The 288,358-nt window shown below is 48.6% G+C and overlaps 1 protein-coding gene across 7 annotated transcripts; it reads right to left on the bottom strand.

Moving 5' to 3' along the window:
* Positions 1–66,349: 66,349 nt before the first annotated feature.
* On the bottom strand, positions 66,350–196,150 carry SIPA1L2 (signal induced proliferation associated 1 like 2). 7 transcript variants are annotated; one of them, XM_087828897.1, is made up of 22 exons: positions 194,843–196,150; positions 149,710–151,444; positions 136,668–136,801; positions 134,691–134,879; positions 130,971–131,145; positions 128,351–128,454; positions 119,911–120,068; positions 116,514–117,090; positions 112,940–113,214; positions 101,672–101,929; positions 99,688–99,771; positions 98,235–98,335; positions 97,773–97,876; positions 95,459–95,844; positions 93,597–93,821; positions 89,259–89,415; positions 86,862–87,081; positions 80,339–80,470; positions 70,182–70,235; positions 69,547–69,670; positions 68,610–68,691; positions 66,350–67,569 (listed from the first exon to the last, which is right to left on the bottom strand). In XM_087828897.1, exons 2-22 carry the CDS (start codon positions 151,184–151,186, stop codon positions 67,423–67,425), a joined length of 5,163 nt encoding a protein of 1,720 aa, XP_087685023.1. In that variant the 5' UTR covers positions 151,187–151,444; positions 194,843–196,150; the 3' UTR covers positions 66,350–67,422. The 7 variants fall into 7 exon arrangements, with proteins under 7 accessions (XP_087685023.1, XP_087685024.1, XP_087685025.1 ...); XM_087828898.1 differs by having other exon boundaries at positions 89,259–89,412; XM_087828899.1 differs by lacking the exon at positions 70,182–70,235 and having other exon boundaries at positions 89,259–89,412.
* Between the last annotated feature and the right edge of the window lie 92,208 nt (positions 196,151–288,358).

Below are 288,358 nucleotides of genomic sequence, written 5' to 3'. Positions count from 1 at the left end.
GCCGAGGTCTGACATCCGGCTGCAGGCTCCCCCAGGTCTTTGCCACAGTCATCGCCACACAAAACCCCCGCCCTTGGTCTTGGGCCAAAGGAGAGGACGGGGAGTCCTCTCCAGGCCTCGCTCTATCGGGGGTCCCCAGAGGACAGTCTCATGCCAGTGGGTCCATTCCTTTGCCGCAGCGCATCACCCACCTCCTGCGATGTGATTGTTAGGACAGAAGTTTGGCTCCATTGGCTGGCAAGCGGGACCCTGTCCCCTGGACTGGCCATGGCTGTCTGGTGTCACAGCCCTGCCTTGCTGTGGCCCCACACTCGGTGCTCTTACCACCCGCCCCGGGCACTGTGGCGCCACCTCCACTGTGCTGCCCACGGGGCATGCATGCGATCCCAGTGATGCTTGTACTCAGCTAGATAGCATGCACTGAGCACCTACTGTGCGTGCGGGCACTGGGGTGGTGCTCTAGGGAAAGCAGGTGAATGACAGAGCTCCCGACCTACTGTGCGCCAAGCATGTGCCAAACCCCCTCCCTGAGCTGCTCATTTCATTCCCACTTCTTCGCCGTAGGTGTTATATCCACACTGTAGGTAAGGAAACGGGACCAGAGGGAAAGCTAAGCTCACTCGGGGAGACAGTGGCAGAGCCCCGACAATTCAAACGGACCCCAAACCTGTGTTTTCCAGTGTGTCTGCTCCAAATGAGCTCGCAGTCCACAGCAGAAGAGGGACGTGCGCATAAAAACTGTCATGCAAGTTCAAAGCGACAAACTCTGTAGCAGGAATACGTATAAAAGGCGTATTCAAAATACAAAAAGATGGAGAAGCTACAGATCCAAGTGCAGGGGGAGGGCAGTCATTGCCTCAGCTTCGCTGCGCAGCTGCACCAAGGGGGTGGCCTGAGCGAGCCTGGACGTCTGCTTGTGGTTTACTAAATGGAGGTGAAGCTCAGGGGGCGAGGTCGCGAGTGAGAGTCGTCCTGCTCACCTGCGACTTGGCCACCGTCTTCTCTTGCTCACACAGGTGGCATTGCACTGGGCAGCTCCCCGAAGCGTTTGCACTTTGCTCGGGGGGGGGGGGGGCACTTACCCAGGCCAGCACCCCCCACCTGAGACAGCATGGCGTGGCCTCCCTGTCGGCACCGCCACAGCCTGGTCTGGCTCAGAGCTCACTCTAGTGCCCCCCGCTCACGCTGATATGTGCCCAGCTTTTCTCTTGTCATTGGTCAGTTCTCGGCCCCCCCATCGAGCAGCCGCACCCCAGGTCATCCTCAGGATACCAGATTTGTCACAGCAGAGTCAATGCAGGTGGCCGCCTGGGGTAACAGCCCTGTCAGCCCCCGGGGCCTGTGCTCCCAACCCCTGGGCTGTTCTGTGGAAACTGAGGTTCAGAGAAGGACGGGTTATGCGGTCAGCAAGTGGGAGGAAGCGGAGGAAGGCTCAGGCATCCCGCCTATCCTGCGTGTTTTACCCACACAGTCCTTAGCACAGTGCTGTGCGCACGTTAAAATGGAACGACCGGAGGCGGCATTAACCTTCCAACAGGCTCCCAGCAAAGCCACCTGGACTCTGCCCCGCGCAGCAGCCACAGGGGCCCTCCTAGCGCTGAGCGTGGCCCGGCTCCTCTGGCCCAGCGCGCACAGCCGGCACCCTCGCTGGGTCCTGGAGGCCTCCTCGGGCTGATGCAGGTCCCCCTCCTCCCTCAGCCCCCTGCCCTGGCCATGCCCACTGCCCTGGCCATCACCAAACCCGGCAGGCAGGGCCCCGAAGCCTTTCCCCTCCTGTTGCCCTGCCTGGAATGCCCTTCCCACAAATACCTGTGTCGCGTGTCCCTTCACCTCCTCCAAGCCCCTGCTCAGCCATCCTTTCTCAAGCCACCTCCTCACAGAGGCCTCCCCCGGACTCTCACTATGATTTCTTCTCATTTGTTATTTGTCTCGATTTCATTCATGTCCACCTGACATATTATGTATCCATTTGTTAATTGTCTGTCTCAAATATAAATTCCTTGAGGACAGAGAGAGTCTGTTGAGATTATTTTTTTATTCTATCCTTCCAGTGTCTAGAGTAATATCTGGAACAAAGTAGGTATTTGATATATATTAATTGAATTAATAAACAATAGTCTAAATAATAGTTTTAGTACCCAATACAGTGCTTAGCACATAGGAAATAAAAACAAGCATTTATACATTAAAAAAATAGATATGACTTGAACTATTAACTCTATTTCCTTTCTGATGTAATAAATAGGCTATAAGAGCTTATCCAGTTTCATTCTTTTTTTAATGACAATTCATTGGCCACTTACAAAGTAAGAAACAAATAGCCACAGCCAAGTTGGAGTGAAACAAAGCCTGGGAACACATTGCCTGCCAATGGGAACAGCAAGGTTGTCCCCGGCCATGGCCATCAGTGTCCTCACACTCCCAGGGCAGCTGTGGCTGCTGAGCTCTTCCGAGAGCTCTGCAGAGCTGAGAAGGCAGATGGGCGAGGGCTGGGGGCCCAAAGAAATTTACGCATTTAGGCAGGAATCATGGGCCACCACTGCCGCTAGGCTGAGAGACTTGAGACCTGTGGACTCAAAACTCACTCCTAACTCACTTACGGACTTCAAAATGACTCAAGAAACACTCCCAAACTCATCTTCCTGATACCAAAGCCAGGTAAGGACATTCATTACAAGAAAGGAAAACTACAAGCTAAAATCCCTGATGAATGTATATACAAAAATGCTCAATAAAATACAGCTGCACATTAAAAGGATTACACGCCATGATCAAATGGGGTTTATCCCTGGCCTGCAAGGATGGTTTGACACACGCAAATCCATCATGGTGATACATCATGTGAATAGAGTGAAAGAAAAAGTCATGCGATCATCTCAATAGATGCAGAAAAGCATTTGACAAAATTCAACATTCGTTCATGATAAAAACTTTCAGCAAACTAGTTGTAGAAGAAATGTACCTCCCCGTAATAAAGACCATAAAACACAAGCCCATAGCTGACATCATACTTAATGGCGAAAAGCTGAAAGCTTTTCCTCTAAGATCAGGAACAAGGCAAGGAGGCCCACTCTCACCACTTCTATTCAACATAGTATTAGAAGTCTTAATCAGAGCAATCAGGTAAGAAAAAGAAATAAAAATACATATAAAATAAAGAAAATCAGGAATCAAAAAGGAAGAGGTAAAATTATCTTTATTTGCAGATGACATGACTTTATACACAGAAAATCCTGAAGACACCATCAATAAATAATCAACAAATTCAGTAAAGCGGCAGGATACAAAATTAACATACAAAAGTCAGTAGTATTTCTGTACACTAATGACAAATTATCTGAAAGACATAAAAATAGAAAGAAAATAATCTCATTTATAATAGCATCAGAAACAATAACATGTTTAGCAATAAACTTAATCAAGGAGATGAAAGATCTCTACATTGAGCACCACAAGACACTGATGAAAGAAATAGAAGACACAAATAAATGGAAAGATATTCTGTGTTCATGGATTGAAAAAATTAGTATTAAAATGTCCAACCCGAGCCAGCCCAGGCCATGGCTAGGCCAGAGAGGAAGCCCGGCCATCTGGGGTGGAACATGGCAAAGCGCCCACACCCTGGCCTGCTGCCCAGTGCAACATCCATTCACTGCCCAGTGGGCATGTCCTTTAACTGTACCAGCAAGAGGAAACTACTGCGAAGTCGAAGACATTAAAATGTGGATGGATTTTAACAAGACATAGTGTGGTAATCGCTTTGCAATATATGTAAGTCAAGTCATGATGCTGTACCCCTTAAATGGATACAGTGCCGTATGTCAGTTATATCTCAAAATAGAAGAGAAAAAAAAGACTTAAGAAATGTCTCTAGGGAACTCATCTCTTTTATTGAGCTTAGAGCTCGTTTGACCCAACTACAAGGTGAGCAGGCATAAAAACATGTACATTTGATCCAAGGAAACCAAATCGAGGAATGATGCGCTCTCAAGTTAAAACGCAGCCACTGTGGTTTCTACCCGTCTTTGAGTCTTAACCTCCATGATCAACACCTCCTGGCCACGAACCCCGGTGTGCTCCAACTCGGCCATCTCCTTTCTCTTTTACAACTTTTTCCTTCAAATTGATTGCAGTTTTGCTGGAGGAAAGCCAAACAAATATGGGCTCATTTTCTTTGAACTTGCATTCTGGTCTAACAGCCAAGCTCACAGGTAGCCTTCGCAATTTAGAGAAATTTGCTTGCGCGGTAAACTTGTTTTAGCTCCAACACCAGTCCATCAGGCACCCGCAGTAATGTCCATCCACCACTTTTCTTCAATGTACCCAAATGCTTTTGCTCCTAAAATAAAGAAATCTTCTCCAACAATTAAAAGAAAATTAAAATAAAGATTTCAATCTGTCGCATTGCATAAGACGAGGCTCATCTTTCATAAGACGCTTTTCTTCAGGAGGCTTTCCAAAGTGTCTTTAAACAAACTCGAATGCAGGAACGTATTCCACAGCCAGGAGCTTCTGGAAGACTCTCCGCAGCTGCGATCCATGCGCCCAGGCAGCTGGAAGCGGAGACAGAGAGGGAATGAACTTGCAGGCGCAGCTGCCGGCAGGCAGGGAACCCTGCCTTCTGAGGGGAAAGGGGAAAGTTGCCCTTTTGTTTGGTTGCAGATGCGGTTTATGTACACAAAGGATTTTAGTTTTCATTTGCATCTTTGTTGAGCCACTTGATTTTTGCTCATTTAATTAATAAATGGTATGTTTCATGAAATGGTACTTTTCCCAGAATCACTGCTGTACTTTCTTTACTCACTTCGAGGATAATCCCCCTGCCCCCCAAACTGAGCATAATCTCAGTTTATTTAAAAAATATACATGTAGCCTTAGGATAGAGAACATGTAACAGAAATGCTCACCACTCCCTGTGTGTGTCTGTGTGGGTCTGGGTGTGTGCAGATACGTTAATAGATAATCCCCGCGGTGGACAAAACGCTTCGAGGCAACATTACTTTGATTAATTTTGACCTTTCATAAATTAATTTGAAAAAGAACTACCTCCTTTTTATTGTTCTTTTATTTTTTATTGAGATATAATTGACCTAGGATAGTATATAGTTTCAAGTGTGCAACGTAATGATTTGATATTCATACATGTTGTGAAATGGTCACCCCAATGAGTCTAGTTGATATCCAGCACCTCATATAGTTATAATTTTTTTCTTGTGATGAGAACTTTTCAGATCTACTCTCTCAGCAACTTTCAAACATACAATACAATATTGTTAACCATAGTCACCATGCTGTGCATTTCATCCCCAGGACTGACTTATTTTATCATTGGAAGTGTATACCTTTTGGCCTCCCTCACCCATTTTGCCACCCGCACCCACGTGCCCAAAGTTGCCTCTCTCTTTGACCTCACCAAGCTTGTAGACCTTCCTTCCCCTCCCTTCCCAGACAGACTCACTCCCCTAACTCTCAACCTGCCCCCTCCAGCTTTCCTAATGAAAGTAACCTAAGCTTCTCCCGAAGGCCATCTCCCCTGTGCTCTCCTGTAGTTTTCAAATATTTACTTCCCAACACCTCCCTCCTTTGGCTCATTACCTTCCCTGTCACTGAAAACAACATTTACAAGGAACTACTTTCTCTATCAGATTTAAAAGATCCATCAGCTGGAGGCCGCATTATTCAAAACCAAAGCACCACGGAGTCCAGGACAGAGCCATCCTGTCTCAACGCTGGCGCTGGTCCCTGGAGGACCCACCCCCTCACATCCGAATGTTTTCTGATAATTCAACTTCCCCAGGAGAGAAGTCGCTGGAAGCTGATCCAAGGACAAGCAGGAGGTTTGTTCAGTAGATGCACATTTTTTTACCTTCCTTTTGTTCTTCACTCACCTCCCAAGTGTGAGCTGAAACAAGTAAAATGTGGGTACAGTGCTGGGACACAGCCAACAACCAGTGTTGCAACACAGGCTGGTGCCACTGACATGCTCCGCCCGCCTCTGGAGCACAAGACTGGTCATGAGCTCCCTCCATTCAGTCCTCCGTCAGCAGCCCCCAGCTGTGGGCTGTGGCTCCCGAGAGAACACAGTCTGGCAGGAGACATGATTTTTCACAAGTAACAGGAAGAGGGAAACCAAGCCAATTCCGTAGACACTCCTGCCAATTTCTCCTCCCACATTCCACACCCAAGTACTTTGGCCCATCTCCTCTGCAGCAGGATGGCTAGAGAAAGTCTTTGAAGTGTGACAGAATTATTTGCTCACACAAAAAAAGCAAGAGATTTACTTTAAAAACTTTTTTTAATCCTCACTTGAAATATAACTTTCTATTTTCAGTGGATTGGTTATCTTCATTTATCTTTCTTGGGGTTTGCTTAGGTCAGTTTACCAATTGCCACCTGTAAGCCACCTTTGCCGTGACTGAAGCAAATGAGAGACCCGCCCTCTTCCTATTCAAAGACCCACTGCTGGTTCCCCATGACTACTTTCCTCCCTCTAGTCTCCCAGTCCCAGCCTTTTTTGGTTACTCACCTACTTCCCACTTTATTCCTCATTTTTTCTTGTATTTCAAACCTATCTGGAATGCATCTTTTAGAATTTCCTTTGGTATCTATGGGCGGTGAACTGTCAGTTTTGTGTGTCTGTCTTCATTTTGCCCTTGTTTTGAACTGTATTATTTATTGTGTAGAATTATAAGATGGTTGTTATTTTCTTCTAGCACGTTGACGATATAATTCCATTGTTTTCTGGCTTTCATTGTAATTGTTGAGAAGTCATTGATAAATCAGGAATTGGTCTATCACTCCTTTGAAGATAGTGCCTCCCCCCCCCCCCCCAGGTGCTTTTAAGATCGTCTTTATTTTGGAATTCTGAGCTAATATGGGAATGTGTCTAAAATTGGCTTTCTTTTTATTTGTCATGCTGAGAAGTAATTGGGCTACTTGAATCTGTGGACTGCTGTCTTTAATCAGTTCTGAAAAATCCACAGACATTGTTTTCATAAATATTGCTTGTTGTCCCATTGCCTTTCATTTCTCCTCTGGAACTCTGATTTTATGTATCTTAGCTCTTCTCACTCTGCCCTCTGTATTATTGCTTCACATTTTCTTAAGTCCCATGTTCTTTTGTGCTGCATTCTGGCTAATTTATTCTATTTGTCTTTCTGTATACCAATTATCTCTTTATCTGGGTTTAATATGTAGTTATAGGCATCCATTACATTTTAACTTGCAATTATTGAAATTTTTCTAGAAGTTCTATATTTGTAGACCAGCTAAGTCTTTAAAAAGTTTCCCCCTGTTTTCTACATGTATTTTAAAGCTTATCTCCCATTGTGTTAAATGTGGTTGTTTTAGAGTTTATATAATTTGCATGTAATTCTAATATATGAAGTCCCATGCATCCTTTTCTGCTGCTCTCACTCGTGGTGCATAGTTATTGGTTGTTGTAAGCTGCTCAGTGTTAGGGAAAACTATGTTTGAAATCTTTGGAGAGTTAGAATACAGGTACCTCTTTAGAGAAGTTTGCATCTGCTTTGCCAGATGCCAAGAGGCTTTATTAGTCTAAAAGCACTTTAAATTCAATTCATAGCTTGAGGGCTTGGAGATAACATATATGATACTGGGCTTCAAATACATGAGGAAAAACTGCTTGTAGTACAACTTCTCAGGGATTTTTCTCTTTTGAACCCTTTGCTCAGTGCCAAGGATGCTTAGAAATTACAGTCTTTGGGAGATGGGGGGCAATAATGTGAGAAAATGCGGGTTTACCCTCATCCTAACTGTGTAGTACCTTGTGATCTTGGTGCTATGGCATGAGGATCTTATATCAAATTCCAGCATTGGACAGCAACTACTGTACCTTCTCACAGTCTCACTTCCTCTTCCTGTCTCTTGGTTGGCACTCTATCCATGCTGGGCCATCTCTCTAGTGAATTTAGACCAATTACCACTCTGTAGGGTATTGTATCTAGTTCCTGGTTGGCCTCTGAGGAGCCAGATGCTGCAACTCAGAAGCGCAGACTATAAATTCCTGGTGGGATGAATCTTCACCAATGGGAAATAGGAGATGGGAAAAGCCAGACAGCTAAGTTCTTCTTCCTTCCTTTCTCCGAGGGTTACTCCAAGGTGTGGGTCATTGTTAGAGCCCATTCAGAGAAGTCAAACATGCTATAAGAATATTATAAATTACAGTTATTATTCCATCATGTTTAGGTAAGGGTATTACTATGCAATGAGTGGCCTGAGCAGGAAACGATGGACTCATCTTCAACTATTCTGTTACCCTTGTCATCCAAGTCAATCAGTCACCTATCCTGTCATTCTGCCTCCTCAATATGTTTGAAATCTATGCTCCCATATCTCATTTTCTCATACTGGATTGTAAAAGTCTTTCTGATCATGCTCCCTCCCTCCACCTCACTTCCCACCAACATATTCTTCATTCTACTACCCGAGGGATCTTTCTACAAACAGATGTAAGCCAGGCCTCTCTCACACTTAAAACACTTGGTTTGCAAACCTTTAGATCCCAGCCCCAGCCATATTTCCATTCTCACCTAGTCACTTTCCCACACACACCTGGTGTTGTGGGGAAACCTGATTACTTGCAAGTTCTCCAAGCACACCTGGGTGTCAGGTGCTCTCCAAGGAGGCCCATCATTTAAAGACCCAGAGAGTCAGGAGTAGTTACAGTGAGAGAGGCGAGAGACAGGAAGATGAGGACTCGCTGAGACAAGGTAGACTTTTCAAGACGTGTTTCCTAAGCCCATGTAGACACTTCTTGGTACATCTGTGGTTGCAGTGAGAACAAGACCAGTAGAGCAAGTCAAAGCTTAGAGAGAGCATATCTCAGGTGTAAACCACAGATCCACCTAGCAACATATGATTTCTCAAATGTTACCCTAATAAAATATCCACACAAAATAAACAAGACTTTAATGATCCATATCAATATATGAATATAAGAGATAATCAAGAAGCTGGTTTTAGAGAAAGTATGTTTACTTACCAAATTTTCCCTTGGCATTAATTATTACTAACCTAAATCCTGAATTTCTTTCCATTTTTTTTTTTTTTTTTTGGCTCTTTATCTATAAATAGTCATTTCTTCACTTATTACTTCTATTCCTGGCCTAAGTCCACTCACACATTGCATGCTCTCTGGGTGGTTTTAACTACTACCGTTTGCTCGCTTACTATCTGTGTTGGAAGGTCTCCCAAAACTCTAGCCCAAACTTCTCCAGTGCTTTCAAAACTATTCATCAACCATGCCCTTCACATCTTTACTCCAAGCGCCTCGTAGCCCATCTCAGACTTTCCCTTGTGAAGCAGGTTCCCATACGGAGCTGTTCCCTCTCAAGAGTTCCCTTTCTCAGAAAAGGCATCACTGTCCTCAACTCCAGCGCTTTGGCTGCTCTACATTCCTTCACCTCCCACTTCCTCTCAGTCACAGAATCAAGGTGATCCGACCTTCTGAATATACCTCCAGCCCATACATTTCCCTCTCCTCACTGGGAGTACTTGGAGCCACCATGACTTCTAGCCTGGATTCCTGCAACGGTCTCCAATGGATTTCGATGTCCCTAGTTAGCCCCCTTTCATTCTACTCTCTGCCAAGCTGCCAAAATGATCATCCTAAAGTAAAAGTTTGGCCACTTCCTTCCTACTTTGCTATCACTACCCCAGCCTCAAGAATAGAGCTTTAGATGGAGCGAGTGCTTGATTACTGCCTATGAAGACACAAACACAGAAAAGTAAAAGGATGGAAAAACATGTACCATGTTATCACCAAACAAATGAAATCTTATGCTAACATCAGACAAGGTGGACGGCAGGGTAAAGAATGACATCAGAGCCACAGAAGTCATTTCATAAGACAAAGGGGATAATTCACCCAAACGATACCACAATCCTAAAAATGTACGCACCTCATAACAGCTTCAAAATACACAAATATGTAATATATAAAGCAAAAAGTCAGTGAGTTGCAAGGATAACTAGGAAAATTCAAAATTACTGTTGGGAATCTTAGCCCCCCTTCTCAATAATTGATTTAATAAGACACAGAAAATAAGCAGCATTATGGGAGATGCAAGCCACTGGAGACTCAATGTGACTCGGTGGGAAAACTGCTATTTAGTTTTGCAGGGATGGTGCCCATGCTCCTGTTTGTTGGCTTTATCAAGTCAAGAGCCTTTGCTTTCACTGTTCGTACTCAATGCCTGTCTTTAATCCATATGTTGGTTTTCATGTTCTATGTGCCCTGCCCTAAAATTGTAACTGTGGCCACGGTCATGACTCGTGAAGCTCTGGGCCTTGGAGCCCGGGACTCCTGGGTGTCCTCACCTTCTGCGTAACTGGAGAAGATCTCAAACAGCATCGCAACACATAGCAAGCTCCTTTCCTCTTGTCTGGTCTTCAATCTGCAACTTTGGGGGCAGTAAATCCAAATACCTCATGACTCTTTCTGAGTGGTATGTTGTAATGTTCTTTCCAGATGCAATTTCAGAGAAGTTTTTTATTAAAGTCTTTTCTCTTCTATTATTTTTCATAAAAATAATAATCACAATAATAGCAAACCCTTATGGAGCACATAGTATGTAGCAGGCACCGTCAAAAGCATTTGCATCGGATCGTCATACGAACCCTGTGGAGTAGGTACTTTTATTATTACCCCATCTCACTCAGGAAACTGAGGCATAGTGAGGGTGAGTAATTGTCCGAGAAGGAACTGAGAAAGGCATCTAACCCAAAGAGCATGGCTCCAAGATCTTGTATTTTTAGCCTCTATGTTATACCGCCTCCAAAATTAGGTTCCCTAAATGAACTTGCCCTCCTCCTTCCTGAATCTTAAAAATAATGGTTTTAAAACACTTAGGCAAGCAAGCTTTAAATATTGTGTGTTCCCAAAAATGTACACACACACTTTGAATAATCATAAAGGCAGTGTTTATTAAAATACATTTCATTTTCAAAATTGAGCTATCAGCTGTTAAAATTGTATATACGTTTCTGGGGGACACCCGGTAGTTTAATTCTGTGGCCTTCACTGAAGGTTAGAGGCTGCAAAAGATCGTTTGCCTCTAGCTGGCTAGTTAGTCCCTTAGGTGGGGCTGGGGCATCGGGGCATGAGGAAGGGATGGAGTGCTTAAGAGGGTTAAAGCAAAAGATCTCTTCTTTAAAAATATGAAATAAAAATGAAAATAAAACTACCCACCCAGCAACCTTGCTTCATAACATCAGTGAGCATAGATTAAATAAAAAATGATGGAGATGGTCTGATTGACACCCTTGATGCGGTCAGGGCCGGGGGCTGGCGACCCGCCCTCCCCCCGTGCTTCGGTGGTAGCACCTGGTCACAGCCACACGACGCTCACGCTCTACGCTGGTTCCCAGCTGCCTCGCCCGCCCGCCCAGAGGCGTCCCCGGGTCTGCCAGGCCCCGGCCGGGAGCTGTGTTGCCTCACCCGAGCCGTGGAGCAGGCTTGCGGGGCGGTTGGCAAAACCAACGCCCTCCGTGCAGGTCTGTGCAGAGCCCCGCGCGGGCCCCACCACGGGCCGGAGCGGAGCCGATCCGTGACATGTTTCCCAGAAGAGGGAGACGGGAAACGTCGGTCAGAGGCACTGTCCAAGGACAGGCTCTTTTAATGCCATTTACGGGGTTCGGAGGAGGGAGGTATCCCTGAGAGCCACCTGCCGCCAGGCCCTTTCCCTGGATCTGTGACTCAACTGCACATCGGGAGAGTCGGTTCCATCCCCCGGAAAGAAGGAGATCAGGGCTGTCCCTGGGTCTCTCAGGACAGTCTGTGGCTGGAACGTGCATGTCCAGCACCCAGCCGTCCCCACCTGTGCCATCTGTGAGATATGACATCACACACAATAGGCAAGTTCCTGGGCTACAGTGTTTCTTGGGATCCTCACGACGTGCTGTGGGCTGGCCGCTTCCACACTCCCGTGGCTTCAGGCGTGGGTGCCGGGGCTGCAATAAACAAGCTCCTGCCTGCCAGGCACACCCCCTCGGCACAGGGACCAGCTCGTGGGGGGGCGTGGGGAGGAGGGAAGGAGGCTGTGGAAACACGGGGCAGGCCAAGCCACAGGTGGAATACATTATCGTATTAGTATGTGACTTTGGCTGAGGGGGATGGGAAACCATCGGGACGCCCACGCAGCGTGCATCCGACACGAGGATGCCAGCCCTTCAAAGGCACCGGTTGGGAACTGCTCCGTGTCGAGCGCCCACGGGCCTGTTTGAGCCCTGCTCCTTCCCAGGGCTGCGTCGGGCTCTCCCCCTGCCCTGCCAGGACTCCAGGGACAGCTGCCTCGTTTGAGACTCCCAGGGACGTCTGCTGGGACTGACGATGGCAAGACAATGGCTGTGCCCAGTCTCCAAACGCGGCTGTCACCATCCTCATAATCACACTTCTAATATTGGTCTAGAGCTTATGTTTCCCAATACGTGACTTCACCTGGTCTTCATAATAATGTACGAGGCAGTCAAGGCAAATACCATTATATATCATTGTTATGCAATAATGTGACATATTTAATAGTGTGGCGTAATATTATTTATTACATCAGTTTTTTCCAAGAGGCGATCAGAGTCCAGCGAAGTGACATGACTCGCCCACGTTCACAGTTAATCAATGTCAGGATTCAAGTTGGGTCTTCGGGTCCCGCTGGCGTGTCCCTTCCGCAGTGCACACCCCACGGTAAGACGGGAGTGTCCTGCGTTCACTGCAGACCTTGTATCTGAGCGTTTAGTGGGGAGGCAAAGCTCGAGACACGTGTCCATTTTACTTGACAGTTTCTTTATGTGTGTGGCTTAAAAGGCTAATGCGTGATTAGCAAGTCCTCATCGCCTGGGTATGTGACATTTGATCTATGCTGACGAAAATGGGACTTGGGCCACACATTTCCATCTGAGGTGACCTTTAGAGTCAATATGGGTCAAGGTCAAGAGCTTTGGAGGCAGACAGTGCAGAGCTGGCCCAACAGCCCTCCAACTTGGCAAGTTACCTAATCAACAGGAACCTTGGTTTCCAGGTCTTTAAAATGGGGACAGCAATGCCCACCTTGTAGGGAGGACACCATGAGTATTAAATGACAATGTAGATGAAGATCTTGGCCCAAAGAGGTGCTTCATAAATGGTAGCTTTATCTTTATCTTGATTTTTTCTGTTTAAACTTAAATTTCTAGTATTGACACTTTGTTCCTTATGACAAGTTGCTTAGTATACAGGATCGGGGGTGGGGGAGACTCTGAATAGCAGATAGCTAACCATTGCTTTAAACTGTTCAGTTATGGTAAGTAAGTTTTTATGGCACACACACACACACACACACACGCACGCACACACAGACACGCACACACCCCTTCCCATCACTCTTTGTGTTCAAGGAGCTCTGAGAGGGCACCATGGGGCACCTAAGCTGTGGTCAGGGGCTGGTGGGGTCTCTTGAGCTAAGTAGTGGCACAGAGAGGGGGTAGGGAGGCTGGCCTAGGAGTGGCTCCCTGGGGACTGGAGGCAATGGCAGTCCCTGTCATGGATCTCGAGACCCGTGTGGGAGCTGTGCCATTGACCACAGCATGGACATGACAGCTCACGGTGTTGGTCCTCACTGACCTCACCCTGCAGGCGAGGGGCGGAGGCCTGGTCTGTTGACTCCTTAGTTCCCGACTGGGGCTTCTGGACCTGCTACTCCCTTTCCTGATGTCCTTCCCTCAGATCTCCATGTGGCCTGCGGCCGGCTCCTTCTCTCGCCTGGTGTGGCTCAAAGGCCACCTCCACAAGCCAGCTCTGTCTCACACCTCTGAGCTCTTCCTCACACTCCCTGCTCTCTAAAAGAGCCTTATCTTTTTGTTTACTTATTTATTGCCCCCCAAATGTAAGCTCCCTGGGGGGTATCCTGCATCTCTCCACTTTTGTGTCCCTCTGCAAGCCCAGCAGCATACAGAGGTGCTCACTGACTTTCCCACAGTCCCACAGCGGGAGAGGGCGGGAGAGGGCGGGAGGGCCCATCCCTCAAGCCCAGTTCCCTCAAGCCCAGTTCCCTCAAGCCCAGTTCCTTTCCAACTGGCTTCCTGCTTCCAGAAGTCACACAGGGTCAAAAGAAATCCTACACCCATTGAGTAAAAACCTCCAACAGGGCCTGAGGCCAGAGGGGCCCTGCTGACTCTCCCCTCCAGGCCATTGCTAGAAGCTTCTTTCAATCTCTGCTCTAGCATTGTCTTGGAAAGCCATTCCCAGGTGAGTTTTCATTTTCACTGGGCTGGCTGCCAGGAGACTTCATTTGTGGTATGTGTTCTCGTGTTGCTGGGATGAGCTAGCCTCGGGGCATCTGGGCATTGCCCACCTCACTACTGGGCACAGCCAGAGCCGGCTGAGCTCTGGTCCCTCAGCATTTCCCTGTGAAAACATACACTTAGCCGAGGTCTCCCAAACCTCCAAGGGCTGTGTTTTCTCCTTCAGAGCCCTCGGGAGGACCCCAAGGCCCCAGGCCAATTTATTTACTCCTACGAGGAAAACGGTCCTCCCTCTGATGCCCGGGAGGAGGCCCTCCTGCTTGTTCATGTTCTAGGCTGTGCTGTGCGGACCTGGTCTCCTGAGATCAAGATTAACATCCTGTGTTTGCTCCGCTTGGCCGGGCGGTTCCCGCAGGCCATTTGGCGGTCAGCTGCGGAAGGAAGGCTCCAGGTACTGGTGAGAAAGTTGGAGGCGGTGGCCGCCTGGAGAGAGGACAATGGGTGTTGAAGTCGGGTCACAAGGAGGAAGCTGGGGAGGGGCGGCCCTGAACTTCCCAGGTCAGAGAGTGGGGGTATCCTGGAAGCTCTGGCTTCCAGCTGGGCCCACCAGCATGCACAGAGATTTATACCCTGCACAAGTGGTCCTGAGACCACTGCTGACTTCGGGCACGAGGCCAGGGTCAAGGTGACACCTTGGCACCCTCGGCCTTCCAGGCTGCCGAGCACACTGTTCGTGTGGAGACAGCCGTGTGGGTGGGCAGCAGGCATCTCCGAAAACTCATAGACGCATAAAGTTTGGGTCTGTTTGTCTGGGCAGCTTACAGCTAATGACTTCTTTCCTTTTTGTTCCTGCTCACTTCGAGGAAAAAGGAAAGTTATTTCCAGTTCTCGCATGTCAAGTCGCCAGACCTTTCTTCTACTAAACAAAGGCTTGCAAATGGCAGGTTCCCAGGGGAGGGATTCAGTCCCCCAGCTAATCAGAGAGTCATAACCTTGAAAATAGCACCGCTCTCGTGGTGGGTGTGCTCGCCTTGGGTGAGGGAGGAGACCCCCAGTCATCCCCCAATCTTCCCCATCCCTGTGGCCCTCAGTTCCTCTGATTCTCCCCATCACAGTCTCTTCCCAGATCTTGTCCCAGACTTTCTAAGGGTGTGTGGGCTGCAGGAGTGACCACTGGCCTGATAGCAGCTGCCACCTCCTCCTTTCCAGGGGCAGGAGCTGTTGATTTGCTTTTATAAAATGCGCTGAAGCTGTGAAAATAAGCATTCTATCAATAATAAATGGAGCAGAAAATCGGGGCGAGCGAGTCCCAGGAAGAGGGGCTGGATGGTAAGCCAGGCCATTTTCTCTTAATTGTCCCTTATCCGTAAATGTCAAAGGCACAGCGATCCTGAGTCCTGTAATCCAATGGAATGACGCCAGGAAGGCTGTGGCCGGGGATCTCTTCGGAGGAAGCGCAGAGAACTTGAGTTTAATAAGCCAAACCTATTATACCAGCAAAAGGAAACCCAGACTGAAATTCCATTATATAAACAGAACCCGGCTATTGTAACTTTTGAGCAGTCCAATTTGAGGGATGGCATCGAATTTTTTAGAATTACACCCACATACACAAATTGGAAAACAAGCATTTTAAAATCCGGTTCAGTTTGGTTAGAATGGCTCCTTTGCAAACCATCCCTCCTCCAGACATCCCCGACACCTAAGAAAAAACTCACTTAAATTCCCAAATTCCCAAAGAAAGCGAGCCGTGTTTAACTACAACCTGGAATGTTCTCTAAGGCTATTCCCTCCAAAGCCCATTCTCAAGCCCCCGTTTTCACCTGGCACCCCCACCCCCATGTGCATGGTCATTTAACACAGATCAAAGCCTGTGACTGAGAGGATGTGGAGTCCTTCCTGACAACGAAATTTCAAACATCAGCCAGTGGGAGGGTAAGGAGCTGAGGGCTCAGGGTGGGTGAACCCTTACACCACCCCGAGTATAAGCAGAGGGGCAGGAGGTTAAAGCTTCCACCCAAGCAAAGCACCACCAAGCAGACATCTGCGAGGTCTCAGGAGGAAAATTCGGGCAAGATGTGTGCTGTGAGTCATCCACACTGGTCTCTTTCCTCTAATCTAATGAGATTCAGACTAGCTGGCTAGCTAATTAACTTCAGAGATCTTGAGCCATTTCATCCCTAAGTCTTAACCCCGAAAATAGTGGTTTTAGTAATCACTTTAATAAAATTTCATCACTGCGAACCTATTTGGATGTTTTATAGCATTATTATTATCATTCACTAATTCATGAAATCTTTGTTGTATACCTACTGTGTGCTCTGGGAAATACAGAGATAAACTTAAGCTCTCGTACATGGGCAGAGTTTGCTAAACTTGCAGTTCTCATCTGCTGTTACTGGCTGCAGACCTGATTATAACACAGGGTGGTGTGGGATAAGTGACACTGAGAGGGGGTGATCCAGGGGCTCATGGGGACAGCTCTGTGCTACTGTGTGGACCCAATGCTGCTGTAACCACTCAATCAACATTTATTTCATAAAAAAGTAATCAAAGAGAGCAAGTGATGCTACAGACTGAAAGTCTGTGACCCCTCAAAATTCGCATGTTAAATCCTAACCCCCAATATGATGGTGTTAAGAGGTGGGGCCTTTGGAAGGTGATTACATCATAAGGATGGAGCCCCCGTGAATGGGATCAGTGCCCTTGTGAGAAGAGACCTCAGAGCTGCTCTTTCTCTCTGCTCATGTGAGGACGCGGTGAGAAGTCAGCTGTCTTTGAACCAGACACGAACCTGCTGGCCCTTTTTCTCAGATTCCCAGAGACCCAGGGCTTGGAAGAAGTGGGAGGGAAAGAGCCCCTTGATGTAAAAAAGAGAAGGAGGGATTTCCTAAGCCTTGGGGAAGGGGGGTGGGATGCGTAGGTGACAGAGGACGGGAGCCACACTGCTTCCCGGCAGCCCTCGGGGCACTGCAGTCCTGCAGAAGGAAGTGGAAAAATGAGCTCACAAGGACAGTGGTCCCCAGTCTCTCCCAAAATGCCACATCCAAAGAGGCACATGACCTGGACAGCCCAGGATGGGAGGGACAGTGGACATACCCCCAGAGGCTGGAGAGCAGCTTGGCTGGGAGTTTGTCTGCAGCAGTCCTCTTGGTCTGATCTAGAGAGAGGGAGCCAGAAAAATAACCATCACACTACCACTAATAATAATACCAGACGCAGAGGGGAAAGGAGCTCCAACAGGAAAAAAGGGCCAGAAATGATAGTTCATTCTCTCTGCTCACGGAGCTCATAGCAGTCAGCCGGTCACTTTTAGTGGAGAAGAAACTGGTAGAAAAGGGAGATGCAAAGGGAAGCGAGATGGGGAAGAAAAATGAAAATAAACGTAGAGCAGAAAGGCAGAAAAAGGGTTGGTGGGGAAAAAAGGCCTCATGGAGGGGAACTTGGGGAGAAAGCAAGGAAATGAGTTTGTCTTCAGGAATCCAGCCCTAGGAAATCCTGTTAGGCCGCGAAAATGAGATTATTGTATTTTCACTTTGCCACGATATGCAAATGACTCAATTTAGCAGCTAACATGTTGTTATTGAATTCTGAGAAATTCCCTCCATAAAATGTAATATTTTTGTGACAGTATTGTGAGCAATGCCAGATTGCTTTTCTATTTTGGTTAAGCTTTTATCTGAATCTAGTATGTGTCATCTACTCCCAGATTCCAAATGATTGCTTTTATGTAATTTTTGTGTAAGCAAGAAATAATAACATGCTTAGAAATGTGAGAAATGTGTTAACCTTCCCATTATTTTTCATGCCCAAGAGAATTAGAGGGTGGGCCGTAGTGGGGAATGTAATTATTTCTAGTGATGAATTTTTATTTATGTTAATATCCTCGAGAGCCCACATATCTGTTATTAACCACATCTGTTTGTTTTGCTCTGGTCTTTATAACCCATGTCTTTAATTCTTCCACTTTTGGAAGCTTTTTGCATAACTGACAAAGACTTTTAAAGCTATAAACAAAGGATCGTGAAATCACACTTTCCATCTCTGACATATTTGCTCCTCGGTAACGTTACTCTAATTCCAAGCACATTTAATAAAAGAAATTGGACTCTAGATATCTACAATCTCTACCACTATTCTATCAAAATGGAATTATGTTTCTTTTGATTTCCCTACATTTCTATTGATTAGAAGACTTCTCTGATAGAAACAACCTCCCACCCCTCCAGGATTAATCAGTGAGACTAAAGAGGGAGGCTCATGCAAGAGATGTTTGGCAGGATCCATTGGTTACAAACAATACACACTCACTCAGATCATGACCATTTGGAAATCTGCTTTATCCAGTCCCTTAGTCCAGGGCAATAACTATGTGGTCAGGAGCAATAACAACTTTCTCAGGAATAATGATTTTGTAGAGGGCTCAAGTTAGCAACAAGGGTCTTACAATGGCTCATCTCATGTGCCAACTTGGCTGGGCCACAGTACCCAGATATTTGGCCAGGCATTACTGCAGATATTTCTGTGAAGGTATTTTTTAGATAGGATTAACATTTAAGTCAGTAGACTTGAGTGAAGCAGATAACTCTCCATAGTGTGGGTGGGACTCGTCTAATCAGGTGAAGCCTTAGTAGAAAAAGACTGAGGCCCCCTGAGGGAGAGGAGATTCTGCCAGCAGATGGCCTTTGGACATGAACTGCAGTATCAGCCTCTCCCTGGATCTCCAGCCCGCACCCCTGCCCTGCAGATTTTGGACATACCAGCCACCACAATTGTGCCAGCCATTCCCTTAAAACAAATAATTCTCTCTCTTTCTGCGTGCACCCCCCCCCCCCCCACTGGTTCTGTTTCTCTGCAGAACCCTGACTAATATAATTATACAGGGTCTACTTGACAGTCACCATGGATTGGCTGGCTCATGTACACTGCTGGGCTGCTGATATCAAGTTTTGGACAGACTACGGAAGGGGAGGTGCAGAGGCCCTATTCTAAGACTATTTACCTGGTTTACAGACACTGTTCCTTTGATGCCACCTCACTAGAGATGCAAAAGTAAGTTAAGATCTCCAAGGAGAGACTCAACATAACTCTCGCACGGAGCAAGGCCACACCTGAGCAGCCCATGTGCACCCATTTTAAAGACTTTCAGTAAAACAGGTGACCTCAAATGGGACAGAGACATTGAGGCCCCTTAGATATCAACTAAGTCACTGGGGGATGAATTGATTAGTTTTTGTTGTGCAACAAACCACCTCCAAATTTAAGGGCTGAACTTCATTATTACACCCAAGCCTGTGGGCTCCCTGAGCAGTTCTGCAGTCAGCTGTTGAGTTGACTGGGTGCTCTTTTTCTAAGATTATTTACGCAGACATCTGGTAGTGGCTGCTGGCTGTCCACCGGGGCCCGATGAGACCACTGGGGTGACCGGGCTGTGTCTCTCATGATTCCTCAGGCTACCTTGGGGGACAGGGTTTCCAGCAGGGAGATAAGGGAAGCCCCAGAGCACGAGCTCTTTCCAAGCCTCCGTTTGCATCACATCACATTGCTCATGTCCCATTGGCCGCCTTGACGAGCCTAGATTTAAGGGTGCAAAGGAGATCTCCACTTCTTGATGGGGGAGCAACAGAGCCGCATTGCAGAGGCATTTACATAGGGGTGGGGGGGCCTGTGGCCATGTTCCCACCCAGCCACAGGCCACCCCCTGGTGCCACTGCGGTGTATGCATGAGGCTGTGCAAACTAGTTCTTGGAGAAATGTGTTCAAAGAAATGATAGAAACGCAAAGAAAGCGACAATGATCAGTAGGGCCCAATACGTGTGTGTTTCTCCTGTGGGTTAAAACAAAAATGAAAACTAACAGAAAAGAATCAATGGCAGGAAAGAGACTGAAGGATTTTGGAAAAAGAAGAGGTCCTCATGGAGCGATGGCCTGGAAGTTGGGAGGGTTCTGGCAGGGCTGCTCGGAGGCCGTCTGACTGAGCAGGGAGGCACTCAGCTGAGAACTTCCCGGAGGGTCTAAGTGGTGGAGGCAAGGAGAGGCCACTTCGGAAGTTCTCCTTTCATCTGTTTCACAAATTGCTCGTCGTGTAACATTTTGTTTTAAAAAAGAAATGAATTCTACTTATTTTTAAAAAGTATGTCTTTATTGATTTCAGAGAGAGGAAGGGAGAGAGGGGGAGAGATAGAAACCTCAATGATGAGAGTCATGGATCGGCTGCCTCCTGCACACCCCCTGCTGGGGATCGAGCCCGCAACCTGGGCATGTGTCCTGACCGGGAATCGAACCTCGATCTCCTCCACTGCTGAGCCACACCAGCCGGGCAGAATTCTACTTATTGAAAGACCTTTGCATCAATCACTACCTCAATAAGAGGGGAGTACTTTTGAGACTCTGAGACTCAAAGGGAAACGAAAGGAGAGGCTTGTAAGAGGATGGAGGGAGAATGGATGGGAGACCAGGTCATGTCTAGATGCACAGCAGCAGGCGATGGCCCTGGAGGATGGGCGTGAGCCCAGCTGGAACAGCTCTCATAGGCTGGCTTGGAGGGACAGTGGTGGCTGGATCAAGGACATCACGGAGAGGTGGAGTCACTGGTCATCAGTGGAGCCTAATATGTGCATCACATGATCTTTCCAGCATCTCAACCCCAGGACAGCACAGAACAAAACAGACTCTGAAAATGCTCCCCGGTGAGGCTGGGCTCAGGATTTACACTGTCTGAGGGCAGACAGGAGTCAGAGTGAAGTTGTCGCTGGGTGGGAGCCAAGAGAGGACAGGGACGCCAGGAGCCTGGTAAGGAAGGAGAGCCCGAGGGCCGGAGGACTCCGTGCTTGTCCATCGAAAGTCCAGTGAGCGTGAGGCCGTGGGTGTCACGGCTGAGTGGGCTGTGGTGCAACTTGGCACTAGAGATAGACAAAGTGCAGAACAACATCTTATAAATCAGGTTTCGAGGGCTTTATGAGGCTTTTGCACTCGGCGCCTGAGTGCAAAGGAAACCGTCACCTACATCCCAGCCCCCGGGTTACTTCATGTCCCGAGATCTGATGGGCAGGCAACGGAAGTCTGTTCTGGTTCTTTGGGGTGCGGATTCGAAATGAGTCAGGCAACACCGACTACTCATTTGAAGTTGGTAAATTATTCATAAAAGCAATTTACTAGACATAATGACCAGGCCATGTGGCCCCATTAGGGAAGTGGCATGCTGTCCCGGGCCCCAGCATCATTTCGGCCCAATGGCCATTCTTCATGGAACCTTTCCTGGAATCGTGGGAGGAGGGTTGAGGGAACAAAGTCAGGATCCTTATGCAAAGAAAGAGGCACAACTTGGCCAGCTCCACGCCTAACATTAAACCCTGACTACCTGCCACTTTCACTGTTCAGGGACAATGGTGGCTGGAGTTACTAGCAAGCAAAGATCATACTTCTAGTAACAGCTCCTGGGGTCCGGGAAACAGGTCTCCGCGCCGTCCTCTCCGGGCACACACTCTGCTGAGGGGGCAGCTCTGCAGCCGCTAGACAGCAGGGGCACAAGGCAAACCTTTGCTGCAGGCGTCAGGCTTCTGGGGGCTGCAGCCTGGGGAGGTCCCCTGCATGTTCCCTCGGGACCAGTGACAAGTGACTGACAGCAGGTAATGCAAGGGACAGGGGGACTGCCAGGCCCAAGACTGATTGCTCCAGGAGCACATCAGTGAGGGAGGGGAGGCAGCAGGACCCGCTGGCAGCCACCCGTCACCTTCCACGGCTGTAGGTCACAGGCCACGGATGGCCCGACTCCCAGTGTGGTTCTGACACTGAGAGTAGAGGAGGGGGAAGCGGGTGTTTGCTCTTTAAGAAAAAAGCTTGGATTGTGCACGTGCATCTCTTTCTTCTTGCTTTTATCCCAGAATGAAAAGAGCTGACATTAATCCCTGTCTGAAAGGGAGCTCTGCTAGCAGCAGCACACCCCGCGGTGCCCTGCTCGCTGAGCTTCTGGGCACCGAGGCTCCCCAGACAGGAGCGACCGAGAAAGGCCTCTTACAGCTGAGGACCGTGTCCCTGCAGAGGGGAGTGTCCCGCAGGGGGGAGCTCTGTCCGCTTCCTCCCTCCTACAGCCTGCTCGGAAAAATGACAGGGAGAGAGGGAAAGTCATTAGAGACCGAGAGGTTTGGGGGCTGGACTTGGTCCCTAAACTGGTTGGGCCCAATGTTCTTTTTCAAGCTTCTCTGACTCCTCACTGCTGTTCCGAAGGCTTCAGTTGGCACAGCCGGGGACAATACCCAACTCCTTCCTTACACAGGCAGGGGACACTGGGAGCAGCGGCTGGAAGGAAAACAAAGAGAAACAAGCATGCACACACAAGCACACACATGCACTGGTGTGCACATACATGCACACCCGCATACACAAGTATACACATACACACACCCATACAAAATGACCACCCTCACACATACACACATGCACCTATCTACATGCATGTACACACATGTGTATCCACACCAGCACACATGCACATGCATGTGCACTCACACATACATACATACACAAACACGCACACAGAGCACAGCCAAGGCCCCTCTGTAATCCTGACTTAGTGATGTAAATTGTTCGGGACCTGGCTCAGAGAGAGGAAGGTATTTACTCAGCAGATCTGGATTTCAAAGCCACCTCTTACCCTCCAGCCTCTGTCAACTGGCTGACACTGCAGATGATTTCAGACCTAAAACACAGCTCTGTTCTTCTCTGTAGACTTTGGCCCTAGAGGCAATTTTGTCACCTCCCAGTCCCATCATAAATTTAATGGGTTGTTGAATTACCTTCACGTGCCTGGGGCCTTGGCAAGAGCCGCTGTCTATCAGCCATAAAAAGATAAAATGCTGACTCTTTGGCCTCAGACAGACTTCACATTCCATTGTGATTGACTGGTCAGACCAATGACACCCGATTAAGCTGTTGTTCTTGGGGGGTTTTTTCTCCTGGGAGAGCGGGCTGATAGAAACACTCTGACCTCATAAAGCTCAAGTTCTGTCAGATTCGCCACCTGGCTAAGTCTTGTGTTTGGCAGCACAGTAGATGGGCAATAGCTGTGGAGTGACCCCCGCTTCCCAGGCTGACAGGCCCCCTTCCCCACCAGGTGTCCTGCCTCCGCGTCTCCAGGTGGGATGCGCTAGCTTTAGCTTCTAGATGTGGAGATTCACTTTGCAGCCCTCCCTGGGCCACACCCCAGCTGCTGGCTGCCCATTTTACACCTGTGTGCTCACATTCCATTCCCCAACCCCAGATCCCTCACCCCGCCTGCACCCCAAGACCCCAAGCTGCTGGAGACCTCAGTCTTAGGAGGTGGGTGGGACTGGCTTGGGGACCCAAAGAGAAGGATCAAGGAAGTCTTTCTCGACCAATAATTAGTTTGAAAGGAATTCACGTCAAATGTTGTCACTAGGCCCCTTAGTCTCTATCTGGGGATTCCTTAAGAACAGTTTTTGCTGCTTTTCTGTATAAAAGCTCTTTTTGTTTGATCAGCGCATTGCATTCCAGGCACACAATCCTTTTATTATTCAGAAAGGCCAGGAGCCGGTGCTGTGGAGCCTCTTCAATGATTCTCAGACACCACCTGGTATAGGAGTTGTGAGGGAGCTTCCCTAATGCAGAAGCTGTGGCCGACCTTGACCTTGACCTTCAGACTCCACAGGTCTAAGAGGCATGAACACCCCAGGGATTCCCATGTAGGTGGTCTAGGGAACATTGCTCTAGCTACATTTGCAGTAAGCTCATGTTCACAGAATTATGTTTTAAATGTGGCTCCATGGCAGAAAACCTAATAGAAGCATAATTTAAAGTGGCTCTGAGGTCAACCATCTGAGCATTCAGTCCCATCATGCTTCTCCTGAAAAGGAAAAAAAGAAGAAAGAAAGAGAGAAGGAAGGAAGGAAGGAAGGAAGGAAGGAAGGAAGGAAGGAAGGAAGGAAGGAAGGAAGGAAGGAAGGAAGGAAGGGAGGAAGGAAGGGCCAATAGTTTATATATATCTTTATTGATTTCAGAGAGAGGAAGGGAGAAGGAGAGAGAGAGAGAGAGAGAAACATCAATGATGAGAGTCATTGATCTGCTGCCTCCTGCACGCCCCCTGCTGGGGATCAAGCCCCCAACCTGGGCATGTGCCCTGCCTGGGAATCAAACCTCGATCTCCTGGATCCTAGGTCGATGCTCAACCGCTGAGCTACGCCAGCCGGGCAAAGCCAATAGCTTTATAATTTCCACAATACAAACCGCCAGGTGACTGTTTCCTGTGGACCTAATATGCCACGATCCCACCACACACGTAGTATTCACTTGGAAGGCCCCACAGGAAGCAGGCAGAGGGCCCAGTGACGACCCCGACACAGCCCTGGCCACTGTGCCAGCTGCTGGGCTCACACCCCAGCCCTTGAGGCCACCCAGCCACACCCGTCCCACAGCCTCTCTCCCTTCACCTGCCCTCCATCGCAGACGGTCCTTGGCTCTTAAAGAAATGATTGGAACAATGGGGCAGGTGAATTACAGAATGCATGTTTGCAGACTCTTTGTTGACTCAGAGCAAGTGGAAGGAGGGAATACAGTGAGCAGGACCGCAGGCCGTGGTAAGAGCAGAGAAAGCCAGTGTTTGATTTCGTTGGTCCACTGCTCGCTTAATATTCTGCAAATAAGTGGGAGTTTGCACTCAGTCACCATTCGGCAGAGTTCCCTTTGGGCAAACACCGCGCAGGGTCTGTGCTCACCTGAGAACAAACACGAAGGAGCCGTGTTGGAACTTTCAGCCACAGCTGCGAAAACCCACCAGAGCCAAAGAGAAAACATACACAAGTTCCCACTTCTGCACAAGTTGTCTGTTTCAGGATCTGTAACGGTTGAAGGAGCAGCAGCAATAACTATGTAAGGCGGGTTTTCAGGTCCTGCCCCCTCAGTTGGCTGCTGCCACCAGAAGACAATACCTCAATGCTGAGGACGTAGAGGGTGGTGCTGTGCCGTCAACTCCTCCAGTTAAAGTCCTTTGGTTGGTGGGACAGGGAGAATAGGGTCCCTCCCCACACCAGAGCAGGTACCATGGGAGAGAGGCTTTCAATGTTTTTGTGAGTTTGCTCCTCAGAAACTCAAACAAGGACTTCGGGTCAAGAAGGCAGAGTAGGTAAACAATGTGCTCACCTCCTCCGGGGCCACATCAAAATTAAAACTAAACTACAGAACAGCCATCATGCAGAACTGCCTGAAATCTAGCTGAACAGAAGTCCTAGAACTAGGGATTTACAGAAGAAGCCACATCGAGACTGGTAGGAGGGGCGGAGACTCGGAAAGGGCTGTTCCCACGCCCACATGTGGTTGATAAAAATCAGGAGGGATATCTCAGTGTGGAGGTTCCCCCTAAGGAGTGAGGGGTCCCAGCCCCACACTAGGTCCCCCAGCCAGGATTTTAGGGCTGGGAAGAGAAGTCTCCATAACTTCTGGCTGTGAAAAACCAGCAGAGATTGTGGCTGAGTGAGACGGAGGCTGCTGGAGGCCCAGGAGTTTCTCTTAAAGGGCCCCCACACAGGCTTATTTTAACTCATTTGCTCTGAGCTCCAGGGCTGGGGCAATAGCTCAAAAAGCACCAGGGACATACAGGGAGGAACTGAGTAGTCTGGCATCAGGGCAAGGGCTGGAGAAGCAGCTTTTCCCCAGACAGAAGTGCTGACAGAAGCCATTGTTTTGCTGACCCTACCCCTGAGTCTCCATCAATCTGGCTAACACTGTTCACCCTGCCCTAGTGATTCCCTGGGACCCAGCCCCACCCAACTTTTGGGCCCACCTGGGCCACTCCCAGTGGCTTTTTATACAAACTCTCTGTCTTAGCTCCTGCCTCCAACTTTCCTAACATCTCTCAAAGGTTCAAAAGCCCCTAACAAGCAGCATCTGGCCTCTGTGTGTCTCGAGCCACTTGCTAAGTGACCCAAGCCTGGCACTGATGGCAGCCAGCCTCGGTTTGCAGATTAGTCTCTTCCAGGCACCTCCACACTTAGCACAAGTCACAACCACCGACAGATCACTCTGTAGCTCCTACCAGGTGACACTGGGCAGGGCACAGGCTGTGGCTGACATCAGCTTATACCAGAACCTCTTCCAAGAGGCCCCAGAATTAACACACGCGGTAGCCTGTTTCAGACCACACAAGAGTACCGCCCAACCACCTCCACAAATGACACACCCAAAGGGAAAACTCAGCAGCACCAAAGCCCCACTGAAGCAAATCCTGCTCCGCAGGGTCAGCCCCTGCACAACAGCTCCTCCACTATGGGCACGACCAGTCCTCACAGCCAGTCAGCCTGAGGGGCAGTCCCTCCCACTGATGTGCCAACAGCAATCAAGGCTCAGTCACGACAGAAGGGCACACACAACTCACACAAGGGACACACCTGGAGCACCCAGCTCAGGTAACCAAGGAGACTGTGCCACTGGGTTCCACAGGACACCTGCTACATAAGGCCACTCTACTAAGACTGGGGCACGTAGCAGCTCTACCTAATACATAGAAGCAAACAGAGGGAGGCAGCCAAAATGAGGAGGCAAAGAAACATGAGACGTATCCCAAATGAAAGAACAGAACAAAACACCAGGAAGAAAAATAAAAAAGAAACAAAATAGAGACAAGGAATCTACCAGATGCAGACTTTTAAACACTGGTTATCAGGATGCTCAAGGAACTTAGGAGAAGAGCAGATGAACTCAGTGAGAACTTCAACGAAGACATAATAAGCATAAGAAAGGACCTAGAAACTGTAAAAAAATAACCAGTCAGAAATGAAGAACACACTAGAAGGAATCAACAGCAGATCAGAAGAACCAGAAGGTTGAATCAGTGAGTTGGAAGGCAAGGTCGGGGAAAACGCCCAATCAGAACAGCAAAAAGAAAAAAGAATCCCAAAAAATGAGGGTAGTTTAAGGGATCTTAAAGGGACTTTTTTATAAAGAGAAGAAAAAAAAAGGTTTTAAAAAATATGATTAATAAAATGGCAATAACAACATACCTATCAATAATTAGTTAAAATGTAAGTGAATTAAATGCTCTAATCAAGACCTAAGGTGGCTGAATGCATAAGAAAACAAGACCCATCCATACATATGCTGCCTATAAGAGACCCACTTCAGATCAAAAGACACACAGATTGAAAGTAAGGGGTGGCAAGAGATATTTCATGCAAATGGAAATTAAAACAAGAGTCAGGGTAGCAATACTTATATCAGACAAAATATACTCTAAAACAAAGGCTATAACAAGAGACAAAGAAGGATCCAGCAACTCCACTTGGATATTTATCCAAAGAAACCAAAAACACTAAATTGAAAAGACATAAGCACTCATATGTTCATTGTAGCATTATTTACAATAGCCAAGTTATGGAAGCAACCTAGGCGTCGATCAATGGGTGAATGGATAAAGTAGAAGAGAAGTGGAACATATATCCCATGAAATGTGAATCAGACAGAATAAAGAATAGAATCCGGCCATCTGCGACATCATGGATGGACAAGAGTATTACACTAAGTGAAATAAGTCAGACAGAGAAAGACAAATGCCATGTAATTTCACTTATATTTGGAATCTAAAAAACAATATAAATGAACAAGTAAAACAGAGACAAACTCATAGATACAAAGAACATTTTGATGGTTGCCAGATGGGAGCAGGATTGGGGGATAGGATGAAAGGGAGGGAGGGATTAAGATGAAATTACCAGTTATAAAAACCGTCAACAGGGATGTAAAGTACAGCAGAGGGAATACAGTCAATAATATTGAAATAACTACGTATGGTGTCGGGTGAGTACTAGACTTATTGGGGTGATCACTTTGCAGGCGATGGAGATGTCTAATCATTATGTTATACACCTGAAACTAATATAATATTGTGTGTCAACTATAATTGAAAAATAAAAAATTATTTAAAAAAAAGAAACTCAAACCATGAGGCATAGAATATAAGAGCTTTAAGGAAGCTAAAAAGCGTTTTCGTTTAATTTATTTCATAGGTGAGTAAACCGGTCTGCAGAGATGAAGGGTCTTGTACAAAGTGAATTAATTAATTAGTGATACAACTGCTTGAGATCAGCTGTTGAGTTGCATCTTCACCCAAAGGATCCAGATAAGCAAGTTTATTTTTTATCAATGATAAAATACTTCCTTAGGTCTTTGTTGAACTGAGATAGGGCAAAGGCAAGGAGCAGAGATTAAAAAAAGAAGACACCTGGAAAAGTACAATGAGTGGGTTCACCTTACTAATGAAGGTGAGCATTTGACACGTGATATTTAAAGGGAAATTAATTCCAGGCCCTGAATCTTCATATCCTCAATTATCCTTGGGAAACTGATGTTCGTTCTTTCCTGTACCTGTCTGCATGGCCATTGGAAGGGCCTCCTTTTCGGCTGGAACCAGCTGGAACTCTCTTTATTGTTAGAGCATGGCTTCGGGCTGCTCACGCCAACCTTACACCCATGAGCTCCAAAGCAATTCGGTGACAAATTCTCTGCGAAGGGCTCTGGCCCAGGTAAACTGAGCCTTTTGCATGCCAGGGGCTGGAAAATCAGCCAGGTCCTCACTCTCCAGTCAGTGGGCAGCCAGACCTGGCAAAGCTGAAATGCATGCCTCTCACCCTACCCAAAAATCATCTAGAAAACCCTGACACTGCACACTTCGAGCTGGAAGAGCTGCCCCACTGCTCTCATGGTGGAGCCATAAGGTTGGCGTAGTGGACATTTCTGCGTAGAAAATAGTGCTTAGAGGGGTGGAAACACTCCCAATGCTGACAAAGGAAGAATCACTGAAAATAGCAGAGATGTTTTTCCTGGACAAGGCCGGACAGGACACAGAGCCACGTTCCAATCTGTGCAGAGCCCTCAGAGTGAGCTGGGATTTTCTTAGTTTTATAGCCTCTGAAGAGCAAAGCTAGGTGCAGATTCCTTTTCCATATAAATGCAAACTGACTAACAAAGCAAGCCTAAATATTGACTGAAACTCCTTAAGCAGTGAGTCCCTCACTAACAGGAGTCTTTAAGGAGCCACTGAGAAGCATATGCAGGGAAGGTGTGGGTGACGCTCCTACTCAGAGTGCAGGAGAGGCTCTGGAAGGTCGCTGGCGGCCCAAAGGCTCAACAACCCTATGCCTGAAGGCACGAGGGGCCACGTCTGAGTGGGCACATGCCATATTCCTCTCCGTGTCCTGGAAACCCAGTGCCTCTGCCAAGTGGACTCTTGCAGCTGGGAAAGGGACATAGGCACAGAACTGACCAGACATCAGAGGGACACATGGAACTGGATTTTGAGTGAGATAGAATGAAATCCAGAAGGTGAGCAGCTGCTCAGGGAACGTATTCTTCAAGCCCCCTCGGCCCAACTCCTCTGGAGTGTGACTCACCTGGTAGGGTAATTCTCTCTCTTACAACTTCACTCATCTTCGCTCCTCCTGGCTGCTCCTGGGGGGGGGGCCACCCACAGCCATCGCTGGGGACATAGAGACAGCGGCAGACAGCTGTCAGCATCCCGTTCAGTCCGTCACCCTCTTCGAGAGGAAATGCCTCTTCTCATAGTATGCGCTTTATTTCACTCTCTGCTTACAGCTCTTCGAAGTGTAACCTTGAAATAATTATAGTTTCACAAAACAATGCCCCTGGACTAAATTCAGCAGATGACATTTGGAGAAAGGCGAGTCCTTCATAAGCAGAAGTCTATTGAGCCAGAGATTAAGTTAATCTCTTCCTTGAAAATCACCTGAGCCGCCCTGGGAGCCACAATTCAACAGCAGCTCCCCCAGGAAGATGGGCATTGAAATGGGACAAAGCAGGGCTGGGCTGTGCTGTCAGAGATAGTGGCACGTCCAGGCCCAGGACTGGCCTGGAAGCTGAGCAGGGACAATAGATGAAGCAGCTGAACTGCAGGTAGACTCCAGAGAAGCTAAATATAAGTAATAGTATGATTGCCAGGAACCTAATACAGTGAGATCCCCCCCCCCGCAAATGCAAGTAAAACATTTGCAGGCTTAGTTTAAGACAATGGCTGTCAAACTTTGGTCCCCAGACCAGCAGTGTTAGTGTCTCTAGGAACCTGTTAGAGATGCAGAGTCTTGGGCAATATCCAGCCCATCCTGAGTCAGAAACTGAGGACAGGCCAGCTGCCATCGGTTTCAGGGACTCTGATGCCCACTCGAACTAAGATGCACTGGTGTGAGATGACTTTAAGCTCAAGTGACTAAATTTAAGGCAAATCGGGTAATGACCTTTCCCATTCCAAGATCTGGGGCCTTGGGAAGAGCTGAGAGGGCCCAGGTGACAAGTGTACAGAACCTGAGTGTCATACCCCCTGGGATTGAAGGGGACAGCTGGTACCCGTCTCAGAAAAGACAATGAGTGATCGGGGAGGAACTGAGAACCTGGAATGCCCAGCAGTCTGGCTGTCGGTGCGGAGCTGCCTGAATTAGGGGCTGAGTTTCTTACTCAGACATCCACTCCGACGGTTCACAGGAAGGAAGCCTGACCCTCCTGCCAGGCACGCCCAACGCCAGCCTTCGGCTGTGGCAAGAGTGACAATTCATAAAGCACTTACGTTTTCCAAGTCTGCATTTTGGAATATGTTAGCTCTATTTGACAAAACAAATTAAAAAATCAAAGTGTAGGAATTCCGAGTGGCTCTCACAGCGTCACCTCAGCAGCAAGGGACAGAACTGAGTCTCAAACCTGCGTCTTCCTCTCGGAGACCAGTCATGGCTCCGCTCCGGAGAGCCTGAGCTCTGTAATGATCATTTATCTCTAGGCTTTTGAACTTTCTTTATGTCTTGATTTACTGTTTGGCAGTGCTCTTCCTAAAAATTATTGGCTGGATTTCAACAGCACTCATTTTCCATAGAAAAACCACGTCCTGTGGATTCCACGGAACAGTTGGGGCTCAGAGTTGCGTGAATGTAACAAAGATCACAGACGGGTGGCGCAAAAAACAGAAATCGGTTGTCTCCCAGTCTGGAGGCCAGAAGTCCAAGATCAAGGTGTCGGCGGGGCCAGCTCCTTTGAGGGCTGTGAGGGGGACCTGCCAAGGCCTCTCCTTAGCTCGCCGGGGGCTGTCCTCAGATCCACATGGCATTGTCACTGTGTGTGCCTGGGTCCAAAATTCTCCTTCTTATAAAGGACACCAGTCATTGGATTAGGGGCCCACTGTGATCCAGTGTGGATTCATGTTGACTAATTATATCTACGACAGCCCTATTTCTAAATAAGGTGACATTCTGAGGGGCTAGGGGTTAGGCTTCAATGTATCTTTTTTGAGAGACACCATCCTACCCGCAGCGGAAGTTTTCTTAGAAATCACCACACAATGGGCATCGATGAGCCTGGGCTGGCACCACTACCTTTTCATTTCGCACCCGACACATTTGCTCACAGGACAAGAATGCACTTTAACTGCTTCTGTGGAGCAGGTGTCGGTGAGCAAGCGTGAGCCTGGGCACGTGCGTGCGGCACAGAGAAAGGAGGGCCGTGAACCAGGGCAGCCTCGCTCGCACAGGGTGGTGAGCTTAGGGGATGCCAGCGGCGGTCGTCATCTCCAGGTTTATTTTCCAGATGCCCCTGCGGAAGGAGAATCTGAAGATGGTAATTCAGAAAGAACCGTTCACTCCAGATTCATAAATGTATAACGTCTCCCAGAAGTATTCGCGCATTATTAGAAAGAGTCTCTGCACAGAAGATTATGGTGAGCGCACAGGAAGGAATTATTAATGCTGGGCTGGCAGGCTCCATTCAATAAAACTACAGGAAATATTTGCCGGGGAGGGAGTCTTCCTAGCTCTGGAACAAGTAGTCTGGCAGGCCACAGAAGGCCCCACCCCCTCCATCACCCCAAGCTGGCCCCCACCCAGTGATGCTCCGGGCTTCCAGTGATGGCCAAGCAGTGGTCACTGGGAAGGGGCACCTGCCCTCCCAAATCTGCAAGGAGGGAACACTGTTAACTGTCAGAAAAAAGACAGAACTCCTCACAGTACATGAACTCAGCACTGTAAATTGTGCACAATAAATCATAGTGTTATTTGGCCTTGGATTTTCAACTCTATCAAAAGCATAAATTTATCATCAAGAGAGAAAATGAAACACAGACAACATGTGCTTTCCCCACCCCACCCACTTTGTTCCTCAAACATCAGCTCTGTTCACAGCTCTAACGCTAGCTGTGATCAACTCCATGCAAAGTGCCCAGACTCACGGCTTACTGGTGGAAGTTTCCAGAACTTCAGTAATATACATTGCAACAAGTAAAATTAAGAATGTTCAGCCCTGGATGCATATTATTAAGGAAGTGGCCCTGCATCCTTCAGGAACAGTCCATCTGTAGGGCTCAGCGATGACCTATAGAGTGTGCCCCGGGGACCTCAATCAAGTCCCCTCCCTGCCTCACAGCTGCCTGTCACAGCCTAGGCACGCGCAGCAAGTACACATTACAGGACACGTTGGAGAGACACCTTGGTTCGTGGAAGCAACAGGAGCTGGCTGCTCTGCACACAGCCTCCTCCGGCCAGGCCAGGGTCCAGTGTACCAGGTGCTGTGGGCAGGTCCTGCACCTCCTGCGAGGCATGTGCCTCTCACCTGTGAGCCACTTGCAGAAGACAGTCCAGTTAGTAACTTCCAGCCCCCTGCCTAAATGTCATCATGAAGACCTCCCAGAGGTAACACGAGGGGGTTGCCTGAGCCCAGGCAAGGTGTCTTTCCTTTTTCTCTCTTCATTACACTCGCTTCTGTAAATGCACAGCCAGAGCTTCCTGTTGGGTTTTTAAACCATCAGCTACCCAATGAGATACAGGTTAAGACTTGATTTATGGCTTGTGAAGGTCAACTGAGTCCATCGAATGCAGAAAATACCCCCGGGCTGTGTGAAACCCCAGCTGGGCCCAGGTTAGCAGGCCTCTCACCAACGCCGCCCCTAGGGGGGACATGCCCTTCTCCTGTCCTCCCTGTGGTCACAAACAGACACAAGGCTATTAACCTTATTAGGTCGGAGACTGTCTGGCTTGGGAGAGATCCCTAAGCAACACCACAGTGCTGAGATTTTGCATTGCCAGCCAGACTGCAAATCCCATGACGGCATGTTTGAAGGGGTCTGTCTGTAGCATTTGAGGCAAAGGTCTAGGTCATTCCAGACAGCACTAAAATTGGGTACAGACATGCTTAGCAGGTGCTAAAAGAGGGAGCAGTCACATGGCCAAAGCTGAGGGCAGGTTGACCAACAGCCCACAAGAAGTCTCTGTGTTGCATTAACAGCCTCTGCCTGATATTGAGGAATTTGCCAGATGCTGTTCACCTGCTGTTTTCCTGGGAGCTCAGGGCACCATGGATGTCATGAGAGAACAGGCAGGACCCCCGTGTCAGGGCAGAGCTGCCTCTCTCAGCCTTTGCCCACCTAGCAGGGGCTTCATTCTCTCAGGGATCCCAGGTGAGAAAGGCAGGTGAGTGACTCTGGCCGCCAGGTTACCTGGTGCCCTGCTAACTCCACTCCTTCGATGATAAGAACCTGCAGAGACAGCCCTTCATCTTCGGCACCTGCTCTGGGCTGTAATACCCAGGCACGGAGTGGAAGCATGTGCACGGCGACAGATATTCGGGCTGTGTCTTGCTGTGGCTCCTGTTTCCAGATAACCAGCCAGCTCCCATCGGGCCAGCGAGCTCCTGCTGAAGGGACAGGCCTGTGCTTGGCCCAGCATTGTGTGGGCCCCGTCTCATTCCAATAGCTGGGTGTGTGCTGGTTATTGACAGTTTATGCCAGGCGTGGCGTCTCTTAATTCAGTCCCATTCCGAGTCCTTGGAGACTCCTTGCATCGATGGCAGACACTCATTGGCAAGTCCGGCTCTAGGGAAGCTTGACCAGTGATAACGGTCTGTCTGTTCAAAGCAAAGCTTCACGTGCTGGATGAAGCTGACACACCACGTGCTACCAGTGGACAAACACAAACTTCAGCAGAGCCAGGTATATCCATCTCGCCTCTTTCCGATGGTGAAGGTTAGTTCTTGCTAAAGTTAATGTTTCATCTCCCTGACTCCCCCTGGGTGTGGAAGGAGCAAGTTCCCCACTGGGCACTGGTTCTGCTGCTAAGCCAAGGAGAGATGGGGTGGGGGACAGGCCAAAACATACATTCAGGGGTAAAAAAAAATGTCAAGGGAAAACTTAGCATATCAGTATAAAATCTATGTGGCTTTCTTTCTTCAGTTTTAAAGGTCAGTATTATTTCCCTGAAGTTCACTGGTTTCATAACATACAAAAGTAAAACTCAACGGGGACAGTGATTTTATAAGCGAGGGCAGAACCAGACTCGTCCTTGGTGGGATGGGTGCCAGATGAAACAGGCCCCAGTTAAACTCAAATGAAAGATAAACAACGAAGGGCCTTTTTAGTGTCAGTATAAGTGTGTCCCGGGCAGGATTTGGGACACTTATGCTAAAATTATTCGTGGCTGATCTGAAGTTTAAGTTTCCCCGGGCATCCTGGTTGTTTTCCTTCTTGCTAAACCTGGCAGCTGTGCTTGGAGGATGGTCTGCAGTGAGCAAGTGGGAGACGCCCGGCCTGGTGTCTACCGCCAGCCACGGTCCTTGGCGCTTGCGTGTCACTCAGCCCGGCTGTGCTTCCACTCACCCACCTGAGAAATGGAGCAGAGTGGGCGGGGGGCCATGGGCACAGACCTGGCCAGGATTTGTTTTCAAAGCAGTTCAAAACCCAGCAGCCATTAACTATGAGGTGTGAGGCCGGGGACACCCATTTTTGGAGGGAGGGTGGGTGCTCAAATGAATTCACAGTGATTCTAACGTACCGATGGATCACAGGTACGTCTGGGCGAAGGAGCCCTCGGTGCCTCTAAGACCAGTAAACATCTCATAGGCGGGGGAAGGGGCAGGGCTTCCAAGGAGCTCTTGTCATCAGGAAGCCTTGAGCTCACTGACCTGGCGAGCAGAGGGACAGGCCTAGTCTTTGTCTATCTGCAGGGGAAAGTAGCTCATGTTAAGGGGAGAAGCCAAACATGATGAGCTTGGCCCAGCAGACAGCCCGTCTTTCTGGACGGGAGAAAAGGGCCAGTTCTGAGAGCAACCTGGCAATGTCACTCAGATGGCATCACTGGGCCACTGTCTGAGAGCTGGGAAGTTAGTAATAGTAACAGGTGAGAATAAACATAGAAGGCTATCCCCTTATCTCCCAAAACCCACTGGGCCACAAGTAGCATCCTCAGGACCCTTTGCACAGAGAGCAAGTCAAAGGGGGAAAGGTATTCTCCCTGATGTCACCACAGACTGACTGTGTGTCACCTGGTTGGGCATCGTGAGGGCTCCAGGGCACTCATGGCTACATGCAGGGGGTCGAGGCTGGTGGGAGCCACAGAGATCTCAGCTCCCTGAGGAGGGGCTGTGGCTTCCAGGGTGGGGTGGGAATGCCCATCAGATGGGTGGTGCCAGCAGCTGGGAAGACTAAAGTGACCAGGGGATGCCCTTGAAAGCGGGGATGACACCTGGCAGGACTGAACTTGGTGCCATAGTGGGTGCTCAGAGAGATGGGAGAAGGTGAGATATCAGTGATGTTCACACAACAAGCCCCAAAATCCACCCAAAACCTGAGCTGAAATGAAGGGTCCTGTATGATGCAGGATTCCTCCCCCCCCCCCCCCCCCAATTTCTAAACTATGACTAAAGAAAACGTCAGCATTTGGCTCCATCCCATCTGCCTCCTTTCTCGGTGGTAATTGATTTCAGTTATTTTTTAAAATGCCTCATCACGAAGCTTCTCCAGTTAGGTATAGTTCATCAAGGTTTAGAATTAGCCTAAATTTCTCTAAATCCCTCTTTATTTTTCACACAAGGCTTTGTGATTGTTGGTTTGGAACATTAAGATGCAATGGCAGGAAGCAGCACACAGTTGAGTGTGCGGGGGGTGCACCGAGGTGCTCTGGGGAGAACCACCGTCCTCTTTGGTTTGCTAACATGGGAGTGGGGGATGCTGGCTTTATTTCCACGCATGCTTTGCAGGTCAGGGTGAAAGAAAAAACTATATATAAAAACCTAATCACTAACTGGCAGGCACTCTAGCAGAGGTCCGGGCTGAGCAGGGCAGGCCGAAATGGCAATTGGTACCCAGAAGCCAAACTGAGGCTCCGGGGGCTCATGTCTCTCTTCCCTCGGAGGGTCTGCGTGATCCGGTCTCCTCCTCGCAGGGTGTGTCTTTCCTTCGAACAAAACGGTAAGTGACAGAGAGGTTGAGGAGTGATGATATCAGGACAGAAGCCAGATGGTTGGTTCCACATTTGTTTTCCATTAAGTGTCACCAGCATGTGACATCACCATCCAGTCTCCAATGTTCAACACAAGAAGTGTCACCACCACCGGCAACATCCCATCCCCAATGTCCAGAACAAGAAGTGTCACCACCAACAGCACCATCCCGCCCCCGATGTCCAGCACTTGTCATGTGCCTGCTCCCTCCTCCCTTGACTTTCCTCAGCTGCCTTCAATGATCCTTCCCTCCTCCCTGCTCCCTCCCCTTTCCTTTTCCTTCCCCCTCTCCTGCCCCCTCCCTCTCCTCCTGGCTCCGAGTGGGTCTATCCATCCATCCATCCATCCATCCATCCATCCATCCATCCATCCATCCATCCATCCCTCAGTCCACAGGGCCGATCCCCTCGCCCGCGCCGCCCCCCTGCCCAAGCTTTCCTGCTGGAGCCTCACACACCCTTGTCCTGGCTCCTGCCACCTTCCCTGGACTCCGCCACCTGGGAAGGACGAGCCTGGGCCTGGGCCTGGGGCTCTGAGGCTGTGGCAGCAGGACAAGTGTCTCCGCTTGACTCTGGGCCCAGCTGCCTGGGAGGAGCCTTCACCCCAACGCGCTCCAGCTGCCTGACCGCGGGCAGCGAACCGGCCGCTCCGCCTGCCCCGGGGACCAGAAAGGCGGGCCTGCCCCTGCCTGGCCGCTCTGGCCCGATGACACAGTTATGCCTTGTCAGCCGCAGCAGCCGAAAGCAGATCCCAGCCCTGGGCCGTGCCGTGAATGGGGGAGGCCTCGGTGGTGCCAGGGGACCGAGGGGGCCAGGGCAGCCCAGGCCCGGCTCTGGTTCTGGGGCCACCGCCCTGTGGCCGTGGATGAGACAAGTGTCCCTGAGGACCAGCCTCACCTCCTGGGCGGGTCGTAAAGCTCCCCACAGGGCCTGTGGGGAAAGAAATCGGCCTGTGAAGCGTGGAGAGGCTGCCTGTCCTTAGCCACCTCGAACCCCCGCCTTCCGGGGACTTCCCAGAGGACCCAGTTACGTGGACCTGTTGACAAAGGGGCCCGGAGAGGAACAGGTGTCAGGTAATGGTCCGTCAGGGCCAGCCTCTCTCCCTTTTCCTCCTGAGGCAGGTCCCCACTGCCCTGCGGGCCCCTCCAGGCCCCTGCGCTGCTGGGGACGGAGCCCCGTGGACGCCTGCACACAGCCCTCGGGCCCGCCAGCCTCTCTCCGTTTCAACCCTCAGCTTTGCTGCCACGTTGTCAGGCTCCCTCTTCTGCTCTGCTGGGTGCTCTTTTCTTTTTTCTCTTTTTTAAGGTTTTTTTTTTATTGACTTCAGAGAGAGGAAGGGAGAGGGAGAGAGAGAGAGAAACATCAATGATGAGAGAGTCATTGATCGGCTGCCTCCTGCATGCCTCCTACTGGGGATGGAGCCCCCAACCCAGGCATGTGCCCTGGCCTGGAGTCGAACTGCGACCTCCAGGTTCATAGGTCAACGCTCGCCCACTGAGCCACGCCAGCCGGGCTGCTGGGTGTTCTTTATCCACACTTCCAGGAGATTGGCTCCGCATGTCATCACGCTACATTTTGGCCACCAGCGTGGGGCAGTCTGGCCAAGCCTGCAGTGGAAGAAGGGAGGGGCCAGGGGGCCTGGCTGTGTGGACCAGTTGCCCAGCAGGTGCTGGGAGAGGCCGCTTCTCCCCAGCAGGCCTGGGGGTGCTCGTGGTCGACACCTCCACCCACTAGGGGTCCCTGCTCTTTCAGGGACTGGGCTCCGAGGGGCAGCAGCTTGCTTAGAGACCGCCTCTGTTACGTCTTGAGTTCCATCAGGGCACGTAGCTTCTCCAGGTCCCCTCACTCTTGAACCCGTGGAGGCTGAGGTAGCCCCATGCTGTCCCTAGATGAACAGGTGGTGACAATTTGTACTTTCTCACTTGGCCATAATATTTAACAAGGTGTTTGGGTCTATAGGAACAATCAGGCCATTCTAAAACTAATTAGAGGTGCTGCAGTAGGTTGTAAAGGCCTGAAGGGTAGGCATGGCACGGAAGCTCTTTCTGTGCATGGGCTGCAAAGAAGGGGACCCTTTGTTCAACCACAGCGATGCTGAGCACCCCCTGTGAGCTCAGCACACTTGGCAGGAGGTGGGGACTGTGAAGCATGAGCATAAAACCCACCCCTTGTCCCCAGGGCCTTCTGTTCAGCTGGGGAGACAGAACATCAGAATCTCTCAGAGGACAGCGCTGTGGGGCTCCAGGGACAACATGTGGGGGGAGGTGTGGGGGGGAGAGAGATGGCGAGAGCGTGTGCCTACAAGGCTGAGCACTGCGAGATGTGAGCCCCCTCTGGCCCAAGCCTTCCGCACGGTCTACTAATCTCGCCCATTTTTGTGATGGATTTTGTTGGTGGTGGTGGTGGTGGCGGTCGTGTGACTGCCAACAAAGGGCGGTCATGTGTGTGACAGAAAGAAAGGGAAGTGAGGTAAAGAGGCAGAGGGAGTCAACCTGCTCCCCACCCCACTTCCTACGGACCCTACAGCCGGGGAAACCACGAGATGGGTTTTGAGAGTCAGTGAAAGTGAGATTCGGGGCGGCCAGCCGGGCTGCGGAAGCTAGAAAACTGCAGAGTCACCGACACAGGTAACCCAGCGGGTCCCGCACAAACTCATCCGTTCGGTGCCAATTCGCCCATAACGCTGACGAGACATAGAACAACTGGTTCCCAGCTGGGGCTCCCGCCTGTGTGGAGTTTGCCCGCGTGCGTGTCCGCGTGGGTTCCTCCGAGTCCCAGAGCTGTGCACGTGAGGTGACGTGGTGTCTGCACTGTCCCAGGCTGTGCGTGTGTGAGTGTGAGCGTGAGCGTGTGTGTGGGGGGCTTGAATGGAAGGGCATCCTTTCCAGAGAGGGTGCCACTGTGCCCTGAGCTGCCGTGGACAGCGACCCTGAACTGGAACATGCCAGCTGGAAAACAACTCTCTTATTTCCATTCATTTTTCTTAAATGTGTGTGTAGTTCACGTTTATTTCAGTGTTTGATATTAGAAGTGTTTGGGGCCTTGGAAGTTTGGTGATGTTTCTGTGACCAGAAATATGCCACAAGAACTTGATTCTTGCTTTCATCACCTGGCCTCTGGTGGAACTGGTTTCCTTACACATCGTTTCATTGAATTCGTCATTTCCGAGACCCCTCCGACAGTGCCCGGGGGGGGGCGCCCTGCGCAGTCCCGGTCCTGCCTCCGTCGGGCGCTGAGCCGCACCCGTCAGCTGGCCGAGCCCTGCGGGGCTTGCCACACGCTCGGAAACCGGTTTCCAGGAATCATCTTGATTCCTCACGGGAGCAGCCACACCAAGGACTGTTGTTAACCCATTTCACAGACGTGAGGAGTGCGGTGCGGGGAGGTCGGATGCCCTCCCGTGGGCTGTGGGCCTGGTCACTGGTGGAGGTGAGCGTCACTTCGTGGGGAGTCTAGAACATTTGTTTTTCACCTGCACCGCTTGCTGCCTCTCTGCTGTGGCCCTCTCATCACATGTGACCGAGCTGTGCTGTGAAGCCCACCCATCGTCTCTGCCCACGGGCAGGGAGCGTGCCCAGTCATCACTGTCCCCTCCCCCAGAGCAGCGCCTGCACCCGAAGGAGCCCAGGAACCTGTTGGTGAAGTGAGACAAGCAGGTAGGTTTTACTGCTCGGTGGGGGGGTTTGCAGACAAGAGCTTCTACCCCAGCGCATCCCGGCCAAAGGGTCCCTGTGTCTGAGTCTCCAGGGGTGGAGGCATTTGTCACCTGGGTCACGTGTCAGGCTGTGGAAGCAAGATTTCTATTTTATCACAATGTATCTTCAGACTCTAAGCCCTGTTTGGAGAGATGAAAGACATACATTTATTTCATTAGGAAAAAATCCAGAAACAGTGATGGAGAAGCCTCGTTACTTTACGATGTGACGATGTAATGTGTTATGTCATGTGATGACTGCCCAGGCTGTCGACCTGGGAACTTAAACTAGAGATTTAGTCCCAGGGCTTCCTCTTTTCCAGGGAGCAGACCTTCACAGCCAGTGTCACACAGAGAGAAGCCTCGGTTTACCCCAGCCCGGCGTGTGTCCTGTCTTTGACCCTGCAGTGTGGCGGCCCAGGGGGGTTTGCACTTCCTGCCCAGCTGACAGAGTTAGTATTGGGGTGGCAGTGGGTGCAAGGCGGGCGTCACTGTCACCGTTACTGTCACCAGCAGGATCAGCCTCTACTCTGCTGGCCTTGTCAGTTTGTGATGGGGGAGGGAAAATTAGTGAAACTGCCCCACGGTCCCGCGTGGACAGCCGGGAAACATGTTCATGTGAGAACCAGCTCACCAGCCGACACGGTGCGCCCTGGGCATCGGCCTGCCGGTGTCCAAGGCTGTTTACCCCTTTCCCAGCCCAGGGGGTGCCCCAGGGGGAGAAGAAGAACTGGGGGAAGGGACAAGGGGAGCCATCGGCCCGATCAGCTCACTGGCCTGCATGACCTCACATTTGCATCACTCAGACATACAGAAACAAGAGCTTGTCACTGGTGATGGAGGAGCAGTTTATACTTCAGGAAAACTACCTTTAAGCAGATAAATCTACTGGCCAACGGAAAACACAGTGAGGGTCACAAAAGCTGCGCCCTCACACCACCCTAGGAAATGGCTATACGTGCAACAGGGACCGACTTCCACATCGTGAAACGGGGCGCCTCTAACAGAAGGCGAGGCCGCAGGGAAACCAGGATCTGTGCGTGCAAGCCTCTGTGTCAGCGCGTTTACACGCACACGCTCACGTGGGAAAAGGCCTGTTTATGGGATTTAAAACTACTATAAAACATTCGTCTAGACAATGGCACCACACAGAGAGACAGAAATATGAGCTTTTCCTCTTGATTTGCCACAAATTTCCTCTTAAATTCTTTAAGCCCCAGCATCTCTAACTATAAAATTTGATTCAAAATACCAGCTTGAGGCACAGTTCTCTGAGGCAGGTAATGAACCTACCAATGAGGCAATGTCTGTGAGTCTACAGGTCCCCCCAGAAACAAATATACAGATTATTGATAATATCACCAGGAAACCAAATTCTTCACAAAACCAAAAGTGATTGGTCTCCTGTGTGCCAAGCTCCTACGTAATCCATCTTCAGAGTATCTTCGTGGGGACAGTGATAAGAATCTGTCTCCAAACCCATCGATGTTCCCCAAATAACTATGCCTCATGAGTTCTAGAATTTGAGGGGCACAAGCAGGACCCCACTTCAGACACCTCATCTAGTTCCTTACCTGACGTATGTGGCTTATATTGGCACTTACCTCATAGACTTACAGAGCTGACTGCACAAATTCGACATGTGCAGTTCTTAGCACAGCACAGGACACGGCCCAGAGCAGGTACTCAATAAGCCTAACTAGTGTCATCACTGCTGTTTCTGACTCCTGATGGTCTTGTAGCAAACCACTTGCCTAATGCCCCTGTTTTATATTTCCTTGCATCTATGTCAGGAGCTTGCAAATACTAGACATTTGGGGTCAGATCACTCTTCCAGGAATGCTTAAAGACGGGAGTAGGAGGGACATCATATCTCTGAAGCCTGGCTGCTCTAAGAGCTGCGAAAGGAGAGCACAGTGGGACCTGAGGGTGCTCAGAACAGCAACTGTTCTAGTTCACTTGCTTTAAGAACATGGGCCTTCGGTTCTTGGGCTTCCTGTAGATTATTTAGGTTATGAACGATCCTCTTTCTCCAAATGTCACCACAAAGCATAGTGTCCTGTCCTCTGGACCTAGAGACTTGAGGCACCACAGCTTTGTCATTTTAAGTGGTATTTTGGCACCAGCTGGCTGTTCTGTCCCTTTGGATAGAGGGTGAGGCTCTAGTCCCTGGATGGACCATCATAATTAGTCTGCACATTCAACAACACGACTGTGGGGGAAATTTTGAGGTTTGTTTTGAACAAGGACAATCACCTTGTTGTAGACTGGACAAGTGGCCTGGACACAAGGACCCAGTGGGAGTCTCGGGTCTGAGTTATTCTCTGGGGTGTTTTGTATCCGAAGGCTGCCGGACACATATAGACGAGCCTGTGGATGGACAAGGGTCCTTTACTGAGGGACATGGTCCCTACTGTCACCTTTACCGCTGACCAGCTCTGGACCTCTGAGTCCTGGAGGACACACCTGTAAGGCTGAGGTCAGGCTGCTCAGGTGATGCCCTTCACCAAGGTCACTGTAGCTCCATGGAGAAGGTAGAGCTGAGGAGGTGAGATTATACAGGAATTCTTTTTCACAAAATCATCTTCTTTGCTTGAATGTTTATGGTTAACCTTTGTTTTTCCCAAACAGAGTTTAGTTTAAAAAGAAAATCCATATAAAATCTTGATTTTCCTTCTCCTGGGCTGAGCCATGCCGGTCCTAACTGCCAGCTATGAAGGGCCAGAAATCACGAGGCTGGCCAGCCCCTGCCTGGGCCTCGAGCCAGATTCCCAACCGGAAAGAAAGAGACGCACCAAGGACAGGACAGGCTCCCTTAGCGACCTGTGCCTGCGGGTTTAGACTCTGTGCCTCCAAGCCACCCACCTGGGCGTTTCTCTTCAGCTGCTTCGGGCTGTGATTCTCTGTGGCCGCTGACATCCTAGCTGCTCCCTGAGGGTGGGAGGAGCAGGGGCAGGTGGAGGGGCCCCCGGGCAAGGGCAAATGAGGTCTTGGCTCTCCTGTGACAGACCCCTGCAGCGTGTCTGAAGTAGAAGTCCCCAAGGACTCTGGCTGAGTTTGAAACACCAGCTCCGGCTGTGGGAGCCCTGGAAGGCCTGCATCCTCGGGGCCTTGGAAAGGGCCTGGCCCGGGGAGGCGGGACTGGGTCGGTAGGGCGTAATTCATCCAAGGTCAGAGCCTGCTGGAGCCCGCTCCCCGGCGGGAATGCTGGCGACAGTCACTCACCGACGAGGTCCCCCCGGGTGACACCACGTGCAGCCGAGCTGATGACTTAGTCTGAGCGGCGTGGCGCGAGCTGGAGCTCACTCTGCAAATAAGGCCGTGGGGCCAGCGGCTCAGGGACCGAGAGCTCTGGCTTCCCGCTCTCGCGGCGCCTCGAGGGCATCGGGTCCCAGCCTGCAGGCCTGCGCGGGCCCCAGGACCACAGACAGGGTGACGCCTGCTGCGGTCCCCGCGCCTTCTCGGGAAATGTGGGGAGAGAGCCTGGCCTGAGATGCCAAGACGGGGCCGGGTCTGCTCTCGCTGTGTAAAAGCTGCCTCACTTCAGGGACCCGCTTACCTCTCCGCCTCGGATTCATTATTTCCAAAGTTGGGCTAATAACACCTTCCTGAAGGACTGTTGGGAGACGAAAATGAGGTGAGGTGTGTGAAACGATCCGAGCTATTTTGAGTTTAAAAAACCAGGCCTCCCACTTCTAGGCACGATGGGGAATTCTGCGTCAGGGCGCTGGAGGGTCTCCCGTGAGCCCCCTGAAGGAAGGGGCCCAGCCGTGCCCAGGAGCTCCTGGCACCAGGCGCCGAAATGCTGCCAGGAATTTCCCTTCCATTCCTCCCCCTCTGCTTGGAGGTTTCGTCTCTGTCTCTGGAGACTAACACCCTCCAAGTGCCAGAAACCAAAGCCGATGACAACCCCCCACTGCACCTCCACTGTTTCACCAGCAGGCAGAGCTGATCTGCTCCCAGCAATTGCAGAGCAGGCCTTTGACTGGCCCACCTTTGGTCAGGGGACCAACTTTCACCCACCACCTGCGGCCAGGGGCAGTGGCTGTGACAAGAGTGCCCATACTCTTGCAGAAGTCACAAGGGGAGTCGGGTAGGATTTTCCATCCAGGATACTTTGCCCCAGAAGGTGGAGTTGTGGTACCAGGTGGTGGTGGGTGGACAGACAATAGATGTTTGTTAAGAGATGAATAGTTCATCGTGGCCAGAGTTAATAGATGTCCAGCCAGGGTTTGTAAGTTATAAGGGGCACTTCAAGTGGGAATTCTTGGCAGTGGTCAGTGCCAAGAAGCCCTTCAGTCCCCTGTGCCCATCGGCAGGCGTGTCAACTTTCATTCACTGGGCCTAAGAAGGATTCCTGTTTCCTGCATGTTTGAGTCCCTGCTTTAAAGCATTAGTTTTACGTTGTCTGAGCTACAGTTTGGCACCGGTTTAATATTAACACTCTTGGGAAAGACCTAGGAAGAAATCTATACTCCGAAAGCCAGTTAGCCTTTGGATGGACACATTGAACTGAACAAACATCTGGAAAGATTAGAGGTTTGTGCTTAAATGGAAAATGAATGAACTTGATGCCAGTCTGTGGCTGGGGCATGGTCAATGCTGCTTCTCCGCATCAAGGTCCACTGTGAACCTCACAGGGCTAGGGACACATGGAGGGCCGTGTACCACATGTCAAAACATTCACAAGTTTTTTTAAAATTGAACTAACACACAGAAAATGAAGTGAGTTCTCCCCTTCTCTCTTGACCATTACTCTTTCAGGATGACTGGGAGTTGGAAGAAAACCGAGGCATAACCTTAGATCAGGCAATGGTTGCTCAGATGTGACACCAGAAACCCAAGCAACAAAAGACAAAAATATAAATTGGACATCATAAGAATTCAAACCTTTTGTGCTTTGAAGGACACCATTAAACAAGCGAAAAGACAGCTCACAGGATGGGGGAATATATTTGCAAATCCCATATTTGATATGGATCTACTTTCCAAAATTTATTAAAAAATACTTACAACTCAATAATAAAAAGACAACCCAATTTTTTAAATGGGCAAAGGGTTAGAATAGATATTTCTACAAAGAACATATACAAATGGCAAAGAAGCACATTAAAAGATGCTTGACATCGTCGGTCATACAAACAAAACCACGGTGAGATAACTGTCATATCCACTAGGGCGGTTTCTTTCAAAATGACAGACAATAGCCGGTGCCTGTGAGGGTGTGGAGAAACTGGAACCTCACGCATTGCTGGTGCGGGTGTAAAATGGTGCAGCCACTTTAGAGAACAGTCTGGAAATTCTTCAAAAATAAACTTGGAATTATCTATGACTCAGCAATTCCGCTCCTCAGTGTATGCCCAAGAGAACTGAAAACATATGTCCACACAAAAACTAATAACTGTCCCTGTAGCATTGTCCACAGCAGCTAAAAAGTGGAGATAATGCCAATGTCCATCAGCTGAAGCGTGTGGATAAACAAAACACAGCGCAATAGAATATGATTCAGCCGCGACTGAGGTTTCGATACACGTGACCCTTGAAAATGTGATGCTGAGTGAAAGAAGTCAGGCACAGAGGACCACGCATTATACGCTTCTACCCACATGAAGTGTCCAGAACAGGGAAATTCAGAGACAGGGTGACTGGTGGTTCCCAGGGGCGTGACCACTAACGGGGGCCGGGTTTCTTTTTGGTGTCATGAAATGTTTGGAAATTAGGCGGTGATTATGGTGGCACAACCTTGTGAATATCCTGAAATCCATTGAATTGTACACTTTGAAAGGGTGAATTGTATAGTACGTGAATTAAATCTCGATTTAAAAATATGACCTGGAGCCCTGCCGAGCATGGCTCAGCAGTTGAGCATCAGCCTAGGATCCAGGCGATCGGGTTCGATTCCTGGTCTGGGCACATGCCCGGGTTGCGGGCTCAATACCCAGTCGGGGGCCTACAGGAGGCAGCCAATCAATGACTCTCTCATCATTGATGTTTCTATCTCTCCCTCTCCCTCTCCTTTCTTCTCCCTGAAATCAATAAAGATATATTTAAAAAAATATATGACCTGGAAGATAAGGTTCTAATTTAGAATTTGTGACATGGTACCCCCCTCCCCCTCCTGAATTCCCAATTCTCTCCCTACACTTGACCTTCCCTGCGTCATGAGCATCTGCACATGCACCCATGTGAGTATCCCTGCCCAACAAGAGCTCTGTCATATCCCAGAACAGCCACCCCTCATCCACCCCTCGGACACAGAGGTTCAGGCAGGCTCTACTGTGGGCTCGGGCCATCTGAGCAGGGAATTCTGGAGTTCGGGGAGCTGGAGTGCGCTGGGGGATCACGGCGTCCAGGTGGGCAGTTCTCTCAGCCCCACAGACATGCACTTGTGCAAAGGACACAGTTGGTGAAGGATCCACGAGAGTCCCCCTGGGGTGTGTCAGGCGACCACCCTGCCCAACCAGCTGTGCGGGGGTGAGGGGCGGTATTGATACATTTATTGAAAACATGCCAGCAAGGGAAATGGGGGGATAGATAGTTCTCAAAAAAATGGAGTGAGTGGGCAGCCATTCTCGAAGGAGCCCATTGTCCTGATGCCCAAGCCCATCCTGAGGAGCTGCAAGAAAGAAGCAGAATCCCTCACAGATGAAAACTCGGAGCAGCTTCTGGACCATGAGGGTGGCCCTGGGCACTAGCAAGGAGGTGGCCAGACGGGAGGCCTCGGGCTCAAAGGCATGGGCTAGCGCTTCCAGGGGGAGCGGAGGGCTGCAAACCTCAGCCTCTGGACTCCAAAGTGTGGCATCTGCCTCCAGCCCCCCTGGCTCCCCGGGGCCCCTCTGGTCCTCTGTGATGCCCCCCTCCTCCGGCTTTCACCCTACCTATCACCTATCACCCGATGAAAAGGCCAGCCAGGCAGGCAGCTTCCCCGAGCAGGTTGGCGCTGCCAGGAGGAACGAGGTAGGAGTGAGAAGTGCCACCTTCCCTGTCACTCCTGGGTCTGGAGCAGGAGCGATCGGGGTCGCCTCCCAGGGCCATAGCCGACCTTGTATTCTGAGCAGAGCACTGGGGCGGGAAGAGATAAAGGCAGTGTCACTTGTGTAGAGTGTGAGGGCTGGGGAGGCGGTGCCACTGTGAGCTTGAAGGTGACCTCGGAAGTCACAGGAAATGCATTCTCTGGGCCCGAGAGAGGCGGATGCCAGAGGAACTGCAGGAAAGAAACAACCACTCAGTGAGTTCCTGAGAAGACTTGGGTGTGAGGGAGGGGGTGCTACGCATCCACAGCTTGCAAACGCTCTCTTCTCAAAGTGTTTTGTCTTTCAGTGTCTCCTCTACACCGCCCCACCCCCACCCCCACCCCGCACTTACTAGATTTGGATGTGCTATAGCTCCTACCAACACCCCGTGCCCTTCGCCCAGCCACTCTGTCCCCCCACACCACAGCTCAGGGGGAAGCTGACCTTGGGTTTCCCACTAGGTACCAGGAGAAGGTGCCCCTCCCTCCAGTTCAGTTACTCTTGTTCCATCCAAGGTTGGGGGAGGGTTTGGAAACACTACAGAAAATTCAGGAATTCAGATGGTTCAACATTTTGCCATTCTTTCTAAACTATCTCCCATTCAAATTTCGGGCCAAATGCTATTTTTGTAGCACTGAGCCTGGAGCGGGAATGATGAATTGTTTGGTGCCAGGGACACAAAACGAGGGAGGCCGGTGCACGCTCAAGCAGCGCTGCTGTGACTGATGGGGCTTCTTCGGGCTCTTTCTTCTCCCATCATTGTTTCAGCTCCTCACTTCTCTCCGATAACGGTTGTCACTCTTAGTGCTTAGTCTACTTCTACTTTCCAAAGTCTGTTTTATAATAAATAACTTCCCTCCGTTGGCATGCTCCTGCGAAGCCGATGGGGACCCATCAGCAACGTTTCTCCATTCAGCACCCACCACGCACCAGGTGCTGCAGGGGAAACAGGTGAGACGCCAAGTGGCCCAGGACCAAGGAGCCCACCCAGTGGTGGGGGACAGTCTGTCATCGATCTGCCTTGGACCAGTGGCAGGTTAGAGGCCCCACCTTAAGCAGAAGACTACAAGGTGGGCCAAGTTTGGGTAGCTGTTGGGCAGGCCTTCTGGAAATCTCAGGGCAGCTGGGGTGGTTCATCCTTTCCCAGTAAGTCACCTTTCATCCAGCACCTAAGAAAAAGCATTTGAGAAGTAGGGCAGTGGCTTTGGAGCCAAGTGCTCTGGGTTCGAATCATACCACTGCCACATGCCACATGGCTGACCCGGGGCAATTTACTTAACCCGGGAATGATGGCAGAGTTATCTCAGTAGGCACTTGTAAAAATTATTTGAAATACTGCATGTAAGGTGCTTATCAGAATTAGCTGCAATGATATTAACAATATTGAAATGCTGCTATAACAACAGTAACAATCAAGCCCAGTCCAGGAAGATTCATGGTCAAGGATGAGACTTTTCAGGAGAGCGTTTGGGCTTCCAGTGAGCAAAGACCCTGGCATCTGAGACCATGGAGCAAATGGCAGCCCAGGGAGAGAAAGAGGTGACAGGATCTGGGTGAGGGAGGAGGGCATTTGCCTGACCAGGTAGCGTGCAGCTATGGGTATTCTATTCCCCGAATGGCTGTGAGAGGGACCAGGGGCCAAGGAACGCGGGGAAAGATGAACTCTCAAACCAGTGACCCAGGCAAAAGGACAAGATGATCCCACATGCCACTCAGAGGCCTGGAGCATGGAGGCTCCGCCAGCTGCTGGTGCTCCGAGGCCCGGGGGGGGCACAGCTAGGGGGGCACAGCTAAGGGGGCACAGCTGGGGGAGCACAGCTGGGGGAAAGCATGCCTGGGGGGGCACACCTGGGGGAAAGCATGCCTGGGGGGCACACCTGGGGGAAAGCATGCCTGGGGGAGCACACCTGGGGGTAACACACCTGGGAGAGCACGCCTGGCGCAGCAGGTCAGGCTGCTGTTCCTCAGTGCCCTGGGCTGGGCTCTCGTCGGCCCAGGGTCCGGGAGAACCTGTGCCTGCGGGTGTCGAACAGCATGGTGGCGGTCAGGGGTGGAGGGGCTGGGGCATTTAGTCTCACCATCAGCAAACCCCAGCAGAGGCCCTGCTCCCACGAAGTCCCGTCCCGTGGAAAAGACAAAGGCTGCGCAAGTGAAGGCACCAGGACGAGACTCTGCCAGGTTCCCTCCTCGGCCAAATCCCTGGCATGTTACGTCCGTGACCCAGAAACACTGGGAAGGCTGACAGATCGGCCCCTGGAGTTTGGTTGCCTGGGGTCAGAGTCAGTTCTGCCATTTATCAGTTATGTGACCTGGTATTTCTGCAGAGGTGAGAAAGGGAATTGGAGATGGGGGAGCTCCAGAGAGGAAAGGGGTGCAGAGGCCTGACTAGGAGGAGGAGGAGCAGAGGAAACCTCTGGATGCAGGAATGGGGTCGTCTCATCAGGAAAACCTGAGCTCCAGGTTCAGCAGAGACTTGCCAAGGGGCAGGGAGGGCAAAGGCCAAGAGTGGGGACAATCTGGGCGAGTGACAGGAACAGCCAGAAGATCCCCTCCTGGGGACAGGGAGACCACATATACATCGCACCCGGAACGAGACAGGATGGGCTGGGATCGCCCGCCACCCACAGATGCTCTGATCCGCATTAAAGGAGCAGCGCTGGCACCTTGCTTCCCTGTGTCATCACCGTGGCCGCCCCCCATCTGTCTGCACGTTAGGAAGGGCAATGAATTAAGAACCGAAGATTAATGCTGTTGGCCTGTTGTATTTATATACACGACTTCCATGGAAACCCAGCAGGTAGTAAATCTGCCCAAACCCATATTTAATAACTCCTAGTAAAACCCCATTTACTCACCTGCCAGCCACGGGAAAGTGGATTGCTCGTCAGAGGAAACCCATTCATCGCAGACCTTCGTAACAGCCCTAGACATCAGAAACCCATTTCCCTTTTTTGGATAAAAATGGTGCATTGAAAATGAGCCATAAAATAGCCTAGGAGCAACATGCCTGCTGTTAATAATAGTGCTAGATTACTTTATTTGTCATATGCTCCAGATCTGTCTACCTTGGTAGCTGGCGTCGTTCCTGAATTTTTAACAAGGCTGCTTATAGGGCAGAGGGAAGGCGGATAACCCCGGGCTTGCAAAAGAAGACGCGGAAAGCAGGGCTGTTCCTTCTGAGCTGTTAAAACAAGTCATCTGGCCCGAGCCCAGGGGAAGACACTAGCCTGCTGGCATATCTTCTCATGGAGAACCCAGACTGTTAGATATCCTGGGGACCTTTCTACTTCATGACCTTCCAGCTCAGTGATGGGCTTGATCGGATTGAAGTGATGGGGAAGATTTATTCCACCCCGTTGAGTTCAGCTGTCTGTTGTCTGCCTGGCATTTTCTCCAGCTTTGCCCCCTTTCACCAATGAGCTGCTGGTTCCCGAGAAAATTCCCAGAGCTCTCCAGTGACCTTCTGGAAGCAAGTGCACTTTGGTACAAGAAGTGGGACCAGGAGGATGGGGCACAGGAGAGGAGGCAAGGGATGCTGTTTGCTGGATAATTTAGTGTGGACTTTTCCTGCCTCTTGCATAATTTTCTCTGATGTATAAGCATCAGTTGTTCCAAGGGGGTGAGAGGTTTTCTGCTGCGGATATGAGCAGCACGGCTGTATAAGTGGGAAGTTCCTGTATCCCTTCAGTGTCAGAGGACTTGAAACCTTGCACAGGGAGGACCCAGGACGCAGGACTGCCACTAGAGGCGAGGAGCTTGGGCTCTGCATCCAGCTCCACTGGTACAAGGGGCCCTGGGGTCCAGACTCCCCTCAGGCTATGACTCATGTCCATGCAGGGCTGGAGCTCATGTCTGCAAATAGCAACAGCTCACAATCAGTTCACTAATTAGAGTCCTACCCTCTGTTCGTTGTGTAGACTGAGACTCGTTTCCCTGGCTGAATGATGTCTCCTCGGAATTCTTTCACGGTCGCAAACAAGGGGCTGTGAATTGTACAGGCCTCGCTTTGAATAGAAGGTTCACTCAGTATCCTAACAACGGTTCTTAGCAGTACTTCTCAAATTAGGCTGGGAGACCATATTCTCAGAGATCAGAATTTTGAGAATGCATTGTTTTAAAAATTTGTATTGCCATTTTGCTAATGCTATAGAAAATCAACATACATATATTCTGAGGTGGTCAGAAGACAGCCTGGCTTCCGCATGTCATTTGGTCCACAGCACAAACATTTAAACATCTGTTTCCCCAGTTGTCCCAGGTGCCTACCATTCTTCATATTTTTAAATGTATGTGTGCATTTTATCTTCATAGCATCCCTACAAGATGGGTTCTATTATCACCTGCATTTTACAGATGGGGAAATGGGCACAGAGATGCTAGGTGACCTGCCCATTTTGCACCCCTGGGAAGCCTGGAGGGGGGCCTCAGATGGCAGTCTAGCTTCAGAGCTGGTAGCTCTTAACTGCCTTGTTAGCTTTCCCTTCCAATGGGTAGCACCTCTAATGTGGTGTTTCTCAAATGGGGCTCCCCAGAAACCAGATTGATGGGTGTGTATTCAAGAATTATAGAGTTATTAAGTTGTTATTTTTCTCAAAATAAATCTGTGTGTTCCTTAAATTTGCAAAAGTACAAGCTTTGGAATAATACCACTTTCAGTACAAATCTAGACACGGCTCCTACTAGTTATGTGATCTTAGGAGTATTTCCTCATATCTCTGGCCTGTTTCCTGCTCTACTATAATGGGGCACTGTTTTCCCGAGTGGGGTTGTTCAGAGTGTGTCAGAGCCGGGTCAGAGTTTGATGAGACAGCACATGTGGAGCACTCGGCATACCATGTTCAGCAAGCTTGCTCCCTCCCCCTCTCCACTCCCTCCTGTCAGCTGGGTGCAAGGTCTGTTCTGACACAAGTGTGTCCTGAGCTAGTGGGAGCAGAGTTGTTACTGTTACTGCTCGGCAGGATGGACTAGTGATGTGGAGTTGAGAGTGTCCAGTGCATGGGTCAGATCATTTGAAAGAGACTGTCGTAAAGATGTAAGAAGGCGGAAGACAAGAGCAAAGAGCAAAGATCCTGTACTTCTGGGAGACAAGAGACAAGGATTCCAAGTTGGATTCTGCCATAAACTGGTGGTATCATCTTGGCCCAGTCCGAGTCTCTATTTTTATCTCTAAAATGAGAGAACTTTAGTAAATTAGTGGTTTTGGGTTTTTTTTAGACACAGAACTCTTTCATTAATAAAACTTATGTCCCAAAAGGATATTAGTTTCAAATAAGCGCCAAACGTAAGCCCCAAAAGCATATTAGAATGACAACTTTGACAGACTCATAGTGGCTGCTGGGACCTAACGGAGAGAATTCTAAGGCGAGAGAGAAGTCTGTGATGGATTAGCAATGTCTGCGGGGGGTGCAAGGGGCAGACAGGCCTCTCAGTGAGTATCATCCTGTCTGGAAGATAAATATGATGAACAGACAAAGGGGGACATTTCAGGCTCCACCAGGCAGAGATGCCTGACTCTGGCTCACTCTCTTTAGCAAATCATCTTGCTGTAAGATCTTAGAATTCCTCCCAGCCTTTCTTAGCCTCTATGATGCTAAATCTTGGAGGTAAAATAATAAAAACTCTATACGATAGCTAAGGCCTTGAAAGGAATTTGATGCTTAATTACAAAAAATTGTCCCCACCCAAGGCCCAGCAGATAAACTGAGACTAATATCTTTGCGTTGGCACATGAACAGCCACTGCAATATCCTTTTTGCCTAAAGCTTCCCTCTGACTGAGAGACGAAGCCGAAATAAATTGGGCTTTCAGGAAACAAGGTTAGTAGCAGATCATCACACTTGGCCGTGGAACGTCTGGTCTCTCTTGCAGGCACCTGCCTCGTGTAATTTACTGTCTTGTGGGATGTTTTAATAGCCCCTTTCTAAGGGATGAATGATGCCCCACTGTAGGGCTCCAGGAGCAAAACAAGACCACAGCTGGGCGAGGCGCTTAGCAACTTTTACTGTGTGGAGGGATTTGCCAAACTCAGCAATTTGCAGCAGTAGAAATCCATCACTGTGCTCGGGAGGTGCCTCAGTACCAACTGGGATGCAGACTCTCCTCGGCAGAGACAGAAATGCCCCCCATCCAAGTCCCGGGGAGAGCTGCCGGAGTGCTCGCCGGGCCTCCAACACTTGGCTCGTAGAACTCGGTCCAGTTCTCAAGCCAGGGGCAGCTGGGACTGGGAGGGTGGGGCAGGAGGGCAGTGGGGTCCCAGAAGAGTCGAAGAAGTCGATAGATTTTTAAATCGATTGTGAAGGCGGAATTAGAAGACTTTGGGGTTATTTGGAGGGGCGATGAGAGAGGTCATTGTTCTGAGACAGAGCAGCAACAGTGCAGCTGAGCCTTAAACGCAGCGTGGGGCCCAGCGTGGAAGAGACGCTCAGGAGACACGCAAGTGGAGATGTCAGGACTCCACCTGGACACCATGTCCCCAGAGTCAGGGCTGATTCTAACTGGGATTCCTGGGCAGCCTTCCTCTGGTCGCTCACAAGCAATCTGTATTCTAGTGAGACCCTCACAGTGTAATTCTTTGCTCTTTGTAACCATGGAGCTGTGACAATCCAAATGCAGGCTCTTTGGCGAATAAAGCATCTTGGATAAGTGTGTTTATCTTTGGCATTTTTGAAACTGAGACAGTTTCCCGACTCAGTCCTCGCGTTGCCACGACGCAGCAATTCTGTCCCGCTTTCGCCCTGGCTCACCCCGGCGCTCGCTGTGGCCTGTCCACGGGATCGAGCTTACGGTGGGCGCTCGGGCCCTCAGGAGAGGATGTGATTGTTCTGTGGCGGCTTCGACAGGACAGGTTTATAATTAGGACCCAGCCTAGATGACAGTGCATGCAAACCCCGCTCTGATAATTAATAGTGACATCTTCAAAAATAGCTGATCAAAAGCCATCTGCTCAGAGCTGCAGCCTCCTGGAGCCGTGGGCCTGTGGGTCCAGCGAAGTCCTCGGAGGCAGAGGAGAGGGGACACACAGTGGGGACAGAGGGGGCAGAGTTCAGGCCGCCCTAACTCCAGACCGTGAACCTCTACCAATGGCACCTCCTCTCATTCCCTCTAAGCCCACAAAGGAAGGGAGGGCAACCTGGAGCCCCAAGGAACTGGCTCAGGAGCCGATCCCCACCTGGGGTGGGCCCAGGAATTAGCAATGACAACTAAGATGATTCTGACACAGGGAACCCTCAGACTGTGGGCTTGACTTGAGCTTCTCCCTGTTGTCCCTGGTGATGCTGGTGTTGACAGGCTGCCAAGGTTCAGATGAGCTGTCAGGCTCTCTCTTGTCCCACTGTCCCCCACCCCCCACTCACCCTGCTAATTGATTTGGTCTGAAGGCCCCGGGCCCACGGGGACCTGACTCATCTTTATCCAAACTGACAGGCCTCACCGTGGGACCAGCAGCTTCTCCAGGGTCTGCATTCATGCGCTCAGGCTTCAGCCGGCCATGGACCTGAGCCCCAGTCGAGGGACTTGCCACCGCCCAGCTTCATTCACAAGGGCCCCTGTGACTCAAAAGGAGCTCGGGAGGCCACAGCCCAGCAAAGGAGGGAGTGAGGGAGGGAGTGTGGCAGAAGGTGGGGCAGGTGGGAGCGCAGGAGGTGGATTGGGGGCCACCTGTCCTTTGATGCTCTCTGGTTCTATTCAATGGCCCTGCCTCAGCACCCATGACAACCACAGTCACTCGTCACAGACAGAGCAGCTTCTGTTCTGAGGCTCCAGTTTGGATGAATGTGCCAAACCCAGGGGGGAGGTTTCTGGTCCCCTGGAGAGCAGGCTGTGCCCTGGCACTGAGAAGGGCCTGGGTCTCCTGCGCAAGAAAAAGGGCCTCCAGCTGGGACAGGGGACACTGAGGACAGTGGTCAGCTTCTGTGCTGGCAGGATGTCCAAGTCCTGCCCCTGTTCTTCCCTGAATCATCATTGAGATGACGTCCACAGGTCCAAGGCTTCCCCCACCCCCATCAGACTTTTTTTCTTTTGGAAATGTCGCCCAGCAAGCTCACAGATCCGAGAGGCTGGCTGCAGGCTGGCCGGCTGCAGGCACACATTTCTGGGCGTGTGATGGGGTCAGGAGGAGCTATGCTGGCTGCCAAGCATCTACCTGCTCAGAACGCTGGGTGCTGAGGAAAGGCCAACCCAGGCAGAGGGAACATTATCTGGGGAAAGCAAGTAGTCACATAGGTTTGTCACCTCCAAGTGGCACTGGGTTGGGTGAACTGACCACCATCCTCTATCTGCTGCCTCAGAGCCCAAGAACTATTTGGACTGAAGACATCGACTCACCCTAACAAAACTTACTAGAAAATTAGGTACACAGCAGAACACGAGTTGTTAATTTTAGAAGGAGAAATTTAACAGTCAGGTGGACCAGATGTTCACATGAGCCTGACTTTCTTTCTGATGCTTTATCTCCCTGCGGGTGAGCTATATGGGGAGCTAAGTATGACAATGCTGTTTGGTGAGAATAGTTCCAGAGCAGGATGGAGGTGTAGATGTATATAGTTTAAGGGTACTCAGGAATTTTAAAAATCAAGTATGATAAGACACTCAGACACAGAGATGACCGCCATGAAGGAAGACATTTTTATACTGATGGATCCCTAGAAGCAGGAGGCACAGCAGGTCACGCAGGGCCACACGGGGAAGCACCAGGGTCAGTCGCGAGGCAGAGAGAGCAGGAAAAAGGGAGACAGAGCTCTTAGTGTGATTTCATTATGAGGAACAGGTGGGGCAGGGGCAGGTGGCTCGGGATTGGCTGATATGAGTAACTTCAGGGCTCCAGGCATGGGAGTTGTCTCTGGTTGTCTTGTCCCTGCCCTGGCTGATTAAGGCAGAGGGACAGTGGCCCTGAGTAGAGGACCACAGAGGACATCGTTGGAGGGTTGACTGTGGACTGGTTGGTTTTTACTTGAAAGGCACACTTGCAAGTGAGTTGTTTGTCTTCCTTAGGGACTGGCTAAGCCTGGGGAGTACATTCCTCCCGCCCCCAGGTTACCAAGGCCCCAAAATGTCGAAGCATCAGAGTTCAGGATTGAAAGCATTACCATATATAATGGTATGTGTGCGTATGTGAACGATTTGCCTCGGTTTGCTTCCCAAGCATGCGTTGAGTGCCATCTATGTCTCAGGCCTTGGGAACAAGGAGCACTTGTCCCTGCCCTGTCAGCGCAGAGTTAAGCGTCAGTCTCAGAAAGCCCAGTCAATCCACATCTGAAATAAAGGTACACCTGGTGGGTAGACGGGGGACTTGCCGTTGGCCAGCAGACCCTCCCTTCTCAGCAGGCCTCAGAGGGCACTGCCAACACTGGCTTTTCTTTCCTGATTCTCTCTGCTTGTCCTGCCCATGTTCTGAAGGACACAGTCCCTGTTTAGTCCCGTTGAGACATCTCATTGGTCACGGACCCCTCTCTGGCCTGGGAGCCTTTCAAGTTCTTGCAAGTGACTTCACGGAACTCAGTCCCAGTAAGTTCTGTGCTGATTTTGTGACTTGAGGGCACTTTCCCAAGTACTGTCTTCAGGCTGATTTTATACCTTCTAAGAATGAAAAATTGTGGGACCGATTGCAATAAGTGATGTCTTAGGCAAAGATGTCCCAGAATCATACCAATTATTATCCGTTTAATGACGTGGACACTGAGGCCCAGGATTTGAATCCTGGGGTTTGAATCCTGTAGACTTAATCTTTTTCCCGGAGACAGCAAAGGTCTCAAGGCTTAGAGGGGTCGGTCTGTGCGGGACTTGGGGCTGCCCCGGCCCAGGGCAGTGGACATGAGCTTCCCTCGCTGAACTTGGCCATGTCCTTGTTACTACAGTGGATGGAGCTCCCCCTCCCACAGGGCAGGCTGAATGGACAACCTGACTTTCTCTAGTCTCTTTCCCACAATTTTGCTGTCATTAGCTCGCAAGGTGCCACCCTGTCACTCCCACTTTCTTTTAGTGTCATCCGCTTGTGGTTTTGATCACATTGTGCTGGTCCAGGGTACAGCAAGGCCACCAGCAGCACAGCACCCGCCCAATTAGGACTATGGGGCTTTGCCAGCAGATGTCAGAGATCGGAGCTGAAACGATGACAGGAAATAGATTTGAAGCAGAGATCAGGGGGGAGCGTGGGGATGGGCATGGCAGATCCACGTTGGGGGGTGCTTACATGGGACACTTGGGAATCAATCCCTAGGGGCTGTGGAGCTAACCTAATCTCACAGCACCCTCCCTTATAATGCTCTAGTCTACACAATGAGCAGCTCCGATCATAGGGAAGCAGCAGGTCCTCAAGGTCACTCGGGTTAAAGCACAGACGAGCTGGATTTTTCCTAGCCGCCTGGAGAGCCCAAGATGGGAGATAAAAATAAGGTTGCAAAGGAGCAAAGTCAGAACGAATAGCCAAGGTCAGAGTCCAAAGCCAGAGGCCAAAGGCTGAGCCAGAAATGGTCACCAGGTGGTGAGATTGCCCTCGGGGGAGCTGTGGGAAGGCTGACACGGGGCCCTCTGTCACCTGCCTCTTAGACAGAGCTAGTCAACGCGCAGGTGTCTGGGAGGCAGACAGAGGCACCACCGCGTGCAGGGTGCAGTCTGGGGTCAGGGCTGAGGGGCCCTGAAATCCGGTCTGGGTGCTGTGCACTTAGCCGCGGGCCTGGCCCGAAGCAGGGGACCTTTGCTAAATGGTCCACCTAGAGGGGCACCTTTCCTAATTCATGCAAAAATGCCTCCGAGCCAGCAGCAGCCTTGGAAACTATGGGGGTCAACCAGAGGATGCGGCTTTGTCCAAGGCCTCACTTCGCCTCTGCTACGCACACACACACACACACACAGATGTCTCCTCCCAGGGGGTACAATCAGAAACCCCAGCATGAGGAGGGGCCTCGTGGGACCTGTGTTGGGCAGGAAGGCCCTCCCCAAATGCCACGTCCTGAGCTTCTCAGGACTCAGACCGCTTTCAGCCCCTCTGCTGGACTCCCAGCCCTCTCTGCCCTTTGTGCTAAGCGCTCTAATTACTCTGGCACAAGCCTGGCCTTCCAGCAAGTTCACGAGCAGGTTTGCCTCTGTGTCCTCAGCTTATCCAGCCCAGATCCGAGCACTTAATCGGAATATTACTGCGAGTATTAAGTATTCCCACCACCCTTCTTTGTGGCCTTGGCTTTCCTGGGCCTTCACTGATCTTCATTCCAAATGGAAAAGAACCGAGTCCACTTTCCTCCACCCGCGTTGTTAACACAGCGACCACGAGAGACGCTAATAGCACTCCCAAGCCTGCTGGGAAATTCTACCGGAGCTCTTACTACTGGCCAGACGTTTTAAAGACATTGTATCATTTCCTCTTCCCCACAGTACCATGAATTTTGTGTTATTATGCTCACTGTCCCAGTGATAAACCAGTAGCTCAGAGAGGGTAAGTGATTTGCCTAAGACACACAGCAGAATTTGGAACTCAAGGAGTTTTTACAGCAAAATCCATATATTTCTCCTTTTTTTCTCTTTGAACTGAACGTTGTTATTTCAGTTCACAGCGAAACTTTTATTGAACAGATAGCCTATGTACCATGGGTACAATAATTGATAAGATTTGATTCCTGCCCTTAAACTAACTTTGTTATGGATTTTGGCAAAGAAAGATCATTGGAGTGGAAATGATGTCGTTTGTGAGCTGGCAATGGCATCATCAGGCACAATGGCCTCCAGGGGGTCCCCTTCCACTAAGGGTCCAGGGTCCATGATCTAAAGCAAGGGGACTTCCCACGGCCTGCCAGCGTCAGGGAGCGGGTCCCCGCGCCCCTCAAGGGGCTCAGAGCGGCGCTCACAGGCTGGGCGTTGCAGACAGAGGCTCCCTCCACAGCGCACGTGTTTTGCTTGGCCGTTTGCACAGTTGCCTTGGAAAGCTGTCTGGGCACCGGCTCTGCCCAGAGCTGCCAGGAGGGAGACCTGCCTGAGCTCCACCCTCCTGCCCCAGGGCACAGGCGGCCTGCAAAGAGGAGGGAGGGACGGGCCCCATCCCGGAGCCTTTGGCCTCACCCAGGGCCTGCAGTTCCTGAAAACCTGAGTCAAGGATGACTTCTAAGGCCTGGGGGCTGTAACGTCAAAAAGATTCCTTCTTGCTTCTCAGAGGAACAGCCAGGCTGCCCTTGGCTCCTCTGCTGGGCTCCAGGCCAAAGTCCAGCCCTTTGGTGGCTGGGCAGGGGCCCCGGTGGGAACCCTCCCGCGTTCCTGAGGGTCTCCCGGGGTGGGTCGCCCGCCCGAGAGGAGATGCCCCCATTCCCAGGGGCTGCAGGCAGGGCCTCGTCCGGGGTGACAGTATTTGCCTAGTTGCTCTTTTAGACATTTCCCATCACCCCACACTTTAGCCAGGGAGTTGGTTTACAGAACAAATAGCAACGGTCTTGTCTGCGAAGTGGGGCAGCCGGGGGGGGGGGGGGGGGGGGGGTGGGCTCCGGGCCAGGATCTCAGCTCTCAGAATGGCACTGGGAGGAGCTGTCAGCCTGTCGTCAAGCTGTCTTATGGAGCCTGAGACTTTGTTGCTAAGTGGTCGCCACCGGAGCTTCACCCCTCTCTCCCCGACCTCCCTCCGCCTCCAGGCAGGGGCCGTTCTCATGACCCCTGGGCTCTGCGAAGACCTTGGCAGCCAGGAGTTAGCCCGCCTGCCTGGGCATGAGCACCCAGGAAGGGGCCGGTGGCAGAAAGTGCACGTCCAGGAGCTTGTGGGCCAGTCTCAAGCCCGTGTCCCCTCTCCCCGTGGCCCGGCTGGCTCTGCACCGGGCAGGCTCATGGGGACAGCTGCACTCCTGCAGGGACAGGAGTTAATCACACTCCCAAGTTCAAGGCAAACTTAGGCCCATGTAAAGCCCCTCTTTTGCTTTTTTATTTAAATTTACCTTTTCCCCTTAGCCCTACCCTCGACCCCACCACCCACGCTTGGCCTCCACGGGCCTGAGGTTCACCCAGGTGCATGCCACGCGCCCTCCGGCCATTAACTCACGCACATTTATATTCGTAGGAGATATACTTGGTTGTTCGTGGTATGTTTCACGTTACCTCTAAATGATCTTGTGGTAGAATTCTCTTTATTTTTCTTACTTGTGCACCTACCGTTGGCTCAGGCCTCATCACTGGCCTGCTGCTGACCTGACTCGTGCTAACACATCAGTAACACAGGCAACCCAGACACACTCCTTGTGCACAAGCGTGCACATTTCTTTGCATGTACATATACATGTGAAAATGTGTAGTATGATATTTCCTTCCCGGCTGCCACTAAACGCTGCCCAGCTGCTTCCCAGTGGCCGCACTGGTCCCCACTCCAGCATCCCCCCGTCCCCATCGCCAACCGCTGTGAGCCAGCTTCCGAGGTCTGACCAGCTGCTGCGGGTGTCACGTTTCTCTGCGACACCTGTGTGTGCCCTTCTGCGTGCTGGCGAGGTTGAGGGTCTCTTCAGATACTCAGAGGCTTGGAGTTTCCTTGCCAGTGGCTGGCCTCCTTGTGTCCGTGGCCTGGTTTTCTATTTTATTTACCTTGTCTCCCTGGCTGATTTGCAAGAATTCTTTATTCTAAACACCAACTTTTATCATGTATAGAACATGGATATAACTTATCTTAGAAAATATTTCCACCATCTGTTCCGTTGGCTCAGGCGCCGGTAGTGGAACAGAAACCCTGGCCTGCGAGGTGGGAAGCGACTGGATTTGTCTCCTTCGGTGCTTCCCCCTCGAGCTCTGCTTAACAAGCCTTTTCCACTCAAGGCGACAAAGACATTCTGCTCGGTGTCCTTCTGGCTTTATGGTTTCCCGCTTTTAAAACTTGCTTCTAGTTTTATAGCATCACCTTTTATATTTAGGTATTTAATGAACCCGGAGGGATTTTATAACTTGTGTGAAACACTGAAGTGTCTTCCTACAAATCTACAACTTTATACACGGATAGAAAAGTGGGATGAACATCAAGGGCCTGACGGCACAGGGTCTGGGGCTCACTGTGGCAGCCGGGACCTGGGCAGGCGGGCGGTCCAGCCGCCCCGTACAGCTGAGAAGTGCTACATAGAGGTTGCCGTCTATCCTCAGTTTCTTTTGTGACAAGCTCATTGTCCCTTTGGCTGAGATTCTGTGGCCTTTGATGTGATGCCAAGGGTGTGAAAGGCCTGCTCATGCCCTCTCCACACATGCATATGCGCCCACACCCACACACTACACATGAGCACACACATACCCCCAAAGCACATACATACATGCATGCCCACCACGTACACTCCTACACACATGCACCTACACATTACACACAAGGCACCCCCACATGCACACACACATGTATACATGCACAAGCACATACCACCCCATGCACACAGCCCTACACACATGCACATACATACACGCTCACACCCACACTGCCCCACACACTGTGCACACACATGCACATACACATGCAAAGCAGTTATGTTACGATGGGGTGCGATCCATTCTTGCCAGTGTGGTGTTGACGCTCTAGAGCTGTACCCGAGAACCCCCTCCATTGATTATCCGGGTTCCTAGATTCTACCGAGAAAAACGTCCTGAAATGAGACTTTATTCCTTCTAGGGTTTTCTGATACTGGACAGTAAGTTCTAGGCCCAACTGTCACCCTGAGAAAGCCTGTGGCCACCTGGCTCCTCCAGCTACCAGCCAGGTGGGAAGCGGGCAGAGAGCGTCTGTGACCAGCTCTGTCCTCCTCCGTCCAGGCGGGCTCTGCCCTGACCTCGGCACGCACAGGCCCCCGGAGGACAGTGGGGATATGAAACGTGGTGGGGTTATATGTCCGCCCGGGCAGCTATTTAAGGTAACTTACCTCTTAGCGCCAGGCCTGATGCACACCCAGGGTCGTGGTGCCAGCCAAGACCACGTGACCCCTCGGCCCACTTGCTCCCCCTGGCAGGGCGGGCGAGCTGGCGGGAAGCGGCTTTTGGAGGAGCACGTGGGAAAGCTCTCCCCCCATCCCTGCGACACTCGGCACGGGGACATCCCAGCTCCAAGTAGCAAGCGTGGCCTAGCAGAGCCCACAGGCTCTATGGAAACAGACGACTTAACTAGCCTTTTTGAACACTGCTAATGGCGCCGCTTAACTGTGACCTTCCCAGGAGGGTCAGGACTCAACATCAAGTCCCAAGAGGCCCTACAGGCGAGTGGGGCGGGGGTCCTGACCCAGCGTCCTGCCCTCTGTGAAGAACAGAGGCCGGGGCACTGCCAGGGCCTCCGCCTGGCGCAGGGCGAGGGGGGCCTGGGCCCTGCTGCACCGCGCCCGTGCCCGCGCACGCACAGGCGGTGCTCACGCTCAGGTGGAAGGCCCCGCGGGAGCCGGGCTGGGAGCAGGCCCACGGGCTGGAGCCTGGGATTTCAGAAAGTATTGAAATAGTAAGGTTTCCCCAATAATTCCTCATCCTGAAGGCCCCCCAGTGCCGTCTTATTTTCGCTTCTCAGTCTCGATCGTCCTCACTCGGCCGAGATGAATTAGATCTTTGAGCACATCGACGAACCCTCGCCCAGAGCGCACACGGCGCCCTAAAGTTGCAAACACACTTCCTTCCCATGGGGCCCGAGTGACCCTATCGCAGGCTGTGCACCGACGTGGGCCGCCCGAGCCCGGCCCTCGGCCTGCCTGAGGCCCGTCTTCTGTTCTGTAAAGTGACGGGGTGGGTCCGTCCTGCTCGGGGCTGCGCCTCCCGTCCAGCGGCACCAGGGCCTTCCCATCGTGGCCTTTTTCTCCCCTCGGGCGTTTTCGTGCCCACGGCTTCCAGGTTCCCAGGCCTCCGGCACCGACGCTGCTCACCGCCCCTCCCTGCCCTGCGGCCCGGCGCCCGGGCTCTCAGCGCGTCCAGCCTCTCCCTCCTCCCAGCTGCCGCTCTGCGGAGCTGTGCAAACTTCGGGCCGAGCAAACATTTCGGAACCTTCCTCCTACTCTCCGCATTAATTACCAAATCAATCACTCTTCAGAGAGAGGCCTCTTTCCCGTCGCCTCTGCTGCGGCCTCCCGAGCAAAGCTTCTCGGGCCGGCGCCTCTTCTCTCTGAACCCACGGCGATCGATCAAAGTCTGGCTGCTCTTTAGCTTCCAAAGGGCACTTCGGCACGTTTGATATTTTCCTGTACTTGTTCCAACGCGTCTCTTTTTGGCGAGATTAAGCTTCCTGGCTTCTCTGTGCTGATCCGGTCCCCACAAGCTCACTCATTCAGGTCCCCATCCCTACGCTTTTAAAAAAATTATTCATTTTCAACTGTGGTGAAATACATATAAAATATCGTACCCGACTTTAAGTGCATAGCTCTGTGGCACTAAGTACATCCAAATGTGAGCAACCATCGGCATCACCGACCACAGAGCCGTTTCACCTTCCCGAAGTACAGCCGCCGCTCATCCCTCACCCCACCCCAGCCCTTGGCAACGACGGTCCTGTCTCCATGAACTTGGCAACTCTGGGGACCAGGTGTGAAAGGAACCACGCAGTATTTTCCCTTTTGTGACGGGCTTACTTCACCCAGAACGGAGTCCTCAGGTCTCACCGATGTTGTAGGCCGCGTCTCTTCGCTTTTAAGGCTGCATAAATTCCAAGGCATGGATAGACCCATTTTGTCCATCTGTTCATCCATCCGTGGTCACCTGGGCTGCTTCCCCCTTCTGGCTACTGTGAATCACGCTGCTGTGCAGGCAGGTGTACAAATAGGAGACCCTGATTTCAATTATTTTGGGAAAAGACCAGACATGGAACTGCTGGGTCATATGGTAATTCCATGTTTAATTTCCTTGAGGACCTGCCATTTACTGTTTTCCACACTGGCCGCACCATTTTATATTCCCATCGACAACGCACGAGAGCTCCGATTTCTTCGAGTCCTCACCAGCACTTGTCCCGTCTCAGTCGTTTTCATTCGTAAAGCCTGCACACGCCACCATAAGGCGCACCCGGGCGGGAGCAAAGCCGGGCAAGGTGACGGCTCAGAGACGACCGAAGGCGACAGCTGTCCACAGGAGCCAAGGGTATTGCAGGAGGGCCGCGTAAGTCAAAATTTTCAAGCAAGAATATCGAACATGGTCATATATACGGGCAAATACTTTGTAAATAAAATGTGCATCTGTGAGTTCAGTGCTCACATCCATTAATATACCGTATCTAGAGGGCAGAACCAAGTTCATGTTGGTTCTTGGGGCAAATGAAGGTAGGACCCTTGCAGACATCTTTCCATCCATGGCTACGTTACTGGATAATTTTAAACACAATCTCACCTTTGGAAATCACTGTCCCTGGAGGGAATTCTCTTCATACAGACAATGAAACAGTAATAACCGGGGAAGCCAAGGTTGGTTCAATTTTACATTTCAGGGCAAATCACTTAAGTGGACTGTCTTCCGTTTCTACTTTTATATTGGGGGGTGGTCAGCAATGCTGGTGGGTGGCCCGCGAGCCAAGAATAGCTCTTCCAGGCTTAAAGGTAGTAAATCAGAATTTAAAAATACGCAGCAGAGACAGTATGTGAGGCCAAAGCCTAAAACATTTACTGCGCCCTCTATAGAGGAGTTTGCAGACGCTGGGCCTCTCTGGCTGTTTCTCCTTCTGAGTCAGAACAGTCCTTTAATTAAAAAAAATTTTAAATGTATATTTTTTATTGATTTCAGAGACAGGAAGGGAGAGGGAGAGAAACATCAATGATGAGAGTCACTGATGGGCTGCCTCCTGCATGCCCCCCGCTGGGGACACAGCCCGCAACCCAGCCATGTGCCCTGACTGGGAAACGAACCCCAATCGCCTGGATCCTAGGTCGATGCTCAGCCGCTGAGCCACACCGGCTGGTCAGATCATGCAGCCTCCCTGCTTTAGCAGCTTCCCTTTGACTTTAAATGAAATCCAGGCCGCACCGCGGCCTCGGGTCTCTCATGACCTGGCTATTACCTGTCTCTTCCAACCATCTCCCGACGCCACTTGCCCCATCACCAGACAAACTGCCTTTCTACAGCCTCGGGCTCTGCCCTCCAGGCGCTTCTGCCTGGGACATCCTTCCCCAGCTGCCCAGGGCCGCTCTTTCCCCAGGTCAGGTCTCTGGCCCTCAGAGGTCTCCCGAGCACGGTCTCGCCTCAGTTACCATCCTCCGAGGGAACGAGCACAGCAGCTGTCCCCCGGGGGTGCTCCGTAGGTATCAGCAGGCTCAGGACAGGCCCCAGCACGTAGTGACTACTGGACACTGTCACTGTTATGTAACTATGTGAGGGAGCCTATCCCGGGCCCTGCGTTTGTCTTTCACATACTGACATAACCTGCCTGTCGCCCCACCTTAGACTGTGGGCCCCATGAAGCCAGGCCCGGCTGGTCTTCGTCACCGGTGGCTCTTCTGCTCTGAGCGCAGGCCTGGCGGACAGTGACAAGAAGGCGAGGGGAGGGAGAGAGCCACCGGCCCAATCCGCCCTGCTCCCTGAGAAACCGCATTCACTGCGTGCATTTAGGGGGTGCGCCTGGATTTCCCCAGGGCACCTTGTGAAGCCTCGTGCTGCGCCTCCTGTGGGAACGTTCGGGTATTTTTCAGCACCCCTCTCGTGGGGAGCCCGCGCGAGGAATCCCTTCTAGTGTAAACTCTAGGAATCACTTTGATTTCTCGAATTCTTGACATGAACTCTGCACCTTGTCCTGGTTCCCTTCCCATGGTGGCCCGAGCCCCACGACTCCCGTCTTACATTTGATTCAAAGTTACACTTTATCTTTCCTGGTGATTTTTCAAATCCCTAAAATTTTATTGTATGTATTTTCTTGTGACACCAAACTCTTCGTTGAATAAGATTCTAACTATAAATCGAAAGGCAACCATATTAGGTTGCCTAGATCACTCACCCTGAGCCTCAGTTTACCAAGCTGTAAAGTGGGTCTCCCACACTACCTCGTAAGGACACTGCTAGGATTGAACGAGATGGATGGAGGTGCAGGGAACAGTACCGGGAGCAGCTACTAACAAGTACCAGCCACGATCTACCTTAAGTCAGTTTGGGATTGTGCAGGCGGCCGCGCAGTCTTCAACGAAGATCCCAAATGACCCAAAATAAATTCACGCCCACTCGCGTCGTCGACGTATTGGATCACAAAATCGACATCCACCTGACAACACCGTTACTTATGTGGACTCTTTTAGACATTTATTAAAAAAGCAAAATGTACGTTCATCTCAAAAGGAACAGTTAAAAATGGTAAAGCCATACAAAGAACGTGTCTAGCAGCATCCAGGTGTTAGACTCGGCCCCGCGTCGCCGTCCAGCCCGGCAAGCCCAGTCTCCCGAGCTCGCTGCCACCCACACCGCCCTCGTCAGGGTGCAGGCCACACCGTGTTTATAAAATTAACAATTTAGGGTTAAATAAGCTTAAATAGGGGTGTTAAATACAGGACACTTCTTCAAAGCCTCTGTACAAAGATAGTTTGGCGCTGTCCACGTGGCTGCTGGCGCAGCACACGCGGCTCAGCAAGTGCGCAGGTTCCTTAGTCTCGTCTCTATCAGCCTTAACTATACAAAAGTGAGCTGGGACCGAGTGACTACGGGCGAGCCATTTACAAGGCATAAGGATCTTTTTCTAAAAAACCAGAACACTGTTAACATCCAGGCACCGTTTGCTCCTGCAAATAAATAAGCCTCTAAGTAACTGCATGGAACTAGAGCTAAGCATCAGACCCGCCAGGGCGTTACCTTCCCGACGCGGCTCCTCCGAGCCTCCTCACGTAGGCCCGTCTTATTGCTATGATAACGTGGCTGCGGAGAGAAAACTACTGTACATCCAAAAAAATAGAGCACCTTTACATTAAAGTATATGTCTGATTATTTGTTTCGTGTTTATTTTACAATACTAAAGCCCAAACTATGGCAGATTCTTTACCATCTCTAGCAGGTCACCTGATACATAGGAAATAACACCCTTCACGCCAGACCACTGCTCAGTAGCGTCTAAAAGAAAAGTTCTCAACTGATACCAGGGTTACATTCATCTCGACACGGGGGTACATTCATCTTCACGCTGGTGTCCCCGCTCACGATGGCCACGGAGAAAGTGTGCGGTCCCCTCCTGCTGGGTGCGTGGGACCGGACGGGGCAGACAGTGGAGACGTCACGGCTGGTAGAAAGCAGGGCTAACACACCACGTCTGCGACGTCCAGGGGCCCTAGGCATTGCCCAGCGGCCCCTGACGGGGATGGACTGGCTACGACTTTTTGTCAATGGTGCTGAAGAACCACTCTGTGAACTTGCGCAGCTGGGCGGTGGCCGTCTGGGACTCCTCCTGCAGCCTCCTGTTGTCCTGGCGCAGGTGCCGCACCTCCGCCTGCAGCACGGCCTTGTCCTGCTTCTCCTGTGGGAGAGGGAACGCGTCACGCCACTGTTACCGCACGTCCGCGCTCTCCGGAGCTGCAGCACCAGGGTCCTGCCCCTTGCTTTTCACTCAGTTACTTGCTTTCTGAGGGGAGACGGGGTTTGAGCTCCTCAGGGGTGACTTGCCTGCTCCTATTTTTGCCCCAAATGAAGGGGATGGGTGAACACATCCTGCTGCTCCTCCCACTCTGCTCCCAACTGGAGTCAGGGCAGCTCACAGTTTATACTCCCCGCTACCCGGGGAGGCCAGTTAGGGGTCCCAGCAATGCCCCTGGACGGGTGCTCAGCTGAGTGCACTTTCTCACTGCACCAAGGCTGGCAGCAACGCAGCTGCTGGTCCCAGACAGCTTTACAATCAAGCAAGCACTCAGGCCCTTCCCTCCAGCTTTCCTGTTAAGTACATTCCCAGAGCGACCTCAGAGGCTGCGATTAAAAACTATGTGGGAACGACTGAGGGTTTTCAGGAGAATCACACCTGGAGTTTCCAATGCAGTGACAAAGATGCACAATGCAAGTTTCAGCGTCCGAATACAGAAAGGGGTGTCTTGCCCCAAACAGAGAGACGTGCCTGTCAGATTTTAACAGCTGGGTGTGTTTTTAATGCAGTCTAACTGGACCACTAAATCAGCAGCCACCGCGGCAGCCTGTGTGGACAGTGGTGTTGGGGAGACCAGGCTTTCTGGCCACAAGAACTCCTCTTAGCTCAGCTCACAGTAGTGGGTGCGACTAACTTACTGAGCAGAAACCTCCTAGCCCGCTGCGTGTCTGCTCCGAGTCTGGCGGCCCAGAGGGCTCACCCTCACTCAGTCCCGCCCACTGCAGTTCTCCTGTCCCCCTGTTAACATGCATTAGCTGTAAACCAGAGAACAGGAGAGCCCAGGAGTCTCTGCTTCCACGACTGCTGAGTTCAGATGACGGTGCCATCTTCCCCGAGTCCCTCATCTTTATTAGCAGTGAGAGGGGTGGTTGTGTACGGGAAAGAGTTCTGATTACGGACTTGTGATGAATCGATGGCCTTACCTTGCGAAGGTCGGTCTGCAGCTGCCGCAGAATCAGCTCCAGCTGGTTGACTTTGCCAGTCAGCGTCGACGGGGTCCGCTCCCTGGCAAAGCAGGACAGAGTGAGACCCAGCACCGAAGTCCAGGCACTCACTCAGCATTTCTGTCCATAAAGCTCCCTCTAAAGTCATCTCACTTGCGCGAAGCCCAGAAATGATATAAGGACATAAATGACACTGCATCAGATCTGGAGAGTGGACGTATCGCTGCTCGGGGCGGAAAGCTCCCCCCTCCCCATCTCTACTACCTGAATGGGTTTCAGAATCTCTAGGAATTTATGTTGGTAAGAAAACAAAAGACAGATTATCTCAGTGAATGTAGTAGAGACTGTGCGGACCTGAAGGAAGTCCTGGGAACCAAACGCAGACTCAGTTTCCCCATCTCCCTTCGTCACGACCAAGATGAAGGTGCAAGTTAATCGTGACCCAAGTGCATATAAAGTTGGAATTAGGGGTGGACGACACAGGTAAAGAATAGAGTCCAGGGGCAATAAGCACATCAAGCACTCGGGGAGGAGATGATTCATTCTTGACACTTTAGTGTAAGGTGTGAGGCTGGGGCAAGAAGGGTCTGGGAGGAAGTATGTCCCTGGCAAGTCAGCACGCTCAGCCTGGCAGGCGGGGGCTCGTCAGGGAGGTGTCCGTCTGGCGCTGTCACAGTAACTAGGTGGCAGAAGCCTGCCCGAGGCCCACACCCACCCTCTCTGTAGGGGAGCCTCACCGTGGGCAAGGGCTGCACACCCTGGTGGACAGGCCCCGCCCACGGAGCAGCGCAGGGCAGCCAGTCCCACTCCGCCCCTTCTCTGGGCTCTGAAGGATCAGGGGAGGCACCGGGGCAGTGGTTTCCTGCTGCCCATGAAATCACTGGGCTCGGAAGGCGGGACCCACAGGCCCACGTACCCAGCTGTGTCCATGAACTCCTTGCCGCTGGCTGGATCGACACACAGAGGCAGTTCCGGGCCCCCTTCCAGGCCCTGTGGGTGCTGCATGTCCGTCAGGGTGCAGAAGGAAGCCACTCTCTGGTCTGGGGGAGACAGACAGAAGGGAGGCTTAGGAACAGTTTCCAGGTGGTAGTTATTTGTGGAAGCAAATTTAGTAATTAAACAACCTCCCCTCACCATCAAATCAGTTAACAAAACAAAGAAAAGCAAACTCAGGCAGGCTGCCGACAACCAGAAAGCACTGCAACTGGCTGTTGCTGGCGTCACGGCTCATGCATATCACAGCCAGGTGACCAGCGGCCACCGGGCTTGCCGAGCCAACGTGCTTTCTGCCCTCCACGCCCCAACAGATGCCAAAGCAGCTGGTGGCACGTGGAAAACGGTGCTGGACGGTGACTGGGCTGATGCACAGGGCCCAGGAGACAACCTCTCCTCGAGCCCCAAACCCAGAGAGCACCCTGAGACGCAACGGCCAGGACACATCACCCCCGGGCGGCCCAACCCTCGAGCTTGAACCATGCAGACGTGCAGACACAGGAAACCGAAAGGAAAGGTTACAGACTACCAAGCGCCCGCGGCCAGCCCGACAGTCACCTAGATAGGATGCGTGGTGATAGAGCAGCGCGAGTTCCTCATCTGAGTCAAGACCTGAAATAAGATCCAGAATTTTCCCGTGAACAGGAATGTCTCTGGGCACCTGAGAGCCTTGGGCCCACATCAGGCTCAACGGGGCTGTGTGAAATACAGCTGTGTGCACCGGTGTGTGCGCGTGTGCATGTGCGTACACGCCTATGGCATGTGTACATGTTCTGCTACACCAGAAGTAGCCCGAGAGCCAGCATCACGCAGTGCCACCGACGTGGTCAGGTTATCCGCTCCACGTCGCGGAACCAGCTGGACGCTCGGCTCCGGGCGCAACGAAGATGAGCGGGGCACCAACACCCGTCAGGCTGCGTGGCCGTCGTGGGTTTGCTTAACTAACCCGCCCCATGAACGTACGGCAGTGGTGATGACAGATCAGCTACGTAATCACTAGAAACCCCACAGGAAGACCCGAGGGGCACAGAACTAAGCATGACCAGTGTGACCACCTGTCTTATTTGAGCACAGGGCCACTTCTGCTCTTGGCACCAGAAACGTCACAGTCAATGATGGGAGCGCTGGGCAGGAAGGGGAATAAATACAACAGCCTTCTAAACTGGCACCAGGCTGGCCCAGCTCTGGGGGCGGAACACGGGTCCAGAAACGCCGACTGGCACGCAGAAAAAGCCCCGCTTCTCCGCCAGGTGGGGGTGAGAGGGAGGGCCATTCATGCCCCCCCCCCCGGGGCTCTGTCCTTGGTGCTGAGCAGGCGGTGCCCCGACAGCTGGACTCGAGGGCCACGACAGGTGTATCATCACGGCGGCGTCTTTTTCACAGGATTTGATTAATGGCCGAGAAACTGCACTGAGGCCCCTGTCGGGGGGGCTCTGTCCTTAATTTATCCCACCGTCTCCTCTGGCTGCTGGGCGCGTTTCTGATGAGGCTGCCTGCTCGTGTGGTGTACGGGGGTCGCGCACTTCCCGTTGATCGGGAAGCACGGCGATGGCGGAGGCTGCCAGGAGCACCGGCGGGGGCCAGGGCTGCAACGGCACCGGCTGGAAGCGCAGCAGAGGGGGGCTCCCGGGCGCTGCGCGGAGAGCGGTGACGGACTGCACAGGTCACATCGCTTTCCCATGTCACACCTGGCACAGGCACGCAGGCTCCTTCAGCTAACACTGCCACAGGCTTTAAGGGTGTCCCCGCACTTCACATGGTGACAGACAGCCTGCAACTAGACATCCCTGGGCAGCCATGTTCCCAGATGGGTTTTGGCACAAGGCGAAATAATCTGTAATTGAATTAAGATTAACGGCGTAACTTGGGCACTGCCTACTTCTGCAGGGGCAGGAAGCGTGGGCTCCTGGCTGGGGGTGAGCAGCTCTGGGGAGGGGTGGGCAGGGTCTGGCTGCCAGGAGGCCAAGGCAACCCTCTGCTCTGCCATGGCCCCACACCTGGCAACACCTTACACTTCAACAAAAAAAATCAACGGCAGATAAAGTTTCATTCCACAGTGAATTTAACTACTGGGGAAAAAAAGAAATGTCAAAAGAAGATAAAGAGTGTTCTCACTTTTAAAAAGAGTTCCATCAACTGGTCCGTACTGTATGCAGCCCAGTGACAGTTCACTTAGCTTCTGTCCTTCTGATATATTTGAGTCTGATGACCCCGTCTAAGTACCTGAACAGAAGTGTCTTAGCTTACGCGATCTACTTTTACCTTAATTTATAAAATATCCACATATTTGACATAAACAGAACCTGCTACTGGCAGCCATTCAGACATCCCTTGGGGAGACGCAGAGTCCCACTGGTCAGCAGGCAAGAAGCCAAACACGGAGTTTTGCCAGTGATGTAATTTCACAAAGAGGATTTCACTTTGGGTGTGAAAAGCTTGGGAGGTTGAAATGCAAACAGAATGTGACTTGACTGGGAACAGGCACTAAAGGGCTCTGTAAAATCGCTCGTCTTAGCAGCAGCTTCCCGCAGAAGCTGTAACTCCCACAGCCTATTTCTGCGACATTGACTATTCAGTAACTTAAGTAATTACCGACATGGAACCAAATGGCAGACGAAACTGTAAGAAGAGAGAGGCGTGGGTGGGTGGAGTCACGCAAACAGTGAGCACAGCAAAGAGACAACCACCCACGCTCCACATACACGCTCCCATTCTTTCCTGGCGGAAGGCAGGCATGGCGCACATGGGAAACAATCAATCCTTTTAAGGAATTTTTAAAAAAACCTGTTTTAATGTCAGCTTCTTATTTGAGTACATTTAGCACTACAGAAGGATGCGCAGTCAACAGGCAATTCCCCATCATTTAGAGCTGAGGTGGTAAAGCAGCTGCCTGAAAATTTTTTCCCACGACCCAGATGGACTCTGGGGCACTGTTGGGGAGAGAGCACCGTGAGGCCGGGCTTGGACCAGGGGACCAGTGCTCCCACCACCCCAGGGCTGCAGGGCACTGTTGGAGAGGGAGCACCGTGAGGCCGGGCCTGGACCCAGGGGGCCAGTGCTCCCACCACCCCAGGGCTGCAGGGCACTGTCGGAGAGAGAGCACCATGAGGCCGGGCCTGGACCCAGGGGACCAGTGCTCCCACCACCCCAGGGCTGCAGGGCACTGTCGGAGAGAGAGCACCATGAGGCCGGGCCTGGACCCAGAGGACCGGTGCTCCCACCACCCCAGGGCTGCAGGGCACTGTCGGAGAGAGAGCACCATGAGGCCGGGCCTGGACCCAGGGGACCGGTGCTCCCACCACCCCAGGGCTGCAGGGCACTGTCGGAGAGAGAGCACCATGAGGCCGGGCTTGGACCAGGGGACCAGTGCTCCCACCACCCCAGTGCTGCAGGGCACTGTCGGAGAGGGAGCACCGTGAGGCTGGGCCTGGACCCAGGGGACTGGTGCTCCCACCACCCCAGGGCTGCAGGGCACTGTCGGAGAGAGAGCACCGTGAGGCCGGGCCTGAACCAGGGGACCAGTGCTCCCACCACCCCAGTGCTGCAGGGCACTGTCGGAGAGGGAGCACCGTGAGGCTGGGCCTGGACCCAGGGGACTGGTGCTCCCACCACCCCAGGGCTGCAGGGCACTGTTGGAGAGAGAGCACCGTGAGGCCGGGCCTGAACCAGGGGACCAGTGCTCCCACCACCCCAGGGCTGCAGGGCACTGTCGGAGAGAGAGCACCATGAGGCTGGGCCTGCACCAGGGGACCAGTGCTCCCACCACCCCAGGGCTGCAGGGCACTGTCGGAGAGGGAGCACCGTGAGGCCGGGCCTGGACCCACCGCACGAGCTCTCCGAGCAACCGTCTGCCCCGCGTGTGGATGGGAGCACAGTACTCCTGCCACACAGGACATGCCAGCATGAGGCTCCATTAAACTAAACCCATCTCACAAACAAAGTGGTTCTGACATGTCTTTGCCACAGCTACAAATTAAAGAAAAGCTGGGCTTTTAAATGCCTTTGGGAAATTGAAGGTTCTGATTCTGACACTTTATCAAATTGTAGAAAACTGACTGACTGCCCACCAGGAAAGAACACAAAGGCCACACTGCACTCTGAACAGAAAGTGCCGTGGCTGAGGCCTTCTGCAGCCGTCCATGGTCGTAGGAGAAGGGCCTAGAACGTGCCTCTGAGTGACAGACAAGGCAAGCTCTGGAATTAGCTCATTCAACACAGCCATTGAAACAACTTTCTTTTGAGATAATTTAAGTCAATTTACTGTATTAATTTTGCATTTTTCATCTATGTAGGCATCTCGTTTTTCTTTCCTTTTCTATTTTTTTAAAATATATATTTTTTGACTTGAGAGAGAGGGAGGGAGAGGGAGAGAGAGAAACATTGAAGTGAGAGAGAAACATCGATCGGTTGCCCCGGAACCCAGGCATGTATCCTGGCTGGGAAGCAAACCGGCAACCTTCTGGTGCTCAGGACGACACTCAACCGCTGAGCCGCTCCTGCCGGGCTCCTTCTCTATTTTTAAACTAATTACTGCTGGAGATCTACAGTGTGTCACATTTTTATGCTTGCCCACACTTACACGGTGACTGTATCAGTAAGTAAATATCAGTAACTTTAACAACTTTATCAACCTTAAGCTGAAGCTTCAGAAATGGGAAAGTTCTCACCACATAAATTCATGCTTACTATGCTCTAAGACACCAAGGGCAAGCAGAACATAATAAATTAAAAGCATAAACGTCTACTTTCTCAGAAAATAACACTTATGTGGAATATTGGCTCCCGACGAATGCTGAGTGCACGCATCTGGGACACGCATACCCACACACCTGTGGGGGGTGGCGCTGGCCCACCACGGGCGGAGAGCTGATGCCAGGGCGGGGAGGGGGCTGACACAGAGCAGAGGGCAGGCCTCCCGTGCCCGCGGGACCCGAGACCTGGTCTCCGATCACGTTTGTAATTTCACCTTTTAAGCCTGTTTTCATTCCAAACAAAATCACCCCTTCCACAAACGCTCAGGAGCACACCGGCTGCCTATTTCTGATGGAAGTGAGGACCGCTTTAACCCTCCACTCCCTCCCCTGCTCCACGGTGGGCCCTGCGGCCTGTGTCCCGGCTGGGCGCGTTCCCCTGACCACACTTGCGGGTGGCGCCTAGTGCGCATATTACTCGGGACACCCGCACCTTATATCAGCCTACCTGACGAAAAGGAATGAGCTCTGCGAGGGTGACAGTGGCGATTGTCCTGTAGTACACGGACTGTCCGTTTTATTTAGTTCTGATGCTCAAAGGGTCACATCTCAGCCCCACCAAAGAACTGCAGGCGTTAAACCAGACCTGGACTGACTCGGCTAATCCTCCTGCCGCAGGAAGCAGGAGGCAGGAGGCAGGGGGCCGGAGGCAGGAGGCAGGGGGCAGGAGGCTCAGGGCCCACGGGGAGACCAAGGTGCACGGGGCTCACCTTCTCCCTCACCCCGGAAGGGCTCTTAACCTCTGACATTAGTTTGGTTGTCTATCCACTTATTCATTACATTTTAATAATGCCGCATAGTATTTCTCTAATGGCAGTTTTATTTTTCTTCTTTTGCATAATTTCCAGTAAGCAAGTTTCCAGGAATTACTTAGGTTTCCAGTCAAAGGGTGGGTACAGTTTTTGGCTCTAGCCACACACTGTCACAGAACTTGAACAAAAACATGAATCACTGTATGGTCTTTATAATGATACCAGCTGCGTGTTCTTTGTAGCTTCCCAGAGCCGCTGAATCATCTTTCATATTCAAAAGGTGTGAGCTGGGAGCTCATTAGTGTGAAGCTTACGTGTGCGGCTGAGCGTTTTTCACGGACTGATCTACGGTGCAGTTCTTCTTTTGTGAACTGTCATCCACGTGCCTCCACCGCGGGTCTGTCAGGAGTCCGGTGCTGTTTGCTGGTTAAGTTCCTCCATTCACTTGCGACCGTCCGGTTTTACCCCTCGCACTTATTATAAATCTTTCCACATACTCCCACATTTCCCTTCTCATTTTAATGTTCTTTTTCAGGCTCATGAGAAATCTAAATGTTTAAACACTTTTACTTGGTCATGTAACACTCTGTGCGTTCTCTCATTACTCCGTAATTAAAGCGTTACCAGGAATCCAAAATGGTAATCTCCCCGTCTTTGCTTTCTCTGGGACTGACTCTTCCAAGTCCTGAATCCAAGTAGGGGACACACACTGCATCCCACTGAGCTCCTAAGTATATTCACATTTCGGTCTGGGCTCTTCATTTTTCTGCAAAAAGGCTTACTTACGTTTCTGAGTCATTACTATGCTGTTTTAATTATTATTGATTTATAATAGACATGTTTGTTGAACACTGTTCATCTATTTTCTCAATGGATGCGATTAAGTTCTTTAACGTATCCTTTAGAAATCTGACTGAAACTGTACTAAATCTATGAATTAATTCAGGAAGGACTGTCATCTTCACTAAGCTTTCTAGCCAAGCCTATCCTTACATACGTCAGGACTTCTCAGCTACTGAAGAACTTGTTCCTTGGATGGCTCAGTTCCCCAAGAATTCATACTTTGATCTTGCTGATGTACCTAAGGTGACCTTCACCACTGTTCAGGCGGAAGGCCGTCTTGAGAGATGGCTGAGGGCACATGCCACCCCCGGAATCCGGGCAGCCTTGTGACCTGCTTTGTCAAATGGCATGTGGTAGATGCAATGTTCAAGTTACCTCTTGAGCAGTGATGTAGCTTCTCTGCTTTTCAGTGATGTAGTTTCCTTTGTTCTCCTGATTCCTGAAGCCACACGTGAAGAGGCACAAGCAGCTGTCGGAGACAGGAACCAGCCAGACCCGCCATCCAGACAGACATTTGAGTGAAGTTGCTTTAATGCCTCCGTCCCAGCTGAGCTCCAGCTGCACGAGTGACCCTAGCTGATGCCACCAGGGGCAGGAGAACCACCCGGCAGAGCCTGCCCAACCCAGGCACCAGACTCAACAAACCGTTGCTGTTTTCAGCCAACAATTTGGAGGTGGTTTGTTATATGGAAATAAATGAAAAAAAATGAACAATGCCGTGATATGGTGCTTATAAAATTATAAAATACATTTAAAAATATCTAGTTACTTTATTTTATCATCTCTAATAATTTCCTTTTGATTTTTCCTATTTTCTAGATATAGAAGCATGTCCATAAATACTTATTTACCTCCAAAATACATCCCTTTTTTCTCTGCATTGCCTGCTAACATGTCAAGGATTCCAGTGCACAATGAAGGACATGGTCCCAAATGACATCTTTGCTTGGTTCTGGATCTGAGGGACATATTTATCCTACTTTCCTATGAACTATTATGCAACTATTAGGAACAGAGTAGTTTTCCTTTGTTAAGCTTTGAAGGTATCTCTCAGATCTTAATTTTTATTAGAAATAGGTTCTAGTTAAATAGGTACACCCTTTTTGTGAAATTGATATAACTTTTAATTACTCTACTACAACTTATAATTAAAAGTTTTTCTTTTATTAAAGCAGCTGAACTCTTGCCAATAACAATGAATAATCTTTTTAATTTACTACTGAATTTCATTTACGCTTTCTCACTGCGATATTAATGACCAACACTGTCTAGTGATTGTGTGTGTGAGTGTGATCAGAAAAGAATCCTATTATGCAACAAGGCTGCCTCTGAATTGAAAGAAAAATATATACAAGGGCATCATTATTCTTTGAAACTTTGAAAGCAATTAACTGTAAACTCGGTTTGAGGTGATATTTGGGATATAGGGATCTTCTTGGACAACTTTTTTCAAAGCATGGGCTTGGCCTCTGACTATTTCTTATGCTCTGCCGTCCCGCCCCTTCCTTGCAAGAAGTGTCCAGTTACCTTAATCATCAAATGTATTCCTGTATAGTTGTGCCTGACATTCCTTAATTTTTAAAATCTCTCTTATGCATTACTTTATACTAATTCCCTTTCTCATTTCTAATATTGTTCACTTGTACTTTTCATTTTTTGATCATTTATATTGCTTTATCATTATTCAAAGAAAATTGATCACTCATCATTTATATTTATAAATCGCACTATCGCTTCATTTGCATAAGTATGTCTGCGGCTTACCCGCCTCTGTACACTACCTGCTGTCTTCCAACAAGGCAGCTTGCACTCCCCAGGGTGTGGAGAACCCCACACATAATGGAGGTGTCTACTTATATATGGTCTGTGGGAGGCAGAGCCTGGTGATTAAATCGCTTTCACTAGCACATTAAAGACTAGTTCCTGAAAACCAGAGTCAGCCCCATCGAGCCCTCCTGAGCCACGGTCGAAGGCCAGTCCCAGCGCTCCCTGAGGACGGCAGTCTGCTGGTGAAAAGAATATGGAAGCTCAGGGTGAGCCATGCAAAATACAGGACCCCAGAGGTCAAAACCTGTGCTGAGCCGGGATAGCTCAAGGCTGCGGGGCACCCCGAAAGTTTAATACCTCCCACTCCTGTGACCAGCGCTTCTCATTTGTTATCTTGCCATGTGCTTGATAAATAAAGGTAAGACAGCCCTGGCTGCGTGGCTCAGCGTTAGAGCGTCAACCCCCACACCAAAGGGTGACGGGTTCGATTCCCAGTCAACTCTCACATATGAGAGTTGCAGGTTTAGTCCCCGGCCCTGGTTGGGGCGAGTGCAGGAGGGAACCAATCTATGTGTCTCTCTCACATTGATGTTTCTCTCCCTCTTTCTCTTTCCCCCTCCCTCCCACTCTCTCTAAAAACAAAAAAAAAAAATCAATGGAAAAAATATCCTCAGGCAAGGATTACCAACAAAAAATAATACAGATAAGAAAAATAAAATAAGCAGCCTTCCCTTGAGAAACTCACGTCCTAGTAATAAGAGACGACAGGTGATTAAAGCAGAATTCAGTGTGGTGAGTACTGTGCACGCATTTACGTGGCAGGGACACGGCGTGGGACAGAACAGATGTTCCGCTCTCCTCCTGGGGGCAGTGAGGACAGTGTGTGAAAGACATGCCAGAGAAAATGCTTCACCTGCTGCCTGGTGGCTTTGGACAGAGGTAAACGCAGCATTCCTGCCCTTTGGGGCTGGGTCGCACCCAGGCCAGTGTTGGACCCACGGAGTGAGGCCTGTACAGTTGATAAGCGACTTCGGGAACGTTAGAGGGGGAAGCTGGCTGCACAGCACCAGGGCGTCCCCGAGTTTGCACAGGGCGAAGTACCTTGTAAAGCAGTGACCCCAAAGGAGGCTCACTCCTTCCATCAAGGAGTGGGCAGACCCGTTCACTCTGCAGAAATGTCCCCCTGACAGAGCTCTCCTCTGCCTTTCCCGGAGCTGAATGTCCCTAGGGTCTGAATGAGCTGGAGAGTAGTTTTCACCCCCCCCACCCCCCCTCCAAGCTTAGGACCAGAGGCACAGATAGCGATGGATGAGTGCAAACCCACCGCAGGCCCCGCCAGCAGGGTAAGCGTGAGGGGGAGGGGCGGGTAACACAGCCTGAGGTCCACGTGCACCCATCCTTCCTGGGAAAGAATCTGATTTCCTTTCCTGAAGCCTGGGCATCACAGGGGAGGGGGCAGAGCTACCAGAGGCCGGAGAAGGTGGTCAAACTGTGGGGACCACTGCTCCCCGATGCACCGCAGGCTCTCTCCTGGGTCCCTGCTGAAATCGCCCCCCTGCTTGGTCAGTGCTACAGGCACCCACGGGCAGCAGTGCTGGACTTGGGAGGATTTAGCAGCAAGTGGCAAAGTCATCATCCCCGTCACGGTCGCCCCGCTCCCCACGTGAGGTGCTGGGGACACAAGAGGAGTGAGCGCCCTCCTTGCTGTCTGCCTTTATCTGTGAGCAGCTTCTACCTTCTAACATCCCCACAGCAAAGGTGGGGGACACGCGTGGTGGCTGAGAGGGCCCTCAGAGAGCAGCCGGCCCAGCCACCCTCACCGAATACAGGGTCCGAGGAGGGCACTGGGGCCCGGACCACGAGGTTGGCTGGGCCGAGCAGGTGAGGCCGGAAGCTGCGGTCACATCAGGCCACCAGACCCCAGCCTCAGTCGTCCTGCCGCACCTGGAGCTGAGTTTCGACCTCTGAAGGGCCTCTCCTCCTGTCACCTCACTTCGCTGGGAGGAAAGATATATTTTCACCTCATTTTGCTGGAGAAAAGATATTTTGCACCCTAAATATTCATCTCTATGTCTCAGATAAGCAAATGGAGGGCAAGCCCTAGCCAGTTTGGCTCAGTGGTTAGAGCGTTGGCCTGAGGACCAGGGCCTTGGGTTCAATTCCTGGTCAGGGGCACCTACCTGAGTTGCAGGTTTGATCCCCAGGCCCAGTTGGGGGCACATGCAGGAGGTGACCAATCGATGTATCTCTCTCACATCAATGTTTCTCTCTCTCTCTCCCTCCCTCCCTTCCACTCTCTCTGGAAAGCAATGGAAAAAAACATCCTCGGCTGAAGATTTAAAAAAAAAAGATGGAGGCTGAAGAGGAAAAGTAACCTGCCCATCCCAGCTGGTCCCTCACCTGGAATTCAGGTGCGGGATCCTCTGTGCATTTTAACAATGACCCAGGCTCTCTAAGGAAAGTGTCCTGAGTCACAGCTCAAGCCTTTCCTGCTCATTTCCACGCTCAAAGAGATGAAAGCACCCGAAACCTTAACCTGGAAAACCTGAGAACAGACCAAGGCCCCAAGCTGCTGCCCCACCCAGAGGCCGCGAGTCCTTACCTTCAAATGCCCGAGCGGCGTCCACTAGATGGGACCAGTCCAGCCCCGTGCCGGTGTCCGGGAGGGGCATCAGGCCAGGGTCCGCGCACTTGGACTTGTCCGATAAGGACCCGTCGGAGAACCAGAACTCATCTAAATGAAACAAAACCAGAGTCAGCCAGATTGCAGCGCGTCGAGGGGCCGAGGGAACTTCTCCTGCCCCTCTAACCCAAAGGAGAGACTACGGTGCAGTCACCCAAAAGACACAGCTGGAAAATCAGGGGTTTGCAAAAATGTCATGACCTCAAGACTCACTTAGAGGTCATCCAGCAGAGGCCCGGGTGCAGGGGGATTAGAACTGAGCTTTGCACAGATGGGTCCTCCCAGAAGTCTCTTCCAGGGCAGGCTTCCCTGGGGACCTCCATCCGAGCCTCACTACCAGGACCAATCCCTACTTTCTTCAGGGTCAATTCCCATTTGTTTTTTCAATGTTTTTATTGATTTAAGAGAGAGGAAGGGAGAGAGGGAGGGAGACAGAAACATCAACAATGAGAGTCATTGATCAGCCGCCTCCTGCATGCCCCTTATTGGGAATTGAGCCCACAACCTGGGCATGTGCCCTGACAGGAATCGAACTGTGACCTCCTGGATCATAGGTGGATGCTCAACCACTGAGCCACGCCAGCTGGGCATGACTTCCCGCTTTTAAAGAGTGTTGTGAGTTTTCATTGTACAGAGCATTTGGCACAATCTCTCTCTAACCAGAAGTTTAAAAAGTGTCCTGGAGAAGTTACCTCAGCTGATCACTGCAAATCGAGATGCCGAGAGTGTCGGCTATTTTAAAATGCAGGAAGACTAACAGTTTCCATGAGGAACAGGCGAGAAGGAGAGGGGACATTTTCATGCTGTGAAGTAATGAGATGGCTGGGTCACTGGTTAAACCAAAAACCTCTCCCATCCTGCACTGAATGTTCCCCAGACTGTTTCCCTTTCTGTCCAAATGGGCCTTTGACGTTTTGTCTTTAAACTATCACCACAGGCCTTAAGTGTTACGTCGCCAATACTAGCTATAGGGCTCGTGCATCTGGGGGTGCATTTTTTACAGGCTCCCGCCGGGCTTTCTTGAACGTGCCTTTCCCGAACCTGCCCAGGTTCCTGCAGCTGCGTGTGAACACATCTGACTAATTAGCACAATCAAAATAATGACCACCTGGCTGTGTGAGCCTGCAATTAAGTCAGGGACATAATTAACTAAATGCACCTGTAATTTCTGTTCCCACATCCTCTTGGGTCACCGTGGAAAGCTGGCATTGGGACTGAGAGCGTTTGCCACTGGCCTTGAAGGACACAGGCTGCACTGAGCGACCTCAGACAGCTGCAGCTCCCGTTTTTAACTCTGCAGGTTTAAGGTGGTGTCAGTCCACCTACCTAGTCCCACAGCCTCCATCCCAAGGGGAAGCCAGTAATGGATTTTTTGTCTGCACCATTCCTGCCGCTCCCTCCACAGGCTACACTCATCTTCATGGAAATATCATTCCCCCCTGTGTATGGGGTGGACTCTGTCCTGGCCGAGGGGTGAACGAGGGGTGCATGGAGGTGACAAAGCTTGAGGGACGCTGGGACAGAGGGACAGCTCAGTCTCCTCCCATCCTGATGGAGTCTCTGAAACCCGGGAGGACAGGCTGAGCAGAGGCTGGGCTGAGCACTCCCAGGTCCTGGTCTTTAACCAGAAGTTCAAGGTTCCACCCCCGGGCAGAAAGGTCAGGAAGCCCCGGGACTCTCACGTCTCTAACACGCTGGCTACTTTGCTCAAAGCAGGTTCTCTGCACTAAGTCAGAGAAATTACATAACCAGGTGGCAGCTCAGTCCCAGAGTCCCTCCTGTGGTGGAGTCTGCGGGCATGAATGGGGTGAGAGTATGGCCACGCTGTGGGGGTGCAGAGGCCGGGGAGGATGACCCGGAGTGCACTCCCCTCCCCCATCTCCATCACTGGAGACGGACGCACTGAAGCTGGGAAATTACTCAGGTGAGTATTTCTACCGAAAGTGCGCTGTCAGTCAGGTTTTGCTAAGAAATGCCAAGCTGAGGATTTCCTTTGCCTTTGAAAAGCAGTAATTCTTCACCTGAGCTTGTGGCACCTTATAGCCTAAGATCAGTCCTAAGGCAAGAGAATGCAGGACACAGGACCAACCCTGGTGGCCAGCACTGATTCAGAGGTGGGGTGTCAGGCTAATGTCCTTATACCCCCCACTCTCTCCTCTTGTCCTTCCTGCAACTATGTTCAAAGAGCCACATTCCCCAAACACCCACAGAGGACTGACAGTGGGGACTCAACGTCTTGGTTTAAAGATTCAACCTCAACTCTCCCTGAGCACCATGACTGCCATGATGGGTGGCTGTTTGTAACCGAGCCAAGGCACAAATCTAGACCTTGGCGGCCAGGAAGCTGATGCGAGTGGGTGGGTAGGTGGGTGGACCCTGCTCTCCACACCGCAGGGCAGGCCAGCCAGCTCTGAAGGTCTCCCCTTGTGGCCCTGGGTACAACTCACACAGAGACCACACGCAAAGTGGCCCTGATAGGTCTGGGATCTGGGAAGGTCTCAGGGTTTAAATGTCACAAGCTCTGGGCATCCTCCTAACCTCCAACTTTTATGCAGAGCCAGGAGTCAAGGAGGGAATACAGTCTGTGATATTTCTTCTTTACTCCCCAATTGTGACCAAGACTTTTGTGTTCAATTGATACCAAAGAACTGGTGAAGGTGATTCGCAGGAGATGCCACTCCTCTAGAGTTTATCTGGAGCGCTGTCCACTCACCGTCTATTTATGACACATTTATTAAGTGACTACTGTATGCCCAGTGACAGGTGCAGCAGGGGACAGACAGACAAAGCCCGTCCCTCCCGAAGCTCACATTACAAGTGACGGGAAAAGAGGCAATAAACACACAGACAGAACAGTGTCAAGTCTTTCAAAGAAGACAGAACAGGAGATGTGACTGGGGAGGCTGATGGCACATCTGGGGAAGGCTCGTCTGCAGGGGGTGACAGTTGCTGAGGAGGAGCAGCTTGGAGAAGAGCACAGGCTGGCAGAACAGCGCTGAGAACACACAGACTTAAATCCACCATCTTTCTAGAAGCAGGAGGAAGATCCTTGTGCCAGTGACAGTCACCTGCCTCTCTGAATCATCCAAATGAAAAGCCCCCCCCCCCCCCCGCCGGACAATCATATAATTAGGAAAAAAATTACTATCTCTTGCTGTTTTTTTGTCTGAGACTCCAAACCATCAAAAATCCTTTACAATCCTTTTAACTGGCATTAGGCATCACTAATGGTATCCCTGCCATCACCTAGGTAATGTTTACTGAGCATCTGCTACCTTCCAGGTACCACCAGGTACGGTGTTAGCACCAGGGACAGAATGACCACAGACACAGGTTCTCCCTGGAGGTGCCCAGTCAACAAGCAGGTGACCCCTGCTGGTGCTGGTGCTGGTCTGGGTTTGGACGAGGTCGGTGCAGGGAGCCACCCCCAGCGCATGGTGCTCACTGCGGCTGCTGTAACTGGATTGTTCCCTGAGTTTATAGATGGGGAAGTAAAGGTGCCACCTGTCTTAGGTATCAAAGCCTGTTACCTCCAACCCAGCTCTTCCAGGTCAGTGGTCAGTGGCTGGTGGTACCCCAGGAGCCCACAATGCTTTTTTGGCCAATTCAGAGAAGAAAGTGACTCGCAGAGTCTGAGAGTTGGCTAACGTCCAGCCCTGCTGCCTGGGCCCCTGCCCTCTGGCCCAGGACATTGATCCTGTGGCTTCCTGATTTATCTAAAACCTGACATCACAGTGACCACCTTTACTGAGTCTGACGTTACTGCTGTTATAAAAGCCAAGGAGGCTTCCGTCCCCGGCTGGTCACCTGCTCTTACCACACAGAGTCTACATCTGGGGTCTGCAGTGCCTTGTGTGGGTGCTGAATTCTAAGGAAAATACTAACTTCTTTCATTTATTCTGCAACAACTCTCCCCTGCTTTTAACTTCAAGGGCCTCCTGTGTGAGGTGCCTAAGTTTAAGCTATAGGAACTGGGAACACACACAGGGTAAGAATCTGTTTTTATTTTTTCAAACTTAAGATATCTCATTAGACTATCCTCACAGGAATATTTCCCCCATTCCTGGGAGAGTTCCGATCCCCATTCCATTAAAACAAAAATCAGGAATTCTCTTTAAACATGTTGTGAATGGAACCTGCCCAGGTCGGGGACTGAGTGAGGCCAGGTGCCCGGTGGTCAGAGGGAAAGGACACTTGGATGCTTTTCTGGCATCACTGGTTATCTGGCCTGTGAACCATGCATCCAAACGGCGACTCCCCTTTCCTTTTCTATCTGGGCCACTGAAGTTTTATCCTGAAATCCCCTAGTAGTGGAAGCAAAGGCCCCGAACGCCGGGCAGAACCATCTCAGGATTATTTTCGATTGCTCGTCCAGGTCTTACTTTCACGCCTCCAAGCTGAAGACGTGATCTGCTCGTTTCAGTGACTTCACAGGAAACACACGTGAATCACGACATGAATCACATCCCTAACACGCTGGCTGAGTATCTGTCTCCCAGGGTTAGGTCAAGATCTTGGTCTCCTGAGAGCAAAGATTCTGAGAGCAAAGGTTCAAATCTGGAGCATTTAGAAGCTGAAAATACCAGAAGCCTGGGACTGTGGTAATCACAGTGGAAGAGGCACAGCGGTGAGGCCTCCCGCTTCCACTGGGACAGACGGGCTCGCTCTCCTGTCCCTGCACGCTCCTCGCTCCAGCCTGGAGACGAGGTCTGAACGCGTCCCTGCCAGTGAAAGGTTCTCTCTGAAGAGTACATGCTTCCTGGGGATGCGCACATTTTAAAGTTGAAAAGAAAGGTCCCTGTGCCTCCTGAGCGTTTTGCCTAGTTTTGCTGTGTCGCCGCTCTTTAAACATCCGGTGCAAGAACATTCGACAGAACCAACCTGTGCTCCGAGTTTTAATGTACAGCGGAGACTCTGAGGGAGTAAGAGAAACAACCGGGCAACCTCAGAGGCTCCTGGTGTGTCTCCCAGACATCTGCTGGGCACTGGCACCTACATTTCAACTTTCTGGGTTCCAGTTTCAGGCTGTGAGCTACTCTCAGTGACAGCTTCTCACAGAGGCTCTGGTGAGTGACCACAAACCACGGGAAGCAAAGCACGACTAAGCTCTGTCCTGAGTTGACACAAAAGGGGACAGGGACCCAGGTGAGTGTGGGAGGCTGAGGTCCTTCCAAGGACAACGAGACCCTTGAGGCTTACAAAGGCTTTTAAGAGGACATTAAAATTACCTATTTATTAAAAAGGAAAAACATTTACATTAGGGGATTAGAATATGTCTGACTTGGTTATCAAGAAGTTTAAAGGTTTCTTCAATTTAGGCAAATGGACTCTTCCATAATAGGCAGGATATTATGTCACTTAAAGAAATAGATTAAGAATTTTATGCGACAAGATTAATTTCCAATTATGTTAAACACCAGAAACATCATTAGGACTTTTATTTCATTCAGCCGGGATGTCTATGTGCACTAAAAAGTTCAAACTCGTTTTAAAGATAATGCTTTCTATGATGAAATTAAAAAAAACCTGACAATGAATGCATTTCTGGTTAATTCCCCATTCTTGCCATGCAACAGAAATTAACTATAAAAAAAGGAAATGAAGCTAACGTAATAAAAACCGTTAAACAATGACATGTTAATGAGGAATTGAAGTTATGTAAAAATCAAAGAATTTAGGATTTTAAGGAATATCATTTAGGAAGTATCCAGTCAATCTATGAACAGTAAACTGGAGTAAAGCAGACAGAGAACCTAAGAGATGAGACAGGACACGCCCGCCGGAGTGGAAAGCCAGGCCAACCCAGGGCTCCTGACGCCCACCTGCCCCCTGCACACTGCAAGGAATCGAAGGTCCAGGAGAAACAGAAACAGGAGGAAAACCAAGTTTTCCTCCCTGCTCAATGCCCACAGGAAATCTACCACCCCCAGTGCCACAAATTTCTTTATAAAACCAGGTTTCAGACATTTTTTTCTCTATAAATGTAATAGCTGAGATATGGCATAAAGGTCACTATTTTACTTGATAGAAATGTCTAGCACTGGCTGGGAGGCTCAGTTGGTTGGAGCATCATCTTGTGCACCGAAAGTTACGGGTTCGGGTTCAATCCCCGGTCAGGGAACATGCCTGGGTTGTGGGTTCAATTCCCATTTTAGGCACACATAGGAGGCAACCAATTGATGTTTCTCTCTCTAAACATACCCTTGGGTAAGGATTTAAAAAAAAAAGGTTCAATATAGGTTTTCCAATTTTCTCCAAAATTGGTAGTATTGCTTAACTCCTAAAAAAATGTCCACTCTGGGGCTTTTATCATATTAAAAAAAAAGAAAACGGACCAGCAAATGGCATACAGTTTAAAAAAATAACCCTCCCCCAACTTCCATAGGAGATAATCTGAGGGCCCACCGAGGCCCCAGGCAGAGCGTCGGAGCCCCACACTTACTGCGCAGGCTGCCCATGCCGGGTGCAGGCTGGGTCCGGGGGGGCAGGGTGCTGGGATGCGGCGGGGTGCTGCTGAACAGGATGTCGCTGGGCAGGGCCTGGTCCAGAACTGAGCTGCGGGAGCTGCCGAAGGAGGAGCCCCTCCGGTTGCTGCACATGCTCTCGTCGGAGAGGGTGCGGTACAGCGAGCGTCGTGGGGACAGGTTCCCATAGAAGGAAAACTAGGGTGCAAACGGGGGACACGGAGAGAACAGACATTACAGAGCTGCAAGCATGGACTTGATGTGACTCAGTTGGTGGGGTCAACAGCATGGAGACTGCGCCAGAGCACCAGCTCAGGAACGCGCTTGGCACGTGGCTGCCCTGGCAAAGGCTTGTGGTCACCAGGCGAAGGCCTGAGGCCCCTGGTGCACTATGGGGTTTCAGTGTTTCCCTCCCATGACACTGTATGAAGAGTGTCATGAATTGGACACGCACAGCTTTATTAATCCTGAAATGCTAAATGGAACCTCCGTAACCCCGGAGCTTACGGCAGCGCCTGGAAAGGGAAAGGTTGTCATTCCAGGCAAGTCATTCAAAACCGCACAGAGCGCCAGACTGATTTTAATTTGAAATGACTACATTTTAATATTAGGCAATTTCTGCACTGATCAACTGCATGTGAGGTTCAATCTAATCTAAATAGTAATAAAACTAATTTTAAACACTGTAGCCTTCTAGGCCATACAAACAGGCTCAAGAGAAATGGAGTCGGTAAAGTGACATATTACTGTCTACTTAAAGTGTCGCTCATGAAAGTCCATTACAATTGTTGAAAACTTAATTTCCGTCATCGACCATAACCAGCTTTAAGGGAACCATTAAAATCATTGTGTATTAAAACACAGGGTAAGGAAAATTCTCACTAAAGAAGCAAATACTCAAAAAATAAAATCAAATCTGAATTTCCAGCTACGTCAGCACACCGAACCGCACTCCTTTCACATGAACAATAGTAAAAGCCAGAATGTTTGCATCAAACAAATACAGAAATGGCTACTGCACTTGGGAATGCAGCAAGACACCTAAAAGTACTCCTATTGTACGTGTCCCTCCACTCTGTCAGTCCGTCCCACTGAGGAGTGGCGCTGGGATGTGTGCAGACGTAAATTTATACCATGCAAGGCAGGTGATTTGTCTCAGAAGAAAAACCCACATGTGTCAAGGAGAAGCTCATTCTTAGTAACAGAAAAGAGACTTGTGCTTTGTGTGCGACAGTCCGCACCAGCTCACAGCATCTCACACACGGCTGGATCCAAGTTAGAAAGAAAGGCCATGGGGCTGAGTTCCTCGGGACCCTCCCCAGGGCCAGCAGGTGCTTCACAACAAGATTACAGGCGAGCAGATTAAAGCCTCGTGGAGTCTAATTAGAGCGTTACTCTGAAACTCAATTAGGCTAATTGCAGCATTATTTTATTACAGGGAAGGCAGAGTCCAGGACCTGGTGTTCACCCTGACCCTGGTCAATGTGGTAATGTTGGATTCTTCTGCCTTTTTTTCATTTGCTGGATTAGAAGGGAGAAGGTCTGGATACCACCAAATATTTACGTGAACTTCACCTTTCACCATGCAGGGCCTCAGTTACTTGGAAAAAGAGGAGATTGAGCTAAATTACCTGTAAGTCCCTTCTAATACAGTCTATTATTTAACAGTGTTTAAGAGACCATAACAATAATGAAGCTAAAACTGACGTCAGCGGGGCTGTTGCACTGGGAGCCAAGGTGTGCCTTGAACACGAGGCTGGCTTATGAGGCTGACACGCGGCCTCCCCTGTGACCCCTGCATAGTTTTATCCCACACGGTCAGGTCCAAGTTCCATCCCATGTGTGACGCTCGGCAGGCAACATGTCTAACCCCCGTCCACTTCAGAAATAGGGTTCCGTCTAGGAAGAGCCTGGAGCAGAGGGTGGAGCGCTGGGAGCAAAGGTCAGGTGGTGGAAATTTTAACAGCTTCCGTTTCTGGTCCCCTGCTCCGTCCAGGTACCTTACGAGCTCTGTCCATGTCACTCTGTCTTTCCTACAGCTCTGTGGCGCACTGATTGTCACCTCCTTCGCATGGAGGACACTGGGCTGAGAAGCCAAATCACCGGCACAAAGACATGCGGCTGATTGTTGCGGGAGCCGGGATTTGAGGCCGGGCCCCGGCAGCAGCCTCCCGTCCATGTGAGGCAGCGGCCCGGCTCGCCTCCAGGCTCGCTCTCTCAGTGACAGTCAACACGGAAAGCGGCCAGCGTGCCCAGAGCTGTAGGGAGGATCGTGAGGTGACAGAGGCAGAGGCACTCTGGGGACCCTCCCGTCTCTCATTTAGAGCTTCCTTCAGAGTTTCTAGAAACTTCAAAGCCCCACAGAAGCCACTAACCTTTCTTCTCCCCTCCTCCACTAAGGGGCTGTCGGGGAGCATCAATTTCGCGAAGTCCTCTTTCGACAGGACGTGCTGGGCTTCTGGGCCTGCATCTGCCACCGCCGCCTGACGCTGCGCTGCCGCGGACATGAGGTCCATCTCGGCGTACAGCCTGCTGGAGAGAGCAGAGCGGAGGTGAGAAGGGGTGGCCAGCCTGTTTGTCAAGTGCCTGCAGAGGGAAGAATGAAAGCCCCCTAACCGGGCTCAGCAAGGACATACGCCTAATGCAGGACTCTTAGCGGTTCAGTCCGTTGGCATTTGCTGCATCCGCTTCATTCCCACGTCTGTGAAATGAGCTCAATTGCAGTTAGATTCCTGAATAATTCAGACACAAATCAGATCCCCCAAGCCCCGAAAGAGAAAAGATACAGCCAGCTCTTAAAATAAGGCTGCGCTTCTCCTTCCCTAAGCTGTGCCAGGGAACAGTTTCAATAATTCATCAGAGATTATCATGCTCCTTTGAGGACACCCCTGTCTCCTCAGAAACCTGAGCCGGCCAGCCACACCCGCATCTCAGGGCACGCAGAGCCCCCACGGGGGCCCGGAGTTTAGGAGTAATCAGTTCAGGCGTGTGCCAAGCATGGTTTATTATCAGCAATTTCACAAAGCTGTTTGGATAAATAAAGCAGCTGTCTCCCTTAATTATCAGTGTATAAAAATGTATTTATGGACAACAAAGGGCTGTCTAGTTGAGTTACTGCTTTCAGCTCTTTTCCAGGGAGAGAGCTGGGAGACAGTTTTAAAAGGTTCACTCTGGAAATGCTATCTGAGCGAGGCAACACCCCTGTGGACGAAGTGAATGAACAGGGTCAGCCAGGCGAACGTCAGCCAGAGGCTGACACCTCAGCTCTGGGAATCCAGGGCCAGGCAGCCAGCAGCAGCCGGCGACCTGCGTGACACTGCTGTGTCACTGAGAGGACTCCAGTTCCAAAGCAAGGCTATCCTGTCACTGTGACAGCTCACTGGGAAACTACTGGAGTAGGAAACTCACACAGACATGCTCAAAACGCACGATGATCTATCTGGAAATCTCTGCAGCTTTGCTTTGTTCCTGAGGCGGCTCAGGTGTCCTGCCGTCTCAGACCTTGACACCAGCTGCACTGACGGTGTGAGCAGACAGTGGCGTGAAGAGCAGCTGTTAAAAAGTTTAGAACATGACTGAAGGTTTGGCTGGCCTGTGGAGTGGCATGGCAGGGAAAGGGGGCCATAAGACGAGCCCACGAGCCCGGGGGCTCTGCACAGAGCCAGAGGGGAGCTCACAGAGGTGTGCTGGGGAGGGCATCGAGCAGCGCCCAGCTCCTGACCCTATGTGCTTTGGAAGAGATGTAAGGAAAAGACCAGGTCCCATCAGTAACTCTCCGAATGAAAATCTAATACCTAGACAGGTGACCCTTGAACAATGCAGGGATAGGGGTTGCTAACCCTCTATGCAGTCGAAAATTCATGTAGAGTTTTAACTTTCCCAAAACTTTACTAACATATATTTATATGCACTATATATTGTTTTCTTATAGTAAAGTAAACCAGAGAAAAAAAAATGTTATTAAGAAGATCATGAAGAAGAAAATACATTTACCGTATTTATTAAAAAAAATCCAGGTATAAGTGGACCTGTGCCGTTCAAACCCATGCTGCTCAAGGGTCAACTGTAATTACTAATAAAAGGTGCTATTCTAGTTTCCTATGTGAATGAATAAGAATAGCCTTTCCTACTAAATTAGTAATTTTACTAAAACTGCCAGATGACATGTCAATAAGTATGTCCCCAGGGTCTACTTTGTGGCCGTCACCAGTACAGAAGTGAGATGCTCTGGAAGACTCCAGTCTGGGGTGTGTGTGTATATGTGTTTGTGCATGTGTGTGCATGCGTGTGTGTGTGTGTGTGTAGGAGCACAGGTAAACGGGTGAGAAGTCAGAGTGCTGTGACAGGGTGCAGAGAAAGGCCCAGCTCAGGGGGGTGCTGGATTCAGAAACTTGGCTCAGAAATTCAGGAACAGCATTTAGGCAGAAGGAACTGCATGGATGGAGGCACAGAGGCCTGTGACAGAATGCTCATCTAGGGCAGTAAAAGCGGAGCTACTAGAAGTGTAGGTCGGGGTGGATGAGATGGGCTTGGAAGCAGGCATGGGACAAATCGGGAAGGATTACATGTTGTGCTAAGCTGCCACCCTGGCTCTGTGCAGTGTAAGGTAGGAGTCTTGGGCAGAACCTAAGTTTCTGATGCGGTGACCAATTAGGCAAGAAAGCCACTTAAACAGAGAATACTGAAGGCGGGGCTTCAGGAGAGACTGGGAAATATGCAACTACACCCTGGCGATACCCTCTCATCATCGACGGTGTAATCTATGCAGTGACGTGCCTGTGAGCTGCTGACGCTACACGGCCATCGGTGACTCCTACGCCTTTTCTCCTACCTCAGACCCGTGTGCCTGCAAAGGGGCTGGGACTTAACTAGCTCTGTATCGTGTCTAGGGACCCGCTATCTTTGCAACAGTGAGGTGAAGGCTTTCCGGTTGGTGAGACCACAGAGGAGAAAACGGGTCAGTCCTGCAGCACACCCAAGGCCACACTCGGCTACGCAAATCAATGAGCAGCTCTTGTCAGATGCATTTTAAAATATAAGGTTTTAGTATTAAAAAACAATCAATGAGGGCCCTACAATATGATTTAAACAATAACTGGCAATTTCAGTTACGGAACATTTCTGGAGGGCACAATGATTTTATATCTTGTGTTCAATTGGACACTAACGTTCTCTAGTTTACAGTGGTACAAACACACTATGCTTGGCTGATCTTTCTCTAAGCATATGTCCCAGTGATTCGTAAAACACTGTTTTGACCAAGTTTCAAGTAGAGTGGGTGCAGTCCTGTGTGATGGCCGTGGTTACACAGTCGTCTTTGTGTTTTCTGTTTTAGAAACACCTTCCTCGGCTGGACAAGGCCCGGGGTGCCTGCCACTCCTGCCAGGCTGAGCCCAACCCAATGAAGAGACCTGGCCTGAGGCTCGGAGGTGCTGGTTTGAATCCCAACACTAACCACACGAGTTGCTGGGAAATAAGTGCTCTGCCCCCCCGAGATGCAAACCCCTTTCTCAGTCTTCCAGATGCTGCCTCTGTTACTGAAAGTAGGGTAATCAAACCAGTGTGTTAAATACACATACTGGGGGGCTCAAGGGACAATGTCCAGACGGCTTCTCTCCCCCTTTCCTGACTCCTCAAGAGAGAGCCCTTTGCCAAAACACAGAGCTCCCACCAGTATCAAAGGCGTCCACAACTATTTCTCAGAAATTAAAAGGCTTGGGATGGGTTTCTAGGAAGCACGCAGGAGACTCTATTAGACAGAAATGCCATCATTTTCATTAGAACATTTGCATTTATGTCAAAAAAGTGCAGTTATTACTATAAAATTACTTTCTAAATAACTCATTTGCAAGTACTGACATGATGGGTTTTTTACCAAAAAGAGTCCATGTTCAATTTTAACACTAAAGTGATTTTTAATTTAGAGGGCAGCATCAATGCTGGCTATGGTTATGAGGTAGATCCTTTTTAAGGGGAAAAAGTGGCTAGTTCATTAACAAGCTTAAAACCCAGTTGATGGCTCTGACAAGCACGGCTGCCCCGGGCCCACTCACGCCTGGTGGCGCTCTCAAGACATGAAGACACGGCCAAACACAGGACCTCATAACCTAGTGCACGTGAGTTTTGCTTTTAGTGCTGTCCTTTAAAAATAAGCAACCAACAGCTAAGTAGGACTGAGCAGCCTTGCTCTGCAGCCTGGAAATGTGGTCTCTACTCTTTTCAAAGAGGCATCAGCACAGTTTCACACGTGTGATAAAATACGGTGCCAGTAGTTCTGGTCTTTCCTCTTTTCAAACAGACAGCAAGCACCCCTCTCTACCTGCCCCCCAACCTAACCACTGGAGGGAAGTCGGGGTCCTGCTGAATTGGGTCAGACCCTTTTTCTTTTCTGATGTCACGTGAACAGCAACTTTAAGAAGCACATGGATTCTGCAGGAATTCAAACAGTCCTTGAAGTTGTTTATACATGGACTCGATGCCCATCACAGTGATTTTTCTACTGCAGGCAGCTTTGTGAATATAAGTACAGAGAACAGGGACTCCTTTTAACTTCATATGCAAAAAAAAAGAGAATTATAAAGAGAAATATAAACGCCTACATTTAGAGAGTTTTACAGAGATGTTTTCAGATTATGCTTTTAGAAAATACATCCTGTTGGGGGGAAACACATTTGCTTAGCGCGAGGCTGCCTACAGACCACCAGCTGCCTTACCCCTGACATTCAGGCACGTCGGGCTCCTCAGGCGGGGGGCTACCTTCCGACTTCTTCCAGCCGATGACATATTTGCTCACTGCCCCTTGGCGGTGGTAGGACTTGGACATGGACCCAGGGACTGGCGGGCCACCACTGTGAGACACGATGTAGACTTTGGACGTGTCCAGAGACCCCGTATTTTTGGAACAGTGAGCAGAAGGGCTGCCTGAATGGTGTGAGCCGCTGAGGAGAAAAACAGACAAAAGCTGCAATATAATCAGAGTTCAGCAGTGCTGGCACGTACCCAAACTCAGGGCCACATGCTCTACACGTCCTCTGTGAGCAAAGCCAGCAGCAGGAGGCAGAGATGTGTCAGTGTCTCGTCTCCCATGGGCTAAAGATGCTCAAGTGCAAGTTGCGTGCCTGGGGCAGAAGGATGCTAAACACAGGGTTTTGGGGCATCATGTGGAACCTATGTATGGATAGACCAGTTTTGGGGTGTCATGTGGAACCTATGGATGGAGGGATCAGTTTTAGGGTGTCATGTGGAATCTATGGATGGAGGAACCGGTTTTGGGATGTGACGTGGAACCTATGGATGGAGGGACCGGTTTGGGGGAGTCATGTGGAACCTATGGATAGAAGGACCAGTTTGGGGGCATCATGTGGAAACTATGATGGAGAGACAGGTTTTGGGGCATCACGTGGAAACTATGGATGAACTGGTTTTGGGGTGTCATGTGGAACTTATGGATGGAGAGACAGGTTTTGGGGTATCATGTGGAACCTATGGATGGAGGGACTATCTAAGCTGCTTGGTCAAGCAGAACCTCGACAGTTCTATATGTTTCAGTTACATGAGCCAAACACTGCCTTTGCCTGTGTGAACCAATCAGGGTGGAGTTTCCTTTAGCCTGTAACATAAACGCCCTTGAATGACACAGATGATAATAGACTGTGTGAAAGGGAGATCCTAGGAGCACTGGCCTGTTACTGCGAACCCTGCCTCAGCACCATCCTTGGAGAAAACACCCCCACCATGGCCTGAGAGCCTGGAGGGGTCCTCCCACTATCGGCTCACCTGACTGACCCCAGCATTCAGAAGAGTTCTGGGGAACGTCAGGCAGGAACTCAGAACTGAGTTAGGAAAGACTGCGGACAAGAGGACCAGGACAGTAGTAGATGGCGGGCAGTGGTTAAATTCTGCCCACAGCCAAACCTGAACATGTATTTCTCTGCCTAGTCCTTGAAGGTGGGAATCACACATTATGAGTTTTAAAGTCACTGTATAGAAAGACATCAAATAGTCAAGACTGCTCATAGCTACATGTTAAACACCTACAGTTAGAATAGCATCCTTTAAATTTAGCTGGTCTTTAGTGCTTAGAAGCTCAACAGTGGATATGCACACATGTGCTGGTATAAGACCAGTAAGGGCCTCAGGGACAAGTACCACCCGGCAAGGGCCTTTCTGGAGCATTTGTGCAGACTTGCAGGGCCACCCCTACCTTTTCCCCAATGACTGCTCACTATAACCTGAGCACTGCTGAGCTGGGCACCGCTTCTAAAATTCAGAGACAACAGACTGCACTGTGGGAGAGAGATAAGTGGCCTGACTAGAGCAATTAATATCTTTCCTTTTTCTCTCCAATTTAAAGAGAAAATAAAAGCACAAACAAGTGGCTTATTAGTGTGTAAATCTCACAATTAGAAACAAGCTCTTCATCTGAAGTCAGACAGCTGGGCACACAGGTGAAAACGTATCTCACCTGCACACTGCTCCTGTTTCAGGCATCACCCCCCTCCCCTACCCCCACAGGTGGCAGCACCTGGGCCCAGGCGGCCTCTGCAGGTGCTAAGCAGCAGCGGCAGGCTCTTACCTGGAATGAGAGGAGATCTCGCTGAGGTCGCCCATGCTGCCATCTGCAGCGCCACTGGCAGAGGCGGGCGCGTAGCTGTGCACAGCGTACATCTTCGCCTGCTCGTCATCAGGCCCCGAGATGTCGCCGGAGCCGGCCCACGGCTCAGCCCGACTGTGGATCATGGACCTGCTGCCCACCAGGTGCATGGGGCCCAGGCCCGCAGGGGGCATGCATGGGGCCGTGTCGATGCCGCTGTCAGTGGACGCCCCTTTCAGGTAGGTCAGCCCCAGCAGCTCGGGGTCCATCAGGTCCCCAGACCCAAAGTGCTTGTCGTCACTGTTGCTGGAGGTGTTGCTGGAAAGCGTGTTGCTGCTGGAGTGGCTGGAGCAGCTCTTATCCCCGATCTGGAGGAGAGAGAGGGGCAGGGAGCTTCACACTCGTCCTGCACAGGTGCACCTCCAGTCTCCGCGCTGTGCAGATACGCATTTCCTACAACCAAGGTCTGAGCGACCCTGAGCCCAGCTAGTCTACCAGCACCATCCTCCACAGGCTCAGGTGACGGTCAGCAGTTTTTATCAGTAAAGTACATTTTAATGAAGGTTAAAATGTTTTTTAGACATAATGCTATTGCACACTTAGCTGACTGCAGTATAGCGTCAACACAACTTCTAGAGGCACCGGGAAACCACAAACTCCTGTGCCTCGCTGTACTGCGACGACGCCCCCGGTACTGGGTGGCAGGGAGCTGAACCTGCACTGTCTCCACGGTGTGGCTGCACTTGCTCCTTTCTGAAGATGATTACTCTCACCCACACTCAGAAGCTACAGACAGGTGAGGTCGCTACAACCCTTGCCACTCTCCTCAAAGTGGGCCAGTGATAGAATTTACCTAAAAAAAATCCTGGTCCCCGATCTCTAATTCCTCCCATAACTCATCTTGCATTAAACAGTAATCTTTTCAAGTCTTGGTTCGTTATTTGTGCACGAAGCACGAAAGTACTGCCATGGTGTCGCTGACCAGAAAATAATCAGCGCAGCCGTATGAACTGGGCCAGTACGCGGAGATTAATAACAGGAGCGGCGAGGCCTTTATCAAGGAAATGCTTTGATGACAAATTGCAGGGCCGGCGCGGTCTGGGGGGAGCAGCGGGTGTGGGCCACAGTGGCAGGACTGTGCCGCCCCTCAGCCAGTCTGGGCTGTAATTTGGGGCTCACAGGATTAAGTGTGGGCCCACTGAGCCCGTCTACATGAAGCTGCGGCCACAGGCACATGGGAGCATGAGCACATGCTCCGAGGCCCGGGGCTACTGAGGCGGGCGCTCTGTGGAGGAAACAGGAGTGCTTTGGGGTGCCTGGGAGACAAAATATGAAGAGAACAGAGGAAGTGTCCCTGTCTCTCCTACGTGCTCATACAGGCCCCTCTGCACAGCCTGGGAACATGGACAAGACCTGGAGCTCCAGCAAAGGACTGGGATTGAGTCAGGCCCGATCCTTCCAAGTGGTCTGGCCCTTCCTTCTTTCATTTATTCACAACCATCAGATCCTTCAGCAAATCCCAGCATGTCTATCACACATCACGCATCGATGCTCTCAAGTCCACTCCCACCCTGCCTGCTTCTGCTGAGACCACCAGAGATCTGTAGAGGCGGGACTCGGACAAGGTCAGACCCAGGCGAGGGAAGGACTGCTGCACGCGTGCGAACACCCAGCAGCAAGGCCTGCCAATGACACGGGGAGCAGGGGCAAAGACAACTCAAGGAGCTGACAACACTTCTTCACCTGCAAGTTTTAGGAAATAAGCTACTTTAAATGTTGGCCTTACTTGGCAACAACCAACAATTCCTGTTTTCATGTTTCGCTGAAGGTCGTTTCACTGAGCTACAGGCACCTGTAAAGCTTGGCCTCGGGGCTGTGGTGGGTTTGTATACAAACCCACTGCTATCAGGACCATCGGCGACTGTGCTCACCGAGGGCCAGCCACGGGGGACTCTCCGACCCACAGACTCCGCCTCTGTCCCGGGCCCACGGTGAAGCCGTAACAGATTCTGAGCAGGAACACAACTTGGTGACTATCACCGCTGGGTATCAGGGTCAGAAGGCTGCGGATGCCCTTGTGGCTGTGCCAGGGACTGACTGTGACCCTTCTCTGAGGTTCTTCATAAATCAAGCAGAGAAGAAATCTCGACTTTTTATTAATTTTTCACCTCAGTGCTGAGAGACCTGCTAGGTGGAGAGTGTGCCGTGCAGAAGCCCTGGCGACAGAGCTGAGTGACGTGTGCAGAGAGGCATCCGAGCGGCCGCGTGGTGACTTGTGTGTGGAGAGAGCACTTACGTGAGAAAGCGTGTTGGGGGGATCTTTGCAGCTTCCGTCCTTCGGCAGCCCTCTGTCCTTATAGGAACTCAGGACTTTGGAGGGTGGGCCATGCCACTTGGTTTCTGTCACATGAAGAGAGAAGAGCTGAGTTCCTAATTTCTAGTGTTAACAAAATTGCAAAGAACAATGGAGCCGAACAAATGGTTTGGTACAAACAGGACTGTGGTTCTAGGACTTTCTGGTCTTACCAGTGGACATGCCACGGGGGCGGACAGGACACCCACCATAAGGGCAATGGCCCATTTCCATGCGCACGGCCAGCTAGGACCACACCCCGATGACATCGGGGGACGAGCTGACACGCTGCGTGACAGCACACACTAGGCGGGCACTGAATGGGCGAGTGAATGAGCCAGCGATGGAGCAGAGCGGGAGCAGGAGGAAGGGCGCGGGTGGAGGGGGTGTACCGGAGCTCATTACCCGGGTGTCTGCTTCCGTCCATGGCGTCCTCCCGCTCCCTGGCTCCCTCACAGTCCAAAGGGCCTGGGCCCTGGTGCTCGAGCAGCAGGGGAGACTGGCACCTGGGAAGAACACAGAGCTGAGCTGGCCCGTCACTGAGCTGTCCCACTGGCACATCCCCAGTGTGCTGGCTCCTGCATGGGTGCCCGGAGGGAGAGCCCCAAGGAGAAGCAGTCTTGTGGCAAGTGCACAGTGTGTGTCCACCCAACACCATCAGGGAAGCTTCCAGCACTTGGAACCAGGGGCTCTCGCATCCCCACTGGGTCAACGGAGGCCCATGGATGACAGTCACCCATGATAGATGGAGGAGCCGCCTATGGCAGCAGGTTAGAGGACGGTCCCAGGTCAGGACATGTGTCCCGACAAGCTCAGGAGGAGCTCACTGCTTTTGTTCCCCTTGTGCCTAGAATATATGCCCCTGATACTAAAAAGAAAATAAGATCAATTGGCTCTCAATTACCTCTGGGTGGGCTTTATTTTATGGAAACCCAAAATACAGCAATATAACCTTACAGAAGAAATATATCTCAGAAACTTTATTACAAAGTGATCTTCATTTACAGAACCCAGCTAGACCCTGGTTTACGGGAAAACCAGGAATGGTTTTTCCACTGATACAAAAAACTCCCCTCTGCTTTTAAAATGCAACTCCATTGAAAAAATGTCTTTCTGTACAACTTATAAGAACCCCATCTATTATTTAAGGTCAGGGACATGTAACTCAGACTGAATCTCTCTTCTGAGCCCAAATTGGAAGGAAAGGGCTCCAGAAGAGACACTTCCCTCTGGTAACAGAAATCCCTCTCCCATCTACCTGGCTGTTCTCTCCTCTAATCTGCTCAGGAAACTCCTTCCAAAGCAGTGGTGACAGACACACTGCCGTCAGGAGCAGCTGCCGTCGCCTGGGGAGCACGTGGCCTCACCTCCCTCCCTCTTCCCCCAAGGGTATTAGTTTATCAGTCAATTCAGCGTCTCCATGTCCCCAGGCATCCTCAGGCTCCCCTGACCTGCTGGCACCTGGACACCAGGTGAGCAGACACTACAATGGATGGTCCTCAGGCCATGGGGAGGCCACCTTCTGCTCCCCTCTACCAGGAGAGAGAAAAGGACTGTCAAAGCTAACCCTGCCTTCTCTGACCATTGAAGTGAGGGGACACTGCCAAGGGCACTGCCCCCAGAGTCCCTAAATCTTTAATTTTCACATGTTCACAAAGATTCTCCTTATTAAAAAGAAAAAGACAAGTTTGGAATATAGGCAAATGCGTGCTAGCTACCTAGATGGAACAATGAGCTTTCTGGCAGAAGCCTGTCCAGCATCTTTACATCCCCATGCGGCATCTTTACGGCCGCACAGGCCCTGAACCAGCCCTGCCCAGTCCCGCCCAGGCCCAGCAGAAGGCGGAGATGAGCGTACCCGTCACAGCCCACTTGCGGTCGCCAGGGCCCACTGCCTCCGGGTCCGGGGTCGCTGGAGGACGACTGGTTGCTGGGCGAACTTCTGAAACGGGGACTAGAATCATTAACAGGGCACTGAGGTTTCTGCAGGCAGCACCTTGACCTGGCTTGTTTTACAGATGACTTCACTTTTACAAGGAAGCATACACACTGCGGGTGGAACAGAATAAATCGTGGACACACAAGCTAAGACTCGGTGATGCTGTGGGGCCTCAGGTGCTTACGGCTGGCTCTGAATCACAGCAAGGATGTGGCAGGAACAAGCCTTCACGTCTAAAATTACCACGCAGACCATGATCCAGTGAAATACGGAAGAACAGCAATGCAACCCCCGAGGACTGAATTATGGAAACACCACCATGACTTGGTGTATGAAACTGAAAACCTATGCAGAGAGAAAGCCCCACATATAACAAAACCATTCATTTTCACACATCTACTGGATGCCACCTTGTTTATTCCTGTTTATTTTAGACACACACAGGTGAGTAACACTCCTGAGAACTCGCTTGGTGAAGATTTGTCTGCCGCTTTGCTACAAGAAGCCTCCTGGGTTTTCCCTTTAATTCACTAACCTCCAGGTCATAAGGGAAGTGCTGCAGACCCCTCCCTGCCAGAGGCTGCCCCTTTCACCAGCTACCTGTGTGCCTTCTGAACATGGGGAGTTCATAAACTCAGCAGACGCCTGAGTGAGGAGACCCAGAGGCAAGAGAGCTGAATGTCAAGTTACAGTAACACCCACCCTGCACTCGCTCTGGAAAGAATGGTGGAGAAAGCAGAGGAAGGTCACACGGTTTTATTTATTAGCTAATTACTACGAATACTGTACAGGCTCCATATGGGCCAGGAGAGGTTCCAGCAGTTTACACATATCGACTGATTCGAGCCTCGGGAAGCCCCAGAAGGTCTCGGTTATCACTAAGTTTATTTTTCAGAAGCGGATGCTGGAGGCTGGGCAAGGCAGAGCAGCAGCCCAGGTAATGAGGCATCAAGGCTGAGCCTGGCTCAGCATCCGGCTTCGACTCTATCAGCCCAGAGCCCGAGGAGTTGCTCTGAGGACACGCGTGGTGTCTCCATGGCCCTAAGTGATGTGAAAGCTGAGACAAAAGGGGCAGGAATTAACAAAAAAACAAATTTACTGTTTCGTCCTATATGAATTATGCATCCAAAAAGGCTCACCAGCTTCCAGTGCCATTGGGTTTAACTATAAAACAAGCGCATTCTCTCATTGAAAAATTAATTTTAAATTCAACTCACTTTGCTTAAAATGAGAGAAAAGCCAAGAAATGCTCATGATGTAGGGACCTCTTAAAATACTCCCCATGTCAGGGTGATGGGATTTAAGCACTGATTTGGCAGTTGTGTTTATACTCAAACAAAACTGTGAACGGCTGGCTGTTCACAGTATCTAGAGGTCATGCACAGTAGTTTCTAGGGGGCCCTTCCCAAGATGGTTTAGAGCCTGAGCTGGCCAGGAGGGTCAGGGTGGAGGGGTAAGCCATGGCCTCAGTGGGAGAAATCTGTGGTTAGGACCCGCATTTAAAAAAAAAAAAAAAAAATTCTCAATTATAGCTGACATACAATATTATATTAGTTTCGGGGGACAAAATAGTGGTTAGACAATCATATACTTTACAAAGTTATCTCCTGACATTTCCAGTCCCACCTGGCCTCACACAGTTATTACATCACTGAGGGCTATATTCCCTATGCTGCACTTTACGTCCCCGTGAGTTTTTACAGGTGCCAATTGTGCTTCTGAATCCCTGGAAAGGACCAGGGTTCCATCTGCACCGCAGCAGGGCTGGGAGCAGGGCAGCTCCAAGCACCCCTGCGCCCGGGGCCTGCCCCAGCCCTGCCGGCTTGTTCAGAACCAGCTGACTCAGAAACCATGAAGCCCAGTGGAAAGTCCCTCCCACTGTCTGAGGCTGCAGCCACGGTACCTGGTGCCGTCGGGCAGCTTGCGGTCGAAGGAGGTGCTGCGCGGGATGGCCGCCTGGGCCTGCTGGAGCAGCTGCTGGCACTGCAGCCGGTCGGGCGTGCCGGGGGCGGGGGAGGCCCTGGGCAGGGGCTGCAGGGCCGGGGTGGGCACCCGGTGCCACGTGGTGTTCCTCCGGAAGGGGGTTTTGTACTCGCAGGGGGTGCCCTCGCTGTCCAGTTTGTATTCCACCATGGGGATCCGGCAAAGCTCCGAGCACCCTCTGCGGAGCCGAGAAGAGACAATGAGACGGGGGCCTGGAGCCCTCAGCGCGGCTTCCTTGCGGCCGCATGAGCTTGTCAGTGCTCGTGGACCATGAGGTTGGGCCCTGCATCTAAGGAGCACCTCGCCTATGACAGAGCAGCGTGTCCTGACTAGTCAGCTCCTCTCCTGCCCCAATCACTGAGCTCAGGAATCAAAGAGGCTCCCTGTGCCCCCACCCTGGCGGCTGGGCCGCATCCACACTGACCACACAGCCACGTGGTGATTCGATGCTGAAATACAGTGGGCACGGAGCTCCTGTCTGGTTCCCCAATGAGGCACTAAAGGGTTGGCACCTGGCACAAGGAGGCTCCAGGGCTGCAGTTAGTTAAATAATTTAAGTGCACTTCTGGACATAACAGCTCAATCTGCAGTAATTAGGGACAGGAGCTCAGAGACACTACAGGCCTTGCTCAAGTGACCCAGCAGAGCTACACGGGACTCCTGTTGCCACATTCCTGCCTAAGGCCCCTAGAAATAAGACACCCCAAACTTATGCGGTGGAAGTGTCGGTCAGCTGTTTGTAGTGACCGTTTCACGTGACAACTCAATTGTATGCATTTACACGTGCAGTTGACTGTCATTTATCCGTTACACTCAATAAAGTTGTAGAAAGAACTTCTTAGAGGACCAAAGCTTCCCTCTGCCCCAAGCACTGGGACACAGAACAGCTCAGTTCTCAACAGCAATGGAGGCTTATTTCTCGCCTTTCGAATCCATGGTACTGGGAGCTGGGGATGGAGAGACGGTAGAAACAAAAACAAAGTCCCGCTTTTGGGCTCGAGAGCCACAGGGCTGCTGGTGCTGCCCTGGGAGAAGGGGAAGGAAGGGCCGGAGGACCATGCTGAAGAGATACTCTGTATGTTTAGAGAGAACGCGGGAGTGATTATCTGTTATTAGTAAACTTGACTTCATACCTGCCAGCGCTCCTTCCCCAAAGCAGAATTCATCTCTCTTATCCAGGCACGTTTAAATGACTCTGGATGGACTGCGTGGTTAGTTACATTACTGGCCAAATCTAGTAGGTCCAGCTTTGCACTGAATTGCATTTCCTGTGTGGGAAATGCCAAGGCCAGACAATTACTCCTTGTGGACTTTTATCTTCTCCCAGGGTTTCTCTACTTAGCTAGCTACCACGTCCCGGGTGCTGCTGATTCATCCATAAGGCCAACGACCCAATCAAAAACCATAAAGCCGGGACACTGCAGTAAATACCAAAACACCAAGAAGAGCTACTACGTCTTCCATCCGAACTGACGCTCTGAGCCAGTGGCTGGTGTTCAGGTGACTCCCGGGCTGCCGCTGCCTGAATGGTGCAGGTCAGGGAATTTTCCGTGGAGCCCACCAAGGTTAAAGGTCCCAGGGTTACTTTTTGAATGGAAGGAACGAGCACCTTGCATCTTGTGAACCAAAGGGCAACTTGCATCTCCAGTGCTTGTCTGGGTTGCAAGTTTATTAGGTTTGGAAGAAGAAACAAAGAGAAGACAGATGGCTGAGTTGTGCGATGCGTTTAATTTATGCTGGGGGAATGTAGTCTTTAATAAGTTGTAATTCAGCTTGAGTCTCGGAAGAACGCTCCATCAGTGCATAGTCATGAATAATATCTTAGCGAGTGACACAGGGGCTCGTGCAGTGTGGTCAGCTGAAGAGGACCAGGGTGGGATTATTTCATCGCCAGCCTCGTGCACAGTCACATGTACATTATCTGTAAATTCTAAAACCTGGCCTTCTTAGGCCCTAATACATATCAGCTATTCTCAAAAGAAGGGCTTTATTTTTAAATCAACATTAACTTTATAATAATGTGACACTTTTACAGCAACTACTCTTATAGACTATTTCCTTTTTTATTTCTGTGACTAAGACATCATAGAAATACTACTAATTATAACATATCATCAAGCCTGGTCACCTTAGTTCTGCTCTATGTATGAGAAATTCCTTGAAAAGTGCGAATAGAAAATTCAACAACTTCTTAGGGGAACGGAGAGAGGTGTAAATAAGAATTACAAATCAGCCTGCAGACGGCCTTGTGCACAGGGCTCCCCGCGTGTACCTGCACCCACCCTTGCACACGCCTCTTTCCTCCCTGGGTGGTCCCTGCACAGGACGCCAGGTGACTTCATCCCAGCTCATCAGAAGCATCAAAACTGGGGCTGCTGGAAAGGGGCACCCCCTCAAATATTTCCCACCAAGAAGTAAAGGCCAACCGGAAACCAACCTGACTCTATGCAAACAGACCAGGCATGAAAGACACTTCCGAAAAAGTGAGCTGCTCCCTCGTCTTGTGTGTAAATGAAACACTCTTGAAGAAAAGACTTAAGTCTCTTGCTTTCCTGCATTCTGCAGATTTAATTCTTGTGATAAACGCCCTTGGCTTCCTTCTACTCACCCAGCCCAGCAGGGGATGGGAGTGGATGGCAGGGGATGGGAGTGGATGGCAGTGGATGGGAGTGGATGGGAGTGGATGGCAGTGGATGGCAGGGGATGGGAGTGGATGGCAGTGGATGGCAGGGGATGGGAGTGGATGGGAGTGGATGGCAGGGGATGGCAGTGGATGGGAATGGATGGCAGGGGATGGGAGTGGATGGTAGGGGATGGCAGGGGATGGGAGAGGATGGCAGTGGATGGGAGTGGATGGGAGTGGATGGCAGGGGATGGGAGTGGATGGCAGTGGATGGGAGTGGATGGCAGGGGATGGGAATGGATGGCAGGGGATGGGGGTGGATGGTAGGGGATGGCAGGGGATGGGAGAGGATGACAGTGGATGGCAGTGGACGGCAGGGGATGGCAGGGGACGGGAGTGGATGGCAGGGGATGGGAGCTGCACTTCCAGCTCCCCGCAGGGTTTTCAGTTTGCCTGCTGGAGGAGACACTCAGAGACGTGAGATAAGGCTCAGGATCGCTTATAAGGAAGTATATCTGGTTCCTCTTTACTGGGTAACAAAGGAACTCATCATCTTCTTAGGCTCCTGATTAGCATGCGATGTAGCCATCAATAAAAACTCAGATGTAGCCAAAATAAACATCATTTTTAACACTGCTCATCTAACCAGAAACTTCCTGAGTCCAATCTGTCCTAACAGTCTATCCTGGAAGGCAAAACATCTTATTGACCAAGAAGGTCACAGAAAGTGTGCTGGTTGACAACGCAACATGAGAAAACTATAAGAATGACAAGCAGTTCCACTGGCTGGAGCCCTCAGAGGATCTTACATCTTACTGCTTTCTTCTGAAAGACAATGTGCCTTGTCCCTCTGAACTGAGCTTTGTGGACTCCTGGCCAGGCTTATTCCCATGTAAGGGCCACTGATGAACTCTCTCCACACTCAGCAGCATTCTCCTGGCCCCTAAAGCAGGGGTCCTACCAGCAGATCTCTGGTCCACAGCTGTTCCCGCTCCGGGCAAGACTGGCACCGAGGTGATGTCCCCTCTGGTTCACAGTGGACAGGAACCCACACTGTCAACCAAGCCCCACACCTGTACACCCTTAACCTCAGAGACACCCAGCAAGAGATGCCAGCAAGATGGCATCTACCCCCAGGCCCATTCCCTTCCCGTGACACCTCCAGTTTCCTGGAAGAACCCTCCATTTACCATCAATCATTTGGGAGCTTGAAGGAGAGGCTGTGGGCTCAGTTCTAAAGGAAGGCCCCCCCCCACTCTGCGCAGTTTCTCTGTCCCTTCCCAGCAGGAAGGCTCCACATCAGCCACCCGTTCTCCATGAAAGGAGGGTTTGGGCTCTGGGCTCAAAACCCAGGCCTGCCCAATACAGCTCAGAAATGGGCCAGCCTCTCTGGACCCGTGTTTCCCCTCCTGCCCGAGGAACAGAACAGCACAGGAGCGTCACGCTTACACTGTATGAAACTTGAGCTTCCTGAAGTGACAGCTTCACAAGAAAGAGGCCATTTATGAACAGATATGACCCTCTGCTCCTATCAAATAGAGAACACCAACATTAAACAGCAAGAGGCACCTGAACTCTCACAAAAGTCCTCGTTAACTCACTCTACCCACACTCAGCAGCAGCAGCACACATAACGAGATAATATATATTTATGGAAGTAAGGGGCTGAAAGGTTCAACTTTATGTAACAATCAGAATCTCAGACAATTTGAGAGCCGTAAAATCCCCCCCTGTGCACCCACCTAGAGAACAATACATCATTACTCCATTCCTTTATTCCTGAGTCTCATTATAGAGGCAGGACGCATGACTTTATGCTGCTTCCAAAAGAAGGGAGGGGGTGAGTCCCCGGGGATAATAAATAGCGATAATTCCTTTGAAGAGTAGCAAAACCAAATGAAAAACCTAGAGAACTGAGAGAGTTAAAGAAACAAGGCTTATTCTTTTTTTTAAAAAAAGGGCATTTGAACAAATTAGCTGGACCTGGACTGGTAGGCCATGGACCCTCAGCCACAGCTTCATCATGTAATTACAACCTGCATTTGCTGTACTCTGAAAAGCCTGTTGTTTTTATTTTATTTGCCTGCATCTTGGAGAATCTTTATAAACCCAGTGATCTAAGGAAAACCTTACAACATATTCCTGCGCTGTCCTTGCTCCAATCTGCCGCTCACCTTGTCGGGCGCTTGTCCCAGGTACACTACGCCACTGCCAGTTCGGAAATATACGAGGGACATCTCCAGTTTTCAGAGAAAGCTCCGAGAGGCCGGAAAGGTGACACAGCTAATCAGGGACAGGCTCACACTGGGACCCAGGATCTCTGACTCCTAGCTCAGTGCTCTTTCCAAAACCCCTGGCATCTCCTTAGAAAACCATCAAAGGACAGTTCCTGTGGCCACACCTGCCATATTTTCCACTAGGAGCTAAAAAAAAATAAATCTTTGGAAACAAAGGCCGACAGACCCCCTGAAAAGAACTGCCTGCTTCTTTTGTATTATGCACTTTGCAAAAGAAACCTTTATAGCCCCAGGGATGAAAGCAATCACTGGTATTTTAATCTTTTTAACGTCTGTTATGCTAATAGCCTGCTAATAGCTAAATGACTCTTTCCAAGTCACCCAACAAGGTGACAGGGGGATTGGAAGCTCATTCACTAGATTCACAAACTCTTTAGGTTGCATAAAAAAATCAAAAGCTTGCCACAGGGAGATCAACAGAGTACAGTTTCCTAGAAAGGTTGGGGAGGTGTCATACAAGAGGTACGTACTAAATGAACGATTAGCTCACTTTTCTACAGATTTCCTGGAGTTACAGACAGAAAGATAGAGAAAGAGACATCAGCCCTGGCTGGGGGGCTCAGCTGGTTGCAGGATCATCCACTACACCAAAAAGTTATGGGTTCAATTCCCAGTCAGGGCACATACCTAGGTTGCAGGTTCGATCCCCAGCCTGGAGCGTGTGGGAGGCAACCAATCAATGTTTTTCTCTCACATCGCTGTCTCTCTCTCTCTCTCTCTCTCAAATCTATAAATTTTATCCTCGGGTGCGGATAAAAAATAAAGTGAGACACATCAGACGGTAAACCCATCTGACAAAGCCCTCTGAATAAGGGCTTGAGTTGAAAAGGTGTGTCGTGTGACAGGCAGTGCGGCTGCCTGGGCCTGAGTCACTCATCAGCGTCCGATCCCTTCCTTCCTCACCAAGCGCACAGGTGACTGAGTCTCCCCATGGGTCATACCCAGCACCGCATTTGACTCAAAGGCTCAGCAAGTTCTTCAGGAAGCCAACCCCTTCCTTTTCTTTCTTAGAAAGCTCGAGACCAGGAACAAAATTCCACTGCATTATATGATTCCTAGTTACACACAGAAGCTTCTCAGTAGCCATTCGATGCCTGACATGATGAAAACATTCCCATCAGGAGACCACCACTGGCTGTCCGTCCTCATGACCTGGTGTAACTTGTCAGGCACGAGACAGTTCCACTTGCCAAACTAACAGAAAGCTCGAGCTCTGCTGTCACCCCCTGCGTTCCTGTCACACCGTCAGTAACACTGACAACATTCCAAACTGCAGAACAGCAGGGACACTAACACACAGAGTGTGATGTGTGTGTGTGTGTGTGTGTGTGTGTGTGTTTTCCGTACGACACATCATCAAGTAAGCTGTTGCTATAGCTGGAGAAAACGATTTTTAAACAGCAAAAATATGAATGGGAAGTACTATAGTTTAGAACACTAGGTAGACAAAAAGGAACCCACGAGAGTAAAGACTAGGTCTGTCCTATGCAGGTTAACAGCCTGGAGCCAGCAGTTTCTGGAACAAACTCTTTAGAATGAATCGATGTGTAATGGGGGGCAGCCTGCCTGACATCCGTGCTGTGCTCTCTCACCTCAAGCAGCGAGAGAATGACCCTAAGCATTACTTTGCAGGGGCTCAGAACAGTGAGTGTGGTTCAGTTACTCTGAAAGCCTAAGTTCTGAATTTTTTTTTCAGGGCCCATAAGACGACACCAGATGTAACTAATTTTTCTTCCCCATATGGATAAATTGGAACTCTAATCTAAAACCTCACTTTAGTCCAGATTTCCATTCACCATCTGCACACACACACACACACACACACACACACACACGGCTCATCTGACAGAAGTGAGCTCTCCTTCCCACTTAGATTTCCATGTCTTCCTCCGTGTACTCCTGGGAGTTGAACGGTCAGGCAACAGGCAGCAAAGCAGCAGACAAGCACATACAGCTTCAATTTTATAGGATGCCGAGAGAACCACAATTTGGATTCATGACAACATGAGATAATTTCCACTGTTTTGCATTACAGAGGAAAATATGTCATGTCAACAGAGTACAAAAAATCACACGAAACAGATGCACCCCAGCAAGGAATTCCATTTCCATTTTTATTGGACATATTTACTAAATCACTCACATTGCATAACAACTCATGCATGATTCTGATGAGCTGTTACTTCCTTTATATCAGCCTTTTCAGCTGATTTGCTTTCCTTGAGATGACACAGAGTGTCAGTCACCTTGGAAGGCTGGGGGCTGGGCCACCCGACCCTCCCAAAGTCAAGGTTAATTAAGTGGCTTCGGCAGCTCTGCCTCATCCTGGCCCAGAGACTGTCTGCTGGGGAAAGGCCCTCCTCCCTTTAAACCTTGCCTCGATTTGAAGACTGCTGCTCCCAAATGGCTTCTTGCCACTCGTTCCCAGTCCTTATGAATTCACTGCAGAGCCAACCCCAGCACGAAATCACTTAATAAGCATCCCCAAAGGGGACCCTCCTTGTCTGGTGCTCTGAGGAACTCAAGCTGAGGGACAGCTGAATTATCATCACCCCGAGGCTTGAGAAGGAGACTTCGAGATGCAGGGTAGCTTTTGATTCAATAATGTGAATCCTTTCCCAGCCGAGGACTTCGTTTAATGCAGCAGCTTCTGAGTCATAACACACACCTGACCCTCGGACAACTAGGAGGAGGCTATGAGATGACAGCCTCGCCCACCACTGACGGGAGCAGATGGGCTCCGGGGCGAATTATCTCCCACTGATATCCTGTTGGACAGAAATGAAGCTGATCCATGGCAGAAATGAACAGAAGCATGTTCACTCTATATTCACAGCGTTTATGAAGAATGAAATCTCTTGCAATTCATTAATTGGGCCATTTTGGTAATTCCTGTGGCTCTTCCATTAAAGACAACTTTTAAAGAATCACACACACACACACACACACACACACACACACACACGTCCATGTAAATGAATGTTTTCTTCTTGCCCCTCCCTGACACGCACCAAGAGCCAATTCGTGAAAAAACTGTGGGCTCATTTTCATGCCACAAATCAAGGGTATAGTTTTAGCTTGAAGCCTGAGTTTGTATATTTTGCTACAAAATTGAGGGTGCTAAGCAATGTTGCATTCAAAAGATCTGTATTTTAACTTTTAAAATGAGTCGAATGCTACCCATTTCCCCTTGAAGGCCCTGCCCTACAGTTTCTTAAAGAAATCTAACAATGAGGATGCTGAACTCCTAGCACAGGGATGAAATTTAAATGACCAGGCACACTCCCAGGCAGGCCAAGGCCCAGGTCTGCAATCACCAGGATAACTTCTGGTTGTGGCAGCTGCCTGACAACAGCCAGCACTTTTATCGGGGCTCCCAGGCAGCCACAGGCAGAGCGTGAATCCCAAACTAACAAAAATGTGGATTTAAAAATTTACAAATTCAAATTCTCAGAACTGTGGAAGACTGAATTGAAAGAATTTTAAATGCTACACGCGAGGCTTAAAACCTTCCAGGCTTGCAGAAATGTGGGTGGAGAGGCTGCCAATTTTGGAGGGTTCCTACCAGGCAAGTGGCTCATCTAACCCTGCTGAAGTTAAAATATATAAAACACTTATTCTAGATTAATCAAGAGAAAAATCTGCATCTTCAGGGAATAACATTATGGGGCTCCTGGGAAACAAAGGCAAAAGCTCTAAACAGCTTGAATAGCTTTAATAAGAGAATTTGCATGTAACACAAAGAAAAAATTAGTTATGCACAGACCAAGGCAGTTAAACATGTCCTCGGATTAAAAAAACAAACAGCCAACACTTTTAAATGGAAGTTTTTGTTTGTTTTAGCTACAAATATTCAGTATTTCTTAGGAAATTCTATTTTTTAAAATCATATGTTTTAAATACCAAACATAAGATAACTTTAACATTTTATTAACCAGATCTCTTGAAAGCCTTAAAAATACCTTACTGTAGCCCAAAACTAAAAATAGGAGAACATGTTTTCAACCCAAAGGGAGAGCATAGTAACAGTTTTGTGTAATTCTATGGTAGCAATCAACCTCTGAGACAGATTAAAGGCCTTGATTTTCACCATAAGATTTATAAATCTTTAACTCTACCAAAGGAAGAAATCTTACTATATGGAAACAATTTCTAATAACTGGCCTAAAATTTATTTCAAAAGACTTTCACTTACATAATATTTTAGCTTCAAAGGTCTAAAGAACTTGCCTTCTATTATTTCCGAGTCTCATTTTCAATAAGATAGTGTTTGTCTTTGATTTCTTTGTACTCAGCCACTGAATGTGATTCTTGGCGCGCAAATGGATTTAATGGAACAGAACCTGTCAAGGCAGCAAAACCTCTCAGATATATCCCTGACCTGAGGCTGCTCTCTCCAGAGGAATTTCGGCTCCTCAAACCTTTGTTCTGTAAAACTACTGGGCAGATATAGCATCAAGGGCACAGGGAGGCAGCAGGTAAGCTAACTGACAGAAACAGACTTTTACAACACTGTGCAGGTGAACTGGAGGGGAAGGTGGCACACACCCGTGTGGTCTCTAACGAGATCATTCAGAGCCGAGCTATCCAATATGGCAAGCACCAGCCTCGTGGAACTGTGGGGTCCAGAAGGAGTCACCCCCAAGATGTGCCTCTGGTGTGCAGGCTGTTTTCGGCTAAAGGCAACTTTAGCTTCAGGCTCAAGAGAAACTTCTGCCCCTTCCTTAACTACCTACAAGAGCTTGAGTTCCGGGCCTTGCCCATAATAAGAGATTATGAAGATCACCTCTTTTGACCCAGTTATAGGCAGGACATACTTCTATTTACTAAACATCTGTTCTTTCCATTCTCCCAATGACCCTTTGAAGCAATACTCATCCCTAGCTGAGGATGTCTTATATACTCAACCCCCTTTTCTATCTCTGAATCTCTAGTATACATGGGGTTCCCATACATATGTCTGTATTAAATCTGGTTATTTTCTCTTGCTAATCTGTCTCATGCCTGTTTATTAGACCAGCCAGAAGAACCTTGAGGGCAGAGGAAAGTCTGTTCCTCCCCCACATGGGTAATTAAATCTTAATTAATTAAGATGAAAAATTCATCTCCTCAGTGGCACCAGCCACATTTCAAGTGTGCCGCCGTCACGTGTGGCTCGTGGCTCCTGCTGTGGGCAGTACAGACAAGGGCCTGCCATCGCAGGAAGTGCTGGGGGACAGAGCCGGTTTTACAGGTGGAGGACAGGAGATAAAGCAGAAAGTCTGGTTACCACAGAAAGAAGTTTAGAAAGTAGAAATCATATCTCGTTACCTCTGAATAAGAATTTCTTTTAGGGCATGAAAAAATTCAAGCGAATATCTTCAAGTGCCCTTAACTAAGATGTGGGGTGCTAATGACACCAGGAGGGGTTATTTAACCCTCACCTTATTTAATCTTCCTAAGAACAGCAGGAGGTGGGCCATATAATAATCCCCACCTTACAGATATTAAATGAGGCTTAGAGAGCATGTGACCTACCCAAGATTGCACAGCTAAGCCTGGATTCCGAGCGTACGCTCTCTCTGGGCCCATGGGAACTTTTGGGATGGAGATGGAAGGTGCTCTGGATGCTCCCAGACACCGTGGCACACAGGCGGGCCAGAGCCTGAGGTGTGGCTTGTTCCTAATTAGAATTCTTTCTCCTGGTGGCCTAATCGTTTCTCGATGCGGAGCATGAATCTTTCTATTAACGATGGAAAGATGCCGCTTCCTGTTCCATTCCTGCTCCTGCTCCACCCACCCACCTTGAACTTTCCGAGTCCAGCAGCTTCTTTCCTGTGGTTCCCGAGACGGTTTATCAGAACACCTCACACCCGTCCAACTGGAAAGTGGGCACCACATCGAGTGTGTCTGATGTTCCCGTGTTCCTTCAGACACACAGGTTTTAATCTCTTAAATTCGTTAATAATCATGACTTCACATTAGGAAAGGAATTCGAGCAGTGCACAGAGAGTAATGCACTTGCTAAAGGCTGATCTATGATAAGAACATTTCCTCTTAGACAGTCTCCCTGGTCCAGGTGAACCAAGCGGCGGCTCTGCAGCTTAGTGTATAATAGCTCAGCTTTTACGTGGTCAATGTCCCGTTAAATTGCTTAGAAGATGACAATTTATCATGTATTATACACTAAGAGCTTTTAGAGCTCTTTTTAAACTGCTCTGACGGTTGATAGGCAAGCGACTTTGTCGAGGACACCCATGCCCACATTTTCTGGCCCTGCCACGCCTACCTGCGGGGTGAGCCATCGTCATGGGGCTGGATGATGACCACCTTCACGGTCATGGATGTGCGCAGCAGGTCGATCATCTGCTCGTGGGTCAGAGTGGCCACGGCCACCTTGCAGATCTCCACGAGGCGGCTCCCCTGGCGAAGGCCCGCCTTCCAGGCGAAGCCGAAAGGCTCCACGTCAGCAACGATTCCTTCAAAGTTCACGTGGAAGCCGAGCTGGCCGAGCCCGTTCCTCCTCAGGGTCATTTCCACAGTCTCGCAGCCTCTGGTCACTATCTAAGGAGACAGCAGACTGTTAGAGATGCCGCTGTGGGGTCCCCATGCCAGAGGTGCACACGCAGGCATCTGTGCCCCCTCCTCCCTCAGCCTCACAGCCCTTCCCTTGAACTGTCCAAGTGACAAGGACATGTTTCAATCCAGAGTTCATGTTTCAGTGCAGAGTTCCCCATCATTAACCGTGGCATCAGGCGCAAACACAGTAACAAGAGTTAAACAATGTTTTCATTCTTCAAAGGCAAATCCATCCCTGATATAGGTGTCCTGTTTGTTCTTAGAAGCCCGTGACCTAGAGCTTTCGAGTCTAAGATGGGCTCTGATAGTCCCCTCCCTCCTTTCTCGTATCAACAGACTTGGCTCTTAAGCATAGAAACCGCATTGCTCCAGATGTACTGTGCCAATGGAAAAAAGGCTCTTGAAACCATTACAAGTTTCACCCGTCAAACGTTAAAACCTATCAGACAACTTCATTCACCTTCAAAGGGGCCCAGAACACTTCCAAGCTAACACTGAGTGACCTGTCCCCAGGATGGACAACAGAAGGGGTCAGAATGTTAGGGAAGCTGGGAAGCAGCTCTGACCAGCCCTGGCAACACCCCGTCGGCCTCTGGGACCCCTCTCCTGTGGACAGACTGCCCTGCTTGCCTGGGTGCTGAGGACAGTTCAGCTCTAATGTGCCCGGCCAGCCAAGCTCCGTGGCATCTGCTCCTCCATCAATCAGGCCATCTCTTGGGGGCCACGGCAACCCCAAGCTGTGGCAGCTCCCAGGGTCTGACTTCCCCAAGAGTACAGTACATGGCAGGGTCACAGATAGGAGGTGAGAGAACGAGGTTTGCACCCCACTTGCTACAGCACCAAGACCTGGTCAATGCCACCCTCAAAAGTGCTTCCTGAGAACAGCTTCCACACACAAGAAGAAAAACACAAGTTTATTTTAAATATCATTTCGGCAAGGTGCCACTTATTTGTGGGAAATATAAAGTTGGGATCGTGCCCGTATTCCCCACTCACAGAGCTAAAGTGCGAAGGTTCAGCTTAATAAATGCTCCATTTCCATGAAACATGGGTTCCCATGTAATAGACCTGTGACTGCAGGTGCAGCTGTGGGGCTGGGGCTGTCTGAGGTTTCCATGGTGACCGCCACGGGGCACACAATGCCATCAGCACCTCAGACACATGTGCCAATCGGGGGAAAGGGACCGCTGGTTGGTCTCAGTTACTGGTGAGGTTTTGAAAGATTGACGTTTCCAAAGTTATGACCTGACTCATTTAAAACTGCTCAAAAAGTACTTCTGTAATTAATATGTACAACCCGAATACATTTTTCCATCACTTTTTTTTCAACTTTGTTTCAACTAAGCTCTCCTGCCAAAGACAACATATGACACGTGCCCACCTCCTTTCCAATAGTAACACAATTTCCAGTTCAAATTCAACAGCCACCCCGCAGACAGAGGGCAAGCTTCCTCGGAGTCCTACACGCCTGTCTCTTCCCCTGGTTCCCTCCTGCCTCCTGCCACCTGCCACTTCCCTGCCTTTGTTCTTTTGCTACTTCTTGCTTCTCAACGTTCACAAAAGCTGGAGGACCTGTTTTCCATTTATTTGGAGTTCCTCCCATCCTCACATGGGCTCATGGTGGCCTTCTGTCCATGCACCCAGGACTGGCCACATAATTTGTGTGGCCCGGGGCAAAATGAAAATGCAGGGCCCCGAAGTCAAAACTTGTTCAGAACTTCAAGATGGCAACAGGAGAGGACCGAGCCAAGCCCAGGCCTTTGAGAGTCGTCCATGTGACCAGGAAGCTGGCCCTGCCTGTCCCTCTAGCGTGCTCTTACTCCCTTCCTGTCTTTACCAGTGGAACAGACGCCTTTCGTTTCCCTTCCCGCCACCACAGAAAGCACATGAGCTTCCATCTGCGGAGCAGCGCTCACTCCCAACACCACACGAGGACCACACGGTCCTCTCTCTCTCCATTCTGTTCCTACTGCTCTGCACCACCCTTCAGCTCTAATCCAGCAAGTCTTTGGGGGATTTGTCCCAACATCTCCTGTAGCAGGTCATCCTAGAAAACACAGAGCTCCTCATATATACTCCAGACGTCAGGCACCTGAGTCACATCAGCGAGAGTCACCTTCCAGGGAAGTGGCAGGATGGGGTCCACGGAACAGTGAATGCGTAAGAGCCCACCGGACACGCATTTCAGGGGGTAGTGCAGTGGCCTTTGTTTCTGTTGTATTTTCGGGAACACAGACTAGGGTGGCTCAGTGGATCTTCTAAGAAATACATGCAATATTCCCGAAAGCACAGAGAGTCCTGAGACTCAAGGGGATAACTCGATTCTCCAGACATATAACCTAATCACATATTCCATCATCCCCAAGTCACCCCGAGGTTTGCGCACACACAGCCGATAATACCACTGAACACACGGAGGCCTCTTCCTGTAAACAGTGTCTGCAAATAATGAGGTTATTTCTCCAGGACTGGCAGACACGGGCTGGAGTGTGCTGTCTCTTGCACATGATTTCAAATAGCAAAGGCTGGAGATTTCTATTTGGTGGGAGGACAGGGACAGGACATGGGTATAATTTCTCCTTTATTCACGATCCATAAATGACTAAATCTTCTCTAAAGAAATAGACAGCCCCTTGGGGGACAATTTACACACAAGCAAGTCTTTTGCCCAAACATGTTTTGTTCTTATATTTGATTTCCTCTTATAACTCTATCATATATACTCAAACTCAAATCTGTATCTTCCTGTGTTAAAACTTGGAGCAGAAACACAACTGTCCAACCCATGGACATCACTGAGGGGCTTTGTACTAAAGAAAATATTTTAAAAAATATTTTATGACTTATCTGTGTGTGTGTCTAACTTAATGGTAATTCTTTAAAACCTCCTTAAGAAATGGTGGTTGGAGGATTAATAATATATTTAACCTGGCAGCTTAAACAAAAACACCTGCTGTATGTGTCGACAGCGACTGTGCGCCACTGAATCAACCTCTACGAACAGACATACTTTCTAGACCATTCTCCTGTTTTCCCTCAAATACTGTAACAACATACCCTGCTGTTCCCTTTGGAAAGGTGGCTTCACTTTTCCCTTCCAACCAAACTGTAACGGGCGCTTCTCCACCATTCATGTACCAGCAACAACAGAGCCTTTACAATCAAGCTCTGTAGCCACAGGAAATAGTAATTCATTCCCAGGTGCCACAACCATGGTGGAATTTCCACGGTGAAATCTGGGGCTGAAGCCCTAGGATGGCAGGAAATACAAAACCTATACTTACCCCCAGGCGCTGAACAATTTCCCGAATGTCCTCGGTACAGCTGTCCACCGAGGAGAGCAGGATGCACTCTCCTCGCTCATAAAACACTTTAATGCTCCTTAGACCGGAGGTCCACCCAATGACATCCCTGCAGGAACAGTTGAAGACCACGTTCTTGGAGTCCTTTTCGATCAGCATGATGAACTCGTTGGAAATGCCAAGCAGACACTCAATGTCAGCGGCCTGGCCAAAGTCCCGCGCCACCACGTGCCACATGATGGCCCCGACGCTGGACAGGTGGGCGTCCCTCCTCGGCTTAACCTTCTCTTTCTTCTTGGCACCCAGCGTGATGAAGCTGAACTTCACAGACGTATCCACGGTGGCCGTGGTGACGAAGTTCTCCGCCAGGTCTTTCAAGTACTCTTGCCTCGTCCGGGTGGCCATCGCTCGGAACTTCTCCGATTTATGGGCTGCGTTTTCCGCGTTGATGACTTTGGCTAAAAGGAAGTCCCGGAACACTGCTGACTTTGGGAAAGTGACACCTTTGGGAATCGGTGGGCCAAACGGTGGCACGTCTTTTGATCTAGAGACTCCAACGCTGAGGAGGAAAGAGAGAGACGGGATGAGCTGTGATGGCCCAACACTTCCCTTCGGAAACCTGACACACACCGCACTTTTGGCTCAGCCAGCTATTGTATTTGCAGCTTGTCCTCCTCATTTCTGGATACCAAGCTTTTATTTATTTGTTTGTATTTAAGGGAAGCTTCTCAAACCTAGTAGATTAGGGGGTGTTATGGGCTGAGTTGTACCCCCTCGAGATTTGTATGTTGAAGTCCTAAACTCCAGCGGCTGGAAATGTGACATTGTTTGGAGATGGGGTCTTTAAGGGGAGTAAGTGAAAACAAGGCCATGAAGGTGGCCCTTCATGCAGTCTAACTGGTGTTCTTATGAGAGAAGATCTGGACACTCAGAGGGACCCCGGGAGAGAGGCCTTGGGAAAACCAAACCTGCCCACACCCTGATGTGGGTTGTCCACACTTCAGAACTGTGAGAAACGTGTCTGTTGTTTAAACCACCTAAGCTGTGGTAGTTGTCACAGCCGCCCAAGCTGACTAAACAGGGGGTAAGAGATCCACAGAGGAATGGGAGACGCAGGGTTTCAGGAGGTGCCAAGCTGGCACTCTAACTCTGAGGACCACCTGTGCAGGTGACAGCATCTCTTGTGCACGTCCAGACATGCACACTCGCCGGGCAGCACGGTTTTCATCAGAGGAGGCCGTCGCAGCCCACCAGCCTCTGGACCACAGATCTGCACTAAGTGGCACTGCAGGTCCTCGCCGGCCAGACCCCCTTCCTCAGCATATGCACAGAGCTCACGGGAGAACCAGTGTTCGTGGGGGTTCGCCTGAGCCTGTGTGATCCAACTAGTCTCTTTGAAATTGCGGGTTAAGACATCGCAATTTAGACAACAAGGGACCTGGACTATGTTTTACCATTTCCTTGGGAATTATTTAATGCATTTATTTTGCCCCTGGTAAGTTTAAAGGAGCAGCATATAAAACAGACTTATAAGGTGTTTTCAGAAGATTTGGGCGTTGTAACTTTATTCCATGTGACCGAGTGAATGCGGCCTCATAAAATTTTCCCGAACTGATTAGGCTACAGTATTCCAGAGACTAGCGTTGATCGCTGAGCAGCACTCATGAGGTTTTCAACATGATCAACAGGAGTGTTCATGAGGCAGCTCCAGAAATGGGAGGCACTCTACTGACTTCACGCTGGAGTCTCACTGGTCAGTGATCATTTAGCGACAGTAATGTGGCTTCTTAAAGACCACCGAGCCCACCTGTGAGTGGTTTGCAGACGCCATCCTGTGTCACAGGAAACAATGCAATCCACTCTGTTTATACCTAAGATCTATAGCTACACCAGAAACATCCCTCCCTAGTAATTTGATTAAAATTTTAAAAAACCTGAAAATATAAAAATACATATTATGTATGTTTAGGATTTTTGTGCTAATGAATCCCCTCATGATGTAAGCACAAACTAAAAATAGAAAGTAATACATTATCTATTCAAGCATAATGTTTATACAGAATGGATATTACACTTTTTTCCTTTCTTTTTGGAGCGTTAGTGAGGGGACCTGAGCATTAGGCTGGTGGTGTTTTACTTGGATAAGTATAAAAATCGCCATGGGAGGAAGCCAAGCAGGTGCCAGGCCTGCTGCGTTAGCGCACAGTGGGGCCAGAGAACCACTGAATTTAACAAGCTGACTGTGAGGCAACAGGCAGGCTAAGAACTACCGGTTTACAGACCATGTCTCTCAGGAGGGCTGGGCGTGGGCTGGGGATGTCAGCTGGCATCTAAGGTACAGACTGGTTTCTCTGTGTTTAGGAGTCTTCACAGGCTCCCCCAGGCTCCCACGCCCACGCTGTGTGCCCCACCTCAGCCCTTTGGCAGTAAACTGGCAATGACTGTGTTCAGGTTATTAGGGAAATAGCCTGTGGTGAGTGCCAGAGACTCTACAGTTGTTCTGCATAATTTCTGCCATTTATTCTTCATAACAACACCCTGAAGTAGGTATTATTATCCCCACTTTTAAGAGAAGGAATCAAAGGCTCCTAAAAAAATAATTCACACCAAGCGCTAGAACCCATGTAAGATCTTTCCGTGGCAGTGGTTTCCTAAGAAAGAGATATCCCTTTCTTAGGAGGAAAGAAGCAAAGCAGGCCTTGTCGGAAATAGCCTGGGGATTCTGAGGCCCATGTCCAAGGCATGTGGCCCAAGGCATGTGGCCCGAGGCCCGTGGACGGCCAAGGGAAATCACCAAGGCAAGTGGCAGCTCCTGGTTCCTGGCCCAGGGGGAGTGAGGTTCCCGGCCCTGGGGGAGTGAGGCTCCTGGCCCCAGGGGAGTGAGGCTCCCGGCCCCTGGGAAGTGAGGTTCCCGGCCCTGGGGAGTGGGGTTCCCAGCCCTGGCAGAGTGAGATTCCTGGCCCTGGGGGAGTGGGGTTCCCAGCCCTGCAGGAGTGAGGTTTCCAGGAGCCAGGGCTGGAAGCAGAGTTTTGCCACTACAATAATTTCTTCTGCTCAAGAAGAACTGAATCGGCCACAGCATCCCCCTCCAAGGCTGGGAACAATTAAGTTATGGTTCCGACAGGGGCTGGAGGAAGTTTTTAGAGGAAAACAGAGGAAATGTATAATTTATGATTCTGAACTGCTTGGCATTTCATTTTTTCAAAAGTGGGAAGGCGGCAATTATTTCTTACAGAAGAAAGCACCTGAGTGAAGGCAGTGGGAAATATAATTAGGAAAAGGGATAATTATGGGGTTAAAATAATAATTGGAAAACAGAACCACTTGGGCAAAGGTTCTGTTGCAATAACCCAGAGCAGAAGTCGGGTGACTGACTCACCTGTAACACACATTTTCGGTGCATGGGTTGTGCACTCGGACGATGACAAAGACGTGCTGAAAGTGGGACCGGATGCTCTTTGGAGTGAAAGGAAGTGCTCCAGGCTCTTGGAAGACAATGGTCACGATGTCATTTCCTATATGCCTTTTCCTCAGAAGCTGCAGGAGAGAAGTGAACACAGACCACAGTTACAAACGAGGTTCTCTGTAAAAACAAAACGCTTAAGTGCAAATAATCCCGTCTCTTGGCTTAGCGTTGGTTAGAGCAGCAGGGTCCTCCGTGGGAGCCAGTGCTCCTGACAGGACAAGACACGCAAACGGGGCTGTCTCCTAGAGACCTAGGGAAAGGAGTCCTAAATTAGGTCTGTCTCCTGCAACTTGTACTCTCCTCTTCTCGATCCTCTGTACCCTAAAATGACAGCACGCTATGGCTCAAGATGCTCTGAGGAACTGTATGGGGTAAGCTCTTTAACTTCCAAGGAGACCGAGTCCTGCACTGTGGTGCTAGGGCCCTGTTGCTCCCACGGTAACATGAGTTTCTGCCACAAAAACATACAACATTGTTACTGTGGTGGCTAATATGTTCAGACTAATAAACTGAAATTTGGTATTTTAAATGTAATTCAGAAACACAGAATGCCATCAGATTAACAGCTAGAAAACCCAATAGTATGCAATCTTTTATAAACGTGGCGGGAGAGGAGGAACCCAGAGCAGTGACATTTTAACATGTGACACCCTTACTCCTGATGTTCTTCTACTGAGACTGCCTCTTTCACCCCAAGTTCTTCTTAGACAACTCGGGTCTCTGCTTAGCTATCACCTCACCTACAAGGAGCAGCCTCAGCAAGCCCAGGTCGGCGTCCCGCCCACACACCCAGGCCCATCTCAGAACATGCTAAGTGTTGGTTTATTTCTCCTGCTTCAGGTCTGGATCCCGTGAGGCAGGGGAGGTGCCTCACGGCCTTTGGATTCTCAGTTTCTAATGGCCTGGCCAGGACACAGCAGTCACCCCCCAAACTTGCTAAATGTGTAAACGAATGACAGAAGTATAATCACAGTCATAACACTGCCCAGAAACTGACCACCTCTGAATACATGCTGATAAATGCACATACGGGGGCCTCTGTAAGTTCATGCCTATAACACCATCGAACCCGTGCTCACAGTCTGCGATCCAGTTTTAATGATCCAACAAGCCTCATGTAAGTGGAGATGCCAGCGAGGGGTGGGGCAACCTCAGGCAGTAAAGCTCTTTACTCTCAACAACAAAGAGGGCGAGTTTATTTGGCACCAGCAAAACACACATCATTTACTGGGAAGAGCATTAAGTCCAACGTTTAAAGCCTTTAAAACCAAGACACAAAAGGGTTTCACCATCAGGCCCCTGACTTGTGATTTCACACAAAAGGAGGCCTGGGACAGTGGGAATAAAATGTTCACTTTATGCCAGTTAAATTGCTGACTCATAGGTTGGAAACAGGAATTTGAATCCCCCTGGTGAAAGTTATAACACATGAAAATCACTTCACTGTCAGTGAAGTTTTGAAACATATATTAATCTATATTAATACAAATCTAATGAGTCATTTGTATTTTAAAAAAATGTTTGCTAGACGTTTAAGTCAAATGTGCCACTTTGGATGCATGTGAAAAATCAGGGACAAACTCGGTCCTGTTTGCTGTGCTGTCACTCACCCATACCACAGGGGACACAGGTGGTAACCACAAAAAATAGTTCATGTGGAGAAAAGAAAATGGAAGCAAAGTTAAGTACCTAAAACAACCATCAGTGGAAAAGCTGAAAAAATTGTACCAGGCTAAGATTCCCTTCTGTTTCCCCAGTAACTGAAATACATGATTCCCATGCACAGTAACAGGACAGGGGAAGTTTGGGAACAAATGAAAACTTAAAAAAAGTAGCTGAAATACATAACGTTGTGTTCAACGTACTTGGTGAACACGGGACACAATAGCTTACAGTGCGCTTGACTCAACATCCTTGAGACACAGGAATTCTTGGATTAATGAACAGAAGGCGGGGGCTGTGGTGGCTCCCTCCTGCCCGAGTGACTGCGTGATCGCTGGGCCGCACTTCACCCGGACAGGCCCGCTCGGGGGAAGGTGCTGGGCAGGTGTGGGCTCACCAAGGGGCTGCCTCGCGGTGACGACTGTAACGCGGACAGGACAGCTCTTCCAGCCCACTTCCTTCCTCCGGAGGGGGGACGGGCCCATGTCCATGCCCCCCCATGGCAATATCAAAAGCAAAGGTTAAAGGAAACTTAAGACTAGTTACTGTGACAACAGTCACCCCGCCTGGTCCCTTTCTAAGCACATTCTTTTGCTTGGTAAGGTGGGCCCAACGTGTTTTTAAAAGTCCGGTAAATTTTTAACCACGGTCACAAAGAGCACTTTGTAGAAAAAACTGTGTGTGTGTGTGGGGGGGGGCAAGGAGGGTCATCAGGAAGACAAAAGTCTAAAGCTCTTTCAGGAGAAGAAAAATTAACTCCCTGTCCATTAACAGGATGCTTGAATCTGATTAGAGACAAGAAATGTAACATCTGGAAAGTTAACCAAAACTTTCTTGACCGTTGGCTAGGATCTCATCAGATATGCGATAAGTCATTTCTAGGACTTCTCACAAAGGTAAGTGATTTCTTTCGTGGTTAGTGCTGTTTTTTCCTAACTGATCGGTGATATTCTGCGTAACCAGAGACTGGAAATGGGAGAGGAAAGGAGTGTCGACCCATAAACAAACGCAGCCAGCACACCAGGAAGGCGGCGCCCCATTACCCTGCACTGTGAGTGGGAATCAGGAGCAGGAGGTGACACCACTTGGGCTAATGTCTCCTTTTCAACTCGAGGCTCGCAGCACTTCCTTGGTGCCCAGAGAACCAACCCAGTGTCTTCCACAGTAGGAGTGAGTCAGGAAATATGGCATTAGACAGACTCGCATAGTGACTTCTACAACATCGCCAACACTTGATTCAAGCTGTGAAACCGAAATAAGCTCTTGTTATGACAAGGAAAGTGAAAATGTGATGCTTCACGCAACTCCATGGCAAAAGGCACACAGACGCCCCAGAAACAGCACCTGCGGGTTGCTCTCCATCCCCTGACCCGCCATCAGGGCCTCAGAGGATTGGCTGTGAAATGATACAACAATCAGAACCGAGTGCAAACAAGAAGCTGTCAGGCAGCCACACGTGGACCAAGGTGGCCTGAAGGTGAACTAGGCAGATCTAGGAGCCTCTACGCAAATAGAGTCACTTGTTAATTTTTTAAAAACCTAGCAAGATAGAACAAACGCAGTTTGTGCCTAATTCTGCAGGGGAGAGGGAAGCAGTTGGGACGTGGGGCAGGAGTTTCTAAGCATCACAGTCAGAGAGGAGAAATCTCTCGGATCGGGGAAGGCAGACCTCCAGAGAGCTGCTTGTCTTAGAAGCAAATATGTAAAGATAAGCACGATTTCAAAGAGAAGCCTGCATCGTTTAATGATTACAAGTTCTGAAATTCAAAGAGATGAGCTCAGAACAGGCAAAAAATTAAATGCATCTCCATGAAAAACAATCCCAAGTTCTGGACCCTAGTCCTTGGGTTGGAGTCAAAGACCAGGCAGGAGGAGCAGGGCTGCCCAATGCTCCGCCTGCCTCTCTGAACTTACTGCCCCCCTCCCGATACAGCCCACCCCCAACATGCCAAGTGCTTCTGCATTTGCTGGCCCCTTGCTTGGGAAGTGCCTCCACTTTTACAAAGACTGTCCTACTTCACATGTGTGCGCACACAACACACAGAAGGACATGCACACGTAAACACACACAACACTCCCTCATAGGCTCTATACCCAAGCCTATGCACCAGGGGTTAGAATTCCACTTTGACTTTTAAGAGACAATCTAGTTCCATGGAAAGACATGGAACAGGTGAATGTAGAACAGTAGTTTGAACAAGGAGAGGGAAACCTACACACGCTGTCACACGAATGTGAAAGATCTATATTTATGGCCACCTGCTCCCGGAAAAAACTGAATGCTAGTTAATCTTATCTCAGATCAGCAAAAAATTGTATCAACTTTAATTACCATTTCCAGGATTCACCCCTGAGTTATCATTTCATCTAACCAATATAAAAATATTACTTTAAATATTTCACATTAAATATTATATAAAAGGCAAGATATTTTACCAATAGCAAAAGTAAATGTACAAACCAGTCAAGCAAGGCTGACTATTTTGCAAAAGGAAAAATAAGAGTAAACCAAGACGTAGATTTCTGATGATTTAACAACGTGAAGGGAGCAGGATTATGCAGCTACAAGTATCTCTCCTGACACTGGGCAACACCAACCATTGTTCTACGCAGTAACTCTTATCATCGGGCACAGGTGGACGGTCCTGTTAGGGGCCTGGGAATACAGCGAGCCGGGGGCAGCTGAGCGAGCATCTCGGTCTCCCACAGTGCAGGCGAGCCCACGTGTAGCCAGCACCTGCTCGCCCGGCCCTCGAGGACACCGAGTCCCCTAGTGCTGACCGGGACCTTAGCCGTGCCAGTCAGGGGCTTACGGAAATAAGAAAGAACCTGGCAAGGCAGGGTCATGTGTCTGAGTTACACGGAGAAGGGGGCCAGTCTGGCTCGAACCTGACAAGCTGTGTCTCCATGACATTCTCAGATGCCAAGCCCAGCACTAGGCAAAGACCAGTATTCTCCAAATGGAAGCTCAGAAACCTACAGGCTTGGTCTGTCCTTAGGGGCCTCCGAGAGGCTCAACCCCCTTCCAAGCAGAACAGCTCTGACTTTATGCATTAAAAAAAATAAAAAGATAGAAGGTTACCAGGCACCGTGTGTCCTTCATCTGTTTTACACACATAGTTTGAAGGGAAGGTTTCTCTGCCATAGTGAAGTCTGAAGGTAATTTGTGGAGCTCTTTTCACGATAACACCCTGATTGCCTCACTACCATTTGTCTACCGGACAAGCAGAAGGGAAACACCCAGGGGAGAGAACCCTGAGAGGGGCTCGACTGCCAAACAGGCCCCGAGACCTGCGGGACTCCCTGAAGAGGGGAGGTGCTCGATGAGGGGGTCTATCGCTCCCTGGCCTGGCCAGGTTTTCTCTGTAGGAGTCAGACATTCCAAAGGTTGAACTCTTCTGCTGTGGTGAATTCTCTAAAGATTTAATATGTCTTGGAATCAGCTTTCAGCTTGATTTATTACAAGAACAAACATAGGAAATTATATCTGATGTGGACAAGTCTGGACCAGTTAAACAGTCACAAATACCATGGTGCTAATGAGGCCAAAGTTACAGGCACAGTTCACGTGTAGGCCAGCAAACTGTGCCAAGTTCTGGGGCCTCCAAATGCACTCACAGACCCAGCTGGTCATTAAGACATCGACGCTCTCGGTATTAACGTAATTTGTGGGCACGGGTGGGGTGGGCGAGAGATAGGCAAAGAGTCAGAAGAATCCTTAACAAATCTGGAGAGTACCTGTGCCAAGATAAATGTACAGTGGCAACATTTATCCATGAACAGAATACTCTGATGACAACTCATGATCAGCAAAATACTAAACATCAAAGTAAAAGTAATTTTATAAAACTATTGATAAAATAGTTCCTTACTTTCTTAACTATTCAGGCTTTAGTTTTTCATAATAGATCTTTAGGGCTGGGCAGAGGAAAATGAAATGCAAATTAAGTCATCTAAAATACTCACACTTTGTATCTGGTAAATAATAAAGTTACTACTAAAGCTTACTGAGCACACTGTGCCAGGCCCATTTTAAGTGCTTATGTGTATTAACTCATCTAATTCTAATTACCATTTGAGGAAGGTTTAATAATAAACTCAACGAATATTTACAGACTGCTTACCATGGTTTGGGTATCATTCTAGATGCTTAGGGACACTTCAGTGAAAAAAAAGTGATAAAAGTCTCTCTCTTCAGGAATAAAGAAAACTGAAGCATAGGAAATGTTACCCTAGGTCACAGAGCTAGTAGCCAGGATTCGAATCCAGGAAGTCTGGCTCCAGAGTTCTTGCTCTCAACAGCTACATTCTTCTGCCAAAGCTTTCCAGCCCAGAAGAAGGAAGCCTCAAAGAAGAACCTAGAGCCCAGCCGGAGTGGCTCAGTGGTTGAGCACCATCCCATGCACCAAGTGGTCACCAGTGCCATTCCCGGTCAGGGCACACGCCAGGGTTGCGGGCTTGAACCCAGAGTCACAGAATTCTGACACTAAGCTGTTACAGATCACCCAGTCCAAACAGGTGCGTGTGTGCCACACCCCGTTTCCAAACCCGTGGACGGGGTCTCAGGAGCACAGCACCCTTCCCTGTGAGCCAGGGGCCACCTAGCACCCTCCTCCGTCCAAGCAGCTCGGCTGGCTCCCGTCCTCTTTACATCATCAACTCTCCCAAGACTAAGAACCTTACCCACATTCACATAACTTTTATTGTAGTATATTGTTATAACTGTTATTTTATTATTGGGTATTATTGTTAATCTCTCACTGTGAATTTATAAATTAAGCTTTATCACAGGTATGTATGTAGAGGAAAAACAGTATATACAGGGTTTGGTACTATCCGTGGTTTCAGGCATCCACTAGGGGTCTTGAGATGCATCCCCCTTGGATAAGTGGGGACAACTATATAGATTTCTCAGGGAACTGCATACAAGATCACACATATTCCATATACAGTAAGAGCAATTAAAAAACAAGCCAGTTTGACAGTTTTCCACCTCTAATTCAGCAGCGTAAGTTATTCAATGTCACAGATTCTCACTCCAGTTTTAAAAATAAGGTAACCAAACAGGTCTTTAGGCTACAAAGTTTCTAATATATTGTCTCAATGCACAGGAATATATATATATTTAAATCTCCAGTTTGGGAAGTTTATCACTGCACTACTCCCCACCCCCCATCTCTCCATACACATTTTTATATCTAGGACTTTTTAAGGATAGTTTCACTGAAGAAAAAAAAAAAGGGAGGGGGGTAAGTACAGAGAACTCATAAACCCACAGATTTTAATCACTATACAACCCGAAGGGGGTGGGGAAGCCAGGTTTGAGTTCTGGTAACAGTAAAGTCAGGCAGACTTCAAAACTGCAGAGGTGGCCTTATGAGAATGACAAGGCCGGTCCAGGTTGGAGCCCAGCGACTCCAGTAAGCAGGGAGCTGGAGGGTTGTGTAGTTTGAACACTGATGACTGGGGTCAAAGGCACTGGCTTCCTTCTGCTGACATGCTGACAGATGTTCTTGGCCTGAGGAAGCCCGATCTGAGTGGCAGCTCACACGGGTTCATTACCAAATGATTCATGAGCATCTGGGACAAGGAGCTGGTCTGAGTCAGCTTCCCCGAATATAGTGAATCTACTTTATTCAAAATAAATTGTCTAAGAGCTAGAAATCCTTCAGGTTAAACTTGTATAAATACATACGTGTGACCTAGTGATTGTAACCCCACCTCATAAAAAAATCCAGTTATAGGATCAAAAGATGGAACTTTTGGAGATGGTGAGAAGAACTCTGATTACCAGACAGCACTGTAGTAAATCCAGGGAGGACCCGGGTGGAGTTAAGTATTAGACAGAAAATGGGAACGAAATCTATCCAGCAATTACCATGAGAGGAAAAGTGGGCAGAGAAGCTGCCCCTGAAGGCAGGAGCCAGGTGGGAATGAGAGGTCTGCCTTCTCTTCCTGGCTGTCGGATCTGAGGTGTTTCTTTACAACTACCATGAGGACAAGGCGAGTGGCTTCTTCTTTGGAAAAGGTGTGTTTTGACTGCCTTTGCTAAATTTCATAAGCATTTACCAAAAAAGGAAAAAAAAAGAAAAATCCTCTGCAACCACTAAGTTACACTCATTTGACAAGTACTTATTGAGCAACTCGACAGGGTCCCTGGTGATTTAATACATTTGGAGCCAGAGTGCAGTTAAGTGGCACCAGGAGAACTAAGTGTCCTAAGCACAAAAACAAGCTTTGCTTTAACTCCTGATTTAACCCAAATACAATCAAATCCCTAAATTCAGCCATGCCATGAATGAACTATCAGATCCTTTCTTATAGTCTGTTCTATAAATAAGTCCCCTTCCCACATGCAGACACCTAAGCTCAGGTTGCACAGTTGGCCTTTTGATAATTAACACAGTTGACACTGGTTTCCCTCAAGATTTTGCTTAGCAAGAAATAAAGGTGAGCATGGAAGAGTTTCTAAGTTTTCAAAGGAAAAGGCGCAATAAAACATGTGCAATGATGCTCCCTTTATTAAAGCCCAAATACTTCCAAATGATTGAAGAGCCAAAGGTCATGAACACCTTTCGAGAAAAAAGCCCACGATCCTTTGCAAAGTCTACATGCATGAATCCGCCCACAGGCGGGCCTCGGCTTTGGTCCAAGCTGTGAGGGGAGCCGGGGGAAGAGGGGGCGCACATACCTGCTGTCTGTTGTTGGGCATGTGGGGCAGCATGGTGGACACGTGGAACATAAGCTCATAGTCTTTGTATGTGGTGTAGAGGGAGTGCGTTCCTGTAGAGTCAGCTGAAGACAAATAACGACAGAAACAAGTTAGGCAACTGGAAAATTGGTGATCTCGCATTTAGAATGTCATTATTACAAAAGGCAATTCAATTAAAAAAACAAACACTCAACTATAAACAACCAGTATCTTGATGGTCCCCCTGCCCTCTCACTATCTACTGTACTGTGTCTACTGTTTCCAACCAGATCTGCAGCCTTACCTGCTCTCACCCACATGCCTTCTGAGCTCATGTTCCCCCCTTCTGCACTCTTGCCACCTGACTCAGGTGACCCCCAGAGGTGAGGTGCTTCTGCCACGAGGAGGGCAGGTCAGCAGAGGAGGAAAGAAGTGGGAGGGGTGGCGGGTGCAGGTCTGGAGGCAATTATTTGAAGGGTATGAGTTATCCTTGCCCATCCTTGTGAGTGTGTGCATGTTTACAGTTAATTCTTAGTTAGAACCCAGAAAACCAGAAAGGATGGACTTCATATGGAAATGCAAGCAACGTTAAAGATTTCTTCCCCTGAATGATGTAGTTAATGTTCTTCTCTGTTCAACAGGCAATGCAATGATACAGTCACGTGGTTGCGACCATGAGGACCAAATGTTAGCCTTACTGTACATTACGCACTGACACGTACTACAAACCAGGATATCTGAACCCTGCTAATCATACAGCGGTTCATCTTTCGAAAGCAGGGTTAGCAGAGCATTTCAGCAGCTCACAGCCCCTCTGCTCCTGTCCCATCTCATTGTGTATTTGAGAGAAACAACCACCCCACTGTAAAGCTGAAAGAGGCATCCCCAATACTCCAGGCCAAACGCTCTGAATTCCCCTTGTGCAGAAAATGAGGCCCAGGTTTGACAGGAGTTAAAACCAGACCACAATTCTCCTGAGTTTAAGACAGTTTTTGTACATTCTGTGAGAAAATTTTTGTTTGCCTTTTCCATGGAACACCCTTCTTAGAAACCCCCTCTCTACTGAAGGAATGTCTTAGACTTCTTTGCATCTCATGGGATGCTCTGCTCATAAGGTAAAAATCTATGGATTATTTGAAACCAACACATCACAATCCCATTCTCATGTTATCATTTCCTTGAGCTCAGGTGCTTAGCACTAATGTATTAGGAACCTCCCTCCCTGAGGTCATACAAATTCAGAGCTGATGTCAATTCTATAATAGGAAAGTATCTGCATTATCTAAGTTGTAGTTTTACGGAATGTGCAGGTAACACGTTCTTAAATGCTTCCTCAATCCGCCCCACTGAAGAGAGGTAACAGGTATGCATGGGAACCGTTCCTTGTCATCAGTAGCTTTCTAGGAAGGACACCCTGAAGGGCAGCATGCCAGCACCTCCAGGGCATAGGCATGGTTTGTAGGTAAGGGGAGTTTGCCAAGAAAAATCAGAAAAGGTCTCACTGAACTTTCTTAAAATATGTGGATATTCACAGTGGGTGTCGTATTTATTTCCTTATCTTTACGTATCTGAGGCAAGAGCAATATGCATTCAACATAATGGCCCAACTCCAACCCTGGGGAGTGTGGAGGACACACAGGGGCCCATGGGTGAGCTAACACTGTCTCCACATTCTGTGCTCTATCTGCTCAGTGCAACTTGCAAACCCAGAACTGATAACAGGTGCACAAAGACCTAGTGCCACCCAGATGTAGATGAGTACCAATGATGGTCCCAGTGAGTGGACGCTGCGGGCAGGGAGCTACGAGGCCACAGGCCGCCCTGGTTCCAATGCCAGCTTGGCCACACATGACGCTCCCTCTTCACCGTCCCCACCAGGAGTGGGCTGGACGCTTTCCCAGACCCTCCCACTCCAGACTCTACCTGCTCCTCTGTCATTACAAGAACAAGCAATTCAGTGCTTTGTAACAAGCAAAATTTTCCAAACATACAAAATTCCTCTGCCTGGTGTCTTAGGTGCTGACAGTAACTAAATAATGAACAGAAAGCTAGAATATTTAGAATTTATGAGGACCGCAGGAATATGACCATCTAAATAAAAGTATAAGACAAATCGCCCATTAGGTGGACAGAAACCTGCGCTTGAAACTGGCCAGTCAATCTGGCTCCTGACATGCCCTTGAAAAGTAGGATCATCAACTTTTTAATCACAGCTCCAGCTCCTGAGTTAACATCGTGAAACCAGAAACGAGCAAAGCCAGCCTGAGAGCACGGGATCGGGTTAATATTATGTCTTTTAGACATGACTGCAGTGCTCGCCCTCGGTGAACCAGAACAGGGTGTAATGGAAGAGGTGCGGTTAAAAGAAAGCAGGAGATACTGAAAGATTCTTCAGGAAACACTGGGGCTTCTCCCTGCTGGTGTTGCAGAGGAACAACTGACTCTGAGCTCAGGTGAAACACACACCTCTTGGGAAAGGTGCTCATCTGAGGAATCTGAACCGGATCCCAAAGAAGCTGGCCAGGCCGCTCCTGGGGTCAAGGCGGGCGGGCACGGACGGCTCCTCGGGTTTCTGCGCAGGCCTCCCGGGGAGAATTAAACATGCAAACACGAAGCTTACTTTTATTGTCCAGCTGAGCCCGGTACTTGCTGAAGCCCTTCAGCCGCACGCGCTGGCCCAGCAGGTCGAGGAACTCGTCGAAGGCGGGCCCCGCCCTCTCGTTGTTGTACATCTCCTCCTCCGTGCCCTGGCCGGCTCTGCAGTACAGGATCCCGATCTTGTGCTGGAAGCTCAGCTGAAAGGGGGAGCGATGTGATCACTCATCAAGGAGCGTCAACAAGCCCATTTCCAGGAAAAGCAAAACCATAGAAGCTTAGAGTTTGGTTCTCAGGAAGCTTGCAGGACGGTTCCCATGAGCAAATAAGCAAAAGCTGCAGCAACTGTCATTGTACAAACAGCCAGAAACACATCCAAACCCAGAAAACCCAAATAGCACTGGAGAAATGGCAGAAATCCTGAGAGATACATGCACAGCGTGGCCATGAGGCATTCGCCAAGTTTCCAAAATGAATGGGTAAGTTCAAGCATCTACTCAGAAATGTAACTGGAAATACTTAATCTCACACCCACTGTAGATTAATGAACATTATCTTCCAAGTCAGGAAGGAAAAAGGCCAAGACTTTTAAAAGCTTCCCCTCCCTGGTTCCTAATGTTCTTTTTTGTTGTTATTTGAACACTCATAAAAATATGAAATATGAAAGAGTGCAGTAAAAAAACAAATCTAATTAAGGTCTGGTAAGGCAGGAATCCCAACGGACACTGTGATATATGCATATAAATAGAATAATGTTTTGTTTCCATAAAAGTGACTTTGGCTGTGCAATTAAAGTCATTTCTACATTTCTGACTATCTTGAAAAGAAAACATCTGCTGAGTATACAATGGGCCATGAAGAATGTTAATAGCGATTGAGGAGTTCCCGCTGTAATTCTATCTTGGTGATCCCACATCGGCTGGAAGCACAGGGGGCTTTCTCCCAGGGTCGGGAGAAACTGGATCTGTCTTTAGAGCCTTTTCAATTTTCCCCAAAGAGGAACCACTTCTCACTCACGAAATCAGGGCACTTAATCTTCCCAGCAGCAACCTGAGCCTCAAAACCGACAGATTATCAGACATCACCGATCCTCTCGAGCCATCAACCCATAATGTGGCTTACTTTTACCACCAAGCTGTAAAACAGAGCCTTTGATCAAAATTCATAGCTGACTGTATCAGCAAAATAAGGCAAAATGCTCCTCATTGCCCTGGAGCGGCAGAGTGATAAGCAGCAGTCCCATCCACGTTACCTAAGGACAACACACAAACCAAGAGTGAGGGAGACACCTGCTTGGGGGGTGTGAGTGACTGCAGGACATGGCTCACTGCGCCAGGATAAATTAGAGTCGGCAGGCGGAGTCAACCAGGAAGGTATTCTGAGTGCACCGGGCCCTGACTAGGTGCTGTGGGGGCTGAGGATAGAAGAGGAAACATTCACCTCTTCACAGCCTGACCTGAGCCACGTAAAGATGGACCCTCGGCGTGGCGTGGTGGACCACACACAGGGCTCGGGCTCCTGTTGGAGTGACAAGCTCCTGAATGACAGTGACGATCACAGTTGCTCCCCAAGTGTGTGGACGTGACATGCTGTGCGTGAGCTATTTAGTACCTGGCACTGTGAACCGTACTGAGCCAAGAGAAATTTTCCATTTATTCAGTGACTGAGGAATAAATGTTTCTGATCACCTCAATTATCCAAGTAAACAAGATACCACACTTAGTGCAAATGGACCATCATCCTCAAAACTATTCAGTATAAAAAAATGCCTATTATTATTTCATTATAGACAGTAATTGCTCCTGAGGGGCTCAGAAGACATTTGGGGAACTAAAAGTCCATCAGGGACACACACGAATTAGCAGTCGCCACCACAAAGTGAATTCCTTAACATCACGTTGTAAACAGGTATTCATGAAAAGTACCTAAAACGCTTTAGTTAAAAACTGCCTGGCTTGGCTCTGGTCCTACTGTGCTACAGCAACATCCCAAACACTCGCTTCATTCTGCAGGAGACAGCCACCTATGGCTGCGGCAATGTCTCTTGGGGCCTTGAGGGCCTCAGGAGTCAGGCTTGGGGGAAGTGGCCATCTATGGAATTTTCCACGCAGCCTGAAGGGACCCAGCACCTCATCTGCAGGCACTTGCTATGGGCAAGTACAGGGACCTGTTTTAGAGGGAGAACCAGGATGCGCCAGAAACATAAAGGGCAGAGAAGAACCATGTGGGTGACAGGCTCTGCATGGCCTGTCCTGCAACATGAAATGAACACTGTCCTCTCGTGGACCTGCCTGAGCTCTGAGTGCCTGAGCCAGCTCGCACTCCTGCCATGAAGACGTGTTCCCCCAGCTGTTTTGTGGGCATTTCCTGCCTTCCCCACACTTTACCAGCAATGATTACAGTAAAACTATTCTGTGTATCATACGACTTTAGAAGTCACCTGCTCTCAGCTAGCATTTTGGTTTGGATCATATTTTTTAACGTCAGCCTTCATTCTTGAGACAGATCTCAGCATAATTCATTCTGAGAGTTACAGAGCCTGCTTCCTTCAACTCATGTGCAGTGGTAACTCATTAGACCAACTACAAGTTCACCACTTTTAGAATTCCAGCCCTGTGAGTATCAAACAGTCCACCAGGAAACCACAGGCAGTAATGCTGCATCAACCAAGCGATAACTCACATTCCCTCAACAACATGCGATGAATCTGCCTTGGGAAATTCTGGAAATATACGCATCTTCATTTTTTAAAGCATGTAGTTAAAAACAAATCCACTAATTTAGAATAAATTGCATACACTTGAGGACCTGCCTCTGTTTCACCTACAAGTTATCTTGCATATGAAACTTAAAGGACCTCTTTCCATCCTCTGGGCCACCGTCCCAATCCTGTCCATCATTTAATTCCCTCCTGGACAATGTCAAGAGTCACATAACTGAGCTCAAGGCCACCATCAGTCTGTTTGACCAGCCCGTTCATGTCTCTCCTCCCAGAACAATCTCCCTAAAATGCAGCTCTGATCATGTCTCCTTCTACTGGGAAACCTTCACTGGCTCCCCACTGCCTGCGCAATCAGCACACGTTCCTTAGCCCAGCACTCAAGGTCTTACATGCTCCAGCTTCAACATACTTTGTTTTTTTCTTAAACTCTCCTACAACAGCCAACTACTCCTCTCTCCCTCTTGGGATTCTACTCACGTCCAAAGGCTCAGGGACAACGCCACCTCCTTCAGGAGATCTGTCCTGCCACATGTCCTCTTCCGCAAAGCAGTCTGCATTTATACTTCTCCCAGGTCCAGTACGTATTCTGCCTTGCAAAGGCCTGTGTGCTCTTGGCCTTACTGTCCCTGTGGCCCAGGAGCAAGGTCTCAGGCAGCTTCAATCTTCCCACTGCCCGCTGTTCACTTCCATCTGTTAGCCTGAGGCTCCACGGCAGACAGGAACAAATGTTAGTTCAGGGTCTAAACCCTGGAAAAGAGGTCCACTGACCCCCAAGAATCACAGGTCAGACATGCCCTTGCTCACTGGGACACACAAAACTCTGGTACGCCCCACAAGGCACAGCTCAGCAGGTGTGTTACACTATAAAGGCATCACGTATCTGAACTCAGAAGAGGCATGTTTGGGAAAAACCAGAGAGAAAATGCTTCAAGGCACTAAAAATAAATGATCTTAAAAGAAAAACGGCTGGAAAGACTCCAAAGCACTTAGAAACAGACGCCACTGGTGGCACAGGCTACGCACCCCCTGCTCATCGAGCTTGAGCAGCTGCTCCGAGACCTTGGGGGAGCTGGCGGCCTGGCGCAGGCACGGGATGCTCAGCTCGGGGACGACATACTCCAGCACTTCCTTCAGAGGCAGGCCCCGCGCGGTGCCGTGCCTGGCGGTGGAGGGGATGGCGTCTTCTAAAATTGCTCCTCTCAGTGTTGTGAGCTGCGGGGACCAAACAGGAGACTTCAGCTAATATTTATAAAAAGGAAAGAAAGGTAAGTCTTTTCTGAGTGGCAGCCAGGCAGGCTGACACGATCCGCCTGGTGCCTGAGGATCGGGGAGGCTGCTGTGGGGAGGAGACTTTCCTACACTCTGGGGACAGCTGAGAAGGGCACTGAGCAGGAAGCGGAGGTCGTGAGGCTGGGCCCGCGGTCACCGCTGTCCTCCCAGGTGTCCCTCTTCTCTCTGCTGTTTCCCATTTCTCCACATCTTCTTTCCTTCCTCTCCTTTCTCTTCTTGTAACTCATCGTGCTGACAATTCCTAGAGTTGAGTGGGGATACCCAGTGACAGCTGCAGCAGGTGACTCAGGGCTGAGACGGCTGTCACTGACGTCTGCCTTGTGATCTGTGACATGTCTTCAAATATGTCATGCAGGCAGGGAACACTATGGTGACACATGCCTCAGCTCTAACATGATGAGAGGCAACCCCAGCCCTGCAAGTCAGGCGCCCTGTTCTAACCCCACCTCCGACTCTCTGGGGAGAGAGTTGCTAGAGTAACAGCAGAGAAGCTCTGGAGGTGGTGACAGGGACTGTCATCTGCACTGTCCCACACAACCTCCTGCAGTGCTGGGACACTCCTTGCCTGCACTGGCTCCTAGGGGCCATGGCCACGTGGCCATGGAACACCTGACCTGCGACTACTATGACTGAGGGACTAAATTTATAATTAATTACTTTAAGTTGAAATAGCCACCTGTGGCCAATGGCTATGGAATTGGACGGCATGGGTCAGTAATTTACAAGATGTGACTTCAAGAGAGGGGCTTTCTCCTCTATTCATCAGCACAGCACCGGGCAGCAAGCTCATGTGGCACAGGTTCGGGAACTGCAGGTCACGGGCAGAGGGCTGTATTCTGTCTGACCGGCAAGTAGGGCATTCTGGAACGCTTGTCAAATATACTCCCCTCTAATAAAAAAGGTCAAGGTTATAAAACCCAAAGTGTGGCCAAGTTTAACTCTTTATATAAATCATCTCTACCTACGTGGCTAAACCTGTCATGCCATTTGTATAAAATCTTACTTTTCACTCGAAAGACAGACCGACCTGGGTCCCGATGGAAGGAAGTTTGGGCAGACAGCGACACACTGGCAAAGACACGAGGCAGACCGCCGCCCACTGTGGGCCAGCTGGTTTTCTGTGTTCTATTTCAAACTTGTTTTCTGTTATTTATTTATTATTTATTTATTTATCCATTCATTCATTCTTTTATTTTTTAAATGTTTTTATTGATTTCAGAGAGAGGAAGGGAGAGAGAGAGAGATGGAAACATCAATGATGAGAGAGAGTCATCCATCGGCTGCTTCCTGCACGGCCCCGGCACGTGCCCTGACTGGGAATTGAACCGTGACCTCTTGACTCATGGGTTGGCGCTCAACCACTGAGCCACACTGGCTGGGTTCAAACTGATTTTTAAATTCAGATGTGAACTGTAGGGTTCACATTCATCCCTCTGTCTCAGCCCTGAATGCCCTGCATTCTTATCACTTCTTCCTTCCTATCCTGTCAGAAAGTGACATCACTGCCATTTAACATCATTGACACTTACCATTCATGGCAGGTTTTCAAATCTTTTATTTAGAATATGAAGGAGTAGCCCTTTCAATTACCTGAAATGTTGCATTAAAAAAGTAATGAATTAGAAAATAAATGCAATACTTATCTAAAACAACCTAAAGTGTAACATTCCAGGCTCAGCCCCGGACAGTGGCCACAGGGCGGCCCCTTACCTCGCTTGTCCTGAAAGCCACCCGGTAGTTGAACTGTGACCCTTCTTTCTCCTTGGCGTCTTCCACCTTCTCCCTCCGGATGCTGACAGCCACGGGGCCGAGGTTCTCGTCTATCCCAAAGTAATTCTGGTGCTCTACAAGGGAGCAGAGCAGCGTCAGAGAAAGGGGCAGGGCAGGGTGGCATCTCTCAGCTTGTATACAAGGGAACAGAGTGGTGTCAGAAAGGGGCAGGGCAGGGTGGCATCTCTCAGCTGGTGCATCAAATCTAAGAAATACCACAGGGATGTGGGTACACGACTCCCCAAATGTGACTGATCGCATCTTGGGTTTCCAAATCCGATGGAGTATGACAGGTCATTTTCCAGCACTTCTTCCTCTTGTTCCACTTTTCACTAGGAGCCCTCCCCGCGCCCGCCCTGAAGCTGAGATTTTGGGGTTATGTGAAGAGCATCATGGGAGAGTGCATTGCCAACTCAGAAACTGTCAAGAAGAACTGTCTACATAAAGAGCCACTGCTGGGGGGTGACCTTCTGTGACTGAGCAAGGGCCAGAGGTGACCTAACTAGCCACTCAGATGAGCCAGATCAATCCTGGCGACCAGCCGGTGGCAAATATCACCCTTACATCACAATGTCACTAAAGCACCTAACGGTCTAAAGTCAAATTTTAGCGAGAGAGAAAATCCAAAAAGGTCATTCAGTTGCTAAGATCTAATGATATCTACGAATGCTGTAACTTGGCTTACTATCTTGTCAGCTAATTACTTCTTTCACAGACAATCACTGGATAGATGGATCTGAATTCACAAAATCTCACGGCGGGAATGGACCGCGAGGCCGCCTGTCCGTCCAGCACAGGACGCCCCGAGGACCTTCTCCCTAAGGCATGGTCATCAGCCTCCCATTCAGGTGCGTGCCAGGCACTGTTTCCGGAGCAAGGGCACAGTGCAGAAAGCATCCCCACCCCTGAGCCAGACCCTCCAGCCTGAACACGGGATGGCGGGAAGCTCACTACTTTGGGAGCAACCCTTCTGGACGTGGCACAATGTTTCCTGAGAGTGAGCTCTGCTAAAAAAAGTAAAAATGCTTCACTCGACCCAACTTTTTAAGTGTTTTCTTCTGAAAGAACCCAAACATAACCATGCAGATGTGGTCTGACCCGTACAAAACAGAGGCTGCAATCACCCAAACGTGTACCCATGACTCTGACAACCCCCCCCAAGTAAGTGGGAAGCAAATCCCCAGGTGGTATTCATTTCACTTTCTTTTTTTAAAGAAATGACACTTTATTGATTTGAGAGAGAGGAAGGGGGGAGGGAGAGGGGGAGAGAAAGAGAGAGGGAGAAAAACACTGATGTGAGAGAGAAACATGGACCTGTTGCCTCCACACGCACCCCAACCTGGGGGATCAAACCCACAACCTGGGCATGTGCCCTGACCAGGAATGGAACCGCAGCCCTTCGGTGCATGGCACGATGCTCCAATCTACTGAGCCACCCGGCCAGGGCTCACTCATTTCTTAATGACCTGCTGCCAGGTTAGTTCTCCAAGGTACATAGTTATAAAACTGATTCTTTTTCGCTATATATGCAAAACCACACTTCACCCCTTTTGAATGTCACCTAATTGGTTTGGCCGATCTTCCCTGACTCAGTTTTTAGTTAAAAAGAAACATAGTACATCAAACATTTGTAAGCTTGAGGAAAACCACAGGTATCCTAAAGGCTCTGGGGTATGCAAACGTTTTCTGCCACAATAATTTCTGAAGGAATAAGAAATGTCGCTCAGAAAACAGGGTGAGTTTGATAGAGGAAAAGAGTGACCACATCCCTGAGAGCAAACCTGACCCAAAGCCCCTCACGAACACCAGTCCTGAAGGCAGGCCACTCACTTCACCTCCGGCCACCAAGTCAGACGATACTGACCTCACTACCCTTAGGGCTGTCAGGGCTGACGCAGCACATCAGGTACTTTAGGGGCTGAGGGTAACCTTTTGCAGCTTCTGGAGCTGTGTTCCTTCTATTCCTTGGCTTGTGGCACCCTCCCGTCGTCAAACACAAGCCCTGGATCTTGCTTCAGCAGCCACACTTCATTCCTCACCACATCTCCCTCTGTCTACCTCTTACCTAGACACTTACAGTTGCATTTAGGTCCCACCCAGATAATCCAGAGCAATCTCGCATCTCAAGGCCCTTAATTTAAATCACACCCGCAAAGTCTCTTTTGCCATGTAAAGTAACAGACCCAAGTAACACCAAGGATGGGGCCAGCATTCAGCCCACCAAATACCCTTCAGTCACTCATTCAAATCCTGAGCCTGGGACGTGTCTCAGCTATGCCAGAAAGGGATGACACTGGGGATACAATAGCAAAGAAGACACAGGGCCTGCTTCAAAAGTTTCAGTCCGTGGGGCTGATAATACAGGAAACAGACAATTACACATTCGAAGTCCTGTGATTGAAATAAGCAGGAGGCATCATGCAAACACTGCAATTATCCAGTATCCGATCAAGAATCCGGAGGAAAATGTCACACAGCGGTCACAGCAGATGTCATGCAGCCCCTTTGCTCCATCCTAACAGAAATACACATGCACAGCTTTAAAGCGCCAAACTCCCCCCTTCTTGGTTTAGGAAACAGCGGCCCCTGCATGTCCGGCTCCTCCTTCATCCTGTTCCCACAGAATAACTCTCTGAACTCTCCTCACCTGCACACCTAACCCAGGACCGAGACAGGTCCCCCATATAATTCGGGTGTTAGCTGTTCCTGGTGATGATAGGAGCCCTCTGTAGGGACTGCTCACTCCTTTCTTTAGATCTAGTCCAGGTGCTTGATCTTCGTGATAGTGTACATGGTGCGTGTTTAGAACTGACCTTTTATCACCATGACTCTATCTGTACTGAGCCACCTTGCTCTCGCCTACTTCAGATTAGACTGGTCAGGCAGGGGCTCAAGGTTTTTACTGGGGAACCGCAGCTGTCAGAAAAGGCAGGTCTATCTCCCTGGAGCAGGCCAGTGTCCCCAGAATGGTTCTTCCATTCCCTGTCTGCGAGTGTTTAGTCCAATAAAGGAACAGGGCAGCTAGTCCTAGACAAGCACCCCAGTCCTGCCCTTAGCTGGGTTGCTGTTCTATGTCTCCAGGATAAACCTCCAGTTTTCCACCTGGGTACCTGGCAGGAAGGGACAGGAGAGAGGATCGGCCTTCTAAAACATTGACCCAGTCTCCTCCTTTCACCCCCAGTCTTTCATCAGAGATGCCTGGGTCTCTGGCACGGACTGAGTAGCCTTCGATGGCCTGTCCCCGCCTTGCAGCACCGCCAGCCCTGGGAGGGGGGGGAGAGGCAGGCTCCAGTCCACAGCACGGGTCTCGCTCTGCATCTGCGGCGGCTGCCCTGCCTTCAGTTGCCTCTCCCTAGTTTTCTTTGCTTTTGTGGCTTTTATGCCCCTTTTCAATTCCTTCATTACCATTTTCTGTGGCGTTCTAGCAGAAGGAGAGGTAGCGTGTCTTCAACTTGCCACCTTTAACTAGCAGCCCCAAGCTCACTCACTCTAAAACACAGATAACCCTAATATGCCTGATTATTGGTTTCTGAATCTGGGCCCTTCTACTTCTCATCTGCTCCACCTCGGGTCAGTTACATAACTTTTCTTAACCCCAGCACCCCACCCCACACCCCCCAAAATAATAAATAATATAGTCGTCGTCATTAACCCAAGAGAGGCATTATAGTTGAAAGGAAGCATGTTACCGACAAAAATACTAAATCAAGATCAAAACAGGAGTGACTGTGAACAGCACTAAGGGGCACTCTGACCGGGAGCCCAGCAGTCTGACAGCCCTGAGTCAGCCTGAAGGACAGTCCCACTTAAACTCAAACACTGATCTGTAATCACCCAGAGAGGCGACACGGCACCATTCACGGCTGCCTCTTTGAGAAAGAGGGGGTGCGTGTGACATGCCACTGACTGCCTTCCATCAGGAGCTAGAATTTTCAGAACACTGTGGGGACCCAGAATGTGTACGTTACCCTTTCACCGAAGATGGCAGGCAAATGAGTGAAAATGCTTTCCTTTACGCCTCACGCCCCAGCCTATGCCCCACACTCACCCGCAGCTTTTCCTGCTGTCTCACGCAGACACACACGTGTGACTAGAGTGTGTGCCACTCACAAGCATCGCATCTCTGGACCTGCCAGCTCTGCGGCCTCGTGGGTTTTCTTACGGACCTTCCAGGCTTTCGGTCTCCCTGAGGAAGCGGCAGGTCACCTGGGGGGGGTGTCTAAGGAACCAGGACCTCTGCAGCTAAGGTAAGGTGCCCTCCAGCTTTCACAGAGGTGACATCAAGACAGGGTGTGCTCTGAGACTCCAGCAGGAAGCCGAGTGAACTCTTCAAGGGACACCCTTCAAGACAGCTCAGCCTGTCCACCTGCATCGGAGACCCGTCCCTCAGTGGGCAGAGGATCATGAGCCCCATCCCCCCTCGGCCGCCCTCCTCACCCACCAGAGCCTGTCCTTATGCCAAGAACACGATTGCCATAAAACTGCTTCAAGGGTGAATTAAGTAAAATTCTTCCCTGGCAGATGAAAGCTGTGAAAAGACGGGAAAAGCTGAGCGACAATCCTGACATCATGCAAATACATCAGGAAGAGAAAAACCAGTTAACGAGGCTGCAGCGCAGGAAATGAGATTCGGTGGGTCTCCCTGCTGGCACTGGGCTGTTCGGTAAAGAAGAAAAAAGCAACTCTAACTGGGAAAAGGGGAAAAAAGGCTCCTGGAATAAGCTGGAAGGGAGATGTATTAGGTGCATCACTAAGGGACAGAGCAGGTGAGGATCACACCTCTCCAGGGCCTCCTGGGGTCAGGTACACCTTCCCTGACTGCTCATGGCGTTAGCACCAGGCACACAGCACCCTCACCAAGTCCAGGACTGGGGACAGTGCCCGAGGCCTCCGCTTGGTTAACATCCGCAGCAGCTTCCTATCTAGGTTTCCATAAAATGCAGCTTCAAGTTCTTTGTTCTTTCAATAGCGGGTGGATCATTTCAGCTCACAGCCTACCTGGGTTCCACGTGGCTGCAGGCGGCTGTCTGAATTCCTGCCTAAGAAGTGTCTTCTTTCACCTCTCCCTCCAACAACCGTGCGACTGTGTTTAAAACCACCTCCCTGTCCGCAGCTCTCTAGGAGTTGTGAACAAGGGACAACAAATGAAGGAAAGAGCGAATGAACAATAAAAAGAACAGGGCCTGCTTTTGCAGATAACAACATTAACGGTCGTTAGATGACCTGGAGAAACCTTGAATTCCCTGCTAATGGCTCGTGAATTAAATTCCTGACCTGACCGTGATGGCCTTTTTCTACGTAAAGTTCCCCTGGGCCAACTTTAACCAAAGTATTAGCAAAGCTTAAAAAACCTGAGGCATTGCAGTGAGAACAGCAACATTAAACACACCTGACATAAATTAACTCTTCCTCCCCACCCACGGCGTGATACTGCTGTGAACCCCATTTTACAGACAGTAATACGGAAGCTCCGAGGTGAGATGACAGTGAAACCAACACGGGGTCTCACAGACGCAAGGGAGGGAGGCTCCGCTAAGTCTCTAGGCGCCTGAGGCCTTATGTCCCAAAGACGATGACTTCCAGTTTACCAGCAGCAAAATGCAGGAAAGTTTTCCTAGTTAACTGCCACATCGGACTGCATGGAAACATCAGTGAGAATTCCCATTCCCAGGGAAATCAGAGCTTTGGTTCCCAGAGGGTACAGTCCTGTACACATTCCTGAAACGCTGCAGTGGGTGGGAACCGTGACCTTCCCATCACGGGGACAGGCCAGACAGCCAGCCCAAGTGTTTCCCACCGTGGCCACAGGGAACAAATACAACGATAACCCACCAGGCTGCAGGTCATGTGCAGCGGGGCAGGTCCTCCCTGCTGAGAGCCCCTGGACTTCAATGGGGCTCTGTGTGTGGAGGCGAGACTGGCCAGGCGGAGGGGTTAGTACTGAGTCGATTGTGTCTGCTCAGCGAGGAATTTGCATCTTAGAACAGTACCATTGTTCAGTGGTACTCAGTTCACCCGTATGAATTTAATAGTGTCCAACACCCTATTAATTTTCTTCAGTGACTGTATAAAACCAGAAGAAAAAATAAGAAGCCATCAGGCATGAAATCCAAAGCAATGCAGCCATGCATCGCTCAGCAGTGGGGGTCACTGGGTATGCAAGGTACACCCTGCCCACGCTGTCCCATGAGTGAGGCTAAGTGACCGTGTTTGGCACAGGGGCACCCTTCACCAGACGCCTTTCCCCAGGGCCCACCCGCCACATGGTTCGCTCTGCTTCTGTCTCTTTTCATCTTTTAACCAATAAAATAAAGTATTGCCCTTTCGATGCTAGACCAGTGGTGTGCCCAATACTTTATTTTGGAGAGGAAAGTCTTCTTTATTTAAGAACCAGCTGGGGGACTGTAGGACGCTTGCTCTGTGACAGGCACTCACTGTTCTGGGTCCTTTAGAGGAGGAGGAGATGCTTCTATTCTAGTCCTATTTTATAGATGATTAACTGAGGCACAAAGTTCCAAGACCTGCCCCAAACTGAGCTGGGGAGTGAACCCAGGAGCCTGACTTCCAAACAGGCGTGTTACCTAAGTGAGGCCGCCCTGCCCACCAGTCTCAGGTCCCCAGTGAAAATGATGGACACCTCTGTCTACTGGCAGTGAGACAGTCCCCCAGCCACAAAGCATTAGGCTGGTGTCAAGAAAGGAGAGAGGGCTACTTCACAAAATCTGGACGAATCCTTTCTTTGCACTTGTTCATTTAGCAGATACGTGTACAAATGTTATTATTCAGCTAAAATACTACTGACAAAGATTACCACTGGAGAAAGGGTGAGTTTACATAGAACTGGGTAAGACAGTACTTAAAAAAAAAAGTAAACTTGAAGATTTTTACCAAAAAGAGGCTCTAGAAAGAAGTCCTGATGGTGCTGTGGCTCCTACAGAGGACTTTTGCTCAGAGGGGACAGATGATAGCGCCAGGCCTGAGCTCAGACTTGGGCAGGGGCCTCCCAAGCCCACCAGATGGCATCTCGGGGCAGAGCTGGACCTGGGAAAGACCTGCATTGTACCCCACACTGCGGTGTGGATATGGTTCTAGTGTGAGACCCAATCCACTCCGAAACAGCTAAAGATTCTTTTCTGGGAAGTTTCAACCCTCCCCACGAGACCTCCAACCTGCCCGCATCCCGAAGTCGTGTGAAAGTAAGACGGGAAGGGGAAATCAAAGTTCTCAAGCCAGCACAGCTTTTTGTAAGAAACGGAGGAGAAAGGAAATCACAGGAGCACGAAGGAACCATACACACAGGGCCCTGAAGCAGCAGGCAGAGGGGAGAGGACTGGCTAAGCCAAGACTGTCTTTCATGCACACTCCAAAGTCTGCCCTATAAAACCAATTCCGCTGCTCACAAAGGATTCTACAAGATCCACTTTTCTTTTCTTGGACTTGTTAATAGAAAATCCCAAGAAAAGATGAGTTAGGCATTAGGCCTTCTTCAGAGAGCTCAGTGGACCCTGGGGACCAGAGAACCAAGGACATCCCAGGTGGCAGCTCACAGCCACCGCATCCTAACCTGGGGACCTCGAGGAAATTCTACGGGAATGTCTGTGCATTTCCTAAAGAGAAGACAGACAGTAAATTCCAAAGCTTAACAATTCCGCTGCTCCTCAGGTACTGAGAAAAATGCTCCGAGCAGAGCAGGACGTGCAAGGGAAAGACTGTGAGAAACTGCTTTTTCTTCAGTTTTACTCCCTTCGAAGCACAGGGCAGTCAGCTGCTTGCAGGAATCCAATGATAGTTTGATAAAGTAACATAAAACTGCACCTTTGACTTGTAAGAACTGCTCATAAATTCTTTTTCCTTCTTATTTTAAAAATTCTCATTTTGAGCACATCATAACAATTTCTGACTTACAGAAAAAAATTTAATAATCTATTTTCAAATTGTTGGTTTTTAGAAAAGCTGCAAAGATAGTAAAGTTCTCTTATCCCCCTGGCCCAGTTTTCTAGTGGTTAACATCTCACATTCCTCTAGCACATCTGTTCAATTAATGAACTGATACTCAGACATTATTATTAACTGAAGCTCATACTTTATTTGGGTTCTGTAGCTTTTCCATAATGTCCTCCCTCTCCCAGGATTCCATCAGGACAGCACATGACATTCAGTCATCGCGTCTCTTAGGCTACAGTGTGCCAGCTTCTCAGGCCTCCCTTGTTTCTGGTGACCTTGGCAGTTCTGAGGACTGGTCAGGGATTTTGTAGAATGGCCTCTCAGCTGGAATTTCTCTAACTTCCTTCCCTAATCCAACTGAGGTTATGGGTTTGGAGAGGAAGACCACAGAAATGCCACTGCCATCTTAGCAGGGGTACAGACTGATCTGGTGACTTCCAACTGCCGATGCTGACCTTGCTCACGAGGCTCCTCACTGCAGTTACTGCCTCTTTCCAGACTCCACCCGGTGGAGGTGAGTCACTGAGCACTGCCCACCTTCTAGTGGAGAAGGGAGAGGCTATGACTTACATTTTTATAATGTTTCGCATTTTTTGAAATTAAAAAATTTCTATAATAATTTACTTTTCAAGTAAAGATCTGTTTGTTAAAATGAACACTCACTAGTATATTTGACATGCGTCGTTTCTCAGGTATCCTGCACCTAAGAGGGTAAGAAATATATGTCCCTCTATCACTGTGCTTCTTCCAGTCGACAGGTTTTTCTCTGAAATGAAGTAAACAGTCATAACCTCTCTGCCCAGATGGAGGCTGGCGCGTGCGCCTGGCACCTCCAGTGCACCCAGGACACATTGTGATCGCTGATATTAACGGCTCTTAAATCACTGATGCAGCTCAACACGTGACATGGAAGGTGATCACGCACAAAGACAGGTTTCAAAGCAAGAGCAACAGAAGGTTCCATTTCCATAAGTCTATTTGCATCAGAAAAGCCCATGGCATAAAATCAGACGAGAAACTGTCCATGTTGATTATATCTTCTGCGTTGGGGGAATTTTCTTTCTTTCTTTTTGCTTCTCCACGGTCTTTACCTATCATGATCATATAATGCTTATATGCTGTTTAAAAATTCTAAACAAAAAAAGGTATATATTGTCAATTTCAGTATTTTTGCCCCCACATTCATGGACCAGCAGAGCAGCTCTCATAAGACCACGCACCTGAAGGCTCAGGTGGCTTAGCCACTGCTCACTCCACCCGTTACCCAAGAGGCCCAGCTTTCTCCTTCAGTCTGGTTTGACCACGCTTAACCCAAAATTGCTTGCTTTGTCCCTAGAGCTATTCTTGTCTTTGTGGTCTCAAGTATTAGAACTCCTGAGTAACCGTAGGTGCACAATTTCCTAGAAAGTACGAGACTTACTCACCACTCAATGACCGACCTACAGCATCTTAGCTGTCCCAGCTAGTTTCGGCTCTGGCCAGATGCTGGGCCAACAACTTTCAGCAGCTCTAAGTGCAAAAGAGGCCCAAAAGGCCAGGCCTGCTGCTGTGCTACAGGGGCAGTGCAGTGTGCAAAGAGGTGTGTAGACCAGGAACCTGGCTAAGGTTGGGCCCCTCAGCACGCCTGTCTCCCAAATGGGAAGCTCGGAGAAGGGGGAAGTGTGGTTTCACTTGGACTTCCATCAGGGAAACAGCAGCGTGACAAATGGCCCCCATTTCCTTCGTGGTCACAGCCAGCAGTGAGGAGCACCATTGCACCCACCGTGCACCCACTGTGTTGGCTACAGTGCCCGCTCTAAAAGCTGCTTTGAAGGCTACCCATGGGCCTGCCTGGACAGGCGACACTGCCACGCGATTTTCCGTGGTAGGCCACGCCCCTGCGCACATCCTTGGGAAGTTTTTAAAAGCGGTTCAGTGACTATGTGTCATAGGAACACACCTGGCGGGAAGAACAGCGTTTCATTTTAACTGCCCTGTAAAGAGGGAGCCGCATCATTACCGCTCTGTACTTTAGGCTTTCCCAGCGAGTGGAAGCTGCTTGATTCTCGTGAAATGAAGTTTCGCACAAAACAAAGGGCATTCTGGAAGTATCACAAGGTTTCCTGTATGCCTCCTTCCTTCCAAAGAGTGAAAAGGAGTAAAGGGAAAAGCGAAAAAGGGAGAGGAAAAGCTACCTGCACAAACACCCTACCTGTGCCATCAGCCCAGGACCTCTGTTTTGAAGCCAGTGATGCTCCTGCAACTTGTGCTGTGTCTGTAAATAAAGTGGGTGCCACCAGGGTGTGACTGGCACCCATCCCCACAGCACAGGCCTCAGCCACCTGACCTTGGGGCTCTGGCTGCTGCCTCTGCCTTCAGTCCTTAAGGCTCCACAGAGAGACCAGCGGGCACAGTGGCAGATGCTATTAGAAGTCACACAGGCCCACAGGGGAAGGGAAGAGCTAAATATAGGAGAGAGCGGGCACAGTTCCCAATGCAGGAGGAGAACAGAGGGACAGGGCTGAGCTCAGCCTCTTCTGTCCCCTCCTGGCCCCTCCATCCTTGCCTCAAATCCCATCGGCTGGCACCACAGCACCCTCCCCGCACTGGATCGAGGAACACTGGTGACACAGTGACCTCGGGGATCACTGCTTCACACTATCGGTTTGCAGGCTTTGCAGAAAAGTCTAGAATTCAGCTGTCTGACTCATCCACAGACCCACAGAGTGAGCTGGTGCCCCCCATCTGTCACACCACATGTCTGCACCCCCCACGATTCACCCACAGGCGTCTACTCCCAGGTGCTTCTTGGGACCTCATGTGCTAGTTCATGTGACATCATCATACATTTGATGATGTCATTTCTAATGTCCTGGAAAATCCTAAGTAGTAAATCAGCAGCAATGGAGAAAATAACACAGAATGGCTCTCTAAAACTGCCAGAAGAGAACCAATAGAATCTAGCAATCTAAAAATCTTCTCATGGGACAGACCCTAAAGAAAGTAACTGATCAAAAGGTGGGGGCCCTGGGTGCAATAAACATGAGGTTTTCATCCATATGTACTTAAGTGTATACGTAACACACTAAGATACACAACAGAGCACAAAGGAGATGCTGGCACTAAGTATTTGCATAAATAGGCATACACACACACACATATAAAATTTTTACGTTTGGGTATTTTCAAGGGTCCATCACAAACTATTCACAAAACTCAGCCCACCAGAATGACTCACTGCCTGAGATTTCAGGGCATAATAATTCTAGGAGACGGTTTTATTGCTGCCATTGACAGCCACAGCTTCATCAATTAAAAAAACAGTAGTTTGGAGGCCTGTTTCTCTCCGTGATCTCCCTTTCCATAAATAACTCACTCCCACCTAGAGCCCTGCCCGAGTTGTGTTTTTAATGTGCTGCCCCTGAAGGAGCACGGTCACATGGGCCATGAGTTACTGCCCGGCACAGGAGGAGGTCCGACGCCCTCTGAGCTCACAGGCTGGAAGGCAGTAACTCACAGTGGTAACACTGATGCACACCAGAAGCCAGGACTGAGGAGGGGGTCAGGGGCCACCCAACTGGGGCACTGAGATCTGTTGACAAAACTAAACTATTTCAGTCCCACTGTGTCATCAGTATGAGAGCAGGAGAAACTTCATGACCAGCTGCGATGTCAGTGCCAGTTCACTTAGCCGCCGCCCACCCAACATCATCATTGTTCCACTGACTCATATGACTTCATGTCATTGTGATCATGGGTGACTGGTTAAATCTGGACTGATGCAAAAATGGGGGGAAACCATTAATTTAATAATTGTATTTATCTGGAAAACAAATGCTTTTGAGCCTGCAATCCATGGGAAAAACATGAAAAAGGCTCCAGGGACTGAGTGGATGGAAGGAGTGACCTCCTAAGGTACAAGTTACACCCCCAACCGACCTCCAAAAAAGAAACAACTGGAGTCAAATACTGCACAGCAGCCATCAGAAGACGGAAACCAAGACTAAATAAATTCAGAGTACAGATGGCTTGCAACTGTCCACGAAGCCAGAGTTTCTTCTCGAAGGTACAGAAGGGAGATGCAGAGATGAACAGGCTCCCATTGGCTTCCTCAGGTGCTCCAACAGGTAACACCTGGGAATGGGGCAGGTGAAACTGGGAACAGGAAAATACAGGCGTGGAAAGTATGCTGTCCTGTAAGGAGGGGGCAAAGGAGGTGAACTGCACCCAAAAAAGGCACAGACAGCCACCCTGAGTGCTTCCCTTTTACGTGTTACTGCCATTGTGTGGGGGGGGCCAGATTCTCCACAGGTCTCTCGAGCAGAGGGGTTTCTCATATCCCCAAAATAACTGAGGTCACTTATTTAAAGGATTTAAACTACAATTTGAGGATATAACTACATGACTTCTGAGGAATGTATCCTTCGAGCCGGAAGATATAAATAAAACTAAACATAATTTACGAGTGATTAAAGAATTTCTCAAATCGCACCACCAAAGACTTACTTGTATCTAACCCTTTAAGCCCATTTATAGAACTAGAAACTAAATTTGCCTATCATGCTAATTATACATTCTTTCAACAAAGATTTATTTAACTTCCTATACAGCCAACAGTGCAGAAAGAGCTGTGGAGACATACAATTGAAAAGATGAAGCATAGGTGTAGGGAAAAGTACTGGAAAGGCTAGAGGAAAAACCACAGAATTACCCACTGTAAACAACAGTGTAAGAGATCATTCAGAGGAATTAGAGAGGGACAGAGTTAACCAGGGAAGTCGTCTAAAACAGAGTAACTCCCCATCAAGTCTGACGCTATGATGCTCACAAACTGGCCGAGAGAGAGAAAGGAGAAGGCATTTCCACATTGGGGATTACAAATCAGCAAAGGCAGGGCACTGGGGATTTCTAAAGAAGGGACTGGTCTGGAGCGATGGAGAACCAACCCCGTGGACAGTGGCCTTGGACACTACATGGAAGGTGCTGGGTCACCAAACAGAACTTACAATGGGCCCTAAAGAATCCCCGCTGGGACACGCACGCAGGCAGGGCCTCTTACCTTTCCCGTAGAAGAACTTGCGGTAATAGTAGGCCCCAAGGTCAATGTGCTCGATGATGTAGCGCTTCACCTTCTCCCTGTGAATCGGCTGGTTCTCTCTGGGCACTTCCAGGACAGACACGCCCGCGTTTGTGCAGTGAGAGCTGAGCGATGACTCAAAGGAGCAGCTCTCCCCGGAGCTGAGAGAGGACGAGTTGGCCCTCGAAAGGGCGATCCTCCGGTCCCCTTCGCCCCCGGTCTCGTTTCTAAAGTAAGGGCAACTCAGCACGAGCTCGTTACTCTTCCCGTCACCCTCATCGGCATCCAGGCTCTCCTTGGAGTTGAGGTCCTCCTTGCTCCCCAGCGGGGACTCGCAGCTGCCCGTCTGGCCCGCGAGCATCTGAGTCTGGGACGCGGCGGAGGCCCCGGTGGTCATGTTCTTCCTTTTCCCCACGCTGGCCCTCGTGGCCATGGCTTCGTTGATATTAAACAAAATGCTCTGGACGTCATAATGTGCAAAACACCGCTGGCAGTTCCAGGGGCGTGCGCCCCGCTCGAGACGGCCGTCCTCCAGGTCGGACGTGAACCTGAAAGTCTCGTGTTCACTCTTCACAGTTCGCAGCTTTCGGAAGAGGGACGTTTCCACCAACTCCGACTTCAACCTCCGCTTGAAAGGCTTGTCCCTGTCCCTGCCCATGAGGAGGGCGCTGTCCATGTAATCCAATCCTGAGATGCGGACGAATTCTCCTCGAGAGATCTGGGCGGCGGCGTGGAGGCTGGGCGAGACGGCAGGGTCGCAGGAGAAGAGCTCCGGGAACCCAAAGGGCGCCATCGCCTTGTGGTCGTAACTGTCCACGCGGTACCCTCTGAGCATCGCAAAGAAGTTCTCACCGGACAGGCCCTGCCGGTCGATGGACGATGTGCTCCCGTACTCCCGGTGCAGCGCGGCCCCCGTGTTGGGGTTCACGGCATTTTGGTCTAAGACGTCCTCAGCGTCGATGTCGCTGATGGTGACGTCGCTATTGCTTCTCTGCCTTATGGGGTGCAGTCCTCTTTGAGGGGAGTGAACGAAGATGTCTCCGATTGTGTACTTCGCCTCCACGAAGTCGAGGTCGAGCTGCTCCTCCGGGTGACCGTCGCTCTGGTCACTCTGTCCATTGTGCATGACGGAGGTGACACTGTCGTAGCTGGCCTGAGACTGGCTTCCCCACGGTGTCTTGCAGGCCAGCTCCTTGGAGCAGTCCTTTTTCGGAGGCCACTCGGACACCCTGGCCCTCACACCCATCTTGGGCACAGCGGGGGTACCATTGGCTGGACCACCACTCTCGCTGGAATTTGAGGCATTTAAAGAAGTGGCAGGTCCCATGCTGCCATTAATGGCTTTAAATTTTCTAGCAAAATAATCATCGGACTGCATGGCTCTGGGGGGGTCCTTGAACTTGGCAGGGGCCCTGCCGAGCTTGTGCTTCTCGTCCTGTACCTGCCTCGGGTCACTCATGTCGGCCTCGGTCAGGGCGCCGCGCCTCAGCAGAAGGCTGATGCAGACCCAGTTACATTGTTAGTCACACCGGGGATTTAAACGCAGAGATAAAGCCTTCTTCTAAAGCTGTATTTCCCTTCGTTAACCAAAAGCAAACAACATCCTCAGAGTACGGTTTCTCCAAACCCAGCGTAGCCTTAGCTGTAATGATTTTGTTCACCTCCGTTCTTTTCAAAAGTATTCCTTAAGACGTCCGGCCATGAGCACCTCCTTCACCTGAATTGAGAAAACAGAAAACAGCATTAGCAATTATTACAGCTCAAGTTCAACACATTCTCCATATGTGCTTACCTGTCCTTCCCTCCTCTGCCCACCTCCAATTCCCGCGAACGTCACAAGGTTTCGCGCCTGCACTGCGGCTCATCTGCTCCTTCTGCAGACACTGCCCTGCTTGGCTGATGGACTTCTCAGCACACGGTCCAGCAGGCCCCGGTACCCCTCCGGCAGGGTGCTTCCTCTGGGCCCCACTGCTCCTTGTCTATGCCGACCAGAGTCGTTGCCTTGTACTCTGAACTCCTGGGTAACTCAGCTCTCCACGACTAACTTCAAGCTCCGCTACCTGGGAGCTATGCCCTTCACCTCTGTATCACGTTACCTACTTAATGTAGCCTGGCTTACCCAGGTAATCAGGCAGCATTTCAACCAGCTATCTTAAGAGTGACGCAGTAAGCATACAATTGCTAGAGTATTACTATAGTTTCTTTTAAAACAGGTAAACTTAAAATGTCCATCAGCAAAATGGTCAATACCAGGTGTTAACAAATGAGTTTTCAGAATGCTCTCCTGTAATAAACTCTCAGAGATCCCCGTAAAGGGGGCAGGGGTCTCAAGAATGTGGTGTCTGAACGAGGGCAACTTTCTAGCTCACTGTGCCTCTTGCAACACAACAAATGTTCAGGGTCAAATAAAGGAGTAGAATTTAACACTGCAATTTACCTCTGAGGTTGGCAGAAACTAGACTTCATCAACTCTTCTCTTTAATTACAAATAATTTTTTCAAATTCTCCTATATTTAATAAAACAAAATAATTTCCATTATATATTTTCCCAATCCATGGCAGTCTGGGAATCTTACTCACTGGCATAAGAATGAAAGAACAACTCTACTTCTTCTGAAAAAAATGATGGTAATAAAGGTAAAATATAGCTGATTTCCCTTAGTTTTCACCAAAGTATAAAAAATAACTGCAGTTCAGTTAGCAAATGTTAAAATTCCATCCAGCTAAACAGTATAAGGACCCTCCAGTGGGCTCTTACAGGCCCTGAGAGGAACATGTAGGGGTCTCCTGAGAGCAGGTAGTTTCCCCTGATGGCAGCTTGCTTTCCTCCCCTCACTGGACAACATGCTATTTGTTCCCAGGGCAGCTTCATAATTGAGGAAGCACAACGACAGCTTAGGGAGTGACAAACAAAAGGGGTCATGACGGTCAGATGTCCCCTGCACAGAACAGACCACGGTCTGCCCATGGCTCTCAGAAAGAGAAGAGATGACTGCATCTCACCTATTTCACTTAGAATTACTGTGTTGACTGACAAGACCACAGACAATTCTGAATTATATGTTTATAGTTACCCCCTATATGATTTAGGCCATTGTCAAACCCTTTCCTGGAAACTGAAAAAGTGACAGCTGAGATACGAATACAACTTCTTGCCTAATATCTCTCTGCTGAAATGGTATTTGCTCACTGCACTGGGCTTCTGCACAGTCTCTAAGTTTTCCTGATAATTCTGCTGCTCACAGAACACTCAACAAAACCTGAGCGCTTAAGAATGACGAATGGTTAGCACAGGGCTGTGTGAATTCCCAGAAGGGGTGCCCATGACACTCACTTTCCCTTCTACAGTGTTAATTTGCAGCAGCCGATCACAGAAGGAAGAGCCATGCCCTGCCCAGGACCCAGCTCCAAACTAGTGGACTGTGTAGTTTCTAGAAATATAATCAGGAACTAAGTACTTTAAGGAATTAGATAAAGTACCAAAAAAAACCCCAGGAGAGAAGGAATGAATCAAGATGAAGGCGAAAGTAATGCAATAGGGACAGGTAAACCCAAAAGGTAGATACACTCCTTTCTAAGCCTGAAAGGGGAAAAGAAATAATAATATTATACAAGCTTAGAAGAGAGAAAGGAGACATGACCACACACACAGGGGTCATAAAAATGCAATATTTTAATTAAAAATAACTGAAAAATAATCACTTGAACATCATGGGGGTTAGGAGTGCCTAACCCTTGAACAGTCAAAAATACACTTCTGACTCCCCCAAAACTTAAATTGGTTCCACGCCCCCCTACAGATACCAAAATCCCTATGTAAAATGCATACAGTTGGCCCTCCACACCCAGGCGACTCCCGTCCACAGATCAGAAACAATACAGGTTTTACTGAAAAAAAAAAAAAAAAAAAAATCTCATATAAGTGGACCTGTGTAGTTCAAACCCGTGTTGTTCAAGGGTCAATGTATAAGTATAAAAGAATTATACCACAAGCAACTCTATGGAAACAGATTTGAAAGCACGGAGGAAACTAATGATTTTCTGGCAAAACACAAATTCCCCAAACTGATCCAAGAATGGAAAATTTAGATAGATCGATGCCCAATCCCTAACTAAAAAATGAGCAATGCATCCATGAAATGCAAAGAGCTACCTTATCCACGACCGAAACTCCTTTATCTTTCATTCTCCTATTTAAGAGACCAAATACTATGTAAAAATTTTAGGATGTACCCCACCTTCCTTTTCCATGCCGTGTAAGTACCAATAGTCACACCACACATGCCAGTCAAAGCGGCAGGTGCCCAAGGCTGGGGCACAGTTAAGACTCCGCCCAGCCATGGCCCCACCCCACGCGGGCAGAGCTGAGCACACTGGCAGGTCCCCACACCAGCAACCCATTCACTGCATCCCACAAGGAGGCTCTGGGTTTAAGCCACCTGCCAGTGAATATGTAAAACACAGAAACTTAAAACTAGGATTAGCAAGGACAACACATACCCTTAATAATTAATTCTGGAAAAGCTGACCACGAAGTTCTCAGAGGTCACTGGGTTCAGACTCAAATTTGAAAACCTATCTCTTGTGCTTCCGCACCCCCTGACATTTCTAACTTACCCTTGTTCAACAGGAAAGAGAGAAAAAAACAAAACTTTTATCCCACAGATCTCTTATAGAAACAGAAAACACCGCTACGCTGTCAAGATTTTTCAAAAACAAATCATAGAAGTCATTAAATATAGACGAATTTATGCTGAAGTTTATTATTAGGTTTGCCAAAAACCAGGAAAGCTACAGAAACTCAGAGCACACAAAACCTTTTCCCAAAGAAACCTTCTGAGAATTCCTTGTTGAGATCTTTTAATTTCTCGTCTGTGGTAAGAACAGCAGCTCCAGTGGACAGCTGATTTCTGGTCGGGGGTCTATTCCCCATCCTCTGGCAATGGGATCCTGAATCCTCCGGGAACCACCCCCTACAACCATTTCATTGGTGCAGAGCTGACTCCACCCCTAACATGTGACTCAGGTTTGACCAATGACTGTGCCGCCTCCTCTGGCCACAGGTGGTCCAGGGATGAGCCCCGGAGCCAAGTCAGGTCAATGACAGGGCTCACCTTGCTGGTGTGACTGAGAAAGGGGACAACAGCCGGGACCCAGAGCCAGGCGTGGGAAAGGAGGACTCCTGAGCACACAGCTCTGGATCCACTGGGCTTGAAACCAGTTCTGCCCCTGGAATTTCTCAGTTGTTTGAACCTACTCATGACCTTTTTGGGTTTATTGAGTTTGAGGCAGATTTGTGTGGACTCCAGACCAATTTTAAAATGTTCTAAGAGACCACATTTATATTTAATTAAAGACCAAAGACAGTAAGCTCAATGAGCACAACTCCTTTGTACTGTGCTGCACAGACTGCTTGGTCCATGAATAAATGAATGGAAAATTATAGCTCTGGCTCTTGACTCCAGTATCAAAACCAGAGCCTCCGGGCAGGACACCTGCCTCAACCCCACCATTACACATCCTTTGACACATTTTACATGTGCCACTAACAATTCAGAGTGCTCAGAGCCAAAAGCTCTTGACATGGGAGCTGCTTAACAAACTTAGTCTCAACAGAAGCACAGCAGATCCTCCTGCCACCTCACAACCAGGTCCCACTTCCCAGCTGCCAGAGCTCCCCAAAGTGACAGCATTACAGATGGCACATTCCCTTTAAATGGGCTCCTAAACATGACTAAATACAAAGTAGTAGCAATAGCACCTTCCATTTTAAAATAGCACTAAAATACTTAAGTTGTTAATACTGTGATAAAAACAAAGCACCTCAAAACAATCATAGAATGTTTTAAGTAAAATAAATTAGAAATATTAACATATGCAATTTTTAAAGTATTACCATACAGAGAGAAGAATTAAGACTGATGTCTTTAAAAACCAGATATTAACAGGAAATGGCATAGGCTCTGACCAGGAGAAATGCCGACAGGAAACAGTAGAGGGATGAAAATCTGAAGCGTGCACTGGAATGACCTCTGGATGGGCCAGCACCTGGACCAGGCTGCAGCCATCCCCGGGCGCGGTGAGAAAGGAGGCGGCCTACATGGCCCATCCTGCCGTCACCTTCTGGGACAGGCAGAGCAGCCTACTGCTTCAGAACTGTTTTTCCTCAGGCGGTGCCACACCAGCTCCCTGGATATGTGGATGTAAGCCCTCAAATGGCATCACCCCCAACAGGACGGCAAGTGGAAACTGTGCCATGGAAACCATACCATCACAGAACCTGGCCTCGGGTCCCAGGTGGAGGTGAAGCCACAGGAACCTTGGAGCCCGCACATCATCTCTGCAACAAACAGTTGCCAGGCAGCTCCTGTTCCTCTCTGATTTGGTATCATTTCATCATTCTCACAGATTGTAAAAAAACGGGTTGTGATAGTTTTTAACTGGCAAATGCAGTGTTCTCAAAAAAAAAAAAAAAAAAAAAAAAAAGGCCATGGTAATTTTCCTCAAACAGCACAAGTGCTACTGCATGCCCTGGCCGGGTGGCCCAGTGGATGCAGCATCACCCTGTGCACCACAGGGGTTGCGGGTTCAATCCCCGGTCAGGGAGTGTATCGGAGGCAACCAACCAATGTTTTGCATTCTGTCCCTTCCTCTCTCTCTAAAAATCAATAAAAACATATCCTCGGGTGAGGATTTTTAAAAAGTGCTATTTCATGAAATATTAAGAAAACATAACTGAATGCAGACCCCCACCTGTGCATAGAGGCACCACCCTTACCACTCGCTCCCTCTGCCTTAATTCTACTTAAGAGGATCTTAAACTACTTGCCTAATAACTTCATTACTGAATGAATTCCCACTGCTAACTTGGTGTGGTTTAAAAGTTAAACATCAAAGAAAATGGAAGAGTCATTTCATTCCTTCCTGAGGCCTTTATAAAGAGATCAGACTACATTATGCTAAGTGATACAAGTCAGGGAAATACAAATACTGCAAGATCTCACTGACATGAGTAATCTTTAAAAAAAAAAGAATTCACAGATACAGAGAACAGATGGGTGATGGGTGCCCCCGTCAGAGGCAGGGGGTGGGGGGTGGGCAACACAGGGAAGGTGGTTAAAAGGTACAGACTTCCAGTTATAAAATAAGTTCTGGGATGTAATGCACAGCATGGTGACTACAGCTGACAATACTGTACTGTATATTTGAAAGTTGTTAAGAGAGTAGATCTTAAAAGTTCTCTTCACAAAAAAAGAAGATTCAACTCCCATCCAAGTACTAACCAGGCCCGACCCTGCTCAGCTTCCGAGATCGGATGAGATGGGGCGCGTTTGGGGTGGCCTGGCCGTAGATGGGAGGTGCTGCATGTTAACTAGACTCACTGTGGGTATCAAGTCATTATGTTATACACCTGAAACTAACATAACGCTGTATTTCAGTTATTCCTCAATAAAAAAGATGAAAGACTCAATTCACTAGAAAAACTTTTTAAAAAATAAAGAGCGAAAGAGAACAGGCTAATCCCCAGTGAACGCCCCTCTCCAGCCAATTCCCCAGACGCAGACACTGACCGTCTGGGGGATAGGGGAGATGTCGCGTCTGCATCTTCGAGTGCTGGTCAGCAACACAGAGCCCAGCACAGTTCTACAGTGTTCTTCCTCTTCAGGCTCATTTTAATGTCAAGGACTTGCCCCCCACACCCCATAGTCCCCAATTATTCTAACATGTCATCGAACTCTATGGCTCTCGCTCCCCAGTAGAAAGAGAAACTTGACACCAGCGTTCTGAGGGCACCTTAAAAAGTGACGTGTGAACCTGTGACCTCAGGTAGTGGGGACCCTGAGTGGGGAACGGCTAGGGAATGTGGCGACCAAGCGGGAACTCAAATAGAAATTAAAGCATCTGAGAGCTTAGAAGAGCAATCTGTCCCCAAGTGAAGGGTCTTGGGACTAAGTTTTCAAGGACAGAACAGAAATGGAGAAAATGTGGTATTTAAGCACAACTGTCTTCCAACAGAATGTTTTCCAGTTTTCCATGAGACATTAATGAGCCTTTAAGACCAACATCATAGTTATAATTCAGCCACTGACCAGAACTGCACCTGTAGCAAATGATTGGAAGACCACAAAATGCACAAATTATGAGCCCTAGTCAAAAAAAAAAAAAAAAAAAAAAAAAAGGTTGAAACTATATGGCAGATTCATAATAAAGTCTAACTACCGTAAAAATGTGTATTTCCACACTCCCATCCCATCAGCTATAATACCAACATGCATAACTGGGCAGGAAATGAAATGAGGGACAAATGATCAGGTCCCACTGTTACCGCCTCTGTGGCCAGGAAGGTGACAGAAGATCTGAGGAGAGCTCACACCCAGGGTCTGATCACCTGAAATTCATTTACCATAAAATCACCGAGTTCAGGTACATTCAGCCTCGTACTAAGTGAAGCTATGGCTAAATAACTATAAAACAACCCATTAACTCACAGTCATCTCACAGCAAACACCTAAATATGAGACGATTTGATCAGTGGGCTATTACTAAGTAACAATGGCCATAAATGGATATAGATGCTCAGTAACAGCCACAGTGCTGACTGCTAAGTTTCGGGTAAATTGGGACATGAAAATTAGTTCTTAGGCACTTATCATGAATTAAATGTTGGAGTGGTACCAAAGATAAATATCTGGGGGCATGAGAATGAAAAAAAAAGCCAAATTCTCCTCTTCAGAGTTTTATAACATAGGGGCAACCTACCTATGACGTGTGAAGGAGCATAAAATCTTTTCCTGGCGGAATGTTCACACTGGTGTTAGACAGCTTCTAAAAGTGCCCCACGCTGCTGTCTAGAGGCTTTTCCAAAGCCCCACAAGAGCTGATCCCTTTTGTAGTTAGGACTTTCCATGAGAGCAGAGCAGGGACCCCAGTTAAAAGTGCCTGAGGATTCAGACTCCCTAGAACCCCACATTATGACTCTGCTTCCTAGTGAACTACAGCCCATGGTGAACGCAAGGGTGAAATCAAGTTTGTTAGGCGTAAGCTCCCTGAGAGTAGGACCGTCTACCCTGTTCACTGCTTACGCCCCCAGCCCCAGAGCCGTGCCTGGCACTTTGGTGGCCTCATGATTAACTTCCAACCAGCCACCTAAACTGAAATGGCTGCAAACCAAAGCGCCCAAAGCACAGAGTTGACAGGTTATCGTGACACACGCCTGGGGCACAGCGACTCTTGAGTCCCTCTATTTCCTTGCTGGCCCCACCTCTGGTCCCGATTAAATGCTACCCATCCTCAGGCTGACTGCAGGCTCTATGGTCCTTTCGATCCTCACATTCCCCGGCGTAATTCTATTCGTCTCATATGCCACTTTTTCTGTGCCGGTGTCTCATACACAACACTGCCAGGCCGAGCTGTGACCGCTCCCACCCTCTGCCCACCGCCTTCACACCGACCTCCTCCCCAGCTCAGGAGTGGGGCCACCGTCCCACCCCCTGCCGCCCAGGCCCAGCCTAGGCTCAGCCTGCCCCCGTCACAGTCCACATCCAACTGGGCCTGTGAACCTGACCTGAATGCTCTCAAGTCCGCGCAGACCTTGCTGTCCCAGCTGCCACCTCCAGAGCTAGAGCCACGATCTTATGTCTCCTCGGTTATTATAAAACCCTTCAGTGTTTCCCCATTTTCCTCAGTAAAACCTGACTGCTTTTCTTTAATATAACTTTATTGATTTCAGAGAGAGGGAGGGAGAGGGGGAGAGAGATAGAAACATCAATGACGAGAGAGTCATGGACCGGCTACCCATGTACACCCCACACCAGGGATCGAGCCCGCAACCTGGGCATGTGCCCCGACCCGGAATCAAACCACGATCTCCTGGATCCTAGGTCGATGCTCAACTACTGAGCCACGCCGGCCAGGCAAAACCTGATTGCTTTGAGGTAGCACAGGTCACTTGTGATTTGGTCTGGGAGTGGCTGCTGGGGCTCCACACACCACACACGCTGCCCTTCACGGTCGTATGCCAGGGGCTCTGACAGCTCGCCCACTGCCCACTCTCTTCAAAACCCTTTTTCCTGCCTCGCTAACAGGTGTTTTTAGACCTCAGCTCATATACTGGGTTCTTCTCGAATCTTAGCATTGGCTCTATGCTAAGGTATCTTACTTTGGGCCCCGCAGCATCCCGCACCTTTTCTCTTACCATATGTTGTAAGAGAAAGACACTACGCTGTTTTATGCCAGCCTATTTACTTGTCACTCTCCTCGTCTAAGCCCTAAGTACTGTGAAGGCAGAGACCTGTCTTTGCACCTGGGCACTGGGCAAGGTTCCAGGCTCTGCCACCTGGTAGCTGAGACTGTGGCAAAGTGACTTCACCTTCCTGAGCCTCGGTTCCCAGCTGTAAAATTGCAACAATTATATCTACTTCAAAAGATTATTCTAAAGATCCAATGAGACCTAGATGCAAAGTGTTTCTCTCCCAGTTTCCTAGATCAAAAGTTCTAAAAATATTAGTGGAAACATTTAATTTATGAATTTATAAAGTTTACTTATGTATGAATGAACTGATAAACTAATTGACTTAAAATTGAGCAATGAAAATGAGTAAGATACATAATAACTATCTCCAAGGAGCACAGTCCTGTTTACAAAATATAATGCACTACCTGCTGATTTATGGAAGAAGCATAATAGGAGCACAACGCAGTAACCGACTTGCAACAGTTAAGCTGATTCTGCAAGAGGCAAACAGAAGCTTTCAGAAGGTGAAGGAAATGCCCAAAGCAATTACCCACCAGGCACTGCTCTCTTCCCAACTACAACTTCTATTTAAATTATTTTAGGAACTTCATTGTATTATAATGAGATTATTATGAAGTTTTTAACTTTTCCATGTGTCAGTAAAAAACAGAAACCAATTCCTGGTAGTAAGCTGCTTTCGCATACCCATAGATCCATCTATTTATATGTCAAAAGCAGAATAAACAAAGAGCTATTTTGTTAAGTGGAATATTTTGATCATGGAATTTTTTCAAGTAGACAGAAGAACAGCTGTGGGTATTGACTGTTCCCATGACATCTTTTAAGTCAGAAAGAGATAAAAAGAGAGAGCCCTGTACCTCGTTCCCTCAGGAGGTTCTTAGTTACTGCATTTTTCAGCAACGCGGCCCCTGAATTACAGATGACACAGTAGGAAGTCAGACGTTCTGATTAATAATTTAAGCTGAGGCATTTGTGTCTTAGGAAAACTCAGCAAAAGAAGAAAATAATTCCTATTTAGTACCAACCGATTGGGGAAGTACTTCTGTTGTTTTCATTTAAAAACCATAGAAAATAACCTGTTCTATTATTTAGATAAGGGTTAGTGATATCGGGCAGGCAACAAGGGAGGTTGGAACCTGAGCATTTTATAATAAAAGCCTGGTAGGCCAGAGCCTAGAAAAACATACTCTTAGGGGTCCCTCCTGTTGTTTAGCACAAAGGGAAGAATCCTCTCACCCACCCTATTGAGCACTAAGTCCATGGTGCAAACATAGAACTAAATCAATCAATACTACTGAAAACTGAACTAAACAAACACAGCAACTACTTTCAATGGGCTCTTTGTGAAAACACAACAAGTAAACCAAAACGCCATCAAATCGGAAGATGCCTCCTTTCTGCTGAGCACAAAGGCATGAAAACAAACCTGCCAATCCATACAAGAGTCTAGCATTTGATTTCTAAAAAATAGTAATTTTAGCAGCAAATACAGAACGCGCCCCATTCACTCACCACACACACTCAAAGCCATCTCCGCATTATTCCCGTTTATCTGAATTACAGGATACCGACTTGTTGAACAGCTTTATGAGGTTTATTATCTGATACAAAAACCCTTTTGTCCGCCCAGTAAATAAGTGTCTTCAGTTCTGTTCCGCACTGTACTGGCTGCTGGGGCCTGGGGAGCATTAGAGATGAATGACAGCCTCCTAATCCTCGGAGCTTAGCTGGCTAAGATATGCACACGTATAACAAGTAATAAAGAAACAGGGTTGAAGGAAAACGATGCCACTGTGCCCAGCACATCGTGGAAGTGGCCCACGTGCGTGTGCGCACACAGGTGCCCCCGCACTGAGGGTCTGGGGGTGGACGCCCTTGTGTGCTGCAGATGGCTTCTGCCTCCCAGCACCAATAAAGACAACTGCACGAGTCTTTGGACTCGATATGGCCACATCTGAAAAAGGTACCTAATAAATAAGAGACGTGGGGGATCTTACATCGAAAATATTCACTCTAGAATTACATGAATGAAGAACTTGAAAGAGTTTTAACATGTAAACCCACACATACATAAAAACACTTTAAATTCAATAAATAAAAAATACTTTGAAAATAATCCTTCATAAAACCAATGCCTGTTTAAGTTATCAGAGTGAATTTCTCTTATTTATATGAAACGAGATGACCAGCAGCTTCCTCTCCTTCCTCTGAAGCCCCACAGTCAGGCACCTGCACATAGTGAGGTGAATATTAGAAGTGAGTATTAATGTTGTTGATGAACTGAAAGAGTATATGGTTTCTTATAGCAGGTTTTGGCTCTCACTCTCACACACTGGAAATTACTTGCTTTAGAATAGTATGTCTCACACTGGCATTACTGTCACATGCCTGACGCCTCCTGTGACCCTGGGTGCGTATGAGGCACCGGTGTGGCGGATGGCACAGCGGCTTCAGAAGGCACAGATGTGTGTCCGCCTCTGAGGACACGAGTAACTGCAGCCTGCAGCAATGCGAGCCCTCCCTCAGACTCAGTTTCTCCTGTAGTAGGGGGTCGTGTCTGCCCAGCACACCTCAGATAGGGCTGTGGGACCCAGGCAGGAGGAACACAGAGCGCTCCAAGACATTAAACACTACACAGACGCAAAATATGAACAGTATTCCCCCTTGGTACGTAAGCATGCGGAACCCCAAATGGGCTCAGTTCCCATCTGTCTCTAGAGCCTTTTGCTAATGTTCTTTCCCCCTTGGCAAACTGAAAAAATGGAGTCAGGAGCCCAGAGAGCAAGATGGGCCAGGAAGTAAAACTGGCCAAACTCTGGCCAAATGAGTTTTACTCCACATTATCTACGTAAAATGTCGCAACTGTGTTCTAGGCTGATCTTGCACTTCTAAGACCTTGGAGAATGTCCACAGCTCCCCCACTCCCTGGAGCACCCCACTGGAAGCGAGGTCCAGTGCACTGAGCTGCAGGTAAGCAGACCTGGGCCCCAAGTCTGTCCCTGTCCCCCATGCTCACGGGGACCTGAGACCCTGGCACTGTGGAGTGTGACACCCTCGACAGCGAGCCCCATGGGAGTGCCTTTCTTACAGATTCTGCACCAGGCACCTGAGACCTGTCCTGCCCTGACTTGACCAGTCCCACCTGACCCTGCAGGCCCCTCGCTGTGCCACCTGAGACAGAAGCCGCGAGTAGACAGTAACATCCCCAAGGAGGCTGCAGCTGCCACCCCAACACAGGAGTGCAGTCCCCTGATCCCTGCAGTGAGGACAGCAAAGGGCCCTCGGGGCCCCACGGCTGCTGCTCTGTTCTACCACAGGCCTGGCTACTGGGGGCTGACCAACCAGGTAGGGGTCAGGGAGGCAGCCACCCACTGGGGACTGGACTGACAGAAGACAGCCTAGCTTCCTGAAGGCAGGGCCACCAGTAAGTCAATGACCTCATGCGTTAGAAAACGGCTGTAAATACTTGATTCAATGGCCACCACTGAATCCGTCCAATTCTCTGCTTCTAGCTGGTCATGAACCGTCCTAAGAGGAAACAGGAAACCTGGGCCCAGACATGAGTCAGCTGGGCAGGGAAGCGACAGGGGACATCACTCCTGCTTTTCACTGGTTCTACCCAGAACAGTACTCGCAGCAGCAGCCAGCTACAAGGTGGACGCATCCAGCTCTCTAGAACTTTCCTGCAGACTCGAGTTCAGGAGGGACGTTATGATGCCACCTCCAGGAACTTCCCATCACCTGCTTCTGTGATGAGGCCTCTGCTTCCAGGGTGAGGCTCATCTCAGGCAAAGAGCATGTGGTCCCGTGCACTGAGGGGCCAGCTCCTCCGCACCAGACCTCAGAATTTCAGAAGCATGGACGGAACACTGTCTATGAAGGGACAGTGGAACCACTTTCACTTACAAATACATACTAATTAACTCGGTGTGACTGTTTTTCTTTCCAGTTCCTAACTGCAAAAATCTTTATTTACCTGAAGAAAAAAAATAAAAGAATGACCACTTAACACAATTGCTATTATTTAGTAAAACGCCAAAAAAAGAAAAGAAGCTTGTTTTCTTATAAAAATTACGGTCACGGGAAATCACTATTTGACTTTCCAGGTTAATGAAGAGAGAGATGCAGAGTCTGAAACTGTGATAAACAAGTTCAGCCACGGAGAACGGGCCTCCGTGTTGGCGGCTGATCCTAAGCACTTGTCTGACTAACACGTGTCCATCATCAAATGTGAACAGCAGTGTGTCCCATTCACTTAGGGAGGCCTAAGAAAGGCGCAGTTTTGGAGGAACGCGGAAGGTGGCGCACTGGGATACCCAGGCTCTTTCACACCCAGTGGCCCTGCTTCCTGGGGACTGTGACCCTACTCCGGAGGGTGGGCCAGGCCCAAACACAGGAAGGAAGGCAGTGAATCCTCCAGCCTCACATGACCAGAGAGATCTCCGCACGAGCCCAGCTCAAACCAAGTGCTTGGAGTCCTGGTGGCTCCTGCAGTTGCCCAAACATCCCAGGAGAATCTCAAGCATTTGACCAGCAGAGCCGACTTGACAAGATCCCAGCCAGAATAGCACCGAGTAACATCGAAACTTCCACCACACCACCAACAGCATTTTTACTGATCCTTTGGTTTTGCCTCAAAGAAACATTCTTTTTTTCCTTGTGCCAGAGAACACAGTCTGGCGTTCTGAGTATTAACCGCCCGCCCAGACTCACAACATAACATCAGATCCTGAAGGAGAGAGATCATCAATTCTGACACCCTCACTTTATGAACCCAGAAGTGAAGCGACTTGCCTAAGGTTGGGTGACGGGTTAGGATTTCCTGCTGGGGTCCCCAAAATGCTCACTGTCAGCCACTGTCTTGTTCCCTTTATATCTGAATGTGGCCTTAATGAAAATGATCACTCTGGTTCACACACATCTCACTCTGGCTGAAAGATCCCTACAGCCACCCTGTACGCTCCCACTCCACGTTTCTGCTTCTACACGTCCCCTTGCTGGGAAAGCCCCTCCTTGCCCAGTAGAAGGGACAAAATCTCATGTATTCAGGGTCATCACCTATGACCCCTTCTCCCTCAACTCGCACTTATTTACCCTAAAAGTTGACCTTGAAAGTACTTCCTGTCCCTTTACTGTATCCCAATCTTCTTTATATCCATCCATGTGACAAACGCTTACATACTAAAGGCCAGGCTGGGCACAGAAGGGTGGGCAAGACATGGCTCTTGGCCTAGAGGAGACCGGTAAAGCTTCGGTTAAAGCAAACTTGATGAGCAAGGGCCAGGCGTGCCAGAGAGCAACTCGGTCAACCGTACTTCCGTCCCCTTGAGGGTTTCCTGCTGCGGTTCTTGGCTCCTATAAACTAAAACAATGTTTGGATTCGAGCACCTTCCTTTGCATGTTCTAAAATAAAGCCCACGCATCTACAGAACTGGAGAGTCAAAGGGGACGTCACTACAAAGGCGACTGAGACACCACATTCCCTTCTCTTTCCTCACACACGAGGAGTAAAGAGCAGCAAGTTGTACCTTTTTTCTCATGGGAAAAAAAAAAGGTGTTGCCAACTCCGGCCAACAGAAGGCAAGAAAGAGCAGGCCATACAAGGTCTGTGTCCTTCGCTGGAGGGCCTGGCCTGGGGCAGGCGATGTGTCATCAGCAACGTGAAGCCTCATTTCACCTCCAATGGGTGATCTGGGAGAGGAGTGCTGGTTCCCAGACTCCAGCATGAGTCTCACGGTGATTAGGCAGAAGCCCTCTGACCCTGTCACTGCAGTGAACCAACCTGCCTTTCCTGTATCGTCTCCTGTCCAACCAGAGCTCTCCTGCCTGGGGGAAAGAGCCCCATCACTGCACCAGCATTTATAGTTCCTTCATATCTTACATTTTCTTCAAGCACAGGTGAGTCCCTCCACAAAGATGGAGCACAACTAGGAAGGCTTCTTAAAACTCAGGAACCCATGTCTGAGCAAAAGGGAAACATTCCTTCTTTCTCAGAACAAGCTGGGGTAGTTCTGACCAGTGGCTCCCAAAGTCACCTGAAAAATATTTATACCTAGATGCCCGGGCTCAGCCCCGAGATTCTGGTCCCCGGGGCCTGGAATGAGCCCTGGACTCACAGCTTTAAAATGAGATTCTCAAGGACGTGGAGGACTGGGAGCTACAGGTTTAAACGTGATTCTGAAGAATGAAAGAGCAAGTTCCAGGAATGGTTCTCTAAACTCGTCTCCTCTCCCACGCACTGAAGCGGCTTCCACTCCCATTCAAGAGCTGAATCCCAGGCAATGTACTCACTCACATGCCTTTTACTTAGTTTTGAAGAAAAATGAAATCTGAAATTGGGAATGTTTTACAAACCATTTAATTGAGTCCAGAACACTAGAAGTTTCTATTCTAGTGCCAGTAGCCTGGGTTTGCTGTGCTGTCGAGATATACTTTAAACTGCAATATTTAATGACTGTTTTCTATGTACCCAGCGCTTTCTAAGTACTTTTCAGGTATTAACTCCAATATCCTTATGGGATGGGAATTACTAGTATCCCCAATTTAAGGTAAAACTTCTCAAACCCCCGAGTTCAGCATTTAAGGCCCTTCCCAAATTCAATTCCATTCTACCAAGACCACCCTTAAAACCCCCTCATTTCTCCCAAATATATGAGACCCACTCCCACCTCTGTGACCTTCTTCTTGGAGTTCTGTCCCTAAAATGTCATTTCCACTCCATAATTACTTTGAGAGACAGTGGGCAACAGGGCTGCTATGGTCAGTGTAGGAGAAACACTGACGAGGACTTTGGAAGTAAGCCCCTGGGGTAGAAAACGAGATGACAAGACTGTGGTCAGGACAAACCCTGCCCACTGGGTGCAGCTCTCTCTTGTCATCAGCTGTCCAGGTATGGGCTGTCCTATCATCAGCTGTCCAGGTATGGCCTGTTGGATCTTGAGCACGAGGTTTAATAACTGGCAGGGGTGTGAGTCAGGTTCCCAGAGGCCAGTCAGTGGACCAGCGCTGGGCCAGTTGCTGGAAACTGGCTGAGCAAAGTTTGTTAAAACACAAATTCCTTAGCTTGGCTCCCAGGAATGCTGGCTCCTGAGTGGGGCGTGGGGCCCTGGACTTTTTAACAAGTTCCTCAGGTGTTTCTGGTGTTGACTCATCTCTGAGGTCCATGGGTAGGAAAGCACTTTGTTAAATACACAACACTACACAAGCATATGGAGTAATTAAGCCATGAACGCAGAAGCAGTGCTAGCAGTTGCCCTCTAAAGCTACCCTGCATCCCCTTCTCATGGCCTTATGACTACATTCTCCTAAGCACACACTTCACTAAGGGCTGGAGCCCAGTGGCCCATGCACACAGAATAAAGAGCTTGGGAACTATGGTCCCACAGAAAGCTGGAGTGGAGCCACCACTGCCTGAAGCTGAGTCAGGGTCTGAGGTGGGTACACTGAACAAGAAAGCAGAGATGAGGTTTTAAGTCAGAGCAGGTGTCCTGGGGGGCAGTGTTCATGAGAGGAAAGAGGCAAATCATTGTTTAAATGAGAGGACACAGCTGGTGCACATGCAGATGTCCAAGGCAGGTACAATGGGAAGAAAACAGCACGCACTCTGCTTGACCCTGATACACAATATATAACGTCCACATAGCTTCCATCTAAAGAAGAAGCAAGTGCAGCTCAGAGACCTGGGAGACTTGTCTACTGGGAACAATGTTAAGTGGCACAGCAAGGCCCCAAGGGCAAGTCTGCCTGGCTACACCCGGATCTGCACTCCTGCCATCCAGGGGAAAAAAGTATTAGACTCAGATAAATGGAAAGATATCCCATGTTCATGGATTGGAAGACTCGGTGTTGTTTAGATCACTTCTACCCAAAGCAATCTACAGACACAATGCAATCCCTACCACAATCCCAATGACTCACTCTGGGAAAATAAAAAACCCACCCTAAAAATCCAATGAATCTCAAGGCACCTCGAACAGCCAAAACAACCTTGAAAACAAGAACAAAGCTGGAGGTCTGTCACATGTTCCGATTTCACAAGCTAGTACAAAGCTACAGTAATGAAAACAGTGTGGTGCTGGTATACAGACAGGCTTATAGACCAACAGGCTACAATACAGAGCCCAGAAAGAAACACTCATATATGTGGTCAAATGATCGACACAGGCGCCAAGATTCTTCAAGAGGGAAAGGACAGTCTTCTAGACAAATGGTGCTGGGGCCCCTGAATACCCATGAGGAAAAACAGCAAGTTGGACCCTTTCCTCTCACCTTATATAAAAATCAACTTAAAACAGAGCAAGTGGATCTAAATGTCTGAACTACAACTGAAAAATTCATAGAAGAAAACATGGAGCAAAAGCTCCATGACACTGGATTTGGCAACGATTTATTGGATATGACGCCAAAAGCACAGGCAACAGAAGCAACAACAGATAAGCTAGACTTCAAACCAAAAACTTCTGTGCATCAAGGGACACTCTCAACAGAGTGGCATGAAAAGGCACCTCAGGGGATGGGAGAGAGTATCTGCAGATGGTACATCCGACAGAGGAGCTCCAGCAGGACACAACGTTCCCACTGAGCCTTGCGGGCCTGCCTGAGACTGGACCACCACCGGACACCACCACCCGATGCCACCACAGTGCAGGGGTCCTGCTCGTCTGGCAAGGCAGAGTCCAGTGGGGCTGGATCTTCTGGAAGACTCGCCATTCCAGCATCTACAGCTAGCCGCTCAATGACTCCCCTCCAATGACCACGCATCCAGGACACCAGAGATCCCAGTTGCTCACAACTCAGGCAACTCCCTCCTCTGTTTGAACATTGAATGACAACAGATCATGTGCACAGAGTATCTGTGGGTCTGACAAACGGAATAAATCAGTTATAACTGGTAGCTTTATACTCACAATCGAAAGTGGCAATTTACACTCATTAGTCTAATACTACATGACAGGACAGCATTACTTCACTAACAACATCAGGCTTTGGCCCACGGTAAATGTGTAAGGTACAGTCCCCAGTCACCATACTGCAAGCCCTGAGTTTTGGGTCCACTCATCCTAAGAAAGATAAAAATGAATTTAACAAGTGGCTAAAACATCCAGGGGTGAGGTTCCAGTCTGCAGTGTCCAACAAAGCTGGGAAATGTCCACCACACGTGTTTTTTTGAAGCTGTCACAATTTCAAGTCTCTCTAAACATCTACTGTTTAATCTGATTTTCCCTCATAAATGTTTGGCTTCAGCTCAAATTGAATCAACATTTCCATTATAAATCTCTATTTGCACATTTCCCTGGTTTGACTGTAAAACGTCTTTAGTCTGATACATGGCGCAAGCCGAAGCCAGAAATTTAAGGCTCTTCATTGGCAAAATGGTTTTACTACAAAAATGAAACCACGGTTTTCTGCAAGCCAAACGCCTAGAAGTTAGTCTGAGCAAAGTGAAAACTAGGATTCTGTAGCACAGTCTCCAGTTACAAATTTTCTCCCAGGCTGAAAAAAACAAAACAAAACAAAAAACTTCTGCTAGGTTTTTAAATTTTTATTTATTTATTTTAGAGAACGAGAGAGAGAGAAACACTGATATGTTGTTCCACTTACTTATGCATCATTGGTTGATTCTTGTATGTGCCCTGACCGGGGATCGAACCTGTAACCTTGGAGTATCAGGATGATGCTTTTACCAGCTAAGCTACCTGGCCAGGGCAGGTGGGTTTTTTATTACTGTATAAATTGTTACCCATCTGAAGATACCACACTAACTCTGCCTCTTGCATGTGAACACGCCCCATGAAACTGTCCGAACGCTGCTGAATGTCACTCATTACATCCGCCAGCATTTACCTGGCAGTGAGGAATCTGCACCACCTCATGATATTTCCCTCAGCAAGTTACTCTCTGATGTATGCATCATAAATGTTGAAAAGCAACAGTAACAAAAATGTTATTAGTCATTTTCGTCAGGGTTACTGATTTTATACATATTAAAACAGAAAAGAAGTGAGGCATACTCCACATAAAAGAGATTTAATGTTCAGAGTTATAAATGCTGGAGTCTTGAGTGGCGTTCTCCTCAGGGACGTGTTCTGTAAGTAAAGGAGAGAATTCTCTGACACACGCCCAGCCTCGGAGAGCAGCTGAGGCCAAGGACACACACACTGCCCGGGCCAGCTGCTGAGGACCTGCAGAGCAACGTGGCACAGAGCTCTGCCCGCTCGCTGAGTCCAGGACCAGCTGAGATCTGAGAGGGCAGCTGGAGAGGCATCATTACCTGAGAACTGTCACATCACTTCGGCTCCTGCCTGTGATGTTCCCCACCGTAATGTCTTATGGGTGTGGTTTTCATATACAAAAGCCCAAGGAAAACGGGAAGCCGGCTTAATACCAGGAGTTCACAGATGCTCAAGGCCATGTCCTAGTTCTAAGGGACAAAACAAACGCTCTCCTTGCCTCTACTGTCACTGCCTCTGAAAAACTGCTTTCCTCTCTCTCTGCCTCAAACAGTGTTAGACGCCAGTCATGAGAGACTCCAGGGACTAAAGAAAAAGGCAGGCCTAAGGGCAATCAGGCTACAGAATAAATAAGCCATTTAACTGAACTAAAAGACAGCCGACAGCACCAATAAAAATCTGTACGCAGAGTGGTGAAAGAGCAACCTACATAGACAGACAGACAGACAGACAGATACAACCAAGAGGTCCTAACTTTGTAAGTTCTTTCTTTACTCATAACTGCAATATTCCTGTGAATGATTTTTTTGGAAAGAAAATAAATAAAAAGCTGTTCTGCCTAAAAAAAGTCAACTTAAGATGACTGACAGGAGGAAGAGTTGAGGTGACAAAGATTGAAAGATTAAAAACCAAATTCTTGTGTGTCCAAATATTTGGGAAGTCTAATGGCTTAAGATGTTTACATTTCAAAGAATGTGATTTAATTGAATTAATTGTGTGTTTACTTGGTGGTACCAAGCAATCTGCAATTATAAAATGTCTTATTTCTTGGAACAAATCCTATTTTTGATCAAGTGAATTAAGAAATAATTATATGTACACAAGTCTGTAACTAAGCCCACAGTGTAACAGCAAATCACTAGAGTGCCCTGAAAAAACAGACGTAACAACTCATCTGCCTTTACAGATGCTCCTTGGCTTACAATGGGGTTATTCCCAATAATCCCATCGTTAGGTTAAAAATATCATTAAGTCGAAAACGCATTTAACATATCTAACCTACATAACAGGAATGTAGGACTGTAGTCCATTCCACCCTAAAGGCACTCAGAACACTAACGTTATCGAGACACAACCGCACAGTAAGCCAAGGAGCATCTGCAGACACCGAACTTCGCTGGGAATCAAGGAGCATCTGTGAGCTTGATCCCACTGGTTTCCGAGTTAACGTATTGAGCATGAATGAGACTCTTGCTTCTGTGCAGACTGAAGGCCCAAACGGAGCGGAGGCCTGACTAAGGTGTGCCTGACGCCTGCAAGCACGGCTGGTGCCCAGCCAGAGGAAGCTGCCAGCCCCAGGCCAGGGCTGTGCTGTCCCACAGAGCGGGCTCTTTTCTCTCCACGTACAAGGCCAGATCAAAAGCACCTATTCCCACAGCTACAGCAGTGACTCGGCACCTTCACGCTGGAGTCTAAATCCCCGGCACATCGGTCAGCACCCTGGTCTGTGCGGCTTCACTGGCACTGCCTGCTCCCTGGCTGCCCTCTCCCTCCCCTGGGCAGAAACCTGCAAGCTGGAGGCCCTGCAGGGAGTTAAGGAAGCAGGAGGACTGGGCCCAGCAGGGCAGCCCTGCAACTTACAGACGTGCTGGGGGGGGGGCAGGAAGGGGGAGAAAAGGGCAAGCAAGGGAGGGGGAACCTGGGAATGCAAAGAGAAGCCCCAGAGAGGAAAAAGGAAGCCTTCAGGCAAAAGAGGGGGCAGGGAGGAGGGCGGGGCAAGGGGGAGGGAGGAGGGCAGGGGAAAGGGGAGGGCAAGGGGAGGGGGCAGGGAGAGGGAAAGGGGCAGGGGCAGGGGGAGGGAGGAGGGCAGGGACCCAGTTGGTGTTGGGTGGGCATAAAATGTTAAATCCAACCAGAAAATCATTAGCGACAGTGAGCACCTCACCAGCACCTGCCAGGAGCTCATGAAAGCACCAGGGCTTCAGAGTTGTTTGCTGGGTTTGCGACTTGTGAATAATTTACTGTTTCCACAAGAAAACAGCTCTAGAGTCCACTGGACACACTTAACAATACACCTGGATAGGGAAGGTGTTAAACTCTGAACAGTAGGTGCTACAGATTTCCTGCACTCTGAGACCCAAGTGCCAATATGGCCTTTTTTAAAATTTTCAAATATATTTTTATTGATTTTAGACAGAGAAGAAGGGAGAGGGAGGGAGAGAGACACGTCGATGAGACAGAAACATCGACTGGCTGCCTCCTGCACGCCCCCTCCTGGGGATTGAGCCTGCAACCCAGGCACGTGCCCTGACCAGGGATGGCAGCGGCGACCTCTCGGCTCCTGGGTGGACGCTCAACCACTGAGCCACACTAGCTAGGCCAATGTCTTCTTTAACCTATAAGATTGAATATTTTTTTCTCCTTTAGCTTCAGGTTTATTGACACTGAGCAAGTCCTAAATTATTTTCTTGACAACATATGCATCTATGAGTTAAGATAATGTCAACACAATATAATGAGAACTCGTACACAATAAAAGTGTTCAGTTACATTTAAACTTGATCTCCCATCAACTCCATCTGCTCGTCTGATGCTTTATACTAGTATTTTAACAAAACTGTGACATGAAATCACGTTGACACTTTTGGAAGCCGGGTGTTGCTGCCTCCAGGACATCGCAGGCCCTCTGGGCAAGGACGCCCTGATCCTACAGATTCACAGAAAGAAACGGGGCTGAGGAGGAATGTTAGGTATTTAGCTGAGCCTGAAATCGCTCTCTCTCTCTGTATATTATTTTTAAAAAAACTACCCAAACCCGTAACAGAAGGCACAAAATACTTTCATTTCTTTATTACACCGTATCTGATACATAAAAATGTCCTCTGAATATTCTGCATTTGCCGTTGAGGATGTAATGATTGAAAGTTATCATTAGAACTGTAAATAGCACTGGACTGCTACTGCCTATGAGCCTGGGAAAATCTCTCCGGGCTACAGTAATTTCTTTACTTCTTGAAAAGGCAAATTTCATTCAGCAGTTAATCAGCTATAAAATCATTCCAAAGGTTCCCAACCTAAAGACACTGCAGTTAGTTAGCATCTAACTCAACCTCCTGCCTGCAGAGAGCTGCACGTTGGCTGAACTTGGTACCTGGAAAAGTGAGATTTCAACTACCAGAAATTACTCCTGTCCGTAGGTCCCAAAATACGATGATTCATTGTAACCAAAGTACACCTTTAAAGAAGTTCTCTTAGATGGTGTGTAATTATTGTGGTAAAGCTCTAAAATGCCTCCAATTCTATTGGTAAACCTGGTACCAGGATGACCTTTAGTCCTTTCCCTCTGTCATAGAATAAAATGCAGAGTTCTCAGCCCAGCAATCAAGGCCCCTCCACAACCTGACCCCAGCCCACCTCACTTCTGTGTCCAAGGAGCCAGAGGCCAAGTTAAAGGAACTCAGGCCAAATCCCAGAGGGATAGAGAAAGAAAACACAGTCACTCCAGATCTGCTGTGGGCTGGGCCCTGGCAGGGTGTCTACACTTGCACCCTCATTTAATTAGCCCAACAATCCAGAGCGATGAGAATTAGCATCATTGTACAGATAAAGAAACAGGCTTTAAGGAGCTGAGAAAACCACAGCTAAGGTCACAGGGCTGGTAACTGATGGGGGGGGGGGGGCTGGGGCTCTGGGTGCGCCCGCCTCGCATCCAGGTAGCCGGTGGAGCCCCAAGAGGAAGCGCCCATCTCTTGGGCTCATCTTTCCTCCTCTCCAAGTAAGAGCCTGGGGCTGTGAATGCAACATGCCCTGTGTGCACACACTGGTATTTGCACAGGACAAAACTCAGGCTTTGCCACCTGATTCCATCGGCTACAACAAAACAGCTAAGTGTTCAACAATCTTCAAGATGCGACTTTACGTGAACCTTATAAATCTCTCTCTGTACTGGCAGCGCCCCACCCCCTCCCAGCTTCTGTCAAAAGCTAGCAGACCTCGGTGTGTCCGAAGGAAAGTCTGTAGTCACAGGGACCCCGGCCAGGTGATGGGAACAGAGGCACAGAGCAAAACCCTACGAGCCTTCCTCTGTGTTCACCTCAGGTCCATCTGATAATCAGTAGTAGAAACATATTCAGAAACATAATCTGAATAATTTCCTGAAAAGATTTTATTATATTTCAGAAGACTGGAATTTCTAACACTGCCATTACTATTTTCATAACGAATGTCTTAACTCTGGGCACACACATGTAGGTATCAAGAAAAGCATACACAGGCATTTATGGAGCCCAACAAAAACCTTCCTCTGTTCTGATATAAAATTAAATTTTTATCCTTACACATGGAACAGGCACTGAACGACTCCATGTTCTAGACACCTTGGGGCATTAGGAGTGTTTTATAGGGTTTAGTGGTTGTAAAGACTTTCTAATAGAAAAGTGCTTAAATCACAAGTGACTCGAACCTCCTAACAATTGAATCTACTCTAACACACATGGTGCAAGCCTGGTCAAAGTAGTTAAGAAATGTAATGGCCACAGAAGAAAGTAATAAACAGGCCTGCTGGGGACACCCTACCCCACCTATATCACTATTTAATGCCCAGAGTAATGGTATCAAGTCTACAGGAAATGAGAAATAAGCACCAGAATGTGCTTAAAATATTCTCATGCTCTTATCTCAAACATGAAAGCTCCTGAAACAGACGGTCTTTCTCCAAGCAGGACTGCCCTGGATGTGGCCCGCAGCCCTCCCCACTGACCGGTGCACGGGACGCTTTTCCCAGGAGTTATCAGGACTCACACGCTTATAAACAGGACAGGCCTGGCACAGCCTGTTTGCGCCTTTCATACCTTTCCTTCCTGAGCTAAACTAGCCAAGTTAAATAGATGGTTACAGAAGCACCAAAGCGCCAGCCACACTGAAACAAGGTACATCCATTTGCAGGAAAGTGTTACAAGAAGCCTGACAGCCACCTCCAAGCCCAGGCTTCTGACCAGAGGGCTTGGCAGTTCTAGAAGCAGGAACTGTTACCAAGTTCCCATCGTGGGACACTGAAGAGATGAAGAGCATCTTCCACAGGGACTTAAATCTGGTCCCCGAATCATGTGCATGTGATCACTGTCTGATTTCTATCTTCATATATATACGTGTATACACACACACACACACACAGATATATATATATGTATATATTTACTTATTTATTTTGGGGATGTGACATAAATGTTTCAATTAAAGCACTTGACTCAAATATCTAATAGGCTATGTGGGAGCTAAGTGCCCAGATGAACCACGGTTGGCCTTGTTTTTAATTATAAGTCATCTACTTATAAACACAGGGGGAGAGACAGAAAACAAGAAATCCGACCCCATCACCACCCTTAAGGAGCTGTGATCTTCGCCTACTTCCTCTAACGGCTTGTCCTGGGATTGCTTTCCTACCAAAGCACTAAAGAGTCATTAACAGCTTTTATTCAGATAAAGCATAAGAACTGTGTATAGTGTTTTAATCAAACGTCAAGAAAAAACTCTTAACTGTTATTAAAAGTGTGATATATGTGTGTGCGTGTGTGTGGCCTTCCAATTTTCTAATTCATGTAATTATTTAAATGTTTGAAATTTAACAGTAATGGATATAATACACTGTACTACAGATACAATATTGCTCTACAACCTACTTTTTAAATTAATGTATCCATGGCTTCCTTCCATGGCAGTAAATAAAGAGCTGAATTACTCCTTTCGTAAGTCCTTGCTGGCTTCCTGTAAGAGGTGAAGTTAGGACGCAGACGTGCCAGACAACAGTTCAGAGCTCACACTGTCTGTTCAAGGTGAGCAGAAGGTTCCCTGTCCCTCCTCCTCCTGGATCACTGGTAGGAGGCAGGCGCACAGTCAGCAGCCATGCTGTCGTCACACCAAACGCGGGAACTGTTCGCATGACTCAGATCACAAACACAAAGAAGCCACTTTAAGCTTGCAGAGACCCAGGCCCCTGTTCCACTCTTGACCTAAGGGAAGCTGGAGTGACTTAGACACAGAAATGCATCTGACCTGAAGACTAGAAAGGGCATTTGGCATTTCTAGGCTACTGGCAGCCAGCTGGGTACAGAACATAACCTTACTTATGCATATAAAGATGTCCCTTGGATAAAAGACTGCCCGGAGAAGGGAGAGAAAACTTTAAAAGGCCAGTGCTGCTCTGAGATTTCCACGCTCATTGGCTAACGTTTTTCATCTGTTTTACAAAAGGGTTTTTATGGCTCACTCCTCCTTTGTAAGAGCCAATGTGCTGCATGAACCTGCCACTTCATCTAGTGAAAGATTTCACAGGAAGGCTGCCCAGCCAGCAGTCAGTGACACTGGCCACTGGTCTGTGACACCCAGGAAGGACACAGCACTGGGCTCCGAGAGGACTGAGGGTTGTGTGCTCCTGTGGGCAGTGGGGAGTCATGAGACTGTCCATCAGGAAACAGCGAGATTGGATGTTTCCTGAAGTGCTGTCTCTAGCAGTGGATCAGTCAGGGTTCTACCAGGGAACAGAACCAGCAGAGAGAGAGAGAGAGAGAGAGAGAGAGAGAGAGAGAGAGAGAGAGAGAGAGAGTGTGTGTGTGTGTGTGTGTGTGTGTGTGTAGGTGGCAGGCAGGGGAAAGGGGAGATGACGGGCGGGAGGGAGAGGGCAAGGCTTGGTTTACATGGCTGTGGGCAGTGGAGAGTCTGAAATCCACAGGACAGGCAAGAAACTCAGACAAAAGCTGAGGTTGGACCTACAGACAAAAGTTCTCCAGGGAAACTTCAGTTTTGCTCTTTAAGCCTTTCAACTGATCAGAGGAGGCCCACCCAGTCTCTCCTTTACCTGGTCAGCTGGCTGTATGTGGCAGTGAGTCACGGGATCCCTGCCCTGCAAGGCCAGACGAGGGGCCTGAGCGGACAACTGGGGTTACAGCCCAGCCAGGCCGCCACATAAAACTCTCACGGGGTCTGCACTCTTCACCGAAGAAATGAGGCTGAGTGAAGGGCAGGGTGAGACAGGAGAGGCAGAGGCACGAAAATCAGGAGGAACCACGTTATGGACTAGGGCCTGGAGATGTTAAACACGGGGGATCCCGAGGGCGATCCAGGAAGAGTCAGCTCTGGGGCCTTAGACATAAAGGAACAGAATTCAGATCCCTGTCCTTCAACAAAAACCTACTGATGAATTCCTATCCACCCTAAAATGACCCGACCTCACAATGTGGGGACAGCCCTGGCCAGTGTGGCTCCGTGGTTAGAGCGTCAGTCCGTGCACCCAAGTGGACAGGATCCTAGGTCTCATTCTATTCCCGTTTCCAGAACCATCGTTTCCTAACTGTGTTCTGCGGTGACTGGTGGGGAGGGCAGAGCGAGTGATGACAAATATAACCCTGAACATGAGCATTGGCCTCACGCAGACCCAGGTGGTTCACGTCCCGCGAGGCCCTCGGCAGGAAGGCAGTTCCTGCGGGTACATGATGACCCAGAACATACCTTGTTCCCAAATTCCTCAGTCTTCATGCAGTTTCCTCTCTAATCTAAAGCTGTGGGAGATTCTCACCTGCAGAGGGGTGGCGACCATGACAGACGCAGGCGACTCTGCTCGTGTGGCTGCTCTAACCTGTCTGTGCGAAGGCCAGACCCAGCGGCCCCGACTAGGGCTGGCACATGCTGGCGGTCCCACAGCGACCCCCATGCTTCTCACACGCTAACCCTAAGAGCAAGGAGAAGGCCGGTTTCCTAGGGAAGCAGTTCCAGGATCCACTGTTACAGACAAGCTGCTGGGCACAGTGATGCTCGAGCGGAAGGCAAATAAATGAGTGTGAACGTTTCGACAGCCATCACCCCCGCTGGGGCACAGGCCTCTGCTGGGCTCTGCAGACTCCGGGGCTGGGCGGCTGCTCCCCGGCGCTGTGGCTGCCTCGTTAGCAGGCTCGCAGGTGAAGGCTCAGCATGAAGACCAGACACGACTGGAGGGCCACCCTCCTCCCCAGGGAATGTTCTCAGACTACAAACCACCCCATTCACCCCCTCACTCCCTCCTCCCCCGCGTGCCCTTTCCTCGGTTCACAGTGTGAAACCCAGAATATGTGTATTGTTTGGCATTTACCCTCCTACAGTATTAAGACTCATAGAAGACAAAACATTAGTTTTATAACCCCAAACAACGATCAGCTCAATAAATACACCTCATCCATTTATTATTTCAACATGCACTCACTACCCACCTCCCATAAGGCAGGGAGTGCTCAGAATGGCAGGAGTGCCCTAGGAGAGGGTCACGTCAGCCTCCCACCATCTGGCGACTGTGGATGTGCACACAACCCTGAAAGACCCCAGTTCCCTGACCAGGGCAGTGGGGACTGACACTTGTCCTTCCAGCCAAGTCCTGGTGGGGGATCACATGGGCCAGGCCAGGTGAGAAGAAAGGGCATGACTGCAGGCCAGCGGCAGCGAGTGCCAAGGAGGCAGAGGAGAGGAAGCCCAGTCCACGCAGGGGCTGAGGCAGAAAACACGACACAGAGGAGGCAGAGGAGTGGAAGGACACCTTACGAGGGGCGGGAACCTCTGGGGATACCGAGGGGCCAGTACAAGACCAGAGCAACAAAAAAGAGAATTCACAGATCCCCGAGTAAAACTGACCAAAAGGGGTTCTTCAGGAAAGAACGGGAAACAGAAGAAGTTTCCTCTCACGGGCCAGGACCTGCGGGCCAGACGGAAACACGGGACCTGGACATCGCTGCGCCTGCGGTGCTGGCACCCTTCCCTCACACGCCCGAGGCCCCTGCGCCAGAGAAGACTGTGGCCACACCGCCCATGGCCCACTCAGCGGTGACAAGAGCCGCCAGGACAATCCCCAGCCCGTGCCCCCCATTTCCAGCCTGCCTGGCACACGCCACGCCTCCGTCCCCTCCGGCGCACCCCTCCTTTCTCTGAAGGGTCCACTACAAATACTTCTGGTCTTACACAACCATCTTTAACCTACTTTTCAACCTTCCCAGTGTCTTTTTCTAATTATTCCCAAATGGAGAGATTTGAAAGCAAAATCCTCAGAATAGTGTTAAAGTCTACAGGATAAAATCTGACCACATCAGAGTTGAGACACTTAGAGGGTTTTACTGAGAACTCCTGAAGAAGCCAGGTTGGTACGAGACGTCTTAGAAGTCATTTAAAAACTATGATATCATTACGGCAGACGTGGTATTTGATGAGAGCGCCCATTACCTGGGACATTCACTTCATGGGACACTTTTTCCCTAATGATTACAAGTCGGCGAGGTCCTGCTCGGTGTCTAGAATTCTGGGGCTTAATGTAGGGGCTTGAGGCACAAATATGGAAGAAAAGACAAAGTCTTATTTTTTTAAACTGAAAATCTACTAATTGAACATAATTTCTTTTTTTTTAACCCTCACACGAGGATATGTTTCATTGATTTTAGAGAGGGAGGGAGAGCGAGCGAGAGAAACAGATGTGAGGGAGAAATATCTTACTGGTTGCCTCCCGTCTGTGCCCTGACCAGGGACTGAGCCCGAGGCCTTCTGTCCTACAAGGACAACACTCCAAGTGACTGAGCCACCCGCCAGCGCGCACATGCATTTCAAGGTTAAACGTACAAAAGTAATGACCAATAGTATTTCTCCTCTTGATCATTTCAATTTTGTTTCTCCGTGTCCCTCACTCACTACACTGCTGTTGCCTTGGATTACAGGAACCAGCAGGGAGGAAGGGGACTCCCAGGCATTGTGACGCCCAGACGCACAGGTGACGAGATGCCCAGTGAGCCCACGTGGGGGGTAGGGCCCAGAGGCCCATATGCCTTGCAATGGGACTGGCATAGCCGCCCCTACTCCTGATTTTGACTCGAACAGCAGCAACAACGGCCACGGTTATTAATGCTCAGAAAGGCAGAATGGGCTGTTTTCCCAAACGTTTGCCTGGTTTGTGCAATTAACTGCTTTTCTGGTTGAAACTACTGCTGCGGTCAGCATCATTTCTTGCCTACAGGAGGGTGCTGCACAGCCCCTGCGGACTGGCAGCCTGTTCGCTTGAGTTAAAGCTCTCCCTGTCCTGTAACTCCTGTATTGGTTTGAAAATACAGAAGGTAAAAGCCCCCACAATGCTGTAGTAATTAAGTCTGACTTACGGCGGATGGCTGGGTAAGAGCGTTCATATTTAAAACACTGAGAAATGTAAATATTTGACTTGATATAATGTGACCATACATTCTTCATGCTATCGTGATTATTAAACCTTCTGTTGAGCTCTTAGACAGATGGTCTTTTGAGTGATGAACACTCCTTTCAGTACTGCAAGATGCCACTTGGTACCGTGCATAATACATTTTTTATGCAACAACAAAAATCCAAGTGAGAGAGAGTAGCTGCAGATTAGAAAAATCCCGAAGTCCCGTCTCATGGGTAGCTAGGAATGGAATGCCTTCTCAGGCATCCCAACAGCTCTTCTCTGTTTCCACACAGGAGGAAGCAAGAGTCACTGTCACAGTTACCAGGGCCCCCGGCCCTACCTCCCACCCATCTTCCTATGCAGACAACGGAACCCAGGGCTGGGAAACCCCCCTCCACCCCTCCACCAGGGATGAAAACACTGTTTTCCAAATGTTATCAAAAATATTCAAGAATATTTTAAGTGGAATAAAAGAGGCAACATGGAAGCGATATTGCTAAATCTATTTTCCAGGTACCTGTTTATGCAGCAGCAAGCGCAGCTGAGAACCACCAAAGAGAAACAATGGACTGGGAGACAGGCAAAGACAGGAAAGAACGTGGACTTGAGAGACAAACAAGCCTGAGGGAGAGTCTTCTTCCCTCCACTTATTAGCTGCGTGACCTTGGACCAAGGACCATGCATCTGTGAGCTGGCCGTCACCTATGCAGGGAGATAAAGGGAACGGAAGACTAAATGAGATAATATGACGCATGGGTTTGGGATCTAATGGTCACTCCAAAAAACAAGTAAATGGAAACCGAGGTAGTGCTCAGAGCAAGGGCTTCAGGGACTCAGAGGAGGGAGAACAGCCGCCGGGAGAGGGAGACGTGAGCAGGCCCCTCAGAATGGCTCCACCGCACCTTCCTGGCGAAGGCGCAGAGCCCTCCGGCTGCGCACCCGAGGGAGGAGGGGAGCATGGGTGTGACTGCAGCCAGTGATTCATAATGAAGTGAACGGTGAAAGGAAAGCTGGAAAGACGGGTTACTTTAGGCTGAAGTGTCGAGTTAAAAGCCAGGCCAAGGAATTTTAACTTTATCTTGAAACAACAGGTTTTAGAGCTGGAGAGCAGTTTGATTTATATAAAGTGCTTAGCCCAGTGCCTAAAGATGTGAGCTTTTACTAACAGTATGAACAGCAACATGCTTATTATGTTCCATGATGTTTACACAGCTTCACGTTTTCCTTGACTCTCAGGTATAAAGTTGAAACCCTGCGATCTGCGGCCCTCGCTGGCTTAGGGGGCTGGTGTCTGACAGTCGAGGTAATAAGTAAGCACTGGTTGAACGAAGGGAGGCACAGTGAACCGACAGTCGCAGTAAATACAGAGGTGGGGAAACGGGAGAGGGCCCTCCAGCAGGGCCTACGGTGTGCAGAGCGGGTCCTGTATTTACCACCACCTTCCAGACCCCACAGTGCAGCCCCGCCTCAGGCCCGCTACGCGACGCGTGGGGACTGGCCAGGTCTTGAGGGGAAGGGGCCCACAGGGTTCAGACGGAGGAGCTGTCCCCCAGCCTACAGTATTTATACTCCTTCCTCTCTCGGCATCTACTTAATGTCTTCTTCCCCTCATAAAATATTTATGTTTAACTCCTCTTCAACTATAAACTCATTTTAAAAGTTAACCTTTTCTGTGCTTTGTGGATGCTTCCTGCCTTGATTCTGAGTGTAAATTCCCAGAACAGAATACGCGCTTATAGTCACTATAGAGCTGGAGCCACCCATGGGCAAGCTGATAAAAAACTTCTAACTAAGAACAAAAGTCAGGCCTCCAGTAACCCATGTTCATTCTTTCATTCGAGCATCCAGTGAGCATTTACTAGCTGGCGAGGCCATGGTTCATGATGAAAGACACACCACGCATGGGCCCTGACCTCAGGGAGTTTACAATCCACCCAAGGAGGCGAGACTAACGTCAAATCTTCCCCCCACACTGGGTTCAATTTCAGCTCCAAGAAAAGATTTGTTTTTCCCACAGAATGACTATTAAGGACGGAAATGGATACATTCTATTTTAAATTTCTATCTTGATCTCCTGTCTGTGCTCCACAGAGACAGATGTTAACAAGTACTAAAATTATTTGCATGCAGTCATCGCAGGGAAGGGAAAGGGGGAACGAGCCATCAGTTAGATGTAGGCTCCAGCCCCAGTGACAAGTGCGTGTGGACTCCGGACACAGGACAAAGGCGTTCACCACACGCAGGGGGCGCATGCAGAAGATCTGGTGAGTGGCTGTGCGCAAAGAAAGGCTTGTGAAAGAAAAGATTTACATTTAAAGTTCTATTTTTAACAAACTTACTTTAATCCAACCTCTCAAATACCAAAGTCTTCAACAGGCAAACTCTTTCCACAAGTTTCCCTAAAAATAGCTCCCTCCTTCTCAGGGACGCGGAGACTCCCGCGAGGGCTGTCTGATGGGACTGAGCCACCCTCGCTTTCTCTGAGCGCTATTTCTGTGATGCACACACATCTCGACACCGTGGCGCACGCGGGGGGGGGGGGGGGGTTCTTCCTAGAAATGTGACCCACGTCCAGCGTTCTGCCGTGCGCCTGGCCAGGCAGCTGTCGCCGGCGAGCTGGATGCTGCTCCCAGGCGTTCCGCGGAGCACGTCAGTTAATTTTATCTAACAGGTTAAAAAGGTTCAGCTATTTTTATTAAAATAACAGTAAGGAAATAATTTCCAGCAATGAATGCCTAAGCTAGAGATCGTCTGCGCACCATGCATGTCCAAGGCAAAGCAGACAGTGGATGCACAATCCACCTTTTCCAACCCCTAAAAAGCCCCCCCATGATCCCTGTACTCTAGTAATCGGCATCCATAAGGCTAAAGGTCTGCACCTGGTATCAGCTTCACAGAAAACGGGCAGATGCAAAAGAGATCCAGCCTGCACTCAGTCTCTGGAAATTCCAAATGATAGGGTGAAAACGACAGAAAGACAGCAGGAGAGAGCAGAGTCCACATTCTCAGTCCCAGAAATCGCAAAACACACATCTAACAACCATTCTGTGACTGCTGCACTATAGAACACTGTCAGTGTGAGTGAGTGTGGGAGTGTGAGAGTGTGTGTTGGGGGAGGTCCATCCATCACCGGGCATTAACTCACAAGGGTTGTAGCTAAAAAGCTGCTTCCCTGGCATCCTGGACACTGCGACGATGTCCTTAAACAGCATTTTGAAGTGGAGACAAGCCGAAGTTAACCCAGAAGCCTGTCCGCATTCAAGGATCACCCGCGCTTGGTGACAGCCCTGAGCAACTAGCCCGGGATTCCTCGGAGGTGACACTGCGGGCTAAAGATAGCATGCACGCTCAGTCTGAAATGCCCTCCAGAACTCAGGATCCTCGGGGCTGTGCCAAGACTCCGTCTAATGTGTGGACCGTAGCTACAGCTCACACCTCTGCCTCTTCCAAACACTAAGGGGAACTAAATGAACTAAGCTGAGCTCTAGCATCAGCGTTTCACTGGCAGCCCCGAGCCCCCCAGTTCCCCAGGATGAATTTCATCCGGTAGAGCCCAGGTTTTCTGTTGGTACTGCTGCTGCTGAAGCAAAGATACCCAAAAAATTCATCTCATTTACATTTTTTAAAGCAATACTGAGCTCCAATGGTTCTCTTGTCTGCCCTCCCGCCAGTGACAAGCTGAACACAGCAGGTGAAGGTAAGTGCTCGTGGGCGGAGCTCCTGAAACTCTGTGGTCCCAGAAAAACTAACAACAGAGATAGAAACAAGACAAAGTCAAGAGAAATGTGTCAGCAGGAGCTGACACTAGGAGCTGTGCATGAGAACCTCTGAACTTGACTTTGTAAAAGGAGGCATCTGATCGTCTCTCCTACGAGGAATCCAAAGCTCAACAACACGCAAGGGCTCCAGGTGAGGCAACACCAGGGTCAGACTTAAACAACTTACCCAGAAAATATAAAGTACACCTTTTTTTAAAAGTTCAATTGACTCAGTTTCTCAGACCCAGACACTAAAACCTCAACACGTACAGGACGGAAGGGGGCTCAGAAGGAGCAGGAGAGGCCAGCCAGCACTGACAGCTCGGGGACAGCAGCGCAGAATGGAGAAGATGCCACATCCAACCAAGGAAAACTGTCACCTGTCCTCCCGCAGCAAAAGGTGACGGACAGTGTGCAAGAGGGCGGCTCAGTAAAACACTGGGATGGGGCAGGCGAGAGGCTGGTACAGCGCAGTACCTGTCAGGTCCACGGCAGCCGCTGGCGGACGCCTCTCTGAACTGGTCTCGGGTGCGTCACAGACAGGAGGCCGGCCCAGGAGGCGCGGAGGAAGGACAGGAGGTTACAACTGAGCACCCGCCACGGGCAGGCTCCAGGGAGGCTAAGACACCCTATGACAGTTACTGTGTCTCCGTCCAATGTGAGATAAGGGGCTCAGAGAGTGTGGGCCGGTGTGGGCTTTTATATACTAAAGGTCTACAGAAACCTCCTGTTTCCTCACATGCCTGCCCCTTACTCCCCCAGCCCCATGGCAGGCTCGGCTCTTCCAAACGGGGACTTTACCAGCCGCTCCATGTCCCACTGAGCCAGTGACCCAAACCCCCGGCACTGTGGGTTCTCAACATTCCCCAACAACATCTTCTCTCATCTCTGTGTGTCCCATGCACTCCTCCATCTCTGGGAAGCCATGGCAAGGTCCTCTCCTGTGTTCCCCAACAGAAATCAGAGAAGTGCATTCAACTTTGTGTTCTCCCACCCTGCCTCTCGAGGTACCTGGCACAGTGAAAATACAAATAATAATGTCAGCTAATGAAACACTACTGCCAGCCAGCCCACAGCTGGTGTCAGCAGGCCTGACACCCTGTGCCAGTGTGACATTAGCTGCTATGCGACCAGTCGATAGATGTCATGCATTTAAACATTTAGGCGGAATATTTTTAAATAAATTATTATATTCACATCAACAAAGGGCTGTTGGTATGGACAGACAATAAGCCAAAAACAAAGCAGCAGCCTCATGGAAAAGGTGACAAGTCATAACAGCATTGTTCAAACAGAGCCTTCCTGGGAGGCCACCTGCCCTGGGCCTTCGTCTGATCACCTTCCCCAGGGAGCTTAGAAATAAGATGTAGACTTTAAAGTCCTCGAGGTCTGCAGGATTTGACTGTATCCTAATTAATGGCAACATGTAATTAAAGAGTTTGGGGACATGGAAAAACAAGAATCCTGGCGCAAATTTTGGCATCCAGGGAGAGGGGCCCTCGGCCACTAGATCGCCTTGCCTGAGTCCAGAGATCATCCAAGTCACTCATTTCCCCGTCGACTGCTAATGCACCAAGCAGCCTCCAGACCCTGCCTACCTCAGGCAGCGTGTGGGGCTGAGAAGAGGTCGGCATTCAGGTTCCCATGACGGTTCTATTTGTTTTTGTGAATGACTAGGCAGACATTCTTGTTACACACTCAGGTTAGAGAGCTCCAGTAATGTGACTGCAGGTCTGAGAGATGGATCCACACTTAGTGCACTGAAAAACAAAACCTTTTTTGAATGCCATGTTATCATTAGTAGTTTTTACCAAACAGGCAGCAATTTACTGAGCAAGACTGGAAACAGTCTAAATTAATAGCACCTTGGCAGGGCAGAGGCAGATCTCTGCAAAATTTAATTTGCAAAAACCAGCCCAAGGCTACCGTGATCTAAGATTCACTTGATGTGTTAATTTCATACTCTAGAGCCCTCATCCCACTGGTAGGTGGGTGATCTCCAGTATGTAAGGCAGGGGGGTGCCTGAATTTACCCAAGCAACCCAGACCTCAGCCTTCCAGCCCCCGGCGAGCCAGAGCACAGCTTCCCTGCCGCCAGCCAACGGGGCAGCAAGAAATATGCTGGAAACCAGCCAGCTGTACCAATTATTTTCACCATGCAGGGCTCTACCACTGGGCACCAACGTCTCATTTAACAGACTCTTTCTTCCACATCTTCATACAGAAGGGATGCATTTTCAACATGGGCAAATAAGATACACTTGACACCTGCAGCTCAATTTATCATCCACAGTGTTTTGGGCTCCACAGCCAAGGCACCGGGCCTGGGACCTGCCTCATAGGAGGTGCCACCCCTGTGGCCAGGCCTGTGTTCCTGAAAAGAACTGTGCTAGCCTTGTAAAATAAGCACATTCACTTTTCTAGCACAAAGATAATGTTTATAACGACCATGAAATAATGAGAGGTGCCACATTAAAATGCCTTAATTGATAAAAGCACACCAGAAGATACACAGAGAATGTTCACGACTATATAACACAGCCACACATGGTCACAGACACACCTATTCATAGAAAAGGGTGGAGAAAATTCCCCCAAAATGTTACTGATTATTACCTTTCAGTGTTGGCCCTTGGTGATTTTATTTCCTTATTTCTAACCAATTATTATCCATGGAGTACACATTACTTTTCATGGAGATCCCCCTATTACACAAAGAAGCCTTTGAATGTAAACATAAATATCCTTCAACTTATCAATAAATGAAGGTGCATGTAGATTACAGGCATGTTTCTCTTACTGTGCTTCACAGACATTGATGGTAAGACCTTCCACCAACAAAAAGGGTTACAACTCAGTGAAGGCTCAGAAGGTTAATAATTTTAGCAATAAAGTATTTTTCATTAAGGTATGTACATTTTTGACACAATGCTATTGCACTCTTAACAGACTAATGTACAATGTAAACGTAACTTTTGCACACACTGGGAAACAAAAAATGCGTGACTCACTTTATTGCCGTGTTCACTTTATTGTGATGGTCTGCAACCAAAGCTGCAATAACTCCGAGGTACGGCTACATTAAATCAGGAGACAGCTCTACGTCAGAGTGAGCTACGCTGTTCCTACTAAAAGCTAACTTCGTGCAGATATAAGTTCATTAAATGTGCTCACCAGGGGAGTAAAGGGTCTATGATCCAGGGCAGGTAATGTCCACATGTCAGCAGAGCAGCCTGGAGACAAATTTCCTTCCTGTTGGTTCCCACAATATGTTCCTGACTTTTCACCCTGGCCTCGGCTGTAACTGTCATGACACAAGAAATGCTGGACTTCCAGGGCCCACAGAGGAACTAACTCAGAACAGAATTATCCCTTGGCCAGTTCTGTGCTACCAGCGAAGAAACTTAAGTTTGAGTTAAAAAATAAAACAAATGTCCTCCCTGTGACGATGGTGGCACCACTGTAACCGGTGAGTCCACTTTCCTGTCCTCAGACCAGTAGGAAAGAATCCCTTCACCACCTCCTGACCTGAACCACATCCCAAACCAAGTAGTTAGTAGGAAATCTTTACTCTGGTCACTAGCAATTTATTTAACCAAGTAACATTTGAAAGAAGCTGCTATTCCCTGTCAATCATATGTCCCACTAGGCTTGAAGAAAACCCTTGGGAATATAAAATTTAATTCAGAGTCTTGTCTGTCAAATTACCTACCTGTCAGGTCAGTGAGTACTCACAGATCCCTTTAACAGGCGTTAACTCCTCAGATACAGGGAGGTGTCCGAGGATGGCCTAGTCTTCATGAAAAGGGACCTGCTGCTTATCGGTCAACCTGGTCAGCAGGAAAAATGTCCAGCGCTCAGTTGACTGTGCACCTGACAGATGTGGGCAGGAGGGGCAGCCCCTGAGGGGGGGGAAGGCTCAGCCCCTCCAGGCGAGGCCTCCACCCTTCAGGAGGCTCACTGATGCCCCCCCATCAGCCCCCAGACCCTGCTGTGTTGGCCTTAAGTTCTAAATTCAGCCAAAAATGTAAGCCATGTGGATGTCATCTCTCAGAGGGGACAGAGGTATCATTCCTGGGCAAATTCCAGAATGGAAAATTTGGTTAATAAGGTATGTAAATTATCCCACTAAGGAAACTGAATTGTAGAGCTTAGATATTTATGAGAAAAATAAACAAAAACAATGCAGTGATTTTTCAGCTAGAATTTTAGATTCAGATTCCTGAACTAGTGTTTTAATAGATATAAAAGGAGCCTTCTTTAAAGCATTAAGCTCTCATTCATCAAATGTTTATTAAAGCATCTACCAAGCGCCAAACACAGTGACTCTTCCACATCTGTTCACACGTATAAAAAGGTTCAGTGGGCTGTCTGCACCAATCCCCTCCGAGATACACCACAACCTCCATGTCAGTAAGATAAAGTCAAATAATACGAATTCCTGGACCTCCACCCCACCCACCTAGATTATCTTCCCAGCCCCATATTACTACCTATCAGATAGTAATATTTACTTGCCAGCCTCTCAATGGTCCCTGTCATGTGCCTGCTTTGTTGAATGAAACTTGCTAATGAGCCCATCAGCATGCAAAGGTACCCGGAGCACCCACTCAGTACAACCGTGAGACTAAGACAATGGCAGAAATAATACGCTCAACGGTAATTCTTTCAATATGCAAGAACTCAGACTGGATCTCACACTCATTACCTTGACGTGTGGTCCTGGGTTGGGCACTGCAGTACACAGATCACACATTCGCCCCATGCCCCTCTCCGTCACGGGGACACATACACAGTCTCCAGTAACAGGAAGTGGGAAACTAAGGTGCAAAAGAGCAACCTGCGTGTGTCCAGGACACAAAGCTCAATCAACCCTCTGGTCACTTCAACCTCTACGTACACAGCACAGAAGTGGAGGACACTGTCTTTCATCTTCGGCTGGCAGGTCCTTAAGTGTGACCCTGGGCAGGTTCCTTAAGCTTTGAATGTCTCGTCCACACAATGAAGTCTTGAACTACACAGGTGGTTCCCAAACATTCAACGGGCTACAGACACCTGCATCAGAATGACCTTGATGACAGCTCCATGCATCAGCCTCCACCTTAACCTGCGAATCAAAATCCAGGGCAGGAGAAGAGGGAGCACAGGCGGCATGCGCATGGGCCTGGGAATGGGGAGGGTGCTCTCCAAAGGCCTCGCGACTCCTGCTGTGCAGCGTGGAAATTCTAAACCCCTGGGCTGGAGGCAAAGGGGGGCCACCCACACCCTGAAGGGTCCCCACTGCCCAGCTTCTCTAAGAGACCCTGAGAAAATAACAATGACATTGACATGGATTAGCTGCGTAGCCAGCAACAAATCTCCAAAGAGGCCTGGAGAGCAAGGGACCCTGGAGAAAAACTGATGAGAAGAACAGGAGGCATGGAAAACCAGCAGACGCCCCTTGACAAGACAGGTTAGGGCTGTCCTTACAGGGTGACACAGGTCCCAACAGCATATTTCCAACGCCAAGGAGAAACAGAAATCTGTAACACCAACAGGAAGGAGTTAAATACTGTCAGTGTTAATCATGAACGTCGTCTGGGATAACCTAGAGTCCACCCCCCACTGAGCGCCGCTGAGGAAAATCTTCACTTGGCGAACTGCCTGGCTGAAATTAGTTTGGGAATGATCTTTATGAAGATACGGACTTTAAAAAGCAAAGCCACACAGCAGTAATTCTCACTCACTGCCGTTACAGCATTTTAATGGAAGGAGAGACAATAAAGGAAGGAAAGAGTCATAAATAACGGGCAATCTGTTCTGCGGACACATTAAGAGCATCACATTACTCTACAATGAGAGATGGTTTTTCCATCGCAACTACGAGAAGCCTCCTGTTTCGTCTCCCAGTGGGCGGATGTGTATTTCTGAGAATGGACCAGAAGCTGGGACAGTCTAAAACAAAGTCTAAAACAAAGTTAAAGTAACAGTTAGCGCTGGCTTGAGCTGTGCACAGCCCAGCAGACAGGCGAGGAGCTGACCCAGTGAAATAAAACATCTTTTTAGATGGAGGGCAGAGTCAAGAACAGAAAACGCTCCACATGTTCACTCCTTCCCAGCACTACTCACTGTGCATATTTTAGCACATTTTAAAAGGAAAAAGACGAAATAAAAATTAACAACCTAGCGAACACCTGCGAAGCCATGTGTCTGGAGAGCAGGGACACCGGGGCGCTGCGGACATCTGGCGTCACCTGTCAGGCTGCCAGGCCACTGCATCTTCAACCCTCAGCCGCTTTCTAAAGGAACAAAACCCCTGCATGCCTGAACCGTGAGGCGGGAGAGCCTGCGTCTAACACAGACAAAACCCAGCAGCCTCGGGAGGTTCAACGGCCTTTTCTAAACCTATTGTGTGGGTTAGTCCTAAAAATAGCACAGCTGGGGAGGCAGATCGCATGGAGAAATAATTCCTACACTGTGCACTGCCAGACAGTTGACAAGGGAATGGAAGAGGCCACCAAACGTCGAGGGCTGCCCAGCCACGGCCCTGTGGTCACCTCCCTGAGTTCCCCCGGGCCCCTCACCTGTCTGAACACAGCAAACCCTGCAGCCCATACGGGAAAGGGGAGGGGCAGGAGGGACCAGAGCCACAGTGTCCGCAGTCCTCGATGCCGCTTTTAGAGACCTTTCCCCCCTCCCCAACTGCGACACGGAGGATGATCACATTGCAATGATCAAACGTGGCCCCTTCTGAGTTTCCCCAACACCGAAGCAGAGTTCTCAGCCTTCACTGCCGATCACAGCCACGTGGGGAAGTGTTTAAAAATACAGATGTCAGAAATTCAGTTTCCAATTCAGTTTTTAAACATCAGTTTTAAATATGAGGCACTGGTATTTTTATCTAGCACTGAGAACCACTGCTTATGACAACAAAGGCTGTCAGGCCAAGTAAGGCCCACTGGCCAGGCTAAGGCAGGCAACAAAAATCAGCAGGGAGGGGTGAGTACCAGGGACTGAGCCCGAAAGGGATGGGCAGCCAACGGGCCACCAGCACTGCTTTCCCAGGAAACCACCACTGGACACGGTAAAACTCAAGTCACAACAGGCAGCTACCACGGGAGTCAGATAAGATCACAAGGATGTGAAAAATTAAAACCTAAACTGTAACACTCCTTAATCCCCAATTTTAATTTAGCATTTAGCATTCTCTCATACCTGTATAAAAAAAATTCTACCCTGGATTTTTATTGTGGGTTCAGGACAAAGCTGAGATGGGAGAAGTAGTAACAGTGTCTTACAGGCTTTGGCTGATTTTTCAGGCAAAATCAAAAGGAAATATATCCGTTATAACAAGCATTGCCTCACTGAATTATGATAAAAATCTTTTTGCCAATATCTAAAACGTGGCACATAGAAGCTTAAGTAAACTGCCCAAGGTTACATTAAATTAACAATCTGACAACCTGGGTGGCAGACTCTGTTGTTGTCCAATTTTAAATGGAGGTTCTTTTGCCTTCTTGTCACTAAATCGTACTGCTTCCACGAAGTCCATTTGCCAGATGGTTTTCCTGCAAATACATGGGAGCCAGCAGGGCTCACAGCTAAGAGAGGGGTGCTGGCATCAGCAATAACGGCCCCTTGGGCAGCCCTGTCCTGGGACAGCCGGCACCCACAGGACAGGAAGACGGTCACAGGAGAGAGCACCGGCCGAGGGCTCAGCACAGCCTCACAACAGAAAGTGCTCACAACCGCGAGATATTATCATCACGACATTGAGTAGAGGAGAGAATCAGAGAACCTGATCTTAGATGCCTGCCACCTTTGTTAGTAGGTAATTAAATATAAAACTCAGCACATTTCACTGCACACGTGGGCTCCCCTTTGTCTCTCTAAACAAACATTATGAAGGGGTGACGGTCATGCCTTCATTCCCGTGGTGCCTCAGGGTGGGAAGGGGGCCCAAGGGCCCAAGGGCCCAAGGACCCAAGGTCCTGCAGCCTCTGGACCGCACGAAGGTGAGGCCGTGTGAGTCTGGAGTAACTTTCACAACAGAATGGTTCCATCTCGGCTCCCATCAGACACATGGCTAATTTCCAAGAAAAGTGTGTTATCGAGGAAAAACAGTTATTTTAGTTCAGAATCAAAATCTTTACACTACCATTGTTCCTCAGTGAGTGCTTCCTTTATGAAATCTTCCACTGAGGGCTCCTCCAGAGAAATGTTTAATAAGGCAAACAAAGGAAAGGAAACAAGGCGTGCTGAGACTTACGCTACAAAATTACAGTGTGCTTCTCGAAAAGCCCGCTGGCTGAGCTGGGTCCTGTCAGCAGCTCTCCTCTAAGGGAATATACAGAATTACATCTTCATAATGCGGGGCTGTAAATGTTTTTCAAACAATAAGCCGTAGAAGACAAAGTTTGGCCTTGTATTTTAAATACTTTGTGACGACGATTCCTAACATACCGACTTCCACGTTAGTCACATTCATCTTCCTGAGGCTGTGCAGAATCGCCATTTAAACTAAGAAGCTGCTTAAGTTGAAGATTCTACTAATCAGGAAAAGATCCAGCATCCAGGACCCTCAGGGCCAATCCCCTTGTTTCCCTCGGCACCTAACAGCGTGTACTCCTCACAAGGCCAAGTGTGCTTCGAGGGGCTGGATACTTTGGGTGGGGCTTCAGGCAAACGGGTAGGTCGTTCATGTGAGTATCAGAACATACAAGAACTGTCTCATGCTATTCTTGTACACAGTCTTAATGTTCTGTTAGGATTTACCTGGTCTTACAATATAGCAATAGGTTCATTTTTATGAATGATCAATATATGGATATACGGACGTTATCAATATAATTGTACAAACTCGTCTTTCTGGCTCTTCTCATATCTGCCTGCAGAGAGTAGAATCACACGCTGAAATCTCTGTAAGATGACTACCTAATGGCCTAGCTTCTCCGGCCCTTGGGGCACAGGGCGACGTCTGACAGCTGGCTTCTCCGGGCTCCATTTAAGCTCCCTGGGCCTCGGGTTCCTTATTTGTAATCAGAACTATCTGTATATAGAGAGTACACAGAGTACAGACTCTTGACAGGGAAGGGCCACCTTGCAATCACTGTTTCCCTTGGCAGGTCACAGAGCACCTCTTACAGTGATGAACCACTGTTACTAGGGACCTACATCACCTCCAGGATGCCGGGGAAGGAGCACCCGGTCTCCCTCCCCCGAGGTCTTGATCTGGACGTGAAGGTCATTTGCTGAGGTGGCTGATGACCCTTCTAAGTCTTCCCGACAGTGGGATATAAAATGAAATGTTTTGAAATATCATCTGGAAAACGTTTGTGTTAACCCACCTTTAAACTCCATCAGGATAAGCAACAAAAAAGAAACTTAGAGAACAGATGTGAAGCCACCCAGACCTCTTACGTACAAGGCCAGTGCACCTCCCAATGTCCATGCACCAGAGCGGGGGATCAGGCACCGGTCTGGACATACCCCTGCTGAGGCTATGAGCAAGCAAATGACACCCACCCCAGGGTGCTTCCCAAGCAGAGAGGCCCAGTAACTATGATGTTTCTCCAGAAACCTGGGCAGGACAATGAGGAATGCACCTGTCTGAGAATGTCTTAAGTAAATGGAGATAAATCAGGGGCCCTAGAGGTTCCTTCAGTCCTAGAATTCCACTGGCCTTGTGAAAAGGGCAGGGTGGAAAGAAAGCCTAGCGCCCCCGCCAACAGTTCTGATTTCAGAAAGGTGGGGGATTGAAGGTAAAGTTGAGAGTAGAGCAGGAGAAACAAGACATTCCAGGCTTTAAAACAGCACCTTTCTAATAAGAAAATGCCTAAGGAGTTAAAAACTCTTACCAGAAGTCAGAAGGCTGGAAAATACCACTACAACACACTGGATCAGCTATCCCGGGAAACCCATTCATGTCTGCAGGGACAAGAGCTTGGAGCTCAGACCAAAGTTTTCTTAGTAATCTCCTAATGATAATAATTGATTTCTCCCTCAAAACAAATATCCTAATCCTCTGATAAATATGCTTCTAAGCCTTTATGATGGGTAGCTGAACAAGTCCCAGTGTCATCCATGGGAAAGCAAGGACTAATGGTGAGTCATCTATATCGGATTAGGCAACAAGTCAGCCACTGAGCCAGAGTGCCACCTCCTCGACTCTGATCCATCACAAAATTTACAGAGTACAAACAGTGTTCTCTTTACCTGTAAACTTATGTGAGAATAAAGGTCCTTGTGACAGAGAAAATAAAAGAACCAAAGCAAAATAAACTTTGTTCATGCTTTACAACAGTAAATATGTTGCACAGATCTGCAACGTGCCTTTAATTGGGTCTAATTGTAACCACATTAAGACTGCATTTGAAATGGGTTTCAGCTCAGAGAAAAAACCATTTGAAATGGGTTTTCAGCTCAGAGAAAAGACCGGGGAAGAGCAGCCAGAGTCTTAGCACAGCTCTGCTCCACTCCACGCTCTTCAAGAGTCCATCTGGTTCACATCACACCCAACCCCAACAGTGGGGGGAAAAGAAGACAATACCTAAGAATCTGCAAAAGTACCTGTTTGTATCATGTGACAAAGGCCTACTCTCCAGAATAAAGAAGTTTAAAAAAAATCAGTACATGTAATAATTAAAAAGATAAGTGGCCAATTAAGGTGCCTAACTTAAGCATTAATTTTTTTTAAAGAACATAAATATTAAAACAATGAAACAATGAAAATCAGAAACCACATACTGAGAAGACTCACTGCTGGTGAGGGCTGGAGGCTGGCTCGGAAGGCACTGAAGGAATCATACGTGGGCACAGCTATCTGAAGGGCAACCTAACAGTCTCCACCAAATGCTGTGAGTCTTCTTTTCTGCAGGAATTCCATTCCTGGGAATTTATCCCAAGGAGACAGTTGTGAGAAAAGAGTAAAGAAATGAAACGAAGTCACTATAGTCAAGCTGCTGAATTTCTCAAACCAAGTAGGCTGAGGAGGCGATTCCATTCTTGCTTTAACTAGCCTGGGAACTTAACTTCTCAACTCCTCAGCCCCGCGTCACTGCCTGGAGCTGCACACAACCCCCTAGAAAACACTCTGAAGAACTCGGGAAAGAATGTTTACATGAAGAACTGAGGAAGGAAGGTTCAGACATCCAGACAGCCTGACATCCGTGATCCAGGCCAGGGCACATCTAGGGAGGGGAATCACCATCTGGGACCAATCCAGAGGCGATGAATGCAGGACTGATTCCTGATGCCTCTCCAGAATGTTCTTTTTACTATAAGAACTCTCAGTTTTTCTTCCTTCTTCGGAACACTCTGAATATTACCTACTAATGTTTCCAATTTGCAAATCCTAAGACCCTTGACTAAATCTTTGTCATTTATTTCCAGCCAAAGCTCAGTTGACAGTTGTTTAAGTCGATATACAAGCATTTTGTTAATAAGAGCCAAATACTGACAAGCACCTAATGTCCTTTAACAGTGATTAGTTAAATATAGTATACCCACACAACAAAAAATGATTTGTCATCAAAAAGAATACGTAGGAAGTACCTAAATGTTGACAATGAAAAGATCTCTACAATATATTGGTAAATGGGGAAAAAAGCAACTGGCAAAACAGTACGTATTAAATAATCCCTTTTTTGGTTTTGGTTTTAAAAAAAGTATGCATATAGATTTAAAAGAAGGTCTATTAGCAGTGATTGCCCTTGGGGAGTGAGATTATAAGGGGGGATTTATGCTCTACATAGTCTGTATTGTTTGACATCAATATAACTATAAATTTAAAAACTAAACAAATTTTGACAAAATGAAGTATGTTTAAAATCATAAGCACGTATCACAAATGTTTACAGTCCCATATTCTATAATATCCCAATGACTTCACTCATCAAAATGAGCTGTGAAGAAATTAATCTGGAAACAGTATCTCTAGGCTCACTGCTACACACACCTGACGAGAGGAAACCTAGAAAATGTTCATTCCAGGGACCAGCTACTTCCCCACTGTTCCCAAAAGTTAAGTGAAGGACAATGGCCCACCAGAGCTGTTTCCAGGCAGCTGGAGGTGCCCCTCAGCTGGCCAGAGGCTAGTGACATCATAAACTTACCACCTGGCCTCAGCGCAGACAAAGGACAGGAGGGACAGACCCAGGTAATCACTCTCACTTCCTGAGCTGAAGTGGAACCGACCTCCCGCTGCTGTCATTTCCACATCAGAACACAGGCTCCAACGCTGTCGTGAGTACTGCGGCCAAGTCTCCTGAGCCACGGTCTTTTCAGATGAGTCTCCCTACTCTGTTTCCCGGATTCCTCTTCTTCACTCTCCTGCAGGCAGTTTTGCAACTAGGCCATTCAGCATGTACATGTTACGTATTTATAATTTGTAACAGGAACACGTGCGATGGAGATCCACTCCCTCTTCCAATCACACCTTGTCACTGTTACAAGCGTTTATCCACTTAAACACTTTTAAATGCATGACAACTAAACGCAGGGCCTGACCTCAGACTGGACCTTGTACGGCAGGGGAACAACACTATAAGGACACTTAGGGCCAGGTGGCAACACTGGAATACAAATAACAGATTAGGTAGAAGTAATAAATCAATATTAAATTATCCCAAATTGATCACTGAACAATCGTTAACGAAGTGAATATTGGTATTTTTAGGAAATACACACTGAAGCACTTAAAGGGTAAAGGGCCATGATGTAACGCATCCTTCAGTGGTGCAGGTGTGTGTGCGTGCGTGTGCGTGTGTGCAAACAGGCTGAGAGGTGGAAATGTGCTCTGGATCATCCAAGGGCAGAGACCAAATGTGACAGGGGATGGTGGCTTCCTGGCTGCTCCTTCACAAAGCCACCCTACCCCCTGCTATCGCAGAGCGCAGTGTCTGCGGGCACACACAGGAAGGGAGCAGCTGCCTCTGCCCTAGTTGTATGTCCGGGAAGGTATTTAAGGTGACACCACTGGCCCCGGGCAGAGCCGGGTGAACCTCACCCAGGAAGCCTTGGCCTCCTGCACGCCCTCCATCCACCACGGTCCTCGTGTCAGGTTCCGAATGAGCCACCCCAAGCTCTGCCTCTGTGGCATGTGGGTTCCTCTGAGCCAAAGGCAACTGAGACCCTGAGGGCTCAAGGGAAACTTCTGCCTCCCCTTAATGACCTAGAATTTAAATTAGGAGCCTTGCATATTATGATAAGAGTTATCACCAGAAACAACATTTATGACCTCCCTGTAGGGCAGAGCAGACTACTAATTACTGAACATCTGCTCTTCCTGTTGCAATGACCTTCCTACCTGCTGCAGCCCCAGGTGCCTCACCTCGGCCTTAGCTCAGGATGGCATACATACGCATTTCCCCTTTCTGTCTCGGACCCTCTCATGTATGTGGGGTTCCCATATGCACATATGTAACTACATGTGGTTTTTTTCTCTTGTGAATCCGTCTCATGTAGATTTAACTATTACACCAGCAGAGAGAACTTTGAAGGGTACAGGCAAGTGTCCTCCTGCCCCACGCTCAGATGGCCCCTCAGTGCAGGACACCTGCCGCGTCACACTCCTCCACCGGGACAGCAGCCTCATGCAGCCCTTTACACACCACTACACTCACATGGTGACCCTTTAATCTAAAGGGCACTCACATACAGATGTCCAAACCAGTTCTTAAAAATCATGTCTTTTAAGCACATTAAGGAGCACTTGAGGCGCTTGCTAGCGACTCCTCTGGAAGCTTCTGATTTAAGCAATTTCAGGGTTAAAGCTATGCTTACCCAGGTTTGCTGTGGGGAGTGAAAAAACAAAATATTCAAAGCTTAAGCCAAGGGGAACAGAAATGATCTTTAAAGGAAAAACCATTAACGGGACACATAAGCCCAATTTGAAACTCAAAGTGCCATCTGGGGTAAGGACACCTACCTCTCGGAAAAGGCGGGTTCCACTCGCACAGCCAGGAGCAAGACCCTACAAGAGAAGAAAGAGACGCGTCAGACTCCAGAAGGATGCTTGGCCAACAGTTTTCAAAGGGCTGGGGGGGCCCCCTGACCCTTCCAGGGCTGCCAGGTCAAAGCCACCTTCACAAGGACACCGAGGCTCTGTTCACTGTTCCCACTCCCCTTCTCTCCAGGGGGTAACGTCATGGCAAAGGCAGGAGAACGGAGCTGAATCTCTTCAACCAAAGAGTAACGAGATCGGCACAAATTAGGACAAATGCTGTGCATTTGTTTTTCTTTGTTAGGAAAAATAGTGATTTTCATAAAGCATGTTATTTATAATAAAATGTAAAGGGCTTGTGTCTACTTCAAATGAATTAATACACTTTTCAATTCGAACTCTAATATAACATCAGCAGAGACAGACCAAATAATCACAAGCTCTGTGGGACCCTCAATAATGTTTAAGTGGCGGGGCAGAGACCACAACTTTGAGCACTTGTGCTGCGGTGGGTATCTCGGCAATAATCCCAGTGAAACTGTGTTAGCTCTTTGTAGTAACAGCGGTGTCCACACTGGGGGTGCAGCACTGATTGCACCCCAGGCTGCAACTATACGCCTCATGTTATTTCCAAAAGCATAAGCTCCTTAAACCTGCCCTTTCCCATCCCCTGGAAGGAGACTGGTGCAGAAGGCAGGTCAGGGGCCCCGAGTGAATCAGCGAGTCACACAGAGCAGGTGGGAACCCAAGCTGGGCTGGCCCCTGAGTTCATGATCTTTTCACCACACCGTTTTCTAAAATAGTAATTATGAGCATTTCTGCCAACTAATTAGGGGTTAGGTGTGCAGGGGCCCCACTCCCACCTGACACCACGTGGACGCAAAATGCACTGGTGAGCAGTGCACAACGTGGACGAAATGATGCCACAGGCTTCTCGAAGTCCGGGCAAAGTCCTGCACTCGGCTCCCTATGAAAGACAGACCCAACATGCAGGGTGTCCCAGACAGCCCAGTGTACATCCCTTGTCCCCTCACAATATTAACAGTGGGAAATTACAGGGTCACCCACCAGGAAGGCCAGCCTTGGCTTGACTTTAGAGGCCCACCACTTTCAACCTCAGTCTTTATGAAACCCTGAAACGGCTGATGAAGAGTTACTATTATTAGTCCCTCAACTGTATCTGAATTTAAGATTGTGTGCAGGGGGAGAGGAGGGGAAATTCTCACTGACATAACTTGTGCATCCAATATAACCAGTTCTGAACTTAAAAAATGCAAAGCATAGTATGGCGAGCTTCTCAAAAAATTAAACAGAGAATTATGATCCAGCAATTCTACTTCTGAGTATACCCCTGAAATAACTGAAAGCACAGATCTGAACAGACACTGGACACCCATGTTCACAGCAGCATCATTCACAACAGCTACAAGTGTAAACAACCCAAGTGTCCATCCACAGACGAATGAATAAACTGTGGTACATCCAAGAATGGAATATTACTCAGCCTTTAAAAAGAAGGAAATTCTGACACAGGCTACAACACGGAAGAACCTTGAAGTCATTATGCTGAGTGAAATAAGCCAGATGCAAAAGACAAATACTGTGGGATTTCACTTGCATGAGGTCCCTCGCGTTGTCAGATTCATAGGGACCAAAAGCAGAATGGCGGTTGCCAGGGGCTGGGGAGGCAAATGGGGGATAGTGCTCAATGGGGGCAGTTTGGGAAGATGAAGATGCCCCAGGGATGGATGGTGGTGGTGACAACAAAGTGCATGTACTTAACACACTGAACTGTACCTTTAAAAACGGTGAAGATCGTAAAATGTATGTATATTTTACCACAATTAAAAAACCACCACCAAAGGATTTTCCAACGTGAAGTGATGAGAAAAGAATATATTATTGGGCATGTTATGTCGAGGCTTCAGTCTTCGTTAGCTTATTAAATCCAACCAAGCGTCCATCCACTCAGCCAACGCTCCCTGACCGCCTGCCGGCCACCAGCTCCTGTAGGAACTGCTGGCAAACGCTCCGGAGACAGGCAGCCTCTGCGGCGGAGCACGGACACAGGGAGCCAGACGTGGTACCAGACACACTGGCCAGCAGCCTGGGGAGGCCACGGGGGGCATCATCGCACAGGCACGAAAGCATCTCTGCACACAAAGCATGAACCTGTACAATTTTTTTTTTAATTCAATCCTCTAAAGCATCAACATTTTTCAAAGTTTTAAAACCCATTTTTTTCTCCAAAAAGGCTTTCTGTTTGTCTACCTTTTTATGCTGACACATTATAAAACCCTCAACTTGAATTCACGAAGTCAGTCCTCTGCATATCCTGTGGTCCAATCTCTCCTCCGGCAGGTACCCTTAGGGATGCTGGGACCCGCACACAATAGGCAGGCCCGGGCACAGGCACTTTCCTTCCTCCGACAGCAAACATCCTGTAAACAATGGCTGCCCCTGGGCTCACCGGCGGCTTTGTTTACTGACAGGAAAGGGAACCACAAATTCTCCAAGTGGCACCGGGGACTCCAGAGCTCTGCTCCACTTCCTACCAAGCAGGTGGTTTACAGGAGGCAACTGGCTACAGGAACTGCATATTGTCTGTGGCCTTGTTGTGGCATCAGAGGAAGAACTGAGTGAGCTTCGGGCAGACCAAGGTCTCAAGCAGAGAAACTGGGGCCCTGGGCTGTGGCACGGGGTGGGGGGTGGGGGGTGGAGGAAGATGCTCCCTGGTCCCCAGCCCCCTCTGGGAGAGGCCACCTCACACTCCAAGGGAGGCACTGCCTGAAAACCAGATCTGTGGGCAGATGGAGGTCGGGCCCTCTTCTCACCAGCAGGTTCCTCGGCGGCTTTCCCAGGGCAGCGGGGTTCTGAGAAGTAAAGGCAAATATTTTCTTTCCACTGAGAATAAAAGTACTCCATCCAGCTCCAAAGGCTGCTTCTCCCCTGGCTGCTAGGACAGACCTGCTTGCATGCAGGGAAAGCCAGCATCAGAGAAAGGCTAATTTCTGCTTTTGTTTTTTATTTTTAAAATAAAAATTCCTTCCAAAATAAGGAGGTCTCTTTGAGTCAGCGCTGATTTCCGTCCTTGCACCCGTGGGCTTTGGCGATGGACACAGGGAATCCCCCCATCCTGGGCCCACAGCCCGGCCATGGGTCCTTCACCAAACCTATGAGCCCGTCAGGTCCTGTGCGTCATCACTGGGCCTTGGGATACGCAGCTGGAACCACAACCGGGACCTCGGCCACCCCAAGAGCACAGGCACACACCTCAGAAGACAATCCTCAGGCAGCACACGACTAAATATGGAGTCAGTGCAGGTTCAAACAGCCAGTCACCCCCGAGAGAGCCTGGGATGCCAGGGCATGTGGAGGGGGTCCTGTGCAGACTCTAGACTCAGAGGGCAGGGACAAGGTCTGGCTCAAGGCTGCACGTCCAGTACCAACCACCAGGCTCTGCACTTGAAAACACCCGACAAATATTTTCCAAAGGAAGAAGACAGAAGGGAGGGACAGAGTGAGGGGGATGGAAAGGGGGGAAGGGGAAAGAGGGAAAGGGAAAGGGGGGGCTGAGGAAGGAAAGGCTGGCTCTCCACAGTCCTCAAGGCCGCGGAGGGTAACACAAGGACGTCGTCATTCCAAACGGGAATTCCAAAGCGGCTGAACCATGTGAAATGCCAACATTCTGCTATTTGTTACCTAAAAACGCAGGAATTTCATGGTCAACCTACTGCACGATCCTCTTAGTGAGCTTACCTACGCATGCCTGTCTCCACCACCAATCCCTTATTTCAGTGCAACGCTAATAGCCCCATCGGCCACATGCATGACCCGCCTGCACCTCCAACTCAACATGCAAAACAGAGTCCACATCCTCCCCAACAATCCTCCCCGCCAGCCCACCTCGGCTCACAGCCCTGTCCCTCCTCTCCCGCCTCCTGCAGCTGCCGTGAGCCCTGTCTGCCCGGCACACCTTTCCCACCCGCTTCCTCTGGCTCCTATAAGGAACTCTCCTGCCCTGTGTAACTCTGCCCACAGGCGCGCAGGGCACGCCTCGGTGACTAGTTCAGGGATGTGCACGGTACCAAAGCAAAGTCATCTACGTGTCATGTTCTCTAGGATACCACTGGGATCTTGGGAGACAGAAGTTTGGTTTCTACTGAGGGCACTAAGGTGGGGGGGTGATACCCCAGTACGTGAGCAACACCTCTGCTTTCCTGCTGAAGCTCATCTGAGCCAGGTCTGTCCCTCAGAACCAACATTCCAGACGATACACCCATTCAAAGCAGCACCACATACAACTTAACTCTCCAAAGAGCCTTCACCTAATCCTAAGATGACCTGGGGCACCTTCTGCCTGAGTCGCAGTACACAGTGGATGACTGTCCGCAGGCGTCCTCTCCACACTGAACATGCCCTAGTCTCCTGCCTCTGTCCCTGATGTCAGTGTCCCCATCACCCAAAGTACCCAGCATCCTTCACGGCCTCAGGCAAAGGCCTTTGCCCTCACCAAACTTCCCAGACACTTCCAGGGGAAAAAGTTTTAAAGGAAAACCTTCTGGACAGTGTCCCTTACCCTCTTCTGCTCCTGGAGGACACTGCTTGTGTCTTTCGCTCTAACATGTTTCGATCAGTATCACGTGGGATTTACTGAGAGATGTCTGCTGCCATCAACTGCGAGTTCTGAGTGAGCAGAAGCCATGGGCATAACAGGTGGTCAACAAATAGCTGGCGAAATGAATCATCACAGCAGGCCAACTTCCCAGTACACCTCCGTAAGTGACGTCACAGTTAATTCAAAGTCCTAATCCCTTTCCACAAATTTATCACATTAATTTTCCTCTCTGAGGACATTCATTTTTTAGGAGTAAATAACTAAGTTACCCTGACTACTGAGATGGCCCTGATGTGGTTTAGGAAGTAGTCTGGGCCCTTTCAGTATTTCCCCAAAACAGATAAACCAGGAAGACTCCCAGGAAGCAACACCCCTGCTGAACTGAACGAAAAGGCTGTGACTGCTCCACAGGGACAGCAAAGCCAGAACTTTCCGCCAAGGCAGCCAAGCCACCAGCAGCCTGTCCAGCCCCTCCCTAGTCCTGCCCTGCTACTCTGCTCACACACCCAAGGGTGGTTTTCGGACTTGCTTAGGTAGCGGGTGGAGCAGCGAAAAGTCATGAGATTGTTTGGAGAACACCCCTCTCCTCTACCCAGCATGTAAAACATGATGAGTAATGACACAGTTTTAATAAGGGAAGCAGGGACAGTTTCCCTGGCAGGAAGATGCACCTGGTGAATTCATACGCATCGCCGCAAGCAAACCTATCCGGGAGGACACTGAACTTGGCACGCACAGCTGACACATGTCCGCCCATCACCATTTGCTTGTTTGCTTTACCATCTCCATGGAGACTGGCAAACATCACAAATAAGAAAACAGTATCCTTCTGGTGGTGATCCGTGTTTGTTATGCTAAGTGCAGAACACTGATCCAACCTGAGGCGCATCCACGATGGAACGTGCCTACTTGGAGCCCTGGTACCCTACACCCTCTGTGCGGGTCCAACAAAGTTCTAACTCAATGGCACCAAGATGCCATTTCAGGACTGGGGATCCTGCTATAGTAAAGCACTAAATCAATGAGATAAAATAAGACATATTTGAGAAATTGAGCCGATTCTGTATTTTAAGGACAAGTAGTAACAGCAATTGTAATAAATTAAGAAAGTCTAAGCGCAAACAAGTGGCGACCGGTGTCCATTAAAGGTGGAAACACCCAGCTGGTAATGTGGCTACTGGTGCTGCGTCCGTTTTCTGACACTGAAAGGGACGGAACCCATTACTGGATGAATTCCCTGAATAACACCTTAAATATTCCTTATGTGAACCACCAGATGAAAAGCTACGATGGATGGGCAAACCAGACAGACGGGAGAAAGGTGAGAGAGGGAAAAGAAACTGGCAAAGATTTTTCTATCACAGGCCTGACCACGAGGAGAGGAGCGAATCTGGCAGGGCAGCTAGACAGTCACTCCGGGGTCCTGTCGGTGGAGGGCACCTGCATTCCAGCTGACGACTATTATATTAGTAACTCGTGAGGCTGTGTTTTCATCTCGGCCCCACTACTTCTCCCACTCAGGGTTCAGGCAATGGCGTATCTCCTCCACTGAGACGTAGGTCTCCATTTCATATCATAAAGGTAGAAATGCAAAGCTAACTTACGCAACTGATACACCACTTGGGGAAAACTACAATGCAACCATTTGAAATGTAATAAAAGAGAATAAATAACCATCCATCCCAGTTATCTGCTGTATTCAAGAAAACGCTCAGTTTTCTCAGCATCAATATGTTAGACCTTTAGATGACAACTCCACAAGTGCAGGCAGCAAAGTATGCTGTTCTAGAGGATAACACTTTCTTCCTAGCTGAGACCCTTTAGCCTCCCAGTAAAAGATACCTTACAGCTCATCTACGGACATGGTCATCCCATCACCAAAGAGCAACGTGGGCCTCATTACACCCACCCACACCCACGTCCAAGCGAGTGGGGGAGGAAGCAGACGAGGGGGGGGGGGTAGGGGTTTTGCATAAATGGAAACTGATGAAAGAATGTTCTCTAAGGTCCTCTCTCCTCCTCTCCCTTCCCTCCCATTTCACTCACCTCCAAAACTTCCTCCCACTCCAAGGGAACCTATGGCTGATGCCTGGAGCTCTGTGCACACAGAAAAGATAAAGAAATACAGAGAGAGTAAAAGAGGAAGGAATTCCCGGAAGACTCCTCCATCACACCTTCCCTTCATCCTAATAACCTAACGAGGAGGAAAGGCGGAGGGCAGATCCTGAGCAAGCACATCACAGCACCCAGAGAACCGGCGGGAGGCAGGAGGCAGGCAGGAGGCAGGTGGTGATAGTACAGCCACTGGTGCGCTTGAGCTGAATGAAGCAGTTCACAGGCCTGAGTGACGAGCAGGCACAGAGAAGGTGGCGCCCCTAAAATAACCACAGCAATAAAAGAAAACCACGCATGGAACAGGGCTGGACTCATATTTCAAAACAAAGGCAGCAGGAAGAGAAGATAAATGTTTACTGCGCTTGGCTTCATCAGCTAATCCTGGAAAATCCCATATGGAGGCAGAGCCCGGACTCCGCTCCTCCTCGAGCCTGTCTGCTGAGCGCAGGGCAGGGCCCCTGGGCGTCACTCTGGCTCTGCCCACGCGGCCCTTTGATATTTTTATCGCAATGAAGTCAATTAAAAAGACAGTCATAAAATAGATGTCTGGGTTTCTCTCATCCCATCTTCAGGAGCAGACATCCAATAACGTATTTATTAATATTTCATCAGACATTTTCATTTTACCTAGACAAGTGCATCATCCACAATGCCTGCACGACTGGGGGTTTCGAAGGAAAGGAGCAGCTGAAGGGAACAGGCCTCAGCTCAGAGGCTCGCAAAATCCTGCTCCACCTGAGTATCATCCCAAGTTCCCAGGAAGAGCCCCTCTAGCAGCACACAAACCAGAAAACAGAAGAGAAAAATAAATTGGGGCAAAATACCAACTCAGCAATCCTGAACCACTGAAACTTCACACAAACACACAAAAAGAGGCAGCAGCTCCAACCCGTGAAAGTATAAATCAGTCCTCACTATCCCCAAGATAAATTTGTTTTAAGAACGAAGAAACAGTGATAGAAAGGACAAGGTTCCCTTCCAGACACAGACACCTTCTCTTCGAGAAGCGCCCAAGGAGAACACAGCTCTGATGCGTCACACAGGAAACGGAACAACTGCCTAACCCACGGGGAAAACAGGAGCTGGTGACACCAACAGCCGGATCAATTTCATACGCAGCCCAGTTGTGTCCTTTAGACGGCACATCTCCCCATCAGGGAAAACAGGGCAGCTTTTTAAGCTAAAGCTGCCGATGTTACTGTTGTAGTGGTTCTACCTGGTGACAGGGACCTTGAGGGAACAGGAAACAAACCCACGAGGGCCGGGGGAACTAAGGGGGACTAGGGTATCACAGGGCAGCGTGGGGAGGGGCTGCGCAGTTCAGGTCACAACTTCTTTATTACTTTTCTAATATAAGAAGAAAAATTACCTTGATAAATTTCATCTTTAAAAACCTACTAAATTTATAATATAAGCCCTTCGTGCTCACTAATTATTCAGACTGCTACATCTGTACCTTGGGTAACGTACGAGGCACTGTCAGGTGGTCGGGACGCAGCAGCTGACGCCGCCCCCACCCGTGAAAGTCCCACTCTCGGTAACTCTCACATTTCAGCGCCCCCACCCCACCGGCTGGCTGTTTACAATCCATTCCCACTAGTACTCAGCTCAGACTAAGTCCAGCTTCTGCTTTACTTAGCACCTTTCTCGTATGTCCCAAAGCAGGGGTGCTCAAAACTGCCAACCATGGTCCCCTGGGGCCCCGGAGGCCAAACTACTTGGCAATAACTCTAAGACATCATTTGCCTGTTTCACTGCGCCCATGGTGGGAAAGTGACCACACGAAAAACTGCCAGCACCTGAGCGCAAAGCAAGGCGGGGGCACATGTACTAGTAACTGTCCCACCAAGTGCCCCTCAAAAGAAATGAACACACAAAAAGACGGTCTCACTCATGTCTCTGAGAAGAAGTAGAAATAATTAATTTTATCTCATCTCGATCCTCAAGAACACACTTTTTAACAGCCTGTGTGAAGGAACAGGAGCACGCGGAGAAGCCCTCCTGCTCCAGGTGCCGGCGCGGCCAGGGAAAGCACCTGAGATGGGGCTGTGAGGGTGCTCATGGAGCCACTTTCTCCAGGAAACATCACCCTTCACTTGCGAGCATCATACACAAACTATAGCTATTCAGGCATGGCCATTTGGTAGGTATTTTATGGGCAAAAAACGGACAAAATGGGCCATTTGATAAGATTCAAGCTTTAATGCAAAAATTAGACTTTTTGAAACTCGTATATCCAGGTCCACTGCGAAGTTAACAATGTCCCTATATTTAAAGACTTTTCTAATTAGTGATATAAAATTTCTTGATATTGCAAAATGAAATGTATCAATATTTGGGAGATTTTTCAACCGACCAATGCAGGATACTCAAAATCATATGTGAAACAGAGTTCTAAAAGCTCATAGATGGGGTTTCAGAATCCACATCTCAACCAACTTTCAAGAAACTACCTCTTATTTAGTGTAGTATCACAGAAGATCCACGATTATCTAGAAAGAGATTAACCCCCTTCCCCAACCACATAGCCATGTGAGGCTGGCTTTCGTCACACGTGGCAGCCAAAACAACGTATCACATCCAAGCTAACACAGATGCAAAGATGAGAACCCAGATGTTGATTAAGCTGGATTTTAAAAGATACTTGTAATAACTAAAATACACACTTTCAATAAAGTTTCCTTCATTTTGAAAAAGTGATTTTTCACAGACATGGTACTTAAGCTAACATATAGTAGGTTTACTATTATTAATTTAATAATGATTTTTTTAAATCTCTTGGGTTTTATTTCTAATATGATAAATACCCATAGATATAACCCACATAAACAAATCTCTGAGTCCTAATTTTTAAGAGTGTAAAAAAAGTCCTGAGAGAAAGACTTGACAATCACGACCTTAAGGGAACATTCTGAAGGCAACTCCCACAGGAAACAACCGTAAGAAATAAGGACAGCAGGTAGCTGCCATTTCTCAGTCATCAGATGACAATGCTCCATTTTAATTCATTTAGCCAAATTCGCACTTACTGTGGTTTCTCTTTAGGGACAAATGGTTAAAGTATTTAAACATTCAGGTCTCCATTAATCTATGAATTTCCCAAATGATGAGTCTTGGGTGACACCACAGTAATGCCATATGTAAATTTGCCCAATTAGCTCACTGGTACTTGTGCAGGCGCCAGAGCCCAAATTCACTGCATCGTCTTTTGCCACCATCAGCTGAGAGACTTCTCGCTGAATTATTGATTTTCTGCCAATTAATTACCATAGTAAGATTCAGCTGGGCTTAGCTCTGCAGAATTTTTTCCCAGTCTCACTTCTCTGTACCATTTAGAGTCTGTTGGGGAATCAATGGGAAACCTAAAGTGAGGTACTAAATTCTAAAACTATCCTAAGAACAACTGACAAACAAGCCAGCTGCCAGACACTTAAACGGGCAAACACCTATTTTCCACTGGATTCTGGACTTTGGTGCTTTCTTCTGGGATCTTCCCTCAATCCTCTGTGAACTCCACAACTTCACTGTGGAAATCTTACAACACATCAGCTGTACTGGACCCAGAAGACGGGCGAGCCGTCATGTGACACTCTCCTTCACCGGGGTGGCTTACGGTACAGGAACGGTTCTAAAAATCTCATTATCTATAGGAAAGCCTAAGAGCCTAAGGGAAGGAAAACAGTCTCTGATTCCTGAAACAATGCTTGCACAGCTAAATGGACGCTCCCGCAGCAGCTCAAAAACCAGCTACTCTGGGATGGAGACCCCGCAGCAAAGCAGGAAGCCCATCTGTGCCCAGCACAGGCTTCCTCTGCGGGGCCACCTGAATGCCCGCGATGCTGGCCTGGCCCCTGCCTTGGAATTCCATCTCTCCTCGCCCCCTGCCACCAGGGAAACAAGGTCCCCATGCTCATCTCCCCATCCCCACACTCTCCCACCTCTACCTCGGGGGTTGACCGGGCAGACTACTCAGAGCAAGAATTTATGTCAAGAACTCAGGACCACTCCCCCTGATCTCTCTAAGGCGTGGGTGCTGCTACTCTGACCAATGAGATTCAACGGGGCTCAATTAATTTTTCAGCACAACTTCGATCTGAAGAAAATAAACAAATTAAGTCAAAGTTTAAAAGCTGAAGGAGAGAGAAGAAAGAGAAGTCAGTGAGAGCACCCACAGGAACAAGGTCACTGGAGCAAGAGAATTCTGTGTTCACATGCATTCTTTTCTGGAAAAAGAAAGTACAGGGGGAGAAGCTCGGTGGACCTGAGGCCAGATGCTCACTGAGACCCAGGCTGACCTAGTTCCTGCACAGGATCCTGCACAAGCTCGGGGCACTGGGTCCAGCCCCCAGAAGTTGTCACACATCCCTGCCTTCCTCCTATATCTGCGCGCGCGCGCACACACACACACACACACACACAAATGGCCCTGCAGTGAAGGGGGTGAGATCTTACAACTACCAGCAGATCAAAGTCACATCACCTACGAGCAAGTTCATTAACAGGCACCAGACAAAGAACCTGGGGGAAAAGTAACCCTTTAAACGGAGAACTGAAATCCAGCAACTTACAACAGACAGTGTGACAGGAAGAAATATTCTGTGTAAGTTTCCTCAGTACAGTTTAGAACAAAGGAATTAAATGCTGATCAAGTTAAAGGTCTACTCAGAGGACAAGCCGTAGCAGTCAGAACACGGTTCGTGTGGATGTGGGTTTGTTTTCGGGGGGCTGGGGCAGGGAGGGTGGCAGAGCGCTCACCATCTCTCCACTGCTCTCCCCGACCCCCAACGCCCTTTGTGAAGTATCTGCCCAAATGGGAACCATGAGAAAACAGTCAAGTGTATATGTGTGGAAAGACTTAGCAACCGAAAAATGAGTAACTGCCTGTTACACAAATATTTCACATGATTCCCTACTTCCCTGACCAAACTGGAAAATAATTCGACTGTTTGTATTTCAGGGAGGGGGTTTAAAAAGAGTACAGAAACTTTCCACACTGGTCAGCGGGGGGCTGGAACCAGTCCTGTCACATGCGACTAACTGGGCCAGTGCTGCCGCTGCTCTTCCTGGCCCATCTGTGCTGCTCTTGGCTGGGTGGGTCCTGGGCGCAGAGCAGCAGCCCCGCCAGGTGGGCACTGGGTAGGGGTGGAGCTCAGAGCTCCACGTGGACCCAACGGGACAGCAGGGAGCGCAGGACCCACCAAGAAGGCCCTCCCAGGGCAGGGATGGGCTGTGTCCAGCTGTGTCTTCAGGCTGAGGCTGGAGGCTGGCTTAACCTGCAACCTGCCGGACCGTCTAGCATGCCTGCCTCTGGCTTTTGTCTTGGGCTCTTCTCTCTCTCTCTCTCTCTCTCTCTCTCTCTCTGGCTCCTGGTGCAGTTCACCCCTCCCCAATGAGGCCATCAGGGCAGAGTCTGAGAAAGTCAAGAAGCTCTGGGCCCTTATGGAAATGAGGGGAAGTGCTCCAGGCCCTGGTGCCAAAACACTCGGACCAGCTGCCAATAAACACAGGTTATTTCTACCTAAACAACCGACAGGATAGAGCTGAGCCAACTGGTCCTCACTGGACAGGACCTAAGTCATTTCTCATGTTTTAATGTTTAATTTACTAGGAATATGTTAAGAAATAAAAACAGTTAACATGGTAACAGCCTGGGCCCCCAGGCACCACCTGCCACCAAGGGCCACTCCCACGTGTGCTTCCAGGGGGACTGTCCTCGAGTCTCTTCTTTCCCGCTAATCCCTGCTGGGAAGGGGCTACCAGAATCAGGAAAAAAGATGGCTGAGTTCTCTATTTCCATTAATTTACTACTGAAAATAAACCACTGGAGAAAGGGAAGGCAAGAGGAATGCAGAGTTACCCGTTCTTAGACACACGCATGCTGAGTCTGATAGCGAGAGGAATATTTAGCACAGACATTTGCAGACGCTTACTGTCTGAATTAAAACGGGAAGCTGCACAGATAGAGCCACTGAGCAATTGGCAGTGACGACAATTTCGCTCCGCTATCTGCCAGCTACAATTACTCTCACTCCATCTCCGGAGGTAAACACAGCTCCACTGAGAGCTGAGTGGGGCACCTGCCACTTGTGTTTTAAAGGTTCTTCATTTTGGGATAGGATTGTGGCAAGCACAAATGTTCACGTCTAAACAATAACAGTCATATTCTATTAGAAATTAAGGCTGCTGGTTTTGAATCCAAATAACTTCTGGTTTACATGTGAAATAAAAGAAAAGCTGATTTAGCACACTGTCTATAGACTACTGGCCCTAAGGCATTAGAAGACCAAGAATTTCTGAGTCATCAAAGAAAGGAATGTTCATTGTTAACCCAAAACTTGGTCAACTGATAAGGTTCCTGGAATTTAAAAAGAAATTATTTTTCAGAACCTTTTAACCTTTTCTTAAAGTATCTTAGAAATACTTTAAAACTACTACTTAGAAAACCAGCAACAAGACTAATTTCTTAATGTAAAATAAAAATGAGCACTAATATTTCAAACTTCAGTTTAAACTTCCCATATGTTCACACAAAAAAGGAAAAACAAAAATACCTTTCTCTCCTTAAATCCTACATTTCATATACCTTTCTGTCATAGAACTAGAAAACTAGGAGAGGGGGCAAATTAGTTGTAAGTAATGAAGAAATCGGTTCCTTTAATTCTTAACCTCAAGAGGTTCTCAGTTTTAATAGCAGCCCAACAGCAGGGCCGGACACCAGCAAGTGAGTCCCGGTCACTTAGGAAACTCAAGACTCCAGCTGCAAATGACTCTGAGGACACATCCTTGCTGGGGCTGCATAAATTATTACATCTCACATCGCACACTTGAACACAAAAACTCTTTTAAGAAAAGAAAGGTGCCCTGCAGGGTGGCTTGGTTGGTTGGAGCATCATCCTGTGCACCACAAGGTGGTGGGTTCAATCCCCGGTCAGGGCACATACCCAGGTGGCAGGTTTGATCCCCAGTCGGGGCGCATGTGGGAGGCAACCAATCGATGTTTCTCTCTCACCGAGATGTCTCTCTCCTCTCTCTCCCTCCTCTCTCTCTAAAATCAATAAACATATCCTCAGGTGAGGATTTTAAAAAAAGAACAAAGAAAAACAAGGAAATATTTTCTCTGACAGTTCTAAGTGAAATACTCACCTTTCCCACAAAGGTGCCTTTACAGTGTTAAATTACCTGGTCGAACTCCTGTCTTACAGTCAAGAAACGTTCCTTTGCTTCATGGGAGGCCTAATGATGAGCCATGTGTATGAGTCCTTGCTGTGGCCTGGGACAGGGGCCGAGGGAGGGGGACAGTCCCACCGCATGCACGTAGTCTGTGGGCTGGGCGAACATCAACCCGCCTGCTAGATACTCCTGCACGTAAGCCAGATAATAACCAGGGCGCTCCTTTTAAGGCCTGACCTGAAGAACACATTACATTAAAAATGTACCTCTGCAGAAAAAGGAATTCCAAAGTAACTCTCAGAACTATCTCTAGTGCGCTTTTCATAAAATGATGCATTAAGGTTTCACTAAAATGATTAGAGAGAAACATTCCAAACAATCTGTAGCACGTTGCCAGGCATCTCAAAAGTTAGCAGAGTGGCAAGAATTTCTCAACAAGTTGTCAAAATAAAATGAAAAGATAGAAATTCTTAGCAACACAGAGAACAAAATAAAGATATCCCATTAAAAAAATCCTCTAGCCCAGCCGGGTGTGGCTTAGCGGTTGAGCATCAACCTAGGATCTAGGAGATCTTGGTTCAATTCCCGGTCAGGGCACATGCCCGGGTTGCGGGCTCCATTCCAGTTGGGGGGCGTGCAGGAGGCAGCGGATCAATGACTCTCTCATCATTGATGTTTCTAATCTCTCTCTCCCTCTCCCTTCCTCTCTCTGAAATCAATAAAGATATATTTAAAAAATAAATCCTCAAGTGAAATAAGCAACATTCATGGAGCTGGAATGATGATCTTTAGAATGACTGGCTTTTAGCAAGCAAATAGTTGGACCACCTGACCGAGGCGGTGTTTCTTCTCTGTGGACACATCGCGGGCAGAGACCCTGCCTAGGAGGCACTGTCTAGCTCATCTGATGGTCAACGCTAACCACGCAGCAAGCTCAGGCCCTCAGACAGCCCTGCTCAGCTGCTTCCCTCCCCTCCTGGCCAAGGGTCAGACCTCTGACCCTCTAGTGATGTCTGGCCTCAGACCCCCATGACAGGTCCCAGCCCCCACTGATTCTCAAGGCCCCAGGCCCTTCCAGTCTTTCAATGACCTCACAGCATCCCGGCAAGAGCAGACTCACAGAGCATGACTCCTGCTCCATCCACCCCCCGACACACACACTGATAACATAGAAAGGGAATATAAACAGGCCAGAGGAGGGGAGAAAGTGTAGCTGGGGCTGGAGGAGGCTCAGTGGAGGAGGGGGCTGTGTGGAGAGAGTGAGCGAATGGAAGTGAGCAGCTGGTACTGAGAGCGGGCAAAACCGCAGGGACACTAGCCGGGGCTGGTGTCACCCAGGGGAGCAGGACAGGGGCTCTCACGCAACTCTGTTCCTGACCTTACATTCCAAGAGCTCCGTCTGCAGTGACGGTGCCCACATACTTTTCGTTCCTGAAAGTTCCATCTCCCTTGTCTTCCAGGAGAAACGCCTGGGACCAGCACTAAGGGGAGCCGAGTTCAATCCTGCCTCCCAGCCTCCCTTTCAGTCCCTTTAAGCTTTTAGGAACATCGATAGCTCCAGTGTTCTCAATACAGTTTCTGCTGATCCTACAACCTTAAATGGCCGAGCCTCCTACATTAGATCTAGTCAGAATCTCTCCTGAAATTATCTAATGCCACTGAAATTGTAAAAATGTAATGTCCCCGAAATCCTGGAGACTGCTGATAGATAACCAGGCTCTGAGAGCACGGGCACCTCTGGCTCCGGCTCCCACAGGTGGCCCGCTGGTGGTGAGGCCCTCAGCCCAGGCCACAGGTCAGGTCATGGGAGAGCTTCGGCAGGTGCAGGCTGCACTCATTCCAACTAAGCCAGAATCTTGGGGTGGGGCCTCTGCACCTGTGGTTTTTCTAATGCACCCCCCTTCTCCTATGATTATAATTCCAAAGTACAGCCCAGTCTAAGACACAAAAGAAGCATCAGGAAGGTGCTCGTTCTGAAGAGCAGGCCAGTCAGTCGTGGTGGTGTCTGAGTCCCACTGACAGCTAACCGGGGTGGTGCTGGGCTCCCATTGAGCACTACCCTCTCTATGCATCGCCCTGCTGCCAAGTTCCAACTGCCCTGTCACCCAGCATAAAGCCACCCTGCTTGGTGTGATCCCTGGTAGACAGCTAGTGCAGGGTCAAGCTGGGTCTGTGTCTTTCCTGTCACTGCCCCCTTTCATTCATATAAAGTACACTCTCCTGTCTCATTTAATTTCCAGTCCGAAGAGCACAAAGCCTCAGGGCAATGAAGAAGGCGAATAAACTGGCTAAAAAATTCAAACCATAAAAGACAAGAGGGTCTGGGTCCCTAAGGACAATGGCAGATGTAGCAAAAAGTTTCAACCCCAAACAACCTCCCCTCCACCCACCCCCTCTACCCCCAGGGAAGGGGGACAAGAGTCAAGGGCAGGCGAAGGTCAAGAGCACAGGGCTCTGTGCTCAGAGGTCACTGCTGCCACTGGGAGAACCTGACTCTTTTCAGCTGTCGCCTTCCTGACAAAGGCGAGAGGCCGAGTATGGACATGTTCTCCAGGCGCACTAGCCTCAGCAGAGAAGGCCAGGTCTGGATGCTTTCTCTGGGCACACTAATCTCGTCACACGCAGCTCACACAGGGCTGAGGTTGTGAAGTCACCTACTGTGTTCCCTGCAGGGTCTAGACTGTCTCATAAACTGTCTAAATTAACTTCCAGTGGGGGGAGGGGCTATGTTTAGACTTACACATATCCCCAGAATTAGAGTCACCTCCGTGAAACAAGTCCATTCTCTGACTAGGAGCTGGCCCCAAGTATGTGACACGGCCCGTACCCCCAGTAAAAGACTCCTAAACCTTGGGAATTTTAGCCTGTTCATTTAGATTTAATTCAACAGTTGCTGACTGAGCAATTTCCTGACACCCTGAAACCCACCAGATCCAGTAGCATCACTTCCCTTAGGGAACAGCGAGTGTCCACCAGGTGAAGGCCCGGTCACGCGCTTTAGAACCTGGAAGGGAACAGCATGGGGCTGCGGGTCCTGGATTCAGATTACATGCTCTGTTTTACATAGAAAACAGTTGCTGGTGGCCACCTGGAACACTATGGCCAAGCCACTCATACCGAAGCCAGTTAACAGCTCACGGTAGACCCAACCCAAGGGGCTCCTCCCTGCCCCCTGAACAACCCACTAATGTACCACTTGCCAGGCGGACCCAGGGCAGCAGAACGCTGACAGCTTTTCAGCAAAGCTCTGCCAGTAGGAATTTTGGACAAAGGCAAATTTTTACCTGGTGCAGGAAGTTGAGTCATCTTCTGTACACGATCAGATCAAAACATGTTACCACTCCTGGGACCCCACAATCCATGGTGCTCGTGCCCCTCTGTGCCCACCCCTCATGGCGTACTAGCAGGAAGCAGCAGTGACGGCCTCCGAGAGGTTGGTGAAGGTGCGCCCCCTGGAGCAGGGCTGCCTCCCCTGAGAGCTGAGACTACCCCGGGTCCCTGCTGCAGCGCTGAGAAGGGTCACGTCTCAGAGTTGTGCAAGCCTGAGCCTCCCGTTGAAGGCCTGGACACAATCAGGAAGGCTCTGCAGAGCTCATCGCTCAGAGGCACTCAACAAACCATTCATTAAGCCCGTATCTCCCTAGGCATCTCCTGTCCAAGATGAGAAGCAGCTTCCAGATGGGTGTGACTCAGACTTATCAGATGGAAAACTATAACAAGGAAAGTAGTAGTGATCAGAAAGGAAACACTTGCGCATAGCGGGGCTCCTGCCAGAATCCTGGGCAAGAATCCATGCCGGCTTTTACCGCCTTCCAAGGGGCACCCTTGGCCCTGAACTGGCCTCCAAGCTAAACCTTGGGCTCACTGGGATGCTGGAGGACCTGAAGCTAAGTTCTGAACAAAGCTATAAACATGATACCCACTCTGAGTTTTCAAATGAAGGGGCAGTGCTGGTGACAAGAATTACAAAAGAATTAAAAAGTCATCTGTTTGCATATCTGTGCTGTCCTGTATTAAGCAGAGTAAGGAGGCAGATTCCGAAAACAAAAATGATGAAATCTACTTTTTTTTTCCAGCTCCCCTCCCTAATAAGTTTGGGCCAAAATAAACACTCCCGTTTATTTTCAATCGAGTATTTCTAGCTTATTCTGGTTACTCCACACTTGTGAGGGCAGGATTGCCTCATCTGGGCAAGTGCCTTGCCCCCTGTAACCATGAGCTGAGTGCAACTGGATGACATCGGGGTAGCTTGGAGGGCTGAGAACCAAGCCCCTGCTGTCTGAAGCTGGGTTTTTGTTGTTGTTGTTGTTTTATTTTGCCTGAGGGTCTCTGTTTATATAACTTCCTAAAAGAGATGACCACCTAAATGAAAGGGATGCCTGCTGGATGACACCACCTGGCCCATCTCTGAGCTCCCCGTGGAGTCAGCAGAGGCTGGTCTGAGCTCCGAGCACACAGTATCCAGTTCCAGAGCAGGCGGCCCGGACACCCCAGGAAGAAAGGGGGGAGCCTGAGGACACACCAGCCACAGCCACGCAGTCAGCAAAGACGATCCTCTCCGCCGTCCTAGAAAACTGGTTACATAACGCATGATAAAATCATGCACGCCTCTATAAACAGTTATTGTTTTCATGACAAAAATACTTCCACTCCTCCCCAAGGCACAGCATAAGCAACCTGCTTCCTGTGACCAATGATGCCCTAGACGAAACTCCAGGGAAGGAGGTTTCAGCAGCAGCCCCGACTGTACCTCTAAGGAAAAAGGGGAAACCAGTGGAAGAGGGGGTGAGCCCCAGGGGGAGGGGGTGCCGTGGTGAGCTCATACTAACCCAGCCCCAACCAGGCCATCCCCAGGCCAGGCGTGGGACAGACAGTGATGAATGCAGCCCTGCCCAGAGTGCAGGCCTCCATCTGAGACAGGGTCCTCCCCAGAGACCCTCCCAGGAATCTGTGTGCACAGTTCAGGCGATAAAAGGTAAAAGGGGAAGGGGAGTTTCAGGAACAAATTCTCGACCCTCACCTTCCACATGCACTGTTCCTAGAAGTGGGTGGGCTCCCGTCTCCCAGCAGCTCCTCTCCCACTGAAACCTTACATGGCACACTGTTCCCAAGTTTAGAATTTATTCTAAGTAAAAAACTCCAGGGCGCCGCACGAGGGAATAATTCAGAACACCAACAATCGAGAGAGTCTTCAATAGTTAACAGTGACCCCTTGAATTCATAAGGTTTCCTGGTTTTATGTATCTTAGCCATATTTCTGCTGGGGGCAGCCGATTTGGGGATACTTTTGGATTTTTTTTAAAAAGGAAGAAATATAGGTTAATAATGGATTATCTTAATATGCCTATCAGAAAGGTTAAAGTTACCTACTTTTGGCTACTAAGAAACAGGATATCCAGCAAAATGACCCCTTTTAAATCCACTAGTTAAGCTCAGGAAGTGTAACAGGAATGGACATGACACAAATGCGATCCACAGTCCACCTTAAAACGCCTCTCCTGTCATCCGTCACCTCCACATCTCTTTTAACGCCCGCTGAACGGCACCTTTCAAACACACTGACCTGATTCCCCCAGTGGAGTTCCCACAGCAGAGGACTCAACAGGCCAGGACTGTCCCTATCACAGCTCAAGAATCTTCAAAGGCTCCCAGCAGGTGCTTGGGCCTGAGGGACCCTCCCCGCCAGAATCCCAGCCAACTCTCTTCAGACAACTCTGCTTTTCTGCTGCTTGTTATACTAATGAGAGGAGTATGACTCTAGAATAAAAACGTGATTTCCTTACTGCCTTGACTTTAAAAAAAACTGCTTATTCATTCAAAACTCCCAGGGCTTCATAGGCAGCGACATCATTTCCTCTTCAGTTACCCTCCGTCCCTGTGCCCTAACATGGGCACACAGTTCTTCAGCACAGAGAGCTCAGTAATGCATGTGAGGAATCTTCAGGAGGGGTCACTGAGCCCCGAGGATGTGCCAGGTACCAGGCAAAGCACTTGTATAAGCATCCCCAGCAATCTCACAACCTCCCTTCACAATGGGTATCACACCCTTTTCAGAGATGTGGAAATCAAGGTGCGGCACCTCGCCCACAGCAGCACAGAGCTCAGATTCAAACCCTGGGTTAGTTACCAGGACCTGAACCTGGGCAGGTGCTGGCGAGACATGCCAAATAAAAGTGACTCCAAACCTCGTATTCATCCCACCAAAATGATACTGACTAGTGAAATATGATTTTTAAAATTATAAGAAAAAATACAGGATTCTGATTCTCTGACAATATATACTACACCTTCTCAAATGATCACACCTATGAGCTGGCTGTCCCACTGCTGGACTCAGCCACTGATGTCTGGTGCTACAGGCAGAGCGCAGGGGACAGGCCACACTCAGGACACACACCTGGGCCTCGGACATGTGATGCAAACAAGCACAGTGATGTCAAGGACAGAGCATTGACTCTGTTTCAGATGCATCTCTGTAACAGCGTGAGAATGGCCGCCTGGTCTACTAATACTTTTCATCTACGATCATTATAATTTGATGGATACTAAAAGCCAACTTCAGAGCTGCTATTCAAACATAATTCTTAAGTCACGCTCTCATAAGTCATGCAGACTGGCTCACAGAGAGACAATCAGCCTTTGACACTGCACTTAATTTAATAAGCCATTTCTGAATTTTAATAGAACCAGTAACAGGTGTGAAAGAAGAATGAACTGTCTTTTTGAGACCTTATAACTTACAAATTAGCTAATTTTTATTTTAATGTAAATGTCAAAAAGCATAATATCAAAGGCGAGCAATTATACTGCTAAAGAGATGTGGATGTTATCTGAGTCAAGGGATCTCTGCTCTCAAACATAAAAAAGAGCATTAATGGCATTTTTAAAGTAAATGCCAGCTCTGTCATTTAACTCATGCCAACTGAGAAAGACACCCCCACTATAAAGGCTGGTAGCTGTGAAGATTAAATAAAATAATGTATATAAAAGGAAGTCATTCAGTGCCTTTCCAATATATTACATTATTAATGATAAAAAGTACATTCCTGAAATGAAATTATAAATATATATGTATTTTCCTATGTAACAAGTTTAAATGTTAAAAGGTTAAAAAACATACAAGATCAGCAAGATCAGATTTTTAAAGGAGATCTGCCTAAATGATACCAGCTTAGATGATAAATGCTTTATGGTAAGGAACATGTACCAAAAACATATTTATTAGACATAACAGGTACCCAATATATGTTTGCTAATTACCTGCCTTGAAAACCTCTGTTAAATATAGTCAAAAGAACAAATCAGGAAGATTACATAATAAAATAAAATAATTTAAACTATATTGAGCCAGAAAACTATACTGAACAGACTAACAGTTTTATTGATTTTAGAGAGAAAGGAAGGGACAGAGAAAAAAAAGATCAATGTGAGAAACATCGACTGGTTGCCTCCCATAAGTGCCCTGTCCAGGGACCCAACCACAACCGAGGTCTGTGCCCTGACCAGGAATGGAATCCACAACCTTCTGGTGTGCAGACGATGCCCCAACAAACTGGGCCACTCCACCTGGGGAGACCAACAGTTTTTAAAGGCTGTATTTAATTGAGCCATATAATTCAAATATTTTAATGCCACGCTTCTTCCTATCACAAAATTAATATGTTCGCTTTAGAAAAACTGTAAAACAAATGCAAAAAGAAAAGAGAATGGTAATTACACATAACACAACCACAAGTAATAACCACTGTAATTTTTTAATGTATCCCTGCTCTGTTGATGCATATGTGTAATTTCCCTGTGAAATTGGGATCTACTATATACACTGCTTAGCAAGAAAATGTCTTCATTTAATATTCTGAGAACATTTCCCCATGTCATTAAATGACCTTATAAAACAAGATACTTAATTGACTTAAATGACTTGATCATACGGAGAATCGTAATTTAGTGTCTTACTGTTAATATTTTTCCAGTTTCTCACATAATTAATACTGCATTGAGCATGCTCTCACATACATCTTTTGGGCCAAATGTGATTATTTCATTGGGCTGAATGCCTCACCCCAAGTCCCCACACAATTATTTCCTTTATTAAAATGTGTAGAGATTACCCTGAAAGATGGGGAGTGCTGAGTATAGAAAGGGAAGGAAAGTACAGGGCCCTTGCTTTCTCTTCCTATGGACATATCACTCAGTCACTGAAGAGCTGCTTTGCTCAAAATCTTCAAGTACAGGTCTAGGGCCAGCTGGTAATGTCCCCACCTCCCACCCACACCCCATCCTTCACCTCTGGAGGGAAAGAGAGAATCTGCAGGCACAGTTTCTCACAAGAGCACCAATGTCCAAGGGGGGCTGCTGCAGAGGACTGACCCCCTGTGACATGTGCGAAAGACTTGGAAATAACAGAAAACAAATCAACGAGTTGGAATCCACCCATTTGTGCCTGTTTTCAATATCATCTTTTCTTCTACCCTCTTGGCACAGCCTCGGCCATTTGTATGGTTTTCCTCACATTAAAAAAAAAAAAAAAGTATTCTCACATTTTGGAGTTTTCAAATGATTCAAATTAATAAGTTGTCCTGATTTGCTGCACACTCATATCTCTGTGCACATATCACAAACATGAGGCGGTCCATGTGCAGGAGGGGCTGACCAGCACTCCAGGTAAGAGAGGCAGGGTGCCCAGAAACCACCGCCAAATGCCAGGCAGGCCAGCCTGGCCAAGGGACTCTGACGTCCCAGTACTCTGTCTTAGAGTCACAGCACAGAAATAAATCTTCCCAGGACTCCCTATCTTCTAGCTCCTTCCTCACTCTAGGCCAGTCTTAATGAAGTCAAACATTACCTAATGCTAATCACATCCCCCACTTTAAAGAAAAGGCAGCTAAATAAATAAATAAATAAACAAGTTATTTTCTAATGGCTTGTATTCCACAGTTTTAATCTCCTTTCTCTGAAAGCTAAGGACTGGGGATAACCCCCCAAATCAAACCACTGGAGACGGTTTGGAAGCTGCTGAACTGGAATGATGAGTCACAGGACTAATCATGCCCTTCAGGGCTGTGTTACAACTGTGATATTTTATGGGTAGTTGTCAACTGTAGCACAAATGTACACAAATTCCAGAATCCCTTTTGTTCATCAAAAGACAAACTATTCCTTTACAGAATAAATTGTTGGACCTGGACACCAATGGCAGATCAAAGATAGTTTTTTTAAATATATCTTTATTGATTTCAGAGAGAGGAAGGGAGAGGGAGAGAGATAGAAACATCCATGATGAGAGAGTCATCGATTGGCTGCCTCCTGCACGCCACCACTGGGGATGGAGCCCACAACCCGGGCATGTGCCCTGACCAGGAATCGAACTGTGATCCCCTGGATCCTAGGCTGATGCTCAACCACTGAGCCACACCCAGCTGGGCAAAGATAAATTTTGAATTACATCACTCAGTTATTTTCTGGATAAAAGTTTAAAATTAGTACACTGAAGTTGTAGAGTGCTTTAAATCCCTTCTTCCATTTTTATCGCCTAATAAAACAAAACACAGAAACTATTTAGATACATATTAGCCCCTGCAAACAGCACGCCATCCACCTGACCTTGACTAAATTTACTCAAGAAGAGAGTAAACTCAGGATTAAAGAAAGTGTCGAGAAAAAATCCTTGATTATTTTTGTAGGTTTTTTTAAATGAAATACATAAAAAATACTGACAAGATGAACTTAACAATGTCTCTACTCCAGAAGAGAAATTATTGAAAATACTATTTTTATAAGTCCCTTATAAAATATTTTAAAAGCCCCTTATCCTGACGGTAAAGGTTGCAGAGACCCCAGACAAGAGGTAAAAAGCAGTCACAGGTGGCCTCGAGCAAGCACCCACTTGGGAGTCAAGGGGTTAACATGGTTCTACACATTCTCGGAAGGTGTCAAACACGGAACTGCTTTCCCGCAGTTCTGGAAGTTCCTTGGAATCTAAACATTCAGAAGAATGCAGCAAGGAGCAAGGATTAAAACCTCTGAACAGAAGAGAGACACAACTATCAAGACAAGATCAGGAGGGTCAAGCTCTTAAAACCTCCAACTTCTAATTCCAGAACCAAAAAGATATAAGGGCAAAAAACTTCTAGAGGTTGGTCAGCTTAGTTCATCTCCATTTAGGGAGCAGAGAATATGACCTTTCGGGTGCCGTGTGCTTTTTATTTTTAATCCAGGGAACACACCCAGCACCTGAACCAGGAGGAGCCAGCAGGGCCTGAGCACAACCATGTGCGAACCGCCCACAGGACCAGAGGCCCGTCCGCGGTCTTTATTCTGCGTCCAACAGCAACAGGGAAACTGAGTGGGCGGCGCAGCGCAAAAACCACTTCTAGGAGGATTACCAGAGTATCTGCAATTCTCTGGCATCTCCGCCCCCTCTTCCCATGAAGACATGACCCCCGAGAAACCTCCCTCCTCTGGGAGCACTCCCTTCTCCTGCCAACCATCCGACCAACAAACTTAGTATCACGCGAAATAAGGCGCCCGCTCCCTGCGGGGGCTGCGGATCCGTGTAACAGCGAGAGTGGAAAAAGGGAAAGGGTCTGGGTGACGGCCTGGTGCGGCGGAGAGCAAAGGCCAGGGTAAATGTTTACCCACTCATGGAAAGTCAGCGCACACACATTCTGGAGGCCTCTAATGCAGGGCGAGTCCCACACCAATAAATCACAGGCCAGCTTCCCGCCCCCGGCGAGTGTCATGTTTCAGCTGACACGGAGACCGTCCTCAGGCCGCACATACACTTGACCTCGCTGATTAAGCTCCACGCTGCTCTTCTGTTCACTACAAACAAAACCATGTGAAAAACTCCCACTCTGCCACAGAGCGAGCTGCAGGCACCCCATCTGCAGCTGCTCAGCCCCAGCTCCTGCCCCCCAATCAACTGAAGGCTCAAGGAATGCTCCCCTTCTCTCAGTTATCCTCAGCAGCTGTGTTCTTATCGCTCGGGAGGTTCCCTGAATCCTCCAAGCTTAAACTATTGGCGAAAATTAGCAAAATCAGCATAGCCCATCTGTAATGTATCCTGAGCAAACAGCAATGGAGGGGAAACGCGGGCGACTTCCAGATTCCGCGATGCACCTGGTCACAAGAACACCGCAGCCTTTTCCATCCTTCAAAAAACGCTGAGGCTCATTTCCTTCAGCCAGGGTTTGTTCCCCGCTTTGAATCTGCTAGTGCGATGTGATGTGACGAGTGCAAGCCTATCACTGAGCTTCATCCCCTTGCAGATCTTCATTCAAGAACGTGGACACTCCGACCTCCAGGGACAAAGAGCTTAAACCCAAAGCCAGATACAGTCCCGCAGCTCAGAGCAGAAGTCTGTCCTCTCAAACGTTTTGGGGGAAACAGGCCGATGATCACAGCACATCAGGAGGTCAGGAGGTGACCCTCTGAAAGGTTCACATGTGTATCATCAGGGTCACTCCGCACATCCCTGCAAACCACAGGACAACTGGAGAGAACACGAAACTCGGCCCAGGAACGGTGGCCCCTCTCCACCTCCACTCCCTTGGCAACCACAGTGCATGACCTTGTCCCCTTGAGCTGGAACAGACTCCCAGTCTGCTCCACCTGATCTCCAAGGCAGCCACTGTGATTGAGCACTATGCCACGCCAAAAGTCTTTCAAAGTGGTGGCAAAGTCTGTCCAAAGTTCTTTCTGAAAGCAGTATGTTAGCGCATCAGAACAGAGCCAGAGATGGCCCTAGACGCCAATGGAACCTCCTTCTGACTGGCACACAAGCCAGAGCACCCTGCAACATTGCAAAAGTCTGAACTCCAAAACCCTCTGGCCCTGAATCACTCCATTCATCAAACGCCCCTAAGTCTTCTATTATGAGTCTGAATTTTAAACAGGGACTGGATCCTTTATTACATCCCCTAATCCATGTCCCAGTAACACTTCTCTCAAAGTCATAGGATCTGTCCAGTCTCATTATTATTGAGGCTCTACCCTTCCTCCCTTCACCCAGAACTAAGCTGCATTTTAAGAAGACAGCACTGTCTCCAATTAAAAAAAAAAAATCTTATTAGAAGAGCCACTCTATTTCCAGAATGAAAGTGTCATAAGAGCAACACCCCTGTGTACTCACCACACCTGAGTCCCTTCTAGAACCAGGCCATGCACAAAAGCATTGGACACCTGAACACTGCATCTGAGCATCCACGATCTAACAGGCAACCCGATGCCATGGCACAAGAGCAAAAGTGCAGGTGTGGTCACCTACACGACATTCCCAGCACCCTGAAGTTGGGGGTGGTCAGGTCATGAGGTTCTCCAGAGGAATGGGCAGAGGGGACCAGATCCTTGTGGGTCTTTAGGTGACCCCTCCTGGGTGCCCCCTCCCTCTTCAGCAAGCCCGAAAGCAGACATGCCCAGTGGGCCTCCATTGCGCAGTGAGGCCAAGGCCCCCTGGTGATAAACAAGATAGAAGGAGCCTGGGTCCCTGAGTGTCACGAAGAGGACAGGAGCCACCTCCCCAGATCTGAGGTGGTGGCACAAGAAAGGAGTCCACTTCTCTTGTCCACATGCTGCATTGTGGAGTTTCTTTTAGAGGTAGAACTACCCTAACAGCACCCTAAAGAAACATCTTCACATGCTGACAGCACACTGAATATACAAAAAACAACCACACACACACAAATTAAACCAGCTCTGATGAAACGTCTGTTTTATTCATGGCTGGAAAGGTTTAGCAACTCGGAATCTCAGTTATAGTAGGCACAGCAACAGGGTGGTTAACTAAGTCTAGAATTTTATTTTTAAGTCAGCTAGAATTTTATTTTGCTAGTCAATATCTCCTCAGCACAGGTGATTTTTAAATCTAATTTTTTTGGTTTAGTTGGCTAATCTCCTTCATATAATGTCACAAAATTGAAGTCAGGGAATTTTCGTTTCAATAATTATTCCTCAGAGATACCTTATAAACTTCTTTTATAAGGGTTTGCAAAAATAAACAGGCACATTTTCTTTTACCTAAAGTTTTCTAAGTGGCACACACAAGTAAATAGCTAACGTGTGGGGATCTAGCTCCTCAGAGGAGAGCTGGTTGATGGCTCCAAGCTGGCAGGTGCCAGCCCTGAGGCCCATGTTTGCACCTGGTTTTCAGAATGTGGGTGGGAAGTAGGGAGAGACCCAGCCAGAAAACAGCCAAATCAGATTCAAACATCCCATCCCTGCTGGGCAAGGAGACGATGAAGCTTAAGAAAAATACACAAATACCTAAAAGAAACTGCTCCTTCCATCCCTTGACAACGTGCCCTTTGAAAGGGCACCTTACCCAGGTAAAGGCAGAGCTTGGTGTTGTCATACATTTAAAACTGTGTAACAAAGTGGAGAAACATGCTGAGTGAAAGCAGCCTACACAAGAGTACATACTGCATAGATCCACTTACATGAAGTTCAAGGACAAGCAAAACAGTCCACGGAAAAGAACAGAAAGGACCATGGCTGACGGGAAGGGGCTGAGAGAAGTTTCTGGGTGTTAGATTTATCCTAATAGAAACTCGGGTTACATGGGTGTACGCATTTGTCTAAGCTCATAGAATGATACTCTTAAAACATATGCGTTTCACTCTATAAATTTCGCCTAAAAAAGAATTTAAAATTTTTCCACTTATTTATGATGTGTATGTTGAAGTGTTCGGAGGTAAACTGTACTGGCTGATGTGTGTGACTTCTTTTGAAATACATCCCAAAGAAGATGGACTGACAGACAAAGAGAGATGGGTAGACATGTACAAAGCAAACACAGTAAGATGTTAGCACTCTGTAGCATCTCGGAGGTGGGTCTATGGGCATCCGCTATGCTCCAGAATTCTTTCAACATCCACAGGGTTGAAAATCTGCATTACAAAAAGTTGTGGGAAACCATATGGTGATTATGTTGAGATCTCTTGCTGTGAAGGTTAAGAAGGGAGAAGGTCTCTTACTCAGCAGTTACTATGACTTCGTGGGACATAAACATGAAAAGTCACTCACATCCCAGAGCCCCAAGCAGTGGACTCATAAGAGGGAGGTTCTCAGTGTGCTTGGCTATGCTCCTGATGCTGCCTCGGTTTAAAACTGATTACTCATAGTAATTTTAAAATAAGTCACCTTAGTAAATCAATTACCAAAAGTTATAAATTCCTAAATATGAAGTCTTAAAACATGTGACCCTGCTTTGCACATATATAATACTGTGTGCATATATTCCCTGGACAAAAAGGAAACAAAAAACACATTCAGTGATTTCATACCAAACACTGGTCAACAGGTACAAACTTCCAGTTATAAAATAATTAAGTCAAGAGGATGTAATGCACAGCATGGTAATGACTGCTGGTAATACTCTATTGTATATCTGAGAGATACTAAGAGAGTAGATCTCAAATGTTCTCATCACAATTTTCAAAATGTGTAACTATGATGGATGTCAACCAGACTTACTATGATAATATTTTGTGCTATAAACAAATATCAAATCATTAGGTTGCACACCTGAAACTAATATAATGTCATGTCAATTATATATCAATTTAAAAAATCATTTACTTTTATTAATAAAATTCATTTTTGGAGTTGCAAAACCTAAACCAAGTCAAGGAAATGAGTTTGGTTTTAGGCAGAGTTGGCTGATGGAAACAGTACTATAACCAAATGAACAATTAACAGAATATTTTATTTGTATTTGCCAATCCCCCCAGACCCAGGAATGTTGCTGCACAAAAATTCAAATCCTAACCACTTTCCAAGGCCTAATTGCTCCCACCTTGTCCCTCACTGTTTCCTGACTGTGCAAACCTACCAGATGATGCTCAGGGACCCAGGGAGTCTTTCCTCTGAGGGAGTCAGTGCCCATCGCTCCCAGGGTCTCATTACACAGGAGTCTTTTCCCAACACGCCGGATACGTGGCCATCGCTCGGCCAGGACACTTACGGTAAGCGGGTAGTGAGCTCATCACCTACGAAGCCACCCATCCATCCTACAGTAGGTTGGTTGGTAAAGCATTTCTTATGTTTCTGAATCCGCAGCATGAGGAAGTCTGATTCCGCGATAACCAGGGGGGCCCTCGGAGGCCTGAAACGCTGTGAGCTGGTTAATTTGCTGACTGTGCCAGACACTTCCCCGGGGGATAAGATGGGGATGCAGTGACAAGGTCCCTTCCCTCAGGGGCCTCACACTCTAGGGCGCCCTCACTCACTTGGGAATCTCACATGCCAGAGGTGAAAGAGATATCCTCATTTTAAAACTGGATTGTACTCACTGCCCACCAAGCAGCCCTCAGGCCAGCTCCGCTTCCGCAACAGCAGGGAAATCCTACTGTGCCCGTCTACAGATGCTCCCAGGAGTTTTGAAAAATTATCATCTCTCTCCTTAGCTTTAATTTCCCAGGAAGAGAAAAGCAAAGTTCAGTTTGAAAACAGCTGAAGCTCGCAGGCTGGCACAGAAAATAGGTACATGCTGTCGTTCTGTTGCTCTACAAAGGTGGGAGCCCAAGTCACTCTCTGTCCCCACCGCACCTCCCAGCGCTGCAGCGAGGGAAGCACACGCAGGACCAGTGTTTGCTGATGGAATGACAAGAACATGGGAGGATTAAAGGCAGTGTCTCCTGGGACAGTCCTGGGGCCCTGCCCCTCACTGCACACATGTACCCCTGTGCCAGCCGCACCTCCTGCATCACCACTCCCTTGGAAAGAGCTGAGCATTACGTGCCAGGCTAAGAGGATGGATTTAGAAAGCTCCACAGACCCAGACGCACGGCAACAGCAGCCACCAGACATCGCCCCGATTTAACTGCCCTAAAATTAGCAGTGGGAGCAGAGCAGTCACTGCGATGATTGCGTCACAGCTCTTCCGACTGGCCAGCTGCCAGCCTTAAACAAGTCGCCAGCTTTCCTCCACCAGGGAAACAATATCCTGGAGCAGGGCCAGCTGAGCATTTCAATGCCTCTTCCAATTCCAGCTTCGCTATTAATGTTTTATAATTCACTGGAAGGTGAACCAAGTCTGCACGGGCTACACCTGCCAGGGCAGTTTCCTTGTTGTAAGCACTTACTCTTTGGGTGAGTAAAATACTGTGGATAAATCCTTTTCAGTACTTAAATGCCTGAAATTTATTTAGGGGCCTGAGTTCAACTGGCTTAAACAAAGGTCATGCAAATCTAGCAGAGTATAAATGCAAAACAGAACTGTTGGCCTCTCATAGTGCTTCTTTTCGTCTTGGCAAAGACTCAGGAGCTAAAGAAATGTTCTGTGTGATCACAGGAGAGCCCACCACCCCCAGGGAGGAATAGATAACCTGAATCGACCAGCAGACCGGCTACCTGACTGCAGAGTATAAAGTTTCTCACTGACAATCCACTGACAGAGAGAGCAGGGCGACAATAGCCCATGAGCCCAACCCCGGGCTACCATTTCCCCTTTCAGGGGCAGTTAGCTGGATAATTCCACCCTCTTTCCTCCCTCCCTCTTCCCTCTCTCCTTTCATTCATTCCTCTTACGATTCACTGAGACCAGCCACGAGGCAGCTCCGGGCAGAGGAAAGAGCCCTATAGTTGGAGCAAAGACACTGGGGTTTAAACCCTAAGAACTCAGATTCAGCAAACCACGGGTTCCCTCTCATTAAACTGCCTCGGTAAAGGGATAACCCCATCAGCTGAACAAGGATCTCTCTTATAAGAACATAAATGAAAGCTCAACACAATAGCTGCTTTTAAATTTACCTTCAGAAATCTCTCTTCCCAGTTCTTTATTCTGTTCCTCAGTCAAAAACATCAGCCTCCCTCCCTCATGCTCATCAGTTAAAATTTTTCAAACAGGAAAATAAATTATTCCATGAAAATGACTTACAATAACCCTCAAATAAACAACTACTTTGATCAATTAGGTGATTTTACTATAATTTGGGCTAATCTCAGCCTTGCCTACAGCTCTCACCATCACATACCTTAATACACCAATTTCAACAAATGGGGGCTAGAATGATATTCCCTAGATTCATGTAAAGAGGAATTAGTATGGCAGGAGAGCAAGGATAAAAGACTTCTATCTGTAAGATTAAAACTACGATTACTAAGCATCTACTATATTTAAAGCAGGAGTAATATTCTAACATCCTTTGCTATCCTTAAATTAAAAGTACTGACTCGCCCAGCAGTGTGGTTCAGTGGTTGAGCGTCAACCCATGAACCTGGAAGTAACAGGTTCAATTCTGGGTCAGGTCACATGCCTGGGTTTCGGGCTTGATCCCCAGTAGGGGGCATGCAGGAGGCAACCAATCCATGACTTTCTCAGCACTGATGTTCCTTTTTCTCTTTCCCTCTCCCTCCCTCTCTCTGAAATCAATAAATAAAATGCTGACTCAATAAAGGTACACTGTATACTACTGAAGGTTTTTAAAAATCATTATTTCCTGTAGAAATTATCATGGCTAATGGACTGAGAGATAAGACTCCAGGTAACATTGCACAATCCAGAAATCATTTACAGTCAACTTTATCATCGAGCCCAAACCAGGGCTTTTAGGTGAACTGCACCCATCTGATTCCAACAGGGCGGGGCTGTGCAGTCGTCAGTGGGACCAGACTTTGAAGCCTGGGAAGGTGTAATCTACACCTTCTTCGGAAAGGAAGGTCCCCGCTTCTGGCCAGGGCGCCAGTATCCCCAGAACCACCCCCCTCTGATGGGCTGCACAGGTTCAGAGGGAACCAAGGGATCGCCGCTGTTACCATCTTCAGAAACAACTTCTCCTTTTTGACCAGTTCAATGTCAGAGTTGAATCGCAGGTCATTTCAAACGACCCAGAAAAGATGTAAAATGAGATATAAAGGGTCTTTTAGTTAGATCATTTACAACAGAAACAGAACTTTAAAGCAACACCACTTAGTTCAACAAAAGCCAAGGTACACAGTTCTCTCCTGTGCAAACCATGGCTCTCAATCACTCCTTAAACAAATATTTGTTTGCTAAGAGCCTGTTATGGGCAAGAACCACCAGAGTGCAGGGAATACAGCCGTAAACCAGAAACATCCCTGGCCAAACAGCACTTATGCTCTATTGAGGTGAGACAGAAGATAAACACATAAAATCAATATACGATAGAAAGCCAGGCCATGATAAGTGCTATAGATTAAAATCAGCAGCATGCTGAGGAGGGGAGATTGCAGAGCAGGAGGGTGGGCTGGGTGTGCTAGTTTAGCCTGTGCAGAGAGGTTGTGGCTTGGCCCTCCCAGCCCATAGGCTCTCCAGAGAAGCTGGGACACCAGCTTCCCTCCACTGAGGGAGGTCGTGGGCTCCATTTCCAAACAATAACACACAAGCGGAACAATACTATTATTCTGCACTTTCCCAGTTATATTTACCTTTTAGAAGTTTCTGGATGAGCAAATGATTATGTCCTTCTACCCTGACCCTGGGTCTGGTGCCAGCTATGTGTGATCGTATGGTGCTTCCTAAACAGCTGAGTTCAAGCAGAAACGTTCCAAAACTAGTACCTCCATTCCATTACCCCCCAAATAGGAAACCTCAAACTAAGCAACCACAATCAAGTCTGGAAGAAAATAGGCAACATAAAAATGTCCACGGGAAAAAGAACACACACAGGGCCCGTTAAGGGTACTGCCCATCTGAAGCTTCCCTCACAAGACCTCTCCAGGCCCCTAGAAATTGTTTCCAAACAGTCATGAGCAATAACCAGAGAGGGCAGAGTAACAGTGGTTTCCAGACTGGGGCCGCACATCTCAAAGGCCAACACAAGCGTCCCTGAGGTACAAAAGAAAAGACTCCAACTCCTATCTATTTATTTATTAAATAGTTTACTGAATTTTTTTTTTTTTTTTTTTTTTTTTTAGAGATAAAGGGAGAGGGGAGAGAGAGAAACACTGATGTGAGAGCGCAACAACGATCACCACCTCCTACATGTCCCCACTGGGGATCAAGCCCACAACCCAGGCATGTGCTCTGACCAGAATCAAACCAGCAACCCCCTGGTGCACAGGATGATGCCGAAGGAACTGAGCCACACTGGGTGATATTTATTTTTGATATTATTCTTCTTAAAATTTATAATGTTATGTTTTATAATGTCCATGTTTTAGCATGGTAAAGTTACATACATACATGTAAATAATACATTGTACATGTACACATACATGCATACAAATATATGTACATAGACCTAGACATACTTCTATGGGTGTTTAGACGGGTGATTTTGTATAAATGGGATGCACATTGAAGAAGCTCAGAGATCTTACTACAAAGAAATTGTTGTTCTTTGAATTAAGGCATTAAACACATGAAACAACAGCATTTGTTCTATACAAAGAATGAAAAGTATTTCTTAAAATTACTTAACAGAAATTTCAATACAAGAGCTATTCCTGAGCCAGTGAAGTGCACTGTTCAACAAGGAGCCAAATGCATTATCAAAGCATCCCTTGAGGACAGAAAGCAACCACCAAGCTGTGAAGGGTTCAGAGCAGGCTCCCCAAAGGTGCCCCTTAGGCATGAGGATTATTTAGAGCTGAAGACAATGGAGACTCTGCAGGCTCCGGAGAAACTTTTACCTCTTCCTTGAAGAATTTAAATTAGAGGCCTTGCCCATTAAGAGTTATCACCAGAAATAACTGTTTATGGCCTTTGCATAGGGCAGGACAAGCTTCTAATTACTGAAAACCTGCTCTCCTTATCCTGAGAATGACCTTCCTCCCCTTGGAAGCCCCAGGTGCCTCGCCCCATCCTTAGCTCAGGATGTCAGGTAGCCTTCACTTTCCCTTCTGTCTCTGACTCTGTCCCGCACATGGGGTTCCCATATGTACATATGTAATTAAATTTGGTTATTTTTCTCTTGTTAATTTAATCTGTCTCCTGTAGATTTAATTATTAGACCAGCCTAAAGCACCTTAAAGAGTAGAGGGAAGCCTCTCCCTCCCCAACATGGAAGACACAGGCTACCGTGACCTAAGCATCACAGTCAGAAATCTTCTTAAAAGACAACTAAATAGCCTACTTTGGACTTTGATTTCTCAAACAGCTCAACTAACTGGGAGCTTCTTTCAGCAGGCTTAGCAACTATGCAAAAGTGAAAACTATGCAGTAAACTAATTGGCAGAGCTAGAGAGGCCCCTATGGCTAAATGTTTATTTATGCAACGGGAAGAATATCAACTAATTAAAACACCAGGAATATGAGGAAAGATTATGGTTCTCTTCCCCAATATCTGCAAGGAAATCAAAATAAAGCCATACCAAACTGCAAAAATAAGTTTAAGATCATCCAACATTCTGGGGTTTTTTTATAATTATTTCAGTGCCCAAGACCTCTCCAAAGGTCAGAGATCACCGGGTGGCCCTAGTCATTCAGACAGTCATTAAATATTTCTTAACCACCAACCATGTGTACAGTATGGTTCTAGTTACTAGCGACACATGAAATCTGACAGCAGTTCTCTTAGAATAACTTGGTCAGAAGAACCAGCAGAAGAGATATGACATGATCTTGCAGGATACTCATGTGGAAGAGGGGGAGATATAGACTAGTTATGCGATATTAAGCGCATTAATAGTTAACCAAAGGCATGTGACTCCTTGTACCCCTAGAAGGAAGCTTTCAGAGACACGATTCACGGTTTAGCCGTGAATAACAATTTATCACCAACTTAGGTAAAGATATGAGAACAGTCTGATCTAATGTGCAGGCAGCATTCCTTTGGGAGCACAGGCAAAGGTGCTAACCAACAGAATCAAACTCCCAAATGCATCCTAGGAAGAACCACCTAAGATAAAGTAAAACGAAGCACAGTAAATGTTAGGTCCTGCAATGCCATTAGCACAGGAGGCGAAGAGGCGGCTTAATGGTGGCATGTGAGTAAGGACTCAGGGTTTTCAGTGAAGTGCACACTCGCTGAGTCTGAGGAGCATGGCCACCAGAAAATGACCGCAAACTCGGGCCCGCACAACCCACAACCCGGGCATGTGCCCTGACAGAGAACTGAACCGGCCACCTTTTGGTGTAGGGGACAACACTCCAACCAACTGAGCCACACCGGACAGGGCACTAATATGTTCATTTTAAATGCTAGAGAAACCTAACATTTTGATGCTAAAGGAGATCACGGGGATACTTTATCCTAACTCATTTGCAACAGGCAGTAGAGTCAGGAAACTGGAGCTTCTTGCCCAGTTCTGTCTATTCTATCACCCTGCAAAGGAATTAGGCACATAAACAGAGGCAGAAAATCTGGAATATGGGTCCCTGAATTCTTTAGGACTGCACTGCATACTTCACTTAAGTTCAAAACAGAAAAAAAAACAACTTTGCTTTTCAGTTAACAATAACAGACTAAATTTCCTTCAAATTCAGCATGTATTTGAAAGGATTTGTAATCCTAAACCACCCCCATAAATAGAGGATAAGTTCAAAGACTCAATGTCTTCCCAGTCTAAAAACAAGCAAACAAAAAACAACCTTGAATTTACCATTATGGCTGGGGGGGGGGGGGGGGTAATGTTCACATCAACACATAGTTCTTTGCAAAGTATGCAGCCCCTTTGAAACTGCTTTCCATGACCAAACACAGCACTTTTTAAACCAGTTTCAATTACCAATTGCCCTTTCAGGGCAGCTCACTACTATTTCCTCACTTTCAAGAACAGATAAAGATTTTCAAAATGAGTAACCCATTACCCCTTTTGCCTCAAGTAAAAAGATCCCCCAAGGTGGTCAGGTATCTTCCTGAGCCCAAGTATATAAAAAACCCTTCAAAATAACATTGCAGTCCGGGGGGGGGCACTTATAAGCCCATATTACACAGCTTTAACTGCCAAATCCTGATGCTCTGGTAAGTCCGCTATTACATTCCATAAAAGTAAAGCTCTCTGAGAAAGGGAAAAGTTTAAAATCATAAAAAGGATTTGATAAAAAGAATATACACTTAGACCAGCTGGAGAAAATCGGCAGCTTGGCCTCCATACCTGCCATTTATCTCCTGCTTTCTTTTCCAGACCAAATCTTATCCAAGTTCACTTCACTCCATCTATAGGTAGCATGTGGGTACTGATAAAAGCTGTTCTGATTTCATTTCCTATTTCCCAGATGTTTGCTAGAGAGTTGTTTTCCCTTCAGCTATTTATGAATACGCTCTGATTTAGAACAAACAAATTCAACATGTTATATTTTAAGCTGAGCAAGACACACAATAACTGACAGCTATAAAGACAATTTTTCAGGATATTTCTCCAGCTTATAAATAAGTTTGCCTACCTAGGCAAGATCTGGACAGGCTGCTATGCTCCTGCTTTAGGAAAAAAGCACTTAAAACACATAACTAAGAAGCTGCTGCTGCTGAAACGGCCAAATGCAGGTGATTGTACTTCTCATAAAAGGGATTGTGCTTAAAAATGAAAAGCCAAACATCAACTCTCAGCTGTGCAAAAGAAGGATGTTCCTAACATAATCCTTGGCATAAATCATGCATATTTACTTCAACTACATCTCTTGCCCAAATGCACCAATGGAAATTTTAGGCAGAATCAATGCTATTTGTATCCGAAACTCAAGAAAGATTGTATTTCCCCATGAATAAATTCTTTTGCACCTCTCCAAATCGATGAACGAACTACATGATCAAGTGGTAAACATCACGCGTGCGAATGTTGCTGGAATAGAATTATAAATCTCACCACAGAACCTTCAATTCGTCAAATAAATCAAAACATGAAACAGGCATCCTTCAATTTGTGACTAGAAACAGTGACCAAGCTGTCACTTAAAAATTCATCTTTAGGAACACAAATAATAGGCCACCTTTTGGCATCTAAATAAATCCTGGTTTTATAGGGAAGTAACCTAGTTCAAAGTAAGTGTTGGAGTTCCCCTCCTCCCATTACTAATTGTAAAACTGAAAAGATGAGAACCTGACTGCAGATACGCAGGCAACTCAGAGCCCAGTTTACTAAATGCCTGTCATAAGAAAGCCATCTAGTGTTAACATTCAGAAATGAAAACTGCAGACAAAAGAGGCAAAGAAAAGAGGTATCTGAGTGACTATTTTGAACTTACTGAGCAAACCTATGAGAATCACCAAGGTTCTTTGTTTAAAAAAAAACACACAAAAAAGCCAGCCTTATCAAAACCAACTCTACATCTGAGCATAACCCAGAAATCTCTACAATTTTATTTTAACCGAAATCCTGTCTGGTGGCCACAATTCCGTGGCCAGGGCACTTGATGTTTGCAGGACGCACGCTGGAGTCCTCCCCGTCATCCGGGGCTGAATTACTGTGACCGAGGCGGGCTAATGATGACAAATACCTCCCAGGGGGGTGATGCCAACTTGTGTTCCTCCCCGAGAAGCCGCGGCTCCAGCTCCCAGACGAAGAACCGAAAGGGATTACATTCCGGTTGGCCGCGCGGCTGGAAATCCATCGAAGGCGCCCGCGGGGACACTCCCAGGACTCGGCCGAACTCGCTTCACTATCGCGGGGACCGAACGCAGCGCAGCCCGGGACGCGGCGCCCGGCGCGCGGGCGGAGGCGGAGCGTCGGACTCGGGAAGGTCGCGGCCGAGGGTCGCCGGGCGCGGGGGGCTCGGGCACCACCTCCCGGTCCCCGCCCGCGCCGCGGCTCCGCGTCGGGCACCCCCCTCTCTTCTCCAGGTTAGTCGGAGGAGTCGCCGGGCGCCCCGGGAGGTCCTCGTTAGTGCGCGAGTCGCCACGACGGAAATAACCTCGCGGCCGATCGACAACTTTGAGAGAACAGCGGCGGCGCCTCCGCTTCCAGCCGCCTGCGGAGCGCGGGCGCCTCCGCCCGCCGGACCCCAGCGCCCGAGCCCCCGGAGCCCCGCAGCGCCCGCCGTCGGCCCCCGAGGCGCCCCCGGGGCAGCGCCCTGGCCGCCGGGCAGCCCCCGCCGACCCCACCCGCAGGCGCCCGCCCGCTCGCCCCACACGCACCTCCGAGACGCGGTCCGCCGGGACCCGCCACAGCCCGCGAGCGCGCGGCGCCTACCGGGGCCGGAGCCTGGCCGCCCGCCGCCCGGCTCTGCCCATCCGCCCGGACTCGGCGCGCCCCGGGCTCCGGCGGGAGGCGGCCGGACCCGCCGGCTGCGCGGGAGCTGCGGGCCTGCGCTCGGGCGGGCGGGCGGGCGGCCCGGGGCGCGCGGCGCTGCTCCTCCTCCGCCGCCGGCCGCCGGCCTCCTCGCGCTCCGCCGGCTCTTCCCGGGCTCCGGGTCTGCGGCGCCGGCTCCCGACGCTGCCGCCCGCCGGCTCCGAGGCGCCGCCCCCCGCCCGCGCCGCGGCCTCTCATTGGCCGCCTGCCGCAGGCCCCCTCGGCCCCGCCCCGCGATTGGGCGCTGGCTCCGTCCGTCCCCCTGGCTCGCGGGCTCGGCGAGCAGCCGGTGCGCGGTTCCCAGGCCCCGGTGCGCGGGAGCCGCAGGAACCTGAAGGGCTCGGCCCTGCCCGGGGAGGGCGCTGCGGTCTTTGGGGGGCAGTGGGGGGGGGGACGGCCTACCGGGGCCTGCCCGCCGGGAAAGCCGTCGCCGTCCTCCTCGGGACTCGCTCGCCTCTCCGGCTGCGAAAGTGACGCCCCAGCCCCCCTGCGCAGTCGCGACCCCTCCCGGCCTCCGCGCCCAAGTTGGGAGGACCGCCCCCTCCCGGCCCCGGGATCCCCGCGCCGCGAAGCCCGGAGCGTCGCCGCCGACGAGACGCGGGCAGCGGCCGGCGCTGCGCAGGTACCTGCCCCGGGCGCCGCAGAGTCGCCGCAAACGGCGATCGTACGAACGACCGCGTCACCGTGTCCAGGAGACGGCAGAGGGGCAGCCCCACTGCGTGCCAGCCCCACTGCGTGCCAGCCCCCACCGCGCTCCAGCCCCCACCGCGTGCCAGCCCCACCGCGCTCCAGCCCCACCGCGCTCCAGCCCCCACCGCGCGCCAGCCCCCACCGCGCTCCAGCCCCACCGCGCTCCAGCCCCCACCGCGCGCCAGCCCCCACCGCGCTCCAGCCCCACCGCGCTCCAGCCCCACCGCGCTCCAGCCCCCACCGCGTGCCAGCCCCCACCGCGTGCCAGCCCCGGGGAGGGGCGGGGGGCGCCCGTGCGCGCGGTGGCCAGGGTGCGAGGTTGCGGAGAAACGCAGACATAAACAGAAGTGTAGAACGAGGTTGGGTGGGGGCGACGCTCAGGGACACTAGCGAGAAGGACGAGGCCTCCCTGGGTCCGCCGGGAGAGGCAGGCAGGCCGTGCGCCCCTCCAGGCAGGCCTGCACCCCAGGGAGAAATGCGCTGGGCCGTCATGGTTTCATGCCGGTCCCCTCTGTCTTCCTAGATGTTGGTCCCCAGAAGGAAGCATTGCCTGAAACTACTCATGTCAGTGTTTCACACGGGACTTGGCCGCTGAAAGATGAAGGATCTCTGGAGACTCCTGCAAGCTAGCCGGCGCTGGCGCAGCCTGGGGGTGCCGTGGGGGTCACAGCCCACCAGCAGGTACAGACTGGGGCAGGTAGGCTCTCGCTTACCTTCCAGCCCCGCCCTAGGGGGCCCAGAGCCGGGTTAAGGTGCAGGTAGGTGCCAGAGTTGTGTGCCGGGAGCCTCCTGAGAGTGGATTCGGGGTTTTCAGTTCCTCCTCTCCTGGAGGCAGAATTCTTCTTGGAGAAAGAGTGTGTGTACTTCCCTGTCGCAAACACGCCCTGGAACATAATCTGTGAAACGTTAGAGGCGGGCCCTCCCTGGCTGCCCTTCCAGGGATCTAAAGCTCGTACAGATTGTATGATCTTTTTTATCTCTTCGTAAAATATGGGTCTGATATATGGGAATGGGTATAATAAAACCTGTCAGAGAGCAATACTGTGACCTGACAAAACTCCTGCACTCTCCAGGCTTGGATGGGCTTCCCAACCGTCCCAGCATCCTCAGCATTTAGGAGACTCATTCAACAGTTATGGAGACCTTGCAATGTTCCAGGAGGTGCTGGGTGCAGGGATATAAAGCTGCATAGGACACAGGCCCCACTCTCTAGGAGCTCACTGTGGGTGGAAACAAAACCCCACAGGGGCAGCCAGTGGGGACACACTTCCTCCATTGCATGTTATCAGACCGGTAATTGCATGTTTCACTGTCTTTCCCACTGTTGGGCCACAAGAAAAGAGCTACATCTCCCCCAGGGTTTTGACCCCTAAGGCAGTGACTGCCTCAGTCAATGGGTTTCACTGAGGTGGCTCTTGCTGATGCAGCTGCAATTGTCCCTTGTCTGATAAGCACATTTGGTGTGTTCCTTAAGGTCCCATACATGAAGATCTTATCAGGAAGTCCTGCAGACTCGCAGTGACCTTGTTAGCCACAATTATCTTCCTCTCCCTCCCCACCACTCTCTTCTTGGGCTTTGCAAACTACAATTGAAATATCCTAAGTCCTTTGGCCACTATCAAAGTTGGCAGCATTTTTTAAAAGTCCATGAGAGTTTCTGACTTTGCCAGAGCCCAGCTCACATGGCAACCTTTCCTCATCAGAATGTCCGGGGTCTCAGTGAATATATGAGCGCCTTTGCCTTGCCTGGTCAATGCTGGACACTGGTCATATGGCCTAGGGCTAGACTCACAGGGCATCCGCCTTGTGGCAGATGGTGAGATTTTCAACAGACAAAGTTTAGGAATGATTTTGGATCTTCCTTACCAAATAAAATATTCTAGAAATACTATTAGATGTGATGCTTAAGTCCTTCGTCGTTTGCCTTCTTAGGGAAGGCTAAATAGGGTGGAGACTGGACTTGTAGTACTGTTAAGATGTCCGTTTATCATTTTGGCCTTAGGATATGTTACTGAAAAAAACTTTTTCTATTAAGGCTATACATTTTGGCAAAGTTTAAAAAAAAAAAAAATCAACTCTGAAGTGTAAAATTGTTTTTGCCTAGAAGCCAGTGAACACTCCTGTGTTTATTTCTCACTTTCACCTTCCCTCAGGTCCAGGAGTCCTCTCCTCCTGTCCTCTAAGCCTTACTTTCTGTTTCTCAAAAGTCATTTCTCTCCTGTGAATTTCATCATGCTCTAGGATTTCCTAAAAAACAAACTCAAGGGGTTAAATAATTCTCTTCACAACTCTGAGCACATTAGTCTTACATCATTTGTTCTCTAAAAAGTATAAAGAAGTAGAGTTGAAAGACATACCAGCTGTCTGCCCTGTTCCAAGATTTTGAGCTTGTTGGCTGACCTAGGTGGGTAGTTTACCTTGGAATTTAGCAAAGCTGGAATTTTATTTCCTTGACACCCCTCAGTGGGTCTACGGATGACATGCTCGCACAGTAATGAACCGAGTGCCTGCCTAAGTTAAGTAAGGGTTTAGATTCCTGCCTCATTCCCTTCTCTCTTCTACTTTCAGCCCTCTTTTTAAAAGTATTTCTTTGAAGTCAAATGGATATTCATAATTTGCAACAAATATGTATTGATTGCATACCACGTTCAGGGCGTGATGTTCAGCTCAAAGGAACCAGGAGGCTGTGCCCCAGACTATGTGCATTTCATAAGGAGCAGCACTTCAGGAGGGGGTGCCCAGGACCACCAATCACTGGCGCCCACAGGGAGAGCAGGGAAGCCGACGTCAGCAGGCAAAGCTTGGGTCAACCTGGGAGGCTACCCCTAGGATCTCCAACCTGCCTAGCAAGGAGGAGAAAAGAGAGCAGTGCTGGCAAGAGGAAGCACAGTGGGCAAAGACGCAGGAACCAACTGTGCCAGGCATGTGTGGGAAACAGCAGTGCCCTTTGGCCAAACACAGGCTTACTCGCTTATATAACCATCACTTAAATGGCGCTGCGTCTGTGCCTGTTCTGTTTTCTTCTTAGAGGGGCAATCCTCCCACGTGGATGAGCACATGGGCACTGCTTCATCTTTCCTTCAAAACAGAAACCTCTCACAACAGAAACTTGGTAGGATACGGTCTTGTGAAGTAAAATGAGAAGTGCCAGGTTCTGCTGCAATTACAAAAAATGGTTGAGCTGCAGCTGAGATAGCTGGGTCACCAGCGCTGGTATACCAGCAGTCCCGATAGAAAGGCAGGGCATGTTCCTCTCCGAGTGGAACCCAGTAGAATCATGTAGGAGTTATTAAACAATGCGCTAAATATCACATACTATCCAGAGGAGCCTAAGAGGAAACTCATCCAATAAAAAAATCAATGCTGCAATTATATCTGGAGGACTACTGAGTGCTCAGTTCTGCTCAGGGGATGCAGAAGATTATTACATATAAATAACTAGACCATCCTCAAGGCAGTAGTGTGGCTGAGCTGGGATTTTTACATAGGAGACAGTTCTAAGAACAGTGCAAAGGCGATACATTAAGATCTAATTTTTACAAATAATGTGCCATGGAAATCCAGAAAGCAGCAGTGATGGCGTGATCAGAGATCAGTAACAAATACGCTTCAGAAGGGAAAGGTTTCTTGTTTTCTTAATGGCACATTTCACAAATAAGAAATCCTACGTGCTGGTCTTTGCTATAATGTGTCTCTCCAAGAATCTTCCAAGACAGATGGGCCCGCCTTCCTTCCTTCCTTCCTTCCTTCCTTCCTTCCTTCCTTCCTTCCTTCCTTCCTTCCTTCCTTCCTTCCTTCCTTCCTCCCTCCCTCCCTCCCTCCCTCCCTCCCTCCCTCCCTCCCTCCCTCCCATCCTCCCTCCTTCCTTCCTTCCTTCCTTCCTTCCTTCCTTCCTTCCTTCCTTCCTTCCTTCCTTCCTTCCTCCCTCCCTCCCTCCCTCCCTCCCTCCCTCCCTCCCATCCTCCCTCCTTCCTTCCTTCCTTCCTTCCTTCCTTCCTTCCTTCCTTCCTTCCTCCCTCCCTCCCTCCCTCCCTCCCTCCCTCCCATCCTCCTTCCTTCCTTCCTTCCTTCCTTCCTTCCTTCCTTCCTCCCTCCCTCCCTCCCTCCCTCCCTCCCATCCTCCCTCCTTCCTTCCTTCCTTCCTTCCTTCCTTCCTTCCTTCCTTCCTTCCTTCCTTCCTTCCTTCCTTCCTTCCTTCCTTCCTTCCTTCCTTCCTTCTTCTCACATGAGGGTATGTTTTTGTTGATTTCCAGAGAGAGGAAAGGAGAGAGAGAGGAAAAAACATTGATGTGAGAGAGAAACATCAGTGGGTTGCCTCCCAAACACACCCAGACTGGGAATCGAACCCACAACCTTTTGGTGCACAGGACGATGCTGCACTTCAACCAGTTGAGCCACCCGGCCAGGGCCAAATGCGTTTCTTCTTTCTTGTTGATTCAAACTAGGCCATAGCTGTTCACATCTTCTACCCCTTACCTTCTCAGTCCGGACCCATAGCTACATGACAACACAGCTGTCTTCTGCCCTCTCGTTTCACCTCGCTTTAAACAACAACAGAAGCCTCACCTGTGTGTAATCCAAAGTACTTTCCACCTTTGCCTTGCTCTGGTCGCCCAAAGAGTGGATTTGTTAGGACCCCTTTGGTGTCAGACAAAGCTGGCTCATTTGGAAGCTTCCTAGATACAAGACTAGAGACGAGTGGCGCCTCTAAATTCCATTTTTCCTCATCTGGAAACGGGGGCGTCCATCCTCGGGCTGTGGTCCTGGTCCCACGTGAGCTGGTCTGAGTGCTTAGCGCGGCGGCTGGCACGCGGGGAGCGCTGAAAACCCCGTGATCGGCACCGGGAACCACCGCCTCTCCCCTTCCACGTGGGACCCACGCAGAACCCCACACGGGAGGCCTCCATAACCAACTGATGAATGATGAAGGAGTGGGTGGGTGGGGTGTGCCGGGAGATAAAGTCCGGCGTTTATATCGGAATCCTCCAAGTCTTATCCCTACTTGGCACTTACAGTCTTCTTTAATCAGCGTTTTGGGTTCTACTTTTAAGAAATACAGCAAAGTAATAGCGTGTGACTTGAATTGATCTGTGAGCGGCTGCTATTCTATACCACTAGGTGGCGTCTATCAATAATGACAAACGCGCCTCCCATGCTAGGTAACAATTCTAAAGGAATTAACACAGAAAAGGCGTACATACACATACATGTACACACACATATACACACATAGTTACCTTTTACATGCAATTTCATTTTAACATTAGTTATGAACCTGGAGCTGCCTGTAGTCTGGCAAACCCTTGCTTTCCTAACTTTGTCTCCTGTAACAACAGTTTTAGCTGTCAATGAAACTCTAAGTGGCCTCAATGTGCAAGGTTTCACGGTGCCTGGGGACCACTCTCCAAATATTTCTGAAAAGTTGATGGAAAAACTGGGAAAAAAGAAAAAGTTGAAAGCAAGAGGGAGACTATATAGAAAGGCAGACGGACTCTCCTGCCTGCATTTACCATTCATTCATTCACTCAACAAGCGGGGCTTGGGCACCTAGAGCTTCCGCAGCTGCACGAGGCACTGGGGCCAGGGTGAGCACTAAGACTGGCCGTTGAGGATGTGTTTGCTGTCCCATACAGAAAAGCCACCAGGCTATGAAGACACGCGTGTTTCTAATGTGACATTTAAATCACGTAAGGGGACAGGTGTTTCTTAGAAATGGCCTTAATAAGGGAGCAATCGAGATCAATGCAAACTGAGGGATCAGGACGAGGCAGTTGCTGCTTGCCGGTCCCGGGGGGTTAGCAGGATGCCTTTCCTCACTCTGGCATTTGACTGTCTGTGCCAATTAGGCCCAGAGGAGCTGCGTCTGAACATTTTTGCGGAGAGACCTAGGTGGACAGAGGACAGGGGAAGAGGGACGGGAGAGTGGAAGGAGCTGGAGTAGCCAGGAATAAGCAGTGGAAACTCTTTCCACCACATCTGAACCCTGAATCTTTGATACGGAGAGAGCGAGCCCATAGTTTAAAATGGAAAGAGTAAGTACGGCATAAAACAAAACCAAAACACCTCAGCCCCCCCAGTTCCAGTGTTCCCAGAAATCTTCACATCGGGTGTGGCGGTTGCAAAAGTGAACTTGGACTACCCTGAAATATCCCTTCCTTATTTCCAGACACGCAGGGAAGGGACCGAGCTGAGACCCTGCAGCGGGCACCACTTCATCCACCCACAAAACAGCTGCTCACGTGACTGCCTACCTCTCAGCATGTCTGAAAACAGACCCACCAGTTTTCCCCGAAGACTGACCCTCTTGCTGACCTGGGCGTCTGCGACAACAGTAATTGTTAGTGCCAGTTACTGGACACAGTAGGGTCTCCTTGGACTTCCCCTTTCTCTGTGTCCCGTGAACAGCATGGGACCTCTCTGGGTTCCCCCAAAGGCCTCTCACTCCAGCCTCCTTTTGCTGTCCCATGTCACCGCCACCCCTGTTTTTCTCTTTGAGTGTGGGCAACTGTCCTAGATGAGCTCCTTGTTTTCTGCCCCTCAAATTCCAAACCGCTGAATACGCGCTCCTTCAGACAGACTCCCGGCTCAGACTCCTTCCTGAGTTTCCTCGAGCCTAGATTCCCCTCCCCTTGCTAACATTTAGACCTTCGAGACCCCCTGCTCCTTGAGCTCCCTGCATCTCTCGGTAGCAGGGGCCACTGCAGACCACTTTCTCCTGGGAACACTCACTTCCCTTTGCCCCAGGGCCCCCTTCCCCTGGAGCCCCTCCGCCCTCTCTGCCCTCTCTGCCCTCTCTGCCCTCTCCGCCCTCTCCTCTCCTCTCCGCAGGCTTCATTCACCTAGACGCTCCTCGGGATGATCTCTGCCCCTCCCCTCTTCCGAGGAAGCCTCATGTCCAGTGTTTACAGTTCTGCCCTCATGCTCTGAGCTCACCCCCAGCCTATGGAGGCTTGGACTCCTCGATGGTACACCTCCCACACAATCTCCCCAAAGATCGGACCATCGCCTGCCTTCCCAAACTCCTTTCCCAATGACCCTTATCTCAGTAATGGCACCCCCCCATATACCTGGCCCTTCGGAGGCCGCGGCTCCTCTTTGCCGCTCCCTCCTCTCTCCTGCTCTCGCCCAGTCAGCGAGCGTCTTTCAGCTCCACCTCCTGACCCTCTCGGCCTGTGTCCCCCCCTCCGCGTGCCTCCTGGACGGCCTGTGTCCCCTCCTCCGCGTGCCTCCTGGACGGCCTCTGCGAGACAGCAGCAGCAGGCTCCGACGGGCTGTCTCCTGTCCCCTGTGCAGCCTTTCTCTAATCCACCCACCGCACAGTCTTTCATCCACACGGGTCACTCACCCCCCTCCCCTGCTTCAGTCCCTCCAGAGGCTTCCCACGGCCAAGGGAAAACCTTAAACCCTCGGCCTGGCCCTGCTGCCTCCCGGGCCCCCTGCCTGCTCTCTGCCCTCCAGCTGGGTGGTATTCCAAAAGCCTTTCAGCTCGCCCTGCTCCTCAGTGTCGCCCTGAGCCCCCACGCAGACTGTCCTGTCCCCCCGCAGGCCACTGTCTTCCCGCCGGCATCTGGCTCAGCCTACCCATCCCTCAGGTTGCAAAGGTCTCCCTCAGGAGGGCCCTCCTTGATGCCCGCACTCGGTGAGGTCACCCCTACGCCTTCTGGTGGCACCTGAACCAGCCCATCACCCGCCGCCTCCTGCTCGTGTGTGGGGGGGTGTATTTGGGGGGCAGGCTCTGTCTCTCCCACCACCTCTGTGATGGCAGGAAGTGTGGGGTGGCTTTGATCGCCTCCTCCATGAAACACTCCTTCAAAGCCCGGTCTTCTTCTGAATTCCTAATAGCTCTTGTCAAAGATCCCAACCCTAGCCCCAGACACTCTGCTGCGCATCTGCTGAGGGGGGAGATGGGCCCGGTGGCAGTTTATTGCCCCTGCAGCGGGTCAAACATGCCTACAGGGAAGCAGTTCATTCCAGGGAAAAGGGCACATTTGACCACTTGCAGAACCTCAGAGCTGGAGGGAGGCGTGACTCTCAGGACCAAATGATGGCTCCCACCACTCATCTCAATTTATCTTGGAACCTGCCTCCATATACCCACAGGGAGAAATAGGGCCGTGCTTTAAAATTATCAATTGAAAACCACAGTGGCACTGGGACACAGTAAGTTGTGTTTGTTTTCTTCTATTACAATATGACCCATCACGGCCAGATGGCCCCCAGGTTCAGCCCAGACGTGCAAACAGCACTGGCACGTCTGTGGCCGTGCCCTGCAGAAGGTGGCAGAAGCAGCAGCAGGGCCTGTCAAGGGCCTGGGGCAGCGAGGAAGAAAGCAAAGGAGGCTGATGGAGGTGCTGATATGGGGCAGGTGTGGCTTTACCCAAATCAGTAACGGAGGCTGCAGCTCCTCCTGGCTGCAGCGACCCAGGAGGCATGACCCACCTGCTGGAAGCCACAGAGCTGCCAGGAGAATCAGTCTTGCGTGCTTGACACTCATCCCCTGAACTTGCCAGGAAATGTGTGAGAGGGGGTTCTGCACTAGCAGACAGGGGTGAGAGCCAAAGAAAGGCCAGTGATGACTCTGAGCATGGCCCCTCCGCACCTGAAGACAGTCTGGGGGATCTGGTCATGTTGAAATTGAGTGTATGTGTCACCAGGATTTATAGATACTGTCTCATATTCTTTGTTATTACTGTAATAGGTATAATCGTTTCTCTAACCACATTTGATAAGAGATGGAGATAAATCTGTCTGAGCAACTTGGCCACTGTTCCAGGAGCTTGGGGGACTGCTGTGCATGCATGGTGTTTGTTTGAAAGTGCAGCACAGAGGAGGGCTGGACTCATACATCTTTGCACCTCGAAGGGTGTAAAACCTGGAAAATGCAAGTGGGCTTTGGTCTCTTGAATGATTAGGGCCAGAATCCCAAATTCTTCATGATCTTGCTATATTTTATAATTTTATTATTTTTATTGTTTAAACATTTTTTTGATTTCAGAGGGAGGGAGAGAGAGAGAGAAACATCAATGATGAGAGTCATTGATTGGCTGCCTCCTGCATGCCCCCTGCTGGGGATCAAGCCCACAACCTGGGCATGTGTCCTGACCAGGAATCGAACAGCGATCTCCTAGATCCTAGGTCGATGCCCCACCGCTGAGCCACTCCAGCCGGGCAGATCTTGTTATATTTTAAACACAGTCATTTCTCCATTCCATCTACTCTCCCCATTATCTACCCAGCTACTTCCCATAGGAAATTAGATAAGAAGGTGCGGAGGGTGAATGTTGAAGGTGTATGTGCACATGTAATTATGACAAAGTGATCTCTCCAACTCTGTTCTAATAACTAAAAGCAATTGCTTGAGGGTCACCTATGGTGTTCATTACCCACGCCTCTGTTCCATGCAATTGCACAGTCATCAATAACAGAGTGTGACTGTTTCCTCCCCAAAGACACGTTATATGCAATAAAACACAAAGCAACACAGCCTCAGACATGATTTTTTTGTGTTAATGTGTTGGTCAGGACTGTTGCTGATTGCCTAGTAATTGCCCACTGAGGACCATCTCCGGTAGCCCGCGCTCTCCAGGAAGGGAGAAGTGACACCTGAAGTTTGCAGCAGCAGCCCAGGCATCGGACAGCATCCGACGGCCAAGGTCATTAGTCACGTGCCCAAAATTTGCAGCCTGGTCATTTATCGCCATACCTGCCTTTGACTATTACTCAACATACTCCCTGAGTAAAGCCTAACCCAAGGAAGAATATTGTGTATGCCTATCTATATATCTATATACAAATTAGTGATGCCCTTCAAACAGGCTCCCCTCAGTTCAAAGAATATACCACATTCCATTCCGCTTGCTCTTGTTCTGATTTCATGTTTCCAGTGGTTTAGCAGCAGGAAACCACTAGTGAGGACCTATCCAGACAAGACTGACAACATACAATTATCATCTTTAGTATTCCCACTTGGAAAATTGACTGGTATTTATGTGGAACAATAAAATCAAATTTGCTGGCACTTCACTCCCAATTCCTGGGAATAAAGAGAGACTCTGATGGAGGGAGGTCACTGGGGCGGGGGAGGGGGGTGCATCTATGTCAACCGTAAACATAGAGTTTAAGCACTGAGCTCATTTGTTCCAAACGTTCTGTTTCCCCTCTTTTCTGTAAAGTAATGTCCATAATCTTGGTTTCTTACATGCTACTTGGAGATCAGAGGATCTCTCTACCAATCTCACTCAACAAACATGTACATACTGAACTCTGACTGTGTGCTGGGCACCCTCCTGGAGGGAGGGCTGTAATGCCAGGGGTCCATCTCACGGTTGAAACTGGTTCATATCTAGTCTGGGGATGTAAAACTCCAAAAGAGTACAGGCCATGTGGCAAAGATGTAAAGCAAACTGGGATAAATGCCCGTTCATTCTTTCTCTCCCATTCCTCCACCCATCCACTCGTCCATCAGTCCATCACGTACTCTAGGTGTGTGCCAAGCCTTGTGCCCGGCACTGCGGTCGCACAGATAAATTGGAGCTCAGGTATTGGTGGAAGAGACAATAACTAGATGAATAATTCTTTTCAAAAATGTTGCTAGGACTTGAGTCCATTCCAGCAGTCAAGAAGGAATATGATGCTAAAGTCAGCTCGAAAGTCAGCCACGAACATGCCATATATTAGCCAAGTTGGGGGCGGTGGCTGTTTTGGATTAAGACACCTTCCCGGTTCCTTTTCAACTGTCGCTTTTCTCTGATTTTCACCTATTCACTCCCTAACTCTGATAAAGGCAATATTTCCCTGTATTTTAACTTTTCCACTGGCCTCGGCTCAAGGTTATTATAGATCAAGGTTAGTTTGGAACCAAATCCAGTGAAGCATTTTCCAGTTTAGAGGTAATGTGAAAAGAATTCGTCTGCTCTTCAAGATGAAATGCCCTGGACCTGAATCGACATTTACCACCTAAAGATTTTAAGCTGGTCTTTTAATCTGTTACTTACATCTTTTTTTGTTGTTGTATTATTTCATCCATTTTTACATTCTAACTACAAAGAGGAGCAAGGAAAAGTAAATTTAATTGGAAGATATGAGGAAATGTAAAAGTTGAAGTCCCTGAATACAACATAAGACCATCTACGTGGCATGGACATTTGTTTTCAATCCTTCTTTAATTCTCAAATACTATATGACCCATGCAGTGATTTCAAGCTGGACAAGCTTTTTTTTTTTTTTTAATTAAAAAAACACATAACCTTAGCATAACCACTTGACCCTGAAATTTTCAGTCAGCAGTTGTACTAACAGAGTTATTGAACTTTATGGGGAAATTATATTTTCGCTTGAAAGAAGAGCTATGTTACTGCTACTATTGGTGCAGGTTCCACTGATCCTCCCTACAGAACTTGCACCTGCTTTCCACTCTCCTTTGGAGCATAAAACTTGCTAACTAAGCCTTTATGGCTCTTTCCAAAGGAAAAAAGACATTATATCAAAACGTAATGCTGGATTACATTTGTAACTGCTGTGAAAAATAATTTCTCCCATTTATAAGTAGGAAAATAGATAAGGCTACTTAAAAATAAAAGCACGTGCCCAACAGGGCATGGCTCAGCAGTTGAGCATCGACCTAGGATCCAGGAGATCTCGGTTCGATTCCCAGTCAGGGCACATGCCCGGGTTTGGGCTCAATCCCCAGCAGGGGGCGTGCAGGAGGCAGCCGATCAATGACTCTCTCATCATTGATGTTTCTCTCTCTCTCCCTCCCTCTCCCTTCCTCTCTCTGAAATCAATGAAGATATATTTTAAAAAATAAAAAATAAATAAAAGCACATGAAGGAAAGAGACTGCAGCTCTGACCTCTAGCTTGGGAAAGGTATGGACACCACAGAGAATGTGAAAATATTATTTATTTTTGTTGCAACTCTGTGATTCACCCGTGACTGCTCCCACGATGACTGCTCTTCTTGACGGAACATTTATCATCCGGGTAAGACAGGCCCTGCTGCCCAAAAGCTGACAATGAAGACTCTCCTACACGGAGTCCCAAATCTGCCTGGAAGGGAAGATAAAGGGTTAAGTCCATCTTACCTGAAGTCCCCGCATTTGCCAGGTGATGGGTTTCATCTCCCACTGAACTGGGAGCCAGGTGGTCCAAGGGTTAGCTGGCTCTGCCACAGACTTGCTGGGGACTCGAGGACGTCAGTCTTTCACCGAGCACCTCAATTTGTGGAGAGGGAATGAACAGCCCCTGAGACCCTCCTGCTCTTACCTTGTAGGAGTCTGCAAGGAAGGGGTGGGCAAGGGCAGTCCTGGTGGCGCAGCCACTGTGCCCCGAGAGGTTTCTGCTCAGTCGCAGAGTCTTGGACACAATGCCACTTCCTAAATGTAGCTCCTTGTGCCTCTGCATTTGTTCTGATAAAAGCATATGGGAGGCAGGATGTTGCTCCTAAAAACCAACGTTTCCAAAGAGTTGAGTTTGCCTCTTTGAAACTTGCTGTTTTCCACAAATGAAGGCAGTTACTGCTGGAATATGCCTTTTGTTTTAAATCTCATTCTGAAAGTTGGTTGGGTGGAGTGGAAGCTGTTTCTGAGCAATGGAGTCGCCAGAGATCAGAGAATCTGGAAGAAAACTACCAATGTTTCCTGATCCCTCCTGCTACAGTCTGAGACCAACTACAACCTTTGTCGTTGTAGTTGGGTTTTTTTTAAGTTCTTTAAAATATTATTTTCCTTGAAATGTTTTACTGGGGTGGCCCTGTATCTTTCCATTATTTTTCCATTGACACTGCTCTGGGCCAGTCTCCCATTGACTGTGCCTGAGCAAGAATATTCTGTTTTAGGGCAGTGGGCTCTTACCAGTCACAGCCCCTCCCGCTCTGTCTGTCACTAATGACACGATTGCCATATAGAAACGTCTGCCATAGTGACTTACACTCGCCTCCACACAGTAGTTTCCACTCTCACTCACTCCTCTCTCATTAGTGACCAACCTCTCCCTAAAGAGAGGACTCTGATCAGAAATCAGACCTGGCGAATGACAAGGGAGACTCCTGGGCCTGCTTCTCTGAGCAAAGCCCTGTGCGTTTGGTCATCCAAGAAAAACGACCAGCTGTGAGCTCACCCCCACAGCAAAGGTGAACCTTGCCCTCTTCATGGCATTTTGTGCCTCTCTCGAAGACCAACACAAATGGAAACAGAAATTGGAAGCTCGGTGATAAGAAGGGAAAAAAGCTTTAGGCAAGTGGCAGTAAAATATTTATTCTAGTTGTGTGTGTGTTTTTTAATAATTAAACTGCTGTTTTAATTGGATGAAAAGGATGTTTCTAAGCCTTTAAGGACTTGGGTGCAAGGCTCCAATGTGTGAATTAGGAAGCAGACCCACGTTCATGGGAAATGAAGCTTAAATAAACACGGGTGCCCCTTTTAAGAAAAAGATCACAAAATTACAAACACAAAATTCGGTGTGACCGTCTACCTTGTTTCCCTGCCACTCTCTGCCTAATTCGAGGGCTGGACAGTTAGGCGCACTGCTGCTGGGATACAACCCTATAGCCCTGTGCCTTCAAGACGCGGACTTTTGTGGGAAGAGAAAAAGCCTCGTGAACAAAAGAGAGGCATTTTACCCAATTTGTGAGCTGTGCCTTTTTCAGTCAGGACTCACCTAGAAAAACAAAAACTGGTCAACGTCTTGGAGCGGCAGTGGGTCAAGTCACCAGAGCCCAGCCCAGCCCCACCTGCAGCCAACAGAGGAAGGAGCTGCTGGTGGAAGCTGGAGCCCCGGGGGTTAGTTATCTATGGTCAGGGGACAAATCACCCAAACCCTGTGGCTTGAGCCACCTGCGCTGTCTCAGTTTCTGTGGGGAGGAGCCAGGCACAGCCCAGCGGGTCCCAGGCTCGGGCTGTAAGCTAAGGGCCTGCCAGGCTGAATCGTCTCAAGGCTGGCAGGAGCCCCTGAGGACAGGCCTCAGCTCCTCATGGCCTCGGGAAGAGGTGGTCTCAGCTTCTTGCCCGTAGGGCAGCTCGGGACATGGCCCCTGGTCCATCAGAGCGGCTGGCGAGAGGTAAGAGTGCGGACAAGACAGAAATCACAGTCTTGTTTTCACTGCATCCTGGCAGTGGCATCTCACCATTCCTTTTTTTTTCTCCTTAAATATATCTTTATTGATTTCAGAGAGAGGAAAGAAGAGGGAAAGAGAGATAGAGATAGAAACATCAATGATGAGAGAGTCCTTGATCGAGCCCGCAACCCAGGCATGTGCCCTGACAGGGAATCGAACCCCCATCGCCCGGATCGTAGGTCGATGCTGAAGCGCTGAGCCACGCCCGGCCGGGCATCACCATTCTTTTTTTAAATCCTCACCTGAGGATATGATTTTATTGATTTTTAGAGAGAGAGGGAAGGGGAGAGAGAGTGAAACACCCATGTGAGAGATGCATCAACCTGTTGCCGACCAAGGATTGAACCTGAAACCCAGGGAATGGAAAGGCGTCCAGGACGATGCTCTAACCAACTGAGCCACCCGGCCTGGGCGACATCTCACCCTTCTTGCCAGGCTCTCATCATTAGCCCATGTCCGGCTTACACGCAAGGGAAGGGCGTGCAGGCCAGGGGAGCGGGGCCCGCGGAGGCCACTGCAGAACTGACGGCCACACGGGGAGACGCAGATACGGGGACAGCAGGGGAGCAGCGAGGGGGCCCTGGGAAAAGCAGCTCTGTGCCCACAGCAGCGCAGGGCCGGGGCAAGGTGGGTCTGACAGCAGGCTGCCCGTGGACCAGAGGGTGACCTTTTATAGTTTCTGACACAACCAGACAAACGACACAAGAGGGTTTTAGCTAAGGAAAACGGTTAATGGTAATTGTGCTTCTTTCTGGGACCAAAGGTCATGATTTTTGCTCTCTTGTGAGGTGGCCCTGTGACATATTTCAACCTTCTGCTCACCAAAGAGCCCCTAACACACACACACACACACACACACACACACACACTCTCCTTCAATTTTTGCCCACACAGTGGAGTTTCCTTACTTGGTTGGGGGCAAACAAAACATGCTTAGCCCCCTGTGCCCCGCTAGCCCAGAGAGGACACCTTTAACTGAACTTGATTTCATTGTGACTTTCCAAACGCCATTTGGTTATCGAGACAAGGCTTGGGACACCTGGTTAATACCTCACAGAGAGTCCACTCAGACTTCTCTTATTTAAAAATTTTAGCAAGATCTTTGGAGTAAATCAATACCCTGATTTTTATTTACTCAGCTCTTTCTATAAGTGACCACATGTAATCACTAGAGCGCAACAATAAAAGTAACAGTAAGCGTGACCAGCTGACACATACGACACCCGCTAGCAGGTTGCGTTTTACAAAGACGGCTTCGGCAATGTCCTTCCTCCTACCTGCTTGAGGACCTGGCCACACCCCTGGTAGGAGGTGGTGTTCCTGCTCACTCCCCTGAAACTGGGCAGGTGTTTGTGGCTGCCTTGATCCATGGAGTGTGGTGGCAGTGACACTATGTCACATAGGAGGTTAGATGGTACAAACGCCACGTTCTAGCCCCTGGTTCTCTTGCTACACTCGTGCTTGGACTCCAGCCACCATGCTGTGAGGAAGCCCAGGCGGCTGCAGAGAGACCCACATGGAGGGGAACAGAGGCCTCTGGCCCCAGACCCCAATCTCGCCCAGGCAAGTGCCTGGACAAACCAGTCATGTGGCTGAACCATCTTGAAGTATGTTCCCTGTCCCGTTGAGCTTCTCCAGCTGACACCAGTTGGAACAGAGACAAACCATCCCCACCATGCCCTGTCCAAATTACAGATTTGTGAGCAAAATAGATGGTTGTTGCTGCTGTTGAAACCACGGTGCTTTGAGGTGGTTTGTTGCACAACAATGGAAAACTAGACACAGCCTTGGGGAATCCCCCAAGGGGGAGAGAACATGGGTTAGGAATGCGCTCGGGGGAAGCAGCAGGAGACCCCACGGGGTGGCTTATGCAACGGGGGCGCACTTGGCTCGCACAGCAGGACAGAAGGCCATAGAGGCTGTGGGTTGGGGGCTCAGCTCCATCAGGACAACTGCCTATGAAAATCCTTCAACGTTTCCCTCGAGTTTGTGGTCTTCGTGGAACAGGACAGCTGTCCTGGCTCCAGGCACGGTGCCTGTGAGCAGGTCAGAATGATCGAGAGGCCAGGTCAGGCCCGTCGGCTCTAAACCGCCCCCAAGCCCTGGGTCCCCGGGATAAGGAGCATTTGCCCTTCCGTCACTGCAGCAGCGAGGGGTGACAAAGGAGAAGGGGTGGGGTGGGCTCTGGGGCAGCCACACCAAGTGCTGGCCGTGGACATTGCAAGGGGTCCCGCCTGAGAGGAGGAGCCTTCGAGAGAGGGGCACAGCCAGGGCAGCTTAACCAGTCAGGAGAGATACAATTGAGATTCACTTTGTTGTCATATACTTAATATTTTCAAAACTTGGCAAACTCCATCTCCATAGGACTAACTCGGGTATGTCCTTCGAAGCTTCCAATATCTCTTTGGAGACATTTCCCCGATTTCTGTCGGCCGCCAGCCTCTTCCCAGATTCCAGCTTCACATTTGCCTCTGGCTCAAGTCGGATGGCTTCCCACCACCTCCAAGCCACCGTGCCTACCACTGACCTCCTGGCCCCATCTGCTCTCCCCGTGAGCCCGCCCGCCCTCACGCACTTCCCTCTGCTCGCCCGAGGATGCCTCTGCTTTTCCACGGTCCCTGCCACCAGCGAACTTTAGGCCGCTAACTCTCTCTAGAACGAGTGCAATAAACTCCTGATTGACTCTTTCCCCTCCACTCTCTTTCCTCAAGTCCGTCCCAGTCTCAGTCAGGATACTGGTGATGCCTTTGATGTGGTTTGATGGACTTTTGTATTTTCCTATGAAGACAACGTGGGCCACCTGAGGGGTTTGTCCAGCAATAGTGTCTGCCCTTCGGTAAACAAGCACATCACTTACTCATCCCAGGGGCTTGGGCCACTGCCTGAGGGTGTGTGGTGGCCTCAGCTTTAATGCCTGGAAAACACAGGCCGCAGGCAGGCAGAGTAAATCTCACCAAGGGAACACCTTTCCAGCTTCTAAGAGCGTAAGGAAGGAAAGTCCACCTAAGTTAACAGAGACAAATAGCAGGATCTCCCACATTAAAAACAGGATGCCTGTGTGTGGATTTTCTCCAAATTCTCTTCTGTCATGTGAGTGGGGAGTCATGTTCCGATGAGAATTTCTCAGCTGCATGTCCAATAACCCTTATGTCCACTCCCGCCTGTGGGCACGTGGAATCATTTTTACCCCTTTCCCTCCAGACTTATCCATTTGAGCAAACTGGAGTAACTCGTCTCGATACACAAGTTTATCGGATTAGGTCTGAGCACAGTTCTGGCCTTGCCACCTCTCTGCTCAATTTTACTTATTTTTTATTATTTTAAAATATGTCTTTATCGATTTTCAGATAGGGAGGAAGGGAGAGGGAGAGAGAGAGAAATTTTGATGCAACTCTGTCCTGCATTACAGTTTACAATGCTGGCACTGATCTAAATGACCTACCGACCACGCATGAGTCATTCCCATGTGGCTAAGTCCCCCACTGCTGCGCACACCGACACACCTACATTATACCTGTCGCACCTCCCCTTGTACCGTCCCAATGCCACAACAGAAGCTACGTGCAAGGGCAGTTGGGAAGGACAGTACCTACATGTGCAGATGACCACAGCCTGCCCACTGCACGCAGGGCCCCATGCACTGAGCTCCTCTGAGGTCCAGTCTTGGCCCCAACCTGGTCAATGACGGACACAGATTCATGAGCCTGCTCCTAAAGTACATGTACCCAAAATTAAATCAGAGTATTCCCCTCCGTTTTCAGCTGAGCCTTGGCTTACTTGTGGTTCTGAGATAGAGTAGATGCCAGCGTTCATTCCTGTCTGCAGTTTCCCTGCCTTCTATCAGCAGCCAGAAGAAGACTCCAGCTTCTCCCTCTTTCAAAGCATGACCTTCTATTTGAATATCTTTCAAAGTTGCTAAGGAATCCTGTGTTTCTAAATTTGCTTGCAAGCCCCTTAGCTCCCCAAGCTCCATCCCTCCTCAGGTCTGTGTTCTTACACTGCCTCAAGTCCTCATTGCTGCACTGTCTTGGGTCCTCCTAATTTAGGGAGGGTTTCCAAGTCCAGGGGAGTTAATTTTGGAACACAAAGGCTGCAGGCTTCCAGTGTTAAAATTACTCTATGCATAGCTAATAACAAAAGAGCATCTCTTGCGTTCTCTCTAAAACGATGGCAATTTCCCCTCCGCATAAGGCAGGGGGGAAGGAAAGCCACAAGACAGCCTCACATTTCTGAAAACAGTGCCTGCTGATCTGGAATCTTAGTAAACCTTTTCTGCCTCTGTTCCCTTTCTGTAACCAGAGGATTCCAGTAGCTGCTGCCCTGAGAGGCACTGCTGAAGGTGGCAAAGTGGATTTGGGTGGCATCGTCGAACCGGCCTCATTTAGAGTGTATTCAGTATTGTTGGTGCGTACCGAAGTCTCTGTGGGATTTCTACTTCATTCGTGAACGTATTTCCTGTTATCCCTTGTTTTGTTTTGTTTCTACCTTTTTTCTTGCGGCTCAGGTTAATACAATGACTGCAACTCAAAAATCAGTTAACATAATGTCAGAGCGACTACTAGGGAATGGAGTAATTGCAGAGATTTTTCTAGTTTAAGAGCGAACCAACATTTTTTATAATTAGAAAACACCTAAATACTTCCTTTATTTTATCTGTCTCATGTTAATATTCTCTTATTCCTAAGTCTGTATTATTTTCACGTGATTCCTAAGGCTCCCCAGCACTTACTTTCCTTTGCAGCACCAAGCTCGTCGCCTGCTGTACGGAGACCTAATGCCCCGTAAAATCAGAGCCTTCATTTGCTAAATGAAGAACAGAGTGGGTGAATGAAAACACACACGAAAACCAGGGTCTGTGTGCCTGTGTATAACTTTCTTCAGATGAGTTCTAAGGTCAGGTCACACAAAGCATAATTTTTAAGTTTTATCCAATAATAATTCGAGGCAATGATGATTGGTGCCAAAGCTTACACAGTTGATGTGAGAGTTAGTTTAATACACAGAAATGTTTTAAACTCAAAATCAGAAACAACGAGCAGCCTCTTAAAATTAAAATGCTCCTTTGATGCATTTGGCAGTTTCCATTTAAAGAAACCGAGACCCTGAGAAATCACACGGCTTGCCCAGAGGCACGCGGTTAGGCAAGGTCATGGAACCCAGGCTCTTGACTCCCCTGGCAGCCTTTAACTTATAAAGTTCCTCGCCACCCCCAGCCCATCTGCTGGCTCTGAGCTTGGCATCTGCATTAGATCCAGCTTCTCAGAGCATGTCAACTGTGAGCCAATTGGATATAAGTACAAAGAGAGCAGAAAACTCTTTTTTTCTGGGCAGCTGGAAAGTTTCACTTGGAATTTATTTTTAGCATTTTGTGTGCACTCAGGAGCAACCATAGCAACAAAGGCACCAGGGAGAACCTGCTGGAGACACTCACAGGGACAAGCAAAGGGCACCAGGGGGAAGCTGCTTTATCTCTACAGGGAATGGGAGACATGCTGGACATGTCCCTGCCACCAGGGAAGCCATCACCACGAAAGAATCAACTCAGAATCAGCAGGACTCACCTCTACTTAGGCCGTAAGTGACTGATGAGATCATCTATGTGAAACCATCTGCCCTTTCTCCTTCCCTCCTCCCAGCACTGAAATAGGTGTAAATAAAGCTCCACACGTGACCTTCAGCCTCCAGGTCTGATCATGTGTCATGTGTTGCTAACTCCAGTTCCCCATGAAACTTCTAAACCACATAGCAACAGGGGAGGAAATGAGTCCTTCAAGACGGCGACCATCATTTGGTGAACCTGTAAAAGGTGCGCACCAGTCCCGCATCTCCATGAGGATGAGACCCCAAGCTCCCTCCTTCCCTTCAGAGCAGGTGAAGGGGTGACTCGGGGAGAAGGAGAGGCTTCGGCCAGGAGAGTCTGCAGCACCTGGTGAGAACTGGCTCTCAAACAAACTCAAACGCTTCTCTTTCCGCATGTCAAACTCTTCAATTACTCATGGGAAAGAACCCGGGCCAATTCAGGAAATTCTCTGGTTCCTGAATTTCTCTGTCTAGGGCTCGAGCACTGACAGATCAGCCAGTGGTTTATGCAAAGTCAGGCTTGGTCCGTTGGGGGTTAGACTCTAGCTTTCTAACCTTTACACTTAAGACTCATCGCCATTCCCCCTTTGGGGAAACATCCACAGTAAATGAGTCCAAGGTACACAGTTGATGAGATGGTTGACCCTGTGAGGTGAGATTCACTTCAGCTCGGCCATGCTCATTTAGCATTTCTCTGCTCTTGTGCTTTTTAGGATGACTTTAGAAAACCTTGAGTGTTTCTAATTAAATTTAGTTCCTTTCCAAAGGGTATAAAGATATGTATTATGTTGAATTTGTACTTCTGTGTTATCTTGAAACATGATAGTGACTGATAACATGTTTTTCATGGACATATCTTCTATAATTTTAAACACATTTCAATAGAAACCAAAGTATCATGGGGATATCACTACCCTGAGGCCCACACAGTCCTCTCATTTAATCGCATTCAAGATTGGGGACAGTGTTGTTCACAAAGAGGCATTTAATAAATAATAAATAGAGCAGGAAAGAAAACCATCATTATAGTCACATGGCTGGAAAGACCTCTATTGATCTTCACGTCCCCACAAAACCACATAAATATATAATGGTGCTATTGAACCAGCTTCCTCTGAGCAAATGAACTATGGCATTTCTCAAGAGGTATCCATGTTATTATGGAACAATATCCTAAAAATAAAATAAGAAGACAATCTATTATTCTCTGACCCCAAACCAAGGAAAGTTGGAGGAAGATATTAAATTTATTTCTACTTTCTGTTCCTAACAAGTTCTATAAAACAATTCTCAGAATTGGAAGAAGTCCTAAAAAAGAATATTCATCATTGATTGATTTTCCCCATAAATTTCCAGACACAGTGTATAGTCCTGTGTCATACAGGGATGAGTCAATTGCCAATTTAAATTTCTAGTCAACTATTGTGCTCACTAGAGGCCGAGCCCAGGTCTGGAACAGAGAGTAGTCCTGGGAGAAAACACTTAGTGCAAAGAAGCTGCAGTGCACCTAGGAGCAAATGCCACTTCCTCAGGCATTCATTCTTGAGGATGGCCAGTGTTCCCAAGTATTATCATTCACAATTGTTATGTTCCAGGCACGAAAATGAGGGCAGTAGGCAGCCAAGGTAGCAGCAAAATACAAGCATTCAGAGGAGGTTCTGTGTCAGCAGGAATAATATAAGATATGGTTTTAAGAGAGGAGCCTATTGTCCACTTAGAATATTTGCAATGTCTGCAATAGAAAGGAAAGCTGTGATTGGAAAGCAAATTCTCCTACATACTGCAGATTGGGAAACGGCCACCAGATACTCTCTCCACAAATGTGATGAGACTGCGTTTCAAGTTGTACTGTTCTCTCTGCCAAAAACCAAAGCCATCTTTTAAACAGATTTTCCTACAAAATAGTATAAATCTTTGAATTCCACATAAAATAGTGTGGATAGAATTTTTAAAAAATATATTTTTATTGATTTCAGAGAGAGGCAGGGAGAGGGAGAGAGAGATAGAAACATCAGTGAGAGAGTCATTGGTTGGCTGCCTCTTGCACGCCCCCTACTGGGGATCGAGCCCTCAACCAGGGCATGTGCCCTGACCAGGAATCGAACCTCGATCTCCCGGATCCTAGGTTGATGCTCAAGTGCTGAGCCACGCCGGCCAGGCAAGACAATTTTTAAAAAGGTGTTTGAATATCTTCAGGTCAATTCCAAGTGAACAAACAGGATGTGGTGATGTTTGCACAGTCATGTGACATGCAGTCCAGCCAGCGCCAGACTTAGCATCTCTACCCCACGTGGTAGGACAGAACCCAGCTGACTAAATTAGGCAAGCAGAAAAATAAAGGAAAACTGTACAAATTGAGAAGGCGAAGACAGCCCTCAGGAAGATACAGGCACTGTGTACCTCATTCCTGAATGTGCTCTCTGAATGGAGACTATGATTGGTCCAGGAAAAGATTGTGCTAGAGAAAAAAAACCCAAACTGAAATAAACTAGGATATTCCCCAAAGGACCTGCCCTAAACCAGAGGTCCGTCCACTTGCTCAAGCTATCTCCATCCCTGCCAGAGAGAGAAAAGCCTTTGGGAACAATTTCTCTCTTGAAATACATCACAGTTTATTTCTTCTTTGCAAAAACTTATAAAACAAAAAAGAGACACATATTTCACATATTGTGAGCAACATGACACAGATGAAAATTGGAGTCAGTAACAGTATGGTGATTGCAGGGGTGGAGGGGCATGAGTGGAGGTGGAAGATGGCATAGAGGGAATAAATGGTGATGGGGGAAAAATTAAGAAAAGAAAGAAAGAAAATTGCAGTCAGTAAACTGGGTTCAAGGCCAGATAAAAAGCTTAATCTCTCAGAAATTCAGTATCCACATCTTTTAACCAGGGACTAATAATTCCTACATAATGGAGCTATCTTGGCGATTAAAGGTCCCAAAGGCTGTGAAAGTGGTATGCAGATATTGGTCTAGAAGGGACCATGAAAAATCATCTTAACCACCCTCTAACTCTCAGCAGAATTACATCTCAGTTTTCATGGACTGAGTTAAACAAGTTCAGAGAAGAATCTATAAAGGATAACATTCGAAGTACGTTACATCCAGGTCCTTCACATCATAGCTGAACTCCCTGTTCTTATCTTCTCATCGCAATAAAGATGGAAAAGTTACCTTGTAATGAATGGCCTGTGTTTTCATGAAGCTTGTATGTAGCATCACTCCTTAGCCCTTTCTTTTAAAGACAGAATCCTGCCGAAACGTAAAACCATTTCTTAAAATCATGCCTATAGGTATGTACTGTGCTCCCTCCAATCTCTCTAGCTCATTTCCTCCTGGGCCCAGAATTCTGTTAAGTATCAGTTCAGTTCTCATTCTGATGCAGCACTTCTTGGTTTCCACTTGCAATTTTCCAGGCCTTCTTACTCTACCGACAGACATCAGCCCCTTATCTACTCTAACTTCTCAGTCTTTTCTTGCCACTAATGTAGGTAATTGTTTTTGTCTTGTAGTAATGCATTTCCTCTGTCCTTGATGTACTTTTCTTAGGTTGCCAATTTACCAAGGACACACTGCACTCCCATATTTCTATATTCCAAGGTCTCTGTTCCACTTGTCTCACTGTTAACCGCAAAACTAATGAAGGACGCTCTCATTCCACCATGCAGGGGTCATACAGTACTGGTTCTACAACCAGTGCCCCGGAACAACAGTTCTTATGCAATTTTAGGTTGGTATTGCTATTTTGAAAATATCCCTCATACAGTAGCTATATGACTTGGCTCATGTAGTCCTAGTATTTTAGTATAGTACGCAGTCCGTGATAAAACTCTCAGTGAAGCTAAGTAAGATACCTGGTTGATTTTTGTCAAAGGAGAGGACTGGATTGGCCTGGCCAAGTTCATGCTTCACAAGGCCGTGCTGGTGGCTAACCAGGTCTCTGGTCCTCTTTAAGGTGATTCAAAGTGAGTTTTTCTGGGATATAAGTCAAAACGTTAATATTATTGAATAGAATGGATTTAACACTGACTCTCAAGGCGTTGGAACCCCTTGTTTTGAGTTGACCCTTTGCTCACTTTCTGAAATGAGAGTGAGTTAGGCAGAAACAGGCATCTCCTCAGAACCTGGACCTTTGAGAAATGGGATGGTACCTGCAGTCCCTTATGATGAGAGCAGGAAAATATATCCTTGCTCCATTTCTCCTCAACCTCTAACTACCACAATCCTGTTAACAGATGAAATAAACTTTGATTTATTGATTCAGTAAAAGCCACAGGGTCTGAATGAAAAAAACAATGTCTTTAGTTAATACAGGGAAGCACTTTGAATCAGCTGCTGGCTCGGGAAATCAGCTTTCTCGGTGGTAACTGATGTCTTCTACAGGCTTCCAAATCGACAATAATAATAGCAGAGCCTTGGCCAGTGTGGCTCAGTTGGTAGAGTGTCACCCCATCGTCCCATCGTCCCATCCACCAAAAGGCCACCAGTTCGATTCCCAGTCAGATTGTGCAGTACTGGCTCTACAACCCATAACCAGGTTGTGGGTTAGATCCCTGGTTGGGGTGTGTGCAGGAGGCAACTGATTGATGTTTCTCCCTCACGTCAATGTTTCTCTCTTCCTCTCCCTTCCTCTCTCTCTCTCTCAAATTAATAAAAAAAATCAAAATAATAATAGTAATAGCAGAGGTAACGGCACAGCTTACTTGGAGAGAACTATTAGATGAGATGAGATTCCCCAATCAGGTCTAAGCTCTACACCTCACATCTCTTTAAAACACAGAAGAACTTGCCGGGCTGGGCGTGGCTCAGTGGTTGAGTGTTGACCTAGGATCCAGGCGATCGGGGTTCGATTCCTGGTCAGGGCACGTGCCCTGTTGCGGGCTTGATCAATGACTCTCTCATCATTGATGTTTCTATCTCTCTCTCCCTCTCCTTTTCTCTCTCTGAAATCAATAAAGATACAGTTTTTTAAAAATTAAAAATTTATAAAATTATCTTTAAAAAAACAACACAGAAGAATTTGAATCTCCACACTGAAGTTTATAGTCACCATTCAGGTTAGAAGGAACTGAGATTTGGTGAAAGAGGAGTACAAAAGTCCTGCTCCACCAAATTTTAGCTACTCTTTCATAGCTCTCATTTATTCTCTTCCTCAATAAAGCTTCTTGCAACCCATACAAAAATCAACACATCTAGAAAGGCACTTTCCCCCACTATTACAATTTCTTCTAAATGAACACAAAAACCACACTTCCCTGGATGTTCCAGACTCACTTAAGCCAGTGAAGCATTCATTCTGTACCATTTAGGCCAGCGCCTCTTCCTGAAATGTATCAGGATTTTATGTTTAATACAACAATTCGCATGTATGAAGCAGCTCTCAGGAAAAAAGCAATTCTATAAAGTAATCTCTCGCTGTGTCCCTCGAAGATTCAATGAGATGACCTCCAGGAGGCTGGAAAGGAGCATTCTCTTTTGTGAGCGAGGACATCAAGATGCTGGAAAATGAAGGAGCTTGTCTTAAATCAACCAGCTCAATAAATAGTGAACATTTAATATGCACTAAATGAGATGGGAATTACAAAGAAACTGTCTGATACATGCCCTTCCCACATGAGAAAATTTAAATGATCGCTATGATTTTGTAATTCCATGAGAGGAACTGGTCCCAATGGGTAGAGCTCGAGGTAAAGGTCAGGTATTCCTGGTCCTCAATTCCATGCCTGTTTGTGCATTCCCACACATCTTCAGGACTCCTGTTTCTATGCAGCCAAGTTCTTACTTGTAACTGTACTTTGGAAAGGGGGTGATGGGAATCACAACCTCAAGTGTCTGGGGAAACCCGACATGTGACCTGAGAGCCCAGGTCTGACTGAGGAGGTGGTGCCTTCTTGCCTTCAGCTGATGGAGGCCATGCTGCCTAATGCTTCCAGAACTCCCCATTTTTCAAGGGCAAGCTATGAGCACAAACATTTATGTGAAATCTTATGAGTTTTAAGTATTAGCTGCCATTTTGTAACTTTGTGACCTCTGCTTTGGGTAGTTCAATTATTTTGTTAACTGGGATCTCAGACAACGAACATGTGTGGTTTAGCAACCAACTATGTCTCAGGCGGTAAACCACTATTCCCTGGACAATGACATCAATCTGAGCTTATTAGGAAGTGAACATAAAGGAACTGTCTACCTGACTCAGCTTGCCCTCAAGTATCCTAAGGGGCTTCTGTGGTGCAGCTACTATTGAGTTTAAGAATATTCTAAATAATGTGCTGCTCGGCCAATAGCTATAATTCATTGTAATGGACAGAACCATCCAATATATGAATGACCTCAAGTTAGAGATATTTACCTTCCAAAACTCTGCCGCAAGCCAAGTCACATCACATTAATGATAACAAGGGAGTGGTTATTTTCCCCCTCGAGTATAAGGCACTCAGGAGAGAAACATGAGCTGTGAAATTGTCTGTGTGGAACTTGGCAAGTCACTCGGAGCGGTTATCATTGGGCTGCAAGAGCCAACACAGTTGATTAGAGTTCCCTGTAACGAACAGTCCTTCCCATGCTTGTGTGCTGTTGCATTAGGACTTGGCAAGACAGTCAAGGACCAATCCAAAGGTGCTGTGCTGTCTGTCCGGGGTGGCCACGTCCCCAACACATGCACTGAATGAAAAGCATATCTGACCTGAGATTGGTGGACACCGAGCAAAGTATTAGGTAACTGTTAAAGGTCTACTGTGAACTGCAGTCTGCGCGAATCAGCTCTCCTGCTCACTCTCATTTAGATCCAGAAGCTGACCTCCCCAGAGCTAACTGGAAATGCGTAGAGCATATGATTTATGTCAGGGGCAGGGAGATTGGGGGAAAGGTCCATTAAAGAAGAGCATAATTGAAGCCAAGTGCTGTGAGATTGGGGGAGATGTCAATTATCTCATTTTGCCCCTTTCTTCTGGAAGGGCCTATTACTACCCTGTAATTTATGGGCCCAGAGAGAGCCGTAAAACCATGGAGAAGAGAAAACAGATGAATCCAGGCTGTTAAACAACATGAGGTAAGGCTTATAGATCTTTCTCCTTTACTTTTGCAGGAGCTCACTAAAACCTAAATATAGGGTAGGAGAAAACAATGACGACTAATTGTAAAGCCTGCTCTCTCTTCTTCATGTGAATTTTTACTTACAGAGAATACAAATCCATCACTCAAGCCCTTTTTTATTGAACTTTTTGTTTTCAATGTTTTTATATCTTTGATAGTAGAATTATAACAGTTTAACATACATGCTTTTTAATAGGGTCTGGAAAAAGGGTATTAATTTTATAGACTTGAAAAATATAAGCAAAAGATGAAATAGTGCTAATTTTCCCATATCTAAGCGATGGAGTTATTAAAAGTGTTTTGCATGCACATGTCCCGACTTTGCACTGCATCTCCCCAGGAAGGATATATGGGTAGGAGGGAAGGCAGGAGTGTATCATTAGCTGCAGCCACAGTCCGTAGAGCCAGAGAGCAAATACCAAATTGTGTCCAAGAGACAATACCAACAGCCAGCAAATAAGAAACAGAAGGAAGAGACTGGATTGGTTTGGGGGAGCTAGAGTATAAGGTCACAGGGCTGGAGACACATGGAGAACCAAGACAAGGACCTGTGAGTTAAACAACTGAGAATCAGGGAACAGCTGTGTGATGCTTGAGACTGCTGGTTATTGCTTTCAGCCCCAAGTCATCCATGAGGTGGAGCCTTGGAAAGGAAACAAAATGGAAGAAACACTGTATTGGTAATGTTTTTTTTTTTCTTCTACTAGGCCTGTAGCATGCCTGTCTTCTAGAAGAGCCCACTCTAAATTCATTCTCTCTAGGAGGCCTTTTCTCACCAGCTCCCTTGCATTGGGCCTGAATGTTTATGCTTTGTCTCCTCAATGTGAATATATCCAGTTTGCATCACCTAAATTTTTGCCCAATTCAAAGTATTCTAAGCACAAATATTCTAGGTTTTTCCATATTTAGTCTTAAGGTAAGCATATGTAAAAACTTATTTATAAATAAAAGCACAGTAAAATTAAAAGCTAAACCACATTATGTTTTTCTTTTCTTTTTTTAAATCCTCACTGGAGGATATTTTTTCCATTGCTTTTCAGAGAGAGTGGAAGAGAGAGAGAGGAAGGGAGAGAGAGAGAAACATTGATGTGTGAGAGACATCGATTGGTTGCCTACCACATGCACCCAGCTGGGGCTGGGGATTGAGCCTGCAACCCAGGTTCATGCCCTTGACTGGAACAGAACCTGAGACCCTTCAGTTCTCGGGCCAATGTTCTAACTGCTGAGCCAAACCAGCTAAGTCTGTTTTTCATTTCTAAAAAGTATGTTGTTTCATTCCATCCTTTTATTTCCTTTGTGATTTTAAAATGTATTATTGTTTTTCAGAGTATCAGACTCTCATATAAGCTAAATACCAAGTTCTTCCTTGTTTCCTTCCACAATTAAGTGAATATCTATCCTGCTTTAACTATAGACTTGTTGTATGGACCTATATGAATATACATGGTGACCCTTCTTCAGAATGTATTAAACTGTGATTGGTCTTTAAGAAAGATTCAAAGTAGCATAAAGTTATTTTTTAAATAAGCAAATATGTACCTCTCTACTAGATTATATGCTCCTGAGGACAATTAAAGGAATATTTTGTACATTTTGTATTGCCAGAATCTAGTATAGTCAGATTCTAATACCAAATAGGAATTACTTAATAGATTAATGAGCATTTGCTGATGAATGCATTGAATAGGTGGCCTTGCTCCCGCGTGTGTGGCATGGTGTGTGTATGTGTGCACATCTCCACATGCTTTCGGCCTCCCTTCTCTCCTCTGAATTCCTCATACCCCAGCCAAACGGGATTACTCATGGTCACCTATGTAACCTCATCCCTTCACTATTTTATCTATTTCTTTATTCATTCAGTATTTCTTTTATTCGCTCAGTTGTTTGCTCAAGAAAATGATTATATTTTCAAAGTGCTGAAAGAAAGTATCCAGTGAGAAGGTCTTCAAACATTAACGTAACGTGTTTTTAGATAAGCAAAAGAATTGAGTTGATTCATGACCAGTGGTTCCAAATAAAATAAATATTAGAGGAAGCAATTCTGGGGTGAGGAAAATTATTTTGTGTAACAGCTCAGATTCAGGAAGCAATGAACAGAGAAATAAAGGGTAAATAAATGGCTACAGCTAAATGAATATTGGCTATAAAATCAACAATAATGATGTTTATGTGGTTTAAAATATAGGGAGAATTTGAAAACAACAGTATATATATAAGATGGGATGGAGTAAAAGATGTTAAAAAATATTAAGGGCCCTGCTCGAGCCAGTTTGGTCAGTGGTTAAGTGTCAGCTTGCGGACCGAAGGGTCTCGGGTTCGATTCTGGCCAAGGGCACATACCTCGGTTGCAGGCTCGATCCCCAGCCCCAGTTGGGGTGAGTGCAGGAGGCAACCAATTGATGTGTTTCCCTCACATCAATGGTTCTCTCCCTCTCTCGATCTCTCTCCCTCCCACTCTCTGAAAAAGCAATGGGAAAAATATCCTCAGCTGAGGATTAAAAAAAAAATACTAAGGCCCTTACATTGTCCAGGAAATAAGAATAGTACTGATTTATTTTAAATTTAATAAGCCAAGAAGGAATGTCCTAATATTTAGGTAGCCACTATAAGAGCAGTAAAATAATGAGATGATGGAGATAGGCATATTAAATATACTTAATCATTCCAAAAGTAAATAATGAAGAAAAAAATAAGAAATAACTGGGGGAAAATAGAAAACAAATAGTAATTACATTAAATTTATATGGATGATATGCTTCAATGAGAGGACAAACGTATTCGGATGGATAAAAATATATATATTCTGCTCACAAGAGACACATCTTAAATATAAGGACCTGAGCTACTGAAAGTAAAAGGGTAGAAAAAGACAAATTATGCACATTCCAAGCTAAAGAAGGGTGGATTTGCCATTGCATTATCAGGCCAGGCATTAAGGCAAGAAGTCCTACTAGCGATGAAGAGGGATGTGGGAGATAAAAAATTTTACATTCATAGCACATATCGACAAGCCTCATAAAGCAAAAACTGACAAAACTAAAATAGAAATAGAAAAATTTGAAACCCTAGTGGGAGATTTTAAAAGATTTTAACACTCTACTGAGAATTAGTAATTTACAAAAATCTGGAAGGATATAGAAAATCTGAGTACTATAATTAACAGACTTCATCTCATGACATATAAAACCCCAACCCAAATGTGCTATTAAATGTGTTTCTAAGAACACGACTACAGTCACATTTTCTGTATGTACAGAAAATGAGTTTTGATGACCCATGAACCAGAAGTCAGATTACTTGAGCTTGATAGGAATGGGCACAGATATATCAATTTACTAATCACCTTTAAATCGTATAATTTAGTTTAGACCTCTCTACTACCCATCCGGCTACCATATTGTCTGATGGGGCTGAACTGCACAGTGAGGGACTAATGTCACCGTGGGACAGGACCAGACTCTCGTGTCAACGTGGCTGCTAAAGGCTGGATTAGTGCTTCGAGTCACGGTCCAAGAAGAGTGACCGGCATTTGTCTACGGCTCCCCTAGGATGGCACTGTACCAAAGTAATTAATGACGTTTATCATGAACATGGCTAAGCTGGAAAGGAAGCATGAACGTGGAGATAGTGTGACAAATGGTTTTGAGGATTTTGGATCTGAATTCTTATCTTAATTTGATCCCCATGGTGCCACGTCTACTCGAGCCACGTCTCTGATAGGATCCTGTTTTTGCCTCTGGCCATGTCTTGCTTCTTTATGGTTGTGAGACTGATAAAGATTGTCAAGCGAGATTTTTTTCTACTTCTCTAGGAATGTCGTCAAAGATTAGGGGCATTATTTTTGATTGAGCCAGGAAGCCAGAGAGACACGAGGAGCAGATGCTGATTGTTGATTCCCAGTTAGTTCATTTTCCATCAGCTGGCAACATTCATTCCCTTTCACTTTGGCTATATTTACCCTTTAAGCCAATACTTTTAGTTAAATAAATTAGCAATGTAAATGAGACCAAAACATCTGGATATTAAGTAAACTGGCCAGATGTTTCAGTGGTTTATAAATAAAGCCAACAAGGAGAGAGGGTAAGAGCGTGGGCCGGGCAGCTACCCACGCGCACCCTCTGCCTCCTCTGAGTCTGTGGGCCATGAAACTGTGACATTATTGAGAAGGTGGAATTAAAGAGATCATCAGTTTTGGAACTTAGCCCCGAACAAAGAGAAGTGACCTTCCTCATGTTGAAGAGAAATGGAAAGTTGCCTCAGACTTTTTCATATCTGGAAATGATTTCTCAATTACTCATAATTTTTTAATTATATTTATATGTTTTCTCGGATCCAAGCCAAGATATCAGTCCTCCAAGAGCGCTAGATACTTTGCCAAATTGGAAATAGATTTGCTTTCTGTGTTGGAATTACTACGAAAATTGCAGGCATAAATTTCTCCCGCTCCTGTTTCTTAAAAGGTGAAATATGCCTTGTTTTGGCCTGTTCCTTCCTCTCGCCGCACGACACGCGTCCATGAATAATTCTCCAGTGGTTTTGGGAAGAGGTCTGGTTTGGGACTAGATTTGTGTTCAAATTCAGGCTTTTTAGCTTTGGGCAACTTAATCTTTGAGACCTTCAGTTTTTACTTCTAAGATGAAAATAATAATAATTACCTTGCAAAGTTATTTTGAGAAATAACTGACTCCACAAATGTAGAACACTGAGCACCTTTCCTCTAGGTGTCCCCTGGAGCCTGTTCTCTACTGCTTGTGATTTGAAGGCGAGCAACCCAGTGGGGGGTGACTACCTCTTCGCCCAGACCTAAACACAAGGTTCACAAAAGGCTGGCTGGCATGGATTTAAGCATCAAGAAATGAAATCAGAATAGAAAATTATCCTGCACACTTTGGGTGCTGGACACACGATACAATATACAGATGATGTACAGTTGAAACCTGTATAATTTTATTAACCAATGCCACCCCAATAAACTCAATGAAATAAATAAAAGAAAATTATCCTGCAGATCTATATGTGAGCTAATGTGATACACTGAAATAGAAATTCTCCACATGTCTTTTCATTTATTCATTCAACAAACAGTCACTGAATACCTATTAAAGCCAGAAATGGTTCTAGGTGTTGAGGACACAGACCTGAGTCCCTGCTCACGCAGAACCTACGCTCTCGCCGGGTAAGGGTTACTAGCCTGATAACCAGGTAAACTATATACAAGTTAAAGGCAGCAAGTCTGTAAAATAGCGCAGGGAAGGGCCAGGAAGTGCTGAGTGAATGAATGCTAAGCACATTGGTAAGTTGCACATATTTCTGAGCTTTGTGACAGATGTCATGTGGATCAGAATCGTGATAAGAAGAAAGGCTCCGTTCTGGCAGGGCGGCCTTTTACATTCAGCTTTTTCCTTCACTGTCAGGCCTAGTAAACCCTGGTGGATGACTTGCCAATCGGACGGAGGCATAACCCTTCTGCAGAAAAGCAGCTGAAACAACTGTAAATGGAAGCAAAAGGGAAAGAGTGATCCCCACCCAGAGCTCTGTCTCAAGAAGAATGTTCTTTCCCAGGAAAGGGGGCCTTGCAGTGTGCTCTCCCCAGTCCCCTGGCATCTCCGGACATCATGTTCTGATTCTGAGCTCCGTGCGCTCTGAAATGACTGCCCTATAAAATGCCGTAGGAAGAAAAAGTCTCTTTCTGATTGTGGTTAGGCCTTTGTAGAAATATTTCAAGTTTCCAAGTTTTTCTTTGATATAAAGAAATAATTAGTTGGAAAAGAAATTAATACCACAATGAAAAAGGGTCTATCAAAATTCCAGAATAAGTTGCTCGAGCATAGCTGCTAAAGGACTTTGAAGTGTTTGGGGGAAAGGAACTATATAAATCAAAGCAGGCTTTTTATGGCTCGGCAGGAATTTCAGTATTTATCCCACTTCATGGAGAAGATAACAGCAGAACAAAGGCATGAAATGCTCCAATTCCCACCTCACGCCTCTTCTCCCAAAATGTAAGCATGTTTCTAAAAATATATTCTACAGTCGACAGGCGCCGTTCACCCTCATTCTTACTTCCTTGCCCTGAATGTCCACTTTGCCTCTCCTCCCCAGCTGAATCCGCAGCCTCCCAACCCCTGGGGGGTTTGCTCTTCCCCTGGGGGGTTTGCTCTTCCAGTCTTGCATCTCTCTCCACCTTCTGTTCTTTCCCCTTTCCTCCCTCCTCCAACTTTGCACTTTGTCCTTTTCTTGGCATACAAACATGCTTAAGTCCCTCCCACCCTAAAGCAGACACAAGCCACCCCCACCTGGTCACAGCTCAGTGTCTCCCTCCAGGCCCCGCCCTCCTTCCATCCAGCCTCCTCCAGCTCGGCGGACAGGTCTCTGGAGCTGTTTCCACAGTCGGGCCTCCCTGTTATTCTCAGCACAGTAGAGTCTAGCATCTGACTGTCCCTCTTCATCAGGTCAATGACGACCTCTTAGCTATAAATGCAGAGGATGCTATGAGTCCTGTCTATTACTGAGCATTTAGTGACATTAGACAGGTGACTACACCCTGCAGCAGATGGACGCAGAGAGGAAGTGGACTGGAGGTACCAGGACGTGGGAGAAGGTTCACGAGGTTTCTGTTCGAAGCCTGTCTGCCTTGGCTTCTGAGATGATAGCTCTTGGCTCTCTGTCTCCCCCCCTGACCTCCCCTCTCAGCGTCTCTGCCGGCTTCCCCTTCACGCTCCCTTAAAGTTTGGTTTCCCCTAGAATTTCATAATCAACGCTTGTTTCCACCCTGTCTCCTTCCTGCAGGTGGGGTTCACTTCGTGGGCATGTGGCCAGTGAGGCTACCAAAGGCGGTGCTCAGAAGAGCCCTGCCCTTAGCGATGTGCTGCTGCTGCTTCTGGAAACTCCTGGTTCTCGGACAAGAGTCCCCGTCTTTTCATTTTGCACTGGATCCCGCAAATTATGTGCCCTGTCCTGCCCCCAGTGGTCTCATCTGCAGCCAAGAGCTCCATTTCCACCGAGACTGATTAACTTTTTAGGTGTTATACCTACTCTGCAGTATTAACCTCTTCATCTGCGAAATGCATTTGACAAATCTCACTTCCAAACTTCTTCTGAGCCCTGCGTACGCGACCCAGGCTGGGCCTCGGGTTTCCTGCCCCAGATGCTTGTACCTCTCTTTCCATTGGTAGACACCTGATTTCCCTCAGGAAGCAGCGTTGGGTCTGTTTCAGCAAACGGACAAGAGTGTGATTGTGTCCCTGAGGTGCCACAGCATGGAACGTGGCTCAGATGACAGTGGCTTGGAAAATGCTCAGCATAGGCTTCGCTAATCTGTCCCGGCCAGGCCTGTGGGACAGTCTTTAAGCTGCTTCTGGGAACCGTCTGAGGAGCAGAAGGCTGGCTTGGAACCGCCAGCGTGGATCAGTCCCACCTGCCACCAGGTAACTGAACACGTTACAACGGCAGGGAGCTACTTGATTAAAACTAACAGAATTCTCAAAACCTCCCCTGAATAAGGATCTTTTAAAAGAATGGTTAGTTCCAAGCCAGCTTTGTGACAAAGTTAGTTACCAGAGTCTGATGTCCTTTGAGGTTGCTCTCAGTTAACCGGAGTGGAGAGGACATTGGTTCCATTTCTCCACAGCAGACGGGGGGAGGGTGGTGTCCAGTCCATCTAATGGCGATTTCACGCTATTAAAAAGGAAGGTAAGTGGAAAGGGGGGGGGCAGAGCCTTGCTTATGCCACTGATGATTATTTCCTGGTATCGCAGCCTGTGCTTGCCATTCCTGACGTGGGCAATGGCATCCAAATTCAGGATCGGTGTCAGCATGAAAAATGACACCTCTTTTCTGGCATCGGAACCAAAGTGTGATGAAAAGTCATTAAAAATCATGTTCTCTTGTGTCGTTCTTTCCATATTTTTCTAAAAATGGATAGAAAATGTAACAATGACCGATGCCGTGGTTATTATTAATAACCTCCTGTTCCTCAAATCAAATATTGGACCAATTAAACCCAAATTTATAGGGTTTCTTTTGAGAAGCAAGTGAGTATAGTAGTGTGAAGAAATGCTAGGGAAAAGTGGTGGGTCATTAGTGCTGAGGGCTACGTTAATGTCCCGATACCTGTCCTTTTCTCTGTCCCTGCAGCGTCACCCCAGAAATGTGCCCCTGCACACCTTCCCCAATCCCAGCTTTTATTATAAGCACCTGAAATTGTGATGCAACTAAAGAAAGAAAAAATAACATCCAAGGTCCTTCCTCAAGGTGTGGCCCATGGCTGCCTGCAAATATTACCTCCTACCACTTTCCACCCCAACCCTTGCTCCAAACCTTCTGTTTCCCGCGGTACTAACCTCCTTCCTTTTCAGGGGTCCTGACCTCTGTTACATCTTGGGGATAACTTAAGGGAGACCAAAAGCCTTGTACAGCCAGATAACAACAAAAGAGCAGACACTGCAACAGCTCAGGCCCACCTGGAAGATGGAAACTCTCACAAAGCTTTTCCAGGCGGCATCGTTGCCCAGGTTTTGACAGTAGCTCCAGGCCCTCCTAACCCACAGTCTCCCTGCCAACAGCACTTCTCATACCCAGTTGGGGCCACTTCCAAGAGAGGCGAAAGATGGGACTTAGACCTTCATTGTCAGTGCTTCCCAGCGTTCCCGTTGTCTTGTGGGCCATTGGCATCTAGACATTCAGAACACGGCCCATCAGGACCAAAGGCACCGATGCTGCCAGGCACTCGCGATACCTGGAGCCGAGTGTGCTCCTCAAGTTCCTGCTTGTCCTTCCCGACGTGCAGTTCCACACGTCAAACTTAAAAAGAGGGTGTCCAGGCTACCCAAATCCTACAGCGTGTTGTGGGAAAGGAGCCATGGTCTCAGTTTGCCCTGGTCTTATACAAAGGCATCATGGCGTGCCCCGCTTGCCAGAAAGCTCTCTGGGTTTGTTTGTTTAGTCCCTTATTTTGTTTTTTAAGATTCCACATATAAGTGAGATCATATGGTGTTTGTCTTTCTCTGACTTATTTCACTTAGCACAATACCCTCTAGGTCTTTCCATGTTATCACAAGTGGCAAGATTTCATCTTTTTATTGCCGAATAATATTTCACTGTATATGTGTACCAAACCTTCTATATTTATTCATCTATTGATGGACATCAAGGTTGCCTTCATATCTTGGCTATTACTGGTAATGCTGCAATGAACACAGGAATGCATATATCTTTTGGAATTGGTGTTTTCGTTTTCTTTGGATAAATACCCAGAAATGGAATTGCTGGATTATAAGGTAGCTCTATTCTTTACCTTTTTGAGGAAACTCCATACTGTTTTCCATAGTGGCTGCACTAATTTACAATCCCACCGACAGTGCCCGAGGGTTGCCTTTTCTCCACATCTTTGCCAACACTTATTTGTGGATTTATTGATGGCAGCCATTCTGACAGGTGTGAGGTGATAGCTCATTGTGATTTTAATTTGTATTTCCCTGATGATTAGTGATCTTGAGCATCATTTCATATGTCCTCTTAGGAGAGATGTCTATTCAGGTCCTCTGCCCACTTTTTAATTGGATTGTTTGTGCTTTTATTGGTGTTACGTTGTCTAAGTTTTTTACGTATTTTGGATATTAACCCCTTATCATATCTATCATTTGTGAATATCTTCTCCCATTCTGTAGATTGTCTCTTCATTTTGTTGATGGTATCCTTTGCTATGCAAAACCTTTTTAGTTTGATGTTGTCCCATTTGTTTATTTTTTATTTTCTTTTGCTTGCTCAAGGAGATAGATCCAAAAAGATATTGCTAAGAGCAATATGAGTTTACTGCCTATGTTTTCTTCTAAGAGTTTTATGGCTTCAGGTCTAACAATTAAGTCTTCAATCCATTTTAAATTTATTTTTGTATATGGTGTAAGATAGTGGTCCAACTTATTTTCTTTCTCTCTTTCTTTCTTTCTTTCTTTCTTTCTTTCTTTCTTTCTTTCTTTCTTTCTTTCTTTCTTTCTTTCTTTCTTTCTTCCTTCCTTCCTTCCTTCCTTCCTTCCTTCCTTCCTTCCTTCCTTCCTTCCTTCCTTCCTTCCTTCCTTCCTTCCTTCCTTCCTTCCTTCCTTCCTTCCTTCCTTCCTTCCTTCCTTCCTTCCTTCCTTCCTTTCTTTCTTTCTTTCTTTCTTTCTTTCTTTCTTTCTTTCTTTCTTTCTTTCTTTCTTTCTTTCTTTCTTTCTTTCTTTCTTTCTTTCTTTTTGCTTGTATCTGTCCAGTTTTGCCATCACTTATTGAAGAGACGGTCTTTATTCCATTGTATATTCTTACCTCCTTTGTCTTACATCAATTGACTCTATAAGCAAGGCTTTATTTCTGGGATCTCTATTCTATTCCATTGATCTATATATCTGTTTTTAATGGCAATACTATACTGTTTTGATTATTGTAGCTTTGTAGTATGTTTGATATCTAGTAGTGGGACACTTCCCACTTTGTCCTTTCTCAGTTTTTTTTCTGGCTATTTAGGGTCTTTTGTGGCTCCATATAGATTTTAGGACCAGTTGTTTTAATTCTGAGAAAAATGCCATTGGCGTCCTTATGACCAATTCTTTACCAGGCAAATTACTTACTTTTATTTCTTTAGGGTTTTTCCCCTGAAGATTTGCTTGTCCCTTTATTTGAGAGATATTCTTTTGTCTTTTTATTTCGACTTTCTATATTGTTTATATCAATTAGACATAATAGCTGTCACTTCCAGTCTTGGAAAAATGGTCTTATATAGAAGCAAGCTCCGTGTAAGTGTGTTTGCGGAGTGATTCTGGCAGGCCGGGGGTAGGAGTGGGTGCCTGAGGCCTACCGAGTGAGCAGCTCTGAGCGGGGAGGTCAGGTGTGTGTATTAATGCCCTGTTGATCCTGCTTGAGTCCTTTGTTCAGGGTAGAAATGGGCTGGGGTGATGTGTCCGAGATCACACTGCAGCAACCGAGCAGGAGAGCCAGGGCACCAGGATGGAGCCCCCGCTCACCCCATGAAGGTGGAGGGGGGCGGACACAATGGTGCTTGATGGCGCATCCGATCCTGGAGAATTCCTGCAGGCCCGGAGAGTTAGCACCGCCCTGCAGCCTTCTGTATAGTCTCCCTCTGGTGTGTTGTGCAGAAAGTGGACCCAGCAGAAGCGACCTCTGTGCAGGCTCCACGTGCCCATGATTTGGGCATGTGCTCACGGGGCTGGGGCCGGCAGGCACTTCCAGCGTGGGGCAGAGCCTGCGGGAGGAGCCGCTCTGGGCTGGGAGGCCAGGTGGGTGTGGGTGGTTGTGAGGCCCTGTTCTTCCTGCTGCTCCCTTTGTTCTGTTCAGAGGCTAAAGGCTCCGGGCAGTGTAGTGGGAAATGCGCCTGGTATTGTTGCACAAGAGCCAGGGCCACATGCATCTCCTGCCACCCCATGAAGCGGGGGTGGGAGTGGGCGGGACAGAACCCTGGTGCTCGCCCGTTCCTCCCCTCCCCAGGACTCCCCCAGCTTTCCAGCCTCTCCCTCCGCCTCTTGCTCTTGTTTGCTCTCAGAAGCTGCCCATTCGGCGCTGGGTTGGCTCGCTGGCTGGGGCCTTGCTGCCTGCATACCTGTGCACGTTCGCCTCTGCTCCCGGAGGGGGAGCCCGGCGTCCCCCCGTGCAGCTGTGGCCCGCGCAGCCTTGCACCCCTCAGAGCGTTCTCTGCTGAGACAGGAAAAGTCAGGCCGTGAGCAGAGTTGTTTTACATCATGGAAGCTTTTTCTTTTGTCTTTTACGAATAAGTGTGGCACAGAAAGGGGCCTATTTATCATACACGCTTACCCTCGGAGGCTGTAAGGAGGTGAGGGGGCCCGGCCAGGGCTGGTTTGAAAGTCGCCTGCACCGCAAGCTGGACGCCCAGAGCAGCCCCCCTCACGTGGTTCGCCCAGGCCTCGCCCAGTGGGCGCCCGTGGCGGGGCCAGGCTCTTTCACACGGCTGGGGGGCCACACGCCATGCCCTCTACTTCCAATGCCCTTCCCCACCTGGCCCGATCCTGTACCCCGGAGGACTCAGCTCTCCCGGGAGGCGTCCCCTGAGGCCCCAGACTGGGACGCACAGGCCCGTTCTCTTCCCTGTGGACTGAATGAGGGTCTGTCTAGCAGCTCTTACCAGGCTGTCATTGTCCCTGGGCCCTCACAGTCTGGCATGTGGGACACATTGAAAGACTGAAGGAAGGAAGGCAGGGAAAAAATGGAAGTCAGCAAGGAAACTGTAAATGAAAGGAGGGAAAGAGAGGGGAGAGCTGAGCACTCAGACTCGCTGTCTCTTAACAGGTTTAAATTTGAAGCCCGTTTCCACGGAAGCTGCTAATTTCGCCCAGGCCAGGAGACAGTGGGGCCTGTTAATGACCGAGTTTATCTAGCAAATCAGTTTTCTTCGCGCACGGTTCACTGAGATAAGCAATAACAGTCCCCAATCCAACTGCTATTACTTTCTCTATAAAAATATAGCCTTTCATTAAGATCACAACATAATTTAACTCAACACTAATTGTGATGTTTACTTACCTAACCACCCTTAAAGAAGCATACAGTTTAGAACTAGTTTTGAGCAAGGTAAGTATTGTTTTGATTCTCCAGGCAGCGACATGGCAGAGCATTTAGACAGGATAGCGATCTGCGGGCTTCTACTTCTCCAGGTGCCCAGCTCCGCTCACAGGGCGGTGGCCTCCGCTCCCGCCAGCCCTTGCCATTCCTCACCACTTCTGACCAGGACATCAGAAGTGATGCAGTTGAGACCCTGAGCCTAAGTGGCACCTGGTCTCCAAGGCCCAGAAGTTGAGGTGTGGACACACGTTGCATCTAAGTTGCATCTTTACCCAGACCTCTGGCCTATTGACCCTGTGCGCCCAGCTTCTGATTAGTACTCCAGTTTCCTGATGCACATGGAAGCCCCCGAACCCTGTGACCTGTTTGGTTGAGACCCGGACATTTGGCCTAACTCCTGCCTCCCTTCTCAGGCACCTGATTCTGCTCCCTAAATCCAGAGCCACTGGTTGAGGTCCTGCTTTCGTGGACGTCCCACGTGGAGCCCTCTGAATGCTGTCTGCCTGAGATGGAAGCCTTCCTTTCCCAGCGCGTGGTGCTCTGGTCTACTCACTGACTCGACTGGCCTTAGATGCGGTGCCAGCTCCAAGCGGGTCTGATCCCCCATCCCTTTTCCGCACCCCACATTAGACTGGCTCTCGACGCGGCTCAGAGGCCAGGCCCAGGGCTGAGTGGACTCTGCGATCGCGGCTGTATCCTGGTCCTGTCTTCCTCATGTCCCTACCTACTCAGGCCTTTGAGGTTTTAGCCTGAAGCACAGCCAAGCACGCCCAGGCTATGAAATATCCTAGAAAATGACACAATTGTCTATTGGGCAGATGGTCTGTCAACATTATAAAATAATATGCCCTTACCAAAACATGCCCCACCCATTGGTTCATAGATTCCCAAAGAGTAAGGAGCTTGGGAGGTCTCTCTCTGCTTGGTTAAAAAGTGAAATGGAATAAAATCGAGTGAGCTCTGGAGGCAGAATGCTGTCAAGAACTAGAAACAACAATCAAAAAAACTTAATAATAATAGTAAATACATGTTGAGATTATGAATGTCTTAACGTCTTACTAAAGATACTTACTTAAGCATTATGAGAAGCAAATAATATATACATATAATATATGTTATACATAACATATTTATATATAAACAGATATATTAAATAAATGTATATTAAATGAATAAATATATTATTTAATATATACATGTAAGAAATATATACTTATAATAAATATAATATATACTTATACTAAATATATATTAAATATTTTATATATTATTATATTATAAAAATATTTTTATATAAATTACATTTCTATAAAATAAATATGTTAAATAAGTAAATATATAAATATATAAACATATATAGCTTGTTACTCCTAATGATTAACACTAAAATGCTCAATATGATATATATTAAAATCAGCCTGATAAAGTGAATACCTGGTATTGGGAGTGAGGTACAAATGCCTGTAAGGACACAGATACCCTGCTAAGATTCGAACTCACCCCCCACCCCTGTTGTGCTCTGCCTGACCGCACTTAGCACAGTCCTGCTGTAAGAGACTCCTGCAGGCAGGGCTGCGCCTCCAGGCCCTGCTCCTTGGTTCTGGGGCCCACTGGGCACTCAGGTTTGCATTCTGTCCGGGGCAGAGCTACAGGCCTCCTCGGAGCTCCCCCCTTCCCCCCACTAGCTCCCCGGAGACCAGCCCATCTCAGCCAGCACCCAGTGACAGATACTGAGCCTGGAAGCCCCTTCCTGTGCCTGTTTCATCAGAGCTCATGAGCGCTGCAAGGCCCTGTGGGAACTGGCCAGTTCAGTTTTCTGTCAACACAGGTTGTTTTAAAAAGACAAGCCCTTTCCTCTGAACATTTCCAAACACACTGAACAAACAGAACAGTCTTTAAACAAAGTTAGAGAGCGGGCTCCTCACACCTCGGAAAGGCTGTTTGGCCTTGGGTGATTCATTCGGCCCACTGGAGGCGGCAGTTAGAATAAACAGCTCCTGCCCCCAGGGCCCGCCGAGCTCTGCTCCTGGGATGTGGCTCTGCTGGAACAGCCCAGTGTCGCTGGGGCCTTACTGTAGAGCAGGTCTGCAAATCTGAGTCACCGTGTGCGTGCGCTGATCAAGCTCTGTGCAAAGCATGGCTTCCTAGCTCGGCAATTAACTAATTAATTGAGAGCCAGGGTAAACAGTTGAGTCTAACTCTAAACTGCATTAATTACTGTTTATGGAACTCCATGGAAAGCCTCCGGGAGAGGTATCATCTCAGCGGAGGGCTGTAATTGCCGGAGGAGGGAAGGGAGGCAGGGGGGGCTCTGGACGCTCAGCCAGGGATCCTGGGTTCCCAGCTCCGCCAGAAACTATTTGGCCATTTTAAAGGAAGTCTCTTCATTTGTAAATCTAACCCAATATACAAAAATAGTTAAGATACTTAAGATTCTTTGAAATAGGCACAGGATGAACAGCAGCCAGAAGTGCTTCAGTAAGTCAGCGGTGGGGAAATCGCGTTCCTGGTGTACAGTCGAGGAGGGTTCTAAACAAACAGCACATAAATTAACATTCACTTGAGGGTTGTCCTGTACTCATGCTAGAAGGCTTCGCAGTTATTCAAGCCAATGCAGTAAATACGTATTGAACACCAACTGTGCTGCGCACTTCCAGGAATAAAAAGATGGAAAAAATACTCATTTATGGGAAAGCTGCACTCTAGCCGTGAAGCTGAGACATGGTCACAAACAACTAAGGCCCTGGGACAAGTGCTAGAAAGGGCTGGAATTAAGGTTTGGCTGGGGCAGCAGGTTTTGTGAAAGAGCTGTCCTTTGATAAAAGCTCTGAAGGATCGTAATGGTTTTGTTTTTTTGGTGGGGGGGGAGTTAAGGCAGGTGATGGGAGGGGATGTGAAATGAATTCAAATCAAACGAGGCAGTAGATACCATCATGGCCACCAGGGACCCCTGAAAGGTTTGCCCCACTTTTCCTTCCTTCCTTCCCCCTTTCCCTTCCCATCCAAACCTTCCCCACCTTTGAAGCCCCGCCACTTCCCCTGGCCTCGGACCGTGTGTTTATCCAGGGTGTAGACAGCAGAGAGGCGAGGCAGGCTGCTGGAGCCAGAACTGGAAGTACTAATACGTAGGTGGGTTTGGCAGAAGCTGCAAGTGTGGGCAGACAAAGGGTCAGGCTGTGTAACTGATTCATCTACTTATTTTTTCACTCAACAGACATGTGTTTAATGCCTAATGTTTTGACATGGTGCTAGCTCTTGGGGAGTATAAGGAAAAGGCATAAATGGTCCCTGTCCTCAAGAAGCTGACAGATGGGCAGAAGCAGGCAGATGTGTGTACAGGCGTGTGACAGTGAACTACTAGGAGATGCTGCGATAAAAATGACTGAGTCACAGCAGGGACACGCTGGGCAGGTGAGAGGGTCATGGATCAGAACAGGCAGACCCACAGGCATTAGGAGGGTGACAGGAATGGCAGGTCAGAGTTCAGCTCACAACCCTGGCTGGTCTGGTGTTTCCATCCTGCACATGTGAGCAGCCCTGGCCGGCAGCTCCGTGGTTGTGGGATGAAGGTGTGCTGAGACTCCCGCCGGGCGTGTGGTTTTGGAGCCTGATGTTCTCAAAATTTATGTTCAGATTTAGTGATGGAATATGGGAAGAAACTAATTTTTCCTTAGTAAAAATTTTATATACAGACTTGTTAGTTTACTAACCAATACATTTTGAGTGACCAAAACAGAATCAACAATATCAAAACAGTTGGCAAACTTTTCCACTTTTCTGAAAGTCTATCTCAGATTTCTTTTTTTAAAAAATATGTTTTTATTGATTTTAGAGAGGAAGGGAGAGGGGGAGAGAGAGAGAAACATTGATGAGAAACATTGATCGGCTGCCTTCTGCATTTCCCCTCCTGGGGATCAAGCCTGCTGCCCCGGCATGTACCCTGACCAGAAGTTGAACCAGCAGCTCCTCAGTGCATGGGATGACACTCAACTAACAGCCACAATGGCCAGGGCTCCGATTTCTTTTTATCTGAGCACTTCTAGGGAGGCACATGGAATGACTGAACATATAGACAACCATTTCCAACAATGCACTATGCCACACAGTACTTGGTTTCAGAGTTCAGATAATTGCTGGACTTAAGCTGCCCCATGTTCATCTCAAAATTCTTAGCAGTCATGGAAGCACGGGAAAGGGCTTTTTAAAAATATTTCTTCCCTAAGGAGCTGTCAAATTTCAATGAAAAAGGACCAGCTCACATGTCACCAGCCAGATGAGAAGCTGTGCATGGAGACCTAGTGAATGAGCACCAGGGTTTAAATTTATCTCGGTGGTACTCTGCCCTGCTCAGATTTGCCCTGAGGGAGCTGCCCAGCTGGCTCACCTTCCAGAATAATTCCTATCTCTGAAGAAAACAGACACAGAGATGCAAGGGCTGCTTCCCCCTCCTCCATGTGCAGAGGGCGTGACACACTTTGCACCCTGCAAGTCTCTGGAGAAAGCCTGAGCACCCTGGGTCCCCCAGGGAGTGCAGAAGGGACAGGATGCAGGGGCTGGGACTGGAGAGCCAGGGTTCTGCCTCCCTCACACTTTCAGTTGGATGCAGCCCAAAGATAATAGGACCTTCGGTATGAAAACTTCTTTCTTTCCAGACAAACACACCAAAAACTTATATATCCAGATAAATGCTGGGTATCCCAAAAGAGTCACCTTAAGGAGTTCACCAGTGACTCTCAAACTACTGACCTTTATCAAAACATAATTTGAAACTGCTCATGTGGAATAGACATTAAAATCTGTGCCCCCTTCTTTTGACCATTCATAATGAGGTGAGACTCTGACCCCAGGTTAATGAATTGCAAAGTAATGTAGGCAGTAAACACGGGCCCGGTGTTTCTCTAGCCTGGGACACCTGAGTTGCAGCAAGAGCTAAGGAAATTCAGTAAGTGCCAGAACGTGCTATAATCAAAGGTTAAAAAAGAAATACTAAGATGGCAAAGGAGGAAGCTGGTAATTCAATCTGGCTGCAGTCATCAGAGAAGTTTTCATGAAAGGAGTTTCCCTTTGAAAAATGCTTTGAAGTTGGCAATGATTTCTCTCTCTCTTTCCTTTCTTGAGGGGGAAGGTTTGCAAAGCAAAGAGGAGGCTCTCAGGCACATGGGAATGGAAAGAAAATAGTTGGGGAGAAGACGAGGGAGGGCACGTGCTCTGCTTTCTTTTCTCCCAGTGGTGGGAAGGCAGGTGGTGGCCGCAGTAATGATGAAAACCATCTCTGCAGTTGTAGGGACACCCGTGATGCCAAAGGCACCTGAGAGCTGAACCTCAGTGTGGCCAGGAGCTGCTCCCCTAGTGATTAGTTCTGAGCAGAGGCTGCAGCCCCCAGAGCCCAGGCCCCCTCCTCCCCCCACCAGCCTTCTCTCTCCCTCCCTCGCCCCCACTTCCCAGCCCTCCCCTTCCAGGACTTACCCCAGGCCTGAGCTTGGAGGCCAGTGGCTGTGCTCAGGAGCGAATTCACTCTTTCTCAGGTTGTTGCAAGTCTCTAATTGCCTCTGGCCAGGGTCCCTCACTCCCTGTGGGTCTAATGCACTTATGAGTACTGTCTGCCTGGTTCACCACTCTCCTTGGGGGACTTCAGATGCCAGCAGGCTAGTGGGCCTTGGCCTCTGTGGGCTGTTTGGGGAATATCCAGTCTTAGGGACCCTGCTTTTGCAAGGAAGAACATAGATATAGGTGGGAGGTGCAGGTCTCACTGATCAGGCCACACATTTGCCCTAGAGATAGGGTGCCCTGTAGATCCAATCTGTCAGTGCATATGGAGGTGGGGCCATCAGCTCTTGAAAGTGGGGTTATTTGTAAGGTTGTGACCCTTGGGCCCAAGTGGTATCTGTGGGTGACAGCTGATTTTCTCCAGTGCTCACTGGGGCAAAGGCAGCGATGGTTTCCCATCAGGCCTGTCCCGCGGCACAGTTTTGGACATTGTTCCTGGGAGTTTAAGTCCGGTTGTCTCACCCGCCCAGAACTTTTGTGAGGTAACCCAAATCCTTATATTAAATTCCTCTAGTGTTTGATTAATGTGAGTTAGTATCTGTTACCTGCAACAGGGTGAGGAAGGCACTACAGAGAATTCCTTGCTTCAGAAATTTCTTTTTCCAGATGAGGGGACTGGACCAAGTGATCTTCTTCAAGCCATCAATCTCCAGCTGTGGCCCTCAGGGAGGTGGCTGCCAGGACAGGGCTTTTTCACTCTCTCAGGGAGAAATGCCAGCCACCTGGAGCAACGCTGAACATGGGACAGGAGTTTCAGCTCCTCCCCTTAGCTTCCCTATTTTAATTAATTAATACCCTCACCATTCTTCCAGTGACTCAGTGATGAGAAGCTATTACAACAGGGACTTTCTCAGAGGGGCGCTGGGGATCCATGGAGGGCAGAATCCACTGGAGTGAGCGGGTCCAATTTCTTCATACATTCATTCGTCACGTTTCACGAGCACCTACTGTGTGCCAGGTACTGTACTGGGTGGTAGAAACTCAAAGATAAATAGAACATAGTCTGTTTGGAAAGAGCTCACATCTGTACCCTTTAAAAAGGAGCCAAGCCTTTGTAGCTAGGTTTGGGCTATGGGAAGCATGGCACTTGTTCATGAGACTTCCATATGAAGTCATCAAAGGTCCATGAAGAGTTGCAGTGGTGACACCAGGCCACTATTCCCCAAACCAGGCACTGTTCTGATGAATGCCGGGCGGGTGTTCACGAGGAAGTGCTCGACTTACTTAGAAAGCAGCTCTTGACATGAGCCCTTCAAGGAGGGAAAGCTGTGTCTTGGCAGAGATGTGACTCTAACTGCAGGGGATGGCTAGTCAGTGTCAGCTGTATTGTTCAAGACCCAGTAGGGGCAGCCAGATGTCCCAGCCATATGCTGACTTTTCTGACCTTCTCTTATTAAAAACCTGGATAAAACCAAGTGTCCAGGTGGCCTGGTTGCAAGACTTTGATGACAGTGTCTCTTGTTTGGGAGATGGCTGAAACACATTTCTAAAGAGGATGCAGACCCACAGGAAGAGCTGGCCCAGAGACCCAAACACAACCCTGGGCTGGCAAGCGGAGTACTGACTCTGGGCTCTCCTCTCACCCCGACTCCCTTCCTCAGGAAACCGATGTGACCATTTGATAACCTTTCCCTGCGGATGTCATCGGAGCCTGGGCTTGCTGCTGATATTCCATTAACCCTGAAACGCACGCTCAGTAAAAGTCACCTGAACTAATTCAGAGCAAAGAGGAGACTGCAGTCCTCAAGCCCCAGGCTTCCCTGAGTCAGTGCTGACTGAGAACGCAGGGCTGGTGACAGTGCCCTCAGCCCACACTCCTTTCAGGGCTGTGACTCAGCTTGGCAGGCAGCACATTAGCTAAACTCTGGTTGCCAAGTTCCCCACCTCTGCACCCTGTCCAGAGGCTGCACACAGCACCAAGGCCTGGGCACACACGGGGGCAGCCCTGCCCTGGAGCTGGTGGGGCTCCCCAGCTGTATTCTCAGGGGCAGATGTCTCTCGTCCCCAGCAGAGCTCCCCTCCACAGAAGTCATAAGCTTGAAAGTCCTTTATTACAATTAATTCTTCGAATTCTTCCCTGCTCTCTTCCCAGACTAAATGCCCACAGGAGTGACCTGTGAAGTGACTAGGGTTTCAGTGACAAGCCTTAATTCATGTGTTTTCCAGGTAGCAAAGATCTAGGGCAATCCAGGTGGTCCTTCAAGACCTGTTGCACACAGGGGGAGCCTTCCCTAGGGACCAGCCCTGCTGTCCCTTACAATGGCACCCACTCTTCCAGAAGGACTCCGGATCTGTGTGTGACTGTTGTTCTTTGTGTGGTCACGGCCGCTTCCCCTGCTGCTTGGCTCCTCGCTGGGGAGGTCTGACCTCAGAGAGGCTCGTTCCCTCAGCAGAGACTGGGTTCTGGTCCATAATCTCACTGTTTGCGCTTAGATGCACATCCGGGCTTTTCTGGATCAGGAGAGGCCAGAACTCAGTGCTGCTCACTGACCCCTGAATACATCACATCGCTGTCCCCAGGCCTGTGGCATTTTTTCACCTGGGTGCCTTTGCCCATCAGGCTCCCCCATCACTTCTCCAGTGGTGCTTTTAAGGTTCCTTAGAGAGAGGGGGCAATGCAGCCAGTTCCTTAAAGTCACAATCAAACCAGAACCCCCAAATTATCCACGTGAATTGGGCCAGCTGCCGCCTCCTCTTGTCTGCTCCACTCCCTCTCTGCACGCTTGTCTCCTGTGCCCCAGTGATCCTGAGCAGGCTCTACTTTGGGGTTCGGTTTCATGACGTCCGGTTTGCCATCTCCCTCCCTGCTCTTACTTCCACCTGGGTGCTTGGGAATCAACACCAGAGCCGCTAGCCTCTCAGGCTGGTTCTGTCAGTCACCAGGGATGTCCTGTCACTAACCCAGGCCTCACCCATGTTCTGATTGTGCCTCTGGGCAGCCGATAAACCACCACTCTCTTCTTTCACATCTTAAAATTCGACCCATACACTTGGTGACACTCCAGTTAATCAGCGCTCTTTACATCCTGCCAAGATAGAGGAAAGGCCAGGTTTTAAAAAATATTGTCTTGCTCACAGATGGACTGACTCAAGAGCAGTATTTTAACCTAAGCTCTGAAATTCAGCTTTTCAGTAACTATTTTCCCAGGGGAAATGAAAACTTTGAAAAAAATGCATTTTGGCTGTGCAATATTGTGGTTGTAATGAGAAATACACTTTCGGTCTTTGTCCCCTTTCCGCGCAGAGCTGCTAAAATTCCTGGAATATTCTAAGTGTTAGAAGTGTCTCTTGCTCTGTTAATGAGGTGACTGGGATTCCACCTAAGGATGGGGGCTGTTGCCAGTGGAGACAACCGTGTTATTAAAGGATTGGAACTTTCAGCCCTATCGCTGGACTCCTGGGAGGGGACAGGGGCTGGGGATTGAGTTAAATAACCCAGGGCCAGTAATTTAATCATGCCAGTGCAAGAAAATTTTCATAAAACTAGAGAGGACGAGGCTGGGGGACTTCCTGGCTGGCGAGCAGGTGGGTATGTGGGGAGAGAGGTGCACCTGGGGAGGGTGGGGGCTCTGCACCGTCCCCATGCCTCGCCCTGTGTACCTGTGGGGGAAAAGGAGGCGTCTTTGGAAGGTGGCTGCACAGGGTGGCTTGAGCATAGATTCTGGTTTGGGCTGGTCATGGTGGGTGGTCGTGCCCCAGGCATATAACTTTTTAGGTTTAACTTGCCTTGAAGGCTCTGTCCATTGTTTCTGTACAACTAGGTTAACTCACCCTTGAAATAACCACCCCCAAAAGAGCCCGTAATCTTGTTAACTGTCCTGTAATCCAATCCCTGCCTTGCTTGCCCTCCAGGAAATCTTCCTTATGTTCACTCCTTAACTTCGAAATGCATAAAAGAACCTGCAAAACTGTTACTCCCCAGAGCACCTCAGATCTTGTTCCCTAGCATGTGTTGTCAGTTTAGCTCAAATAAACTTATGAAAATTCCCCCCCCCAAAAAAAATTCTACCCAACCTTCAAAGACAAACTCAGGTTTCCTGTGTGAATGAATCTCTCCCTTCTCCATATAGTAATGTGTTTATGTTTCTATTACATAATTTACCCCTGTGTGAGCAGCTCCGTGTACTTTACCTCTAGATCTGGACCTTTTCTGAGAGCAAGCTTTTATTTACTTTTTCCTCCAGTGGCCTTTACTACGCATGGGAACCAGAGGCTGCCAAGTGAAATGACCGTTAGGCTGGAGCAGAGTAATCCATTGAACAGAACATTTAAGAAACACACTCCCATTTTCTCACTTTTGAAAAACGCACTCTGATTTTCTCACTTTTAACAAGTTAGAGACTTGTTAAAACTTCTTGTGATGTGCTGTCGGTAAGTGCAAAAACTGCTCTCAGTGAGATGAGGCTCAGAAGTCCTGAGCTGAAATTCCTCTCCTGCTCCTCTAACCACAAGAATATTTAGGTTTTGTTTTGCTCGCCTCTGACGTAGCCTGGAGTGGAGTGTGTGTGTGCATTATTTCCCATATATGATGGTGATCTGAGGGTCTTTAAATCTTTAGGCTGTCCCTGGCCGGTATGGTTGAAAGTCACCCTGTGCACTGAGAGGTCCTGGTTCGATTCCCAGTCAGGGCACATCCCGGGTTTCAGGCTCGATCTCCTGGTAAGGGGCGTCCAGGAGGCATCCTATGCATGGTTCTTTCTCATCAATGTTTTTCTCTCCCCCTTTCCCTTCTGCTCCCTCTAAAAGACAAAAAAAATCAATAAAAATACATTTTAAAAAAATCCTTAGGCCACATCACCCTAATGAGAATCATTGTGGAGGTTTACAGAGCTCTGCACACCTCTCTAGGCAGGAATATATATTAGACTGAATTTCTGCTTTTGGATAGAAATGAATATTAATCAATATAAAGGATACTATTACCTTTGGATTTTAAAGTTGTCTGCCTACAGATCTCCTATAAAAAAAAATTACTGCTCTGTTGAAATTGCCAGGTCTTATGCATCCCCTTCACACACCAAAACAAGAATTGTGTTTATATGTATTTTATATAACCTCTATGCTGAAATTATGCTGGTTTTAGGTTTTAATTCTAATAAGAGGTAGTTGGTTTTGCTAGAAATATTGATGGACTTTTTTCTCCTAAGAATTGAAGGCTAAAGGTTCTAGAATGTTAGCAAATTTATTCTTTCGAACCATGCAAATAGCCATCAGTCAGCTAATGAATGGCTTCATGCAGAATTTCCCAACATGTGATCTGTGAAAATTATTTTCAGAGAAAAAGACTCTAGTGTCAAATAAGTTTAGGAAATGCTAAATAGTAACTCCTCACCTTCACCGTGGAGGAAAATCTCATTGAAGGGATATTAAATATGTACATTGAGTTTATATAAAAGGCTGAAAGTCGAGAGGGAGACACACCGTTTATTTCTTTTAACCTGGTATTTTTCCAGCTTGGTCGGCACAGATACCCTATCATCTCGGGGAGCATTTCTCTTGGTGCATGTGTTGGGAAATGTTGCCCTCGTGGATATCCTCTTGGAAGTTTATAGAACTCCACACCTCTGTCTTTAGCAGGAGGCGTGTTTGTTGCCACAATATGAGATAATAGCTCCCGACAGATCAGCCTCCTGAGAGCAGACAGATCGATTGGTTCCTATTTGGGCTTTTTATCAACTTCAGAAGGCCCAGCCCAGAGCAGCAGCTCTCTCTCGGTCTGCCTCCAATTTGCGCATTCTAAAACAATCTGGCTTTTCAGGTAAAGCGATGATTAAAAAAACCTTTTTTTCCATAGAAATCTGCCTTTTATAAACGTCTTCCATTTTTCTGGCTCCAGATAAATCAGAAATGCCCCAAGAATAACCATCTTTTGAGTATTATGGGTTTTTCATCACAGTCTCCAGAAAATATCCTAGGATTTGACTCCCAAGTTGACAGAGCTTCAAGTTGGTTTAATTCCATCTATTCGGTCTTAATTCCAACAGGGGAAAGAAAATTAGGGAGAATGGAAGCGTTCTGAGCCACATCTGGGGAGCAGAGAAAGAAATCAAGGAATCCGTGCAGCAGAGCGCCCCAGAGTAACCGGTCCCCCTGGTCACATCTCTCGGGGGGACTGGGGCGGGACTCGCGGGCACAGACACCCCCCTCCACTGGGCAGCAGCATGGCACGGTGGGAGGAGCTTATCTGCAGCTATTTTTCCTTCTGACAGCCCTTTACAGCTTGTAAGTTCAAGCCCTTCCTGTGGCACCACCCCTGTGCCGCTCCTGCATCGCCTCACTTCTTTTTCCAGTCCTTCACAGGCCCAGCCCCATCTCAGCTGCTCGCAGTGAGAACCCAGCTGTCTCCAGAGGCCCCGCCTCTCCCTGCGGTTATAACTTTTAATAAGAGTCCCCATGTATTATTTTTTTCTATGCGGCGGGCCTTGTATTGAGTACCCTTTGTTCTTTCATCCCCTCCACAGCCTATGAGGTCGAGTAGTCGCTCCATTTTAGAAATGAAGAGAAAGTCCGAGAGTGGTTAATTCCCAGCTGATGGATGGCGGAGCTGGAATTGGACCTGAGGTTTGAGATTTTGATGACTCCCCCCGCCTTCCGCCGGGAGCCCCGCCTGGCTGCCCGGCTGGAGCAGGTGGCCAGTGGAGGCAGGTCAGGGGCCCTCTCTGCGTCCTGTACCCGCTTCTTCCAGGTCCTGCAAATACACAGGATGGCTGTCGAGCCTCGA

This window comes from Miniopterus natalensis, chromosome 21 (assembly GCF_054644295.1).
Source record: "Miniopterus natalensis isolate mMinNat1 chromosome 21, mMinNat1.hap1, whole genome shotgun sequence".
Taxonomy (NCBI): Eukaryota; Metazoa; Chordata; class Mammalia; order Chiroptera; family Miniopteridae; genus Miniopterus; species Miniopterus natalensis.
Note: the sequence above shows the minus strand (reverse complement) of the source record. Positions and strands in the feature narration are given on the sequence as shown.

Coding starts and splice junctions, on each gene's coding strand:
- SIPA1L2 (XM_087828894.1), bottom strand. CDS start 151,186: ATGAGTGACCCGAGGCAGGTACAGGACGAGAAGCACAAGCTCGGCAGG. Junction 98,336..99,687: donor CCGCAAGTGGGCTGTGACGG/GTACGCTCATCT, acceptor TGTTCTTCCCAG/GTGCCAGTCTCCCCTGCTGC. Junction 93,822..95,458: donor GAGATCTCCTCTCATTCCAG/GTAAGAGCCTGC, acceptor TTTTCTCCTCAG/CGGCTCACACCATTCAGGCA.